The 288,358-nt window shown below is 43.9% G+C and overlaps 1 protein-coding gene across 18 annotated transcripts; it reads left to right on the top strand.

The window, feature by feature from the left end:
• The first annotated feature begins 112,047 nt into the window (after nt 1–112,047).
• On the top strand, nt 112,048–286,219 carry SPATS2L (spermatogenesis associated serine rich 2 like). Of its 18 annotated transcripts, none has more exons than XM_008258940.4 (13): nt 112,048–112,616; nt 138,722–138,771; nt 198,865–198,925; nt 223,506–223,614; nt 226,889–226,938; nt 229,541–229,787; nt 247,031–247,237; nt 248,578–248,713; nt 268,351–268,409; nt 275,131–275,240; nt 279,108–279,210; nt 281,640–281,860; nt 285,321–286,219. In XM_008258940.4, exons 3-13 carry the CDS (start codon nt 198,887–198,889, stop codon nt 285,714–285,716), a joined length of 1,677 nt encoding a protein of 558 aa, XP_008257162.1. In that variant the 5' UTR covers nt 112,048–112,616; nt 138,722–138,771; nt 198,865–198,886; the 3' UTR covers nt 285,717–286,219. The 18 variants fall into 18 exon arrangements, with proteins under 18 accessions (XP_008257162.1, XP_069926529.1, XP_008257160.1 ...); XM_008258938.4 differs by having other exon boundaries at nt 112,086–112,799; XM_008258939.4 differs by lacking the exon at nt 112,048–112,616 and adding an exon at nt 112,805–113,105.
• Nucleotides 286,220–288,358: the final 2,139 nt, after the last annotated feature.

Raw genomic sequence — 288,358 nt, 5'->3', positions numbered from 1 at the left:
TTAGTCTTATATGAAGCATCTCTTTTGCCATGCAGAGTAACACAGGCAGTGAAGCTGCTATGCAAATGCCTGGGCGGACAGCTTGGATATCTTTGGGGGAGCATTTTTCTGCCTCACATACATGGTAAATTTCATCGTCATCTTACAAATGCAAAAGCTGACGTCAGGAGGGCATTTTGTTGAAATGGACATGCCACAGGCTAAACAAAGGGTCAGGTTAAATGAAATTATAAAGCTCTCAATCTGGGGTATACTGTCGGCCCATATAGGAGCCCTTTAGAGAAATCAGTAATAACATTTGAAAACCATATAACTGTGCTTATTTGATCTGTCCACCAAATGTTTTATTAAGCTACACATATATAGAATATTTTCCATTAAGTAGTATATAAGAAAAGACACAAGTTAGAAAAATGTGTGTTCTCAGAAAAAAAAAAAAACATTAAAAATTAAGTATCTATGATTAAAAAACAGAATGCCTGGTTTGTATTTTCATGAGACCACCTTTCCGTAAGGTTTGGTGACTTTTTGCTGCAGGTTGTCACAATGGTTTTCTAAGAAAAATCACATTTTCCTGCAGCATCCTCTCTAAATGTCCTGAATTGGTTACACTGAGATAATTCAAGAATCCCCAGTCACCACCATGCCAGAATATCACCTTTTACTTTATCTCCTCTGCTGAGGATGGGACATTTAAAAATCGGTAGCTAAGCGCAAGGCTTATCAAAAGAGGTGGGGTAGGGAGAATTCTGGTTATTTTATTTCTTTTCAGAGTATCTGCAGCTGATGCATTACACTGTCTAGGAAAATTAGAGATCCAGATTACATCAGATAATTGCAACATGCAGAAACCAAGCAGGATATGCACACAGAAGCTGCCAGAGCAACCATGATTAAATTATCAATGATAAACAAGTCAGGAGGAAACACACAAAGCTAACTGGAGCACCTAAGCCAAACAAGGTATCACTGCACAATGGAAAGTCAGTAAGAAGGAATGCACGTGGGAATAGGAGGCGTGGCCTGGAAGTCAGACGAGAGGCTCTAAGTGAAATTGGACAGTCTAGGGTGTCTGCAAGGCTTTCCTCAAAATAAACAACGTCTGAAGGTGTGGCAGTAGACGTAAAGGAATGCTATAGTGCCTGCTCCTTGTAGGGATTTGCAACGAAGAAGGTTTTGTGCTCTGTTCTGTTTTTACACATTTGCATCCCACCTGCCAGAAGCTTCCATGTAGCTTCCTCCTTGTCTTCAATAGTGAGCAAGAGAGGCATGATGGGCAGTTGATAAAAGTGCGGTGCTAAATTTACATAACCATTCAGCGACTGTCATGGACCATGATGCTTATGGAGTACAATTAAGAAAATCCCTAATTTGAATCAAAATCTGTTCTTTTAGTTTTGTGTCATATACAATATCACTACAAGCTCATCTACATAGCCTATTATAATGCACACTTTTATACTACTATAGCCTTCACCTAATCAGTCCTCTATGAGCTAATCAGCTCAAAAACTGTCACAAGTGGCATAATGCATGCAATTATCTTTAATTCAACTTCTAAACATGGAGGTGAAAGATCAGACTTAGCCAAATAGGCTTATCAGGAATTCATGAATTGATAATCATGATTAATGGGAAATCACAGTGCAAAACTTGTTTTAATTTACCTGTTCCTGTAACTGGTGTGACAGAGAAATGTGAACTTTCATTCAGAGCAAACAAAGAATGTCTAGACTATTCAGTGAATTTTAACCCTGGAGTAAGAAATGTGCATTTTATGATTTCAAGGAAAATCTTAAAGGATAGAAATCAGTGTGGCTAAGTAGCGATTATAACTTTGAAAAAGACCCTAACCTTGACTCACTGAAAGAGAAAAGATTGCTCAGAAATGGCATCTCTGGTTATCACTAATAAGTGAAGAAGGGATTTGTGTTGAATGGAATAAACTGAACTGCTTGTCTCTGGAGATCCCCAGATAGCTAAGAGAGTGCTATTTTGGGAAACCGATCTCTGAGGAGTGGGCGTTTGACCTACGGTTAAGAAGGATTGGAGTGCCTGGGTTCAGTTCCCAGCTCCAGCTCCTCAACCCAACTGCCCACCAATTCAGACCTTGGAAGGCAGTAGTGACGGCTCAAGGATTTGGGTTCCTGCCACCCACATGGGAGAACAGTATAGGATTAGGTCCCCAGCTCCTGGTTCTGTCCCTGCTTCTGTTGTGGGCAAATGGGAAGTGAACCAACAAATGGAATCCTCCCCCCACCCCTCCCTCAAGTAAATAAACAGTACAAAAAAAAAAAAAAAGAAAAAGAAAAGTGGTCTCTGAAAAGCACTAGGGTTATTGCATTAGGGTTGATGTTAGCTTAAATATTGACTACTTATAATATACTCAGGGCCGGTGCTGTGGCTTACCTGGTAAATAAACCTCCTGCAGTGCCTGCGTCCTATATGAGCACCAATTTGAGTCTCGGCTGCTCCACTTCCGATCCAGCTTTCTGCTATGGCCTGGGAAAGCAGTGGAGGATGACCTAAGTCCTTGTGCCCTTGCACCCATGTGGGAGACCCAGAAGAAGCTCCTGGCTCCTGGCTTCGGATCAGCACAGCTCTGGCCATTACAGCTATCTGGGGAGTGAACCAGCAGATGGAAGACCTCTCTCTGTCTCTCTCTCTCTCTCTGCCTCTGCCTCTCTGCAATTCTGCCTTTGAGATAAATAAATAAATCTTAAAAAAATATATACTCAGAATACTGACCTACCAGTCAATCATTTATCAAAACAATATTTATGGCCTGCACCACAGCTCAATAGGCTAATCCTCCGCCTGCGGCACTGGCACACCGGGTTCTAGTCCTGGTCAGGGCACCAGATTCTGTCCCAGTTGCCCCTCTTCCAGGCCAGCTCTCTGCTGTGGTCAGGGAGTGCAGTGGAGAATGGCCCAAGTCCTTGGGCCCTGCACCCCATGGGAGACCAGGAGAAGCACCTGGCTCCTGGCTTTGGATCAGCGCGATGCGCCGGCCGCAGCACGCCGGCCGTGGCAGCCATTGGAGGGTGAACCAACAACAAAAAGGAAGACCTTTCTCTGTGTCTCTCTCTCACTATCCACTCAACCAGTCAAAAAAAGACACAATATTTATGGAGCAAATATTTTGTGGCAGAACCTTATGCTAAGTATTAAAGATAAACTTGATTAGGAGAAGAAGTCTCATCCTTGAAAAACTCACAGTCCAATGGGACATGCATTCAAGTACACAGAACGAAACGATGCAAATGGTGAGATTTTTGAGATGTTAACCAGGGAAAAGTGAAATACAAATTAGCACAGTCTCTGAAAGACTTACATTCCTCTTCCTGACCATGTATGGCGGGGAGTAAACAGCTTCTCGGTCCTGAGTGTGAACTGGTAATCTCTGCCTATAGCGAGGCAATTTACACACAGGACTGAGAAGGGCCAATGGCTCCGACGATGGCATGGCTGTGGGGCACTATGGAAGCTGGAAATCTAAGTGCTGTGGCTAAGGTCTCTGCCACCGAGCCCGGGGAGGAGAGCTCCTGGAAGCTCATCTCTGAGTCCACCCCCTCGCTTCTCATCAGGGCAGCAGTGCACAGCGACATCAGAGCATCCGCACCAGGAAGCGGCACAAGGTTGATACGGGCCCCAGTGTCCTGGAACCACTCAAGCACAGAATTCCCGTGTCTTCCCACGCATGTTTGGTAACACCGCAGACATGTCTTAGATTGAATGTGTCACCCATGACTGTCGTTGGAGAGCAAATCTGTACCACCTGTGGCAAACCGGTTGCCCACAGGTACTGCAAGCAGCACCAAAAAAATCCAGAGAGAAAGTGGGCCCGGCTTGGCGAGGTACCCTGCAAACCACCTGCCTTTTTAAAGAGAAAAGCCTACCCAGCTCCACCTGGTGAGGACCACGTGGGAACGCTGGTGAGGTGGAGTGATGTGTTGGAGTTTTCTAATTTATTTTCAAGAGAAGCTGCATTTTTGTGTAAAACTCCCTGAATTTTAAATGTTGGCAACTAATTCAGAGTTGATGATGTAGGCCATACAAAATTCATCTGCTATTTTTGATCCACAAACTGGTCATTTGCAACCTCTGAGCCATAAGAAGGAAAGGAGGAAGGGAGGGGGAGGGAAGAGAAATTGGGTCATCAGGTGGGGATGGGGCATGATGAGACTCCCGGTTCTCAGAGAACATGGGGGAGATGGAGCACTAGAATTTGTGAGTTTGTTTACTCACTTCTCACGCAACACTACCTGCTGAATGCCTCCTACCTGTCAGGCAGTGTTCTCTCTCAGATGTGCGGGAGGAGGAAAGGTCCCTGTACTCAAAACCCAACTAGTGGTTGGATACCCAACAGATTAAAAAATATTCTCCAGAAAAGAAATCAGAGGGTAAAGGAGGATGTTTGAGGATGCAAAAGGAACAGTACATGGGAAGGCCCAGAAATGAGCATTGCAAGGCGTCTGCACAGCCCAAGGAGGTCTGGACAAACAGAGTTCAAGCGGAAGCAGCAGCAAGAGGAGGCCAGAGCCTGGGAGCCCCAAGCAGGGACCCTGCACAGCAGTTCCCACTCATCCTAAAAGTGATAGGAAATTCATCAAGGATTTTAAGCAAGAGCCGCCTGATCAGGTCTGATTATTTCAAGATTCAAGGAAGAGTATGGGACACAGAATGGAAGACCAAATGTGAGCATGTGGCTGTGATTTAGGTGAGAAATAAAGGCCAAGCAGAGCCAAAAGAACTGAACTGAGACGAGTGACTGGGCTCAAGAGACATTTAGGAAACGGAAGGAGGCTACACGGTAATTGATGGGAAGCAGAGAAGGAAGGAGACGGGGGATTTACAGGAACCTTCCTGGGGTTCTGGTTTGGGGGAACTGGGTGAATGATGGTGTCATTCCCCAAGAATGTAAACTGGTACAGGAAACAAAAGCTGATTTGGGGGGAAAGTTGATTTGCTTTGTTCTGACATGTTAAAGTCATGTTGCCAGAGAGACATCCAAGTAGAGGCGTCTAACATGGAGTTAGTATATGGGCTGTGAACTGAAGGGGAGGAGTCAACTAGAGTTAGCATTTGGCCAGAGGGCATTATCCAGAGAGCTGAGAGGGAAAAGATCAGAAGAGAGGATCCCAAAGGACCGCTCGTACTTAAGGAATGAGTAACCAGACCAAGAGTGAAAAGATACTTGAGAAGAAGCAGTCAGAGAGACAAAGGAAAAATCAAAGACTGTGGTTAGAAAAATGGAGGCAAAGCAACCATGGAAAATGCCCTTGAGATTTCACACCAGGTAGGAAACTGGGAATTTGGGGAAGAGAGGGTTCAGTAGCCTGGAAGGGAAATGATAGGAGTCATATTCTCAAATCTTGGTGAAGAAGAAATGCAAACAACAAGTGTAGACAAGTCTTTAAAAAGTCTGGTTGAGAACGGCAAGGGTGAGGCTGCCTGGGCTGTGGCTGACAGAGGAAGTGAAGTTGAGGAAAGGTATGTGTACAAGTGTGTGTGTGTGTGTGTGTGTGTGCACATGTGTGTGCATGTGTGATCATACATGCGTGTGCATGTACATGTGTGTGCATGAGTGGGGAGTGTGTTGACCTCATCCAGATGTGGGTGGAAGAGGGTACCAATAGGGAAGAACATGTTGAAAATAGATGGGGAAGAGGGAAGCAGAGAAGGGGTCCACAAAGCTTATGGCAGGAGACGGGACCTTTCTCCCAGCATGAAGATGCCTGGGATGCGGTTACAGATTGGGAGGCAGAGTGAAGGGCAGGCCATGCTTGCATCTCTTTGCCTGTGATCTGGGGAGGAAGATCATGCAGTGAGAGTGAGAGAAGGGGATGGGAAGCTGGAGGCTGCTAGAGACTGGGCAGGGTTCGAGAGAGTTCTTGTAGCGGAGCATGCGGACGAGAAATGGAATTTCTGTGGCGTTTGGATGGTAAGTGTGTGGTGACACAGTTCTGCTGTGCCATGACAGTTTCCTTATCAGAGCCCGGTGGCCCAGAGGTCAGATGTGGACCCAGGGCGTCCGGCTCTGGAGGCCGTGTCTGCTGCAGGTGCGTTCTGTCTCCTTCCTGTGCCTCTTGGCATCTTTCTGTCTGCCATCCATGGACAGACATGCTTTTCTGACAAGGGGAAAAATGAATGAGCCATGCTTGGCCCGTTATTTTATGCATGCATGCAGGCAGAGCCAGGGACAGGGAGTCTTCCACCCTCTCTCTCTAAAATACCCAGGTCAGACACTGATTTGAGGTTTCACTCCAAAGAAATTGGGAAACACACAAGCATATGTGACAATGACAGCTGCATCCCATTCTTGGGATGGCCACTGCCACCCATACACATGAGTGGTGCTGACGGAAACAGCATCTGTCAGGGGCCAGCATTGTGCACAGAGGGTTAAGTTACCACCTGTGACATCTGCATCCCATATGGGCACGGGTTTGAGACCTGGCTGCTGCACTTCCAAACCAGCTCCCTGCTAATGTACCTAGGAAGGCAACAGAAGATGGCCCAAGTGTTTGGGCCCCTGCTACCCATGTAGGGGACCCAGAAGAAACTCTAGACTCCGGGTTTTGTCCTGGCGCAGTACCTGCCATTGCCACCATTTGTGGAGTGAACCAGTAGACAGAAGATCTCTCTTTCTCTCTCTCCCTCTCTCTCTCTCTCTCAATCCCCCTCTGTAACTATGCCTTTCAAATAAAAAAGAAGGAAGGAAGGAAGGAGCCAGCATCTGTCAATCTGCTGAGGCTGCAGACAGTGAGCCAGATCACCATCCCTGCCCACCTTCCCCTGAACTCCTGATGTCCCAAAAGTCCTAGCCGGTGTTCACTCCTTTGCTTGCTTTAGGGGTGTTCTTAACTAACCAGTCACACACGCCTCTGTTTGCAAGCTTTTTTTCTGAACTCAGATTTTGGTGGGCACAAAAAGTTACAGATAATGAAGTCATAGCAGGAAAAGAAAAGAGAAGTGTAGAATGGACAAAATTCTTTTGCTTACCATTTTACCCTCTGGCTGACGGCGATGGAGCGTTTAGATATATTTACAGAACAATCAGACGGAACTGTGCAGACCAACTAGACTGAATCTGGGCTGTGATTCACTCTGAAAGTAGAAAATTTTGTGACCATGAATGTATTTTCAGTGTCTTTCAGATAGTGGACTCTTCTTTTCAAATCACAGATATTGCACATTATTTAGTATTTTCCATAAAATGTGGTCTCTGAAATCTTTGAAAAGAATCCAGCTGTATAGAAATATTTCATCAGTGACAAAAACAAGGCAGAGTTTTTTTGGGTTTTGGCTGTTTTGGTTTTTTGCTTTGTTTAATCTCACAATGCGGACATCACACGCTGGCACCTCAGTGCTTTCAGTGGACTGCGTGCGCTAGTCATTTTCTTCCCATTCTTTAAACATCTTCCCTCCTCCTAGCCCTCGCCCAGGTGCTCAGACTTATTTCCAAAGTCCCAAAGTACAATGTGTGTTGAACATCTGGCTCATAAAAGTCCTTTCGAAGGCAGAGCAGAACGTCTCTCCCATCAGAGAGAGATAATGGAAGAGAGTGGAACTGGGGGATTCCTCCCCGATACTGCCTGGGGCTCGTCTTGTTCATTGCAAACCCAGAAAGGCATTGTCCTTCCTGGATACTTAACTGTCTGGAATTGTAATTAGGACGCATTCACAAGCCAAGCCTCCACCCAGAAAAATGGGGTGGGAGGGCCAGTGGGGGGGGAATGGAGCAAGCATCCAGATGCCCTCAATGTGCCGTCCAGGGAGGCGGAACAAGTATTTCAGTATTTCATGCAAACCGTACAGCTGGGTTTCTGCGAAGTTGTTTTTGATTCAGGAACCAGCTAAAAGATGAAAGTGCTTCATGGCAAAGATATAAAGCTCAGGAAGCAAGAAGACAATTATTGAAGCCACCCACATAGAAGCATGATGGGAAAAAATCTGCCACTGATAAACTCTATGTGACTTACTAAACGTGAGGCTAAAAGAGAATACAAATGCCTGCTTTGCTGCCGCCTCCCATGGGAGGGCAATGAGTTTGGCTTGGTGATCCGTGTGTCAGGCAGCCTGCAAGTTCTCGGAGAGCAAGTGTCTTGTTTATCATGATCAGCTCTAGTTTCTTTTGCTTGGGATGAGGCTCTGCACCATTTGGACACAAAACAATGTGTTGAGTGTTTTTAAAGACCTAATAATTGGGGCCGGCACTGTGGCGTAGCTGGTAAAGCTATCGCCTGTAGTGCTAGCATCCAATATGGGCGCCGGTTCGAGACACGACTGTTCCACTTCTAATCCAGCTCTCTGCTATGGCCTGGGAAGGCAGTGGAAGACGGCCCAAGTCCTTGGATCCCTGCATCCACATAGGAGACCTGGAAGAGGCTCCTGGCTCCTGGCTTCGGATTGGAGCAGCTCCAGCTGTTGTGACCATCTGGGGAGTGAACCAACAGATGGAAGACCTCTCTCTCTCTGCCTCTGCTTCTCTGTAGATCTGCCTTTCAAATAAATAAATCTTTAAAAAAAGACCTAAGGATCTAACCTACACCAACCTGTAAATTGCCTGTGAAATGGCTGCCAAAAATGCAGATATGAAATTTGTTATTACTAAAATTTGACCCCCAAATAGAGAGCTTGCTAGGCGTGTTTTTCCCTCAGGATTGTCTGTTCTTTAAAGGCTAAATCCAATTTATCCAAGGACTCTTCTATTCCAACAGGAAGGAAACAAAAAGGTTGTTGCCCTTAGGCAAGGCCTTCAAGAAGGATGTACTGCCTCTGGAATTATTAAGTAAATCTCTACCCTGTTGAGTTCACATCTTCAACACCCAATTTCGCCGGCGCCGCACCTCAATAGGCTAATCCTCTGTCTAGTGGCGCCGGCACACCGGGTTCTAGTCCCGGTCGGGGCGCCGGATTCTGTCCAGGTTGCCCCTCTTCCAGCCCAGCTCTCTGCTATGGCCCAGGAGTGCAGTGGAGGATGGCCCAAGTGCTTGGGCCCTGCACCCCATGGGAGACCAGGATGAGCACTTGGCTCCTGGCTTCAGATCAGCGCGGTGCGCCAGCCGTGGCGGCCATTGGAGGGTGAACCAACGGCAAAGGAAGACCTTTCTCTCTGTCTCTCTCTCACACTGTCCACTCTGCCTGTAAAAAAAAAAAAAAAAAACAAAAAAACAAAAAAAAAAAACCAAACAAAAAAAAAAAAACACCCAATTTAGCCAGAAAAGGCAAAAAATTGTCTTGATGATTAAAAGGGCAAAAAACCAACTTGGGCACTCAGTGCTAAATAAACCTCCAAAATGTGCGACATACACACATATTGAACAGGAACAGGCACGGAGCCTGAGAGAAATCCGATAGCATCCACCTCCAAAACAAGTTAGTCTCAGAGCAGGACAATTAGCAAGGGACCAATGCTCCCTTCTCTGTTCTTTAGTGCAATCAAGTTCAAAGGCATCTCTAAACTACAGCAACTCTTACTCACCCCCTTGCCATGGCCTTCAGCTCCGCCCTCAGAATTGCCAGAAAATGTCTCTTCCTCTGCTTCAGCGACGTCACAAAGATGCTGCACAGTGCAGCTTCCTGGGTTCTTTCCTTCTCTTCTTTCCTTTCCAGCTGTTTCCCTCCACTTGAATGAAAACAAGGACTGAAACCACACAGGCGGCAAAGGAAATCTTTTTTACAGAAAGAGCATTCGTCCCTTTAGGACTGGCTTATTTCACTCAACATAATGTTTTCCAGATTCCTCCATTTTGTTGCAAATGACCGGGTTTCACTGTTTTTGACTGCTGTATAGTATTTATAGAGTGCGTGTTCCATAATTTCTTTATCCAGTCTACTGTTGATGGGCATTTAGGTTGGTTCCAGGTCTTAGCTATTGTGAATTGAGCTGCAATAAACATTAAGGTGCAGACCGTTTTTTGTTTGTTTGTTTGTTTCCCAATTTAATTTCCTTTGGGTAAATTCCAAGGAGTGAGATGGCTGGGTTGTATGGTAGGGTTATCAGGTTTCTGAGGAATCTCCAAACTGACTTCGATAGTGGCTTAACCAGTTTGCATTCCCACCAACAGTGGGTTAGTGTCCCTTTTCCCCACATCCTCGCCAGCATCTGTTGTTGGTAGATTTCTGAATGTGAGCCATTCTCACCGGGGTGAGGTGAAACCTCATTGTGGTTTTGATTTGCATTTCCCTGATTGCTAGTGATCTTGAACATTTTTTCATGTGCCTGTTGGCCATTTTGATTTCCCCTTTTGAAAAATGTCTATTGAGGTCCTTGGCCCATCTCTTAAGTGGGTTGTTTGTTTTGTTGTTGTGGAGTTTCTTAATCTCTTTGTAGATTCTGGTTATTAATCCTTTTTCTGTAGCATAGTTTGTGAATATTTTTCCCATTCTGTCAGTTGCCTCTTTACTCTTCTGACTGTTTCTTTTGCAGTACAGAAACCTGACCAGTGACAACTAACCGAGCACCAAAAAGGAAACCTGTTAAAGTGAAATGAACACTATGAGAAACGGTGACTTGATCAGCCCTTGCCTTGACTGTTGATAAACAACTTAATACGTTATCCCTCTTAGAATTTTTTTTGTTTGTTCTACTTAATACTATTGGTTAAATTCTGTAATTAATACACAGTTATTCTTAAGTGTTGAAACTTAACTGAAAAGTGATCCCTGTTAAATATAAGAGTGGGAATAAGAGAGGGAAGAGATGCACAGTTTGGGACATGCTCAAGCTGACTTGCCCCAAACGGTAGAGTTAGAAACATACCAGGGGATTCCAATTCAATCCCATCAAGGTGGCATGTACCAATGCCATCTCACTAGTCCAAGTGATCAATTTCTGTTCACAATTGATCATAATGATAGGACTAAGAGTCAAAAGAGATCACATACAAGACTAGTGTCTGCAAATACTAACCTATAGAACAAAAAAGGGAGAGAATGATCCAACATGGGAAGTGAGATACACAGCAGACTCATAGAATGGCAGATGTCCTAAACAGCACTCTGGCCTCAGAATCAGCCCTTAAGGCATGCGGATCCAGCTGAAAAACCCATGAGAGTATTTCAGGCATGGAAAGCCAAGACACTCTGTCAAAAAAAAAAAAAATACCTAAATGAAAGATCTCCGCGAGTGAGATCCCAGTGAAAAGAACAGGTCATCAAAGAAGGAGGTACCTTTCTCTGAAGAGAGGAGAGAACTTCCACTTTGACTATGACCTTGTCTAAATATGATCAGAGTCGGTGAACTCAAAAGGCTTCCATAGCCTTGGCAACTCATGACAAGAGCCTAGGGTGATTACTGAGGCCACAAACAAGAGTGTCAATTGTTAAATCAACAACAGGAGTCACTGTGCACTTACTCCTCATGTAGGATCTCTGTCCTTAATGCACTGCACATTGTGATTTAATGCTATAACTAGTACTCAACCAGTATTTTTCACTTTGTGTTTCTATGTGGGTGCAAACTGTTGAAATCTTTACTTAATATATGCTAAACTGATCTTCTGTATATAAAGAGAATTGAAAATGAATCTTGATGTGAATGGAAGGGAAGAGGGAGCGGGAAATGGGAGGGTTGCAGGTGGGAGGGAAGTTATGGGGGGAGGGAAGCTATTGTAATCCATAAGCTGTACTTTGGAAAAAAAAAAAGAAAGAGCATTCGAGAGGAGTTTAATAAAAGGACCATCAACACCAGTAGCAAAGGCAAAAGAGCTAGCTCGGTACATGTCGTCCACACTGGAATCCATGGTTCTCACCACACCTAGGCCTGGTGTGGCCAGAAAGAGGGGGCAGTGGGATGTAAGTGGGCTGTGTGTGTGTGTGGCTTGAGTGTGTGTGTCTGTGTGTGTGTCTCTGTGTGTTGTCTGTGTGTGTGGCTCTGAGTGTCTGTGTGTCTGTGTGTGTGTCTGTGTGTTGTCTGTGTGTGGCTCTGTGTGTCTGTGTGTGTGTCTGCGTGTGTGGCTCTGAGTGTGTGTGTGTCTGTGTGTGTATCTGTGTGTGTCTCTGTGTGTTGTCTCTGTGTGTCTCTGTGTGTGTGTTGTCTGTGTGTCTGTGTTTGTGTGTGGCTCTGAGTGTGTGTGTGGCTCTGTGTGTGTGTGCCTCTGTGTGTCTCTGTGTGTGTGGCTCTGAGTGTGTGTGTTGTCTGTGTGTGTGTCTGTGTGTGTGTGTCTGTGTGTTGTCTGTGTGTGTCTCTGTATGTCTGTGTGGGTGTCTCTGTGTGTTGTCTGTGTGTGTGTGTGTGTGTGGCTCTGAGTGTGTGTGTCTCTGTGTGTCTCTGGGTGTGTGTGTCTCTGTGTGTGTGTGGCTCTGAGTGTGTGTGTCTCTGTGTGCTGTCTGTGTGTGTGTCTGTGTGTGTGTGTGTGTGTCTCTGTGTGTGTGTGGCTCTGAGTGTGTGTGTGTCTGTGTGTGTGGCTCTGAGTGTGTGGCTCTGAGTGTGTGTGTCTGTGTGTGTCTGTGTGTGTGTGTCTCCGCATGTCTCTGTGTGTGCGTTGTCTGTTCAGGGCCTCCTGATAGAAGCTGAGGCCTCCATTAGCTTTCAGAGACCCCGTGGGAGGGAGCCAATAGAATAAATACCTACCTTCTCCAGTCTCCTTCCAATCTGTCTCCTTCCAGTCTGTCTCCTTGACCTTGCCCTGCCAGGAGACAGAGGACAAAGCAACCAGTGAACATGTTCAGCCCAGATGTGACCCCCAAGGCACAGATCAGGGCAGGAAGCATGGGGAGTGGACCTGAGGGGAAGCAGAAGTACTGTGCTGGAAGTGCACAGTACTACATGCTCGGTTCCATATTTGATTTCTAGCTTAATGACTAATTAACATGTCTTTGAGCCCATATTTTCCCTCGTTCAATTGGATTTCAAGCATTCTTTATTTTTTTGTCTGCTGATTATATGGCCTATTTTATATTAATTTCATAGACTTTGATTGCCTGGTTTCCAGACTCCATGACTTAAAAAAAAATCACAAACCAAAGTGATCATTTAGAAAACCAGTCTGGTATTTACTATCAGACAGACAAGGATGGGTATTCAAATATTCACTGCTGAGAATTTAAATATCTAGGGTTTATTTTAATACACACACCACACACTATTCTTGGAGCCTACACTAAAAGGCTAGAACCTAAAATCTCTCAGTCAGAAGCCAGACTAAAATACTAGTTCAGTTGAAGTTAACCACATAATCAATTCTGTGCTGAAATCCATCCGGAGCGGCTTATACTCTTTATGCAACAAGGGCTCAGATCTGGAATGCTACATGGAATTCAAACTTGGAAACCATAAAGAACATTTTATTTGAAAAGCTCGTACATTGGCTACTTCTCTTTCCCACTCCAATACCAGAATACAGGCAAAAATTCTACTCCCCTCCACTCACTCTTCCCACACAACCATAATAAATCCGGCCTCAACCTCCATCCTAGGTTTCCTCTAAGAACCATCCACTGATGATATCCAGCCAGAGAATCATAAGGACTGGATTTAAAATACAAAATGACTTCCAATCTCGTATGGATTATTTTTCCAGCATGCCTCAGTTTGAGTGGATTTCCAATCAAAACACCATGTCCCTTAGCCCGGCTATTTTGGATACTAGATTTTCCAAGTGGAAAAGTAATCATGGCTGCTTAAGCCACCTTGCCAAGCACACCTTCTGATTCACATCCAAAGCGGCCACACTGCCCTGATTGAAGGCAGATGCCAGTGGATGCCTCGAGACATGAATGAGACGTGGAACTACGTGAGCGGCAAGCACTTGACAGTGTCTCTTAACATGTTCTGCACATCTGTACTCAAACCAGAGTTTCTTACAAGTCATGTAAGAACTATCTAGTCTCCAATGAGACCAGGAAGTGTGAGTTGCTGGCTCTTGAGCACAGCTGTGTGTTACCACTTACATTGCACTTGGAATTAGAACTATTCTAGACCCCGTCAAGTCTGCTGAGAGCACTGTTGATGATTCTTGTCTCCTGTGATTATACTTAACGCTTGTTGGATTGTATACTTTACATGAAACATTCTCTAGCATCTACTCCTGCTCTATAACCCATGCAGCAAACTTTGTTCAAAAACAACAGAATTTGGGGCCGGTGCTGTGGTGCAGCAGGTTAACACCCTGGCCTGAAGCGCCAGCATCCCATATGGGCGCTGGTTCAAGACCCGGCTGCTCCACTTCCCATCCAGCTCTCTGCTATGGCCTGGGAAAGCAGTAGAAGATGGCCCAAGTCCTTGGGCCCCTGCACCCATGTAGGATACCCGGAGGAGGTTCCTGGCTCATGGCTTTGGATCGGTGCAGCTTCAGCTGTTGAGACCATATGGGGAGTGAACCAACGGACGGAAGACCTCTCGCTCTCTGCTTCTCCTCTCTCTGTGTAACTCTGACTTTCAAATAAATAAATAAATCTTTAAAAAAATAAACAGAATTCTGATTTGCCAATACATGGGCTTAATTCTCAAGCCATTTTTTTTCATCCTTTGTCTTCCAATCCGATCCTTTTATTAGGAAAACTAATCAATATTCTTAAAGTCCTATAAGTGCAACATAGTATAAAAAGATGAGCCTTGAGGGGGTGCCTGCCAGGAACCCTTTGGTCCACACGCCACATGGAGGGAGCTGGGAGAATAAAGACCAGCTTTCATATCCCGCTTGGAGTTCATATCCTCCACTTTGCTGGAGTTTGACATTATCCACCTATCAGATATGTGGTCTTGGACAAACTTATCAGCGTCTATTAACCTTGGATTTTTTTTTTTTTCGAATTTGAGATGGTGATTTAACACACTCTTTTTCACTGTGTTGCGGTAATGACTAAATGAAACGAAAATCCTTTAGGATGTCACCTACAGTCTTCATTGAGTAAACAGGAGTTCCTCCTGCACATTCCTCTTCCCACTCTTCCCAAGTTTCTTGAGCTTTTACTCTCATGTAGGAGCAGCACTTACAAAACAAGCCAGGGATCGCAGATCCTCCAATAGGATTACAGAGTTCACATCTCCTCCCTTCCAAACAGCAGCACTCTTGCCATCATCTCGTCTCACTCGTAACATGAAGAACTTTTAAAATAACATGAAGAATTTTTAAAATAAGGCTGTGCATTGGCTTTTACATGAATTGAGTTGTTTAAAAGTTCCCACTTAGCAGACATTTATTTTCAGGAAGCCTCTATCCATTGGCTGGATATACAATGTCTAATTTTACTCTTATGGAAATCTTGGGCTCAAAGTGAGATGCTTTAGGACCTGTATGGACATCAGATAGCTTTGTGACCTTAGATAAATAAATGAACAGCCCCGATTCTCAATTAATCTAGGAATGGTGGACCATCATACCTGCCTGATCCCCTTCCATGAGCTCTACGGACACTCCGTCACACTCCTCCTTGCTGGTGATCATGCAAGATTTCACCACGTGACAGTACCCTCACTTCTTTTAGCAGGTTTCATTCAAAAATTTTAAAAGACAAGAATATAGTTTATAACAGAAACTAGTGGAGAAAAATACCTAAAATGTAGTAACAACAGGTGAACAGGTAAAAGCTGAATAGACAACTGAAAGTGTAGAAATTGTGAATAGGAAATGGTGCCAACATTATTAAAGAAATGGTATGCCTTTCTGAGCACGAGGCTGATTTAGGGAAGGGCTTGAGGCCCAGATAAGGAGCTAACTGGCACTCAGCCTCACCTAGGACAACTAGAGGGACTGGGAGTGCCTTGGATGGTTGGTGGCCAGAACAGCTGGGGATGGAGAATCCATGCTCCTGTATGCACATGTGTGGGTCCTGAGACGGGGTTTCTGAAGAGAAGTCTCATCCGGGATTGTAAACCTCCAGAAAATAGGAAAACATGTCAAGAAATGAGGAAGGATACGGGAAATAACAAGTGTTGGTAAGAACGTGGGACAGTGAGAGATGCCACTGGTGGAAGTATAAATTATCCAATCTATTGGAGAGGAATTTAATCATTTCTGGTGAAAGTAAGAATTCGTTTCCCTTATAGCTCAGCAATTCCATTTCTGGGTAAAACTCTTGGAACTTCTCTTCCACTTCCCAGGATGCTCACTCATTAATTAGACACCGTTTCATAGCAAACAATCACAACACCTCAGTGGGATTCGGGAAGAAACCTCTGTTGAGCTTGTGCGTCTGGAGGTTGGCTGGAGGTTAGCTGATCTGAGCGCCTTAATTGACCTCAGCTGGAATGTTTCCCACACATCTGGGGGTCAGCTGATATCTGCTGAACTCAGCCAGGCAGCCCAGCTCCAATCCATGCGTCTCATCCCTTCTCCTGGGTCCAGTCTAGTGAACTTCCCACAGCCATGACAGAGACCCAAGTGCATCAGCCCAGTGCCTTGGGCGCTTCTCCAGCCTTTGGTCACATCACGCCTGCTATCATCACCTCGGTAAATGCAAGTCACACGGCCAGATGCAAAGTGAAGGGGCAGGAAAGTGTATTCAAGTAGGAAGAGCCACAAAGTCACGTAGCAAACGATGTGGATGCAGGAAGCAGTGAGAACTGAGCTGTGAATGCCAACTAGCACATTTCCTGCAGATTCGTTTACAGTACGACAACTGCAAATAACCTGTGCTCTCAAAAAGCAAATTGGGAAAAAGATCATGGCCTTTTTCCCATCAGAGCACTACGTAGCAGTGGGAAAGAATAAACTAGGGTTGTCTGCATTAACATGTGTGCAACTGAAAAGTAAAATGTTGGCTGAAAACAAGAGAGAGAACAGGTTTCAAAATGAAATATAGAGCATAAAATCGCCTACAATAGGCTTCTAAATGCCCAGGCTTCGGAATAGATGGCTCACAGATATATTCACTATTATGCAAGTGCGAAAAAAAAATGAGATGACACACCCAAGCCTCAGGACAGCAACTGTTTCTGGAGAAGCAGAAAAATGGGATCCTAGTGGGAGACAAAGCAGGCCTCAGTCAGTATCTGTGATGTTTCCTTTTCTATATCAAAGTTATGGAGCAAATGTTAACTGACGGTAAATCCGAATGCTGCACTACACACAATCTCTCACATGACTCTGCAGGTTTGTTGAGGAAAGTGTCACCAAAGTTTTTGCTCCTGGAATAGGAATGATTGTGATGACAGAAGATTCTGCCCCATTCTGACGGCAACACATCACCCCCTAGCAGTGGTTTGAAACTGCTCCAGGTGTGGATGCAAAGAAAATTAAACAAAATGAGGTGACCAAGAATGAGAAAACTCCAGTCCATCCTATTCTGACCCTGTGGGCTTGGTTTTAAATTCAAACTATTGCCTGTGTTTGGGCCCTGTCTGGCTGTTTCATGAGTCAGCAAATCGAGTTACTAGGGCACAGAAGCAAGGTGCCTTTGTGGGGAGAACTGTGAGCTGAGACCATGGTTTTGCCCACCTTTTTGCTTTTTAAATTAAACTTTTATCAGAACATCTCTGAGTCCTTTTTCATCCTAATGAAATGAAAAGGACCATTATGGAAAGAAAATTACACCCAAGTTTTGTTAGCAAATATTAGGAAACTTTTAAATTATGCCAAGGAAAAGCTGCCAGCTGGCCTAGCAGTAAACAATCGTGTGTGTGAGTGGGTGAGGGGCAGGACAACTACAGGGCGCTCTCGTTTAAACATATGAGTAAGACAAAAGCAAAAAACCTTGATTTTTAAATAATATCAGGCTTGATAGCTTTTTAGAGGAGCTGAATTTATTGTCCTGTTATTTTCACTGTGGTATTTCACTCTAAAAATGTTGGTTTGGGAATGTACATGCATATGAAAATGCTTATAAAAACTGCACAAGTCCAATGTGGGTTTTCTAGATGGTGTGGGCTGTTGATCCACGGATGGCTGTATTAATATGTATTAACAGTAAACAGATGACATGCCTTTGAAATAGCTGCTTAATTGAAGAAAATAGGATCGGTGGATGCAAGGCCACGAAGGGGCTAGCTGGCATATTTTTCCAGAGGCACTTAGCCTGAAATGAATATCCTTGCCCATTTGCAACATTGCATCCAGCATTAATCTAAGTGGTTTATCTATCGTACAATTTTAGAGTTACTATCTATGATCTTAAACTTGCTTATGGTGATAATTAATAAAACATTTTCCTTCTGTCCACCTATCTTTCTATATATATATTATCGCTATTATAGCTTCTATATATATTATATATATAATAGCTATGTATTAAATAGCTCTGCTTTCAAAGTGCATTTGAAGTTTTTCTACTTCTCTGCATCTCCAAGGTCACCCCCACCCCCACCCCAACTCTGGTCCAAGCCACTCACCTCCCTCATGAAAACATGACAGCAATGGCTTCCAACCCGGTCTCCCATGGCCACGCTGGCCTCCTCTTACCATCTATTCTCCATCTAACAGTGGGAGTTATCTTTCTAACATGTAAATCTGGTCGAACAATTCCCCTTTGAAAAAAAAAAATCCTTCCTTCACTCACTTCCTGTTGCCCTGAAAGTCCTTAACGTGGCCTACAGGATCCCATTTCCCTGCTAAGAACTTGAGACTCCACTTCCGCCACACCTCCTCCCTCCTGATACTCCCAGCACTGCGTGGTTTTTCACTTCAACCCAAGTTATGGTGCACAATACAAGAAAGTCAAAAGACTCAGCAAACCTTGTTGTGCCCTCATGTGAGAAAACGCCATGCCCTCACATCTGTCTCACCAGCCTGAACCACTTGCACCCATTTCAGCTAATTCTGGGGACATTGGCTCACATATCTCTAAATGCCATGCATGCAGCATAGTCTTTCGAGTGCTTCGGCAGAAGATGGGAATTCGTTCTCTGACACTGCTCTCCAACGCCTCCCCCAAACCACCCTTCCCAAAGCCTGGCTCCCCGTCATAGTTACCTGGCTGCTATGATTAGCTCAGTACCATGTCTACATTACTTTGGCTTTGTAAACATGTGTGCAGCCAAGCCATAGAGTATCAAAGGTTGCCATTTCTTTCCGGAATTGCTTTTTTATTTTCCCTGGAGTTAATAATTGCCTTCTCCCCTCCCCATTGCTTGATTTTCTTATCATTAAGTCCATCCTTAACTCTCCCTCAGCTGTGTAAACATTTCCCCCATACTTTTAAATACTTGTGTGGACACTGGTTTTTTTCTTCTTAAAGAAATCTCTTTTCCCCAGACTTCTACATCTGATGAGCAGCTGTCAACCAGGGATTTGCCTTAATCATCATTTTGGAGGAGTTTCAGGAGAAAATCCGGTAGATGCACCTGCCCCATGGCTGTCTTTACCCAAACTTCCTGGATCTCTCTCAGATCTTTTCTAACATGCCTTGGGGCCTTCACAACATGCTGTTCTCTTTCCTTAAAATCTTTCCCTGGTATTTGCCTAATTTCTGTTCATCTTTCAGGTCTGTGCTTATAGGTCACTTCTTCAGAGACATGGCTTGGTTTCCCAATCAGTCATCTTTGTTAAAGTCTCTCATAACGCTCAGTATTTTTCCTTGGTGGTTCTTATTGCCAAGTGTTCCCACAGTGTGATCATAACTTGAAATATTCATTTGATTTTGTTTCTGTTTTCCCTCCACAACTTATATATGACCTTTTCCCTAATCAGACACATCCATTTACTCAAGGACAAGTAGGGTGTTTATAGAGGGAGTGACTAGAGCAAGAAAGATTTAATACTCAGCTTCCTGACTTCCAATTAGAGGCTTATGAAAATTGAAAGGGCAGGTTAGAGGGGTAGCAGTGGGAAGCAGAGAGGATGCTGCAACCTGAGAGGAGGTCCTGGGGACCCGGTAAAGAAGGAAAATGGAGTCAGCCTCCAGCACCTGCCAACTCAGCTCCATCTTGGATCAGCCTCCAGGAGCCCTGGGAGACAGCCTCAACACTGCAGACAGGAGAGGCGCTTAATGTTCTATGTTAATATTCACTGGCATATAAACCTATCTAAAGCAAAAACACACAACACACTCCCTTCACTTGCTGAACTAAACTACCTATAGTATAAAACCATTTGCCATAAAGAATAAGTTGTAGCACAAGTCATTCATCAACTCATTCTAACACTTTCCAAAGCACGCTTGTGTCACAGAAGCTGATGGATGTGATCTTGTATTGGACGAAGCTGTCACTATCTGAGACGATTCCTGGGGTCCTTGTGCCATGTCCTCTGAGCCATCCCCCCAATCTTGGTCCCCACTGGGCTGGGCAGTCCCACGCACATGGTTAGCATCCCACGTCAAGTGCCTACTGACTGCTATGGTTCTCACTCAGTGTCTTCCCTGAAGCCAAGGAGCTTACCCAGCCCTGGTGCAGGCCCAACCTGGAAGGGTTGAAGACCAGGTGTCTCAGAGACCACCTCAAAGAATGGTAAATGGGCTTCAAAGGGAAGCAGTGCCCTCAATTCCATTTTTTGGGAAGGCAATTTTGTGATACATTCTGCATGGTTTCTCAAAACATCCCCTGTGGTGAGAAGCAGCACAATGACTTCTATCTGTTGCATATCATTCTTCCCACTCCCTCGCTCCTGCTTTCTGGGATCACCTTCCAAATATACCAGCTGCACCCGAGTCCTTGTCTCAGACTCTGCTATTGAGAGGAACCCACGCTAAGTGGCTCTCTAAATTATGTCCCCACACTGGATTATGTCTTCACACTGAAAATTGCCCCAAGCCTCCTCAGTGACTTCCCCCTCACCATGACCATTAGGTCACTGAATCCTGGGAGTTCCCTGAGTGATGGTTCACACAGCTTCACTGGGTCCACTGCCCTCCCAGCCTCCCCACCTCTCTCCCCAGCCTCTCTCATTCTATGACCCTAGACAAGACCAACAGGGGTGGAGATACCAGGAGATAAAGAGGGAGGGAGGTGGACAAAGGTCTCAGGTATAAGATGGAACACACATAGAGGGGAGAACAGTAAGAATTGCAGAGGAAAAAGAAAAGAAGATACATATGGCAGAATTTGACAGCTACCAGGTGGGGTTTATTGCTAGACTTTGCCTGCCTGGTCCACTGCGGTGAATGAGGGAGTGGACAGGCACTGGGAGAATAAGGGAAAGGACCAGTTCCTCCGCTCAGAAGGCAGGTGCAGAGAAGAGAAGGTAACAGAGAGGGGAGTCACATGATCACTTCCATGAGCACATCATTTAATAGGATCCTACCAAGACCTAGTAAGGAATGGCTGCTCTGAACCAAAGCACAAAGTGCCACCCCAAACCAATATCGCCAAATGCCCCAGAGGGATGTGCTGACACCAAATCCTGTCTGTCAAGCAGCCCCCAGGGCCTCTCCAGCCCTCCCCTGCATGTGGATCCTGCTCTCCCTGCAGGCTCAGCTCAGCACTTCTCCTTGAGGCATGCAGTGTGCGCCCTCCTTGGCTCAGCTGTTCCATGCTGCCACTTCACACCAAGACTTCAGAAACTGGGGGCGGTATCCTAAGGCCGGAGAAATGGCCCTGAAGTCCACTGCAGATTCTGCAGGTCTGCAATCCGAGTGGCCAGCCCCAAAAAGCTTCAGGCTCACAGGGCAGGACATTTCTGTACCAGAACTACATGGGCTGGTGTATATTATTGGCCTAATTCTACTGCATATTTCAGGTACTCTCTTAGCGTGTCCCAGATGCTGTAAGATTATCTGCACTTTTTCACACATGGATATGGGCAGCCATATCCATGGACCTGTGGAACATCACCTTGCCCAGGGCAGCCTTTTCTCACCATTTCAGGGCAGGCTTTGCCATGCACAGCCACCTGCACAGGCTTGTTGGTAATCTAGCACCTGCCTGCCTGTTCTTTTTTTAAACATAGTGGGGTGTTTTTGAAAAAAGATTTCTCTATTTATTTATTTGAGAGGTAGAGTTAGAAAGAGAAAGAGATGTTCCATCTACTGGTTCACTCCCCAAATGGCCCCAATAGCTGGAGTTGAGCTGATCTGAAGCCAAGAGCCAGGAGCTTTTTCCAAGTCTCCCATGCATATGCAGGGGACCAAGAACTTCAGCCATCTTCCACTGCTTTCCCAGGCCACAGACAGAGAGCTGGTTCGGAAGAGGAGCAGCCAAGACTCATATGGGCATCGATATGGGACGCCAGTGCCACAGGGGAAAGCTTAGCCCTCTATGCACAGCACCACCACCAGCACCACCACCCCCCCACCCAGAGAAGGGCTTTGCTGCACTTTTCTACTCTTTGTAGCAAATCATCCCCAAACTCTTGTTTGAGACAGCATGTGTTACTATTTCTGACAGTTCTGTGGGTTGAGTTGCATCCCTTGGTGGTCCCCACTTATGGTTTCTCGTGCAGTTAGAGTAGAATGCCACCTAGGGCATCATTCAAAGGCTAGAAGGGGAGGGACATCCAAGATGACCATCACTCGCATGTCTATCCCTGGCCTGGGATGCCGGGAACAGCTGGAGGTTTCTCTCACTGTGTGGCTTCCCCACAAAGCTGTCTTGCACTTTCTTACAGCAGCGTGGACTCAGAGAAGGAACTGGCTTACTTCAGAGGAGCCTTCCATGAGCCCAGGTGCAAGCTTCTTCTGACCTGGTGTAGAAGCCACATGGTGTAACCTCTGCTCTCCACTCTTGTTACAAGCAAGTTACATGGTAGCCAGATTGTAGGGGAGGGGATGACTATAAAGGTCTGAATTCTGGTGTGGGCATTTAATCCAGCAGGTAAGATATCAATTAAGACATCCTATAGCGAAATACCTGGTTTTGACTCCTGACTCCAGGTTCCTACTAATATGCACCTTGTGGGGGCAGCAGTGATAGCTCAAGTAACTGAGTCCCTGCAATGGATGCAGGAACCCGCAATAAGTCTCCAGTAGCCAGCTTACCCCGACCCCAGTCATTGCAGGCACTGGGGAATGAACCAGTGGATAGAATGCCTCTCTCTCTCTCTCTCTCTCTCTCTCACACACACACACACACACACACACACACCTCTCTATCTCCAGTTCACTGGGGGCCTTCATTAACAGTGGCAGAAAGAGACAGAACTTGATCAAGACCAGAAGACAGCAAAACCCACACATTTTGCTGAAGTAGTTCGTGGAATCATCTGTTTGATACATTTTGTTGAGATCAGGCTGTATAAAGGGCAAGCTAATAACCATTGTAGGCTTTGTAATCCATACAGTCTCTGCTACACTGAGCTCTGGTATTGTAGTGGGAAACCCACCAGAAACAATGCAAGACAAATGGGTAGGGCTTTAGAAGATGAAACTTTTCAGTAAACACTAAAATCCCAATTTCTTAAAATTTTCATGTCTTATAAAATCTGATTCTTCTTCTGATTATTTTTTTTTCATGCAGTTACAAATATAAAAACTGTCCTCAGTTCACAGGCAGAATGAAAACAGGCCACAGCCAGATCTGACCCGGGGGCCGTAGTTTGCCAACCTCTGGTCTAGACTAACTTCCATAGAGGCAGGGGCTGTGTCTGCTTTACCCACGCTTATGAAACCTGTATTTAGCACACCATTGCAGAGCTCAATAAATATTTATTGAATGAATGAATAGGTGATTTATAAACAAATCGTAAAACCCTGAAGGAAGAATTTCTCTGAAAAGCCTTTAGTGTCTCACCTCAGCATCCATCCCCTCCACTTAAAGCCAAGGTCTAAAATTACATTCGCAGCTTCATTGACGTTTTCCTGGAAATATCTCAGTATCAGTACACTCAACACTCTCTTACCCATGCTCCGTGTGCCCAGCGTACCGTGAGTAACTGGCAACTTCAATACTAAAGAGTGATGGGGATTTACTGCCCTCTCAGCTTCTCAGAGAGATGCACACACAGGCCAGAAATCCATGGCATCCTAACTCCTGAGACACACGTTGCTACTGCTGCACTTAGTAATAAGACACTGCTGAAAGCCGCAATTGCCCAGTTCCAGTATCTTCCACGGAGGACTTTGTGAACCCTCTAGTCACTAGACTTTTCCCAACTTTAGATTCCTTGCACTTTTAATTACCTAAGCACTGCCTTCCCTCATGGTGGTCATTTCCAAAAAAGACCTCTCTCTCCACCTGCCTCTTCCACGCCAGGGCATACGGTGTGTCTCTGCAATGCCAGGGTCAGCTCATACGAGGTGATCATTGAGGCACATCTGGGCTGTAGTTCCAGCTCACAGGGATTCCACCACCTTAGGGACTTGCCACTGCCTCACGGCCCTCCCATCAGCACCACGTGCCACTGTATGACCGTGCACAAGCGATGGACTCCTTTGTTCCAGTGGGCCCAGGCAGTCTCTCAACCTCACAGCAGAAGGGCTGGAAACGGGACGCAAGCTGGTCTCCCAAGAAGACGGCTCAGAGGCGGAGGGAGGTTCCGAGGACCTCCCAGCTTTGGGCTCCACCGTCTTGGAAACCAGCAGGTGGCCTTACACCGGGGATCTCTGAGACCTCAGATTCCGCCTGTAAGAAGCATTCACTGTCTAGTTAAGCTCATGCTAACTGACTTTTGTCCTTGAAACCAAAAGGTCAACAAGTATACTTGGGGATTTTATTTACCTGAATTTGCCTGAGGGTCAGTGATTATTCAGCGGCAAAGCAAGGGGGCCTTTCAGCTGTATCGATGCCATGGGAAAACCCTACTGGCTAAGAACTTCACGCAATCCCTTTTATCTCTCCCTTACCCCAAATTGTGCCCTCTCGTGGTTTTTGCATGACATTTGTTATCTGTGACATCCATGTGACAGTTACCATTTACTGCCCTATTTTTGTCTGCATCTATAAGTATCTTACTCACACACACAGGGGGCTACAGCCCTATCTTATCCTCCTGTATCCAAAACAAATCCACTGCTATGTGAGCTTCTCTTTATTTGCTTTGGAAACAATCTGGACTCTCACCAGCCAGTTTTGGTTATCTTAATCAGTTTAATTTAATTTCTTACCAAGATTGAGTTTATTTGTAAACTAAGATCCACAGACAAAAGGAAAAGGGGGAAAACTATATTTATTCTCTTTACCTCCTGAAACTCCTCACCCCAAAGAAGAGGAAAAACCAGAAGTGACTACAATGAAGAAAAACACACTCCAGTAAGCGAATAACTTGGGCTTCAACACGTAATTCACTCTCCAGTGCGTTGTGCAAGTGGACACGTACTCTGCTGTTTTCTGCGTTCAGCAGACAGCTGGAAACCCACACAGGATGCCAAAACTATGTGACCTACATTTGCAGCTAGACGGTGTTTGCTAAAATGAAATCGAAGATCCAGAATCTTTCAGTGTAAATTTCTTGGGGAATATTCTGTGTCCGGGATAATAGGATAACAGAGGCCTCCCTTTTTGCACTTCCAGGTTTTTAAAACCATGCTAATTCGCTTCTGCATCCTTTTAAGAACCAAATCAAACAATCCAACCAAAAAGCCCTCTCTCACTGAAGTCTTTTTTCAGGTATGAAAGTATTAACCCATGGAAAGTTGAAGTAATGTACCATCTCTCTGCCCCTTTGGAGGTAAGGTGCACCTCTGAGATGCCTTTTGGCATCCAGGTTCCATCTGTTTCTTAGGGTGGATAAAATAAGTAAAGGCAAATAATTACCGCTGCACTCAGAGCCCTGCTCTCCTCACCATACGTGGCCTGGGAGTTCACTTTCAGGAGTCAGAAGTAAATGTTGAAAGGGAAGTTCCACTTTCCCATGGGATTCCCTAAACAGGCCTCCTCAGACCTAGTAACCAATCCCTCCCAGGGGCCTGGAGATCTTTCTGATGATGGTAGTAACCACGTCGCAGGGCTGCAGTATCTTTTTTGATACCTGGCTCACAGATGATTTCTCTTAGAAGCCAAGGTCTGTTCTGGGCAGTGTCCACACCCCTTTACCCTTAGTTCCCCAATTGAGCAAACGCAGCCCAAACCTCAAGCAGCTGCATTTCCCCGCATGCTGTCAAGTCTCAACTCACCGAGAGCCTCCTGTTTCCCTACCTTCTAGGGGGAAGTGCACGAGCTATGTCCACATTGCCGTGGGTATCACTTCAGTCTGGAATGTTTTTCCCATTCTCCTTTTTTTTTTTTTTTTTACAGACAGAGTGGATAGTGAGAGAGAGAGAGAGAGACAGAGAGAAAGGTCTTCCTTTGCTGTTGGTTCACCCTCCAATGGCCACCGCGGTCGGCACGCTGCGGCCGGCACACCCTGCTGATCCGAAGGCAGGAGCCAGGTGCTTCTCCTGGTCTCCCATGGGGTGCAGGGCCCAAGCACCTGGACCATCCTCCACTGCACTCCCGGGCCACAGCCGAGAGCTGGCCTGGAAGAGGGGCAACCGGGACAGAATCCGGCGCCCCGACCGGGACTAGAACCCGGTGTGCCGGCGCTGCAAGGTGGAGGATTAGCCTAGTGAGCTGCGGCGCCGGCCCCATTCTTCTTATTATCCCTTTCCCTTCTCCCCCTCCTCCCGGCCCTCTGACTAATCTGCAAATTTCTTTAAGGAAGTCTTCACCAGCCCACAAAATTCATCCTTCTCCTCCCAGTGCCACCCACAGCTCTGCTTTCATCTCGGCAGCACTTGAAGATCATGTTTGTCAATGATTCTGTCCCCTCTCCCTGTGGGCTGCCCCTCCCCGGCCCTCTCTCCTCAGACGTGAATCCCCCTGGGACCTGGTCCTGTTCCATTCCTCTGTGCATCCTCAGCAGCTGGCTTAGTCGGATGTACCAGGGTTGCAGAAGGAAAGTGCATTAGTCACATTGCTGCATCAATCACGCACCCTCATCCCCATCTCACATGGTTCTTTTTTCTCTGTCTATAAACCTACTCAACTTTCTTTCAAAACCACCCCTAGTAAGGGATTTTAACTCTGAATAAACAAGCATCCATGGGTTCACAGGGACATAAATGCACAGCAATCGGATAAGTAGAGGAGAATGAAAAGCTTTTCCTTTTATTGTGATGTCAATAAAAATGGGAGGAATGATGAAATTAGAAAATGAACATTTGATGACCAATATAGCAGTAACTGACTCAGGCTAAAGTCAGCAATGGGGACAGAAATCTGAGGAGAAATGGGACATTTACATGGTCTCAAAATATCACTTCACAAAATGTTTGTTCTTTCGTTTTTTTAAAATATTTATTTTATTTATTTGAAAGAGCTACAGAGAGAGGTCTTCCATTCACTGATTCGCTCCCCAGATAGCTGCAACAGCCGGAGCTGCACTGATCCAAAGCCAGGAGCCAGGAGCCTCCTCTGGGTCTCCCATGTGGGTGCAGAGGACTTGGGCCATCTTCCACTGCTATCCCAGGCTATAGCAGAGAGCTGGATTGGAAGAGGAGCAGTTGGGACTACAACATGCGCCCATATGGGATGCCGGCATCTCAGGCCAGGGCACTAACCTGCTGTGCCACAGCACTGGCCCCAAGATGTTTGTGCATTACAAAGAGAACAGTAATTTACAATAGAGGAATCTAGCAAATACCACCTTGACCAAACAAACAGAATGACCAGTACTAAAACATCAGTTGTTTTAGTACTCCTGATGATATACTAAGAAAGATATGAAATCACTCCTACAACACATAAATGAATTTTGTAATCATGAGGAAACATCAGATAGCCCAAATCAAGGAGCACCCTACAAAATAACTGGCTTAGTATCTTAAAAAAATGTTAATGCTTCATCAAGTATGAAGGAAGACTGATTCCAACTTAAAGGAAACTAAAGAGTCATGACAATGAATGCAACACGTGATCTGGAATGTCCTTGTGCAAGGTAGAACATCATTGGAACAGAGGGTAAAATCCAAATAAGGTAATATTATTGTACTGATATTAATTTCCTGATTTGAGTCATTATGTGTCATAGTTATACAAGAGAACATTGTTGTTTTGGGGAATATACTGAAGTATAAGTTGTAAATTAGCATAATATCTGTGACTTACCACTTACCCCCCAAACAATCCAGGAATAAATGAAGTAGGGGATGTGTAGGAGAGAGAGAGAGGAACCTGAAATACTCAACTTGCTAACTGCAACTCATCCATCAACTGTCAGCTCACACATCCTCTCCTTTGAGAAGCTGTCTCTGAATGTCCTGTTGAATCCTGATAGTACCTGTGCTCTGTGACTCCTCTCCAGCTCACTTAGCAGCATGGAGTAGAGTTGTCAATTTACTTAGCTGCTGTCTCACTCCAAACTCCTCAAGGGCAGAGGCCACAGCTTGCTCATCTTACTATTCTCAGCACTACACAGCACAGTTCCTGGTGCAAACTAGATACTCAGGGTGCACTGGATGTGTAATTGATTGACAGGAGTGACATGTTAAATCTGAAAAGAGGGTCTGGTTTCTGCTTCCTAGATCTTGAAGAGCAGAATGATATTATAAAGTAGGATGCTCTTCTGTTTAAGTAGGCGTATTTCATTGTTATGGTTTTTTAGTACATTTGGACTGTAACAGCGTTTGTGGAACTACTGTCAGTCCTATAGTGTTAGACTCAGATCAGAGAGGATAAGTTTTCCCCCAGTTTCCTTGATTTGCAGGTCTCCTCAAGCCTGACGCTAGCTATAGTTCTCTTAATAGTCTACTTTCCTAGTGGTTTCCATTTTGTAGAGAACATGAAGTTTAGCATGGGGCATAAAATCTGTCATTAATCTTTCAGCAGCTTCAAAATGATGATTAAATAATGGCTTTATTCTCCTGAGGGAAAAATAAATTCCTGTCAAAGTTTGATCGGGGTCAGGGACTGTGGCACAGCAGGTTAAACAGACGCTTGGGTTGATCCCAGCCCCTGCTGGAGTGCCTAGGATGAAGTCCTAGCTCTTCTGCTTCTAACTCAGCTTCCTGCTAATGTGCCTGGGAGGCACATTGGGAAGCACTTGGGTTCCTGCCACCCACAGAGAAGACATGGTTGGAGTTACTGGCTCCCAGCTTCAGCGTGACCCAGCCTGGCTGTTATGGCCATCTGCAGAGTAAACCAGCAGGTGGAAAACCAATCTCTCTCTCTTTCTCTCTTTCTCTCCTTCCTCCACTCCATTCAAATAAATAACAAGTATGTTTTTTTTTTAAGATTTATTTATTTATTTGAAAGTCAGAGTTACACAGAGAGAGAGGCAGAGAGAAAGAGAGAGAGGTCTTCCATCCAATGGTTCACTCCCCAATTGGCCGCAATAGCCGGAGCTGCGTTGATCTGAAGCCAGGAGATTCTTCTAGGTCTCCCACGTGGGTGCAGGACCCAAGGACTTGGGCCATCTTCCACTGCTTTCCCAGGCCATAGCAGAGAGCTGGATTGGAAGTGGAACAGCCAGGTCTCGAACCAGCGCCCATATGGGATGCCGGTGCTTCAGGTCAGGGCATTAACCCATTGAGCCACAGCGCCGGCCCCAATAAAAAAATTTTTTTTTAATTGTTGAAATAAATGTAACTGGAAGAATCTCACAGAAATGCTTTATTTACACCTTTAAGAGACTGTATTTATTTACTTGAGAGGTAGAGTTACAGACAGAGGGAGAGACAGAGAGAAAGGTCACCTGCTGGTTCACTCCCCAGATGGCCGCAACAGTGGAGATGAGCTGATCTGAAGCCAGCACTTGGGCCATCCTCCACCGCTTTCCCAGGCCACAGCAGAGAGCTGGATTGGAAAAGGAGCAGCCGGGACTAGAATGGGCACCCATATGGGATGCCAACACCGCAGGCAGAGGCGTAGCCTGCTATGACACAGCACTGGCCCCTATGGTTGCCTTTATGGTATCGTCTCTCAACTATAAAGTAACTGAGTTGCTGGGGGCTGGCATTTGGCACAGCAGTTAAGACACTGATTGGGCCACCTCCTGCCCGTATGGGACAGTATCTGGGTTCAAAGTCCTGGCTCCCTATTCCTGCATCCTGCTAATGCATACCCAGGGAAGCAGCAGGTGATGGCTCAAGTCACTGGATCCTTACCACCCACAGGGAAGACCTGGATGAAGTTGCTGGCTCCTGGTTCCTGGCACAGGCCTGGCCATTGAAAGCATTTAGGAAGTAAACCAGAGGATGGAAGATCTCTCTTCCCCCACACCCTCTGTTATTCAAATAAAAACACATTCCAAATGAAAAAAAAAAAAAAAAAGAAAAGAAAGAAAGAAAGAAACTGAGTTACAGCTTATATCTAAAACGATGGAGCTGAAGTAGAGGTGACAGTTTAAGCCCTTAATATGGCGTTCATACCAGGTAGAACCTTAATACAAGTTCAGTGTTGCCACTATTTTTAAACAGAAAAAAAAAAAAACCACCCCGCGCTGCTTTCATTTTTGGCAGACGAGGAGGAAAAGCAGAGTCTAGGCTTGCTGGGCTGGAGTGAGTGCCCTTCAGAACTTTTGCTTCCTCTGCTACATTAAGGAAAATGTGGCTTTGGCAGAGCGTGGTTTTGTGGGTTTGGGATCGGGCTTGGATTTGGATGTGGCTAGGCATTTGGGAGGGACAATAAACCGTGAAAGCCCATAAAAATTGCAGCAAACTGAGGGAGGGTTGCTAGGAATTCAGAAGTTTCTCTCAAAGACTCCTTATTCACAAACCCAAAAATTAAGCTTAAAGGTGCCTCTTGTGCAATGCCCTGCACCCAGAGATTCAATATTTGGTGATGACGGTGGTTTACCGCACACACAGATTCCAACACGGAAAATGAGAAGCTGAACAGAGCACTCTTTCTTGTGTCACAAGAGTGCAGGAAGGAGAAAAGGTGACAACAGGAGCAGTGAGAAAGATGAAGCGTTTGAAAACTAACTATCCAAAGAGGGGACTAAAAACCTAGAAGAAAATCCTTGTGTCCTTAGAGTTGGCACAGATTTCTTACATAGGACCCAAAAATAGTGCTGGCCATCAAGAATGGCAGATAAATTAGACTTATTAAGATTCAGAATTTCTGTGTATAAAACTATATCATTCATAGAAAAATAGCCCACTCCACATAGCAGGATAGGATGTTGCAAACACAAAGGACTTGAATCCAAAACATATTTTTAAATTCCTACAAATCAGTAGAAAGAAAGTTCAGTTAAAAAACAAAAAACTGGTCAACGACTTGCTAGATTTTTCACAAATTAAGATATCAAAATTGCCAATAAATATACAAAATTGTTTTCCACCTCATTGGTTTTCAGGGGATTAAAATTCAGTTAAACCTCAAAGGCAAGTGACTTTCTGTCAAAGATTTCTCGTCCACTGGTTCACACCCCAAATGTCCATAACAGCCAGGGCCAAGCCAGGCTGAAGTTAGGAGCTGGGAACTACATCTGAGTGGCCCACGTGGCTAGCAGGGACCCAGTTACTTGAGCCATTATCTGATACTTCCCAGGGTGCAAATTAGCAGGAAACTGCAAGCCAGAGAGGAGCCAGGACTCACACCCAGGTACTCGGATCTGGGATGTAGGCATCCTAAGCCACGTCTTACCCACCGCACCAGACATCTGCCCCCAATCTGAATGTCTCAGGAAGATTGCCGCAAGATCCACGTGTGACAGGTCCCTAACTCAGGTTTGCACAAGTGCAGTTTATATTTTGTGAACTGAAATCAGCTTCTGTGACTTGAGATGTTTCTAGATAAAATGGTCATTTCAAGGTCCGTTTGCAGATTTTCCTTCCCCTCATTCGCTTCTCCAGGTTCTGGGGCTCCGAGTTTTGGGGGGCCAGCAGGACATTAGGAGCAACTGGAAGGAAAGGGACCTGATGGGCAGACACCCCTCCCCTGAGCTGGTATCTGCCGAGGGATTAATCAGTCACTTAGGTTCCTGGGCATGGCCTCCCTTCCATCTTGGCACTAAGAATTCCTGTCTCATCTCCAGTTCACACGCTCTGTGTCGGCATCTTGGTGGGCAAGCCCATGGTCATCCAATTTCATGGCCCTTTTGGAAAGAGAACTCCAAAAAGCTCCCTTGCACATTTTGGGCACTGTCACAGTCTCTTGCCCCAGCACATTCCACGATAAACATTTCTACACTATTGAGACTCACTATGGTGGCTTGGGTAACTTATCCCGATTGAGCAGCCCTGCCCACGTGGTAGGATTATATAGCCTCAGCCTAACTGTGGGAGGAATGTCCATCCCTGCCTCATGGCCTCTGGGCGTGCACACATGGCATGCGCTGTTTGATGAGATGTGACCAGATGTGACATTTGCCACTTCTGAGCAGAAGCTGTACAGGGATCGAGTGTTTTGGCCTGACCTCCTAGGCTCATGCTCTCTGCCTTGAGAACATGTGTTCTAAACAGTCCTGGTCTGGAATGAAAAGGCACTTGGACTAGACCCACGTGACTCCCTTGGGGCTGGAAGCAGGAGCTGGAAAGAGAATCTAGGTCTCCCACAAGGGCAGAAGCCCAACACTCGAATCATCAGCTCTGCCCCCCACGTTCTGCATTGGCAGAAGCTGGAGAGAGGAGCCAAGTCCGGGGTGGAACCCAGGCATTCCACTGTGGGACACACTGTTTGCACCGCGGCTTACTCATCAGGCTAAATGCCAGCTCTGGCTCCTTGATTTTCTAATAGATTCTTGTTTATATCTACTTATTTTCTAGTTGTGTGGCACACATGGGCTTATAAGTATTATCATTTCTTTATAAATCACGTCTTCTATACATTGCATAATTTCCTCTGTTGTCCTGTTTACATTCCACCTTGTCTGAAGTTAACATTGCCCTTCCGCCTTCCTTTAGCTCTTTCTTCCTTCCCTTCCCGTCCCCTTCTTTTTCTCCAGACAGTTATCTGGTAACCCTTCTTGCATTACTTTATTTTTACCCTTTATGTTAAATGACTTTCTTGTAATTAGCTCATAAATGTGTTTTGGTTTTGTCCCAGTTTGATCATTTCTGTCTTTTCATGAGAGAATTCAGTTTATTCCCATGTATTGCAATCAGTGATTAATTGATCTTATTTATATGATTTTATTCCTTTTACCTTTATTTCCTAATTCTATTTAATCTCTCCTGTTTATCATGATGTGATCGAATTGTTCTTAATTCCATGTCTCCCTTGGGAGTTCACAATATTTCTTTTTCTCCACTAAATTGCTAGCTTTCTTCCCTCTTCTCACCTACTTTTCTTTTATTATTTGAAACCAAGATACTATTTCCCCAATATGATGTGCTATTTCCTCATCAATAGGGCTCCTTTCCTCTGCTTTTTTCCTAGTTCAGTGGAATGTGACTTGCATGATACTCTGGCCTCTCCACTATGCCTTCCCATCCCTACTTCCTAGGTTTTGGTTAGAAAATCCAGCACTTCAAATCTTGGATTGCTTTTTGATTTTTACTTGAAGTGTGTCCTTGAAATGGTCAAATATGTGTTGTGTAAAGTACATTGCAGTGTCCCTGGAGAAGCTCAGATAGGAGGCAAATATATTTTATAGCTCACATAGCCAAGTCATCTCTCTGCACAGTAGAGAGATACTCAGTCCTGAGTTGATATAAGCATGAATGAGGTGTGGGCGAAACTTCTTATATTGTTTCTAGTGTCAGGCAGGTTTTTATATTTTATGCTTTACAAATAGCCTTTCATAAAGCTCACAAAGAAATAAATAGATAAGTCAGAAGCAACTGGTGGAAATTCAGGTGACAATGGAATCATAAACTGAGAAACAATGTTCTGATCCTTATCTTTAACTTCTAGACTGCCATCGACTTAGCCCTGCAGCAAAAAGAAATTCAAATGGTCAAGGAGATGGTCTAGAGATGTATTTTTTGTGAGTTTTGCCTTAAGTGGGAAAATATATTTAAGGAAAACATGCTATGTATTGTCTTCACAAAAGCTCTGCATGCCTTAACATCCTATGACTTCTAAACCTGATGTCACAACATCTCATGGTAAGTTTAATTATTGCAGAGGCTAGTAGTGACAGTAATGATATCTAACGTGTACCAAGTGATTACCATATGCCCAACATGTGAAATTGTGTAAGAATTCTCAAAACACAGGCGTTTCAATTCAAGCTAATTAGAAATATGCCATGTGGTATGCCTAATCTTCTTTGTTGGAATCTAGCCTAATGAAATAATTCAGAATATGAAAAATGCTATTTGCTTGATTATGGTATTACTCAGAATATGAAACCACAGGGAAATCGTTAAGTAAAATATGGCATATCTGACTGATGACATACTAGTTATACATATTAAATGATCTCATGAATCATGCTTTTTTGTAATTATCTTTTTAATGCCTAACTGCCCTTTTATAACATAACCTATGTCTGTTTTCTCACTACTCTATTCTTAGCAATGCAAAGTGTGTATACATGGTTGGTGTTCAATTTATGATTGTTAAATTATTAAATCAATCACATAGAAGTGGGAAAAGGGCTTGTATTGGAATCCCCTGGCACATTTCTAACTCCACCATTTGGGGCAAGTCGGATTGAGCATGTCCCAAATTGTACATCTCCTCCCTCTCTTATTCCCACTCTTATATTTAACAGGGATCACTTTTCAGTTAAATTTCAACACCTAAAAATAAATGTGTGTTGATTACAGAGTTCTACCAATAGTATTAACTAGAACAAAAAAAAAAAAACTAAACGGGATAAAGTATTAAATTGTAATCCCATCAAGATTGCATGTACCAATGCCATCTCACTAGTCCAAGTGATCAATTTCAATTCACAATTGATCACACTGGTAGGTCTAAGAGTAAAAGGGATCACACAAACAAGACTAGTATCTACAAATACTAACTGATAGAATAAAAAAGGGAGAGAACGATCCAACGTGGGAAGAGGGATACACAGCAGACTCGTAGAATGGCAGATGTCCTAAACAGCACTCTGGCCTCAGAATCAGCCCTTAAGGCACTCGGATCTGGCTGAAGAGCCCCTGAGAGTATTTCAGGCATGGAAAGCCAAGACACTCTGGCAAAAAAACAAAAACAAAACAAAACAGAAAAACCCTAAATGAAAGGTCTCTGCGAGTGAGATTCCAGTAGAAAGAATGGGCCATCAAAGAAGGAGGTACCTTTCTCTGAAGGGAGGAGAGAACTTCCACTTTGACTATGACCTTGTCTAAATAAGATCGAAGTCAGCGAACTCAAGAAGCTTCTGTAGCCTTGGCAACTCATGACTAGAGCCTAGGGAGATTTCTGACTCCATAAACAAGAGTGTCAAATTGTTAAGTCAACAACAGGAGTCACTGTGTACTTACTCCTTATGTGGGATCTCTGTCCTTAATGTGTTGTCCAATGTGAATTAATGCTATAACTAGTACTCAAACAGTATTTTACACTTTATGTTCTATGTGGGTGCAAACTGTTGAAATCTTTACTTAATATATACTAAATCAATCTTCTGTATATAAAGGTAATTGAAAATGAATCTTGATGTGAATGGAATGGGAGAGGGAGTGGGAGATGGGAGGGGTGCAGGTGGGAGGGGAAGTTATGGGGGGGGAAAAGCCATTATAATCCATAAACTGTACTTTGGAAAATTATATTTACTAAATAAAAGTTTAAACAACAGCAAAAAAAAAAAAAGAAGTGGGGAAAGGGCTTAAACCAAATATCAAATAAAGCAAGGAAGAAAGTCACTGTAGTTTGAGTTAACAACTCTGCAATGTAGGTCTATGAACAGGATGAGTAGAATACTTAGAATGATAAGCTCCTTGCAGAGGTGGGGTTATGAAATTTACTTTTTACTATTTTTATGATATGAAAATTCTGTCGGGAGTTTAAGTGGAACTTACATGGTCTGTGAGTTAAGGCTGAGAACAATTGCTGTCAGGTGCTCACGTGTCCTCATGCAGACTCCAGACCATCTCTATCTGGCTTCCAGGGCCTTCTTCTGCCTCCAGTCTTTCTATATGTAAGAAAAGGTGAGAGTTGGGTGGGAGGTTGGGAGAAAAACCCCTTTTGGAGAGGTTTATTGGAGAGGAATGCTTTTTCCATCTGCCTTTAAGGCAAGGGATGATTCAGGGTTGCCTTTCAGGGGGCTTGATATGGGTCCGGAAGTTTGAAGGACGTAGACTCACACCCAACCCTCACTAAGACAAGTCCAAAGTGAGGGCTATGGGCAGAGAGGGCTATCGTGGAAGAAGCCCACATTTCCAGAGGGTGGCAAGGAAAAGATTCCAGTGCTTTAAATGGAGAAGTTGGCTATGTGTGATCTGCCCTGGGATGAAGACTATTCTAGCCAGAGTAGGAGCTGCCGATCCACCATGCTGCACTACCCATGTGCCACACGGGTTCTGCCCATTAGAGCCAAGAGGAGACCAAAGGGAGGGAAAGGGCAGGGGATGTGTCCCCTTGACCCTCCTGCTCTCCCCCAGGCCCTATATCCCTCTGGATTCCTCCGGATTCCTCCATGTCCTCAGCCTTTCTCAGAAGGCACTGGATTCCAGTAACATGTCACTCATCTTCCCCTTCAGGGTTACAGTGCTCATGGCTTTCTGCTCATTCCTGGCTGCTTCACCATCCCCTGTTATCTCTCTCTCCCTGCCCTTGGCTCTTTGAAGAGAGTCTTTGTTAAACTCTATCTTCTAACCCTCTTAAATTGACCTGATCTTTCCAGAAACCAAAGCAAGACAACCGGTATCCTCAAGATCTCGCATTGTCATTCAGTGGGAGAAGGCAAGGTAATTCCCATCTAAGAGTTTGTTTGCAACCCATGTTGAACAAGTTTGTGGATGTGCCCAGCATGGCGTTAGGCACCAATCAGGGGCCAATGGAGGTACAAGATTCGTGCAAGTCTAACAGTGAACTTGAAAGTCAACATGTACCAACAGGGTAGTGACTGAGGAAAAATCATTCCTCTCCTAATTGTTTCCTAGGATTGTTACAGGCAGCAAAGAAGACACTGTACCCGAGAGCACTTTACACTTTCTGCATCAGCATCTTCTCAGTGTTGTACAAGGATGTGGACAGTGCTTTGGCTTCTATTGTTTCCTGGCGAAGACAGAAGGCTGATTCTTGGAGGAGGGCACTAGAAATACATCCAAAGCAGTGGCCATGGGCAGATGCTCCCATTATGAACTTCTGTCTGGAAGGGTAAAGAAGAGATAAGAAGGATAGGAAGGAGAAATGTCACCTGCATGATTTGGGAATCTGCTTTTAACAGGCACTCCCGATGCCTCACCCAGGACAGACCCTTACTCCTCGTTTCTAAAACAGAGAAGATCCAGCCGTAGCCTTGACGTTGACATTTTCCTTCCAGCATTTGAAGACTTCTCATTTTTCTAGGTTGCCCACTAATCCTAGACCTCATAGAAACTATAAGATGGCAGGCACCGTGGCTCACTAGGCTCATCCTCCACCTGCGACACCGGCACCCCGGGTTCTAGTCCCAGTTGGGGCGCCGGATTCTGTCCCAGTTGCCCCTCTTCCAGGCCAGCTCTCTGCTGTGGCCTGGGAGTGCAGTGGAGGATGGCCCGAGTCCTTGGGCCCTGCACCCCATGGGAGACCAGAAGAAGCACCTGGCTCCTGCCATCGGATCAGCGCAGCGCATCGGTCACAGCGCAACGGCCGTAGCGGCCACTGGGGGGTGAACCAACAGAAAAGGAAGACCTATCTCTCTGTCTCTGTCTCTGTCTCTGTCTCTCTCTCTCTCTCTCTCTCTCACTGTCCAACTCTGCCTATCCAAAAAAAAAAAAAAAAGAATCTATAAGATAAAAAATTATCTGTTGCAGACACTATACATTTATGCATCTTGTGGACTGTAAGAAACGACTCAGGCAGACTGGTTCAGACAACAGAGAGCTTCACAAGACACACTGCCTGCTGAGGCTGTCACTGCTTTTCAAAAGTTCTTTGCTGTTCTGAAGTTCAAACATCAAAGCCACATCACCTCCCTCAGCAGTTAGGGATAGCAGAGACAAGATGAGGGAATGGTCTCTGAGCACCTGTTTGCAGCCATTACATACTTATCAATGAAACTTGCGATGTGTGCACATTTGAAACCACTGGGAAATTCTTAAGATGCTGCGCTTTAGAGGCTAGTTGTGCAAATGAGTTTCCATTGTGATAAACTTCACTGGTTCTACTATATGCCTCAATATTTCAGAATCAATACATACCAGCAAGGAGATCGCTAACTTTTAATTTGCCCTTTAATTTTTAATCCACGTGGTTCCTAAGAAAGAAATTTAATATATTGATTGGAAATTTGGTTCCACAAAAATATCAGCTCCTTCTGGGCAGCAGCTTTAAATTAATCATCAGTGCATTCATTGAGTCACTACTAGAGGACAGCATCTCTGTTACATGGGTGGCAGATGTCACTAAGCAACCTTTTTCTGCAAAGTGGGAAAAAAGATGCTCACACATGGCAGGTGAGTGAAACGCTTCAAGAATGGAAGGAACTTCCCTGAAGGTATGCACTGAGTATGTATGCTTACCAAAGAGAAAAATAAATAATAGGGCTACTTGGAGAAAGAAGGACTGAAGAAGGCAGGTGAAATCTTTGGCCATAACCAACATTGCCCTTTTCAATTTTTTTGACACTTATTTCCCTTCTAAAATCTCTCCCAATGTGTGCAATTTTCATGCCAGAAACAAGAACCAGTTCAACATTTAGTAAGCCATTTAGGTAACTTGTCAAAATTATATGCTGTGTCTTTAAAAGAAATCCATTAATTTATTCAACAAATACATCCATTGCCTTCAATGTGATAGTCAAGGAGGTGATGCATACAAAGCACATACAAAGATAGTAAGTTAACAGCTCAATAAATGTTAGTTCTAAGATGAAGATAGTTATTATTATCACATCATGATTTTCCAAGCATTGTGCTCACTGCAAAGACATGCATCTGGGAAGGAGAAAGATAAGCATCCTGCCCTGATGTGCCTTCCTTTCTGATTAAGAGAAATACACACACACACACTCACACGGAAGATAATGACAGTGTGATAAGTGCTATGAAGAAAACACACCAGTTGTTTTGATAGAAAAACTGGAAAGTATTTTTAATGGATTGAGTCTCAGGCAAAGATTTGAATCAGTGGGTCTGAGATTGCTTCCCTTTGTTAAAATACTCTGCCTTTAAAAAAAAAAAAAAAAACAAGCATTATTCAAAACTAACGCTGGATTTAAGCCATTTGTTTATACCCCATAAGACTACCAAGTAACCGGCCGTCACTTCTTTCACTTGGGCTGCACACGATTGCACCAATGCTTATGAACTTGTACCAGCAGCAGATGCGATCTATGCAGTCATCCTCTGGCGGGAAGGGGGCAGACCATAAGGATCACGCTACCCCAGGGAAGCCACTGACTTAGCAGAAATAACAAATCCTAAGCAGAATCCAGCACTCCAACTCCTTCCTAAAATTAGTCATTGCATTCAATTCCCCCCCCCCCTTTTCTTCCCTGAGTGCAATCCAGTTACTAAGCAGTTTAAAAGAAATCCTAAGGAAGAAAGAGTACTGGTTAAAAAAAAATTAGACTTTAAAGTACAACTCCAAAGCCTGGTTTTTTTTTTATTATTATTTTTTCCTGTTTCTTTGGAAGCATGATGTTTTTGTGTAATTTAATTGGCTCATTTCTCATTTTTTGTCATCCCTGTCTTGTTTCCTAGCCGAGGGCGGACCACTGTTCTTCATGCCGCTGTTTCAGGCTGTATCAAAGGCCTTATTATGCAGGCCCTGTCATAAGTAATATCAAAATCCATAATCCTCACCTTCAGCCACGTTACATATAATTGGACTTAAAACAACCAATGATGTCCTCAATTCAGCTGGGATGTAAGGTGAGGAATGCAATTTCCCTGGAGGAAATGGGAAAACCCTGGCTCTATAAAATGCTTTTAAAGGGATTTTATAGTGTCCATATTCCCTGCCACATAGTCCCTCTTCCTGCCCACAGCTCCAGGCACCAAAGATTTCTATCACGCCAGGTTCCTCACTGCTCTCAAAACTCCCCCTATAGGCTCCCTCCTCGAGCAGCGCTTTTGTGCCCTTTTGCCTGTTTAGGGAATGTCCTTTTCCCTCCCTGCAACTCCTCTTATCAAGCCCCCTATGGATCTTATCTCATCCATAACTGTCCTGCAGTCCCAGAATTATTCTTCCTCCTTTTTCACTCCTCTAATGCCTACCACCTCTGTCTGATTTTGTATGTGTTCGTAGTCTTTGTTGTTTCACTTTCTACCCTGTAATTTCTTTTCAACGGGTAGGAATTTTGAAAATGACTTATTTCTACATTTTAATTTTTTTCTTTAAGGGAGAATGGAGAGAAAGAGAAAACAGAGAGAGCTTCAACTGCTAGTTCACTCCCTCAATGACCAAGACTGGGTGGGCAGGGCCAAAGCTGGGAGCCAGAAACTCAACCCCCGCCTCCCATGGGAGCGCCAGAGACCCAAATACTGATGCCACCAGTGCTGCCTCCCAGGGTCTTAGCAGAAAGCTGGAGTCAGGAGCCGAGCTAGGAATAAAACTCAGGTCTTCTGATGTGGGATGTGGGCATCTTAACGGCCAGAAGTGCCCAGCCCTAGAATTTATGCTAATAGCCCTCTGGCCCCCCACATGGGGGTCTTTGTCCCAGACAGCATTCCATAAATGTTTCTAATAAATGAATAATCACGCACTCTACCTATTGCATCTATCAGAGTCTTTGTGACAGTTGGATTTGTTTTTTCTCCCTTTAAAAAAATTACTAATAGACCTTCTTGTGCTCACATTTATAGGAAAACAGAAAGCCTTGTACAGGGAAGAGGCTGAGGGGCTTTCCTTTTTCCCTTGCAGCAAACCCATGTCTATAAAACCATTTTCATCTAATCATCGCAACAAACATGTGATGCGCCCTGGTAACCACTTCTCTCTGAGGGCAGCCTTTCCTAACGGAGTCCGCTCTGCAGCCAGGAATTTTCATGAAACAGTGCGGGGTCCTGGGAGCTGCACAACCAGGATTGGTCTCCTCTCTTGGTGCTTAAGGGATGGTTTCGGAGTCATAATATTTTCCACCTCTTTAATTATTACTTCAGATAATTTTAACATATGTATGTTGTGGGAGTAATCTCTTTTTAATTAATTCCAGATTCCGAAGGAATTTCTGAGAGGATGCCCAAGCTGTGTGAACCCACAGCCTCCAACATGGGAACACCATGAACACGGAGTCATGAGAACAAAGAATGCTCCCCTCCTTAATCTTCGGAGGAAACTCTTAGCGCACACACAAAATAAGTGGTTTTTAGGCTGCTCCATCAGTGCAGCTAATCTAAAAGCAGAGCGGAACAGTTTTTACATGTGTTGGGCTGATCACCAAATTAGATTAGCTCAACAGGGAAAGGCATTTTTCTTTATGAATCAGTGTAAGAGAGACGTTGCCGTTAGAAAAGCGTTCACACGAAGCTCTGAGCGTCAACCACCCTTTTCAGATGCCTGGGCAGAACGCCGCTCCCCACCCCCGCCTCCCACAGCAGTGGATGGGGCTACCTTGAGTTCTAGCTATGCCCTTCTCAGACACGTCCTGGGAGCCGGTGGCTGTCGGTCCTTCCCCCACAAGGTGGGTCCCGAGGTAAAGACAGACTGGGCCAGTTTCAGACGCAGCGGTCAAGGGGCCGCGGCTGAGCCGTGCGTCGTCGGGAGCCTTGTGATCCGGCAAAGCACTGCAGACGGCCCCTCCAAGCTGAAGACATTGCCGCGTCCAAAAATAACTAGACAGGCAGGTTTGGATCTAGGAAATTCTTTAGCTCATAGACATGTTTAATAATGGAAACACTGGTCCCAAATTTCCTACAGAAACCTCTGCTTTGGAAATGGGTTTATTTATACACAGCTACAAAAATACCATTTCTGACATACTTATGTGGGGCCCAGCATTTAATCTTTTTGTGACTTCTGGAAAAGTTCTTTCAACTGGTAAAATCAAAAGCTCTTCTGTTTTTCTTCAGTAACCACTTCTATAAGCGTAACCAAGGCTACAAGTAAAACAGATCCCGTTTGTCTACTTATGACTTGATGCTTCATTGATAAGGACTTTTTCCTTTTCTTCTTCTTCTCATTCTTCTTTTTTAAAATCTGGGTACATTTTGTTCTTGCTGTTTTTCAGATACTATCCTATAGTTAGACAGGCAAAAATGGTCGTGGATTTTTTTTTTTCATTTAATGCTTAGCAATGCTGTATATATTGTCATGATGTTGCTTAAAACAAATGTCATACTTCTAACAATTCCAAGTGAGTTTTGAATTCCTGGGAAGTCTTGTAAAATGTTTCAACCTCATTAAATCCAAAAGAGGTTCTTTTTTTATCAGTAAAATGGAGATTCCTTCGTTTCTCATTTTCTAACAGCTTAAATGACTCAAATCTATCTGCACTGTTACTATTGCATTGCTGAATGAAAGGGAAAGGGTGCATTTTCCCACAGGAGAGACAGCAGGGGCCTGAGACCAACCCATGGGCAGCAGAAAGAGACCATCATTCACCAGACCTCTCCTACACCCCAGGCTGGGGCTGCAGCAAACAAGACCCAGCCCTTCCAGGAGGGAAAGCAGACCTGGCCTTTAGAGTTGTGGGTTTGCGATGCTGGCTTTGCTCTCTCTGGTATAGAGCTAATTTCTCAGCACCTCCATTCTCTCATCTGTAAGATGGAACAATTAATTCTTGCTGTCCTGTTTCCAAGATTGTTGTTAGAACCAAGTGATTTCAGTTCTGTGTAAATGTCCTCTGTAAACCATGACAGACCGGAGAAGCACAAAATACTACTTTAAAAAGGAGAGAAGGAAGAAACTGTTTGAAAATTAAACCTACTGTGGTTTCCTCTAGGTTATGAGATATGTTTTCTTTAATTTTCCTAACTGCTATCACAGCAGCACAGAGGGTTTCCATCTATCTTTCTGTAAGTTTTCATTGAGGGGATCATCAAAACACAGGACCGGTGTTATACTACCTCTGTAACGTGCCCGAGAAACACACGGGAACCCTGGGGGTAGTGCAGTACCTCCCCGGTGCCTGCCAGGCATGCTGTGCCACCCTGACTACTCTGCATTCTCTCCAGCTGCTGGGAGTCTCTGGTTAATAACACTGATGCTCATGACAAGCAGACCCCTCAGCATATACAACAGCTACACACAAGAGTCAAGACCAGAATCGGTGTTCTCTGCTGTCTGAAGCAGCACGTTCATTCTAGCTTCTTGCTTCACCATCTTTGACGCAGAGACCTCAAGGCAGAGAAGTCTGTCTTCATAGAGCCAGCAGAAATGGGAAAAGAGAACAAGAAAACGCCACTCCGTAGCCCCTTCCGCCTGGAAGTGATATACGCCACTTCTGCTTATACTCCACCAGCAAGGTCTTGCCACACGGTCCCACCGACCTGCAAGAGGAGCAAGAAATTATAGTCCGTGGAGACACAGCCCTTACTTATGGCAGAGGATCATCACTTTCGGTGCACAATTCATTCACAGTGTCTGCCACAATGTCACTTATTCAAAGAGGCTAAAGAACGTGGGAACCGGAGGGTCCCCTAGACTTAGCATTCCTTGGACTGTTTTCATTGAGTCTTAGGAAACACAAGAAATGTTACATTATAGCTCAGTACTACACACATGTGTGGATAGCTGAAACAGAGCTGACAAAGTGATGCCTTTTTCTCCTAGGCACAATGTCCTGCTGTTTTCTACTCTTTAATTCCATTATATTTCACTTGTTATTTTTCATCACTGAGGCACTAAACTTGATTTCTCAACTACCTACCATTGGATTGTGAGCCACATTTACTTTATAAATGACACAAAGATGCTGAGAGGGGTTAGGTGATGTAATAGACATCATGGATCATGGTAGCAGGTTTGGGTTCACACCTAAGAATGCCAGCCATTAGCCCAGGGAATTTTTTTTTAAGATTTATTTTATTTTACTTGAAAGAGTTACAAAGAAAGTTTCCCTAATTCACATTATCCTGCCCTTTTAAGCTATCAACAATATAAGTTCAATATAAACACTTTACACTTTCCTCCCCAGAAATTTTCATTGTAAAAGTGCTCTGGACTCCCCCAGAGCTCTAAGATGGTGGAGTAGGGAGGGAACTTACTGCTCTAGTCCAGGAGAAGATAGTTTAAAGAAAAGTGGAGAGAGTGCAGTCTCAGGGAAGGGTTGGGGAAAAAACAGCAGAGGAAACTCTATGCAAATTAGGGGGACACCATGGACCTACATGGAGGGCATGGATGCCCACAACTCAGGACTCCAGCAGCTGAGAATCTACACACCAGCATTGGAAAGTGAGGTGAGACCAGACTGCCCCAGCCCAAGCCACTGGTGCTAAAGCTGCAGGAAGAGCCTAGAGGGAACCTGGCTTGGAGCCCCACAGAGGATAGAGTACCTGCCAAACTAGAAGAGGAAAATAAAAAAAAGGAGGGACACATTTCTCTCTCCCCAATCACTTTACAGTAGCATCCAATGGCAAGCCAATAGAACAGGAGCCATTTTGGATATACCTAACAGCTGTACCAGCTCATGTCTACACCCAGCAACCAAGTGAGTTTTGAATTCCTGGAGAATGGAGTGGAGACTTCTGACTCTGATGGGGAGAACTCCTAGGGGTCTGGAAGCTCGTGACTGTGGGAGACTTCTGTGCTGGAACTGTAAAATAATTGAGGGTGTGGTAGGACTCACAGTGTGGCTGGGACTTTGGGTAGTCATTCTGGGAGACTCCACATGCTCAGGGCTTCCTGGTTACCTGGTGAGGGACATTGGCGGGGAATCTGAACTTACACTGAGGACTGCATAGATCCTTTGTGTGGTCCTTGGGACAGAGAGGATGAATATTATACCTACTGGGGCTAGTGCTCAGGCACTGGTATCCTTTGAAGAGAGGAGCTCAGCTGAGCAGAATAAACTTCCCTTCTGATTAAAAAAAGAGAGAGAGAGAGATTTACTGCACCAAATCTTGGTGTGTTGCCTTAGACATGCCCTTCATCCTGGAAAATTGAACAGATCTCCCTGGCCACACCCACTATGAGCCTCTAGATATTCACTGAAAGCAGACACACTCTGCTTATCTATAGGGCATAGTACAAAGATAAAAGCCACCGCAGCAAAAAGAAGAAGGAGGAGGAGGAGGAGGAGAAACCAGTGAGTATCTCCACAAATGCCAAACCACAAATGCACCAACTGAAGATACAATAATAAAGAAGACAACATGACACCCCCAAAAGAACACAACACAATACTAGGTTGTGAAGATGATAAGATAAAAGAAATTCAAGAAATGGAATCCAAAATATTGATCATAAGATTGCATAGAAGTAATCAGAAGCAAATTCTCAGACTACTGAAATCAATACAGGACATGAAAGAAAATTTCTTCCATGAAATTGAGATCTTAAAGAGAAATCAAAATGAAACAAAAAATTTTATTAGAACAAATAAAAAGGTAGTAAGTCTTAGCAACAGAATCAGTGAAGCAGAAGAAAGAATATCAGACTTAGAGAACAAAACACAGGAAAATACAGTCAAACCAAAAGCAATAAGAATAAATTAGAAAACTAAAGAACACTGCTGGAAATCTACACGATACTATCAAACAACCCAACATACCAGCTCTAGAAGTTCCTGAAGGCATGAAAAATGAGAAAAGATTAGAAGGCCTTTTTAGCAAAACAACAACAGAAAACTTCCCTAATTTGGATAAAGAAAGGGACATCCAAATATAGGAAGCACATAGAACTCCTAACAGACATGACAAGAAAAAATCTTCACCACAAAATATTATAATCAAACTCATCACAGTAAATTATAAAGAAAATATTCTAAAATGTACACAAGAGAAATGCCATATTACTTTCAGAGGATCTTCAATTAGACTCACAGCAGACTTCTCATCAGAAACCCTACATGATAGGAGAGAATGGCAAGATATATTCTAAGTATTAAGAGTAAAAAACTGTCAACCAACAATACTATACCCTACAATGCTTTCATTTATGAATGAAGGTGAAATAGAGACCTTCCATAGCAAGTAGAAATTGATAGAATGTGTCACCACTCATCCAGACTTACAAAAGATGCTTAAGGATGTGTTATACACAGAAACACAGAAACATGGTCATCACTACAAAAGAAGGTAAAGGAAGAAAATTTCTCAATAAAAGTTCAAATGAAATTCAAAATAAAAAATAGGAATATTTTTGGGAAAACGCCAGGGCAAAGACATTACTGATCAATAGTCTCCTTGAATGTAAATGGCCTCAACTCTCCAGTTAAAAGACACAGACTGGCTGAATGGATTAAAAAACAAAACCCATCTATTTGCTGCTTACAAGAAACACATCTCAACAGCAAAGATGCACACAGAATGAAGGTGAAAGGATGGAAAAAGATATTGCATGCCAACAGAAACCAAAAAGAACTGGTATAGCCATCCTAATATCAGGGAAAATAGACCTTAACATAAAAACTGTTAAAAGAGACAAAGAGGGGCACTATATAGTGATTAGGGATCAATTCAACAGGAAGAGGTAACTATTATAAATGTATATGCACCTAATTACAGGGTGTCTGGCTATTTGAAAGAAATGTTAAGGGATCTAAAAGGAGACATAGACTCCAGTACAATAGTATCTATTTCAGCAATAGATAGATCAATCAGACAGAAAATCAGCAAGGAAATAGCAGATTAAATCAACACTATAGACCAAATGGACCTAATAGATATCTACAGAGCTTTTCATCCTACAGTTGCAGAATATACATTCCTTTCAGGAGTGCATGGAACTTTCTCTAAGATTGACCACATACTAGGCCATAAAGAAAATCTCAGAAAATTCAAAAAACTCAAAATCATACCATGCATCTTCTTGGACCACATTGGAGTGAAGCTGAAAATCAGCACCTCAGGAATCTCTAGAACATATGTGAGCACATGGTGACCTAACAACTTGCTCCTGAATAAACAGTGGGTCATAGAAGAAATCAAAAGAGAAATCAAAAATTTTCTGGAATTAAATGAGGATAACAACACAACATATCAAAACTTATGGGATACAGCAAAAGCAGTGTTAAGAGGAAAGTTTATAGCAATAGGTGCCTACATCATAAAATTGGAAAGGCACCAGATAAATGAGCTATCAATGCATCTCAAGGATCTAGAAAAACTGCAGCAAACCAGACACAAAACTAGTAGGAGAAGAGAAATAATTAAAATTAGAGAAGAAATCAACAGAATTGAATACCTAAATTGAGCCATGAAGACATGGGGAACCGAAACAGACCCATAACCAAGACAGAAACTGAATCAGTAATAAAGGCCCTCCCAACAAAGAAAATCCCAGGGCCAGATGGCTTCACTGCTGCATTTTACCGGACATTTTAAAGAACTAATTCCAATTTCTTCTCATCAAACAATACAATTGAAAGGGAGGGAATCCTCCCAAATTCTCTCTATGAAGCCAGAATCATCTTAATTGCTAAAACTGAAAAAGATGTAACAGAGAAAGAGATATACAGACCAATTTCCCAGATGAACATAGATGGAAAAATTCTCAACAAAACTCTAGCCAATCGAATCCAACACAGATCAGAAAGATCACTCACCCCAACCAAGTAGGATTTATCCCTGGTATGCAGGGATGGTTCAAAATTTGCAAATCATTCAGTGTGATACATCACATTAACAAACTGCAGAACAAATACCATATGATTATCTAAAAAGACACAGAGAAAACATTTGATAAAATATAACACCCTTCCATGATGAAAACTCTAAGCAAATTGGGTAAGGAAGAAGCATTCCTCAACACAGTTGCAACAATTTATGTCAAACCCATGGCCAGCATCATATTGAATGGGGAAAAGTTGGCAGCATTCCTACTAAAATCCGGTACTAGACAGGGATGCCTACTCTCATCATTGCTATTCATTATAGTCCTGGACATTTTAGCCAGAGCCATTAGGCAAAAATAATAATTATAATAATAATAATAATAAATAAATAAAAGGGGCACAAATTGGAAAGAAGTAAGTCAAACTATCCCAGTTTGCAGATGACATGATTCTATATATAGGGCATCCAAAAGACTCCACTAAGAGACTATTGGAACTCATAGAAAAGTTTGGTAAAGTAGCAGGATACAAAGTCAATACACAAAAATCAATAGCATTTGTATACACAGACAATGCCAAGGCTGAGATTGAGCTTCTAAGATCAATCCCATTCACAATAGCTAAAAAAAATCAAATACCTTTGAATAAATTTACCCATGGATGTTGAAGATCTCTATGATGAGAATTACAAAACATTAAAGAAAGAAATAGAAGATACAGAAAAATGGAAAAATATTCCATGTTCATGGATTGGAAGAATCAATATCATAAAAATGTCCATTCCTCCAAACACAATTTACAGACCTAATGCAATACCAATGAAAATAACAAAGATATTATTTCTAGATCTAGAAAAAATGATGCTGAAATTGATATGGAGAAACAGGAGACCTTGAATGACTAAAGCAATCTTATACAACGAAAACAAAGCCGGAGGCATCACAACCAGATTTCAAGACATACTACAGGGCAGTTATAATCAAAACAGCATGGTACTGGTACAGAAATACATGGATAGACCAATGGAACAGAATAGAAGCACCAGAAATCATCCAAACATCTACAACCAACTTATATTTGACCAAGGAGCTAAAACTAATCCCTGGAGCAAGGACAGTCTATTCAACAAATGGTGCTGGGAAAAGTTGACTTACACATGCAGAAGTATGAAGCAAGACCCCTACCTTACACAAAAATCCACTCAACCTGGATTAAAGATCTAAATCTATGACCTGACACCATCAAATTATTAGAGAACATTGGGGAAACCCTGCAATACATTGGTAGAGGCAAAAATTTCTTGGAAAAGACCCCAAAGGAACAGGCAATCAAAGCCAAAATTAACAAATGGGATTGGGAATACATCATATTGAGAAGTTTCTGTATGGGAAAAAAAATATTCAGGAAAGTGAAGAGGCAACCTACAGAATGGGGAAAGTTATTTTCAAACTATATAACTGATAAAAGATCAACAACAGGAATATACAAATATATCAAGAAACTCCACAACAACAAAATTTAAAAAATTAATTAAGAGATGGGCCAAGGACTTAAAAAGATATTTTTCAAAAGAGGAAATCCAAATGGCCAACAGACACATGAAAAAAATGTTCTGGATCACTAGCCATCAGGGAAATGCAAATCAAAAACACAACAAATTTTCAGCTCACCCCAATTAGAATGGCTTTCATACAGAAATCAGTAAACTGCAAATGCTGGTGAGAATGTAGGGAAAAAGGTACCCTAATCCATACTTGGTGGGAATGTAAACTGGTAAAGCCACAATGGAAGACAGTATGGAGATACCTCAAAAATCTGAATATAGACCTACCATCTGACCCAGATATCCCACTCTTGGGAATTTACACAAGGGAAATGAAATCAGTAAACAAAAGTGTTAACTTCACATCCATGTTTATTGCAGCTCAATCCACAATAGCTAAGACATGGAATCAACCTAAATGTCCATCATCCAAAGACTGGGAAATTATGGGATATGTACACTATGGAATACTACACAGCAGTAAAAAATTGAAGTCCAGTCATTTTCAACAAAATAGATGAATCTGGAAAATATCATACTTAGTGAAATAAGCCAGTCCCAAATGGTCAAATACCATATGTTCTCCCTGTTCTATGAGAATTAATATGGCACCTAAAATGAAATCTGTAGAAGTGAAATTTATACTTCAAAAAGGGATGATTTGAGCTGCCCTTGTCGAGGAACAGTTTCATTTTTTTTTTTTTTCGTACTATTGGTGGAACTCTTAACATAGAATTAATCATGTGTGTATAAAGTCAATTGAAAATAGATCCCAGAAAAATATAAGAGTGGGAATAGAGAGGGAGGACAAACTCTGTAACTGTAAAGCCTTAGAGTTCTGCATACATTCCTATGGACTTACTTCTAAGGGTACAGTTTAAAAACTTCTGGCACTCCAAATCCTATTAAGCTTGGTGGTAAAAATGCCATCTTAATTGTTAAAGTGATCATATTAAGTGTTAAAGTGAACATATAGATAAGATTAAGTGTTTATGCGATCATATAAATAGGACCAAGTGCCTGGTAATAATAATAAGTAGACTTAAAAAAGGAGAGAATGTTCCAACATGGGAAGCAGTCCACACAGCAGTCTCATAGAATGACAATCACTTTAACCTCAGAATCACTCTGACCTCAGAATCAGCCCTTAAACCTTCCTGGTCTGTCTGAAAAGCCCGTGAGAGCATTTCAGGCATGGAAAGCCAAGAGACTGTGACAAAAAATTTCTACATGAAGGATCTCTGTGAGTGAGACCCCAGCAGACAGAAGTGGCCATCAAAGAAGGATGTACTTTTCTCTAAAAAGAGGAGAGAACTTCCACTTTGGTTATGGCCTTGTCCAAATACTGACGGAGTTTATGGACTCAAAAGGCTTCCATAGCCTAGGCAGCTCATGTCAAGAGCTTCGGGTGGTCACTAATGTCATACATAAGAGTGTTAATTATTAAATTAACAACAAGAGTCACTGTGCACTAACTCCCCATGAAGGACCTCTGTCTTCCATCAGTTGTATTATGAGAGTTAACTATAGAACTAGTTCTCAAACAGTTGTGTGTGTGTGTGTGTGTGTGTGCACACAAATTGTTGAAATCTTTACTTAGTATAGAGTTGGTCTTCTGTGTACAAAATTAATTGAAAATGAATCTTAGTGGAGAATGGGAGAAGGAGGAGAAAGAGAAATGGGAGTGTTTGTGGGAGGGCAGGTATGGTGGGAAGAATAACTATATTCCTAAAGTTGTACTTATGAAATTTGTATTCCTTAAAGATAAATTTTTCAAAAAGGAAGAAAAGGTTTTTTTCCCAGGCCAACAGCAGGGAGTGGGATCAGAAGTAGACAGCCAGGACATGAGCCGGTGCCCATGCGGGATGCCAGGTAGCAGGTAGTGGCTTTAGCCATTACATCACAATGATAGACCCATAGATCTTTTTTACACAATATATTTTTCTGGCTTAAATTTTAGATAACAAGTGTCTTTACTAGACAACATTTAATATATTTGATGTAGGCAAATGCTTATTTACAAATTACTATTGAATAATGCTTTTTCTAGATCCATATATTTTTATTTTAAGGATGAGCTCCTATAAAAAATACCAGCAGTAATCTAAAAATATTTAGGTAGCTTGATGCTTGAGATAGTTGAATGATAATGATTCCACTGTGTTTAACCTATTACGCATCTAACTTTCTCACTACTAAATCCAATTTTTTCTTAAAAATATTTCAAACCTGGGGCAAGCACTGTAGCGTAGTAGGTAAACCTGCTGCCTGCAGTGCCAGCATCCTATATAGGCTCCAGTTCAAGTCCCAGCTGCTCTACTTCTGATCCAGTTCTCTGCTATGGCCTGGGAAATCAGTAGAAGATGGTCCAAGTCCTTGGCCCCTCCAGCCATGTGGGAGACCCAGAAGAAGCTCCTGGCTCCTGGCTTCGGATCAGCGCAGCTCTGGCCATTGTGGCCAATTGGGGAGTGAATGAGTGCATGGAATACCTCTCTCTCTCTCCCTCCCTCTCTTTCTCTCTCTCTTTCTTTCTCTCTCTCTCTCTGCCTCTCCTTCTTTCTGTGTAACTCTGACTTTCAAATAGATAAATTTTTAAAAGTATATTTCAATCCTAAAAACTGGTTGCCTCAGAAATTATACATTTATTTTTAAATTCCACCCATTGAAATTTTTCTAAATGCACAGGAATATGAAACTTCAAAATGACGTGTGTGCTTCTCCTTTGCTTCACATGCTGTTTTCAAATCGCAGCGTCACTTGGAAGCTCCCACTGAAGTGTAGCTTTTGGAGCCCAGCCAGCACTATGCTCATCAGAAACACAGCCACCCTGATTTTGAAGAAAAATGATCATTAAGAAGCAAAAACATCTCTGAAATGAAAATATCATCTTTAAACTCAGTTGTATTTTCATTTTTCTTACATTGTAGGCAACTTTTATGGTATTCTTGTCATCTCTTGGCGACATATTGATTTACAAGATTGTATGAGGGAAAAAAGTGCTTTGCTAAGAATATCCCACACATTTTCCTGGGAGAATTGTCCTGTGCAAGGTAATTAATATTATAAATAAAAGTATCCTGTGTGCAAGGAAGCTGCGAGGTGCAGGTTGTCTCTGGTTAGGTGATTGTGACTGTTCCCCCACCTCTGTGGGCACAAGAGTGTGCTGTCATGGTGCAGAGGTAGGAGGGCAGAGGAACTTGGGGGAACCATTCCAGGAGCAATAAATCCTGTCATTGCCTCAACGTTTCTAGGAATTAGCTGATGATCCTGGAATTTGGTTTCATTTCCAGTGGTGTTACTGTGATATCAAGTAGTGAAAGAGTAGAGGGAAGCTGGCAGCGTTGAGTTTGGGCTCAGACAAACTTGGTTCCCAGTCCTAACTGTCCTCCTTACTATCTAAAGAACTTGGCAATTGGGTTAACCTTTCCAAATCCTCAATTAATTCACCTATAAAGCACCTATGAGTTTTATGAGGATTAAATGAGATAATGAAAATATGGTACTTGGGAAAATGTCTAGTCAATGGAAAAAGTACAATGGGTGCTATTATTAAATTTTAGGATCCAAAAACAAACTTCAGAAGTAACTATGAGGCTACTTTTTAACAATCACTTCTGAGCAAATCCCTTTTGGCTAGAGAAGCATTATTATTTTTATAAAGCTCCATATTAGTTTATAAGCCTCAATGGGCTGAATTTGGATCCCTTTAAAATTGAACGCAAAAGGCTCTTTGCTAGCGTCCTCTGACAAAATAATACACAGAGAGGCTTATATTTAGGGAGACGGAGCTGCACCCTTCGCCTGAGGCCACAGGTGCACAACACATTCTAGGGCATCATTCTCTTTAGTGAGCTTCGGGTGTTGTCTTCTATTGACAGTTTACTGGCCCAGAATCCCAGAGAAGAAACACTCTGACTTCAGCATCACAGATCTCAACAGAGTTCACGTTCCTGGTTGGTGATTTGCTGCAGTCTTTACCCTGTGATGAATCCAAAGTACTCAATGCCAGATGAGTGTATGTTCTCCCAGCTCAAAAGTGGAGATGAGACAACTGTCCAGGTAATCTACAAGTCACACTCCACCTCGGGAGACGAAAGCCGGCTGCTCATCTTGGCCATTGTCTGGCCAATGAAATGCAGCTTCTTTTTCTGACTCATGAGCCACTTAAATCTTTTACATTTAGGTCCTTAAGACTTCAAAAATTATTTTCTGTTTAGAGACACTACTTATTTTGAGAAAAGATTTAATTTTATTCATTTGTATGAAAATATGATTATTTCTGCCTTTTGGATAACTTGTATTACTTTATGAAAAAAATAATGACAATTCAATATTTGCTAGTAAATTTCAATTTTTACATTGTACATATAATTGCCTGCATGAAAATGTTTTATTTTGGGGGCTGGCACTGTGGCATAGTGGAAAAAGTCTCTGCCTTGCAGTGCCGGCATCCCATATGTGCACTGGTTCAAGTCCCAGCTGCTCCACTTCCGATCCAGCTCTCTGCTGCGGTCTGGGAAAGCACTGGAAGATGGCCCAAGTCCTTGGGCCCCTGCACCCACATGGGAGACCAAGAAGAAGCTCCTGGCTCCTGGCTTCAGATCAGCCCAGCTCTGTCCATTGTGACCATTTGGGGAGTAAACCAGGAGATGGAAGGTTTCTCTCTCTTTCTCTGCCTCTCTGTAACTCTGCCTTTCAAATAAATAAATCTTAAAAAAAGAAACTTTTATTTCTTAGGCAATGTCACAAGAGATCCCAGCCTCACTCTGACAATTACACCCCTACAGCTGTGAGTGCTGGGTCACTGCTGTGTCTTCAGCACCTAAAACTGTGCCCGGCACACACTTGGTGCTGAATGAATGTTAGTCGACTGCAATAGAAATCATGAAATTGATCTTAGACTTATTATTATATTAAAATAATGGTCTTCCTGAAAGATTGCATGGAATCAAAAAGTAATCATTAATTATCAGTTATTAAAATAGATTATTATAGTAACTTTATTGGTTGGCATACATCTTCCCAGAATCAATAGCATAAAATGGAGCAGAATGATCAGCCATATTCCTTTACACAAATAAATCATTGATTCTTCAGGTTCAAAGCAAATCCCATCAGGCACTATAAACTGTTTTGATCAACTGAAACTATTCCTCTGCTCCAAGAGCTGCTCCAACGAACAGAATTTTTCTGTTTGCAATTTTCAGCTGGCAGATGAGAAACGCATGAAGCTTTATCCAAATGGAAAACCCAGTCATTCTTGGTAAAGTTGAGGGGGGAAAACCTGTCAGTTTTAAGAATGTGTTGCTGGGAGAATATTAAGTTGATGCAACTTATTTCTTTGAATAGGAGCAAGACAGAGGCTAGCTTCTGATTTTCACATTTAACTCTACTCTCATCAGTATTTTTCCTTTCTCACCATTCTCTGCTTCTCCTACAACACATGGTCTCATTCTCTCTCTCTCTCTCTCTCTCTCTCTCACACACACACACACACACACACACATACACACACACACAGAGTGGTTTATGAGAATTTTTTTTGAAAGGAGAGATTCCCTCCCACCAATAACCACAGCCAGTACCTTAGCCCAGGATTCGTAACAGAGAAATGAGGCCAGGGTACCTCCTAGGACATGTCTTCTGGACCAACTTTTCCCTCCCTGCCTGCCTTCAAGCTGCAAGGGAAAATGCAATATTGCTGATGACTCCAGAGACCCTGCCCTGGGAGGGGAAGCAATGTTTACACAACAATTGCTGAGCTGGATCCCTACCACTATCTGTTTTGTTTCAAAGCATGCAGAGAGTGGTTGAGAAGTAAGTATGGGAAACCAATGAAAAGGAGAAGGGGCGTGGACTATTACATGGTGGTTCCCAGATTTGGAGGTTTCACGGACCAACCATCCATCAAAAGGAAAAGTTGTGGAACCAAGAGACAGTCACCAGCTTTCATTTAGCCAAGTCAAGCTGCTGAAACAGCAACACCAAATTTCATTATCCACCATCATCAGTTCCTCAGAAAAGGAGTGACAGTCTCATACCAGAAGCGTAGAAAGAAAGAACCTCAGTATAAAACAGTATCTTCCAAGAAAGTATGGTTGATAGGTTTTAACAGCAGAGAGAGAAAGAGAGATGTTATAGAGATGGAGATGGAGTTGCCAACTGGAATGGAGAGAGAAAGAGGGAGAGAGAGAGGTGGGGAGGGAGGGAGGAGGGAAGACGTGACCAGAGGCTCCCTCCATCTGCTTGGATGACCTCCGATGCCTCCCCCAGTTCTCAGTCTCTGTCCCCTCACTCTGTGCTTAGCTTCTGACAGCTTCCGCCAGCTTCCGCCAAGAGTCTTCTTCAGAAGATGGCCCTTGGGTTGCTGAAGTTGCTTCTGGTTTATACACAGAAAACTAGAGGCCGGCCAGCGCCGTGGCTCACTAGGCTAATCCTCCACCTTGCGGCGCCGGCACACCGGGTTCTAGTCCTGGTCGGAGCGCCGGATTCTGTCCTGGTTGCCCCTCTTCCAGGCCAGCTCTCTGCTGTGGCCAGGGAGTGCAGTGGAGGATGGCCCAAGTGCTTGGGCCCTGCACCCCATGGGAGACCAGGAGAAGTACCTGGCTCCTGCCTTCGGATCAGCGCGGTGCGCCAGCCGCGGCAGCCATTGGAGGGTGAACCAACGGCAAAGGAAGACCTTTCTCTCTGTCTCTCTCTCTCACTGTCCACTCTGCCTGTCAAAAAAAAAAAAGGAAAGAAAGAAAAAGAAAACTAGAGGCGCTTGGGAATGGGGAATGGAGCCCCCAGTCCCACACATGCCAGTGTGGTCTGTAGCCACGACTGGCTGGCTGGCTGGTGCCTGGGGATGCAAACCCAGCTCCCTTCCCTGGGGACCCTCTGCTGCCCAGCTGCCCTCCCCATCGGGTGGAGACAGGGATTTTCTGAAGTCGTGCACTGATCCAGTCTTAGACGCCTCTGTCCTCCGTGCATGGACAACCTGAGATCCCAGCCTGATCAACATGGTCTCAGCCAATAATTTAAAGGGTCTCTTTGGATCAATCCTTCTTTTTCAGGGAGATGTTATTCGCCCAGCCTCCCCACTCCTCTCTGGGGTGGCATCCTGCAGAATCGAGCATGGCCTCCATGCGACAGGGGTAGGGAGGCCTCAGAGCTGCGTGAAGGCCTCAGGCCATCCGCCTGCTCCCTGGTCCCTTTACCCTGCCTACTGGGAACCTTACTGGGTGCTGAATCCAGGACTTGCATGCACAGGCAAGTTGATCCTTTGGCCCAGTCAGGGCAAAGCCCACTCCTCCCCTCTCTGGACATCCCGGGGCTTCCCCTGGCCATGGACCTGTTGAGGTTTGGCAGTGATTTCTGCTCGACGCCCATCACATGAGGGGCTCTGCAGTCCTGGCCACAGTGCTATGTCCCTGCTGCGGTGACTTGCTCTGGCCAGCTTTCCAGCCACACTGTGTCAATCCCCATACGCGCCTCCACAGCCCCTGAACACACTCTGGTCCCCGCAACATCACACAAAAGCAAAGGCAGGTGGGCACAGTCTCCTCCCAGCGCAGCCTCCCTCACCATCAGCTTGTGGGTAGGACAGCGTATGTGCTGCCGGGGGGCGGGGTGGTTCCTCCTATAATGCCAAATGGGAGTAGGGGTGAATGTTCTTGGATGCAAAAGACCTTGAGCTTGTCCCTAAACCTACCCAGAATGTGCCACTCCCCTGGGATCTCTTCTGAGTAGGAAAGGTCAAGACTCTTAGTTTGTTCCTCCCTTGCCTCCACACCCTTTGCCTCCCCACACTGCACTGCAGACCTACAGACAAACTGTCTTTCCCTCATCTCAGTTTACACAGGATTAACCCCTGCTACACCAGTGACCACATGGAGGCTGCTCAGATTGTAGTCTGAACAAGACACCCAAATGAGACAGCGGATAGGACTTGTTTCTTGTTTGTTTTGCTTGTAAGATCTATTCGTGTATTTTGAAAGTCAGAGGGGGAGACACACAGAGAGAGATTTTCCATCTGCTGGTTCACTCCCCCAGGAGGCTGCAATAGCCAGCACTGGACCAAGTCAATGCCAGGAGCTTCATCCAGGTCTCCCATACGGGTGGCAGGGGCCCAAACACTTGGGCGACCCTCTGCTGCTTTTCCCAGGCTGTTAGCAGGGAGCTGGATGGGAAGTGGAGCAGCTAGGACTCAAAAGGGATGCTGGTGTCGCAGCTGGCAGTACCCGCTAAACAACCACGCCAGCCCTGGAGGGTAGCATTTGCAACCCAGCCTGCTCTCTGCTCACCTAGCCATCCACCATGGCCCTTGGCTGAATCTACTTACAGCAAGACAATCCAATCTAAGGACTAGTATGATACAAATGGCCAGAGGGCATTCACCACCCCCTTCCCCAGGACTTCAATGGCTATTAGAGCACATGACTGAGATGGGTCGGGCATGAAGTGCACACTGACTCATATTTTCAAAATCTGATCTACACTGCAGCTGCTGCAGCACCAGAGACCACAAGGCCTTGGTGGTCAGTTACCCAGCGAGTGTCTGCTGTGCGGTTGCTATGAAATCAGCACTCAGCAGGGCTGCACCCGGCGAGGGGAGCGGTGCTGTCGGACACGATCCCTAGAGAAGGAAAAGGGAAATGATTGCTGCGGGAAAACGCTAGAAGCAACTAATCCGGCCCCAGCTGAGCAGTGTGGGCCCGGTCCTGTGGGCTTTCACATGGACTCGGGCCCACAGCGTGTGGAGCATCAGAGACTGCCCAGTGTCTGCTTCCCAGCAGGGGACAGCCCTGATGATCGCTTCCAGATGACACCATCGAGTTCTCGCCCCAGAATTCCCCACCCCGCCACCCGTCATGGGCTCACTCTGGTCCATCTCCATCCATTCTGTATTTAAAAGACAAAAACAGGCCGGCGCCGCGGCTCACTAGGCTAATCCTCCGCCTTGCGGCGCCGGCACACAGGGTTCTAGTCCCGGTTGGGGCGCCGGATTCTGTCCCGGTTGCCCCTCTTCCAGGCCAGCCCTCTGCTGTGGCCAGGGAGTGCAGTGGAGGATGGCCCAGGTGCTTGGGCCCTGCACCCCATGGGAGACCAGGAAAAGCACCTGGCTCCTGGCTCCTGCCATCGGATCAGCGCGCCGGCCTCGGCGGCCACTGGAGGGTGAACCAACGGCAAAAGGAAGACCTTTCTCTCTCTCTCTCTCTCTCTCTCTCTCTCTCACTGTCCACTCTGCCTGTCAAAAAATAAAAAAAAATAAAAATAAAATAAAAAAAAAGACAAAAACAAAAAGCAAAAGTGACGGAGGGGTAAGCTATATGAGGTGGCTACTCTCCACGTATGAGGCTACTTCAAAGAGTTCGTGGGAAACAGAGCTGAAAGATGAGGTCGCATTGGTGCCCAGACTTTGAAATCCCTCATAGTTCACGATCCGCATTTTTTGGGAACTTTCCAAAGACTCCGGGTGCGAATGGAGACCAGGAAAGCTCCCTGACCCCTCTCATGAGGGAAGCAGAGGCTCCCGTGGATTTCGGTCTGATTCCTTTGTCCCCGATCGGCGCAAATCCAATCCTGACTTTCGCAGAGGAAGCCACTAGAGGAAGCCATAATGCCGCGCCACTGTGGGTCCATTCTCGCCCCCTCCACGTGACACAGACCTGCTCCTGTTTATCTTGCACCCCTACCACCGCAGGAAACACACTTCATTTGGCCAAAGTCTAACATACAGACATCTGGGCAGCTGTCGTGTGGCCTCGTCTAGGTTTCACCTCAGAGTTATTCCTAAGTGTCACGTATCTGAGGACCTCCTTGACACACCTGTCGGTTGCCTGAAGGCCATTTGTGTCATTTGGAGCAATCGGTTCACGGAGAGTTAGGTTTGTAATCAGCCTAATGGTCCTCCAAGCTCTCACAGCCCAGCTTAAGGTCAGGTCATGTCCTTAAAGAGCCCGCAGACCCAGGAAGATCACAGCAACTGATAGAGCTGCTTTTAATGAACTAGAGTCCATATTTTTTTCTGTAAAAAAAAAAAAGTCCATATTTTTTGTCTATGAGTAAATTTATGTATAAATCTATGGACTATCTATAAATATTACAGATTGCTTCCAATGAGGCTAGAGAGTGACAAAGAGACAGAGAGAGGGAGAGAACAGGGAGCAAAATGCTTTGCTATTAAGTGTAATTTTAAAAAGTATATTTATGGCCCTTTTCAGGATTTGTTTTTTAGGGTTTTTTTATTTTTCTGTATTTATCAGAATAGATGCACTATGGAAAAATAATGTAATACATAAATTCTTGTTATATTAGCATAAAAATGAAAAGTAATCACAGGAAATGATTACAGTATAAGTACGCTTATAAATGCAATGTTTTTCTTTGTAGGAGATGCAGTGCAGGATTTCTAGTGGAAAGAAAATAACATGTTTATTTCATATCTAAAAATGGATTTTTTTTTAGTATTAAAAAAAAGGCAAAAGTACCCAGGAGGCTTAATGTGAGTTAATGTGATTACAATTAGTCTGAACAACTCTCCTTACGGCTCTGAAGCACTCGGTAACATTTAGCAGAAATGCCAGGTCTGATGAGAACAGGACTATCCATCCTTGGCCTGCCCGAGCCCCAGGGTTGCCCTGACAGGCTGAATGAGCAGCAGTGTGTGTAGCAGCACCAGCACCTTCCTCCCCATTCTGTCCCAGCCCTCATCACCTGCTGTCAAGACCCAACACTGGCCAGCGCCGCGGCTCACTAGGCTAATCCTCCGCCTTGCGGCGCCAGCACACCGGGTTCTAGTCCCGGTCGGGGTGCCAGATTCTGTCCCGGTTGCCCCTCTTCCAGGCCAGCTCTCTGCTGTGGCCCGGGAGTGCAGTGGAGGATGGCCCAAGTGCTTGGGCCCTGCACCCCATGGGAGACCAGGAGGAAGCACCTGGCTCCTGCCTTCGGATCAGCACGGTGCGCCGGCTGCGGCGGCCATTGCGGCCATTGCGGGGTGAACCATCGCAAAAGGAAGACCTTTCTCTCTGTCTCTCTCTCTCACTGTCCACTCTGCCTGTCAAAAAAGAAAAAAATAAATTAAAAATAAATTTATAAAAAGACCCAACACCAGCTGCATGTGGGGTACACCAGCTGCATGTGGGGTGAGGGGACCGCTGGCTTAGTTCATTGCCACGAATCAGCATCCACACAGGAGAGTTTGCATGGGACTTGGCTCAGTCCCAGGGATGTGCCAGCTCTCTTCCAAAGGGAAATCAAACACACCCAAGGCCTTGAAGCAACGCTGACGTAGCTCCTACCCTAGGCTGACCTGTGGTGCTACTTCTGATGAACAGAAAGGATGAGTATTTTAAAGTTCCATCTTGAAGATTCAGAGTTGTGCCCTCTCAACTTCTTCTCTGCCACATTACAAATAGCTTTCTTTCTTTGCCAGCCAGTTTCTGTTCTAAGAGGCAAAATTGGGTAAATGGATAGAAGGGAAACAGAACCAAGAAGGGGATGGGGAGTAGGGAGAAGACTAGGGCGGCGTAGGCTGAGACCTGGAGGAGAGAGTTTCTGAAAAGATGAAGAGGAGAAGCTGTTGATCACTTGGCATTTGAAAGCACCAGGGAGGAGGAGAGCCCCTCAGAAGGTTTGCATAGCCTATGAGCTGCATCATAAAATCACACCACACACCCACACAAAGGGAAAATTCTTTCAGGGGCAGGTGTTGGGCACCGTGTTTGCCCTGTTGAGACCACCACGTTGTGCATATCAGAGGGCCTGGGTTCAAGTCCCCACTTTGTTTCTGATCCCAGTTTCCTGCTAATGCACACCCGGGGAGGCAGCTGGTGATGGCTCAAGTACTTGGGTCCTTGCACCCATGTAGGAGACCTGGACTGAGCTCCCAGCTCCTGCTTTCAACCTTGCCAAGCCCGGCTGTTTCTGGTATTTGAGAAGTGAACTAGCAGACGGGAGTGTTACCTCTGTCTCTGTCTCTCTCTCCCCCCTCCCAACCCATCTCTCAAATACATAATTTGGAAAAAGTTCTTTCAGAAACATGATTACAGAGGGGCATGGACCTTTGGTCGGTTTAGGACACCAGGCTGCGTTTCCTTGGGCAACAATGCCCTAAGCATCACTGGGCCACAGTGACCTGACAAACATGGTGCTGTTTGTTCAGGTGTTCTCTCGGGCACCCTCGCCCATGTCTTTCAGCAGCCTCTGCATTGCCTGATGGGTAACATTTCACCCACAGAGCACAAGAAATAAATCTAGTGGCATTTTTGTAATGAGATCCATCTAATGTACCTCAAAAATTCTTATAACAGCAGCTAGAAAATTTCAGATACCCACAGAATTGTGGAAAGCAAACAACTGCACGGGAAAGCGAGTGCTTCTCGGATACAATACAGGCTGGCAGAGAGTAATATAGGAGTCTTCTCATTTATTTCCAGGAGGAGCCCACAAATTCTGTTTTTACTTTCGCTAAGGCATCCTTTATAACTCTCCCAAGGATCTAGTGGAAGCATAAATCAGATTATCATTTGTATCTCTATCAGTTGTGCTGTGTTGAACATTGCAACAAAACATACGCTGTTATCACAAGGCTGGTGCATTATTCAGGGTTCTGGGTACCCTATGGCCCAGTTAAGTTGACACATAAAATTAACCATCACAGCTGGGTTTATAAAGTTCTCAAAAAAATCATATTTTCTTTCTGTAGACGTAGCGTGATGTGAGTCTGCTTGTCAGCCCGAGCCCAGGGCAGGTGTTCCTCTCCAGGGGCGAGGGCATCCCGGTGTTAGGGGATTCTCCTCACAGGAGCTTCCCTGCTTTGAGCATCTCTCTCAGAAGGGTGAGTTGAAGTGATGGAATGCACGTGTGGAATCAGCAGTAGTCTGGGAGCAGGAAGGGCTGTGGGGCCCCACAGGAGACCGTGGGCCTCGAAGGGATACCCTGAGATGCTTCTGGCTGGGTGCTTTGCAGAGCACGTCCGTAGAAACCACTTCTTCCCGCCGGCAACTGCCCCAACCTTCCACTTCCACACCAGGGATTTAAGAACCAGAGAACTTTGAGGGGACAGACAGACAGGTAGGGGCAGGGGGAGGTCTCTCCAAGAGGAAAGAAAGGGAGCGCTTGTCTGGCTCTGGCGCTCAGGCGGCGCCAGTCCCAGAGAGCAGATCGCTCTGCTCTGCTTTGTCTCTCCGTGTTCATTTGTTCTGCTACAGGAATGCCTTTCAAGTTGACGCCCTATCAGAGCAGAGCCTCCCTCCCCTGCAGCTGCGTGCACCCCGTCTCCTCAGAGCTTCCTCAGACCCAGACGGTGGCCGGGTAAACTTGCCGCCGCCGGGGGAGGACTCCTCAGGAAACTTCACTTGCAGTCACTGCTTGTTCAGGACGACTTCCGAGTCACGCTGTACCCCTTCACCCACCAAACATATTCTCCCCTCCAGAGCACATCACAGGGCACTAGGTAAACACGGGAGGGGAAATGAGGGACTTCACATGCAAATATGCACCCCTGGCTTTTCACAGGAATTGGCTTGACAAACCTTCTACCCTGATTCTTCCCTGGGAGTGCTATCAGTGGAGGGAGCCTCACCATAAACAAGTCTGGCACGCTAACTTATCCTCCAATTAGACCTCATTTCTCTTCTTTCCCCCTGGTGTGTATCTGGACATCTCCTCTGGGTTATGGGCCCTGCGGTATCATTGTTTGGATGTAGGTCTTATCTTTCTTACTAGGTAGTAAGTGCTGCGATCTGTGTGTGATTCAGCTTTTCACCTTGCACAGCACTCCATACAGTGCTTTGCTTTTGGTAAAAATACACAACACAGTGGGAATGTCTGTTTGCCAGGCCAAAGCCATTTATCCTCCTGACCGGCCATGAAGTACCCAGCACCACCCAATCCCCAGGAAGGGACATGGTCGCCAACATGGAGGGCTATCTGTGACACCAAGGATGAACCTGAGGACATGATGCTAAGTAAAATAAGCCAGACACAAAAAGAAAAACACTGCCTGATCTCACTTAAACAGGGAATCTGTTTGAAAATCACATAAATAAAGAGGAGAATGCTGGTTGCCAGGGGCAGGAAGAAAGAGGAAATTGGGAGAAGTAGGTCAAAGGGTACAAATTTTCAGTTAGCTTGGAGAAATAAGTCTAGAGATCTAATGCGCAACTTGTGGACTGTAGTAAATAACATTGCATTATATCCTGCAATGTTGCTACGAGATGGATACACACACACAGGTAATGGTAGTAAGCGATGGATATGTCAATTTGTTTGACTACAGTGATGGCTTTCACTTATTATATGGACATCAAAATATCATGTTGTAGTTAATAAATACACACAAAGTCACATTAGTGAAATGAGAGTTACTTGTATGTAGAGGAAGCTGACATGCACAGAGGCTTTTAATGAGTCACCTTCTACTTCTGCTGGTATTTTCTCCAGCTTAGTCAGCTAAGTGTAAAGACAGACACTAGAGGCAGGGAAGATGCCAGTAGGGAGACTTGCACCCCGTATCAGAGTGCCTGGGTTCAGGTCCTAACTCTGGCTCCTGGCTTCAGCTTCCTGCTACTGCAGACCCCAGGAGGCAACTCGTGATGGCTCAAGGGGTTCGGTCCCTGACACCCACCTTGGAGGCCTGGTTTGAGTTCCTGGCTCCCAGGTTTGACCTGGAACAACCCTGGCCACTGTGAGCATTTAGCAAGTGAACTAGCACTCTCCACCTCTCCTTCCTCCCTCTTAATTTTTTTTTTAAAAAACAAATACTAGAAATTTTTCCAAAATCAGAAACACAATAGTATACAATAAGCTATTTGTAGAAACAACTACTGTACTACATTGAGAAACACCAATTTAAGTGTAGCAAAATAAATTATTTATTAAGAGGTCTTAAACTGATTTTAAATCATTTTAAACCATTTATAAGAGAAACAAGCTAGAAAAGTAGGGAAAAAAATTTCCTAAAAGTCATATTTATAAAAACAAACCCAAACAAGAATAGAATAGGAAAACCTTTTTTTTAAAGATTTATTTATTTTACTTGAAAGTCAGAGTTACACAGAGAGAGGAGAGGCAGAGAGGGAGAGAGAGGTCATCCACCCACTGATTCACTTTCCAATTGGCCGCAACAGCCGGAGCTGCACCGATCCGAAGCCAGGAGCCAGGAGCTTCTTCCAGGTCTCCCACACGGGTGCATGGGCCCAAGAACTTGGGCCATCTTCTACTGCCTTCCCAGGCCACAGCAGAGAGCTGGATCGGAAGTGGAGCAGCCAGTCGAACCGTTGCCCATATGGGATGCAGTGCTTCAGGCCAGAGTGTTAACCCGCTGCACCATAGCGCTGGCCCCGGAAAGCCATTTTTAAAGGAGAAATCCTATGTGGAGAAGTCATATTGCCAGATAGTCAGTATATTATTAAATGTCTATAATCAAAACTGTATGGTATTGCCACATGAAGACAGAGACAGACCAATGGAAAGGAAGAGAAAACACAGAAATAGACTCAGTTACATATTAGATTGTTGACATCTCAAATCAGTGGGAGAAAATGCATATTACAATGAATTTTTAAGGAATAATTGGAAAATTGCAAGGAATAGTATAAAATTGAAACATTCCACACACCATATACTAGGGAGAATTCTAAATAGATAGCAGGTTTAATGTGAAAAGTAAAACCAAGTAATAACTGTTAGAAAACAAGGTGAGTTTGGGCCGGTGCTGTGGTGTAGCAGCTAAAGCCGACGCCTGCAGTGCTGGCATCCCACATGGGCGCCGGTTTGAGTTTCGGTTGCTCTACTTCTGATCCAGCTCTCCTCTATGGCCTGGAAAGCAGTAGAAGATGGCCCAGGTGCTTGGGCCACTGCATTTGCATGGGAGTCCTGCAAAAATCTCCTGGCTCCTGGCTTCGGATCAGCCCAGCTCCGGCCGTTGCAGCCATTTGGAGAGTGAACCAGCAGATAGAAGACCTCTCTCTCTCTCTCTCTCTCTCTTTCTCTCTCTCTCTCTCCTTCTGCCTCTCTGTAACTCTGCCTTTCAAATAAATAGATAAATCTTAAAAAAAAAAGAAAAGAAAACAAGATGTGTTGATTTATAATCTGGGAATGGGAAAATTCCCCTAACTAGAACTTAATAATATGTAGCAGCACAAAGAGAAAAAAATAGATGTTCTGATTAAATATAATTAACTTTTAAAATTTCTACATGGCAAAAATATACCACAAGCAAAGTATAAAAAAGGACAAACTTGGATAAAGTATAGCAACTGATATCACAGATGAAGAGTTCATATTCCTAATATATTTGATGATATGAAGAAATCATTGTCAACTTCTTAGGTAAGATTTTTATCTTGTAGTTGTGGTTTGGGAAATATTCTTTAGATAAAGTTATTTAAATATTTATGGATGACATTATATGCTGTCTTTAATTTGCTTCAAAATAATCAAGACAAGAAGAGAAGAGGGAAGAAAATAGAGTGGTCTTGAGTTGGAACTTGTTGAAGTCGGGTGACAGGTACAGAGGAGCCCCTTAGACTGTTCTCTCACCTTTCGTATGTGAAATTGTCCATATTTAAGAGAGAAAGTAGGCCAGCACCACGGCTCACTAGGCTAATCCTCCACCTGCGGCGCCGGCACACCGGGTTCTAGTCCCAGTTGGGGCACCGGATTCTGTCCTGGTTGCCCCTCTTCCAGGCCAGCTCTCTGCTGTGGCCCGGGGATGAAGTGGAGGATGGCCCAAGTGCTTGGGCCCTGCACCCCATGGGAGACCAGGAGAAGTACCTGGCTCCTGCCATCGGATCAGCGCGGTGTGCCGGCCGCAGCAGCCATTGGAGGATGAACCAACGGAAAAGGAAGACCTTTCTCTCTGTCTCTCTCTCTCTCACTGTCCACTCTGTCTGTCAAAAAAAAAAAAAAAAGAGAGAGAGAGAGAGAGAGAAAATATTTTTTTTAATTATATAAAGCACACAATTAGCTTTCAATAAGTGTCATTTCTATTAGATTCATGGGTTGAACATGAATGAAATCCAAACACACTGTCAGATAAATAATAATAAATAATAAATCCTTATCTTTTTCTCTATACTACAGGTTATCACCTCTATCTTTATGGCTTCTGCGATGATCTGAGGGACTGTTCTGTTGCAGAACAACCAAGTCTACAGAACGCACGCTCTGAAACATGGCTAGTTTCTTGAGAGACAGAGGGTATGTTTAGGGATCTTCCCTGCATTCCTCCCAAATCTGACTTGAGACCAGAAACACCAGGAATCTCAGACTCTCTGTGCTAGCCGAGACCTTCTGGGAGACTGAAGTGCTCTCAGGTTTAGTCACCAGCAAAATCGAATCAAATCTGGGGAAAGTTTCTCCCACCTTCATTTTAGTTCTCACTAATGAAGACCAAGCAATGAATTCATAATCAAATATCAACAAACACATGAATGCAAGCCACTCCAACAGCTGGCCAAAACAGTAAAACTAAACCAAACAAACAAAACAACAGACATTGTGGACCTAAATATTGGAGCCATCAGATATGGAAGATAAAATAGTCATATATAAGATGTGTAAAGTTGGAAAGGACCCAGTTACAAATATGACCAATCAAAAAAGACTATGAGCAAATAATAGACTGAAATATTTGGAAATGAAAAGTAAAATTTTGAAATAAAAATCTTAACCAAAAGGTAAACATCAATGTACCCTCAGAAGAAGAGATAAATAGTGCACTGGAAGACATTTTTTAAAAGAAATTACTGAAATTGCAACACAAAGTAAAAAGGAAAAATGAGAAAGATGGAGAGGATGGGAAGAGAAGAAATAACATGCAACTGATCAGAGTCCAAGAAGAGCCCAAAGTGAAAGAAGCAAAGAAAATATATAAAGAGATAACAGCTCTCAAAATTTCCAGAATTAATGAAAGCCACAAATCTGCAAATCCATAGGTCTAGAAAGCAAAATTAATATCAAGTATGAGTTTAAAAAAAAAAAAAAAAAACTCATGCCATCAGTGTGAAACAACATTATCACAGATTGGCTTCTCTCCAAGTTGGTGGTAAGGCAGGATATTTATTAAGGATCTGTACCTACGCATGCGCAGAGAGAGTAATTCAACTGCAGTGCAGGCACAGATCCTAGGCCAACCCTACAACAAGTGCTGGCGCATAAACAGCTTCAGAGTTGTCCTAAGGTGAGCCCAAAGAGTCAGGCCTTCCAACCCCCACCGCGTTCACCAAGATGTGGTACAATCAGGATGGTTGCACTGCGGGGCCAAACGCATCTCTGGTCTTAAGGCAGTCACAGCCAGGGATTATCTGCTGGTAACACTCCCCAACACCTGATGCAAAACGAAATCTCTTCAGGAAGAGGAATCTGAACTGTGCACCTCAGTCCACCCCTTACCCACTCCAATGTGCTTCTTCACATGCATTCCTCTTCCAGGATCCCCGAGTGCCAGTCTTTCCGAGGGAAATTTACAAGGTCGGCAGAACTAACTACTCCGCCACTGCAGCTGATCATCGGGCTGTGGCTAATTCTTGCCACTCCTTCCTCCAACATCCAGTCTAAGATGTCCTTGCCTTAAATTAATTATCTCTGCTGGTCTGGGTGGCTAACACCATGATGTGACTCAGACCATCTGTGAGGGACCGAGCCCTTGGGCACCATGCCCTTTCTCTGGGTGGGGTTCTTGAATTTATATATTTGCCAACAGAAAGGGGCAAAGGAGTACCAAAGAGCACCTAGGTGTGTTGCTTGGATCACACACATGTTTCTCTCTGTTCCCATTGTATCATGACAGAAGATACCTTTCTGACTTTATGTAGAAGAGCATGTCCCAGCCCCCTTCTCACCACAGGAATCCGAAGCTGTGTCTTCGTAGACACACATTCGTGAGTCTTTGCGGTGTTTCTCCTCTTCTCCCTGGAGCTCATGTGTCTTAACAAACACCTGCCGTCCCAGCCTTCTTACCCACTCTGAATCACCCAGTTCAGTTAGCACATCACTGATGAGCAGATCCCTGTGATGTTGTGTGGGACATCCAGATTGTCCAGAGCTCTGCAGACCACGTTATGACACAGGACATAGAACAGCACAGCTTGGGGGCAAAATTGCAAATATAAGTAGCATATTGCTTTGTCCATTCCATAGAAATGGTGCATTGTTTCTGATCCTCTATCTCATCTGGGTAGAGAAAACATTCAACAGATCAGTAGCTGCATATGAAGTATCAGAGGCCGTGTTAATCTACTTGGGTGGCCCGCACCACAGCTCAATAGGCTAATCCTCTGCCTTGTGGCGCCGGCACACCGGGTTCTAGTCCCAGTTGGGGCACCGGATTCTGTCCCGGTTGCTCCTCTTCCAGTCCAGCTCTCTGCTATGGCCAGGGAGTGCAGTGGAGGATGGCCCAAGTGCTTGGGCCCTGCACCCCATGGGAGACCAGGAGAAGCACCTGGCTCCTGCCTTCGGATCAGCGCTGTGCGCCGGCAGCAGCGCGCCAGCCGCGGCGGCCATTGGAGGATGAACCAACGGAAAAGGAAGACCTTTCTCTCTGTCTCTCTCTCTCACTGTCCACTCTGCCTGTCAAAAAATTAAAAAAAAAAAAAGAAAGAAAGAAATGTCTGGGCATGGCCCCTCCACATACAAATATTTATCTGAGTGCCTGGCCACAGGAGGGGAAGCTCTGAGGAAATCACTACCATGCGTGGTGTGGTCCAGTTCTTCCTCTCTTCAGTTTCTGGTTTGCAGGTTAGAAACTCTTCGAAGCACAGTCCCCTTGTTCCTGGTAGTATATACTGGCTGGGTCTTGAAACCCCCTTTAGGCCTAGTTTTCCTAATTGCTCTATAAATCCTCTGCTGCTTTATCATTCCCAGATGGTTAATGTTATGACAGCACTAGTGATAGGCCCCAGTGGTCAGAAGGAGAGGTAGACACAGCTCCTGCAGGGGCCCATTTTGTGGGAGAGGGCGCTGTAAATTGTCTCAAGCAAGGACAATGTGTTCATCTTATTAAGGAGGGGTGGGATATTTCCAAAGATTCAGAGAGTTCAATAGCCTGGGCATTCAAAAATCTCAAAATTTTAGGGGTGATCCACTCCACTTTTCCCCAGACAGGACCTGACCTTGGCATAACAACCTATCTCGGTTGGATATTTAATTCCTCTAGGCCTCACCCACTTGATTATGGCCTGGGTCTGGGCCTGGATTTCAGCTTCCAGTGCCCTCTTGCAAGCCATTCGGGAAGGCCTCTGACTTTCCTAGCCAGTTTTTACTTGCCTGTGACTCACTTTCAGCCTTCTATCATCTTGCCAGGGCCTCACCATTGCCCCGGGAGGTGCGATTTCTTCCTGTCCTTCTCAACTGTCTCAGAGGTCACAGCAGGTAGAGTGTTGCACCCCAGCAGTTCACCACCCCAACTTACCTCTAGTGACAGTTTTAACCCCTGGATTCTTCCCCAGTACCAAGTGCTCTCCATGTCCCTCCTACCACAGTGATGAGGGACTCACTGCCAACAGGACAGCATGTGATCCAGCTCCAAAGCCTCATTTGATTATCTGTTTTCTCAGACCATGCTCAGTGCCAGCTGTCTGAGGTTGGTAACCTCTGCGGGAGTAATGGAGCTATACAGGAGAGGAACAAATAGGTTTATGGAAATTGAAGATAATGGTGCAGTTCTTTGGCGCAGTGGCAGATAACTTGTTGTTAATTCTATTACCTGGAAATTTGCATATATTTACATATAATCTTTTAGGTATAGCTGGTGATATTTTTTAAAGATAAAAAGGCAAAAAATTGCTTATTAATTACTTACATTGCATAGTACTTTTACTTTGATAATTGGAAAATTATGAAAAAGCATTTCTACAATCAAAATTTTTCTTTTAGACTTCTGAATACTCTAAATCAGCTTATGGGCTTTTTGTTATTGTTATTAAAAGTATAGATGGTCTGTTGGAATTAACTAGGAAGTATGGTGGTTCATTCTATTTATCACTTGTGGTGTAACCTTATCTTGATAATTGATTTCAAATAGAAAATATCTTTAATTTTCTTTTAATAAATACAGTCTGCTTTAGCTTTTAGCCAGTTACTATTTTAAGTCTATATTTTAATATGCAAATGATATTGAAAAATCTCTATAAGTAATCCTGATCTTAACGGGATTCTAAGATAACATTCTCTGTAAAAAAGTGATGTTTCCTTAATCAGGCCCTAATAACTTGTTTGTGCTGATCTTGCTTCATTAAATTTCACCTCTCCATAAACCTTATTGTAATATTAATATAATGATTTTTCAATTCTTTTCATGATTGAATCCTTAAATATTGATAAGATTTTGCATGGGCTGAAATTATGAACTAAAATCTTAATTGAGCTTTTTGTTGTTTTTTTTTAAGTAAGAGTGTTTAATATTTTCTAATTGATCACATCTATGTTTTGGAAAAATATATATGGCTATTATGTGGATAAAGAATGGTAGAGAAAAATGTAGAACGAAAAGAAGAGAAGCTACTAAGTACTTTGGCCAAAGTCCAGATAAGAAGCAACATCTGAAGAAGGCCACAGCAATGACTTTGGGGAGGGAGGATTTTGGATATACTCTGGGAAAAGACTTGGTGGTCAATTCAGGTGTAAAGAAAAAAGACAAGGGCTAGTTAAAGGTGACTCAAGTTTCTAGTATAGTGGAAATGATGCCACCAGCACAGTTTGGTGATCAAAGATAAATCAAGAGCTTTGGCAGAGGAGGGATTAACTCAAGGTTTAGTCAGGAGATCTGTAGGACATGGAGCTAATACAGCCATCAACAATCATCAAACAGGGATGATTGCCAAAGGTATATGTTGTAATATTTTTTTAAAAACCTTTTTAAAATTTCTCTGCCATTGTCTTAGTTGTGTCTTTCCTCTTCCCCCAGAGGAACTAAGGGGAGGCAGATCTCTCAGGCTCATGAGAAGGAAGCAAGACACAGCCTGAGCTGGTAGTAGCCTCGGGCCAATCCTAGCATCATTTGCAAAACTAGGGAAGCTTATCACAGAACCAAATTTTTCCTTACTATTTTTGATTTTATTCTTTTTAAAATCACAGTACAGAATGTTTTCAAAGTTTTAACAAATCTAACCCTTTATAAATTTATACAGTTCATGCTAAGAATGAGTAATTATGTACTGACAACCACACAATCCATAATTCCCAGTTGGCCAACATAGAAATAATCAATATATAACAACAAGCCTTCCAAGTACCAATGTATAACAATAAGCCAACCAGTTCTTTTATAAATGGGATTAACAGCAGGTCCACTTTGGGGTTTTATTTTTAGTTGAGCTTAACTGACCTTAAAATAGATTTGCATTGGGGGAAACGTGAAATTACCTCAAATACAGTACCACTGAATTAAACACAAGCCATGGAGGAGGTGGGCAGTGAGTGTCTCTAGACAGACATTTCATATCCTAGTAGCTACAAAAGCAATGTCTAATACTAAGTTATTTCTCTCAAAGTTTCCATTCTAGTGAAGTACATAAATTGTGTCTTTGAGCTTAATATAAGTGCCATTAACTAGTATGCCCCTCAAACCTTTTGTCTGCAATTCCTTTTTTTGTCTATTTTCAGGACGATTGGTATCTCACTTTGACAGCTATTCCTGCCGTTGGTTTTAATGCCATCAGACGGTGACCAAAAAAATTGTGATCAGACTTTAGAAGCCATGCTCCCGGGATGCAAGATGGCAGGCAATTAATTGATTAATGGCCATATCTTATCCATCAACAAGTTTTGTAATCACAACAGCACAAATACATTATGAGCACATTTTTTTTAAAAAAATTTTTATTTATTTGATAGGTAGAGTTACAGAGAGATAGAGGGAGATTCAGAGAGAGATGTTCCATCCACTGGTTCACTCCCCAAATGGCTGCAACAACTAGAACTGAGCTGATCCAAAGCCAGGAGCCAGGAGCTTCTTCTGAGTCTCCCATGTGGGTGATGGGGTCCAAGCACTTGGGCCACCTTGCACTGCTTTCTCAAGCCATTAGCAGAAAGCTGAATTGGAAGAAGGCCAGCCAGGACTTGAACTGGCGCCTTATGGAATGCCGGCGCTGCAGTCGGAGGCTTAACCTACTACGCCACAGTGCCGGACCCTATGGGCACATTTTAGTAAATTTATTTTGTCTTCTGTGTCCTTGACTTCCCCATTTAACCCCTCCTCAGCTTAGGGACTATGTCCATTTCCATAACTACCTATCAGCACCTGTCTCTGCTCCTTCAACAATAACCACAGTATCTGTCTATCTATTTCATGACAAATTTCCCAAAGATTATTTCAGTTACTCCTCATATTAAAAACTTATGAAGCAAGTTTTTCTAAGGATCCAGAAGATCAAATAACTTTCTTGAGCGTCTGGTGTATTAGTCAAGGGACTCCAGAGAAGCTGACTCAGTAGAATGTGTGTGTGTGTGTGTGTGTGTGTGCGTGTGGAGAGAGAGAGAAATTTTTCGTAAGAAATTAACTTATACAATGAGGAAAACCAGTGGTGTAATTCAGTTCAAGTCCAAAGGCCTGAGAAGGAGGGGGGCAATGGCATAAATCTCAGTCCAAGGGCTGAAGATAATAGTCCCAGCTAAAGCAGGAAAGCAGGCACCAAAAGAAAGCATTCTTCCTTCTTCCTTCTTTTGTTCTATTCATTCCCTCAATGCATTGGATGGTGCCCATCCACATGGGGGAGGGAAACCTGCTTTGATAAATCAGCTAATTCAAATGCTAATCTCAACTCCACGCACCCTCACAGACACACCCAAAGATACACAACGCTGCATCTGAGCATCTCCTGGCCAGTCAAGTTGACACACAAAATTAACCATTATGTCCATAACCTGACTTATGAGAAATTTCATTAAAAATGGAATTTTAAAAATCAAACAGAACTCTAAAACCTCAGTCATTACACTGTGCAGGCTGCATATGTTACCTGCCTAGACTCTTTCAAAGTTTAAAACCAAAGGGAATCCTTTAGAAAAATAAACAATACAAATTCTGGTATGGAAGAGCTTAAGAGAACTAGACGTTCTCAAAGGATGAGGATTCTTTAGTTATTGGATCTACCAAGCCCACAGGAGAAATGTTGCTCTACTTGACTGCAGTCAACCAACGGGAATTTAGACCTCCTTTGTCCTACACTGAGTCCACTGTTATGGTAGCAACAAATAAAAATGATACCAAATTCTGCCTCCTAAGTAATTCATAGTTCTCTGCATCTTTGCCTATAAAACATTACTGCATCTCTAACAGAAGAACTCGGCTTAATGAAGCAGCAGCAATCCAAGGTTTGGCAGATGTAGATTTGTATATGACTTATTTGGACCTGTCCCAACCCCACGCATTCCACAGAGTATCAAGGACTATCTTGACTGGCAGGGGAAGAATGTGGTAGGAGGAAGGACAGTTGGTAATCTATTTAAAATTATCAGAGCTCCATGGAAGGCACTCATTGTAGTTGGCATTTTTCTTATCATCATTCCTTTCTTGTACAACTTACTTCTTAACATACCTAGTAAGATCCTCATTGAGGATCTTAGGAGTTGACACATGACTCAGGTTATCCAGTTGTTTCCCTCAAAATATAGTGAGGTTCCGGCACTGTGGTGTAGCAGGTAAAGCCGATGCCTGTGGTTCAGGCACCCCAGATGGGTGCCAGTTAGAGTCCCAGCTGCTATACTTCCAATCCAGTTCTGTGCTATGGCCTGGGAAAGCAGAAGGTGGTCCAGGTCCTTGGGCCCCTGCACTCACATGGGATATCCAGAAGAAGCTCCTGGCTCTTGGCTTCGGATTGGCCTAACTCCAGCCATTATGGCCATCTGGGGAGTGAACCAGCAGACAGACAATCTCTCTCTCTCTCTCTCTCTCTCTCTCTCTCTCTCTCCCCCACCCCTCTTCCTTCTGCCTCTGCCTCTGCCTCTCTGTAACTCTGCCTTTCAAATAAATAAATAAATCTTTAAAAAATCCCACACAGTGATTGGTCTGGAGGTGTATTTGTATTCTCAGTAGAGTCAACCAAAGACCACAAAGATCTACTGGTGTGTAGATTTCGGTAGAAACAGCTCTTTTTTTCACCTTGCATTCTAATCAAATACTAAGTAAAACTTGCCCACCATGGAGAATGAGTGTGCAGGTACAATAAAGACAAGCAACACCAAGAGATGGGGAAAGTCACAGAACCCTGAAGACATCACTTGAATTCTTAGATATGTGTCTCATACTTACAGGTACATGAAATACACACACATAAGCAAAACACTGTACAATGGTATACGGTTGGGGGGATTTCTTTGTTTTGAACAAACGAAAGGTTAAGCAGTATAAAAAATTAGGTTGATAACAGAGCATGATCTCAACACAAGTGATAAATATTTGTAATGATACATTTGCCAATTATCGTAATCTGATCATTACATACTATATACATTTATTGAAATCTCACATGGTACTCCATAAATGTAACAATTATTATGTATCAATTAAAAACACATGTTTTTAGGGGTAAGCATTTAGTTTGAATGGTTGAGATGCCCACATCCCATATCAGAGTACGTGAGTTTGATTCCTGACTCCAGCTTCCTGCTGCTGTGACTATGGAATGCAGTGGCAAGGGCTCAAATCATTAGGCTCCTGCCACCCCCATGGAAGACCTGGATTGAGGTCCCAGCTCATGGGGTTTGATCCAGTCCAGTCTCAGCTATTGTGGATATTTAGAGAATGAAAGGGAATTCTCTCTCTCTCTCTCTCTGCCTCTCAAATAAATAAATAAATTTAAAATATACTTTTAAAAAAAGAAAGTGAGGTTGAGCTTCTGTTGCTTGGAGCCATGAGTCTTGACTTGAAAAAGAAAAAAAAGAAAAAACCAAGAAAACAATCTGTTATCCTTAAGCTTCTCAGTCTTCTGTTAGTGGAGCTGCTTCCTTAAATCTCTGAGGGCAACAGCACAAAGCGGAGGGCCTGGTGCAGATTCCGGGCTCTGCCTTTGCTGTGCCCCATAAAAACAGCTCTCTTGGCTGTGAGTTCGCTGTGTCTCCTAGGTCTCTTCCGGAAGGATTTAGAACAGTCTCCGCCACTCTCTGCCTGTCTCAGGGATGTGGCTGAGAGCAGTGTCTGTGGAATCCTAAGTATACCAGGCAGCTTTCACCACCCTATTAGCAATTTAAGCAGTTTTGCCACCAGATCTTGGGACTTGACCCTTTTGCTTTGCCCTGAATCTCTGCAGATGCTGAGCAATGAATTAAGATCACCGGTCTAAGCCTTGTACCTCCACAAAGAGCAATATTTTAGCTCATTCTTCTTGGTGATGAATACATTTTCTTCCACCTATGAGTAATCTGAAAATATGCATTTTGTGGGCACATTGCTGACCATTGTTGAGTAGGCAAGTCATTAATCAACTTCAATGGCCTGGCACAACAGGAGGATGAGGTCTGGAAACTAGGTTCCTAGCTGATACTAGTACGCAGGCCCTGGTCCCCAGGTCTGAAATGTAGCGGCTTGAAACACATGCAAAAGAGTAGCTGAGGTCTGAGCCCCCACAAGCTCTGATAATTTACCACTAAAAATAAACATGTGCTCCAGAGACAACTGCTATGTAAACACTCAGAAAGATCTTTCAGCATCTGCATAAGGAAGCTGCCGCCCTGTACCCCGGGAAGCTGAGGGCGCCCAGCACAAAGAATGCTTTATCTTTTGGGAGAGCCCACATCTGCTGAGCATGAAGGAAAGGCAGGACAAAGAGTCGCTTCTCTTGTTCAGTCAGGGAGAGGAAACGTGATTCATTGTTCTGTCTTAAGCAGTTGCATATTTCCTGCTAACTACTGGAGCTTGCCATTCATTAGAAACTTAACTCCCACCCTTAGCATTAGTGTTGGGTTACAAAATACTCATTGAGCAGCAGTGACATTCAATATGCCTTGTTCTCACTGCGTACTCTGGGCTATGTCCAGCATGCTGCCTGGCACTTAGTAGATGCTTAATAAATTGTGTTTCTTGCTCATCTTTCTATGAATACTGTTTGGCCCTGCTTTTAGTGATTATGATTTGTAGACATCAGAACTCTTACAGCTGATCCACTAGGACATGGATACGGTAAAATCAAAGAACTCTTTCCTTTACCTCAGGTTAATTTCAAGCTGCAAGTCCCCACACTCCAGGTGAGTCTAAAATATAACAGTTTATATACAACTTCTCTGTGAAACTGTCAGCACATGAAAAACAAGGCACACATTTGTGTGTGCCATTTGCCCCCACAGGGATTTGCAAAGGAAAAGCTGCAAGAAGAATTGACCGAAAGAACAGCTGTGTAGTGAGGCAGGAAGTTGAAACTACTTAACTTAAAATTAGGTTTGGGGATTACCTGAGGTCTTCAAATATTCATACGAATTGTACTCTTCATTGTCACGGGTAAATAGGAGAGACTGTGCAGTGTGTGTGAATTTATTGCTGAGCATGGCAACAGGAAAGCCTCCAGGATCATCAATCCATAGATTTATGGGTTTGGAATACGAATGTTTGCCATGGATTGCATGCTTGCCACGATGGGGAGTTGCTTAGGCAGAGTGGTGTGAGACGAGAAAGGCTCACTGAGATGAGGAGAGGTAGACAGCGAAGTGTGGTTGGGAAACAGCGCCATGCCACTTGATACCCTGCTTTCCCAGCCTGTATGGAGGTCCCAAAGCCTAGACCGGCCCCCAGGATAGATGGGACCTCCCAGAATAGCTCAGCCTCCTGGTGGAGCCTGCCTCCCTGCCAGCCAGCCTTAGCCCTACCTGGTTATTTCCATCAACACTAGACCTCCAATCAAAGACTCACTCCAGACCTAAACTGGAATGTCACCGTGGGCGTCTCTGTCTGTTTAGGCATATGGCTTACTTCCTTTTCTCTTACTTGGAGTTCGTTTCTTCTTTTAGGATTGTTTATAATTATGCAGAACATTATCTAAAGTGGAGTGAGGCTTTTCATGGTAGGATCCGATTCTTGCTTTCAAGGGCTACTGAATGACAGCTAATGCTTCTGGCTACCAACTAGTTCCTTTTAGTCCTTGCTTTCAAATCAGAATTTGAGGACTGTCACCTAATTCTAATGCTCAGTAAGCCTCATATGTGGGACTAAACATCAGAAAACCAGAATTTTAGAAACAGTTTTGCAACTAATCAACACCATAAGCTTGAGCAATCTTGGGATCCAGGACCCTTGTCGTGGTTAATTTTAGGTGACAAATTGGCTGAAGCAAAGCACCCAGATAGGTGGTCAATCATTACTGTAGGAGTTGATGTTTGGTCCAGCAGTTAAGATGCCACTTGGGAGGCCAGCATATCAGAGTTCCTGGGTTCAAGTCCCAGCTCTGCTTCGGATTCTAGCTTCCTGCTAAAAGGCCCCATGGAAGGCAGCAGGTGATGTCTCAAGAACTTGGGTTCCTGATACCCAAGTGGGAGACCTGGACTGAGGTCTGGGCTCCTGGTTTCAGCTTGGGCAAGCCTCAGCTGTCATAGGCATTTGGGAAGTGACCCAGAAAGATTTCTCTCTCTCTCTCTCCTTCTCTCTCTCTCTCTCTCTCTCTCCTTTTCAAATAAATAGATAGAAGTTCTTTTAAGTTAAAAAAAATTTAGAGGCCAACACTGTGGTATAGTAGGCTAAGCTTCCCCCTGAGGTGCCAGCATCCCATGTGTGTGTTGGTTCTGGAGTCCAGCTGCTCCTCTTCAGATCCAGCTCTCTGCTATGGCCTGGGAAAGCTGTGGAAGATGGCCCAAGGGCTTGGGCCCCTGCATCTGTGTAGGAAACCCAGAAGGAGCTCCAGGCTCCTGGCTTTGGGTGGGCCCAGCTCTGGCTGTTGCAGCCATTTGAGGAGTGAACCAGTGGATGGAAGATCTCTGTCTCTCCCTCTCTCTCTAACTCTACCTCTCAAATAAATAAATAAATCATCAGAAAACAAAAATCACTCTGGATGTTTCTGAAAGGGTTTTTTAGATCAGTGAACTTCGAGTACAGCAGGCTATCCTCTGTAATGTGGCTGGACCCCATCCAATCAGCTGATGCCCTGAAAAGACCGGAAAGACTCACTGCCCCAACTGAGTGAGTTCTGCAGCAGCTAGGGGGCCTGTAGACTTGACCCACAACATCAACTCATCCCCAGTCAGGTGCCACCTTACCTATGTCGGTGTGGCCAGCCACTGTAATCACACAAGCCCCAATTCCTTACGTCTCAATCTCTCCCACCTCTCCCGCAACTCCCTTCTCTCTGTGAGTGTGTGTGTGTGTGTGTGTGTGTATGTGTTCTGTTTCTCTAAAGAACACTGACCATTACAATCCTGTTCCTTGCCCTCCCGATCAGGAGAGAAATTGAATTCTTTCTGCAGAGCTAAAGAAGCAGCAGGCACCAAAGAAATGTGGTAAGTAAAGAACTATACAAAATAGAAGGCATTAGTTCAATGAACCCTGAACTTAAGAATATACAGTGAAAATCAACAATTTACTTAAGGAGTAATTGGAAGTGTATTCTGCCGGAAACAGCCCTTCCATCAATTCCTCTCCTCTGGTGAAGACTCCACCTGTGGCTCCGACAAGTTCACTGCAGTCTGAACCAAGTGTGGCCCCTTAGGCCTCTGTTTCAAGGTGAATGTCAAGGCTGTTCTCCCTGCGTCTCTTACCAAGGTCTGGGCATGGAGGGCTCTGACATCTTTCACAGGCCCCTTCCTATTCACCAGAGTGACTTCTGATGCTCACAAACATTTTGCCCAGCAAGACCACGTGGATAACATGACAATCTTTTTGTTCATTCCATGTTTTTTAACCCATTCCTCCATAGGCTTTACAGAAAACCTGCTGTATGCCAGACACTGAGGGTCCAAAGATGGGGAAGACCCCATCTTTGTCTGAAGTTATACAGCACAGATCCTTAAAACCCCCAACTTCCCTAAAATCAGAAATAGGAAAATTATCTATAGGTCTCCTGGGTTTTCTCCTGAATTGTATTTTTTGCTCAGAGCCATACATAACCTATGAATATGTTCATACAATGAGTTAATCACCTTTCCAGCCTCGCTCAAGCTTGATCTCTTTCACAGAGAAATCATGTTTTCCTCAGGCACACAAACATTTTTTGTCATGGATTAGCTCCTTTTCCCAGAGATGTAACACCATAAGTGATGAGTATGAGGCCAGTAGAGTCTGTGGGTCAAGAGCCTCACCCATACACTTGATAACAAGCCTTACACCTGAAAAACAGCCTCGCAGCTCAAACCATTGAGCTGCTCCTGCAGCTGACAAAGTGTGTGCTAAAGAGTTAACTACAAAATGCACCTTTGTTCTCTCCTTCCCACCCCCACCTTGGCTGTCTGGCTGCTAAGGCCTCTCAGTTGGCTGACACTCCACACCCAGTGAGATCATTCTTTTATGCTAACCCTTGACCCCCACCCACTACCATTGGCCTCCATTCATAGGCCCGTCTCCACACCCTGCTTCTTCCCCACCCCCGCCTCAAATGTAGAAGCCTTACAGATTTGCCAGGCTCCATCAGCCTCTTTCAGGGATCCACTTTAGACTAATTTCAATCCCTGACGAGGACCTAGGTCAACTGTTTTCTTTTTATTATGTGTGAATTACTTGCATTTCCAGCAAGCTTTCTGATATTTTCTATAATGTTAAAACCTTCAATATTATTTTCCGTTTGAGTTCAGTGTTAATATTAAATAATACAGAAAAGTACATACTCATAAGTCTAGTGCTTAATGAAATTTCATGAGGTGAACATACCTGATGCACAGGCAGCACCCAGATTAACAAATAGAATGTTATCGGCACCCTAGAAGCCCTCCTTGTCTTCCTTCTTACCTCACCCTGAGAGTAACCACTGTCTCAATGTGCCTGTTTCTCTCCTGGCTGTAAACTCTGCAGTGGTCCCTATAGGCAGAACTCAAATATGAGGACAGCAGTCATGGATGTGTGCAGCAGGCATGGAGCGAGCCTGCAGCAAGGAGCCCAGCGAGCCCCCAGCCTCAGCTATTGCATTGCCAGGGTCCTCTGCACTGTACAGCAAGACCGTGTTCTAGCTAGGCTGCCCCAGAAAATGTCTGAGCATGGGGGTGGGGCTGGAACACAGGGGGAAGCTATTGCTGACCAGTGCAGGACTCTCTAAGGGACAGACCTTGCACTTTGGGTCCTTGTAATCTTGGGGAAGGCTTTCTCAGAGTTGCACTGCCATCCGAGAGTCTGCTCATCCTGGCCTCCTTGCTTTTCCCTCTCCTCTCCCAGAGCTCACACTGACACTGTCCCAAGACCATTCTCCCGCCCTGGCTTCTTCCTCTCCTCGCCAGAGATCTCACTGACACAGCCCCATGATCCCTCCCGCCCTCCAGCTCCTTCTCCTCCCCTTCCTTTTTCATAATGCATCTCTTGGACTTCACCTTCATCCCAGGATCTGCTTCCTGGAGGACGAATTGGGTTTTGTGACTAACTACTTGCATTGAAACATATATATGACATTCAGCTGTGAGCCAGCCTTTTATCCAAAAGTCTAACTTAGGGCTGGCATTGTGATGCAGTGGTTAAGCCGCCGCTTGTGACACCAGCATACCATATGGTTGCCAGTTCAAGTCCCATCTGCTCCACTTCCATTCCCTGCTGATGTGCCTGGAAAGCAGCAGAAGATGGCTGGTGTCCTTGGGCTCCTCCAGCCACATGGGAGACCTGGAAGAAGCTCCTGGCTCCTGGCTCCTGCCTGGCTGTTGCAGCCATCTGGGGAGTAAATCCCAGCAGACAGAAGATCTCTCTCTCTCTCTCTCTCTCTCCTTGTATGTGTGTGTGTCTCCCTCTCTGTAACTCTGCCTTTCAAATAAATAAGTCAATAAAGTCTAACTATTCACCAGCACGGCTATTAAAAATCTGTTTGATGAATGTGCTGGAACTCCATTACTCATCATAATCTCTTTTTCATTTTGTGAGTGAATCCATTCTCCCAACTACCAGGCTCCTTGAGCTGCAATCAAGTCTTCACTTAAAGCCTACGAGACTGAAGTGCAGCATCCAATGAGAATGTGTTCCAGGACAGATGGAAAACTACCCTCAGCTCACTTATTCATATAGCAGATAGCATACATGAAACCTACCCTGGGCTAGGTATCAGGAGGGGGAGCCGTTGGCATGTCAAATAAATTCCAAAGTCAGCAGTCTGGCGTGGGAAACCCCACAAGCTACAGCCTTCAGGGTAGTTGGTCTCCAGTTCCAAGGATTCCTTACGGTTTCACGTTTGCATCAGTCTGAACATCAAGGCAGATTCGGGCAAGTCTGGAACCCCTCCCTATTGCCCCTTCAAAGTCAGAGCCAAGGTTTGACAGCAACCCTCACCTGGCATCTATGATGCCAGTAACACTGGAGAAAAAGGCCTTAGGATATAGGAGGGAAAGCACTTTACTCAGAACCTGGGGAGCGGAATTCAAGAGCCTGCTCCCGCCTCACCCCACAACTCCACTTACTCTTGGTGATTTAAACAAGCCCTTGAACCTTTATGAGCCTCATTTGCCCAATAAAAAAGATCAAACTAGACTAACCTAAAGTCTCTCATGGCCCTTTTGAAGACTCTGACCTAAATGATCAAACCAAGAAGGCAAGACGGTACCAGTGCATTTGGCGGCATCACAAAGCACTGCACATGTGCAGTGGTCCAGTAACCTCCATGTTGCCATTTGCTAGGTATAATCTAGGCTGCCTTGCCCCAGGTACTGTGGAGCCCTGTTTGCCATCTGGTACCCATTCTGTGGGCATTCGGGGGAATTTCATTTCCTGTACTGGAATATGGAATCTTTGAGACCCCCCTATTTTCAAGTTGGAACAGGATGGAATTGGTCCTGCCTTTCTGAATTTAGAGAAGCTGAACATTCTGTTACCCATTTGTGTCATAAACATGCTCACACACACATACACACACACACACTCCAGACAATGTCATTAATATGTAACAGCTGCCATGCTTGATAATAACTTTGATTTTCATTTAGATGTTTGTATCATTGAATCTTTATATAATATATATGGATCTAAATGTTTTAATTGTAAGAAACAATGTATTTAGAATTCCAGGGCTGCAGAATTACTCATTTCAAATACACTTTTGGTTTGGAGTTTCTGCCAATGAGCTAAAAATAGTTAAAGAAGTTCTTTTGCTTTTATTTTAAATATGAATTCCATTTGACTTGATCATCTGTCATCTGAGGCTCTTACATTCCCTCTGAGTTGAATCCTGTGCCTGAATTTGTAATGCCTGAAAATAGTAGTGTAAAAGTGTAAAAGTTCCAGTGAATAAAGGTGTAAGCACTGGCAACATACGCACAACTACACTCAAGTTAAAACGCTTACTATTAATGTGCATGATTATGTAATGCTTTAAGCACTTAATAGCACTTAAAAGATTTTTGTCTTCACATAGTTCTAATTTTCCCTGGAGTCTGAATTCCATTTTTCAAGAATATTTACTTGTTGCTTTACAAATGGTTGGAGAAAACCTCCATAAATATGTGGCAAGAAATTTCGTAAGTCTCTAAGTTTATTACAGGGCAGAGAGAGAAAGGAAACTAATATTTATTATGTGTATATGAGCCTATGCCAACTTCTGCGTGCTAGGTACTTTCATATATATTCTTTCATTTAATTATATATTTTAAAAACTTATAATGAAACAAAGGAAAAGTATAATAAAACAAAAGTATACATTAACCCTGAGAGTTTAGCAGAAGTGTGATGATGTTACTGAATTCATGCAGATTCTTTCCATTACCTGATTGAAGTTCAAATTGATAATGTGCATTTATTTGAACTCCCTAAAGATATCACCTCTGATATATAATTAAAATGAAACCTCCTGAGCTTACCTTAGTAACTAAAAATGTGTTCAGTATTTGACCCTTCTATTTCTCCTCTTTTGTCGTGTTAGCATAATATTAAAAGTGCATTTTACTCAGTCCCTCCTTCTTTGTTCAGCTTATTTTCTAGGAAATCCAAGAACAGATTTGCATTAGGTGTGAGTGTTCACACAGAGTGTTGCAAAAATGTACTTCATTTGTATTTAGTAGACTCCATTGACATAAAGTAAGACATTTTTAGTTTCCATCTAATTGAAGCTTTGAATTGCTAATGAATATGTAGCAAAAGTAGTAATTTAAAAAATAATAGCACTTAAAAATACCCATTGTACCTCTAAAGGGTACTGAAATTGTCCAAGCATATTATAGTAAAATACAAATTTACTGGATGGGCAAAAGATCTTTTACCCTGATTGACAATGAATGGTTACCAAGATAAAATACTTTAAATCCACACACACACACACACACACACACACACACACGTGTCTTCCCCTTTTGGGAGCAATCTATAGAACGGATAGTTTAAGAAGACAGTCAGACATTCTTCAGCTGTGTACACATTGAAAATCATGGATGAAGGCATTTTGAGGGAGTTGTCACATACTGTTTTAGTTCACTTAAAGTAGAAATGTAACAAGCGAGACCCAAGTAACTTAAAATAGTCGCATTACTGAGACTACTTCTTGACATTTGGAAGCAAAGAATCATCGCCTTAGTTTATCTTTGACTGGCACAACAGCCCAGTAAGTTCTCTATCATTATCAGCAACCCTTTCTACTGGTAATGTTGATGTTAAGAGACAGGCCACGATAAAAATATTCTTAGTAATTGATTCAGAAATCCCTGTTGACCCCCGTTTCCAAGTACAATATAAAGTACATGATTGTACACTTTTTTCATACCTCACCTACATTCAACTCCTGCCGGCTCTGAGCCAAACTCAAGGGATTACATCAATTACAGACCAGTGCTTCTCAAACTTTATTCTGAATAAGATTACCTAGAGGGATTGTTAAAATGTAGACTCTTGGGCTCAAACCCCAAAGATTCTGAATCACTACATCTTGAAGAAATGCAGAATTTGTATTTAAACAAGTTCTCAGGTGATGTTCATGTAGCCAATCCACAGTCTACTTTCTGAGTAATGTGTTTATAAGCTACAATTTTATTTAGTGTAGTACCTAATTAAGAAATAGATGAGTAGGATCAGAAGGCAATAGCCAGTAACTTAGCATTAATGACTTTAATGCCAACAGGACCACCTGGCATGATATTTAGGTGCATAACATAGTCTACAACCTGCACAACTGTCCACTGATTCATTGTGTATTGTTCCAAGAGTAGGAGTGGGAGAGCAAGAGACAGAGAAGGAAAGAAAACATTGATTTATCCATTGGGTTTAGGGGATTTTCATAGCCTGCCTAGTCAGGCTGATTTTGAATCAGAAAGTTTTTTGAAGAGAAAATCTGAGATCTGCTTTGAAGTCCAAAGATCTGTGGTGAATCGAAGCTTAGGTAGTACTACCTAGGATCCAGAGAACAAAGGACATCACACAGTTAGGGGGAAGTGCATCTGATCTATTTCTTCACAGAATAGTCAATGACTTTGGTGACACACGCCCTTGGAAGCACCAGGGAACAGCTTAAAGGTACTATTAGCAAAGATACTGGCAGCACAGGCAGTGCAAAAACGTGTCAGTAAAATGGTTGGTAAATAAGGGGCTCTCCCCCCAAGGCATGGTCAGAAGATCTGAGCAACTACAAGATACCATGTGGGGATGCCAGAGGTAATGCAGGGACCCCCCCCCCCCGCAATGGGGTGCAGGACTGAACCTGGGAGCAGTGCAGATGGGGAATAGGAGGCTTCCAGGACATTAGCGATAATGTAATCTCTTTCATGATCACAGGCTGGTGAGTACTGAGAACATCCTGAGGAGGGAATGCCAGAAATCATAAGAATACAGATTGCAAGCATTCCTTTTTGTGATGGGAATAACTTTATTATTTTACTATTCATCACACACATCATGAGTAATTCACTTTTCTAGTTGATCTCTGATGCTTGCAAACAACCCCTTCAACTTCTATAGTTCAGTTTGTCATCGGGTTCTGCCACAAACCCAACATTTCTGTGAGTGTTGGAGTAGCAGATGATCAACCTATGCTAAGCTCTGTCTATGGAGTTGTAGAGCCCATTCTCTCCTCCTCCCAACTTTCATTCCATGGCCTTTGGGGTAGGAATATTTAGCTCTTTGGAAGTAACAAGAAGAGTGTGTGTGTTTTCATTCTACTTCACCACTCCCTTAGGAAAGAATTATTTATCTGATGGATTTAGGCAAAGAAATGGAATTGTTCTTAGTTTAGCTCTTTCTGCTTTTGATACAGCCAGAACTTGGAGGCCTAAAATTCTCCTTTATGTCAACAATGGATTCATCCTTCATGGGAGAATTCTATAGTTGTGCAGTGACAGCTTAATGGTTAATCTAGTTCAAAACCATTGGGCCACTATTTTAAGCCACATTTGCTCATCAGGGTCCCAACAAGAAACATATCTCATTCAAATTAGGATAATTCGAGGAGAATATATTTACAAAGGAACTGTTTGCAAAATGGGAGCAGAGAGTAGGGAAAGCCCAAGGGATAATGCCTGGGCAGGGTTGTCAAAAGCAGAGGGCAAGGGAAGAATACTACAACCTAGAAGGAGCAAATCATATAATCATTTTGAGAGGAGTTGTGATCTTCACAATGCAGATTAGTGACCTTTGGTCAAAGGAGAAGGTCAGCCTGAGGCAGTCCCATAGGAAGAAAGTCAAGAAGATAAATACCCTCACATCACTATTCTCCAGTCTTCTCTTCTCCCACCAGGGCTCCCTATTGACTGAATCCAACCAGAAGCCAAGGGCAAGGGAATTCATTGATGTTATTGCACAATGCAATATGTCCCTGTGGCACAACCCATGACCATATGTGCCTACTCAATGACTTCTAAATGAAAGCACTCACAGCTCTTTCCCTGATGGATTTCTCAATCCAAAGGAATCCACATAAAGAATAGCTCAAAGGCGTGAACATGAAAGTGAGATACTGGAGGCCAAACTTGATCTACAAATCTGAAAAGGGAGCTACAACTGCATCTAACAGCCCATCCAAATGAGAAAGTCGAACAGAGTGACATTTTATTGATTACTGGTCCTGAAGGAGTGAATGAACCTTAAAGGAAATAGAAAAATATTCATGATATCAGGGAGCAAATTGGAGAGAATCAATCCCTTGAGAGAATTCAGAAGCAAGAAGTACTGAGCTACATTCTCTCTCTTTTTTCTAAGTTTTTAAGCATTTTATTCAGTGGGAGAAAAGCATAAAAGAGTGATGGCCCTATCTAAAAGAGAGAAATCTGGATTCACACCAAGTACCAGGAGCCAGCCACATGGAGGAGCATGTAGGCCAGGAAGCATGGAGCAAGTGACCAAAAGACCACACACCCTGGAGGTGCAGGGCAGCAAGGGCCCACAATAGCAAAAGGTCAAAAAGAAGGGCTGGGCTCACCATGTTCCAGGCCTTTAACCCACTTCCAAAGGGGAGTGGTTTATCAGCCTGATCGGCTGGTGGGCACACAGGTGTGGCCAGGCAAGGACATGAGGTCACACAGGGGTGTGGTGACGGTGTGGTCTTCCAGCTCACACCTGCCTACAGCATTCCCCCCTCAGAGACTCTATTCCCTTAATCTTAAGGAATGTTGAAGGGTGTAGGGTCATCATATCTTCTATAGCTGCTTCCTGCTTATGAGGGGCATAGTGCAAGCCCTGCTTGTCCTGAGTCTGGAAGTCTCTATCTTATCTAATGAATTTCACTTTGTGAGCTGGAGCAGACTAGGTCACCACCAATGTCTCTGTCCCCTGTATGGTCAGCTATTCCCAGAAGTTGCTGAGTTCTGAAACATATAAGTTTGTAATTAGCATAGGGAAAACTGGAACAAAACCAGTTGAGAATAGAGTGCCCCACAAGATGGAAAGAACATATCATACAGTCTCCTAGATAGTGGTTGGTGATTGGCTACCCTTATGTAGATTATAAACCCAATTAGCTTGAGCGTGATGAATTATAATAGAAGAACCCGTTAGGAATTTTATTATCAATAACAGTACCCAGAGAGAATCAAGAGAGGAGGCGGGTACAGCATGTTTGCCTTAAGGTGAGCTTCATTCTCTTAAAGCCAAGTAGGATGCCCATAAAAATACAAACTGGGAAGTACATTGTGGAGAATGAAATGGCTCTATGAAGTAGAAACAGAAGACTGGTCAGCTTTTAGAGGGAATGATGCAGATTAGCATAGACTACCCAAAATTTTATTCGGTGGGTGAATTTCATTAGTGATCAAGTTATTGCAGCCCCAGAAATCTAAATATTGCCTCTGAGACAATACATTCCAAAAATTTATAAAATCAAGACATTTTATTTGTAGGGATGGCCAAATAAACTTCTTTTAAATGAGGTAGCAACTATCAATTCCAGGAAAATATAGTAACAGGACATTTTGAAGGCACAGAGAGTAAATAAATAAAGCATATGTTGAAAGAGAGCAGCATTAGGAAGGAGGGGATGGTGTGCTGTGGGTTTCCTCCTGTTAGGACTTTAGCCCAAGGCTGTAGTTGGCATCATGCAGAGCAGTTAAACTGAGAAAAAAAACCCACAGACATTCTACCCTGAAGAACCAGAAGGCAGAAGGTGGGGAAAATCCAACTGCAAGAAAATCAGAGAATTATTCCAGAAGGTAGTTAGAAAGATGGAGCTCCAAATAACTGCATGAATCTTTGGCTCCTGAAGTCCAGAACTGGATTGAAATTTGTACTGCCACACAAGAAATAGATGTTTGTGCATAACCAAACCCAAGTGAGGAAAATAAAATGGTCGTCACTCCGCAGAAGAATTTAACACATCTATTCTATTTACCATAACAATCACAATGTCTAGCATATAATTCAAAATAACCAACATATAAAAACTAGGAAATAGTGACTCACTCTAAAGAGAAAAAAGAATCAATGTAGACCAAACACAAAATAACTCAGACATTAACATTAGCTGGAAGGAGTTTTATAGCAACTATTAAACTATGGTAAGTCGGATAGTGGAAAAAAAAGTGTTCAGAATGAATGAAAAGACAGGAAATTAAAAGAAAAACAGAGCCTACTTTTTACAAATCCAATGGAGATTCTATAACTGAAAAGAAATGCTTGCAATAAAAATTTTACTGGATGGAGCATAATGAAGATGACAGAGGAAAAAACAAATTTGAAAATGGATCAATATAAATTATTGAGCCTAAGGAATAGATGTGAGAGAGAGAGAGAGAGAGAGCGAGCAGAATAGAAACTCAGGAACCTGAGAAACAATATTATCAAAACATCTAATGCATTTATAACTGGAGTCCTAGCAGAATAGTTACAAGAATGGGGAATAAAAGAATATTTCTAGAAATCATGGTTAAAATATTTCCAATTTGGTATAAGCCCAAAATTTACAGATTGAAGAAGCTCAACAAAACCCAAGTGGAATAAAAATGAAAAAATCCATACCTATCATGTAATAATCAAAGTAGTAGAAACAAAAATGAAGAAAAAACTTAAAAGCAGTTGAAAAAAATACATTTCTTCTAGGTTACTGCTAACTTTTTATCTGAAACAATTGAGGCCAGAATACAATATATTTAAAATTCTGAAAGAAATATAGCTGTATCTCCTGAGAAAACATTCTTCAGGAATGATGATGAAATGCAGATATTTTCAATTTTTTAAAAAGAGACTAGTAAAAGAATTCATCATCAAAAACTTTGTAGTATGAGAAATACAAAGAATTTCTTCAGACTAGAAGGAAATAATACTGAATAAAAATTTTAATCTTCAGGAAGGTATAAAAAGCATTGCAAATGATAAAGATCTGAATAATTTATATAAATTATTTTTTCTTCAACATCTAAAATATATATCCATAACATATGGAGAGACAACTAATGTGGCAACTATACCATAAAGGACAAATAATATAAATGAATCTAGGGGCAAAGTTTCTACATTTTTCTCAAGTGACAAATAATGACTCTGTGTGGGCCATAAAAAGCCAAGGATAGATACTGAAATTGCTACAGTAATTAGTGAAATGTGTAATACAAAGAAGTCTAGCTAAACAGCAAATACATAGATTGAAGTGGGATTCTGAAACATATTCAGTTTATACAAAACAATGCATAAAGGAAGAAAGAGTGGAACAAGTCATCAGAAGAGACAAACAGAAACAAATACCAACTGGCAGAAATAAAACCAACCATATCAATAAATCAATTCAAAATCAAAAGGAGTCTCTCCAACAAATGGCATTGAATAGCTGGATATCTGTATAGGGAAATAAAAAGCCCTTGACTCATATTGTATATAACTCACATTGTTCACAATAATTAATTTGCAGTGACAAGGATTTAAATATGAAAATTAACACCATAATGCTTTCGGAAAAGAACCTAGGAGGATAGCTTCATGGCTTGAGGATAGGCAGCATTTTCTTAGGTTACAAAACAGAAGCCGATTTTGAAAAAATGCTGAATTAGACTTCACCAAAATGAAGAGGACTGTTTCTAAGAGTGTACTCAGGATGCAGTAGAACCCAAAGAGATAGTGCCAGACTAGATTTAGTGTAACAGAAGCCAAGGGCAGATTACTAGAACCTGGGAGCAGAGAGTCATATGGAAAAGTGACCCCGAGAGCAGTTGTGGTTTTCAGAATGCAGCCAATGTCCTTTAGTCAGGTACTCAGCCAGCCTGAGAAAATGCTACAGAAAGGATCCATGGGAGTAAATAGCCCAACGTCAATTCTCCTCCATCTCTCCCATCTCTCACTAGGGCTCCTTCTCAAATGAATCCAACAAGAAGTGGAACCTGGCTAATACAGTTTTACGAGACAATGTAGAGGACCCTATTCAACATTTCCATTCCCATGTTATATTTGTCAAAATTGCCTTATAACAATAAACATTATTTTCTTTATTTACTTATCCATCCATTCATTGTGGGAGGTGGGGGAGAGACTGAGAAGGAAATATTTCATTCACTGGTTCATTCTCCAAATGCCTACAACAGTCAGGGCTGGGCCACAGTGAAGCCAGGAACTGGGAATGCAATCCTGGTCTCCAACATCAGTGGCAGGAACTCAATTACTTAAGCCATCACTGCTGCCTCCCCTAGGGTCCACATCAGTAGGAAGCTGGAATCAGGAATCGAACCTAGATAGATACTCCAGTATGGAATAAGAGTGTCTCAACTGCTAGGCTAAACACTGGCTCCCTTTGAACGTGTTAATATATAATTATATCAGAACTGCCAACAGCATCATTCCAGTAGTTCCTATAGACGTACATTCAGACAGCCAACACTGAGCTTCCTAGGTCTTTCGGATTGCAAGAGGGCTTACTGTCTCAGACTGCCTATACATGGTGCCCAACAGACTCCCTTCTGAGAAAGTTCTTCAGCGACTTCCACGCCACAATCCACTGCCAAAGACTTCCTTATCCCTAATCACCACACTTTTTAATACTTGGTCTTCTTACTCTAATTAGGGTAGAGTGGACCAGGAAGACAACCAGGTGCTTATCTCTGATGTTTGACTGGGGATTGTCCAGCTCAGATCTTTTCCCCTGGAATTGTAAGACACTGATGGAACCAAATTTTGAATGCAAGATAGAGTGGCAGACAGTCAGGTAACTGGTAGGATTTTGGATCACAGAGTAGCCAAATTGCCAACATAGAAGGGTCCTAAAATAAGATTAGATACTAATTTCTGAGGAGATTCAGTTGAGCTAAAATTCAGTTCTGTCTTGAGCACATTTTTTATTTTTGGTGAGACCTACAGAGGCCATCTGATCTATCCTGGCAAATCTGAGGAGACCAGATCAGATCTCATTCCCTTGCAACCTTAAAAAGCCCAACTGTGGATGTCTTTCATTTAAGTGATGGGCATAAAAGAAAAAGTAAATTTATTCCCTCTCATAATTGAACAACCCTGAAGTATCAAGTGAAGTTTGATCCAGCAGTTCAAGGGCATCATTAAGACCTGTTCTCATTGTCTATCCCTTTCACCACCTGCAATGTCAGCTTCATCTCCAAATCCGAAATAGAAGCTCTCCTTTCACAGTGGCAGCAGTCACAATGGCACAATTACATTTTTGCAAAGCACCATTGGGAAGAATAGCAAAGAAACTCCTGATAGTTTCTGCACAAGTCTTAAAATTCACACTTACAGAGTCAGCATAGGACACATTCTCATCCATGAACCAATTAGAGGGACCAGAAGCATTGAAATAGCTAATTTGTCAATGTGCCACCCGTGAAGCTAGATTTTGGCTCAGCTTTTACGGAACTACTCGGGTTTTCACAGCTGTTGGGGGAAGTTATGGGCTATGGAGAATGGGGTGGTAAAGGAATGCTTGGAGGGACACAAACGTCCATGTGTATCCCTCCTTCGGCCTGAATGGCTACCAAAGAACATCCCTCTGACAGCACTAATTTACACTTGCAAGCCACTTTTATAACTTGGTTAAGATTTGATCCTTCCCTAACGTGTCAATATCCCTGTTGGAATAACACATTTAGACATAACCATCACTCCTGGGAGAGGTTGCATTTGAGGAAGGAAGAGAGCAATTGAAAGCAGGAAGTTTTGTATACCTATGAGGAGATCTAACTAGGAGACGGAATGAAGACAAGAAGGGACTCAGAATGCTAATGACAAGCTATGTCTCATTTCAAAATTTGTCAAGCATGGATATTTCCCAGTGCTGAGCTAGCTGAGGGTGTCCGTCTGTCTTCGTTGGTCTAAGAGCAGCTTCAGCACCTCACAGTCCGTTCCAGACATCTGAGATGTTTAAAATTAAACTGAAATGTGTTCCTCCAAAGGGGAAAGGTGGGTTTATCCTGGGACTGCCTTTTCTTGTGACTTGAAATAAACAAAATCTGCAGTCAGTCCTCCTCTTCTTGCTTTCTAATAAAATGCATAGACATACACATTCTGCTAAAGGCATTCTATTCTTGCCAAGGTCAACATCTATACAGAAAAGAAGGTTCATGCACTAATACTGGAAATTCCTTAATGTGCCAATTCAGACTTGTGAGCATTTTAAGGAGACATCAATCAGGCACATTTATTCATGCCTCCCATTATGACTAACCCCCACCCCCACCCCATAAGGCTCAGGAACTAACTGGATGAAAGCAAGTTTACAGAGCTAAAATTTGATAAGCATATCAGTCAATGAATCGGGAGACAAATTAAAAAAAAACTGATTTTTTTCTTTTACCATAAAAATAAGAAATTTAATGAATATGTTTTAAAAGTTAGACAAGCAATTTTTGGACTGTTGGCATATTATCTTGAATACAAAACTTTAAAGTTCAGATTTCCAACAATTCAAGATGTGCCTACATATGCACCTATTTACTGGATATTTAAAAGAAATGTTAATGGATTTAAAGGGAGACAAAGACTCCAATACAAAAGTAATGAGTAACTTCAATACCTCACTTTCAGCAATGGACAGATCAACCAGAAGGAAAATCAGCAGGAAACAAGAGAGGTAATCAACACTATAGATCAAATGTACCTAATAGGTATCTACACAACTCTTCATCCTACAGTTGAAGAATACATGTGCTTCTCAGCAGTGCATGGAACTTTCTCTAAGATAGACCACATGCAAGGCCATAAAGGAAGTCTCAGAAAATTCAAAAAAAAATCAAAATCATACTGTGCATCTTCTCTGACCACAATGGTTTGAAGTTGGAAATCAACAACTCAAGAATCTCTATAACCTATGCAAACACATGGAGAAGGAAACCTATGCAAACACATGGAGATGGAACAACATGCTTTTGAATAAACAGTGGGTCATTGAAGAAATCAAAAGAGAAATCAAAAAATTTCTGGAAATAAATGGAGATGACAATACAACGTATCAAACTTACAGGATACAGTAAAAACAGTGTTAATAGGAACGTTTATAGCAAGTGGTGCCTACATCAAGAAATTGGAAAGGCACCAAATAAATGAGCTATCAATGCATCTCAAGGATCTAGATAAACAACGGCAATCCAAACCCAAAACTAGTAGAAAAGAAATAATTAAAATCAGAGGAGAAATAAGCAAAATTGAAACAAATATATATGACAAAAAATCAGCAAAATGAAGAGCTGTTTTTTGAAAAAAAAAAAAAATTGACATACCTTTGGCCCAACTAACAAAAAAAAAAGGGAGAAACCCAAATCAATAAAATTAAAAATGAAAAAAGAAATGTAGCAACAGACACCACAGAAATAAAAAGAATCATCAGAAATTACTACAAAGTGCTGTATGCCAACAAATTGGGAAACCTAAAAGAAATGGGTAGATACCTGGACACATACAACATACCCGAATTGAGCCATGAAGACACAGAAAACCTAAACAGACTAATAATACCAATAACCAAGACAGAAATTGAATCAGTAATAAAGACCCTCCCAACAAAGAAAAGCCCAGGACCAGATGACTTCATGGCTGAATTCTACCAGACATTTGAAGAACTAACTCTAATGCTTCTCAAGCTATCCAAAACAATCAGAAGAGAGGGAATCCTCCCAAACTCCTTCTATGAAGCCAGCATCACCTTAATTCCTAAACCTGAAAAAGAGAAAGAGAACTACAGACTAATTTCCCTGATGAACATAGATGCAAAAATCCTCAACAAAATACTAACCAATCGAATCCAGCAACATATCAGCAATATCATTCACCAGGACAAAGTGGGATTTATCCCTAGTATGCAGAGGTGATTTAATATCTGCAAATCAGTTAATGTGATACATCACATTAACAAATTGAAAAATAAAAACCACATGATTATCTGAATAGATGCAAAGAAAGCATTTGATAAAATGACACCATTTGATGAACAAAACTTTAAGCAATTGGGTAAGGAAGGGACGTTCCTCAACACAATTGAGGCTATTTGAGACCAATCCACGACCAGTGTACTACTGAATGGAAAAAGTTGGAAGCATTCCAACTAAGATCTGGAACCAGATAAGGATGCCCACTCTCACCATTGCTATTCATTATAGTCCTGGAAGTTTTAGCCAAAGACATTAGGCAAGAAAAAGAAGTTAAAGAGATATAAATTGGGAAGGAGGAAGTCAAACTATCCCTATTTGCAGATGACTTGATTCTACATAGGTAATCCAAAAGATTCCACTAAGAGACTTTTGGAACTCATAGAAGAGTTTAGTAAACTTCCAGGACATAAAATCAACACACAAAAATCAATAGCCTACACAGTCAATGCCACAGCTGAGAAAGAACTTCTAAGATCAATTCCATTCACAATAGCTAGGGGGAAAAAAATCAAATGCCTTGGAATAAATTTAACCAACTACATCAAATATCTCTACAATGAGAATTAAAAAAACATTGAAGAAAGAAATATAAAAAGACACACAAAAAAATGAAAAAATCTCCCATGTTCATGGATTGGAAGAATCATTATAATCAAAATGATCATACTACCAAAAGCAATATGCTGATTCCAGGCAACCCATCAAAATACCAAGGGCATTCTTCCATTCTTCTCAGATATAGAAAAAATGATGCTGAAATTCATATGGCACATAAAAAGGTGAGAAGCGTAACTAGTCATTAGGAAAAAGGCAGATTATAATCTCAATGAGATCTCATTTAACACCTATCATAATGGCTAAAGATAACACAACTGGCTATATCAAAGTTTGGTGAGGATGCAGAGAATGTAATGTTTGTAGATTTGAGGTGTGAATATAACATAGGCTTACAACTTTGGAAAAAGTTTGATAGTTTCTTATGAAGTTATATATACACTTACCATATACACTCCAGTAATTCAATTCTCATTTGTTCACCCAAGAGAAATGAAAACATATATTCACACAAAAATTTTTTTCACAAATGTTCGTAACATCTTTATCTGTAATAGCTAAAAGTGGAAACAACACAAGTGTCCATTGAAAGGTGAATGAATAAACAAACTTGTGTATCAAGGCAATAGAATGCTACTCCACATGAAAATGAATGGACTATTATTATATATTGTTTTAACATATTTTAATAATATTAATATATTATATTTAATATTAAATATATTTGCTATTGATGGCTCTTTTTAAAAATTATTTATTTATTTATTTATTTGAGAGGTAGAGTTATAGACAGAGAGAGGGAGAGCCAAAGAGAGAAAGGTCTTTAACCGTTGGCTTACTCCCCAAATAACTGCAATGGCCGGAGCTGAGCCAATCCAAACCCAGCAGCCAGGAGCTTCTTCCTGGCCTCCCATGTGGGTGCAGGGGCCTATTTGGGACATCTTCCACTGCTTTCCCAAGCCAAAAGCTGAGAGCTGGACTGGAAGATGAGCAGCCAGGACACAAACCAGAGCCCATATGGGATGCCAGTACTACAGACAGAAGCCCAGCCCACTATGCCACAGAGTCAGCCCCAAAAACAATATAGATGAATCATAAAATAATTATACTGAGTAAAAGAAGCCAATCCCAATGAGAAAGTGAGAGAGTGAGTGAACACATAGTATATGAGATATGACTATTTACACAAAATTGTAGAAAACAGACAGAAATCTGTTGTGAGAGAAATTAGTGGTTTTCTACAGCTGGGCAGGGAAGTATGTAAAAAGGGATTTGGGAGGGTCTTGAAGCAGAGAGGGGTTCTGAGTATGTTCCTCATCTTGCGTTTGGTGAAAGCTTAAAAGGTATACATATGTCAAAGCTTACCAGCTGCACAATTTATGTCTGTGTGATTTATTTTATGTCAATTATACCTCAGTAAAATATTAAACAAACAAATGAAATTGTTTTTTGGAAATATTCAGCAAAGTTTGTCATTTGACAATACGTGCTGCATGCCCCCATGTACTGGAGGAATTAAAAAACAGATGTGAGCTATCAACCCTACACTGCAAAGTCTTCCTAGGTCTTTGGGGAGTTCTAATTGTGGACTCATAGGGTGGGAGCTGGGTGGGAGGTTAATAACATAGATTGAAGATGTCGACAGTTAATGTTAAGCATAGATTTGTGAATTATAGACAGAGATTCTGGAGTTATCAGGATGTGCAGAGTTCAGGAAATACTTTGCAGGAAAGAGGTGGTCTGGAAATAGAGTGAAAAGAACACTGGGATCACCCCCATTGAAGAGGCAGGAGAAGGAAGATGAGCTGGTGTGAGACTCACAAGAGATGACTGAGAACTTGGATGAGAACTCAGAGAGTCAGCATGGAGTAGAGCATTCTCAAGATGAGGATGGGGTAGAGAGGAGGCCTAGCAGCTAAGATGTCCACGTCTGGTATTACTTTTTTAAAGCTGTAAGCCCATTTTACATTCACACCATCAATCTGACTTCCTGCTAATGCAGCTTCCTGCTAATGCAGACCCTGGAAGTGGTTAATGGCTCAAGTATTTGGGTCCTGGCTTCCACACTGGCCGTTGTAACATTTAGGGAATGAGCTGGAAGATGGGAGATTCTCTCTCTCTCCCTCTCTCTCTCTCCTCCCTCCCTCCCCTGCCTCCCTCCCTCCCTCTCTTGCAAACAAATACTATTTTAAAAACATGTGTAAAAGGGAGGACTGTGTTGAATGTCTCCAGGAGGCCATGGAAGATACGGAATGGACAGTGTCAACTGAAACTGGCGGTTCCATCTCCAGCAAGCTTGTTGAGAGCAGTTTTTGTGTCGTTTAGAGAGGAAGCCATAGCTGAGTCTTCTTGCTTATGTCTTGGTTATTATAAAGGACACAGAACAGAAGCAGCTGGAGATTTGAACCCTTTCTTCTCAGACAGGACCTTTATCACAACGCAGTGTTGCATGGATGACGTCCATGTGTCCAGACTCTCTCACTTCTCTGCTCTTTCTTTTCTCCAGGTGAATACAAACGTGATCTTGATCTTGATCAGAATTCGTGGCAGCCATCACTTCGTTAATCTTTTTCTCCTTCACTCAAGTCCTTGGGCCTCTTATTTTTGTCTGGTTTCATCACTACCCTTCAAGCTACCGGAAGACAAGGCCATGGCATCACCTTCCTCTTCCTCACACCCTGTCTTCTCTTCACTTGTCTCAGGCATCCAGAGAGGGTGGGGGAGTTCAGAGTGCCAGGTCAGGAGTAGCCCAGAGAGTTGATCAGCAGCCCAGTGCTGACTGGGTCTCCAGATAACAGCTACACAGAAATGGCTCTGAAATCTTGGCTTCTCCATACCCACAGCTGCTGATGCACTTTGCTCTTTAGCCTACCCACCTAGCCAGTCCCCTACCCTGAGACGTCCCTTTTCTGCTCACAGTTGCCAGCACTGGGCTGCTAATTGTAGGCCAGGCACCATCATGCCTGCAGCTTACAGTTGAAAGCGAATGCTTGATGAGAGGCTTTGGGATTTGGATTTTAGGAACTCTGTCTTTCAGAGAACTGGACCTCAAGTAGTATTGCTAGTCTGGATTCCATCGTATGCTCTAGTCATAGTAACCATGTACCTCCCTTCTTCCTGCCTCATACTAGAGTTCTTTTTTTCAAGGATTTATTTTATTTATTTGAGTTGCAGAGTTATATATAGAGAGGGAGAGAGAGAGAGAGAGCGAGCGAGCTTCTATCCACTGGTTCACTCTCCAAATAGCCTCAACGGCCAGGGCTGGGCCAAACCAAAACCAAGGACCAGGAGTTTCACTCAGGTCTCCCACATGGGTGGTGAAGGCCCAAGCACTTAGATCATATTCTGCTGTTTTCCCAGGTACATTAGCAGGGAGCTGGATCGGAAGTGGAGCAACCGGCCATATGTGATGTTGGCGTTGCTGGGAGCAGCTTTACTTGTTATGCCACAACGTTGGCCTGAACTAGAATTCTTGAAACAAAGGCCCCATCTCTGTTTCCTGTTCCTAACAGCCTGACTTGTTAGCTGGCTGTATCAGACAGGAATTTCAATTGACTGCTTGTGAGCAAAGTAGAGAATAAAAATGGCTTAAGTAAGATAGACGTTTTTCTCTTCCAACATAAGCATGCGTAGGTAGACAGCTCTCTGCTATATAAGCTGCTATGGTGACTCCTCAAGGGACCAAGATTCTGACTTTCTAGAACAGGATCTTTAGCACTGGATTCTATTTTCAGAGTTGCCCCATGGCCCAAAGTGTCTACTGAAACCTCAGCCATCACTATTGTTTGTCAAGGGAAAAGCAGAAGAAAGAGTTGATGTAGGGCGATGGGGAGGGGCAAACCAGCCATCTCTGAAGTAACTGCTTAGTTTAGAAATGCCATTTTCATTAGCTTGACCCCTTTCCCTGTAACGGGGACCTATTTTATCTCTCTGATCTTAATGTCGGTCAGTGGGCTTCTAGAGATCTGACTGTCTGCTGACCATCTCCAAATATTGACCGAGCTAGAATTTCTATAGCTACACTGAATCAACCTAATTGTTCCAACTGCTTGAAGACTCCTTATAGGCCTCCCGTGTTGTTGACACGAGGCTCAGACTACTTGTCTGTGAACTCCTGGTAGACAGTATTACCCAGGAAGCCCAACGATGCTTGCCGATCTCTTTGGGAGAGGAAGGTGAGCATGTTGCTCAAGAGGCAACTTTGGAAAGGGGGCACTGACGATTGGTCATGGGGCCAGAGAGAAGCACATGTGGCCTGGGGAAAGCAGACATTTACCCTGCTTGAATGGCATCTTCCTTCTGTGTCTCATCAGTCACCATTTCTAGACTTTGCTGTGTATCCAATGCCTTCATTCCAGGTTTGATGGCCAGATGGCTACCTTCCGATACTTCTCCTCTTTACAGCCTCCTTGGCTCTGGATCATTTTCTGGCTACAAATCTTCAGTCTTCTGCTTCACCCTGGGAATTATGAGTTCTCTTGGCCTTCTTCATCTGCCTTGTCAGACACCCATTTGCATTAACAACGTCTCCAGGTTCTGCTGTGAGACTGCTGATAAGCAAGTTTGTTTATTTCCAGGGGTTTCCTGGACCAGGTTCATGTTGGCTTGGGAGAGCTGACTGTTTAAATAAATATATAACTTATTAAACTGTTGGGAGCTTAAAATTGGCCATGGTAGAAGTATTTACAACATGGAAATTGGCAAACACTACTAATCAGGGTGCTCCTTTCTCCTGAAAGCTGGTTTCACTGATACCATTACTTGTTCCTCCCCATAACTGCGTCCTTTGCATGCACACACACACGGTGCAGAGTTCTCATCCCAGATCCTCAACTCTGCATTACCCGAGCCTCCTGCTGCAGGTAAGCCTTCCACACTCAGCTTCATCCATTGATTCGACATTTTGGCTTCTGCCTTAAAACATTCATGTTTTTGATTAACTGAATATATTTTGAAAATACATTCTGGATTCCAAAACCGGTGATGACACTATTTGAAAACTACTAGTGTAGTCCATCTGTCTGTCTTCAGAACACATGCAACTACGTGGAGGAATCATTTGTGGGAGGAACCTATGTATGTGAAGTGGTAGAGAATTCCTCTACCAGGGCCACAGGTGATTCATCACAGAATATTAACTTCTGGGAAGTTAAAATTGACAAAAAGAGGAGCAATTAATTATTATAGGTATTTCAGAAGGCCTGGCACAAACTGTGCAGTGATAAAACTGCATGAGCTCACCAAAATGCCAGTGGCTTTGTCTTTGGCAGGAATTAGATCAATTCAGATCATGCCGTTCTCTCCTGTTGATTGGGAGCTGTTACATATGCCTTTGATTAATAACAATGGAAAATGATTTAATCTTTACTTATTGTTGCAGAATTTAGTAAATACACCCATTCCTAATATGGAAAGAAAATAATAAAAAGAATGATGAAAGCCTAGGAACCATGAGATTATGACCTTTTTTTTTTTAATTTCTTTACTTGAGAGATAGAGTAACAGAGAAGAAGAGACAGAGAGAAAGATCTTCCACTTGCTGGTTCATCCCCCAGATGGTCGCAACAGCCAAAGCTGAGCTGATCCAAAGCCAGGAGCCAGGAGCTTCTTCCAGGTCTCCCACATGGGTGCAGGGGCCCAAACACTTGGGCCATATTTAACTACTTTCCCAGGCCATAGCAGAGAGCTGGATCAGAAGAGGAGGGGCCAGGACTTGAACCAGTGCCCATATGGGACAACAGTTCCCCAGGCAGAGGCTTAGCCTACTACAACATCGTGCCAGCCCAAGACTGTGAATTTTTAGAGTATGGCAATTGTTGATTATATAAGCACTAATATTCCTTTGTTTATAAACATACTGAGATTACTAATATTATAGTGACCTGAAGCTCATAACAGGGAGACAGACTATCTCATTATGTATTAGAGCAATGCCACTTAGTAGGACTATCAGTTGGGAGCAAGTTACTTAATCAGTCTGTGCCTTAGTCTTATCTAAAAAGTGGAAATGAAAGCACCTACCTCAATTACTATAAAACTAACAAGCTGCTTAGAATGATGGTTGACATTTAATAAGTAACAAATATTTGCTCTCATTTTCATTCTTGATGTTGTTTTGGGGCACTTAAAATGTGCCGGGAACTATGTTGTGAGCTTTTATAAAAAAAATTATTTATTTATTTACTTGAAAGGCAGAGTTGCAGAGAGAGAGAGAGAGAGAGAGAGAGAGAGAGAGAATGCGAGAGAGAGAGAGAGGTCTTCCGTCCACTGGTTCACCCCCGAGATGGCAGCAATGGTCAGAGCTGAGCCGATCTGAAGCCAGAAGCCGGGATCTTCCTCCAGGTCTCCCACGCAGGTGCAGGGGCCCAAGGAGTTAGGCCGTCTTTCACTGCTTTCCCAAGCCATAGCAGGGAGCTGGATCAGAAGTGGAGCAGCCGGGACACATATGGTATGCCGGCACTGCAGGTGCCCGTGTCGTAAGCTTTACATTCACTCTCCAGTAGCTCTATGAGGTAGGTATTGACGTTAAGCCCACTGACCACCAGTGAAATGATGTAATTATTCCAAGATCTCATGGCTACTTAAATGTGAAAGAAGATTTCATCTAACTGATAGGAAGATGTAGAACCACCGCCTATCTTGAAAAAGTCATCCTGATACTTAGTATTCTGCTGGGAAATTCGCCCTTCATAGTCAACTGAGCCCTTGCATGCTGTAGCATAAACTATGCTTGTTCCGTCTGCAGCAGAGACAGAAAAGCTCATCAACATATCTGTGTTTTCCCTTAAAGACTGTTTGTAGGTTGCCCTTCTGATTTGTCTTCCCTGCATTTTCAAGACTCACAGTTCCCACAGGCCTTTCCTGTGAATCCTATTTCCTAATCATAGAATAATCTCTGCAGAATTCCTCCTGCTTTCTCTGGTAGTGATTTTTAAATTAGACTTTAAATTTGAAGTTCATTGTTCATGTAAGTAGAGCACAGGATTCTCCAGCTGAATTCGCTTCATTGATGAAAAAAGCTGACTTGTAAGGATCGTTTTCCCATGTTTTGAACTTCCTTGTTCCACCTTTCAATCTAAAAGTCACTGCCTATGATAAACCACAACAGATTTAATAAAGATTTTAAAATGTGCGAGTTTGTATGTCATTTTGTTTCACAAGAATGAGTCTCAACTCACTTTTATTGAGTTGTACAATCAGAAGGACAAATGGTAGTGTGGACTTGTGTTTCTTGGTCCAAATATTGTATCACTGTCAGCCACTCATTTGCCTTGTCAGGGGACCAGGTACTGTGCTTGACCATAGGAACAAATGACACGGTCCCTGTTCACAGGGAGTGCTTAAGTCTCATGAAGGAAATGCATGTGCAATTGCCTAAGACAGAGCAATAAACAGGAATCAGTAAGACCGTGGGGCGGAGGGGCAGTGAAAGTACCCAGGAATGTGAGGAAAAGGGTCTGATCACGAATCCTAGATGACCGGTCAGATGCTTTGGCTCAAATCCCACTCTAACTAGTAATTATTATTCCATCTGTTATAGGTTGAATGGTGCCCTCCCCAAAGATTTATTGGAGTTCTAATCCCCAATACTTGAGAATATGATCTCATTTGGAGATAAGGCCTTTAAAATGAGGTCATTAGGGTGGGCTCAATTCTTATATGACTAGTATCCTTAAAAATGGGAAATTCAGACACAGACAGAGACATGTATGGAGGCCATCTACAACCAAGGAGAGAGGCCAGGGACAGACTCTTCCTCACAGCCCTGAGAAGGAACCTGCCCTGCCAACCCCTCTGTCTTGGACTTCCAGCCTCTGTAACAGTGAGACAAAACATCCCATTAAGTCATCCAGTCTGTGGTCTGTTGTTATGACAGTCCCCCTGAGCTAATATGCTATCTCAGTGTTGCGTTGCAGCCTGGACCCCTGGCAAGGGTGGTCCCATGCTGGGAAGATGTGAGCAAGAGCAGAGAGAGCACCTCCCACCAGACACAGGCCCCGTGCCTGCCGTTGGCCATGCTCGTGCTGTGACCCAGAGGAGTCTAACAGCTTCCTTTTTACATAATGAAGTTGGGTCTACAAAGAAGATTCTTTACATCTCTGTACCGTGCATCCAAAGGCAACAGCACCAGTTCACTGTTTTTAAGGTAAATAATATGCAACAACAACATGGAGAATTTTAGGGTACAAGCTGCCATCAATAAATAAAAACATGTTAAATAACAAATCACCATGGCACTGCTTAGTGCAAATTGTGACAAAACAGAAGATGTTTTACCTCGGTGGTAATCAGACATGTGGCAAAAGTGCACTTGGTGTGACAGACTTCTGGTGTGGCAGTTAAGATGCTTAGGATGCACACATCCCATATCTGAGTGCCTAAGTTCAAATCCCAATTCCACTCCTGCTTCCAGCTTCCTGTCAACGTACACCCTTGGAGGCAGCAGGTAACGGTTCAAATAGTAGGGTCCCTGACATCCCCATGGGAGATCCAGGTTCAGTGTCTGGCTCCTAGCTTGGCCGTTGTCCAGCCCCCTGCTAAGCTGCAGGCATTTGGGGAGTGAACCAGTGAATGGAAACATGTTTGCTCTCCTTCCGCCTCCCTTCCCCACCCCCCGACCTTTCTCTTTCTCTCTCTCTCATCTTCAAATAAACAGAAATAAGTAGATAAAACTTCATTTGGTAAACAGAATATGCTAATACACATCAGAAAATGAATGCAGGCATCCTAAATGAATGACAGCCTACTCATCTATGACACACAACAGGTGTCATTTATCTTTCTGCTGGCACAACTAAGGTAGACTGAATTTAGAATTATCTTCCTAAAATACGCAGTGGCATGTAACTTTTTTATTTTATTTTAACTTTTATTTAATGAATATAAATTTCCAAAGTACAGCTTATGGATTACAATGGCTTCCCCCCCATAACTTCTCTCCCACCCGCAACCCTCCCCTTTCCCTCTCCCTCCCCCCTTCCATTCACATCAAGATTTATTTTCAATTCTCTTTATATACAGAAGATCAGTTTAGCATATATTAAGTAAAGATTTCAACAGTTTGCACCCACATAGAAACACAAAGTGAAAAATACTGTTTGAGTACTAGTTATAGCATTAAATCACAATGTACAGCACATTAAGGACAGATATCCTACATGAGGAGTAAGTGCACAGTGACTCCTGTTGTTGACTTAACAAATTGACACTCTTGTTTATGGCATCAGTAATCACCCTAGGCTCTTGTCATGAGTTGCCAAGGCTATGGAAGCCTTTTGAGTTCACCAACTCTGATCATGATCATATTTAGACAAGGTTGTAGTCAGAGTGGAAGTTCTCTCCTCCCTTCAGAGAAAGGTACCTCCTTCTTTGAAGACCTGTTCTTTCCACTGGGATCTCACTCACAGAGATCTTTCATTTAGGGTTTGTTTGTTGTTGTTTGTTTGTGTTTTTTTTTTTTTTTTTTTTTTTTTGCCAGAGTGTCTTGGCTTTCCATGCCTGAAATACTCTCATGGGCTTTTCAGCCAGATCTGAATGCCTTAAGGGCTGATTCTGAGGCCAGAGTGCTGTTTAGGCCATCTGCCATTCTATGAGTCTGCTGTGTATCTCACTTCCCATGTTGGATCGTTCTCTCCCTTTTTTATTCTATCAGTTAGTATTTGCAGACACTAGTCTTGTTTATGTGATCCCTTTGACTCTTAGTCCTATCATTATGAACAATTGTGAACAGAAATTGATCACCGGGACTAGTGAGATGGCATTGGTACATGCCACCTTGATGGGATTGAATTGGAATCCTCTGGTATGTTTCTAACTCTACCGTTTGAGGTAAGTCAGCTTGAGGGCATGTAACTTTTAAAACCAAAACCAAGGCAGGCATTTAGGCTAGCAGCTAAGATGCCCACATTCCATATCCCAGTGCCTGGGTTCAAATCCTGGCTCCACTCTCAATTCCAGCATCCTGCTAGCGTGTACCCTGGGAGACAGCAGATGACAACTCGAATACTTGAGTCTCTACCACATGGGAGACTCAGACTGCAATCCAGGCTCCAGGATTTTCCCAGGCCCAACCACGACTATACCAAGCATTTGGAAAGTGAGCCAGAAGTTGGGAGCTCTCTGTCTGTCTGCCTTTCATATAAATAAATGAAAATAAAAATAGCCTGTGGCATCTTGAAAAAAAAAAAACCTATCTTCTATTAGGTATATGATCATTTGAGAAACAACTTGTGAGAAGAGTGAGTAGGCTTTTAACCACCCCCACACCCCCGCCAAAAAAAAAGAATAGTCTGAAGCCATGAAAAGACAACCTAACAAGATCGGCCAAGGAACATTGTTTTGTTTCCAACATGTTTTGCCCTCAGGACAGCAAGCTTGTGCTTTCTTTTCTCACCCGAAGTCTTCATCTTTCCTGGAAAATTTCCAATTTCCAAGAAGGATCCTGGGTCCAACATCATAATAGCTCCATTAGCCTCACTGAAACACTGTGGAGTGACTCATTCCTTTGGATTTGCCTCAGTGAGTCTTTAACACATCTTTGTCTCTTAGCCATCCACCCCTCAAGCCTTTGGCCTTGGCCAATGGCACTGGGCTCCTCTTTCATCCTCTTTTGCCTTTTGTCCTTTTATTTACTTATTTTTTTTTAAAGATAAATTGTCAGTTGGCTTTTTTTTAAAGATTTTTTAAAATTTATTTGAAATGTAGAGACGGAGAGAGAGAGAGATAGGGAGAGACAAAGAGTGAGAGATCCTCCACCTGCTGGCTCACCCCCCAAATCGCCTCACCTGCTAAAGCTGCCAGGCCAAAGCCAGGAGCTTCTTCTGGGTCTCCCACACAGAAGCCTAGGGACTTAGGCCATCTGCTGCTGCTTTTTCCAGGCCATTAGCTGGGAGCTGGCTCGTAAGTGGAGCAGCCAGGACTCAAACTGGTGCCCATTTGGGATATCACCATTGCAGGCAGTGGTTTAACTCACTATGCCACAGCACCCTCCCTTCTCCTTTTACTTTTAAAAATATAAGAATTAGGCCAGCGCCGTGGCTCACTAGGCTAATCCTCCTCCTTGCGGCGCCAGCACACCAGGTTCTAGTCCCGGTCAGGGCGCCGGATTCTGTCCCGGTTGCCCCTTTTCCAGGCCAGCTCTCTGCTGTGGCCAGGGAGTGCAGTGGAGGATGGCCCAAGTGCTTGGGCCCTGCACCCCATGGGAGACCAGGAGAAGCACCTGGCTCCTGCCATCGGATCAGCGCGGTGCGCCGGCCGCAGCGCACCAGCCGCGGCGGCCATTGGAGGGTGAACCAGCGGCAACGGAAGACCTTTCTCTGTCTCTCTCTCTCTCACTGTCCACTCTGCCTGTCAAATATATATATATATATATATATATATATATATATATAAGAATTATATGCAAAGGGAAGAAAATGAAGCATACAAAATCAAAGGTGGAAATTACCCTCGCCCTAAGAGTTAACAGTGTTTCTGCCACCATCCCCCCTCGCTAGAGCTCTCACTATACATAGTGTTCTGACTCGCTCTTATCACTCAAAAATATATCATGCACACTCTTCCGTGTCAACACATATGTATCTTCCTCACTCTTAAACACTTATTTATTACCCCACAGTGTAGATGTACCCAATTTATTAAATCATTCCTTTACTCATAAACATTAAGGTGTGGTCAACATTTTTTGGCTCTTACAAATACTACAATAGACATGCGTAAAAGTATTTTTGCAGACTTCATATTTCTGCAGGAGCGATTACTTTTCATGGAAGTGTATGATCAAAGGATATACTTGTGTGCATGTTTAATATTTATAGGTGCTGCAAGTTGGCTTCCCCAAATTTTTATCAATGCACACTGCAGTCAGTGAAGTGTGGAAGTTCCTATTTCCTATCTATACTCACAAACGCTTGATATTACTTTTGCCAATCTGTTATGAAAAAATGCTAGCATATTTTTCTTTACATTTTAATCATTGATGAGGTTGGATATCTTTTCATAGTCTTATTATTTTCAGAATTGCATTTTTTCTATCCAATGTCCATTTTCTTATTTTGCTGTTTTTTTTGTGTGTGTGTTGATTCCTAGAAACTGTTATTATCCATAACCTTTTCTTGCTGTGCATGTATGTTCCATATATTTTCCTCCATTAGATACCATTGTTTATGGAAACTTTCACTGTATGGAAACATTAACTTTGTTGTAGTCATATCTGTTTAACCTTTTCTTGGAGCATCTGGGATTTTTGTCATATTTCTAGACAGTATTATAAACACAACCAACATTGTAAAAGATTGTCCTATATTTTAATCTTTTACAGTTTTAAAATGTTTGGATTATTAATCCATATGGAATTTTTTTCTGGGATAGGAAGTGAGATAGTGCGTTAGTGATGCTTAACTCAATGGGAGGTTTATTTATTTGTTTTAAATTCAGGTAACAATTCACTGTGGGTATTCCACAAGGAGACATTGCCACAGGCTGACTCAGCACTTTCCCTCCTGGTTCTGCCCTTCTTCAGGTAAGGAGTCAGCAAACTACTGCCCACCGACCAGGTCCAACCCACTGCCTGTTTCGTAAATAAAGTCTTAGTGGAATGTAGCCTATGTGTTGATTTAGTGTCCCTGGCTGCTGTCCTGTAAAACAGCAGAGCTGGGTAGTTGTGGTAGAGACCATGTGACCTAGAAGCCTAAACTCTTTCTACACAGCCTTTGTAGCAGTTTGCTGACTCCTGCTCTGAAGTCTGAGTACCTTACTCTGCACCAAGCAGGTAAGGAAGGCAGAAAGAACACGCAGGGAGTTTTCCGTGGGTGGGTCCTGAACATTCGGCACCGAGCTCTCACCTGCATCCCCCTGGTCGGAATTCATTCCACGGCTTCACCTAACAACCTAGGAAGCTGAGAAATGTGAATTCTTTGTGTGCCCAGAAGGAAAGGAAGTGATTAGCTATTCGCTGCCATAATGTACCCTGCAAGTGTTTGTTTCTTTCTTCCATCCTATTTTTAATCAGAATAGACTAGCATATACCTCAGAAAGAGCCAATCTGCAAATCTCCGTGGCTGAGGACAAAGGTTCACGTCTCCTGCTTACTACGTGTTTGCCAAGCATCTGCAGAGGTGGCACTGCTTTTTGGTTGTCTCACTCCAGGCTGATGGATATTCCTATGCTTCCTTCAAATACCTACTTGGAAACACTGCCATGCACCTTGCTGTCTGCAGTTCTGGAAGGAAAAGAGTAGGTGGTGACCCTACGCAGCGGTTCTGAACTTCTGCCCGCAGTGATCTTTATCTTCCACTCGCCTCTCATTGGCTGAGCAAGTTGCCGGGCTATGGTCTGGTTGGGGAATGCAGTCTGGTCCTGTGCTTTGAAGGAAGCATAGGAATATCTGCAAACGGCTCGAAGGGATTCTACGCTCACATAGCAGAACACACTCATCTCTCCCTTAGTGAGTTAACCCAGATTCCACCTGGTGAATGAACCCTGTCAAACATTCAGGAGCTCTAGAAGGCAGACAACCCTATGAGGCCTGAATATTGCCCGGCAATCAGGAACCTAGCAACTAGAATCACTCTCGCCTCCCCCCACCCCGCCACTTCTGCAGCTATCGGTTCCTATACATACACAATTAATCGTGTTCTATAGCTGGTTTCCTGGATCTGAGCTACCTTCATGAAAGAGATCCTTGCTCTGAGTGAGCATGCCTGCAGAATCAGGGGCCCACGGACAGTGGCAAGCAGGGAATGTGGCATTTTGCTGAAATCAATGCCGTTATGAAACAACACAGCCTTACTGAAGGATATGGCATTGCTCCTCCACGCTTACAGTGTGGGTGACAATACGGATACAGCAGTAGATACCGATTTTAAAATACCTACTTGGAAACACTAGAAAACTGAAGCTAACAGAATTTGTTCATCCTTCATCTTGTTTGTTCACTTAAGACCTTTACTTTTGGATCTCTGTGAGTGAGATCCCAGCAGAAAGTATGGGCCATCAAAGAAGGAGGTACCTTTCTCTGAAGGGAGGAGACAGCTTCCACTTTGACTATGGCCTTGTCTAAATAAGGTCGGAGTTGGTGAACTCAAGAGGTTTCCATAGCCTTGGTAGCTCAGGACAAGAGCCTTGGGTGATTACTGACGTCATAAATAAGAGTGTCAATTGTTCAATCAACAACGGGAGTCACTGTGCACCTACTCCCCATGTAGGATCTCTATCCTTAATGTGTTGTACTATGCAAATTAACAGTAAAACTCCTACTCAAACAGTACTTTGTGTTTCTGTGGGGGGTGCAAACTGTTGAAATCTTTACTTAGTATATACTAAATTGATCTGTATATAAAGATAATTGGAAATGAATCTTGATGTGAATGGGATGGGAGAGGGAGTGGGAGATGGGATGGTTGTGGGTGGGAGGGAGGTTATAGGGGGGAAAAGCCGCTATAATCCCAAAGTTGTATTTTGGAAATTTATATTTATTAAATAAAGTTTTTTTAAAAAAAGATCTTTACTTTCAAAAATAGTGAAATGAGGGGCTGGCTCTGTAGTGTAGTGAGTGAAGCTGCCTCCTGCAGTGCCGGCATCCCATATGGGCACCAGCTCGAGACCTGGCTGCTCCACTTCCGATCCAGCACTCTGCTATGGCCTGGGAAAGTAGTGGAAGATGGCCCAAGCCCTTGGGCCCCTGTACCCATGTGGGAGACCTAGAAGAAGTTCCTGGCTCCTGGCTTTGGATCTGTGCAGCTCTGGCCATTGCAGCCATCTAGGGAGTGAGCCACAGGATGGAAGACTCCCTCTCTGTGTCTCTACCTCTGCCTCTCCATAACTCTGACTTTCAAATAAATGAATACACCTTAAAGAAATTAGTGAGATGAGATTCCTGGATTATACCATTGGTCCTCTGGACATGTGGGTCTGAATTCACATTCAACCAACTGTGTTACTGAAAAAATTGGGGGGAAAATGGTGTCTGCACTAAACATGTATAAACCTTTCCCCCTTTGCATTATTCCCTAGACAAGACAGTGTACTACTATTTATATAGTATCTACATCGCTAGTTATCATAAGTAATCTAGCGATGAATTGAAGTACATGGAAGACAGCATAGTTTCTATGCACACACTACTACACCATTTTATATAAGAGAGTGGAACAGCTGAGGATTTTGGTCTTTGGGGGGTCAGAATGGGAGTCTGGGAACCCATCCTTTGCAGATACTGAAAGATCACAGAGAATCATTTTGATTGAGTAATGCTAGATACAGAATCTGTCCAATAGAAGTGAGATACTCAGCAGACTCATAGAATGGCAGATGTCCTAAATAGCACTCTGGCCTCAGAATCAGCCCTAAAGGCATTCGGATCTGGCTGAAAAGCCCATAAAAGTATTTCAGGCATGGAAAGCCAAGACACTCTGGCAAAAGATCTCTGTGAGTGAGATCTCAGTGGAAAGAACAGGTCTTCAAAGAAGGAGGTACCTTTCTCTGAAGGGAGGAGAGAACCTCCACTTTGACTATGACCTTGTCTAAACAAGATAAGAATCGGAGAACTCAGAGGGCTTCCATAGCCTTGGAAACTCATGACTGGAGCATAGGGAGATTACTGATGCCATAGACAGGAGTGTCAATTGGTAAAGTCAACAACAGGAGTCACTGTGCACTTACTCCTCATGTAGGATCTCTGTCCTTAATGTGCTGTGCATTGAGATTTAATGCTATAACGAGTACTCAAACAATATATTTCACTTTGTGTTTCTATGGGGGTGCAAACTGTTGAAATCTTTACTTAATGCATACTAAACTGATCCTCTGTAAAAAAAAAAAAAAAAAAAGAAAAGAAATTATCAACTCCCAACTTGACTCTCACTGGGATTAAACATGACAATAGGTCTGATCTGATTTCATCATCATTTAAAAAAAATCATCTATTATTTTTCACTTTATGTTTCTGTGTGGGAGCAAACTGTTGAAATCCTTACTTAATATATACTAAGCTGATCTTCTGTATATTAAGATAATCGAAAATGAATCTTGATGTGAATGGAAGGGGAGAGGGAGTGGGAAAGGGGAGGGTTGTGGGTGGGAGGGACGGTATGGGGGGGAAGCCATTGTAATCCATAAATCGTACTTTGGAAATTTATATTCATTAAATAAAAGTTAAAAAAAAGAATCTGTCCAATAATGTAACTTTTGAAACAAAATTTCAATATACGATGAAAAATCCATCATCTCTCTTTCTCATATTCTGTTTTTCTTGGATTTTTAATATCCTCATTCAATAATAGGAATGTAAATCAAATGTTTTTTTAAAATCATCTATACTGGCTGGTGCAGGGGCTCAATTGGCTAATCCTCCGCCTGTGGCGCTGGCACCCCGGGTTCTAGTCCCGGTTGGGGCACCGGATTCTGTCCTGGTTGCTCCTCTTCCAGTCCAGCTCTCTGCTGTGACCCGAGAAGGCAGTGGAGGATGGCCCAAGTGCTTGGGCCCTGCACCTGCATGGGAGACCAGGAAGAAGGACCTGGCTCCTGGCTTCGGATCGGCGCAGCGTGCCGGCCATAGCAGCCATTTGGGGGGTGAACCAACGGAAAAGGAAGACCTTTCTCTCTGTCTCTCTCTCTCACTGCCTAACTCTGCCTGTCAAAAAAAAAATCACCTATATCTAATTCAACAAAATACTTTTAGCTATGTGATGTGCAAGAAGCTTTCACTCATGTTTCCATTTTAAACTCTTTCCCAGAAACAAAAAATTTCCATATTTTCCTGAGTAAATTTATTTAAACAGCCAAAGGGTTAGGATTATTTGAAACGCATTCTCTATAAAACCTTTAAGAGTCTGATTTCTTTTGCTGTGTGTCTTAGCTAACGATTGAGCCAAGTAATTGTATTCTTCGGAGTTATGTTGCACTTACTTTTTAATGGGCTGGGCCTCCATTCCCAGTGGTAGTCTAGTTGGGGGAATAGTGGCTGCCACCACGTTCCACTGCTCCACCTGTTTTTTTTCCCATCCACTCAGTGCTTTTACACCTTCACTCCCAGTACACACGGCAGTTCCTCTCAAAGCTACTACCCGCCCACTGGCAAACAGCCCTCAAGTACACCCTGGATGAGCTTTCGAAAACCCTTTTTTTCCTCCGGTTATGCTCAGTTCTTGGAAGTATTTTTTGTTCCAAACCCCAGTACTTTCTGAAGACAGCTCCGAATAGGCTTACTTTGTTTACATTTCTTGATGAGTTAGATTTGGAGCTCTGGGAGGATTAAGAAGTGGCAGAAGGAAGGAGTGAAGAGTGAATTCAATGTTATCTCCAGTACTTCCCAGGAAAGTAATATTTCATTATTCATTTTAGAAATCTAATTATGGAGATGGAGGAACTCCTCCCTCCCTCAAACTTAAATGAATTATTTTGTCCAAGGATCTCAAAAGTGCATCTGATTGTTACAAGTCACCTCTTCTACCTAAATTTAACAAACAGGATGATGTTTGTCCTTCCTGTGTAGTTTGGCTTCCAGAACCTAGTATTCCCACCTGTACCACAGGTGGTGCAGACCTACAGGTTCAAATTCTTCCTCCATCAATTACTAAGCCAAAAATGTAGGTAAAGTTTTTAGTTTCTCTGTGCCTCAAAGGACAAAAACAAAACAAAACAAAAACAAACAAACAAAAAAACTAACTGATGGGGTTGCTTGAAGAATTAAATGAGCTAATACTTACTAAGCACTTGCAAATATTTGTTAGCTAAATTACAAGATCCACACATCAAACCAGTGTGACTATGAAGTAGCAATCGCAGCTTGTCACACGGGAAAATGAGTTCCTTTCCTGCAGGCTCCTCTTGCTCTCAACGGTTGTACTTCATCAGCAGGGGCACGCTCTGTGAGAAGATCTGAACTCTACCCCCAACGGTGTATTTTATTTCAAATTGTGAATTTCTGAACATTGCACAATACACGATTCTGCTGTATACCCGGAAGCCCGTTAGAGCCTGCAGCTGGAGAGGCATAACCAGCTCAAGTCCGTTGTTTGTAGTGGACTTCGACGTCCACAGAAGCTGCTGAGCAACAGTTACTGGTGTTGAGAAAAAAGGAGGTAAGAAGTCACCCTCCAAAAATAAACAAACAAACGGCACTGGCACTGGAGCGCAGCCTGCATTTCACTCTGCCGCCTCTGGAAGAGGCGCGGTACCTAAAGTGCTTCCATCATGAATAACGATTGAGAAACTGCCTCACTCGGCCGAGGACCGCGCTCCCGGGCAGAACCCCCGGGGCTGATGCCATCGCTTCCAGCTGTCACTCGGCTGTCGCACGCGTGCAGAGCCCAGCGCGAGGACCAGCGGCCAGGACACCCCGGCTCGGCCGGCGTTCCAAGGTCAGACCCGAGAGTCCCAGCACTTCCTCCGAGCCTGATGGCTGAGCACATCTCCGAAGAAGCTGCCTTTGTTTACATTTTCTTCGAGCTTGGCTCCTCACCAGAAAGCATTACTACCTTCTAGAAGGAGTAGCATCTTGCATTTGTAGACAGCGCCGCGGGGAGCAAAGTTCATTTTCCCGGGTAGGGGAGGATGATTTCTCTTGCAACACGTGCGGGCTGCGACCAAATCTTTGAATACCAGGGGGCGTCTCCCGAAGGTGGAGGTTTGGGGAAAGGCGAGGAGGGCTGCTGCGGGGCAAGCAAAGTGCGGAAGCTGTGTGGGGATTCTTCTAGAAAGTGGGGTGGGAAAGCAGCTAGGGAGGGCGTGTGGAGGGAAGGGATCTGTGTCGGAACGTGCGTGCGAGCGGATACAAAACCCCAGAGAGGCGTGAGCAGCGCCGCGTGTGCGAGCCGAGCGAGGGGCGCCGGCCGGGGTGTGTGCGCCTGGTGAGTGACACCGAGGGGCGGGCTGGCCGGCGGGCCGGCGGGCGGGGGCAGCCGGCGAGGGGCGGGAGCGGCCCTACCGGAGCCGGCCGAGCCGGAGTTGTGTCAGTGAAGGAATCCAGTCCGGGGCCGAGCCGGCTGCGCCCTCCGCCGCGAGCGCCGGCAGCGCGGGGCGAGCTCGGGACGGCGCGCGGCCCAGGCAGCGGCTCCGCTTGGCCCGCCCTCCGCGCCGCAGGGGCCGCCACCGCCGCGTCGCCTCCCCCGCCCCCCATCCCACGGGCGACCGCGCCCCCGGTCCTCGGCCCCGACCCGCGACGGAGCGGCCGGCGCCCGCCACTGAGGTAAGCCCGGGACCCCAGGCCGCCGCCGCCCGAGACCCCCCCCCCCCCTCACCCGGCAGCCCGGGCCGACACGCGGGACGCGAACGGGCGGGCGGGCGGACGCGGCGGGGCCTGCGCGGCGGCGGGGCTGGAGGCTCGGCTCGGCCCGGGCCGAGCGTTCCGCAGCCGGGGCCGCCCAGCCCCCGCCGCCTCCCGGGGCGCTGGGTGTGGCCCGCGCTCGGCGACGCCGCGGGCTGGCGGCGCGGACCGGACGCGGAGGTCGCCGCGCTGCTTTCCGTGGCTGGCGCGGGCGAGCGGGAGGAGGCACTGACCCCGGCGCACCCTCGCGCGCCCGGGGCGAGCGTGCCGCGCTCCGACGTGGACCCGCCCGCCCCGGATCTGAATCGCCCACGGCCGCGGTCCCTCGCCTGCCCCTTCTCCCGCGCGGGCGCCCCCTTCCAGTCCCGAGCGGGAGTGAGACCCACCCCCGCCCGGCGCCTTCTCGCTCCCAGCCGCCGAGCTTGCCCGCATCTGCGGGACCATCCCGGCCAAGAGCGGGCGCCGCGGGTCTCCTCGCTGTCCGCCCCCCGCGCGTAGTCTGGTCCCCACGCGTTCGCATCCCCGCCGCCGGGGCAGGCGGGGGTGACAAGGGTAGCCGCCGAGCGCCCTGGCTGGGCGATGGAGCGGGAGCAGGCGGGCGGCCGCAGGCGGCGGGCCGGAGCCGCAGACCAGGGGTGTTTTCCTGCGCGCGGACGGGGTCCTTCGCGCTCCCCTATGCTCTTGGCTGCGTGTCGGGGCAGGCTGACTGCAGGCGTCCGGGCGAGGGGCCGAGAGACTTCGCTGGATGAGATGCGACCCGAGCTTTGCATCTTGGCGAGTGGAGCTCTCTGGTGCTCCAGGGATTGGTGTTTGTGTGTGTGTGTGTGTGTGTGTGTGTGAGAGAGAGAGAGAGAGAGAGAGAGAGAGAGAGAGAGAGAGAACTTAAGGAGCTTTTTCAGTACCCTGCGTGCCCTGGCTTTAGCGGATGCCAAGGCTTTGGAGACCTGACACTTTGATTACGGATTCTTTCTGTACAGCGTTTTCCTTTGAGTGGAGTTCGGGGAATGTAGCTTGAGAACTAGCGAAACCCCTTGAAGTTCAACCACCACCTTTTTCTTTACATGCCACGTTCACTTGCTTATTGAAGCGTTTTCAAAACATCATATTATTTACCACACCCCCAGTGGGTCACAACAGAAAAATGACTGAAATTTTAGAACCTGTGCAGAGAAAGAGGTTTGATGCCAGGGTGAGAAAGAGTAAGATGGTGTGACCTTTATAGCGTCGCTTTAGTTTGTCTGCCAGGAGGGATTCATTGCCACCGTGATTGATTTTGTTTTCCAGAGACTAAGCAGATGTGCAACATGGCAGGGAAAGGAAAGGACAGGAAGTCGGGAATCGCTTGGGGGGGGGGCTATTCAAGTAACAAGACCCATTATTTTGGAAGATGTTCTGAAAATAAAGCATAAAGTTGCCTTGTGGATAGAGTATTTTATGTCGCTCATGAAATTGTGCTACCTAACCAGAAAGCATTGCGTTGTGTAGATTTTATCAAATAACTAGTATTTAAAAACAGGGGTGTATGAGAAAAATTTGTTGGATCTAACTGGGGATAAAAAGAACTTCAGGAAATTTTTTTTAGGTTTTTTTTTTAACTTTTATTTAATGAATATAAATTTCCAAAGTACGACTTATGGATTACAATGGCTTCCCCCCCATACCGTCCCTCCCACCGGCAACCCTCCCCTTTTCCACTCCCTCTCCCCTTCCATTCACATCAAGATTCATTTTCGATTATCTTAATATACAGAAGATCAGCTTAGTATACATTAAGTAAGGATTTCAACAGTTTGCTCCCACACAGAAACATAAAGTGAAAAATAATAGATGATTTTTTTTGTATTTGGTTAATCTTTTTTTTTTAAACTTTTATTTAATGAATATAAGGAAATTTTTTTTTCTATTTGAACAAGGCAAATAGTACTGCAAAGAGAGTTTTGGAATCAACTCAGGCTGGGTTACAAACCTTTATTATGGAGGAGCAGAACGGAAATGCCCAGATTCTATCTGTGGCTTTAAACACACACACATACACACACACACACACAGGCACACGCTACTGACCCCCACAAAGAAAATTTGCATGAAAATACAATCACTTGAATGCAGAGAAAGTTTAAAAGGTTAGTAAAAACCAAACATCTGGAAAAGAAGTGTATTAATTGGCAATTTTCTTTCTTCCTTAATCCCTGGAAATATTAAATGACTTCCTAAGAATCAACTTAGTGGAATGCGCTCATGTAGCCGGCACAGCCATCGGGACTCTTTTGTATTCATCCTGTTTTATGGAGCCCCCTAATGAAAGTGTGCAGTTAGCGGTTGCCCGGCTCGCTCGCACTGGTTTTCAGGTGGCCATTGTGGAGGGAGACCACTGTGGGCTCGTGAAGCCGCTCTGCCAGATCAGTAATGATCAGGGAACGAAAACACGGAGGCCACCTCCTGCGGTCTGTGAGGCACTGCCAATTTGGAGCGTTTTCTAGATCACCTTTGCCATGTAAATGGTGAATACTGGCCTCCAGAAATGAAGCTCCCTTCTGGTTCTGGTCTTTCCTGGGTTCTCGGTCTGCAGTCAGCTAACAGTGCTGGCAGAATGAGTGTTCATTAATGGCAGTGTGGACTGCGTCGGTGGTCTTGAGTCTGTTGTCTCTGCAGAGTTTGGATGAGCATCTTGGGAGATGAGGCAGAACAAGAACTTCAGGTTACAGTTTTGATAAGGTGAAGAAGGTGAGCTTGCTCTTGGTACAAGCTAGGCTGCTGTCACCTGTCTCAACATGTGACAAGAGCGCAGTGTGTTTTATATGCACAAGGCCGGCACTGCTTAGTCACTGCTCCGTAGTACTATTTCCCAGGCACCTTCTGTGGTGTTGTTACTGTTATTTGAATGTGATGATTGAATCCTGTGGTTACTATGATTCCCATGCATAGGACAGTAACTTTTAAAAGCATTGCACAGGATATGTGGGCAGTTACATTGTATGGACAGGCTTAAATGATGGGGTCTGTTTATTGATCTCTGAATGGTTGTACATTCTTCTTCTAGTTATTTCCATCACTGTTCCACCTTAGAGTGTAATCACACCGTTAAAATAGGATTTTCGTGATACATATAGTTAAAGACCCAGTAAACATAATTATAGAAGAAAAACAAACCTTCCTTGTTTGTCTTCCCTTTCTGAAGTAGTCTTCTATGAAGGTGTTATTTCCTTGACACATCAAAATGGCTAATTTGGAGTTGGCGGTGCTTGTTATGTAAATAGGCCATATGTTGACTTTTTATAGAAGTTTTATTTGCTTAGTGTTGTGGCAGTGGATAGGATCCCCTAAGTACCATAGCTGAGAACAAGTCTGTGAAGTGGAGTTCTCTTTACTAGTTATATCATTTCATCATTTTTTTAACTTTTATTTAATGAATATAAATTTCCAAAGTACAGCTTATGGATTACAATGGCTTCCCCCCCCAATAACTTCTCTCCCACCCGCAACCCTCCCCTTTCCCTCTCCCTCCCCCCTTCCATTCACATCAAGATTCATTTTCAATTCTCTTTATATACAGAAGATCAGTTTAGCATACATTAAGTAAAGATTTCAACAGTTTGCACCCACATAGAAACACAAAGTGAACAATACTGTTTGAGTACTAGTTATAGCATTAAATCTCAATGTACAGCACATTAAGGACAGAGATCCTACATGAGGAGTAAGTGCACAGTGACTCCTGTTGTTGACTTAACAATTTGACACTCTTGTTTATGGCATCAGTAATCACCCTAGGCTCTTGTCATGAGTTGCCAAGGCTATGGAAGCCTTTTGAGTTCACCAACTCTGATCATATTTAGACAAGGTTGTAGTCAGAGTGGAAGTTCTCTCCTCCCTTCAGAGAAAGGTACCTCCTTCTTTGATGACCTGTTCTTTTCACTGGGATCTCACGGAGATCTTTCATTTAGGTTTTTTTTTTTTTTTTTTCCCCAGAGTGTCTTGGCTTTCCATGCCTGAAATACTCTCATGGGCTTTTCAGCTGGATTCGCATGCCTTAAGGGCTGATTCTGAGGCCAGAGTGCTGTTTAGGACATTTGCCATTCTATGGGTCTGCTGTGTATCTCACTTCCCATGTTGGATCATTCTCTCTCTTTTTTATTCTATAGGTTAGTATTTGCAGACACTAGTCTTGTTTTATCGGTTAGTATTTGCAGACACTAGTCTTGTTTATGTGCTCCCTTTGGCTCTTAGTCCTATCATTGTGATCAATTGTGAACAGAAATTGATCACTTGGACTAGTGAGATGGCATTGGTACATGCCACCTTGAGGGATTGAATTGGAATCCCCTGGTATGTTTCTAACTCTACCGTTTGGGGCAAGTCAGCTTGAGCATGTCCCAAATTGCACATCTCTTCCCTCTCTTATTCCCACTCTTATATTTAACAGGGATCACTTTTCAGTTAAGTTGCAACATTTCATCATTTTAATAACCTGTATTCTAATATAAATTGTTAAATGTGATGGTGGTTATTTCTCCTTACATCATACAAATCTTTATCTCTATTACTGCTCCAAACTCCATTCCCATTTGTCTTGATTAATAGACTTTCTTGGTGGATGTCTGGCTGTCAGGCTACAGGCTACATGGTAGCAGGCTTTTCCTATTTTCTGATGAACACACACCTTTTACGTTGGAAAGACTTTGCTTGTCCTGATCATTTTAGCGTTCTTGCCATCACGCAGCCTGGAGATCTAAGTTCTAGCTCCTCTGTCTCACCTGTTCTCTGAAATTGTGTCCAGGCTCCTTTACCCTTCCTCTGCAATGGTTTCTCCCGGCCACCCCTGGATTTTCTTTTCGTTCCCACTCTCCCACTCAGAGCCCGAGGCGCCAGCCATTGCTGTTCTCTAAGGATGATTATAGTCTCCTCCTTCCCAGTCTCTCTGTAATTGAGTTTCCCCCTTTTGCCCATGGCCGCCACATTGGCCTTCCTAAACATCTTCACTATAGAACTTTCCAAGGACTGTCTCCAGAGGAAACTGTGCCGAACTCAGCTTTATCTGATTTTAAAGCTAGGGCTTTTTGCATTACAGATGGTCCTTAACTCCGGATGTTTGATTTACTATTTTTCAACTTTACAATGGTGTGAAAGCCGCACGAATTCTGTAGAAACTTAGAATTTTGAGTTTTGATCATTTTCAGGCTGGTAGTATACAGTGCCATCTTCTCTTGTGATGCTGGGCAGCAGTAGCAGCTGCAGCTCCAGTCAACCCTGAAGTTGCGATCACAAGGGGAAACAACCCTTCTTCTTCTTCTTCTTCTTTTTTAAAGGTTTTATTTATTTATTTGAATGTCAGAGTTACATAGAGAGAGAAGGAGAGGCAGAAAGAGGTCTTCCATCTACTGGTTCACTCCTCAGATGGCCACAATGGCCGGAGCTGCACCAATCCAAAGCCAGGAGCCAGGAGCTTCTTCCAGGTCTCCCATGTGGGTACAGGAGCCCCAGCACTCGGGCCGTCTTCCGCTGCTTTCCCAGGCCATAGCAGAGAGCTGGATCAGAAGTGGAGCGGCCGGGGCTTGAACTGGTGCCCATATGGGATGCCAGCACTGCAGGTGGCAGCTTTACTCTCTATGCCACAGTGCCGGCCTCAAAACAACCCTTCTTCAACGTGCTGTGCTGCCAGTGTTTGGGATGCAGATATTCAGTAAGTCACGTGAGACATCCAGCGTGGTGTTACGAGCTAGACTTTCCCTTAGTTGAATTTTCCCAGCTGTAGGCTAACACAATCATTCTGAACACAGTGGTGGTAGGCTATCTATATTAAATGCATTTTTGAATTACAGTGTCTTACTTTCAAATTACAGTGGCTTTATAAGAATATAACCCCATGGTAAGTAGAGGAGCAACTCTAGCACAAATATTTTCTGTGGGCTTCCCCACCTCCATTGTCCTTGGCATAAAGTCTAACTTCTCAACTTGATTTTTTTTCTCTAAAAATGTATTTATTTATTTTCATTTTATTTGAAAGGCAGAGCGAACAAGTGAGAGAGAGAGAGAGAGAGATCTTCCATCTCTGTGATTCGCTCTACAAATGCCTACAACAGCGAATGCTAGGGCAGTCTGAAGCCAGGAGCTTGGAACTCCATCTGGGTCTCCCACAGGGTGGCAGGGACCCAGGTACTTGAATCATCGTCTTCTGCCTCTCAGGATGTTGATCAGCAGAAAGCTGGATCAGAAGCAGAGTAGCCAGGATTCAAAGCAGGCACCCGGACTTGGAATACAGTCATCCCAAGTGATAACTTAAGCTACAAACACCTTCCCCTGACCTAGTTTTAATGCAGCTCACAATTTGTAACTCCCCTTAGTTTTTTCTTGTGTCCAACATGAACCTTCTGTTCCTCCCTGTTGAAGCCCACTGCCCTTCTGAGGACCCCGTTGTTCACGCTCTAGAATGACTACTCTGTGGTTCTCTGGCCCAACCACATTCTTCTGGATCAGCTGTGCAGCCCCGTCACCTCACTCTCACTGGGTTCTTCCTCTTGTGTGGGTGTCGTTCTTTTAGACCCTTAGATCCGCATATACCATTGTGATCTTCATCCTTGCTTTCTCAACAAGACTTCAGGCTCAGTGAGGGCATTCGGGGACCTTGTGCCCTACCTCTGACCCATCTGCAGCCCCTTGGTCATCGTAAGCGCATGACAGGTTTACCCACAGAATGAATAAACCAAGGGTTAATTTGTTCTTAATGATGAGTTTTGCTGTTGCATCTCTACTGCTCACCATTCTATTTCCAGAGCCTAGCTCATAGCCTGACACATAGCCATGACCCCAATAAATATTTGGTAACGTAGAAATGACTGTTGACATTAGATTAAAGGGACAGGCACTTGAAGGAGACATCTGTCAAGGAGTTTTTTTTTTTTTTTTTTTTTTTTTTTTTACATTTTTCTACAGTGGTTCTAATCAACTTCTCCATTCATCAGCTGTGAGGATTCTGAGGACTCGGCATTTCCCAGCGTTGAGATAATGATGGAGTCTGGCAGTTGTGAGATGGAATTAAGAAGGCTGGAGTTATTTTAAGGTGGAATGATGGGTCCCAGTAGTGAGCAGAAATAAAAGCATTCAGGCTTTATGCCAGTATTTTATACATAAAACAATTAGGCTAAAGTTGTCAGTTATATAAAAGTTCATCAGCTCCAAAATTCCAGACTGTTGCAGGGCTGCCCAGTCTTTTCCTTTACAGACATCCACATAACTTAAAAAACAAATTCATCAGGGGGACCCAGCTGAGGGAGAAGGTGATGTTGGGAAGAGTTTGCCACATGCATCATGTTGTATTTGGGATAAAAATAAAATCCATAAACTTCAGTAAGACTCTTTTTGTGCAAGGTACCACTTCTGCTGGGAAGCAGTGTCTGCATCCCAGAAACAAAGGCCTAAGATTGCCCAGAGGGGGAATTCCCTTCTGCTGAGTGGGTGAGGGCGGGGTGGAGTTGGAGGAAGCGTCCTGGAGTGACAGTTGTTTGAGTTGGTGATTGGCAGGATTTGTGTAAGATTTCCGTAGCTATTACTGGGTATATAAGGATAGAGGAAGGGAGACAGGTGAGAATGGAGACCTGAATGTCAGGGCTTTGACTATAGTACTCCACTACAGTACTACTTCTTCTTCTTTTCTTCTTTTTAAGAAGATTTTTTATTTATTTGAAAGGCAGAGTTACAGGGAGACAGAGAAAGAGAGATCTTCCATCTCCTGGTTCACTCCCCAAATGGCTGCAATGCCTGGGGCTGGACCAGGCCGAAGTCAGGAGCCTGGAGCTTCTTCCAGGTCTTCCACATGGGTGTGGGGGCACAGTTACTTGGGTCATCTTCGGCTGCTTTCCCAGGCACATCAGCAGGAATGTGGGTTGGAAGTGGAGCAACCTGGACCTAAACCCATACAGTGCCCATACAGGGTGCCAAGCGCTGCAGGTGGCAGTTAACCCACTATACCTCAGCGTCGGCCCCACTGCTGCTGCCTCTGAGCTGAAGCCCCATGAGGGCACGCCTAGGCATTGATGGTCTGCAGTATTAAATAATGGAAATTTATAGATACCTGCATTAATTAGTTGTGATGCCAAGTAATGACTTGACCATGATGGAAAGTACAAAATAAATCTTCTAGGCAGTAACCAGTGTGTTCCTGGGTAGTATCCAGCTCACTGAGAATGCTCCAAAGGTCTCCTGCACCACGGAAATGCCACTGAAAGGTGACACTTTCACAGTAATGTAAATAATGAGAGGTCTGCCGCAGCTGTCTGTAGGACACTGCACAGTGCAGCAAGCAAAATTTGTGAATAAAATGATGGTTAGCATAGAACCCTCATTCTGATTGTGTAGAATTACCCCCTGGGGACTGAAAACTGAAGCAGCCAGGGTCGGTGGATGAAGGCCTGCTTGGGGTCAGTATAAGGAAGGTGACTTTGTTGTACATTGTGCTTTTTCAGTAGGTGATAAGTCCCCAGTAACTAAATGTGTGCCAGCCCAGGCTGTGGCACAGAATGTCTTATTTAATCGCATGGATCACCTCCTTTCATCCTCAAACAGTGCTATGTAGCACATGCTTTTATTGCCCCCATTTTATTGACGGGCAAAACCGAAGCCTAGGAAGGTGGTGTCACTAGTAACTGGTGGGACAGGTGTTGCACCCAGGCAGTCTGGGTGTGGTATCTAAATGCGGAGAGAATGCAGGACTGCATATGTACTATGGTGTGGAAAGGACACCAACATCAGATTCCCATTTGCATTTTTAAGGTCCCTTCCTGATACTGAGATTGATTCTCTAGTTCTCCTTAGGAATCAAGATTCTGATTGTTGCAAAGCACTCATTAATGGGTAGCAGCACCCAGTTTCTAGAGATGGCAGAACAAAGTTAATGCATCCATCATCATCATCATCGTCAAAGTTTCCCCTCGTTGATAATCTCAGTTAAGCCTCACAGAGATCTCACAAGGCAGAGGTGATGAACCCTTTTAAGAAGGGGACTCAGAAGCTCAGGGAAGTTATATAACTTGATCAACTCTGCAAAGTTGGTAGGTGGCAGATGAATTAGTTTGGTGTCTGACCCTGAAAACCCCTGCTTCTTCTTCCATCCCCTGTGAGGTAATGCACAGTGATATTGGCAGTATTTACCTATCATCCTGCATAGACACAGACCCATCACAGAGGCCACCAGCTATAAACAATCACTGTGGCTGTCTGGAAGATGAATATCACCCGACATGATGTTTATGTGAAGTCCAAAGGTATGTTCAAGTCTTGGTAATATACCAGGCTCACAGACCTGGAACTCCAGGAAATGAGTGACTTCTTGCTGTGTCTAGCCTTTATCTGATTTTATTCTTGCTACGTCAGTACTTTTTAAAAAAGAAAGCCTCCATGTATAATTATATTGTGTTTATTTTCTAATAAAGGAAAAACAGTTTTGCACTGGAAGAGTTCTGTCTTCCTTATAACTGGCAGGATCTTTCCCCTTCCGGTTCTTCCTCTTCCCTTCGCCCAGTCTGTGGCCACTCCTTCTGGAAGCCACACACCCCCCAAGCTCCCCCAGGGACCCACTCCACGGCCTTTCTTCAGGGTCTCAGCCATCCTTGTCTTCAGCACACAAGCCTGTGTATGTCTTTCTCACCCTTTATAAAGACAGAAGACAAAGCAAACAAGATCCCCTTGGCCCTTCTCTCTGCCCGTCTCACTCTTAGTGTTCAATGGCAGCTCCTTAAAAGGCAGGGCCTCCTGTGTTCCTCGCACCTCCTTCCCTACCCTTCACCTCATCCCTTCTCTTGAGCAGGTATGGAACTGGCCTCTGTAGCTTCTGCCTGGCCTGCCTCCAATCCATTCCCCACACGGCTGCCTTTCTACACAGCAAACCTGACCGTGACTCTTCGCTGCTTAAAACCTTTCAGCTTAGTCGCTGCATCTTTAGGATAAACTCTGAACTCGCTAGCATGGCGCAGAAGCTCCCTGGTGACCCGGGCCCTGCCTTCAGGTGTGCAGCAAAGTCTCCTCTAATGCTGGTCCCCACTGGCTACCACAGCCTGTAGCATCCCTACTAAATGCGTTGCTACAGCAAAGGAGAGACAGAAGGACAGGAACAGAGGAGAGATGAAACCATGCTGCCCAGCACCAGAGCCATTGTGTGTGTGACTGTTGAGCACTGGAAATATAGCTAATGGCAAATTGAGATATGCTGTAAGTGCTAAAATGTACCATGTATTTGAAGATTTTCTGTGAAAAAACACAATGTAAAATAACTCATTAAAATTTTTTAAAATTTTGATTCCATGTAGAAGCAGTGATATTTTAGATATAGCAGGTAAAATAAAATACATTATTCATCTCACATTGATTTTTCACACAGCTAGTGGAAAGGCTGGAATTACCCGTGTGGGTCACGTTATCGTTCCACTGGACAGAACCTCTCCTCATCCCCAGGAGAGGAGCCTTGTAGAGCCACGCCCAGGAGCTTTTTGAATGATTCGGTTGGACTTCCTGCTGTAGAGAGGCAGCCGTTGTTCCGTTTCTTAAATCCAGCGGTATCAAGTGCTTTACGTGAGATCCAGAATCACAGTGAGAGGTTGTGAAAGTGCAGCCAGGAGCCGTACACACAGTGCGCGCAGTGCGGAAAGCAGTGCTGACGCCTCTCTGTCTCCCCAGGTCTACTCAGTCACCCTCAGAGGCGGGAAGCAGGAATCCTGTGGTTCCAGGATTGGAGATAGGAGGAGAAAGGCGGGGCAAAGAAGTCACAGTCCCTGGAAGACTTCCACCTGCGGGTCACCAGGCAGAACCTTGCCAGCCATGTCTCTGAGACACCCCCCTCTGGCTCCCCATCATTGACCCTTTCCAGCGGGCTCAGGCCCGGCTCCCCAACCTAGAACCTCGTTCTGAGATCCTGAGCCAGTTCATGAATCAGTGAGTTGCAAGTCTCAGTAATAAGCACATCAGACAGTAGGGTGCATCAAGCAAAATGCTGTGCCCAAGGCGCCTTACAGAAGTGAGGGCAGCATGTGAATCCATTGCTCCAAAAGGCTCTGAGGGAAGTGTACGTGGTCCATCAGAAAGACCCAGCAAGTAGTGTGTTGTGTCCTAAGAGAAATACAGAGCTTTATACGTTCACATATAAAAGCCATCTAGTGGATGGAAGGCAGAGCTTACCAGGTTGTACGGGAGGTAAAAACCCAGGACGATCAAGAGGCCAATTGGGCGGGATTAGATTCCAGTGAAGTGTGATGGGCAGGCGATGTGACTCAGTGTCTCCTCCAGTGGTGGTTTGCATGCCGAGCTCTGCTGAGCTATTGGGGTTCCGAGAATCTCTCTTCTGGGTTTCAGCCTGAGTAGCTGATTTTAGTTGCTTTACATAGTGGGCAAAATGTTCTAGACCAACAAAAAAAAGTTTGAAAGTCACACATCTACAGAAAATGGCCTGAGAGGAGTGGTGTCCACGCTTGTGTGGTTAGTTTTCCCTTCGTTTCAGGAGCTGGGACGGTTTAGCCCTTTGCAGGGGAAGCACAGCTGCCTTGCATCTGGGTGCTAGGGACTCAGCCTTGGATTGACTATGCTGTCTACCTACAGCCATAATTCAGCCTTGTTCTCAAATGCCCACACTTTCACTTGTGCACCAGCTTCCTCTTTGCCTCCCACATTCCCAAGTCCCTGCTTTGAGTCCTTGTGGGAGAATCCCAAATTGTCTTGGGTAAGGTTCTTGTGCTGCCTCTCCCAGCCTTCTCGGGACAAAGAGCCTCTGAGCTAGGCTCCCGGGCAGGTGCTCCTTCCAGGGCTCTTCAGTGCTGCCACCCCACCAGGTCTTGTCAGAACCGAATACTTCACCTCATTGTCAGCCAGTCCCTGGTTCCAGATGCCTGGCGTCAAACACTGCTTGCTAAGTGGCTGCCCTGCTGGCCGCTACGTCCCATCTGACTGTATGTGCAACGTGGGAGGCGAAGGGGAAGGCAAGGATAGAGCTGATTCTCGTGAATTAGGAAACATCTGGGTCCTCATCTACAGTGTGGACCAGAAAAAGACCCTTCAAATATCAAGGTTCTCTTTTCCTGCCCTCTAATATGGGAAGCATACATTATTAAACCTCTCTTCTCTTTCCTAAGACCACTATGGAAAGGAAGACAAGCGATGGCATTTCAAAGAACTGGCTTTGACTCATGGGATTGGCTACCCATAGGAAGTAAATTATTGAACCTTCCTGGATCTCAGTTTTCTAAAGTGTGAAGTGAAATTAATAACATCTACTGTTGTGTTATTATTTTGTTATGACTAAATAAGACAAGATATCAAAGCCCACCACCAGGGCCTAAAATACACTTTATTATGGAGCAAATACTAAACTTCTTAGACATATGCTCCTTTCGTTGGATAATTTTACAGACCCTCCCTGACACCACTAAAGAAATAAGGAAGAGGGCCTGGCACTGTGCCGTAGCAGGTAAAGCTGACGCCTGCAGTGCCGGCATCCCATATGGACACCAATTCAAGCCATAGCTGCTCCACTTCCTATCCAGCTCTCTGCTATGGTCTGGGAAAGCGGTGGCCCGAGTCCTTGGGCCCCTGCACCCACGTGGGAAACCCAGAAGAAGCTCCTGGTTCCTGGCTTTGAATCGGCTCAGTTCTGGCCGTTGGCAGCCATTTGGGGAGTGAACCAGCAGATGTAAGACCTCCCTCTTCTCTGACTGTGACTCTGCTTTTCAAATAGGTAAATAAATCTTTTTTTCCTTTTTTAAAGAAGTAACAACTCTGCGTCAGGGGACCCAGATTTCACCCATCCAGTGGTGAGAAAGCACCAGGAGGAAGTTGCTGTCACATTTTGCTTAAGTCCAATACTGCATAATGGTTTGCATTTGTGTAAATATTCACCTGGGATTAGGAAGCCACGGGCCGGGGGGGGGGGGGGGGGGGGGGGGGGGGGTTACATCCTCTGCCAGGATAACAAAACAATAGGCAAAGCAGTTCTTAGAATCTGAGTCGTCAGGTGTACTGCCATCACAATCAACTTTTATTTCTATTCTTTGCTGATAAATTGCAAATAAGGGAGGCTACTGAAATACTGAAAAGGACTCATTTACAATTAGTCGCAGGGGCTGATTTTTTACACTTAATTTGTTGGAGCCATTCTTTCCTTAACTGCACGTAGCTGGGAAATTCTTTTGTTATAGCCTTTGTTACTGACAAGAAGGAAAAGCTTTAGTATACTAAAGAAAGAATGATTTCCTGGCCAGCACTTGTGGCACAGTGAGTGGGTAAAGCTGCCACCTGTGGCACTGGCATCCCATATGGGCACCAGTTTGAGTCCCAGCTGCTCCTCTTCTGATCCAGCTCCCTCCTGATACATCTGGGAAGGCAGTAGAGGAAGGCCCAAGTGCATGGGGCCCCACACCCACAGCGGGGGGTGGGTGAAGGGACCTGGAGAAAGCTCCTGGCTCCTGGCTTGGGATAAGCCCAGCCCGGCTGTTGCAGCCATTTGGAGTGTGAACCAGCGGATGGAAGATTGCTCTATTTCTGCTTCTCTCTCTCTGTGCCTCTGCCTTTCAAGTAAATTAATTAATGTAAAAAAAGAGAAAGTGATTTTGATTCGAGGCATTATTATTGTCAGTGTGAGCTGATTTTCATATAGTGATTACTAATATATAACCAAGAAAACCCTTTTATTGAAGTGCTGTGAACAGCAGTAAAATAGTCTGATCTCACATACCATCACTTTGGCTAATTTTTTAAAATTTATTTTGCTTATTTGAAAGTCAAAGAGAGACAGAGCTTTTCTGTCTGCTGGCTCACTCCCCATATGCCTGCCACTTCCAGGCCAAAGGCAGGAGCCCAGAACTCTATCTGGGTCTCCCACAAGGGGATCAGGGACCCAACTAATTGAGCCATCCCTGCTGCTTCAAAGGGTGTGAGTTAGCAGGAACCTGAAGCCAGCACTTGAACTCCAGAACTCCAACACGAAATGTGGGTGTCTCAAGCAGTGTCTTAATTGCTATGCCAAATGCCTGTCCGACATACTTCTCATCGACAGATATTTATTATAATACTATGGGCAGGCCTGTGATGGGTACAGGGAGAAGTGACTGCTAATGTCCTGGTCTGGCAGGTCTTTGTGCTTTCTCTCTGAGACCTCTTCCCTCATGAAGTCTGAATGGTAGATGGGATTTGGAACATGGACTGGACTTCTGGTGACTTCCTCAGCTCTTGATGTAATTGGTCACTCTACTGTAATTCCATTGCCCCAGTATGGAGTCATTCACGATCATGAACACTCAAAGAGAAAATGCAAATCTGTTGACTCCAAAATTAAAAATAAAGGCATTTAAACATGTCATTAAGTGCTGGCTTGTGCTATTGAATATATAAATTCATTTATGCTCTTAATAAGCCCTGAGCAAGAACTGTTCGTGTTGCAATGGATGATACCAACCAGGGTTACCATGACAACATTAATTTATTATTTCTAAACTTTTGTATAATTTCACCTTCTGGACTCTTCTGGTGTGCATTAAATTTACAGGTTGTTTTCTCATTAAGGCAAGGCATATTTAGATACTGCTTATATGAATGAACTAGAATGTCTACATTAAAGTCACATTGAGAAATTGGGGGTAGCAGGCACTTAGCCTAGTAGTTAAGGCATTGGTTGGGACACTGTGTTTAGTATCCAAGTGCCTGGGTTCATTACCCACCTCTGACTCTCCGGACTCCAGCTTCCTGCTGATGCAGACCCTGGGGGGCAGCAGTGATGGCTCAAGTAATTGGCTTCCTATTGCCCACATAGGAGACCTGGATTGTATTCCTGGCTCCATCCCTAGCTTAGCTTTGGCTGTTGTGGGCATTTGAAGAGTGAACCCAGAGATAGTCTCTCTCTCTCTCTCTCTCTCTAGGTGTGTGTGTGTGTGTGTGTGCACGCGCGCGTGCGTGTGTTCCTCTCAAATAAATAAATAAGGGAAATTAGAAGCATGGATGTGGACATTGGAAGGGAATGCTGGGTACTGTGACCTAATGCCCCTCCAAATGCAGTCAGCCCTTCTACATCCAGCCAGTTGCCATTTGAGTAAGTTGACTATTTTATGATGTGAAGGAATTCTAATGACAAGCAGCTGCTGTGCCTCTAGATCTTAAGCCTCTTCCTATTGAGCCGTGTCTTTTTAGGGTGGGACCGATACTTATTATCAAACACAGGCAGACAAAAATATTTTAGCCCCCTTCCCCGAAGAGTGCCGAAATCGGGGTCCCTGAAGCTTCCCCTTTGGTTTTCCCTTAACTCTTCGAAATGCCACAGAGTGAACACACACCTTCCATATGGGAGCTCTTAAGACCCTTGGCCATAGCTGTTGCTACTCTCCCTTTGGGGCGTGGTCACAGTTCTTGCCGCTGTTATTTCTACTGTTAACATTCTACTCTGTCCCTGCAACTCTTAAAATGAGAATCTTTGACTTCCCATACTACCCCTGTGTGTTCTGAGCAGTAGGAAGCACAGGACTGCTGTTACCGCTTCAGACCAGGGCACCCTTCTCTTATTAATCTAGTCAGATACTTTATTGGCCTCCTTTACAAATGAGGGCAGCATGTTGCTGGTGTATATTCAAAGTCAAATAAGACTGCCAAGTCTGTTTTCTTCTCAACCGCTACCAAGCCAGGTCTCTCTTGTTCTACATGTGAGCTACATTGTGTGTGTCTCCTTAGAGGCCTTTACATTTATCCATCAAATTTTGTCTCTTTCTGGGAAATTATTATTTTTCCTCTTTATCAAGACATTTTTGAATTCTAAGTGTCTAATTCAGTCACTTAGTGATACTGTCACTTACTTATTAATTACACATTTGAAAATACTGCTTACTCTGCCACCGATACATTGTTGAACAAGACTGGCCAAAGACAGAGCCCTGTAACTCTACAAGAGACTTTTTGACATCAATATGTGGATTTTGTTGGCCTTTTGAAAGCTAGTTTGGTAACCTTTGCTTTTATTTACTTTCTTGATTAAGAGGCTACAGGCAGGGATAGACTTAGATGCCTCAGTAACATGATCATTGTTGGTCCACTTATTGCCCATCAGAGAACCCTTATGGTGAAGTGAAACAAAATTATTTGGAGTAACTTTCCAATTGCACTTATTTTTCGCTTGAAGAATTTACTAGAAATCCTATCTAAAGAACCTCATGTTAAGTTTATCTTAAAAAACAAGTTAGTAAAAGCGAATCACACCTCCCCTATCATTTCAATTCATATGAACTTGTTTCGTTCAAAGGAATTGCTTGTACACCATTCACTTCTCTTTACAGATCGTTGCTCTTAAAATGAATCGGTGGGGTGACAGGAAATTATTCCTTGGGAGTCCCTGCAGCACACTGTCACAGTCACACCTCCTAGGACAGACAGTAATCAGGAGGAAGCATGCCCAAACACTGTGCTGGCGCCTACTTAAATGGCTCCATGACAGTATCACTGACATGACCATGACAAAGAATGCACTGATGGCGTTATGTCATTAATGGATGCGTTTTCTCTAACCAGAAAATTCTGTATTATTTGAGAAGAGTTTTTTTTTTACTTTGTTTACACAAATTCTTTGACTTTTTGTATTAGTAGTGAAATAAAAAACACATATGGTGCTTTCTGTACTCTGTTTTGTAGTGTTCTTGAACAAATCTTTTTTTCAACATGCTTTTTGTGTTGGACTAGATACAAAGCAGTCTGCAATAATAACCATAAGAAACCCATATCTATAAGGCAAAGAGTAAACTATTGCTTTATAAAAATGCTAGCATTTGTGTAACACTTTTTATTTTTCAGAATACTCCCACAGTTTTCTTTTATGAAACACAAATTATTCTGATTGTAAAAATAAAATGTACTCATTGAATTTGGAGATACAGAAATGGATAAAAAATAAAAGGCACTAAAATTTCACCACTTATAGATTGTCACTGTTAGCATTTAGTGTGTTTCCTGCCATGTGTGTGTTTTATGTGACCATGTGAGTGTGTGTGTTTTCAGCTAGCCTTATGGTGCACACAGGAAGATTGTACTGCAGAATCAGGATAACACAGTAGTTAAGAGAGCTTTGAAATCAGACACTTAGAGTTTCTAGTCCTGGCTATCCCACTTCTGTCATGACTGTAAGTTGCTTAAACTGTCTAAGCTTCTAAGCTTCAGTTTCTACTTCTACAAAATGGGGACAATGGTAGTATGCACCTTTTAAGTTTATTGTAGAAATAGGATAATGCAAGTTAATAAAGTATGTAGCCTGGCACTTGGCCCATAGCATATGCTCAGCAAATGTGAGCTATTATTATTATACCAGTTTTCTCTACTACTTTCTTAATTTATATTGTGGGGTAAAAATTTCCTTATCATAAAATATTATTTGAGAAATATTTGAGATGACTCCATACATTTCAATATCTGAGTATAGCACAATGTTATCATTTCCTGACAGTTAAATTTTCCAATTCTTTGCAATCATAAAGAAACTGCAGTTAATATTCTGTACATTATTGTTTTGTGCATAGACAACAGATTCGAATTGAATTGCTAATGGCATTTTCCGAAGAGGCAGAAAAAAAACCCTAGCAATTCTTCAGTGTCTACCGATGTGCCAGGTTATAGTCTAGTTTCTTCACAGAAAAAAATTGTCATTTAACTTGTGCACAGCCCCTGAGAGGCAAGCCTTGTTACCCCCGTTTTTCAGATGAGAAAGCTCTGAAGACAGATAAGTAGTTTGCCCAAGGTCACAGAGATAGGGTGGTGGAGCTGGTGCTGGAAGCCAGCTGTCTGGTTTCAAAGCTTAAGCTTTTCCCATTCTGGCATGCATTCATGCCTATCTCTTTGAGGCTGGCAGAATGAATAGTAACCATTGTGCTCTCTACAAAATGTCACTTGGTGCCACGTCAAAGATAGGACACTTGGCTGGGACTCTTGGCTTACTCAGTATGGTACCTCTTGTTTGTGTATGTTCTTCTATGTTTTGGAACCAAGCCTCATTAAAATGAGGTGTTAACTGAAGGAGAGGAAGCAGTGATATGATTATTTGATGAATGAAAACCTCAGGGGAGAAAAAAAATTTAGTCAATAATAAAAAAAAAAAACCCTCTTTGTTTTAGTTGTTTGGCCACAATAACTTATCTCCCCAAGAATCACAGTGTTTCACATAAATCAGATTAGGAATGAAGCAATAACAACACCCAAAGTAAATTGATGCCATCTAAAGGAATTGTACATTTTGTTGCTTGCATGTGAGGGGTTGAAAGGAAGAAAGGCTTTTTGCCTCAGCTAGAAGAAGACTTTTGGAAGGATCTGTAATAATTACTATAGGTCTAAGTATAGGTATAGGGGAAATATGAAAGTATACTGGGATAAACCCCCAGAGAATTATCCGGTGAACTGACAGGTTGTCTTTAAAAAGTCAGCTTTTTGGAACATTTATCTTGGCAGCTCTCAAATCTGACTTACAGCATGTAGTGTGGCAGCCAATTTTGTCAGAAAAATGCATAATTAATATTAAGATGAAGGTGCAGGGATTGCCAGTCAGTACCGAACACACACTTTCTTAGAACAAAGGAACAATTGAACTTGTCTTTTAATAGGGTAATCCTGGCTTGTCATCTTGTAGGTTTCTGTTCTTAGTAAAAATGAAAAAAAAAATCTACGCTAGTAGTATTATTTCCTATGCAAGAGTGCTTTGTTGCAGAGTTTATAACCAACTATTGTCTAGTCAAGAAAGTTATCTTTGATTTCTTCAATTTGTATGACCCTTGAGCTTTGCATATTAGGGGGCTGTTCTTTTCCTTCAATTGTTTTAATTCTGGTAACAGAGAAGAATTACACACAGTCCTTCACCTCAGTGATAATCACTACTAAAATGTCAATGTCGCTCATAAGCCACCAGCCCTAAAGGTTTTGGTTGCTGACAGAACATAGCCACCAACATAACCTGTCAGCAGTGTTTTCCCCACGTTGCAGGTGGGTAGAGCCCAACAAGTTATTTTTGAGTAAGCAGTTAGAATAGAACAGAGAATGAAGCCTAGAATCTACAGATTTCAGTTGAAGACATGGATCCCACGTTTAGTAGCTGTCTAATGCTGGACAAAGAACCGCTGTCCCTGACCCTCAGCTCCCACAGCTCTCCAGTAGAGATGGGAATGTTACATAGTCAAAGGTCGTTTGGAGGATCAAATGGGTTCAACAGACTCTGTGGTGAACTCAGAGTTTTTCAGGATTTCTAAGTTGTTAATCAGTGGGCAGGTACAGGCCATCCCTCTTGAGGAGGAGCTAGTCTACCATTTACAATACCATTTAAAAATGGGAGCATATGTAAAATTATACTACTCTGGGGGTAAACCGCCTCATGAGACCTGGCTGGCTCTTTGCTTATACTTTATCCAGTAATAGTGGGGTTCATCCCGTCTCTGCCTGGAAATCCCCAGTGCCACGCTTGGAATCTCTCAGAGCCGGGTGCTCACTCCCAAGGCATGTTCCTGTGATGACAAAGGGGTGCCCTCTGGCTTCAACAGGTGGTTCCATTGAACACAATGATGACTTCCACAAAAGTAGGCATTTAGATCTATTAAACTGTTCTCGCTCGCTCTCTCTTTTTTTTTTTTTTTTTTTTTAAAGATTTATTTATTTATTTGAAAGCCAGAGTTACATAGAGAGGAGAGGCGGGGAGGGGGGGAGTCTTCCATCTGCTGCTTCACTCCCCGGTTGGCCACAGTGGCTGGAGCTGCACTGATCTGAAGCCAGGAGCCAGGAACTTCTTCTGGGTCTCCCATGTAGGTGCAGGGACCCAAGGGCTTGGGCCATCTTCCACTGCTTTCCCAGGCCATAGCAGAGAGCTGGATTGGAAGTGGAGCAGCCAGGTCTCGAACTGGTGCCCTAATGGGATGGATGCTGGCACTGGAGGTGGCGGCTTTACCTGCTATGCCACAGCTCTGGCCCCTAAACTGTTCTAAAATAGAAGCACAACTGGTGGATTTGATGCATATTTTAGCTTTCAATTTAAAAAAAGGCACAAAAAAAGAGGCCTTAAAGTAGAGGAATATATTCCAACATGATCACATTGTAGAATCTCTTTGATTATCAAAGTAACCATGCTGCTGGAGGGGAAAAGGGAAGAGAACAGTAGGTTAGGAACTTTGACACTGGGTGATGCTCATGCAGGCTTTTTGGAAGTCTTTTGATTCTTCCTCTCAGCCCTGCTTACGGAGGTAAGAGCTAAGAGACTGTTTCTGGTCCAGCTGCAAGATAGTGAATTCCAGCCCTGGGGATGTTCTTACTCCCTTTGCCTAGACTTCTATTGGCTAGCCTCCCTGGCTTTGTTGTGCTCAGACTACCATGACAGGTGGCCCTTTCCCTCAGTCCTTGAGGAAGACAAGATTGGTCTGTTTGCCACTCTTTCTTGGGATGTACTATAGGACCCTTAAGAAGACGTTTTGGGTTCGGCACTGTGGCATAATGGATAAAGGCACGCCTGCAGCGCTGGCATCCCCTATGGGTGCAGGTCTGGGTCCCAGCTGTTCCACTTTCAATCCAGCTCTCTGCTGTGGCCTGGGAAAGCAGTAGAAGATGGCCCAGGTCCTTGGGCCCCTGCACTCATGTGGGAGACCCGTAAGAAGCTCCTGGCTCCTGGCTTTCAATCTCTGTAACTCTGCCTTTCAAATAACTAAATAAATTTTTAAAATTTTTTAAAAAATAAGATGTTTTGGCAATTACTGATTGAACTCTGTCCCTGGAGTTTCCCAGGGATGGGGGATGTGAGCTAAGTGCTGGATGTTGTGGACAAGCGTCTGTGATCACTTAGCAGTAGGGAGCCAGCTGAAGGCCCACTGATCCCACTGAGCATGCCAGGCGATGATGGCTAAACTTGTTTGCTACTCTCAGTTTGAATTAGTTTCTGAGTTTCATTTCTCCTGCACAGGGAACTATTATGAATTTCCTTCCTGTCATTTGGTACCATTTCTCCATCAGCCATTTCCCCAGTGTCTGCTCTGTGATAGGCACTGGAAGAGGGACAGAGAGAAAGCAGATGATAGAAAGGAAATAGTGTGCATCCCTTAGGTGGAAAGCAAGGTACGCCCCTGGAGTTGAGAGATGAGGAAGGTTAAGTATGTAATGATTATTTTTCTGCTGTATTTTCTACAATAAATTGTACTACATAAAAATCTATACCAATATTCATCTATGTAGCAAATCCCATTACAATGAAAACCCCTGTTATCTGTGACTTGAGCAAGTAGCCATCGAACAAAAATTCCAGTGCAGCATAGGACTTTGGACATCCCTTGGAGTCAGCGGAAATGGGATTTGACCCATATATCAAGCTTTTCATGACTTTGATGTTTTTCATTTCAACCTGTCAACAAATACCTGACTTGATATTAAAGCCAGTTAAATCAATATTTCTTGCTGTAGTCAAGGTACAGCAACATATATCCAAGGGCAATATATCCCCAACAGCCATATTTTCTTGAGTACCTATATTTTATCATAAACCTGATTGAACTACCTTCAGATGAACCAGATGGAAATATCAACATAACTGCCATAAGAAAAGTCAGAGAATCTGTAACCTTGTCCCTCACCTCTTTGTTTAAGCTCTACTGTAATGTGTTTGGCTCATTTTAATCAAAAGGGGTAGGAATGACAACATGGATGATCTTGATCATGGTAGCTGTGGTTTCTTTCCCTGCCCTTAAGTGGGTCTGCTTTACCCCTCCTCCAACTCCTGCCCCAGTGAGAGAATTTCTGAGAAGGTACAGGTGATTAAGCTAGTGAGTACAGGTGAACCCAAGAGTCTTGGACTATAGGAGTCTGATCATTGTTATGGAAAAAAAAAGAAGAGTGGGATGGAAATCTATTCTGACTCACTCTGTTTCTGAACTTTTAACTGTTGGATTTCTGAAAGTTACCTGTTCTAAACTCACAGTATTTCTATAAACAAATAGCCCGATGCATCAGTTGTAAACACCAACAAATTTGTTTACTGCTTGTTACCAGTAAAGCCCGACATGTCTTCCATGTGCTTCAAGGCATGTGCTGTTATGCCCATTTTAGAAGTAAAAGTGTGTAACTCTTGAGCTGCTGAGTAACTTTTCAAAGAACACAAGGGCAGAAATGATGCAGGCAAGGATACAAACCTAAGTTTGTTTTATTCTAAAGCTTTTTATTTTTTACTACAGTAGACTCTTCTGTAATATATCATGAGGCTGGAGACTTTTTTTTTTCAAAGTTTTGTACTAAAACATACTCATTATAGAAAGATCAGAAAGCAAATCATACAGAAGAAAAATTACCCATAATTCTCTGCCTCAGGGATCACCACTAACATTTCAATTATATTCTTTTCAACCTTTAAGAAAGCTGTAATTTATATCTGCAAATGAATATTATTGCTTGAAGTTGTCATCTTTGAAGTTCTGCATGTACTACACCAATGTTGTCATTGCGTCGGACATTTTTGACATCCCTCTCAGGGACAAATTAGGAACCAAATTCAATGTAGACTTCCATGGGCAGGACAGCACTTTGGTAGAACCAGAGCAAAGACTGTGTTTCCATTACCTGAATACATATCAAAATAATGCATGATGTGTTGGACTTTAAAAAAAAAGGATTTATTTATTTATTTATTTGAAAGGCAGAGTTACAGAGAAGTAGAGAGAGAGAGAGAGAGAGAGAGAGAGAGAGAAATCTTTCATCCAGTGGTTCAGTCTCCAAATGGCCACAAGGACTGGAGCTTGGCCAATATGAAGCCAGGAGCCTGGAGCTTCTTCCAGGTCTCCCACGTGGGTGCAGGGGCCCAAGCACTTAGGCCATCTTCTGCTTTCCCAGGCCATAGCAGAGAGCTGGATCAGAAGTGGAGCAGCTAAGACTTGAGCTGGCACCCAAATGGGAAGCCGGCACTGCAGGCGGCGGCTTTACCCGCTACGACACAGCGCCAGCCCTGTGGTGGACTATTTTGTGCTTTCTAAAACCATCTACTGCAAATCTTAAACCATTCCATAAAAAATTCCATTGTTGCCCTTTATGGGAACCATAAACATTGTGTGCTGACTTCTATTATAATGAGGGAAAGAATTTACTAAAGTCCTGCTTCTTCCCATGTCAAAGATTGATGGATAATTTGGGGTGTGTTTAGAAGCCTTATTAAAAATTAAATCTATCAATGTTTAATATTTTATTTGACAACTCATTTATTACATTGTCAACACAACAATGTTTACCTTTTGTGGTACATAGAGAAAATCAGAAAATAGTATTTTTTAGCATTTGCAAAGCATATGTTAAAATCAATTTTTTTTAAGGGAAGTGTGCTCACCAGATTATTCCCCTCCAAGGAGTTTTTGTGAAAGAAAATGTATCTTAGTGTGATGCACCAACTAATCTTTAAATAAGGCAGTTGCATCTTGTATGGAAGTAAATGTTTCCCAAAGAAGGAGTCACACAGGGGTGCACATGGGCACACACGCACAGATGCTGCCAAAATGAGGATTGCTTTATTTTATTGTTAAAGGCAAGAGGGGCTAACGTTGTGGCCCAGCGTGTTAAGCTGGCGCTGGAGACTGTGGCATCCCATTCGGGAGTGCTGGTTCCTCAAGTCCAGGCTGCTCTGCCTCCAAGTCAGCTTCCTGCTACTGTACCTGGAAGGCCGGTAGAAGATGGCCCAAGTGTTTGGGCCCCTGCCAGCCATGTGGGAGATCTGGATGGAGTTCCTGGCTCCTGGCTTCTCTCTGGCCCAGACCTGTCTGTTACAGCCATTTGGGGAGAATCGGTGGATGGAAGACCTGTGTGTGTATGTGTGTATGTGTGTCTCCCTCCCTTTCTATAAATCCCTTTCAGATAAATCTTTTTTAAGAAGTCAAAGTCAAATACTTAAGTACCAGCTGAATTCACATACATATAATTTTATTGCATATGACACTATTACTGTTAGACAACAAACCCAAATTCTAGCTGAAACATCTGCTTGCTGTCCAGTTTCTGCTTTATTTTTGATAGACACTCTTACCCACCCCCACCAGCTTACCATGGCACTCAGCCTCCTCGCAGACTGCTGTGCACCTGGGGCAGCAGAGCCAGGATTGGTGTAGAATTCCCAGGGCCACTCCAAGGCTTCAGATTGGGGCAGACTGGATTATGTCCAGTTGTCCTTAGGGCTGCATTGCTGCCTTGTCTTCTGACTGCCAGGATTTCCTGTGACCAGACTTCATCATGCATCCAGAGCTAGGTACGAATCATAGGCCATGTCTTGTGTTGATAGCTGTGGCCCTGTTCACAGCATCTGACATTGTGTTTAGTCAGTGTTTATTGGTTAAATGAAGGATTATAATATATTCCCCCCAAAATAGACTTTGGGGAGAAAAAGTCTGGCTGGGAGAAAGTTGGAATTGTAGGTAAGAATCTCTGCACCTGGGGGCTTCCAGGTCCCTCCTCTCACTTAAATAGGCAGCCCAGCGGTCACCTGACTCAGAGAAGGGCCAGGGAGCTGGTGTCAGAGCCGGGCACAGCAGCCTTTCCCGAGGACTTCCTGTTGTTTCCGGTGCCTCCCTTGCCGTTGTTGTCTGGTGGTTTCGCGGAGGTGGGTCTTCTGACTCTGTAGGATCAGCGAGCAGAGTGTTTGAATCCACACAGCGCTCAAGAGAGCACTGGCGACATAAGGATTCTCAAGAAGCACCTGAAGCGATGGTTGAGTGGGTGAGCAGTGGGTCGGCCTCTGGGCCGGATGGCCACAGTTAGAGTCCCAGCTCAGCAGCGCGCCTGGTGTGCTTTCGTGAGACCTGTCTGTGCCTTGTTTTCTGAAATTTGTGCAATGACAATGATAACAGTGCCTGCTTCCAAGTATCAAAGTAGTTAACCTATGTGAGTCTCCAGAACAGTGCTAGCCACTTTCTAAGTAAGTGGAGATGTTAGCTAGTGTTGTTACTTATGTGTGGTATGCTGAATGATTGTGTATATTATATATCTCCAGTCAACAAGTTTATGAGGAAGGTACTAGGATTATCCCCACTTTACAGTTGAGCATACTGAGGCTCAGGGGTTACTCTGTATACCAAAGGTCTCATAACTATGGATGAGGCCCAATTTCCCATCTGCTTGACTTCAGATCCTTCGTTTCAAGGCAGGTGTGACGGGAAGTGGGTAGTGTGTCTACTAACCTGAGCCCTGCCTGACCTCCAAAATTCCCTTTTTTCCTAGAACACTCCAGAACCCAGGCTGGTTTCTTGAACATCTCTGCGGATTCCCAGGTAAGTAGAAATGGTCTTTTCCTTCTTCATGACCTCCTGCTACCTACCTGGCCGACCGTCCTCGCACCTGCAGCTGACTCCCGGAGGCCCCATCAAGTCTTGGATAGCTCTACTGCTTCTTGGGGTCTCAGAGCAAGTTCTTGTTCATAGTACGTAGGCTGCAGTCACTTCTGGAGGGATGTGGGGGTCAGTGGACCTGAGACACTTCTACCGCACTCACATCCCTTTCCCCATGTGCTTTGAAATTGGCTCACTTTGGAGTAGTTTCATTCATGTGAAAAACTTTAGAGTGCCTTCCCCCACCCCTACCTTTGCAAATCTTCTGTGGACATCCTTGTAATTTAGAAAAGAAGTATGGCTAAGGGTGTAGGCTCTGGGGCCAGACTGCCTTTCTATCCATTCTTGCAAAGCGAGCCATTTTTGTCACTGTCACTGTTGCTCGACTCCAGTGATGTGACCTGGCTTCAGTTTGCTCTGTTGGTGTTGAGTAGGAGAGGGCTGGGCAAGAGCTTCTGAGTCGGTAGCCGGGCATGGTTACTTGTGTCCCCTGCCTCCTAACCCTGCAGTCTTCGCTGGGCGCTCCTTTCTCACAGCCTCCACCTCCTCTTCTCTAAGAAAGGGATAATCGTACCTGCCTTGCAGAGCTGTTGCCATGTGCAGGCTCATGTATGTAAGGTGAACTTGCGCAAGGGTGACGTTCAATAAATGGCTTGATATTCTTGCTGTCGGTTATTGGTACTGAATGAGTACATTGGAAATACTTGCTGCTGGTGTGTTGTTTTAGGTTCATACTTAACCTGAAATAGTTTTGCTTCCCCACCCCCCAGCAGTCTTGTTGAAATTAATTGGCTTAGCAGACCATATATTCCTTGTGAAAAGATCATCCGTGCTCTAGACCCTGTCAAATGTTCATAAATTCCAGGCTGAGGTAGTCCAAATTAATGAGGCCTTATTTTGCCTCCTGGATATTTCCATTAACACTTAATCCAGGCTTGATTCTTTTTCCATAAACCCAAAACTTTCGTAGTAATATGACTAACTTTTGGAAAAGAACCATTAACAGTGGGGGAAGGTGGTTATTTTCCATGAATGGAATAGGATATTTTACTACCTAATATCTGAATCACCAAGAAAACACTTTATGGATTTTCAAAGAGGATTATTATGGAAGCACACTGATTTTCTCTCTCGCTGTCTCTCCTTCTCTCTGTCTTCACACACACACACACACACACACACACAGAGCCTAGTTTTGCTTTTGGTCGGGCAACTGAAGAGTTACTGTGTAAATCCTGGCAGCCTTCTTCCCTTAGACAAGCAAGGGCACAGTCAATTCCTGTTTTCTTGGAACCAGTACCAAATAATCAGAAACCCCAGTAATACTGCTGGAAAGCAGTAGCTTGATGCAGAGACGGGGCGATTGAAAACAATTCTGATCATATTTTCGTCGGGAGAGTGAGATGCCTCCAGCTGTCTGTCACTAATCGTATTAGAGGTGGAAAGCAGGGATGTTTTGGCATGCAAAAGATGGCTCTAATAGCATGTCGGGATGCTGCTTGTACAGGCCGCTCGTCCCAAAACGGTGACATTCGACATCCCTTCCGTAGCTGGCCTTGCCAGTTGGTAGGAGCCTAAAACATATGCCACAGGAGCACACTTAGGGAATCTTCTACTTACAGCTCAGAGGCTTTGTTTTTATCTTTTTGTGCTTGTAGTGCAGACGACACTGATGGAAATGATTTCTCTGTCAGGATGAGCCTATTGCCAGCAGTTACACAAGGCTAGGAAGATGGCAGATGAAACCCACAGTGACTGAAGAGGTGTCCGAATTCAATTAAGAAGAGGCCTGTCCCATGCGGACACAGAAGTCATATAAATCCATTTTAATTGTGAGCTGTCATACTCTTCCGGTCACGTTTATTTTAGAAGCCAGTGCCAAAGCTGCATTTAGACCAGAATTCCAGACCTTTTAGCCCCTAATGACTAATTTGGGTATCTGTTGAATCCCTTAATTCATTTCTTGAATCCCTTAATTCATTTCTTAATTAGTTCTCCTAGAATTAGCAAGTTGCTGGGCTACAATTGTTTTTCATAAATTTTTCATAAATCAAAACAGATGTACGTATGTACATCTTTCACCCCCATGGTTCACATATTCTCCCCCGTCTTAAAGAACTGCTTTTGTTATCAAAATAGTAATAACAATGCCAACATCCATGAGTCTAACATTTTGCAGGGTAATACCGTGGAATATAGATTGGTTCCAAGAGACATGGTTTTGAATCCCAAACCAGCTATCTGTAGCTTTGGTCAACTTACTTTCCCCCTGTGTGCCCCTGTTTTTTCTTGCAAAGTGGAAAGAATAATAGCACCACCTCATCAGGTTGTTTCAAGGCTTAAACAGCTAATATAGGTAAAGTATTGTCACATGAGTTGATGCGTAGTAGGTGCCTGGCACGGTAATAAATCTGAGTCATTATGTTGGTTGTCAACATGGGACAGGGACAGGCTGAGATTTTCCTGGTGCCATGCTATTGCTATCTAAGGATGTCCCATTTCTGCCCTGGGTTTGGAGAATACCAAATGGTAATGAGAACATTGGCAACTCTAGATTTGGAGTTCATCTCTTATTCGTGCTTACACGCCTTCATTTGGCCACAGAATAAACTGGCTTTTTAGCTTGAGCAATGTTAATTTGAAACTATTTTTGGAAAACTTGCTTTAAAATTTGAATGAACATTTTATCCTCAGCATACACAATGCTGTTCCTCATTAACAGGAAAAATATGAGTACAATGAGTTAAAAATATACGAGAAAGGGGGAGGAAGAGAGAAAAGGAAAGAATGGAAGAGAGATTTGGAGGAATCAGTTTCTGTAAATTTATTGGAAATTTTCAAACTACTTTTTAACAGAGTAAGATGCATTTAATGTCATGATTTAGATGTAATGAATGTGTCAGAATGAAAAACTATGGAAATAAAATATAGGAATTTAACAAACTTTCCTCATGGCTGCATAAAAGTTAGCTAATATTAAAATTGGTTGCCAAGAGATGAACTGGACTTACTCTCATTTATGTTTTCTTTTGTTTTTTTTTTTGACTGCTAGGTATTTGTGTGTATGTTTATGTGTGTGTAAATGGGTACATAGGTATTTCTCTCTCTGTCCACTCTCTGAGTGAAATATATACAGAGACCTGTGTAAAATGCTCTCTATCTGTAGTAAAATGGATGACTAAATGATGGTGCGATCGTGCGCTTTAAGATGATACAGCAATACGAAAATGAACTAGAGCCATACCCAATAACATGGATGTGTCCTACATACCCAATGTTGGAAGAAAGAAGCTATGAAAGAATGCTAGCAATCATCATATTTATATAAAGTATGAAAGCAGGTAAAACTCCATTGCTATATGTGCAAACCTGAGTGACTAAAACTATAAAGAAAAGCCAGAGCGTTATCGCCCCAAAAATCAGGTATGGGGATGGTAGTTACTCCCAAGGAAGGCAGGAGGAAGCAGCTGGAGGGCTTCCAGGGGTGTGGGAATGCTGTGCTCTCTGATGGGACTGGTAGTGAAGAGGGCAGTGCACAGCCAAGCCTGAATTGTTTTGTCCCCTTTTCTGGTTAGGGGTTACAGTCCGTCATTAAAAAATCTTTGAAAGGGAAACAAATGAAGCAATTCGGTCTTTGGGCTAAGTCCTTGTCCTGAAGTTTTTGGCCTGGAGAGCCCTGTGATTGAAGCTGGCTCTTGGAAGTGAACAGCTGCCTCACTGCACTGCAAAGTGGCCTCCCAAGTAGGATGTATGCTGCAGGGGTTCTTAAGAAGATCCATTTGGGTGGGAAAATAAATTGATTAAAACTTGCATTTACATTCATTTTATTAATATGAAACCTTACAGTAACTGGTGATGCCTCTGTTGACAGTGGCACCATTCCTAGGTCCACATGTCAGCTGGGCAGGTGTGACATGGAGCACAGGAGGGTAGAAATGCCAGCTCAGAGCTTCTTGCTGGCTTCTCCACTGGTTCCCGTGCCTTGGATATTTTGTGAAGTATATTCTGCCCTGGTTAACTGGATTTGCAAATACCATTTTTTTTTTTTTTGTAGTTTTAGCAAACTCTCACAAGCTAGCAGAAGTTTTTTAAAACTCAGCAAAAAAATCCTATAAATTAAAGATAATTTTACTATTACAAACAGTTAGAGAATGACAAATCTTTGCATGAACCTTTGTCTACTGTAGTATGAGGTAATGACAGTGAACATCAAGTCACATCTGGCCAGAAGCTGGCCACCAAAAATTCCAAGTTATCTGGAAGGCATATGAATTTATATCCACTGTGGTTAATTATGTGTCTCATCCTGTATGTATTTGCCTTGTGATACCATGATTAGCAAACAGTACATCAGTTTTGTCATCCTTCTTTTTCCTACTTTTGTTTGTTTTTTTGTAAAGGTATACAGCATGCTAATATATACACATATATAACTTGCAAACAAACAACTAAATATATATGGGGAATGCATGTTCAAAACATGTGAGATAAAAATGTCTCAGATACCCCTGTCATGGAGTTCAAAGGCTGCTTACTACTAATAGTAAAAATGTGTAGAAGACGGTAAACTTGTTACCACATCAAAAGGAAGCACATCTCAGCAGCATTTCTTTTTATTGACAAATATCAGTACTAAGGCATTAGCTTTGACATTTCACAGTATTGAAACTTTTCCCAAGCCACTCGGCTGGTGTTGAAGTGGAAAAGATTGGGAAGATATATAATGAAGCTTCAGAAAGTTCATGGAAGGGGCTGGCATCGTGGCTCAGCAGGATAAGCTACAGCCTGCGATGCCAGCAACTCATCATCAGAGCACTGGTTCGAATCTGGCCGCTCCACTTCTGATTGAGCTCCCTGCTGACGCATCTGGGAAGGCAGCAGAACACGGTCCAAGTGCTTGGACCCTTGGCACGCATGTGGGAGACCAGGATGTAGTCCCAGACTCCTGGCTTCAGCCTTGCCCAGTCCTAACCAATGTAGCCATTTGGAGAGTGAGCTGCAGATGGAAAATTCTCTCGCTCGCTGTGTGTGTGTGTGTGTGTGTGTATCCTTCTGCCTCTTACTCTGCCTTTGAAATAAATAAATCTTTAAAAAATTTTAAATGTATCATGGAAAAGGAAGATTATCTTTTTTGAAGATTTATTTTTTTATTTATTTGAAAGAGTCACAGAGGGGGTGGGGGGAGAGAGAGAAAGAGAGAAGAGAGAGAAATCTTAACATCTGCTGGTCACTCCCCAAATGGCTGCAATGGAAGCCAGGAACCTAGAGCTTCTTACAGTTCTCCCACGCGGATGCAGGAGCCCAAGCACTTGGATTATCTTCTGCTGCTTTCCTAGGCCATTAATAGGGATCTGGGTCAGAATTGGGGCTGCCATGACTTGAACTGATGCCCATATAGGATGCTGGCATCACAAGTGGAGGCTTAACCTGCTATGCCACAGTGCTGGCGCCTCAAACTCTCAGTTAATTCCATTTAAAAGAACTTTCTGAAGCTCCCTTGTGCATGTGTATATATATAATGTGTGTGTGTACACACACACGTGTGCACGCATGTTCAGAATAGCTGTGTTTCTGTTTTATTTTCCCTGTACGATTTCCTTCAACCCAGGATTCTGTACAGGGGGGAAATGTCAAATACCATCAGGTAGGATTTCACAAGGCCAGAGAAGGAGAGCATATGAGATGGCATATGCATCGTGGTCTGGAACCAGAGGACCTGTGTTCTAAGCCTGGTTCTGCCCCTTGTGGGGCACAGCCCTCTGGGTTGCTGCTGCCTCTTCTCTGTTGTGAAGGCAGCAATAGCCACCTATCCCCAGCTCTTACAGGGACCGCATGTGTGAGAGCACCTGCACAATGTGGAGTTCTCTGCAAATGTAAGGAATTATGATGATCTTTTATGACAATAACTTTTGATTTAAAAGTACATTGACTTTAACAAAATGTTGCTTTGTATTGAGTCCTGATATCTTAACCTAGGCTGATCTTTTGACTGGAAGCTACAGAACCTGAATGCACTACCTTAAAGCAAATAAGAACTCTTTTTAGATGTGTTTGTTGGGTGGATCCTGGAGTATCTCACAGAATTCAAGGACGAACTGAGTAGAACCACCAAGCTGCATGCAAGGGGGCAGCCAAGGAAGCACTGGGACCTCAGCAGAGGCACTGGTGGCCTCTCTTTCAGAGATGCTGCTGTGACTGTAGTTGAACACTGATGGCTTTCAGTCTCTGGGGCACAAGGTTCCAAGTCTGAGACTCTAGAAGAGAGAGTTCAATTGGTCCAGCATAGGTTGACCAGCCATCTTTGGACCAGTCAGCCTCGGTTGAGGTGACAAGGTTACGTGGGCTGGACGTCATTCCCGGGAGCCCTAACCCTGCGGATCTTGGCCATCTCCGAAAATCAGAGATGCCTGTTGGCTTCTATCTAAAGTTTGTTTTAAAAGTTTCAATAGTTGCTAATGATCCAGCTTTCTTTAAGGATTTTTACTCAAAAAAGGATCAAAGAAATACAAGCACAGGTGTATTATGGGTGCTTCCTCCAGTGGATGTCCGTATCAAGTCATTGAGTCTGGGCTTCTGGTGTTCTTTAGTTGGATGCAGGGTTTAAATATGCTGTCACTCAATGTTGAACTGGTCTCCATGGCTCCCATGAGCCTGCTTCCTTCTTAGGGTGGCTTCTCTGAAGTTTGGCTTTGTTTCCACCTTTAGCTACTCCTTAACTCTTGTTAGAAAGACAGTTGTGAAAGAAATATTAGCATTTACTAACGCTGACACTGTGTTCACCAATGGCCTGACTTGCCCTAAACTGTTATGTCAAGATGAAGAGAAGATAAGAGAGGTGCACCGTCTGAGTATCACAGGCAAGGCGTCATCCCAAAGAAGGACCTCAACTTGCACTCATTAAGGTGTATTTCATACTTTCATAGTCACTCCTAAACAAACGACTGCAGCCACTCCTCACAGCTGATGTATGCATCACACATAACTTGTGTGGTCCCAGGGCGAGGGCAGTTACTTCTAATATATCATCAAGAACAGAAATGATGCAAATATTCCTAAGTCTGAAAATCAATGACTATCTTCCAGAACAAGTTAAACACTGCTTTTACATATTGCTTTTGACAAGTTCTAAATAGGTTGTACCCTAAATTGTCCCTCTTGGCGTATTCATTATACAGCTATGAAAAGTACCAAAATTCTTTATATCTCAACACATGTACCTTTGAAATAACCACATTTTATATGGCTCACACTCAGTGAAATTTCCTTTCTGTAAAAAGAAAATGTTTTTCTCAGGGAAAACATACCACTGAAGAAGCAGATATGCTAATGACAATCATCGTTTTACTCAGCTTCTGTTTGCCCAAGTGCTGAGTTATAATGCAATCTATATTTCATATTTTAAAACTAACTCACAGTACATTATCAACCCAGTGCTTCACACTGCATAAATGGTGATTTATTATTCTCCGAATTTTAAGTGCTGACCCATGGAATGTTAAACTTCTATTGGCAGCTGTTGTCCAAAGGTTTGCAGGTGTCCTGGCTAATGCCTTGAAAGACCAGCATTAGCGATAAATCACAGCATACAGAATTTTTCAGTAAAGTAATGGGAAGGACTTTGCATTCCAGGACCCTCTAAGCTTTGGTATTTGGAAGTTACTTCCCTGGGAAATTAAAGTAAAGGGGTAAAACATTCTTGGGCTTTAGCCCTTGAACTTTGGGCCAGCCATAGTCAATAGCAAAAGCATCTTGGTAGCTTTGTTCTCCTAACCCTGAGATTTCTTGGCTATGGGAACTGACAGAGTGCCAAGTACAGGCCTAATTGCATTCCTTGTTACTGAGAAAAAAAAATTCTCAAAGGAATTTTCCTTTTCTTTTGTTCAAAGGGGTACCTGAGCATTAACATTTTCCAGGATAGCAAAATTGTTTGTAAGGCTTTTGAAAAACTTTCTGAAAAGAGAACTTGAAGAGGCTCCAGCAGTCAATTAAAAAGCATTTTGTGTGGCTTACCTAGAGCAGTAAAGAGCTAGGGAGATGAAATATAAAAGGTAGGAGAGGTATGGCTGTGCCCTCTAAGAGTTTGCTCTCTGGCTAACAAGCTCATGGGCTCCTTTCTTCTTTCTCTATGGTCTGGTCAAAGATTTAGCAAAATAGATTTAGCAAAATCATGATATGTTTGGCTAGTCCCATGTGGACCCCCAACTGCCTGAGTGTAAGTTCTCTTCTGTTCACCAGTGTTGTGCCTACTGCCTTGTACATATGTGCAATGTTCGTTAGCATGTGTTGAGTGAATAAGTATATTCATGTAGATCTTTTTGTGATATCTATAGATACAAATATGGGTAAAGAGAGAGAGAGAGAAAAGACAGAGGTTGACTGAATTTATTGGGCCAGAGGTGCTGTGGGCTAGATGAAATCCAATCACAGAATCTGTAGATAATTTTAGTAGACTGAAATCTTCCAGTACAGGGGGTTTGTGTTCTACTCGGGGAGCAGACAATGAAGAGAGAAGTGAACAGTGAATAAACACAATGGTTCTAGCTGGTGATAAGAGCTGCAAAAGACGTAAGCGAGCTAAAGGCTGTCATGCAGGATAAGGGCTTGGAGAAACCAAGACCTAGAACTATCTGATATCCAGAGACATAGAAGAAATTAATAGAAACTGTTCTGAAGGGTTAATTTACTCCAGATGTTAACACATCTAATGAAAGAGTTCATCTTATCATACCTTTTCTCGATGAAGATATGTTGCAGAATTCCTTTCAGACCCAACATATCATTTTCTAGTTAGTAGAATTTTGCCTTTTTTTTTTTTTTTTTTGAACACATGTGCTGGTTCATGCCTGGTGCCAAGGCCAAGGGGGTAGCTCTCCACTTCACTTCCCTTTTTCTTCAACTGCAGCTTCTCTCCCAAAGCCAGGCAGCTGGTCTTCCAAATGTGCACTGTCAGTCACACAGGAGACCAGATGACCCAAAGAGGGTAGATCAGCACAAATTTATCATCAAAGCTCAGAGAAAGAAAGAAAGAACCTCAGAGTGAACGACCTGCTGACTGTGGGTCAAAAGGATTATCTTTGTACCTCAAGGACAGAGTGTTTCATCAAGATTTGGGTACAAAGTACACATCATCCCACAAGCATGCTGAACTGTGTCAGCCAGAAAACGGTTCCTTAGGGTTTACAACTTCCCCTGTTTCCCAAATTAAAAAATGCTAATGTGAACTGTTGACTCCCAGTGACACATGTTATTATTATATATAGGGCAAAGAGTAAATAAGACACTTGCCTAATGAAACAACAGTTCATTTTAACTCAGCAAGCTGGAAGTAATTTAGCTTTTTTCCCCCCTGTTTTCCATGCTTCTTTATGGAAATAGGCCACAATCATTTTTATTCCACTGTTCTTTATAACCTTATAGCACGGTTCCTGTTTATGCCTCTAAGAGCTGTTCTTAAAGACTCTTAAGGGATATCCTTTAATACATTCCTTTTAAAAATAATTATTCATCCATAGTGCTCCCCGTAGAATGTGTAAGGGCTTGGAAATACAGAAACTTCTTAATGAGATATGTTTAATGGTGTATGCAGAGTCTCACAATATTTACACCTGGTTTAGTTAACAAATTATATTTAATTAGTCATTCTGGAAATGAAGTAGATATTTTAAAATGGATTCAGTACCTAAAACCCACCATTTGCTTTTTATGTATAATAGTCCCAGATAAAATTCTATGAGTAGTATTTATGGATTGAAGCAACATGTTTGCAGTATAGTGAAGTCAATTCTTGGGAGATTTTTAGAAGAAATACAAAGAACTGGTCTTAGTGCGGCATGCAGGCTATCCACGTTAGGATGGAAGATCACTGTTATCAAAATGACAAATTTTAAAGAGCTACACAGATGTCGAGTAGTGGGGGTGGTGTGACTTTTACACGTGAGGCATGCAGAACTTCTGGGCTGAGTGACGATGTGTAACTTTTGGTTTTGCTGCTGAGTATGTTCCTGTGTAGGGTGGGATTTCCTTTTCCGCATTTAACGCCCCAAGTTCCTTAGCAGGGCCCTTCTACCCTGCACTTGACTTCTGAGCCCTGGAGGCCACACTTGCACCTTCACACATACTTCATGTGATGTTTCAGAAGCAGGTGTCATTTCCAGGAAAGAGCCTTGACCCACATCATGTGGGCAGCCCGTACACCAAGGTGGCCGGCTCCTTTGTCTCTCGGGTGCCCCAGAATGGGCCTGAGAAGTCACTAGTCCCTGGCCCTGTGTGGCCCTCCCTCGTGGTCCTCCAGCATCTGCTGCATGGTCCAGAACATTTCTACTCTTGCTGCGTTGGTGTGTTCCTGCGACTGGAACTTGTCGGGTGGTTTTTCTGGCAACCTGGTGTTGTGGTGGCTCTCTCTGATCCTCCAGCACCACACCGTCCACATTCCCAGCTGCGTTTTTTGCTCCCAGTGCTACAGGAAGCCAAAACCTAGAGAAGGTGTCCTGGTGATACTCCTTGGCCGATCCCCCCTCCCCGGTCCCCGGTGAAGTGGTTCTTTTCCACGGCGCCCCAGAGGTGCCAGCTATGTCTTTGTTCTCCACTCTTCTCAGAAAGCTGTCGTGGAGGGGAGGGCCGGGGGGGCAGCAGGGCCCTTCTCTGAGTGTTCTCGGGAGGAGTGCCGCATTGTCCCCATCAAGGACCCGGCCCCAGGAAGCAGCCTCCTTGACAGTCACCACGGGTTACACAAATATGACTTCCATTTAGCTTGACCTCTCATTGTGCTCTACAGTGATTGAAAGTACTTAAGCCATGTACAGTATTTTTCTGGAAACAAAAATAAATGGGATTCTTTTAAGAAGCCACACTTGAACTTATGCCCTTGCTCTTCCTTTTTGAGTCATCATGTCCAATTCAAGGTTTCCTTTTATCGTGTGTTTTCCTTTTGTGAGAACCGGATAATTTCTCTACTGATAAAATTATGAATCATAGAGGCAGTGTCATTGTGAAAGATAAGTATACCTCATCTAGACCTAGCATTCTTGTCTCTGAGTATTAAAATACTTAGCGCTGGCTCCCATTTCCTGAATGCTTACTCTGTGCAATTAAGTGTCACTGGCAGACTGACTTCTTGATTCTGTATCTGCTTAAATGCAGAAGCCTAACTCACCCGCACAGCAGCCCTTAGAGGCGGGTATGTTATCATTTGTCCACATTTTAAGGATGTCGACACACAGAGACTTAGTGATGTTAACTAACTTGCCTGAGATGGCACAGGTACCTGTAGACAGGACCTGGATTAAAACCTAGGCAGTCTGGCTTCAGTCCCCTGTTGCTAACCACAAAGCTGCTTCAATGACTCCGTTGCATCGTGTAAGAGCCCAAGTGTTGGCATCGCTGAAATGAGAAGAGTAATATCTCCCCCACGCTGAGGGGATCAAATCTAATAATTATTGTAAGGGCTCAGTAAATTGTGAAGTGCCAACCCATAAGATTTAAGCCTAGGCTAAATGTTGGTATGAAATTTGATTAGTCAGGAGAGTCTTATTGTTGAGTTTGGCCCTAGCTGCTTGAATATCCTGTGAGTTCAGCTGAAAAACTGTATTTTTCCTGAGGTTGTCCTGAAATTACAGAATAGCTCATATTGTGCAGTGATAAAGATCCTTTCCTTCTAAATGGCGGCATTTGGAAGCCGTTAGCGCATAGGAAGAATTCACTGTAACATTTGTAATATGCCAAGTAAGTTCACTGTTACTGTTTCCCCTTTAACCCCAGTCCCCCATTACTGTAGCAGTAAACCCTTTCCCTTTTTTGCCAAAGAGATGTGTATCCAAGTGTCGGTTTAGCACATCTCATAGATTTGTCATTAACTGTGCCCTAATGTGCAATAGTGGGTGTGGGACTTTGTCTCCTACTGCCAGCATGGGGCCCTAAAGCCCAAGAGATGTTGGGCAAGGCTAAGGCAATAGGAACAGAGCAGGGAAACAGGTCCAAAGATGAAGACCCAGAAGACCACGGCCTGAAAGAGCCGTACTTGAAGATGTGGGACAGGAAGCCGGAGCCAGCAGCTCAGAGGTCGGAGGGGTGGTGCTGGGTGAATGAGAGGGCCTGGGAAGGAGGGAGGACACACTGAGCAGGACGAGCCCAGCAGGAGCCGGTCACGTCCCTGTGGCTGGTTTACAGGAAAACTTCGCTGCTCTCCTTCTTCCATTGCTGGGTCTGCCTTCCCTGCTTTGGGCACCTCCATATTTTCATTCACTTCCTGTAACACTGTCACAAGTCAGGATATTGGGGGAAGTGAATAGCCCGAAGGTAAGCCCTGACTTTGTGTGGTTCTTTGGAGCTGGTACATCCTAGAAATGGAGTTTTCCGTGGCTTTTTATGGGACTGGGATTACATATCCAGGGACACCCCCTTTGTGGGGTCTTCCAAACGGAGTTTGTGATCATAGTGAGTTAGCTTTTTCTTCTTTCCTTTTCTGGTAAGAACAATATCCTTGCCCTTCAGTCTCTGAATATAGCAAGCAGTTATGCTAGAAGAATATCCTTATGTTAGGAAAGAAGTTGGCAGTCGTGATGATGTGAAAATGTCCAATTTAGAAAACACATTTAAAAGGAAAAGCTGTTGTGAGTCCTTTTTGAAGTCAGGTGGAATCTAAATCGATAAATAAAAGATTTCAGAGAAACTGTGTGGTCTGACAACACATTCCACTTTCTCTCTTTAGTCTTACAGGTACTTGTTGATTTTGCCCAAGCTTCAGATGTCGTTTCTATCTCCTCTATTAAAATGTCACACTGCAAACTGGTTCTGCCATCTAACTGGGAGCATTAGCTTGGATGAAGATTTTCCAGCCGATGTGTGTAATCAGAGCTCTACAATAATGTGGCTAGGGACTGGCCATTTAGAATGACTAAGAAAGTGAGTATTGATAAGTATATAAATGAATGCTTAGCACAAGAGAGGGGAGAAAAGACATTAAGTTCCCAAGAAAGAGCCAAATGGAACACATAGTGTCTCTATCTGTGGTGTAAGCCTGGTGCTTCCAAACATTCATGGAGATTACACCTTATGGAAAAACTATGTGTAAATTTAAAAAAAAAAATTGTACCAAAATAAATATCTTTTAATTCCATTTTCCCACAGACTTTCTGAAGCACCCCCCCATATGTGCTGTTTTTCCCCTCTATCTGTGTATCCATGATAAAGCTTAATTTATAAACTAAGCACAGTAAGAGGTTAACAGTAACCAATAATAGAATAATTATAACCATGTACTATAGTGAAAATTTTGTGAATCTCACTCTCAAAGCACTACATTCTCCTTGCCCTTCGCCTTGTGCTGTGAGGTAGGTGATATAAACCTGTGATGAAATGAAGTGAGGTGAGCTGCACAGGCAGTGTGACATGGCTTTACTTACTTGAACACAGGTACTCTGATAACACAGCAGGCAATTCGATAACCGGGATGACTACTAAGTGAAGAAAGGGATTGATTCCTGGACAGGGGGATAATTTACACCCTAGGAGGAACGGAACAAGTGGTATGGCATGGGATTTTGTCATGCTACTTGGAATGGTACACAGTTTAAAACTTATGCATTGCTTGTTTCTGGAATTTTCCATTTAATATGTTTGGACAGCAGTTGACTTCAGATTTCAATTGAAACCAGGAATAAGGGAGCAACTCATAAGTTAGTCATGATTGGAGGTGTGTAAATAGGAAACATGTAGTTTAAAATGGTCTAATTGATTATGATGGTCGTAAGTATCATTCATCAGAGTTGTAGATATAAATACATCTGTTACACTTGACCAACTCAAGTGTGCTTACACAGTTTCTCTTCATGCAATGCTGAATCCATCATAAACTTGATATTTAAGTACCTCAAGTGAATTAAAGTATACGACTCCCTTGATAGAGGTAGCCTGGAAATTCCTGTTTTTAAATCCTTTCAAATGTCTCCAATATTTTGTCACAAAATTTTATTTCTAAGAATTTAGGCTAAGGATAAGTGCAAAGGTTTTTTCCACAAAGATGTTCATTACAGCATTGCTTATAATAGGGTAAAAATAGAAAATCGCTTAAATGTGCACTGATAACAGATTAGATAAATATGCATATTTTGTTCTAGTCATACAATGAAATATTGTGCAGCCACTCTAGATGGTGTTATAGAAAAGCATTGATAAAGAAGTTTATGGCATATTAAGTGATAAAATGTTTACAAAAAGCAAATGTGCATCGTATGATCACATTTTTGTTCAAATATGTATGTATTCTTAGAGAATGACCTGGAAATATATTTAAACGTTTTTAATGTAACTCTTGGGTGGTAAGATTGTAGGCATTTTAAATGTTCTTTTATGTGTTTCTTTTCACATTCCTGTAATGAGCATATTTTGTTTTCTTAATAAGAAACAGCAAAGGTTATTTTTAATTGAAAATATTTGTGAATCAAACTATAAGAAATCGACTGGCTCTGGGTAACTGAGAGACATTATATGATGCTTTTCAGCCGAGTGTATTTGTAAGCATATTTGGGCTGAGCATGGGTGAGGCGATGTGCAAACGGTAGCTGCTCTCTCCTACACTTGATTTAGCTGTGGGCATTAGCTTTCTTCCTAGTGCTGTGCCAGCCCTGGCCTTCTTCCTGCTCCTCAATCCCAGGCTTTCACTTTTAGATTTACTCCAAGGAACTTCTAAGTGGGGACTCTGTGCCTTTTTAATATTGACAAGTGCCAGCTGATGAAAATGTATTGCTAAGAGGACTCATCACGTTATGTTGTACACTCAAACCAACCCCCTCTGAAAAACTATCCTTGATCTTCTGGTCCTTTGAAGAGAGAGCTTCAAAAGATCTAGTTTTTCTATCATTTGTTGATTACTCTCGTCTTTCACTTTTTTTGAGGAGCTTATGATAGAGAGGTCACAGAGCTGAGAGCTCTGTGTTTCAGGGGGCTTTGCCGTAGGTAGGAAGGAGTGGAAGCAAACTGTAACTAAAAACTCATTTTCACGAGAAAAATAAAATTCCTGCCAACAACCTCTCCGCCTGTCTTTCCACTTCTCCTGGACCTGGCTTACTTCAGCGGGGCAAGGTATCACCTGTATTTCCTTGTTAATCACCCTTGGCAGTCGTCGGGATGTTACAGCCAGTTTCAGAATGCCTTCGCGGTCCCCACGGAGGTGCCCTGCAGTGCGTTCCTGGCGGCCAGACTTCCCAGCTCCGAACCTCTGAGTGTGTGTCGGAGGGTAGAACTGCGCACCGCGAGTTAGGAGATCCGTACTCTGACCCTGGCTCTACCAGGAAGTTGTTGTGGAACATTTTAGACAGGACCCAGCTGCTGGAGGTCCCAGGTTTTGTCCTCACGCAGTGAGAGGGTTGAATTTGGGCATGTTCAGGCTTGCTCTCCGCTCTGAAATGATGTGACTGCCATCCGCAGAGGTGATTTGTTGTTGCCTGCATCACTCCAGACCGAAGGCGGAGCATCTGTTACTAGTCCATTCCCAGCATTCCCCTGCCACTTACCTGGCTTGGTCCAATGAACCATCATTTCCTTGTTTATCTCCCTTGTCATGCCACACCAGAGAATTTCAGAGAGAATCTCATTTTGCATTTTCTGTCTCTAATGTACAATGTGTCTTTGTGATGAGTGAAAAAACTCTTAAAAGCAGCTACTTCCATTATTCTTCAATTTTTAAAGCTATCCCCTGAGCACTAAATGTCAATTCAAAAATTTCTACCTTTGTTATCATCTCTAACTTAACCTGTAGAAGTCTAGGGCATACTTTGAAACAGAAAGATTCTTTGCCTGGAGACAATGGGCTTATCAATGTGGAGTTTGATTTATCACCATGGTTTAAGAAAAAATTAGGATTTTTAACATTTTAGCCATACCTTTTCAGTCTCTAGAGTGAGACTATATGTGCTTGCAAATTCTGTGTTTTTAAGGGTAAATATGTTACAACTGAGAAATAATCTCAACTAAAGCTACTACAAAGTAAAAGTCTGATTATTGACTAATGAAATATTTTACAAGCAAAATTCTTATGTGTTTTTTAACTTAATATCCAATTTATAGACTCTGAAATTTGTCATTCTTCCTTTACATACATTGGATGCCCACCTGTTTCCTGTAATAAGCACAGGAAACCCAACCCATACAGGCCACAAAGGAGACCCCTGATTTCCCACCCAATACCCATTCTTTCCTCTTCCGTGGGCAAACACCCTGATTTTATTCAAGAGGGTGGTATTTCTAGCTGAAAGGTTGCGTTTCTCGGCCCCTCTTGCAGTTAGGGTTGGCTAACACAGCAATCATTAGGCGAAACTTTCAGGAAACCTCTTCAAGACTTAACTGGGCTATATATTTCTTGAACCTGTTTCCTTTATACTGGTGGTCCTGTCTGAGCTCCACACACTTACAAGATGGCCAAAGCAAGTTGAGCCCTGTCATCCTCTTTACTGAATCCCAGGAAGATGGAGACAGAAGTCTAGTTTTCTAATAGCCTAATCAAAGCCCCAGGTTTACTTGTTCTTGGCCTCATTGTCCATTTTGGGCTGCATTGAGCTTATAGGTGAGACACATAAAATGGTGTGTTGATGGGTTGGTTCATGTGGGGCCATATAACACAAGACACCCCAGAGCCTGGGTTAGAGGTAACTTCTCTGGGTCTTTCCAAAGAAAAGTGGGGCTTCTGCAGTTCGGAGTAGTGGGAATGAATGGAGACTGGATGATCATATCACAAATACCTATCCCACCAAGGATGCCAATTTTTTCTCAGAGTTTTTACCGTTCTGGGAATCTGGTAACCTAAGATTTGGTTTACAAAGTTACATGAACAATGATTTGGCCATTGGATAATGAAATTGAAGGCTCAAGGCCACACCATTAATTGGGAGTTAAATATCAAAATATATTTCTTTTAGTTTTTCAGAGTAATAAATTATGATAAGCCATGTAACTCCCTCTTTACCACTACTATCCTAGATATGGCCTTCTGAAAGGAAAAAGTCAAAAGTTTGCCTCCCCCAATTTTTTTTGAACCCACAGTAACTATTTTCTGATGTAGCTGATGTAGCAAAGGACATTGTTTCTGAACATAAAGTTGTATAATGAGTTAGAGCTAAATGAAATTTGAAACTACTTGTGATAAACCCTGAAAAAGTGGTGCTTTAAAATAGTAGTGTCAGCAGGCTGTCTGTTGTGTAACATAATACCAGTGTTCTCAGTTGAGATGGAGGAGTTACAGGGCAATGACGGAAAAATACTGCTGTCTTCCCTTTGGCATGAGTGATCATGGAAAAGGGATCCTGCAGTGATTGACTGCAGATGCATGTTGGGACGTGGTAAGCACAAGGCAGGTGATTCCGACCACAGTTCTGAAAATGTTCAGATGGCCTTCAGTTAGCTCCGGGCAAGGCTGCTTCTTGCAGACACCAGTATTGATTTCTCAGAATGCCTCCCAGCTCTTCGGCACAAGGGCCGATCATGTCGGTTCTTTGAAGCCACGGGAAGCATCACTGGAGAGTGGACTGTGGTAAGTGTTCCTGCAGTGACCTGGAACTGGGCAGAGGACGGTGGAAACTGGGGCAAGGTGGGACAGCACAGTGGAGTGCAGGCAGCATGGACTCTACGGTGAGCATGCCCTCGGTCTGATGTTCTGACATTGGCGTTCCCGCATGCAGCCTTCAGTCCTTTCAGCCTCACTTTCCACGTCAACAAAACGGGCTTCTGTTGGAGTCTAACAAGCGAAGGCACATGAAGTACCTACCTTGTCCTAAGTGTTCAGTAGCTGACAATGGTTATTCTGTTTCAGAGCTGAAGCTCGGAAAGAGAGAGAAGTGTTGAGTTTTCAACTGTTCTTTTTCCTTGAGTCTCATTAAGTCAGAGAGAGAGAGAGAGAGAGAGAGAAAGTGTGAGTGTGACGAGGTTGAGTTTGGGTTAGCACCACTGCTGACAATGCTTTTACTTTGTTACATGGGAAAATGCAAAGTCAGTATTGGTGTATCAGGTGCTTTTAGCTACTTTGAGGTCTAGTCCAGCACTTTAGGAGGAAATTTGTTTGAAATAACCCCTATGGGAAGGATGATGCCATTACATCACATCTCAGAATGGCAGCCACTTGCCACCTGCAGTGGGAGCGTAAGGACCCCAAGAAGTTGGCATAGCCTCAGGCCTACAGATGGTACAGTGTCAAAGCCCACTGGTGTCTGTCTATCGTTTTAGTCCCGTCGGGAGGAGTGTCCCAGCGTCTCACAATAGCAGGACCCTTGGGCCTAACCCTTAAGTTTCCAAATGAAGAAATGGAGGTCTAGAAAGAAGTAGCTCAACGGCCACATCAAGAGTCAGTGTCGGTGCTGGCACTGTGGTGTAGCTGGTAAAGCTCCAGCCTGCAGCGCCGGAATCCCATATGGGTGCCAGATCAAGTCCCAGATGAACCACTTCCAATCCAATTCCCTGCTAATATGCCTTGGAAAACAGTGGAAGATGGCCCAAATTCTTGGGCCCTTGCACACAGATGGGAGACCCAGTAGAAGCTCCTGGCTCCTGGCTTCAACCTAGCCCAGTCCTGGCTTTCGTGACTATCTGTGGAATGAACCAGCATTTGGAAGATCTTTATCTCTCTCTGCCTCTGCCTCCCCTTATCTGTAACTGTCTTTCAAATAAATAAATCTTTTTTTTTAAAGGGTCAGTCCATTGACAGGAACTAAACCAAGGTTCCTGATGCCCAGGTCAGGGGAAGTGATGACTGTAGCCCACAGACTGTACTGCCCATCGGTAAATCCTCTCCTGGCCTCCTGTCAGTCTCCTGTCTCACCCAACCACTGAAGGGTGAGCTTCACTCCTGTCAGTGAATTCAGTTTGTTAGAAACTACCTCCTTTGGGCAGACGGTGGTGTGTCAGTTTAGGTGCTTCTTGGGTTACCCACAGTGCCTGGGTTTGAGTCCTGGCCCGGGCTTCCCATTGCAGCTTTCTTGGATGTGCACCCTTGGAGATAACAGGTGATGGCTGAAGTACTTAGGTCCTCACCACTCACATTGTAGATAAACTCTTGGTTCCTGGTTTTGACCTGGCCCAATATTGGCTGTTAAGGGCATTTGGGAGGGAACCAATGGATAGAAAATCTCCCTCTCCCTCTGTCTCTCTCAAATAAAGTAAATAAATATATTTTTTAAAGATTTATTTATTTATTTGAAAGAGTTACACAAAGAAAGAAGAAGAGGCAGAGAGAGAGAGAGAGGTCTTCCATCTGCTGGTTCACTCCCCAATTTTCCACAATGGCCGGAGCTGTGCCGATCCAAAGCCAGGATCCAGGAGCTTCTTCTGGGTCTCCCACATGGGCACAAGGGTCCAAGGACTTGGGCCATCTTCCACTGCTTTCCCAGCCATAGCAGAGAGCTGGATTGGAAGTGGAGCAGCCTGGACTTGAACCGGCACCCAGTAAATATTTTTAAAACCAGTCTCCTACTCCCCCAAATACCAATGTTTATATATCTTCCTCCTGCAACCTCAGTTTCCCAAAATGAATTCCACATTTGCCTAGGGGACAGGGGGCATCTAAAATTAGCCTGGAGCCTTTAGCCTCTTGCTTAAAGACTTAAAACCACCCATGTCTCACAGAGGGGCATGGTAGCCTGGCTGGCTACTCTGACTGGGGTGGATCTGTCACCCTGTTGAGACTTCTTGGGGTTCTTTTGGGGCCAAATGGCAGGCCTCTCCTTTGTGTTCCTGACTGTGGGCTCCTGCGTCACAGGGGGCCCAGCTCTTCCAGCTGCCTTCTGGCTTTCTGAATGGCCCTGCCAAGTCTTCGCCGTCCTTGTCTCCTCTCCTGTCCGGTGCCCCTTTGGGTATGTGCCTCTTTAACTTTCTCCCACCGCAGAGGCTTCTGGACAGAAGCAAAGGTCAGCACAGTGATAACTGCCTTCCCCAGTGTCATAGCCATATTTGTATTTAGGGGAATTTCAGAAAGTTCATGGAAAGCAGAATTAAAAGATAAGCTTCTCGGTACCGGCCCTGTGGCACAGTGGGTTAATTCTCTGCCTGTGGTGCCAGCATCCTATGTGGGCACCAGTTAGAGTCCCAGGTGCTTCTCCTACAATCCAGCTCTCTGCTATGGCCCGGGAAAGCAGTGGAAGGAGTGCTTGGGCCCTTGCACCTGCATAGGAGACCAGGAAGAAGCTCCTAGCTCTTGGCTTCAGATTGGCGCAGCAGCTCCAGCTGTTGCAGCCGTTTGGGGAGTGAACCATTGGAAGGAAGACCTTTCTCTCTGTCTCGCCCTCTCTCCGTCTCTAACTCTACCTCTCAAATAAATAAATGAAATCTTTAAAAAAAAGATAAGTTTTTTGGTGCAAAAAATTTTTGAAATGCATGCATAATGTCTTCATGATATGCATTTTCCATGAAGACCCCTATAGGGTCTAAAATTTATCTCACTGAAACAGATTTCTCACATAATGGATAGTGACCCTGGGCTGAGGGCAGTTCATTTTTTGTTGGAGTGTTGAAGATGTTGGCTGTCAGCAGTAGGGGGAATGGGAAATAAATGCCGATTCCCAGGTGTGAGGAATTACCCTCTGGGAAGAGCACACAGCACCTTAAGTCACTACCAAGAGTCTTCTTAAGAACAGAGCTTGTCGGGTTTGGTGTTACCGCCAAAAATCAGCCTTACCGCATGCTCCACCCTCCTGGTTAGGAGAGTGCTTGGAATCCAGAATGCACCATTAAGAAATCCACGGGCAGAGCGGCAGGGAAGTCTGAGGGAGAGGCAGATTTGTGTATTTCTGCGTGGTCTGAGGGAGAGGCAGATTTGTGTATTTCTGCGCTTGCTGGGAGCGAGTGCCAGGCATCACTGTCAGTGTTTGTGATTTTAGATGCACTAACCAGCAACAGAAAGCACACACTAAGAACACAGAGGCATATATGTTTAAGTGAACAGACTTATCCTATGGAGATTTCACAACTACAGCAGCAGGTTAGCAGGAAAAGCATTTGAAGTCAAGACACTACTCTTCAAATTCCTTAGCCATTAAAATTAAATGAATGGCATATATTTTATTTTGCCAGGGGCTAAAAATTTCCATAAAAAGGACAGGCATCTGGCCCACCAGTGAAGCAGTCAGTTGAGATAGCCACATCTGTCATCATGAAGTACCGAGTTTGGTTCCTCCCTCTGGCTCCTTTTTCCAGCTTCCTGCCAATGCAGACCCTGGGGAGCAGCAGTGATTGCTCACATGAGAGATCTGAATTGCGTTCTCAGCACCCAGCTTCAGCCCCAGCTGCCATGCAGGCATTTGGGGGAATGAACCAGCAGATGGGAGTACTCAACCCTCCCTCCCTCCCTCCCTCCCTCTGTCCCTCTCTCCCTTTTATTTCTGTGCCTCTCAAAAAAAAAAAAAAAATCCATTAAAGGGGCCTGCACTGTGGCTCAGTGGTCTAAGCCTTTGCCTGCAGTGCTGACATTCCATGAGTGCTGGTTTATGTCCTGGCTGCTCCTTTTCTGATGCCGCTCTCTACTATGGCCTGGGAAAGCAGTGGAGGATGGCCCAAGTTCTTGGGCCCCTGCACTCTCATGGGAGACCCAGAAGAAGCTCCTGGCTCCTGGCTCCGGATTGGCTCAGCTCTGGCTGTTGCCGCCATTTGGGGAGTGAACCAACAGATGAAAGACTTTATCTTTGTCTCTCCCTTTCTCTGTCTGTAACTTTACCTTTCAGATGAATAAGTAAAATCTTTTTAAAAATCCATTAAAAATAAATATCCTACCTTGTCAGTAACTTTTCTCCAACACATGATGTATTTCAGGTAATACTACATTATTCCTTACATTCTGACATGCATAATTGTTACCAAAGGGATTCACCTAATACAGTATTCAGAACTGATGACTGATTTTCCTTGCTTTAAACTGCAGGATAGACAAGGCATTAAAATGTTTGTATTCACTCTTCCCCTCACTAGTGAGGGGTAATAGATTAAGTTTCTGTTTTGATACAACTACAATTCTTCCTTTAAAAACATGGCTAACAATAACATAGACTTTAGTATGTGGTGTTCATATATGGACTTCATTCAAGAAGTACTGGATTCTAGAAATATCTGAGTGGTTTGGTCAAATTTAAATTCCTTGCCCCTGGACATAGATGTTTAAAGGGGGTGGAAGTCCCATGTGCCATTGCAGTTTGTTGTTGTCTGTTTTTTGTCTGTCTTTTAATATTTTAAAATAGTATTTTATAAACTTTTTTCAAATTATCTATAGATCATTGCTTTAGAGACATTTATATGGAAGTTGGAAGAAAACATACTAAGCATGTTATTTGAAGATGTAATATTGTTTGACAATAAGTTAGTCCTATGTTCTGACTTTTTTGGGCTAATAAACACATTATTCCAGTTGTGTTGTGTTGCTCTGGCTCTGTATGGTTCGATCTCTGGCTGCTTTCTGTTGCCTTCTAATGAGTTCCAGGAATGTTGTTCCATCCCCTCTCCAGTTTATTTGGCTACCTTGCTGGCTTCGGAGGTTTCCCATTTCAGTGGAAATCTCAGTTTTGTGTTTATGTTCTTGAAGAAAGAGCCAGAGACGGATGGTTTTTTTGCGCCGATGTAACAGTGCCTCATGGTTTACAGCCCAAAGAGGTGTTTGTACCATTTGTATTCTGAGTTTGTTTTCCTTGGTGAGCAAAACTGATAATTTAAGGACTACTGAAGAGTATACACTTAAAAACAGAAAGTAAGTTTTTGCAAGCTCTGTGTGAACTATAAAACATTTTAGTTTTGAGGGCAACAGATAACCAGCTGAAATTTTTAAAAAGGCAAGTCGGTGGTATTTTTCCCCTCTCTTTTAAACATTATCCTGCATAACTGGCTTAGCTGGTGCGTTCCCCTGCTGTATTGATCAGTTGCTCTGGCCTTGTGCAGATGCAGCTCTGAATGCCCCCGTGAATCTACTGCTTGCTTTCTTTTTAATCCTTGGCTTTAAAATAGCTGGATTTAATGGCAGGGGGCCCCAGCCTCCGTTCCCGAAGGCCCTTTTCCTTCCACTCCCTTGGAGAGGGAAGCATGATTAATTTCTCCCCTTCCTTTTTGATTATAGGAAAAATCAGGTACAGGGTAGCTCAGTGCCAGCACACCTGAATTCAGGGTTCAGCAAACCAGACAATTGCTCTCTTGTTCCTTCGCCTCCTGAGCCTGGGGAGCAGAGAAGGTGGAAGGGCAATGAATTCCTCTAGGTGGTGATAAGAGCCACATTCCAAGAGGATTAGCAGAACAAAACCCTGCATGTATGAGCAGAAAAAATGAGAAACCCGGGGAGGGGAATACCCCCTCCTTGATGCACAGACAGGGCCACACAGTGAACCTCTTGGTGTGTTCTCAAAGCCACATTTCAATTTGGGCTGCCAGAATGCTCAGCTTCTTTGACAAGAGCATCTACATGCTGTACGTGACACGTTTATTCTTTCGAAGGCCTGGCGGTGTTCTTGCTGTTGTTCTAAAGAAGGACATGCCAGCGGTATCCTCTGCATGGCCCCGAGAATTCCATCTGGCATCTGCCAAGTGCCTCCTTTATCAAAACATGGAAAAACTTTCCGATACCTTGATTTCAGACTTTACAACATAGAGGAGCTCAGAAGAGGGGATGAAAGAGTCCATATAATATCTCTTAACCACATCTGAGAACAGTCCTGGAAGTGGAAATTTGGCCCCCTTTAAACTTTTCCTAAAACAGCATGAGCGACTGTATTGAAATTTTGGATCTTGATTGTGCAACTCCAGTGGAGGCCCCTTGTCTGTGTTTTGACAGATACATTTGGTGAAACTTAAAGGCAGCGTCATTCCTGTCTGCTAATCAAGGGCCAGAAGCAACCCACACACATCTGTTTAGCTGTTCCTCACTGCCTGTTAAGAAAATAAACCTCACATTTTTTCAAAAGTCACTACCCCCGGAGGATACAACAAAAAAAGCAAATGCATGTGGTCGCTGAACGGTTCACCTTCTTTTCATCCTTTCCATTCTGCTACCCTGAAGAGCTGTGACACCCTGAATTTTGAACTGTAGATGTTAACCTCCCTTTGTGTTGCCACATCCCCACTTTCACAAAGAAATCTTAGTTTAGTTTTTATCCCTAGAGTTCTGACAGCGTTTGCCCCCTTAGACCTGTTGTCCTTGACAAATAAGAATGTAATCAACTCGTATTGAGGCGGTAGCTTTCAGAAGTGCTGTGCTGTAGTCTAAAATAGAAACATGCATCACTATTGTAGGCAACTACAGCTTTTACATTTTCTTGGCAGAACTCTGGTCTTCTCTTTAGTGAGGAGAGAACATTCCACAAATATCAAAGTGGGCCTTTGTGGGAGACGCCCATTCTATATTTTGCCTGTGGTGTCCATTGGACATACACCCTCTTGATGTCAGTACAGGCTTAATGAAGTTAAACATTTGCCAAGTGAGTTTGTTTTTGAGAGAAGTCGATGAAGGAAGGCATGTTGGAGCAAACCTGAGCTAAGCTAAACCGTGAGTAATGATTTGCCTATGTCCATAATTTTAACAATGTGAGTCATTAGCTCAGACCCTGTCTTTTATCCCCAAGAGCGAAAGATGGCATTGGCCAAGGCCACAGAGTTGGTCTGTGTTCTGAGTCAAGAAGTGTGTTCATATTTCTCACATTGATGCAGTGAGATGACTTTAGGATTAGCCTGTGATCCAGCAAGTGGAGCCCTAGGTCTTGCACAGTGTCACTGGTCCTAGAGATCAGTGGCTTAGCTGCTTCATTTTTGTGCCTTGACAACCCCACTCATGTGGGAGGCTGGTTATGGGCAAGGATTTTGGTTACTGCTCTTCCTTCCCATTGGAGGGATAGTTTTTAGAAAATACAAATAGGTTTCAACTGCCTATAGAAGTATTTTTAAGTGCTTTTCTGGGATACACAAGAAAATACTTCAATTTAAAAGAAAATAGCCATGAGTGTGTTATTTATTTGCTGTGACTGAGCAAGCCAGATTTTAGCAACAAAGGCTGTACCTTTGACGTTTCGCCAGGGTTGTGTTTCGTAGCTAAACCTGACATTTAGGAAATGTCAGCTGTGAATGACTTTTTTTTAAATTGTAGTAAAGTATGGTTGGATATACGTACAATCCCTGACTTACCAGAACTTGACAAACGAGTTCCCAGTAGACATGAGAGGCTGCCCGTCCGCCATCTCTCCCTTTCAGACATCCCTTTCCTTCCCTCCTCTTCCCCCTCCCACCGACCCCCTCAATGCCAGAGGCTTTTCAGCACACTGTGGAAACTGCTGTGGGAAAACCTGGTCCTGCTGGAAAAACTGATTTCTAAATGGAAGAAGCAGCTGTGCAAAGTAGATCCAGCGAGGGAAGCGCTGACCTCACAGAGGACCAGGCAGGCACCCCAATAGGTTTTCCAGTGTGATGTGATTCATTTGCATTTGGGTTTCAGATGTCCTTTTAAGACCCAAAAGACTGACAGAAATAAGGAAAACAGTGTTCGTCCATTGACAGATTGTTCACGTGAATTGGGTCCGGCCATAGAGACCACACACAGTAACACACAAACCTCTTATGTGTTTAGTGGTTTGTGTTTCACTGTTTACAAAAGGTTCCCACACACACATTTGGTCTTTACAGCTGCTTTACAAATGGTGAAGCTGGGACTCAGCTAACTTCAAATATCTGAGTTGCTGAAATCAGGACTAGAAGTTAAAGATTTAAATTCTGAATCAAGTTCCTGCTTTCATTGCATATTCTATTGTGTGTTTGTTTATGTGTGTATTTGTTTATGCATATGTATATATACATATATATCTCCGCCTATTTAAATAGTGAAGCAAGCACACTTGCAGATGATTAACAGACAGAAAATAATTCATAGATTCAAGCCATCTCCAACTCTCCAACTCCGGCATTCTCTTATTTAGGAGCTGGTGTTGTGGCGAATTAAGTTAGGCCTCTCTCTCTCGCTTTCGCTCTTGCTCTCTCTTCCTCTTTCACTTTGCCTTTCAAATAAATAAATCTTATTTTTTTAAAAAAAATATTAGCCTACTTTCTAGGACCCTTGTACCTGGAAAGTGAAAATTGGGTGGCTGAATCTTACTCCATAAGGAAATAAGGAAGGTTCTTGCCTCATTTCCAGTTCTTTAGAGTTGAGATTATCACACGTGCCTATAAAACACACTTAAAACATGAATGTTAAGATTTTAAACTTGATAGAAATATCTGTATAATGGTTGATTAAATAATTAATAAAATGCATGAAGTACATTCCTGCTTACAGGCCTAAGCCCAACACTAATAGCATATTTACATCTGTGGCTTTAAATTATGGATAACAAGTCTGTTCACTCTTGGTAAGTGGGTATGATTTGTATCTGTACAGTGTGTTGAAATGCCATACCACAGAGCCAGGCTCATTAGATGTTTTTGCAGGATAACCTTTCTGATCAAATTCTAAACAACGCAATTTTGAAACTGAAAGTGATAAACATACATAAAAGCACATTGCTCAGTTCTATTTATAGTAATCATAATGATGACTCCAAACAGATTGTGTCTCTGGCAGTGAACATACAATGGGAACATCATAAAAGATGAACTAGTGCCATTTTCTGAGATAGAAAATTCTCACATTTTACATAAAGCCAGAAGTAAAAATGGTTCCAAGAAGAAAACATGTGTTAAGAATTATAAGTGTTTAGCTTAGAAGGAAGGAAAAAAATGGGTTATCACAAACACTGCTTTTTTTCCTCCCAAAGTATAGAAACAGTTTCCATTCTCTGAGTCCATGATGTCATACTCTGAAGAAGACATAGTAAAGGAAATGGAATATGCACATGAGTGATAAGCTTGTCAGTCAGATTCAGTAGGGAAGGAAGGTCTGAAGACGACTTGGTAAATAGCTAATAAAGGTGTAAGGGTCTTGGAATTATTATTGTCTAGGATCTAGAAGAACTTTGCTGATCATCAGACTTGTGTAAACTTTATATTTTCTTGACACAAATGTCACTGTCGAACTTCTTCCCAGATCTTTAGTTCTGTTCACTGCAGCTTTATTTGGGGGCCAGGTGTGTTTGGTCAGATGTTTACCCTTCTAAGCTGACTGTGATAGGTTACTGCATCCGTGATAGTCTTTCATTACCAATGTCCATAGAATTAGGACTGGGTTGTGCTGCAGTCCTAAGCATTGCTGCCTAGTTTGAACCACAGAGAAATAAAGCCAAACCACAGTGCCATTAAAAGGCTTTCCTATGTCTGAGCATTGGCAGAAGTTTGGAGGTACTAACTCTCCTCTCAGCCTGTCTCTTTTTTTTTTTTTTGGAGACAGGGAGGTAGTTACAAACTATTGATTTCTGCCTCTGAAAAACCTGAGAGAGCGTGAGGGGAAGCAACTATACAACTGATGTGTGTGAGTGTTATTATTTTTTTTTAAGATGTATTTATTTATTTGAAAGTCAGAGTTACAGAGAAGGAGAGGGAGAGAGAGAGACAGAGACACAGAGAGAGAGAGAGAGAGAGAGAGAGAGAGGTCTTCCATCCGCCAGTTCACTCTCCAATTGGCTGCAATAGTTGGAGCTGTACCGACCTGAAGTCAGGAGCCAGGAACTTCCTCTGGGTCTTCCATGCGGCCTGGGACCCAAGGACTTGAACCATCCTCCACTGCTTTCCTAGGCCATAGCAGAGAGCTGGATCGGAAGTAGAGCAGCTGGGACTCAAACCGGTGCCAACATGGGATGCCGACACTGCAGGCGGCAGCTTCATCTGCTACGCCACATCCCCGGCCCCCTCTTTTCTTACTTTAAACAGGATTTAAAAAGCCAGCGCACACCAAATTGCCATTTCCATACTTTAATACATCTTGGCTAAATTTTAAAACATAGGTTGTGTTTTGTACAATAGAATAAGGCAGGTTTCCTCTTTCCCATGAAATGACAACTATAGTAACTTAGTTTAGATAAATTTACATCCAAGTTGATCATCCTAATTCTAACTGTGAAATTGCACTGGGTGTTAAAGGCTTTGTAATTAATTTTAGAGCATCAGTGTGTGTAAGGAGCAGCCCCTGTCTCAAAGTGCACTGGAGACATTATCTTTGAGAGATGATAAAGTAGTTGGTTTGACTTTATAACCAAAGGCACCCAAGCACACACAGCCTGGGAGAGACTTACTTAACCACTGGGACAAAGAAACTGCCCTGATGTCAAGCGGCTAATGTGCTATGACTTGCCAAATACTCCTGCTACAGAGTCATGTTCTGAAATTTTCATGAACCAACTAGACGTATAAACTGTGTGGTCTGGATTAAATAATATCTGCCTAAAAGGAAAGAAGTGAAGTGAGCCAGAAGGCCAGATGGCAGATGTATTTTCTGCAGAACCCTATTTGGAAAGTGAGCTTTATGTAATTTTTGGTCATTTCTTACCATCTTAGGAGACCATTTTCAGAATAAGTCATTGAGTGATCTAGTACAAAGGTTCTGAAAAATGAACTGCACAGTTGCAGGCATGTCATGTAACCCATCCGTGACTTAAGGCTAGTTGGTAAAAATGCTTGACTTTCTTTTTCGTGCACCATGGCTAGAACCTGCTGCCCTGTCCTGACTCATTAACTTAGCTGTTTATCCCAACGAAGCTCCATAGCTAAAGACACTGTGAAGTTCACATGCAGGAAAAATCTGGGTGAAAGGCATATGAACTTCCTGGTTTTCATGTTGTGGTTGTCCAGAGTATCCACTGCATACACACAGAGTGATATTTCCTTTTCTTTTTCTTTTTTTTTTTTTTTCCCCAAGGCAGAGTGCCATTTCCAGATTGCATCTTCCGGCAAACATATTAATACTTTGGAAAATTTTGTCTGTTTTCCATGTTTAGGAATTTTTCTTTGAGGTTATGGAGTGAGCCCCAAGCTTTTAACTAAGAGCAAAGGAACATCAACTCACATTGAGATTACTTCCATAGCAAATCGGGATAGAAGGAAACTTCAAGAAATCAATGAGGGTTGTTCATTTTTCAAATGGTAGAGTCATCTCTAGGCATATTTGGTTGCTTGCTTTTCCCCTCCACACTTCACTGGGTGTCGAGGCTTGGTCATCTTCCATCTAATTGACTTTTTAGGCTCATACTTTCTTCCCTGTCACCACTGTTATCACTTCAGCCAGACTCTAGTAGTCTTGTTCCACAGTCTTCTAAACTGTTCTAATGAAATCCAAATCTTTCTTCCCATCCATTATGCATCCTCTTCCCAGTCTAATCTTCATAAAACATCGATCTCATGATGACATCTGTGTCTCAAAAACATTCAACGGTTCCATATTTTGTCCTACAGAAAACCAAATCCAGATTGCTCTGCCTGATTTCATGATACAGCATAACCTACCACTTTCTCCTTTCTCTCCGCCAGTAACCAACTTTATTACTACCTACTCTATAGTATGTTAGTGTGGAATTAGTGCGAGGAAAGCCAGCCTCTTTCCCGTATCTGTGATAAGTCAGTTCTTGGAATAAGATATTCCAATGGAAGTCACACTTGGGATACGGCTGGAGCTCCCTCCTGACTCTGGAGGTCCTGCCTGTTGTACAACTGTTGGCTCAGTTTCTTCTTCCAGTTCAATTCAACACATGCACACCAAGCGTCTGCCATGAAATTGAATGTCACTGTGTAGTGTGGGTGAGGACTGCAAGACTGTGAACGAGGACCCGGCTGAACTGCCCGAATCTGTCTGGGCCCCTCCAGACCTCCAAGTCTGTCCCTTCTGAACTTCTTGTTTTGTGTTTGTGGTTTTTTTTTTTTTTGTTTGTTTGTTTTTTTGTTTTTTTTTGACAGGCAGAGTGGGCAGTGAGAGAGAGAGACAGACAGAGAGAAAGGTCTTCCTTTTGCCGTTGGTTCACCCTCCAATGGCCGCCACGGCCAGTGCGCTGCGGCCGTTGCACCATGCTGATCCGAAGCCAGGACCCAGGTGCTTTTCCTGGTCTCCCATGGGGTGCAGGGCCCAAACACTTGGGCCATCTTCCACTGCACTCCCGGGCCACAGCAGAGAGCTGGCCTGGAAGAGGGGCAACCGGGACAGAATTCGGTGCCCCGACCGGGACTAGAACCCGGTGTGCCAGCGGAGTTTTAGCCTAGTGAGCCGCGGCACCGGCCACCTTCTGAACTTCTTGTAGCATGTCCAGTCTAGACCAATGGACCACAGAGTGGAGTGCTCATAATAATACACTGGGCTGTATGAAGATTGTCAGAACATTTTTCATTTCTTTTCAAATTTCTATTTTAGAGTATTTTGACAATGTATATATAATATGTTAGTACAAAGGTGCATATTTAACATTTACAAATCGCACACACAGTCCACAGGCAAGCACCATAATGAATAGAGTGAATAGTATGTAAAACCTCAAATTCGGAACAATTTCCTTGGGGTTTTAGGAGGTCAGAAAACTGGCCCATGCAAAGCCATTCATTCTCTCATTCAAAAATTATTTTCTAATCCCCCATGGTGTTCCGGGCAGTGTTGAGAGAGAAAAAGGTCAAGCAAAAGGAGATCAAAATGTCAGCTTTCAGACAAGCACTTACTGGAACATGTGGCTTTCCATTTGGACCAGGATGACTGCTAAAACTTCAAGAGTCCTGCATTGCACAGAGCAAGTCACAGGCAAAGTGAGACGTTGTACCCCCCTTCCCAGCAGGGGCAGTGCTTCACAGCCAGAACTACTGCATGCCTTGATCGGGTGAGAAGGCACCTCTTTGTGCAGTTAGGTGGAAGTATCCTAACAGAGTGGAGAGGTTGGGGATTGAGGGAGGCATGCTCCAGTTAGTTTTCAGATGCAACCGTGAGATCATTCACCCAGGTGCTCAGCAGTGTTCCCTTAGTACAGCTTCCTTCCCAATAGATAAACCACTGTTGTTTTGTCTTTTATCACCCCCTAGCAAGTCTTTCTCTTGTTCCAAATATATCTCCCTTAAAAAGAGCACCCTTCGCTCTTCTACCAAGAGAACTGTGAAGACACATAGAACCAATAGGCAAGATGAATAGGGCGGTGTACTTGAAGATGCATCAGTGCTGAGACCTGGGGCTTTGTAACATGACATGGCCCCTCCAGAGTTCATCACCTGGCTTCCTAAGACCATGAGAGAATAGAACAGAAGACGGATGTGTGTCTTCCATGAAAAAAAAAAAAAAAAAAAACATGGCTGCTAATTACATCTAGAGAGACTGTAGAACTCTTCCCAGTTCACTTCCCCACTACACACACACACATACACACGCACACACACTGTGAGTCACACTGTTCCTACCATTAAACTTTGCATTCTGTGACACTCTGGCACATTATAAAATGGAAGACAGGGCCAGTGCTGTGGCTTAGTGGGTAAAGCCACTGCCTGCAGTACCGGCATCCCTTATGGACGCCGATTTGAGTCCCGGCTGCTCCACTTCCAATTCAGCTCTCTACTATGGCCTGGGAAAGCAGTAGAAGATGGCACAAGTTCTTGGGCCCCTGCACCTGCATGGGAGACCTAGATGAGACTCCTGGCTCCTGGCTTCAGGTCGATGCAGCTCTGGCCATTGCAGCCATCTGGGGAGTGAGCCGTAGGATGGAAGATGCTCACTCGCTCTCTCTACCTCTGCCTCTCTGTAACTCTGACTTTCAAATAAATAAATAGATCTTAAAAAAATAAAATAAAATGGAAGACATAGGTCAAGGAATATGGTCATGAGAAACAAAGCAAAGAGAAAAAAGCTTGTTAATTCTCATTGTTTGTATGCACAGACGAATTTAGTGAAGAGGAAGAGGAGGAGGAGACTAACAGGAAGGAGGAGAGGGACTGGAGGGGCAGCGCTGAAGGAGCATCTTATACCAGTGAGAGACCTGCTGACGTCACATTGTCCAGCCTCTCTCTTGCTGCCATCATTAGGGCTGGACTGTAATGTGACATCCTGGAAAATGGAAGCCTACCCAGTTGTAAAATATCTGCAGGGGGGCTTCTCCCCAGATTATCAAGGCTTTCTTGCTGCAGTTTAAACCATCTCCTTTCCATCGTGGAAGAGGAACTGGGTCTCCACCCTTCGTCTGCCACTCCGTAAGCCCATGCTGTGCTGTCATGCACCTGTTTTTGTGTATACACCTCTCCGCGTCCTCTCCAGGTTTTCACATTCTATTTTAGTTGTGGAAATGAAATGAAAGGATTCTCTGATTATTTCTACGTTCTCTTGTGTTATTTATGCCAAGTATCTAGCCTTTAAAGAAACTAAAGCATTAATTCAAAATCAGTTTTGGACTTGTCCATCCTGATTTCTCCAAGGTAGTAGGACATTTATATGTAGGTCTTTAGAATGTCAAAACCTTAACTGGAACATGTGAATGCTGGAAATTTCAGGAAGGTCTGTGTGGAAAATTTTTGGATAAAATATTAGTATACCAACTTGGCTTCTATGATAAGAGACTACAGTGGCTCAATGTATCAAGGTCTACTTCTCCCCCACCTAACTGTCTCAAGCATAAAGCTGGCAGGGAAGCACTGCCGTGACAGGAACCCATCATCCTGTCTTGCTGCTCTGCCATCCTCACTTTATGGCTTCCATTTCAAGCTCTTGTCACATTTGAGCAAGTAGGGAAGAGACAGATGGAAGTCCTTTTAAAGGTATAACCCAGAAGATGTACTTATCACTTCCATTTACATCCCATGGGCCAGAATGTAGCCACGTGAACACACCAAATTGCAGAGATTAAAAACTGCAGGTGAGCTGGGAGATCATGCGTCCAGGTAGAAGGAAAGAATGGCTATTTGGGACAATGGTCCACTCTGTCTCCCCCTTGGTAAAGCCAGCCTCAGAAGTGTGTTTTGACCCTGAGTTCAGCTAAGGAACTGGTGAGCAGAGTACAAAATAGCCAACGATATAAAGAAGGGGAAAGTCTTGTTCTGCTTGGCATTGCAACTCACGTATCTCAGTTGTTGGGTTCAGTAGTAGATACTCTCCTACTGTGAAGTTGAAGCTTGCCTCTTGTACAGTTAAATTAAAATAACCATTCTGGCTGAAGTTTTCAGACTAAATAATTCCAGTATAAAACCAGGATCCCAACTTATCCTGGCTGCTGGGATTGCAGGTCAGAGGAGCCATTCTTAATTGTCCTGTTGGCCTGAGTTATTGCTGCACTTAGCTGAAAGGGGCAAGGATGGCTACTTGAAGCCTGCCATCATAACAAACATGAAGCTTTTTAAACGCTCATGCATGAAAATGTTAAGTTTTAAAAAGCTAGTAATACTACCAGTGGCACAAAAAATATAATACCCCATTGTAAATCTGCATAACTTTACGAATGTCTGCTCCAGGAGAATAACCATAAAAAGACACTGCTGATTGCAGTGCTACACATACTCCATCTGGGACTTGCATGCCGTCTTTGTTTACTTGATTAGCCCAGCGCCTTTTCCTCTTAGTGTCCACATTCATCTTCTTCAATTGTAACCCTGCTTTTCATCTCAACCTGACAAGACCAACCTGGATTTTGACAGTCACACTGATTTTTATCTATTTAAACTGCTGGAAGCAAAATCTGATTTTGTCTCTCGCTTTTGTTATTGAGAAGAGTAATAAAAACCAAGGCAAAATTAGATCAGGGACATCCATTATTTTAACCAGGAACAAAAAATAAACACATAGCTCTGCCTTCGTATTGGATTAATTTATGTGTACAGAGGATGTTAAAAACTACATCTCAAATATGGTTCTCAGCTGTTCGTTTATTTGACATACAAATGTTAACATTTCTACTGTCTGTTGTGGAGAGACTAACAAAAACTCTCGTTTGCTGAATGTGTCGTGTGCACTGTTCCTATACCAGGTCCTGTGATCACAGCCTAAGGTCTTGGATCAGTCCACCTGAACCACCTGGCTGGCACACAGCAGGGAAGGCAAGTCAGGCAGCTGGTGGAAGATGAACAATAGGTGCTTACTTGGGTGCTAATACTCTCATTTGAATAGCTTCTGCCTTCTGAACAGGGGCGAGATTGCCCACAAGAGTGTGAAAATTGATTTGTGGAGAGTGAAAAAATCAGATGTGGTAGGTGCAGTCCAAATGAGACAGAGATGAGTCATTGGAAGAAGGGTCAGAGAGATGGGACTTTGCTGGCTTTGAAGATAAAAAAGTAACAGGAAAGTAGCTTCTGGAAGCTGGAAAAAGCCAGGAGGCAGATCATTTTGTAGGGTGTCCAGGAAGGATGCTCATCGGGCTTCTGACCCACAGAACTGCCTCGTGATAAAGCCAGCAAGTCTGTGCTAATTTGCCACAGCAGCACTAGGGATGCAGGTTCCCTCGTCTCCTTTTCCTGTTCAGCGAGAAGAATGGAGGGTGTACATCGCTGGCTTCTTACAGCACTGAACACAATAATGTGTGAGCAGCACCCAGCAGAGGGGCGCGGTGATGCTTCAGGCAGGGTTTGTGCTCTGAGTGCACTTTACCGCATGCTGAGGTTGCCCATCGACTTCTCTCGTTGATGACGTCAAGGACAAGGTCAAGTCTTCGACCAGCCCTGTCACTCTATAGGACTCTGCAGACCTTCCCTCAGATAGTCATTGTGTGTCGGCCCTATATTTCAATTCTCAGAAGATGTGTTCATTTCTCTTGTTGTCAAGTCATGGGAAATCCCTTCTGGGGCTTTCTGTGTAGCACCAGCTCCTGGGTTCTTCCCCACAGCAGTCTTCTCTCCGCCCTCTTCCTTCTGCCTCAAGTGGAGAGACATCTGCTGGCTTGATGGTGTGTGTGTGTGTGTGTGTGTGTGTGTGTGTGTGGAGAGGTAGGGGAGGGGACTGGGGGAAGTCACAGATGGGGCTGCTTCTCCAGAGCAGGGCATTCCACACCCTGCCTGGGCTGGGAAGAATACACTTGGCCTGGTGTTTTCTTCTTCCAACTTCCAGAAAGTTTTATTTCTTAGTGACGAAGAATTCTCTTTGGAAACGAGAGTCTTGACGCTTTAACATCGGTTGACTCGCTGCAGTTCGGTTCGGTCAGTTGCGTAGCATCTGGTATCATTGAAGTGGAGGCCACAGATTTTTCCGTATCTCTATCAAGTCAGATTCACAGAGCCCGGCTTTTGAATTTTCACAGGAAGAAAACCCCGACAGAGCTGTATTCCCACTCCGCAAGTGCTAACGCCCTGTTGGTTGTCTTTTAATCCTCACAACTTCACTGTGAAATGTAGAAGTAGATACACTGGATGTGGTGACTCCTGTTTACAGCCAAAGACCCAGGGACTGCTGGAGGGGGGCGGCTGCCCTGGTCTGGCTGGGACAGTGCTGTGCCCTCTGTCAGGGCTACAGCTGGCTGGTCGCCTAGGCGGGTCCCCTCAGTAGAGCCATGTTTCACAGCCGGTGTTTCAGTCTTCACAGGACACATACTGGACTTTCTCTGTGAACTCAGTGGTAGACTCAGACTAATAAAGTTGTAATATGAATCATGGATCAACCAGAAACCTTATGTCCTTGTTCCCAGGGCCTTTCTTCCTTTCTGAGGTTCATATTCTTCCCTCTTCACCCTGCTCTACTCAGCTGGCTACTTCAGGACCCAACTCAGGTCTGGCATCTGTCTAAGCTTGGTTATTTGCTCCGCACCACACCCCCAACTCAAAGGGTTCTAATAAAACTTTATACTTCCCTATAATTGTTTACTTGTCTGCTAATCCTCACCAGAACCAAGGTTCCTTCAGGCCAAGGTCCGTATTTCATTCACTGTTCTGTAGAGGAGTACACAGGAATATGGTTAGTACAGTTTTTCTCGGATGAGTAAATCAACAATGGAAGGAAAACGTATGTTCAAGTCCTAGCCCTGCTACTTTCTAGTTACATAACATTCAGCAAGCTCCCTAGGTGCTTAGGGCCTCCATTTCCTCATTTACAAAGAGAAGCTTTGCTAAGACAGTCAGAAGTCCTTTTCAAGCCAAACACAGTGGGATTCTAATGCAACTTATTAGACATCCAGGGACCATGAATCAGCAATCATATCTTGCAAACGTTAAGTTGGGAGCATTGCCATGGGCTTCATTTCTTGAGCATGAATTGATTATTTAATCCATCCACTTCCATACACTATTGGTCAACAGATACATACTTGGTTTTGTGTTCATAGTTCTGTCCTTTATTGAAAAGATTGTTTACTGCAAGTTCTCTTCATATAGACAGGCACATTCAATAAGAAGCCTGAGAAAATAATAAACTATGTTTTTCTGCACTTGTTTTTATTCTTATGTCTATTTTAACCTAGAAGCAGTCAGTGAAATTCTTTGCTATACCAAGAATTTCAAGTGAAGATAATCATAGGAATGGCAGTATCAAATAAGAAAAAAAAATCTGCAAATATTTCACTTGGACTTGAATTGATAATACATAATTCCATACATTAACATATGGAATATACTCGCATGCCAGCAGTGAATGTGCAAATGGCAGTTGTAAATCATTGCAGTCGTGCGCATGTTCTGTCTGCTGGGTTAATTCCAGGGTAGAGGAATCCATTGTCAAAGTGCAAGTTTACACACTTGCAGGCTGCTGGCTTCTGTATTCCTAAAGCTTACTGTTTTAGGTAAGAATCAGAATCTTACCATGCCTCAGGTATTGCTTGCTAGTAGATTCAACACATATAGATGGTCCATTAATGTGAGGGATTTTCGAAAAAATTTGTGGGAAATACATGTAATTTAAAAAATTGTACATAGATTTTAAATTTTCTTTCACCAAAATCTCATTTGTAATTCCATTTTCCACACATTTTTGAAGTCTCCTTGTATACAATTTGTAATAAATTGAAGTAGTAACTTAGTAACAGTTTATACAGGTGCAGCTAATTTTTCCTAAAAGTTGCTCTGCTCATTTTTTTCTACTTGCTGTGACTAATTAAGATTTGAAAATAGATTAAACACTTCTCCAAAATTACTTTTTAACTTTATTGCAAATTCTTAATATTATTCAAATGATAATACTTGACAGTTTTAAAATATCAGGATTCTAAGTAAACTCACTACAAATACATTTTAATCTGTATTTAATTGAACACAGTTTCTGGCCCAGTACAGATTTCTTTTTTGAAATATTTATTTATTTGAAAGGCAGAATGGCACACAGAGAGAGGGAGAGACAGAGATCTTTCATTTACTGATTTGCTCCCCCAATGGCCCTAAAAGCCCAGTCTGGACCAGGCTGAACTAGGAACCAGAACTCCATTTGCATATCCCACGTGGGCAGCAGAGACTCAAGCACTGGAGCCATCATCTGCTGCTTCCCAGGTTCTTCAGCAGGAAGCTGTAACAGAAGTGGAGTAGCTGGGACTCCAGCTGCAGCTCCATTATGAGATGCAAGCATCCCTTGTCGGGGCTTAATCTGTTGCACCACAGTGCTGGTCCCCAGAATTTCTTTTGTCTTTTGTAGCTAATAGACTAATTAGCATTAAGTTGAGTTCTTTTCTACCCTCTCTCCATTACTTTCATGCATCACTGCTTATTTAGCAACCCGTGGTGATCTCTGTCCTACTGACTCAGCAAAGCCCACACCCTGGTCAGGTGGCCATAATCTCATATGGACAGAACACAGTCTGTTAGCAGTACACCAGGAAAATAGTAAAGGCAAATGGATTTGTTGGTTTTTTGTGGACAGATTACTCTGAGCTCAATCACAGCCAAGGAATATTATTGGATGACTCAAATAATTGGTACAAGATCCTTGATAAAAATCTGTGTTTTTGAAGAAAATAAGATCATATCTCTACTTAATATTGAAAATAAATTGCAGTGCTTCATTTTGAGCATATATTTTGTATTTTATAATTACACAAAATGATTTCGCAAAAAGTAGATTAAAGATACTAAAGATGCAGGTATTTGGTGTGATTAAGATGCTACTTGGTACACCTACATCCTATTTCAGACAGCCTGGTTTTGAATCCCAGTTCTGCTCTCAATTCCAGCCTTCTGTCAGTGTAAACCCTGGGAAGCAGCAAGTGATAGCTCAAATACCTGGGTCCCTGCCACCCTTGGAGAAGAACCAGGTTGAGTTCCTGGCTCCTGGCTTTATCCTGCCCACCCCCCCACCCCCCCCACCCACCCCCCACCCCCCCGGCTGTTGGGAACGTTTGAGAAGTGAACCCGTATATGAGATATGTCTTTAAAATAAATAGATTAAGAAACTTTTAAAGATTTATTTCTTTATTTGAGAGGCAGAGTTACAGACACAGAGAGGGAGAGACAGAAAGAAAGGTTTTCCATCCACTGGTCCACTCCACAAATGGCTGCAACAGCTGGAGCTGGACCAATCTGAAGTCAGGGGCCAAGAGTTTCTTCTGATTTTCCCATGTGGGTGCAGGGGCCCAAGGACTTGGGCCATCTTCTACTGCTTTCCCAGGCCATAGCAGAGAGCTGGATCAGAAGAGAAGCAGCCAGGACACCAATTAGTACCCATATGGGATGCTGGTGCCACAGGCAGAGCTTAGCCTACTATGCCACAGAGCTGACCCCCAGATTTTTAATAAACTAATGACCATGTTACATGTCCTAGGAGTAAAAGAAAATTCTAGTCTTTATGGTACATGTGTGTTATATAGATAATACATATATATAAATTAAAGTTTAAATCCAAAAATTACTAGTAATGTTGATAATCAATTGAATAATACACATTTGTCCTTTCTCTTTTAAAATATCTTTTATTTACTTCATTCAGATCAATGATTTTTAATCAGTGAGTGGTAAAGGATGTAGTTCATAAACAATGTGGAACTTTGTCTCATATCTCTGACTCTTAAATTACTACAGTTAATTTTATATTTAAAGTATCATTATAAGAAATTAAGAAAGTATTCATTATCAAGTGACTGTGAAACCCTTCCTTTAAAATAAATAGTAAATGGCAGACTCTGTAACAGAGCACAAACAGAGGGAATATTAGCCTTTTCATGCAAATAACACAAAGGCTTTTTCCCAGGGAGTGAGATCCAGACCTCTTAGGGGAAGCAGAGGTGCAAGAATCCAGAAACCCAAGAGAAGACACAGTGAAGTTAAAAGGAAGAGGAAGAAGAAAACGCAGTGCCCAGAGCAGTTCCTGGCACCTAATGGGCACTCAATAAATAGCTTTGAGAGGATAAATGAACTTAGATTACCCAGGCATATCGACTATTAGAACAAGTTATTTCTGATGCTGCATACAAAAATAACACAGGATAATAAATAAGTAAGATTGATGAAGGACTTAAGCTGTTTGGTCATCTGCTAGAAGTCTTACTTGTACTTAAATGAAAACAGAGTCTCAGATCCCAATTTGCCTTCTGACATTTTCATCTCTAGGAAGGTCCGAGAAATGAAGGGAACTGCTACTTTAGATCTAATTTTAACCAAGAAGAGATTGGTTGGTAAAATAGAAAGAGGAGACTTTATGCACTTGTTCAATAAATGTTTATTCAGTGTTTGCTATGGAAGATAGTGACTTCGTCGTTTATCCTTTGTGATGATCAAGAAGCAGGTGATAGGTATGCCAGGCACACACTGTGGACTTTAAGAGGGAAATCCCAAATATTCCTGAGAAGAAGATAGGATTCTGTTATCAGAGGCTCCAAAAGAGAAGAAAACTAAAGAGATGAGAAACCCAACCCCTAAACTTGAATTAGGGCCCTGTCTGTAAACTCTCAGCTCCTCAAATGTCCCCTCAGAAATCCATACTGTGCTGCATCTTGATTGTCTTTGTTCTCATCCTCTATTTAATGTGAAATTATAAGCCTCAAGAGGGCAGGGCTGCATCTCTCTTGTTTATCCTTGTCTCCCCAGTGAATACAACAGTACTGATACTCATTGCAGTATATATTTATATTTATAATGAATCAATCAACAATAATGAAATGCTGACAAAATGGTCATGAATATCTTTCCGATTTATCAGGAGATAATGCAACCATTCCTCATGCATGCATGCACACACACACTATAAGTCTCACATTTTACCATTTGCATGATTAGAATTAGAGGTTTGATGGTTCTAAAAAAATGAGGAAGAGAAATGGCTGTGGCTGCCAAGGGCATGCTTGAATTAACTCAAAATATAAAAGACCATTTAGAGAAGAATGCAAGGGAAGGCTAATCACCAAAAACAATAGCAGCGAGAGAGAGGATGATCCCATTAGAATAGTGACAGAAAACCTGGAGTCCAGGGTGAGCTCAAGTATGTAAAATAGTCTAAAAACAACAAAAGAGACTTAAAAAGCTGGCAAGGAACAATCCTACAGAAAATGAAGTTGACAAGTAGGCCAGATATAGAAGACTAGAATCCATGTGATGTCAAATCATTTTGATAAGGATGCAGTTATAATTTCTATCAAGACTGAATACCATTTTTATCACATTTTTATTATAGAATTTTGTTTTACTTTTGTGGAGAAAAGAACAAAAAAGGGAGAAGACCTCTGATGAGAAAAACAAAGAATTCTTCTTCTCTTCTTGTGTTTGCCTTTTAAGCGAGGATATTGAGGTCCCCCTTGTAAGGGTAGAGCAAAATGTGAGACAGGCAATGGAGGCCCCAGCAGCATAATACGACATCCTTGGCCCTTTGCCATGAATTGAGCTCTCTTGGCCCAGGCTGCATCCACAAAGCTTTGCAAACCTGTGACTGCCACACACCAGTCAGCTTCCTTGTGGGAACTTCAGAGAATATAGTCCCAAAAGTCCAAAGACTGACGAAAAGAGAAAAAACATTAAGTATCAGAAACTTCTGGAGTTTATTTTGCAAACAGAGAACCCTTAGAAAACACAGTTGATAATCATTAGGCAACAAGAGTAAGTTAAGCAGTTACGCAGGACTCAGTGATTCGCCTGTGCAGTAGAATAACTGGAATGAAAATGAAAAAAATGTGGCAGATAGGGCTTTCATACTGTATTAGGATTTCATTGTCATAATGGAGAAATGTGAACTAAATAACAGAATAGTTACATGTATTCACAACTCAGGTTGCTTAACCAAACCCGCAAGACACTAAAGAATAGGTCAGTGAAATTGCCACGAGTGACATCTGTGGACCCCTATTTTATTTTATTTTAGATCTTTTTTTATCAATGGCATGAATGAAAAGAGAGTGATGAAAACAGTAGCAACAGTGGACACTTATCAAACTCTTATGTATTCACTGTTCTGTTATTCTATGTGCACTCATTTAATCCTTACAATAATCCTTTACAATTGATAATCTTCCCACACACACACACCACAGTTATACATGAGGAAAGTGCAATACAGAAACAGTTTCTAAGTAGCAGAGCTGAAATTCAAGCCCAGATTGTCTATTCAGTGGCGTAAGTGATGTAAATATGAAATCCTTCAATTTGTGAATGACCCCAGTGAAATGGACAGCTAAAGTGGAAGGTTACAAATTGGCTCCAAAAAGGACCCCAATAGACTTGTAAAGTCAGCAAAATTAATAACACAAAATTAATTTCAATGAAATAAAAACACATAGTCTTGTTACCCCAAAATAGCTGTAGAGATAGCTTTTGGAAATGGATGATGTGAGGAAGTCTCAGGGGTTTTAATTGACTGTCAGCTCCCTGTGACCAGTGTATAGTATGATGTCATTATCAACAAAATACAATCTTGGGTAGAATCTAAAAAAGAACCAAGCCATAGAATCTATATGTCTCTCTTTCTCAGGGTGAGAAAACTCCAGACTATGTCACATGGGGAATTAAAGTTCTGGAAAACTGGCAAGACAAAAATGTCTTCTTCTCAAAATAACTTGGGGATTTATAAAGCCCTTTCCAACTCTAGCATCCTTTGATACTATGAATAATTCTGTGCTAGAATAGAGAGAGGATCCGAGCGTTTTGGAAGAGTGGTCACATGGGAGATGTGTGTGCAGGCAGAAGCTAGAACACTGTGTAAGAATTCGCAGGAAGGCAATTGACTGAGTGGTAACCAAGAATTTACTCACAGTTCGTCTTATGGAAGGCCTTGCGGCTCCGTGGTGATTATTTGAGCAGATGCGGATGGCCGCTCAGTGAGGACATCAGTGAGGGGATTCACTGAGAGTTCAGGAAGAAGGGAAACCTCTCCCTGCTAACCCCAGGACTTTAGAAAAGTAGGAAACTCGGACCTCTGTGAGACAAGTGGTGTTGGGTGGCGTTGAGTGTTGAACTGCACCAAGCTGCAGGACCGTGGGTGACTGGAGAGCAGGAGATGCTGCCCATGGGAGTTGGATTGAGTTACACAGCAAATCACAAGTGAAAATCTGTTAGAAAGGATTTGTGTCTTCCTGGTGACGGTTTCTTCACATTTTTGCATCAGATGGTAAGTCACAAATTGTCTTCTAACAAAGCCATGTGTTTGGGCGTGTTTCTGGCCCCCTGTGGGAAGGCTGTTTCCATGACCAACTCAGACTCTTAAGCACAAAAAGCTGAAATCCTCTGGGATCCGCTGAACTTCAGATGGTTTTGGTTTCCTTTCCAAGCTTTTGCACGATGCTTGACTAAAACAGAGTAAGACCACTGCAGATGCCTTGTGGGGAACAGGGGAAAGACGACAGAAATGCTGTCTCCGCTTCAGGAACTCCACAGTTAAAGGGCCCTTTGTTCTGCTCCCTCATTTTCCTGAACCGTGAGCAAGTCCAGCAACCCCACCAGGTGGCCGTCCAGTCCTTGAGCAGATTGTGGGACAGAAGACTCACTGCCTCCCAAGACAGTTTCTCATGCCCCTTAACGACAGCAAATGTAGCAAGAAAGGGAAGGGAACATAAAGAGACAGGAGAGGGTGAGAAAGAATATGGAAAATGGGTGCATTCCACAGTGACAGGCCCTCGCTGGGAAGTGAGGAGCAGAACTTCAAGCCCTGAGAATACAGGTTCTTCTTCACTTTGATAATTTTCTTTCTCACTTTAGCTGTTCTTATTTTTACCAAGCCAACTTTACATTTATGATTCTAGTTCTTGTGTATATCAAGATGTCCCAACTGGAATGAACCTGCTCAATCATTTCTAAACTGTTCCCTTTTTGCATTGAACCAACACAGTGGCTCCAGACAGGAAGTGCATATTCAGTCTCACCTGAATAGCCCTGCTATTGACTGGCTCTGAGCAGTTGGCCTCTGTGTATAAGCGTTGGTTCACTTAACCTAGAAAGTGCAGATGATGCCTGTCTTGCAAGAGCCCTGTGAGTACGCAGTGAAGTAGATGCAGAGTGAATCCTACGGTGGTGCAGTGCCTGGCAGTGGGGTGTGTGTGTGTGTGTGTGTGTGCGCATGCACGTGCCCGTGCGTGTGATTTGCTCACTGTTGAACTCTCAGCACCCAGGACAGTGCCCAACACAGAGCAGGTCTCCGTGTGTGTTGAATGAATAAATGAGTGAGGTCAATGAATGAATGCTCTGGCTAACGGGATGGAAGTGCTGCTGTCTTTGTGAGCAGAGACGCTGATTATTCCATGATTTAAAAAAGGAAAATACCGTTTCATAGCTAGATTGTTTCCCTCCTGTTGTGCAGCATGGATGGCTTCAGGCGCTTTTAGAAACCAGCAGATACCGCGAGGATGCACAGTCCTGGCAGTCTCTCCTCAGCCCTTACCTGTCTTCCTCCTGACACCTGGAGCAGTCGCATTCTCTGCGGTCATGTGCTGTTTGAAAGCTTGAAATGAAAACTGAAACCAAGTCCAGCCTAGCTGGTAGTCATCCAGATATAGATACAACGAGATTAATTTTCAGAAATTTCCCTCTCTACTTCCTCAAGCTTTTAAGAGAAGCATTTAGTTAAACAGACAAGTTTGTCTTTTCCATGTTTCATTATTTCTTTTTCAAGATGGAGTTTGGTAAATTACATCATATTGGCTATTGATTATCTCCCAGGAGGTAAAACCTGGTAAAAATGAAACCTTAAATAGAATCTATGCATCGCCTTCCTGGAGCTAAGTGAAACTCAGCCAGATAGATATTTGCTTTGGAGTCCTCTCCATTTAGGTTCAAGCATGTGTTTTTGCAAAACTAAAAGGACAAAAAGTTAAGTTGCCTGAAATTGAAAAAATTTTTAAAAAATCCAGTTTTTGATTCAGCATTTCAGGAATAATGAAGAAAATGTATAGGACCTCAATTCAGATGAGCCTAAATGTGACTGAAAATGACATTGAGGTGGGAGGGAAATTGGGATGGGTTGAGAATGAGCAGGAATGCTCTCATTTGCTAACAGAAAAATGAAACAAGGGAGTTACCTCTTGCTGTGTTACAAATAGGACATGCCTATTCATTGAACCACCCCAAGTAACACCTTCTTGGATGCTGTCTTCTGATGTCATCTAATTGCCCATGGACTGCTAATCTGATCTCCTTGCAGGAGCCAATTTTATTTTATTTTTTAAAGTTTGTTTAAAAAGAGTGACAGTGAGAGAGGGAGACAGAAAGAGAGAGAGAAAGTTTTTCTTGTACTGGTTCATTCCCCAAATGCTTGCAAAAGCCAGGGCTGGGCCAGACTAATGCCAGTTGCCAGACATTCTACTTGAGTCTCCTAGATGGGTGGCAGGACCCAAGTACTTGGACCATGATCTGCTGTCTACTAGATGCATTGGTAAGAAGCTGCATCAGAAGCAGGGGTAGGACTCCATCCCTTGCAATCCAGTATGGGATACAGATGTCCCAAACGGTGGCTCAATGTGCTCTGCCTCAACTCCTGACCCATACGGAGCCAATTTTAAAATTAGACCATACTGGGGCTGGTGTTGTGGTGCAGTAGATTAAACCGTAGTCTACAATGCCATCATCCTATTAGTCTACAATGCCATCATCCTATATCAGAGCACTGGTTTGAGTCCTGGCTGCTCCACTTCTAAACCAACTCCCTGCTAATATGCCTGGGAGGGTAGCAGAAGGTAGTCTAAGTGCTTGGCCCCTGCCACCCATGAGAGACCCAGATGGAGTTCGTGGATTCTGAGTTCAACCTGCCTCAGCCCTGACCAATGTAGCCATTTCGGGAGTGAATCAATGGATGGAAGATCTCTCTCTCTCTCTCTCTCTCTCTTCTTGCTCCCTCTCTGTCACTTTCCCTTTCAAATGAAATAAATCTTTTAAAAAATTATACTGCATACAGTGAATTTAACACATTGTGTCCAATAGTGACACATCTTGAACCCCCAATAAATACTTGTTAATTGACTTCTGTGCCCTGAGCCAAGTAGGTTTTCTTTCCAGTTTCACACATCAGTTAACTTGTTTCTGCCAAAGAAGTGTCACATTTGTTTTTTCTTGTCTGAAATGCCTTCCTCATCATTGCCAGTATCAAAGCAGTGCAAAGGAGCACCTCTCCTCTGAAGCCATCTCTGGTTAAACCCCACTAAAGTGAAGCCATCTCACCTCCCCAGAAGCCCTTCTGTGCACCTGGTGTAGTCATCTCAGAATGTCTACACGATACACACTCCCACAAGAATATGCATTCAATCTCACAGCTCATAAAGGACATACACAAGCACACAGTATACTCCCCATGCTGTATCCGGCTCATGGAATTGTTAGTATTAGTAGAAAAAAAAAAAAAAAAAAAAAAAAACAGGCAATCAGGGTTGCCTGTCTCTATAAATCTGCCAAAAATGGGTATAAATGGAATCAAGGCTGTGAGAGATGGATCTGTTTCATCAAACAGGTGATGAAAACCTCACACATTTACACCTCACAATTGCTTTAAGGTAGATTAGATGGCTAACAGAAAGTCTTCCAAAGGGAAATAATAGGTAGTATTATATTTAGTTGAGAGATCTGCACAGGTTTTGAGCGACTGTACAAAAACCAGGTTTTGCTCATTCAGTCTTTAGAAAAATGATTTGGAAGAGATTGAACTGTGGATTGCTAAGGCTTACAAACCGTCATGAGCATCTGCCACTTTCTGAGCCTCCCCCACCGTGCTTGGAGCCAAAGGGCAGGCAGAGCTCTGTGCTCGGCTCCGAGTTAAGGAGGTGGGCAAGGCAGGCTATGATAAGGTTTTCCCAGGTCCCTGAAGGTGCATAAGAAGCTGAGGCTAATGGTTAAATGTGTATAGCATTGGGTGAAATTGTTTTTTGAGAAAACCTTCTTTTATAGACGGAAGCATATACGCTTTGATGGAGCAGCACTAGAGGCCTAGTTCTGTGACTTGGTTACCTGAGTTCAAGACTGTGTCTTAAGAAAAAATGAAATAGGTAGAGGAAATTAAGGAAGTTACCTAGTTGAAGAGGTGGGATATAAAGGGTTGAAAAAGGACAGTGCTGGTACTCAGGGTTAGATCTTGACTTTCTGGATGACTAACAGATATCGTAGGTTTAGGAACATGGAGGGAGAAAGACGGGAGTGGTTTTAAGGATGTGTAAAATGATGCCCTGTAACGGCATTTGGCACTGCTTTTTTTTTTTTTTTTTTACTATTTATTTTTCATTTATTTGAAAGACAGAGTTACAGAAAGAGGAGGAGAAAGAAAAAGAGAGATCTTCCATCCACTGGTTCACTCCCCAAATGGCCGCAGTAGCAGGACCTGTGTCAGCCCAAAGCCAGGAGCCTGGAGCTTCTTCTGGGTTTCTCATGTTGGTGCAGGGGCCCAAATTCTTGGGCCATCCTCCACTGCTTTCCGAGGAGCATTATCAGGGAACTGAATAGGAAATGGAGCAGCTGGGTCTCAAACTGGCTCCCATATGTATGCCAGCATTGCAGAAGGAGGCTTCATCTGCTGTGCACAGTGCTGGTCCCATTGTGCTACTGTTTCCAAGGATGGTCTTTAAAGTGAGGACTTGGTAGTAGGTTAAAAGTTGGGGAATAAATTATGAAAAGCTCATTGTAGCCAAGAGAGGAAGAGTAAAATATTTTTTTAAGATTTATTTATTTACTTGAAAGTCAGAGTTACACAGAGAGAGGCAGAGAGGCAGAGAAAGAGAGAGAAAGAGATCTTCCATCCACTGGTTCAATCCCCAACTGGCCACAACTGCTGGAGCTGCACCAATTGGAAACCAGGAGCCAGGAGCTTCTTCCAGGTCTCCCACGCAGGTGTAGGGGCTCAAGGACTTGGGCCTTCTTCTACTGCTTTCCAAGGCCATAGCAGAGAGCTGGATCGGAAGTGAAGCAGCCAGTACTCGAACCAGCGCCCATATGGGATGCTGGCACTGCAGTCAGCAGCTTTACCCACTATGCCATAGTGCTGGCCCTGGAAGAGTAAAATTAAGAGGACATCTATTCCTCTTTTTTCCACATGTCTTCACTGAACACTTAACTTGTCAACAGCATTGTTCTCAGTAATTGGGGACAGACAAAGGCAAAGTGCAGTTTATCAGAAGCAAGCTCCTGTAACTCATTAAATTCACCAATGTCTCCTGTATTTCTTGTCCTCTAAAGGCAAGTGCATTCACCATGAATTTGGTCACTAGAGAGGTAGCACTGGGACATCTGGTCACCGTGAGGCAGGAAACCGTGACCTGGCAGGAGTTTCTGGTCCAGTACATGGGGAAGACTGTTGTAGTTGTGGATTAGCTTTTGCTCATGCAGGATCTATTTACTTATTTGAAAGGTAGAATTAGGGAGAGAGAGAGGGAGAGTCAGAGAGAGATCTTCCATCTGCTGGTTCCCTCCCCAAATGTTCACAATGATCAGAGTTGGGCCAATCAGAAGCCAGGAGCCAGGAGATTCTTCCAGGTCTCCCACATGAGTGCAGGGGCTTAAGCACTTGGGCTGTCTTCTACTACTTTCCCAGGCCAGCTCCCATCAGCAGGGATGCTAGAGCAGAAGTGCAGTAGCTAGGACTCGAACAGGTGCCCATATGGGATGCAGGCGCTGCATACGGCAGCTTAACCCGCTCTGCCACAGTGCCAGCCCCTGTTCATGCTGAAATTTTAAGAGCATGCAAAACAAATGACCCCATGGATACGGACAGAGTTCTGAGGGTTCAGAGTGCCCTGAACCGTGCTGCAGATTGGCCCTGGTCTGGGGCCACCAGGCTCTCCTCTCAGGTGCCCCACCACTCCCTTCACTTGGCAGCTTCGGTGGCAGGAGGTGCTCACTGGATCCTGTATGGCCATAACCTCTCAAGTCTTCGATCGTCTCCTGTCGATTGAGAAGAGTGAGAAGGCAACCAGATAGGCTGTGAGGGAATCTGTTTCCATCCTTTCCTCGAGCTTTTACAGCTCTTGCTGTGTGCCAGGCACTGTAGTGATCACTTTACAAGAACGAACTCATCTCCCCTCATTACCCCCGGACAGCATCAGTTCTGTTATCATCCCCATTGTTAGTGACGAGGAAGTCTAGAGAGAGCAACTGAACTTGCTTCCCAGAATAAAGAAGAGGCAGAGCTGGGATTCCTTCTTGGCAAATTGTAGCAACTTATTATTGAAGTGACTTATTTTCTGTCACAGGAACAGAAGGAAGACTCTGTGGCATGGGAAATAGACAGTAGTTCCTCTGTGACTATTTAAGGGCCCAAGATACTGGCTGACAGGAGAGGTACCTTAAGCCAGAGGCATCTGTGCCACAGGGCTGGCAGTCATGGCGTTCTAGGCCAAGTGCATGTTTGTGGTTAGCTAGGTGGGTTCTGCTGGTTGGAGCTAAGGGAGGCCTGATCCTAAAGAGAAATAGAGCCTTTCCAAGAACATGGAGAATGTATGTGTGTGTTTCCCAGCAAACAGAGGTCGCACACCTAGGGATGACTTGTCTGTAGGGAGAGCAGCCTTGACAGGTGAGAAGCCCTTCTCCATTCTGCCCGAAACAAGTACCCCAGCCCTTGACCTTCACCCTAGCCCTTCACTTGTAAAGACTGAGCGAACGCTCAGCACATAAACTTCATTCCCTGGGGTGAGAGCGTGACCTCTAGTAGGTTGAAAACCCCTGGACATGGCTTGTATGTCTTTCATTTAGGACAAAATGAACCAGCAGATGCTTCCAGTTAGGCTTGGAACCAGCACCAGGGAGATTGCCTGAGGGCACAGTGTGGGACTGTTTGCTAGAGGATTGGTATGCTAGCAGCAGTGTCACCGGAAGCACCGACCTTTGATGGTGACTGCTGTACTCCCGGGCTGCACCATCTCCCAGTCTCCGTGGCTCGCCTTCTCCCAGGGTGATAAAAATGAAGGACTGGGCATTCCGTAACACAGGCCTGGAGGCCAGAGCCCTGGGCAACTTAACCAAGGGGAAACGAGCCGGCTCGGGAAAGGCGAGTCCACTGGAGACTCACACGGTGGGGCGCCAGCCCGCTGCTGCTTACTCAGCCACACCCAAGATCCTGCACCTACCCTAGTTTCTGACTCCACCTGCGTCACTCTCGAGATGAATTGCTGGTCCCGGTCAAAGCCAGTTGATAAATGTGGCCAGCTGGAGGACAGAGCTTATCTGCCTGCTGAGAAAAGCCAGTCACTCAGGACTGTGCCCTGAGAGTCTTGACTTGGAACCAGGAAATCTTAAAAAGTGAGTCGGGGTTGTGTTTGTTGGGAAGCCCTAGTCAGAACCCCAGTGGGTGGGGAAGAGGCACAAGAAGTGGCCGGCTGCAGTAAGTCCCCCCCTGCTGGGTGTCAAGGCTCTGCCTTAGCTCCTTGCTGTTTCTTTACCACCAAATGCCAGTGCATTTGGGGTCGCGTACCTTATCCTCATTGCTTTTATCCACCCAGGGCCAGTGGTACTTCAAGGAAGTAGGACTTTTTTAGTCACTTTGAGAAAAGCATTCAATGTTCACCAGGAGATTGCTGACTTAGTACACAGGAATGCTGTGAGTTTGTTGCAAGAGAGATGTTGGAAACCGGAATACACTTGAAAAAAATCATGGGTTCCTGTGCTGGGTCTGTATTCTATGACGAGTGAGCTGGCTTTCCAGAGTTAGCCCTGAACAGAGAGGCTTTGTTTGCCAGGTTGAGTTAGGGGTTCTCTCAGTCCAGGGTTATATTGCAGAACCACAATCCGTGTTTTCTTCAGAGATAAATATGCAGTGTTGTCCTGAAAAAAAAAATGCAATACAAAACTTGAAAAGCACCCAGCTTCACCTCCACCCTCTGCTGTGTCTGTCTCCAGGGTAGGACTGTCAAGCTGGGAAGTCCACAGCCTCCACCCAGGAGCTTCAGTCAGGGCAACTCCAAGGCTAATTTCCTCCTCCTCCCTGCCCCCCATCTCACTCATCTGTTTTTGTGGACTGAGCCGTCTCTGTCACTGAGCTGGAAGCTCCTCTGGGGCTGGGAGCCCTGGAGCCAGCAGGCAGGGGAAGGTCAGTTCTCAGCTTAGCCACTTGCAAGCTGTGTGACTTGGATGGGTCCCTTGGCTCTCTATCCTTCTGTGTCTTTTTCTGTAAAACGAGGGTATTGAGAACACAAGTCCATACCCTTCCCTCTCCCTGCCTCCGTAGGTCTATTATGATAATTAAATGAGTTACAGATAGAAAGGATGTGGTGCAGTCCTGGGTCTACAGTAAGAGTTTAATGTGAGCTTTAACCATTGCCAGCATTCTGCATAGAGCCGTAGCATAGAGATGTGGGTGATGTCGGAGCTGAGTCGGTGTTTAATGAAGGCTTGTAAAGCCAGGAGGAAAAACATTAGTGTTTCTGGAGGAGTGGTCCATAGCTAGTTGGAGAAATGAGGGAAAGGAAGGAGAAAAAGGGAAAGCATGTTATGTCTTTTGTGGGCAGGTCTTGGTGCCCCAGGGAGTTATAGATCCGTGTATGAAGATACTTGGTCTGAACCTCGCTGGGATTTGGGATTTGCTCAGGAGGCAGCAGGGGAGATGAGGGGAGCAAACCAGTGTGGCCTGCAGGGAGAGGGGACCTATTATGGCCAGCCTGGAGAGGGGCTGGGGCATGTGTTGTGCCTCAAGTGACGCTGGCCACCTCACCCTGCCTGAGACACCTCTGGGGATGGGCCTGCTGTACAGACTTGAGCTTACATCAGCGCATCTGCAAAGAACCGAGCATAATTGAATTGCTGATACAAGTGGGGACTTGCAGCGGGCCCAGGTCACCTGCATCTCTATGGAAACACATGTTTGCTTTAAAGCCCAGCAATGAAAAGCAGAGGCTTACTGGAGCCAGCATCAGGTCACTGTTAGAAAAAAAGGTGTGTATTTATATGCTCCAGCCGTCAGAAACCTATGAAATGAAATAATTTCAAATTAAATAGGAAAATCAGGCCGCCGATGAATGCTAAGGACGCCTGCCACGTGTGCCCGCCAGTGCCTGGTGCTGCTGGGATCCGCTGCGTTTATTTTCGCCGCCCTTTGCTCTTTTGCTCCCATTTGCATTCTGCTGCCATGAGGAGGTAGCTTGGCACTTTATGCAAAATGGTTAATCTTCACTCATAAGCATTTTGCCAGTGCTAAAATGGGCAATTCCAGGCTGGGCCTGCCGTGAGGGTGCCGCGTGCCCCTTGGCCACCGCCCGCCGTGCCTCTGGGTGTGCAGCACAGACAGTGGTGCCAAGGCCCCTGCCTCCTGCACAGCACTGGGGCTGTGGAGTGATGATGTTCCCTCCCAGATATGTCTCCAACTTGCATCAGCACATCTTGCCCCAGATCTGCTCCAGTGAGGTTCTAGGTGATCGGAAGCTTTTCTCCACCTCTGAAAGCAGGCCCTTTCAAATAAGTATTGACTGTTAATGACCTGTTTAAATACAACATTCCATCCCCCCCCCCCAAATAACTTAGTAGGCAGTGACATTTCAAAACCAAAGGGTAACCCTGCTTTTCAAAGGAGGCCAAGCCGGAGCTTTTAAATGTGAAATTTTTTTCTGACATTTGCCCTTAAAATGCTTTTCAATGAAGTTGTTTAACAGTGGGCTGAGTACACTGCAGTGTCTTTGAATACAAATGCAACCTTGAGATTTTTTTTCCCTCCAAATTAAATGGAAAAAAAAAAAAAAAGCCCTGCCTGCGCTGCAGCTCAGTAGGCTAATCCTCCGCCTTGTGGCGCCGGCACACCGGGTTCTAGTCCCGGTCGGGGCGCCGGATTCTGTCCTGGTTGCCCCTCTTCCAGGCCAGCTCTCTGCTGTGCCCGGGAAGGCAGTGGAGAATGGCCCAAGTGCTTGGGCCCTGCACCCCATGGGAGACCAGGAGAAGCACCTGGCTCCTGCCTTCGGATAGGCACAGTGCACAGGCCACAGCGCGCCAGCCGCGGCGGCCATTGGAGGGTGAACCAACGGCAAAGGAAGACCTTTCTCTCTGTCTCTCTCTCTCACTGTCCACTCTGCCTGTCAAAAAAAAAAAAAAAAAAAAAAAAAAAAAAAAAAAAAAACCTAACCTGTATCTTCAGGTGAAATTCATGTTTCAGTCACCACTCTCTGTGTCTTTGTTTATGTGCCCTCCTTCCTGATCGTTAAAGCAACTCTTGTCTAAGGAACAAGGCACTACCCAAGAACTCTTCATTAAACTATGGGAATGAAGCCACAGACACAGAGAGCCAAAGTGCCTGGAATAGAAGAGACCTTAGCAATTATGAGGGCGGATCAGGAAGAGCAAAAGATGGAGGGAAGAGGAAGAGGGTGCCAAGTGAGGAGACGAGAATTTTAGTCACTGGCAAGTGAAGCATCAGAGAAGCCACCTCACGTGGCATTTAGGTAAATCCTGCATTTAGTGGAAGAGCGCTGTCTCCTTCCCCAGCTCCCATGCAGGTGCCCTGACCGTGCTCAGGGACCAGCAGCTGCCTCTGGCCTCCCGGAAGAGTGACGCGTTTTTAAAGGTGCGTACTCACCTGCCTGCCACTGTAGCAGCTAGGTACTCAGGTCAGCTCCCAGTGACCCTGAGAGCTGAAAGCAACCACAGAAGTCATTTTACTCCAGCCTCAGCCACTGCTTCTGCAGCTGTGGAAGTGAGGCCTCCTGGCCTCCTGGGGCCCCATCAGGGTGCCTGGTGCCCTGTGTGGACACCCAGGCCTCTTCATAAAGACTTACCTGTTCTAAAGCAGGCATTCGGCCTTGTGGTTTAAGACACCAGCGTTTTACATCGCATTGCCTTGTTTAATATGTGCCTCCAGCTCCTGACTCCAGCTTCCTGCTAGTGCAGACCCTGGGAGGCAATAGTGATGATGAGTCAAGTGCTTGGGTTCCTGTCACTCATGTGGGATCCCTGGATTGAGTTCCCAGCTCCTGTCTTTGGGCCCATCCCAGCACAGGCCATCAAGCCCTTTGGGGAGGAAACCCAGTGGATAGGATCTCACTGTCTCTGTTCTGCTGTCAGTTTTCCAAAGCATTGGTCTCTGCTAAGGGCCCATTGAAAGCTGTAGGAGAATGAAATAATCTGTGATGTTCCACTGTCTTCTAGCATGCCGTAAACCACAGGTGGGGAATGTGTAGCCCATGGGCCATATAAGGCCTGTGAAATAATTTGGTCTGGCCCTGCCAAGGCAACCACAGGCAGGACTCAAAACTCAGTAAATCTATAGCAGGTTCATTTTTAAGTTGATAATTTTGTATGGCCTTCGAATGATGTTATAAATATACTTGTGGCCCTTGGCTGAACAACAGTTCCCCTCCCTTGCTAGGCCAAGGACCTAATAGCATGCCCAAAGCTAAGTAAAAATGGTGATGTACTCAGTAAGACTTTTAGATGTGCTGCTCTGACTAGGAGGCTTTTTGCTGGTTCTGAAGTCACATCACGTGAGAGACTTCCTGCTCCTGATGTTTGCCTCTGAGGCAGCCATGAGAAAATGTCTCAGGAGCCACCTGCTCACAGCTTTGTCTAGGCTATACCAAAGGCATGGGCATTTTGATGAGTTGATGAGGCAGAATCACTTAGGTATGAACCCCTGGAGTATCCTGGAGCCCCTGGCCACATCGTAGAGCTAAGGAAACAGTCGATTGGCTGGGGTGCACTAAATGTGGCCCCTTGCACTCTGGCCTGAGGTAGGAAACTACAGGCAAGCAGGCCGCTCTATAAGAAGCACACTCCTCCCCGTTCTGTGGAAGCTGAGTGCTTCTGCTCACAGCCCATGCGCCCTGTGTCTGTATAAACAGACGTCATTCACACACCTGCGGAGCTGGGCAGGACCCTCGGGAATGGCTTTGGTCTCAATGGCAGTTCATAGACGATGAGACCCAGTGACTTGTTTGTGATGGTTTTTGAGCCATATTAGCACACTGGCCGTGGTCTCCCGAGTCAGACTCCTCGAGTTTGAGTCCTGGCCCTTCCACTTATGGTGCAACTTTGAGTTACTCGATCTCTTTGTACCCAGTTTTCACATACGTAGAGTGGACATAATTACAATTTCTACCTCATAGGGTAGTGAGAGTAAATGAAAACAGTATATTAAGCACACATTCTAAATTCTCCATATGTGTGTTGGCTGTTATTAATAACATATTGGAGAAAAAAACCACTCCTTAGCATTGTCATCAGTAGGAAAGTGGTCTTCCCTCTATCCATCTAGGTTTCTGTGAGATTCTGTTTGCTGTGTGCAGTGATTGGATTCAAGGAGGAGGCCCCGGGGTGGGTATTCCAGTGACTGTGCAGGTGGAAGGAGTGTGTAGGTGCATTCCTGTGGGGCGGGCTTGTTAAGGCACTGGCTCCTGTGCCCAGAGTACAGGAATCCCTCTGTCTGCTGAGGGACAGGCAGCACATTTGCATTTCTGACAAATTCCCAGGCAGCACTGGGACTGCTGCTGCTCCCCCGGGAACCTCACTTTAAGAACCACTGCTACACGCAGATGTTTGGCCTAGCAGCTGGGACGCTGGTTAGGATATCTGCGTCGCACATCAGAGTGCCGGAGTTTGAAACCTGGCCTAGCCCTGGCTCCTGGCTCCAGCTCCCTGCTAATGCACACCCTGAGAAACAGCCCTGAGAGCTCTTCCCCCACCCCCTCCCCACCGCCTGCTCACTGTTGCCAGCATTTGGGGAGTGAACCAGCAGATAGGCGCTCTCTCGGTCTCTCAAATAAATACACAAGAAGGTTTTTTAAAGCACTACTCCAGGACAGCCCATCAAAAGAGTTCAAAGAAGCAGATGAAATTCATTTCAGCATTACATTTTACTTAATCCCATCTATCAAATAGTATCATTTCATCACACAGTGGACATAACAACATCAATGAGACCACTCACCTTCCTTTTTTTGTACTAAGCCTTTTTGTACTAAGTGTGTTTGTATCCTTCTTTCCCATGTGCTGTGCTCAGAATGGCCACATTCGGATCTGGCTGTGCATGAAAATTACCTGCACAGTTGCTGTTTCCGGCCCGAACCCCCCAGTCTGCGTCTCAGGGCTCCCCAGTTCAATCTCCCGCCCCTTCCGACTTGGACCTTTCTCCTCTTGAAGCCCTATCTGACAGTACAAGGCATTTCTCTACCCCTTCAAGCTTCTAATTATGATCATTTTTGAAATGCTGTATTGCCAGCTCCAAACAAATGTACAGTATGATTTTTATGTTTTTATAAATCATGGAGAAATTTTGCATAAATGGCCTTGAAAATTTTGTTTAGAAAATTATTTTTGTAAGGTTTTGCTGACATTACTTCCTCAGGTTCTCCAGATCAAATTCAAGCAAAGTGATGCAATAGCTGAGAACAGGAAAGTGAATCTAAGGAGAGTAATTGGTGTCAAAGAAACAAAAGTGAAACTTGGTTACTGTCTGTACAGTAAAGCAAAACAGGAAGTGGAGATCGGAAAGTCATAAAGCAATTTGGCATTCCAAGACATTGTATTAACTTTTCATGTTTTATAAGATTTCATGAGAAATATAAGTACATATTTTTTAAACGTCATTGATCAGATTGTTATATATATTAAGCTTCATTGAGTTATATCAATTAGAAATGCTGAAACAAACATATTCACCAGAATTTCTACTATCAAGATTTATTTTTTATAAAACATTATCATTATTATAAGCTAACAAATTTTTTGACTCATATAAATGCATAGTAAGTAAAATCTTTGCCCATTAAGTAGTTCAGTGTGACGTAACTTGTGCTTGGAGTAGTTGTAGTAACTTTATGTGCAGTTTATTAATTCTACACTGGTGAAGGATATGGATGATACATTAAAATGATGAAATTACTTTGTGTGTGATTGATGTATTAATTTCTTTGATCTTTATCTCTCTCTAGGATATACTCATATATAAAAACTAGATAATATCTGTGTGTTTGTAATACCATTACTGAAAACTAATTGGAATTTTAAGAGAAGAATTTTAAAATAATATGTAAGCTGCTGAGATGTTACATTATTGTCAGAACTTGTTTTTCAGAGTATCTTAATTTTGCACTAATTAATTGATTCACACAGGACATATAGCCATGGAACTGTATAGTAAGGCCTCAGTAGTTGATCTGATCTAAGAATAGTCTGAAGCGATAATTGAAAATTAGAAACCATTTTCTTTCCCAAGAAGTCAGAGATGCCTGAATCTTTTTGGTGTACTTAAAGCTCTTGTGATGGATATATGTGAAGGTCATATTCAGTCGTGGTACAGTGCCAAGTGCGATGACCAGGCGTAATATGAGGGAAACTCCCGTCACTCACTTTGGGGCCTAAATAATCACAGCATCATAGGCTTCCTGGTCTAACCCAGGGGCCCATACGTTGAAGGGTTTGAGGTTTCCAAGTGTGGAATCCTAGACATTTCACATGGGAACAGGTGAAATTATGTTTCCTGGAAGAAAATTTTCTTAACTATCTGAAGCAATTAAGATTGAGGTTAGATGGAGCTGACTGACCACATACAGTTCATATTAGAAAACAGAATCCCCAAAGAGTAGGGCCACAGCACATTTTTATTCCAGTAGAGGTGAGGGAGCCAGCTCAGGAGAGACCATGAGCAGGAGTTGCCATGCAGGTGTGTGTGTGAACAGTCTGGAGAAACTGGTGTCAGCTGGGGGAAGCAGACACTCAGGGAGGACCTGTGGGGCAAGCTGCAGGTCACCTCCACCTGTCCCAGTTTCCCTAGCAGTGGTCATTATTGGTAGAATAAGGATATCTAGCCACTTAAACTTATAATTCTTTAAGGCAACCGCATTTATGATCTGTTTGTATTAAGACCTTTTAACTAATTCCCGTAACTGGAGGCTTGCCCAGGTTCCCAATTCCTCTCTTGTACTCCAGGCCTCAGAAAGCCATGATGGGAAGAAAGCATTAGAATCTACCTGGAAGGTGGAACCTGTGAAGAAGACAGCCTTTCATGTGGAAAATAGAGTAAAATGGACAAAGCACGTCTCCTTACTAATTTTATCTTCCCATCTGAGAAACCTGCAGTAGCCCCCATTCTACCTTCATTGCCAACATTTTCCTTCCATAAAAAGAAATAACATTGTGATTAATCTTATGGACATCAGCATGGGAAAAGTGTCTTCTTGGGGCTGGCGCTGTGGTGCAGGAGGTTAAAGCCCAGCCTGCAGTGCCAGCATCCTATATGGGCACCAGTTCAAGTTCCAGCTGCTCCACTTCCAATCTAGCTCCCTGCTAATGAGCCTGGGAAAGCAATAAAGTATGGCCCAAGTCTTTGGGCCCCTGCATGCTCATGGGAGACCCAGAAGAAGTTCCTGGCTCCTGGCTTCAGATAGGTTCAGCTCCAGCCGTTACAGCCTTTAGAGAGTTAGCCAGCAGATGAAGACCTCTTTCTCTCTGTCTCTAACTCTCTCTGTAACTCTTTCAAATAAACAAGATAAATTTAAAAAAAAAAAATGTGTTCTTGAGTTAGACTTTGAGATCAAAAAGAAGGGGAATTGCTAAGGAGGGGTGTGTGTGTGTGTGCGTGCGCACGCACGTGTGCATGCGCGCTTGCACTTTGGCTGATGAATAGTGCTCCCACTTCCTCAGTGCTAGCTGTCCAGTGCTCCCACTTCCTCAGAGTTCAGAAATGTTCTGTCCTCAATAAAATTCCTCCCTGAATTCCCCGTGGATTATAGCTTTAGAAAATGCTGCATGTCCAAATGCTAGACGTCAAAGCCCATATGCAAAACAAAACAAAAACTTGCCCTGTGAGATTTAAGACGTCTAGAAAGGGCAACATTAAGCATGTCCAGAAATTGACTGACCTAGTCAAATGGAAGGCATCGTGGCCCACAGATGTGTCCTGACAAATATGGTCCTAAGTCCAGCTGTCAGTTTAGTTCAGTTTTGCATAGTTATGCAGGTCTGCCTGTCCCTCTTCCCATCCCCCTGCAACATACACACTATCATACACTGAAAATCTCTGTATGCATGTATGTACAGCATACATGTATGTTTATATGAAGTCAAAGCTTTCATTTAATAAAAAAAATCAGCCATCCTGCTAGAAGTCTTCAAACAGCGTGCAGGCGTGGTGATAACTGACTGAACGTTTCACTTTTTGCTACATGACTTGTAAACAAAAACCATCTGATTATTTATTCTGGTACCTTGCACACCATCTCTGTTCACTGCCAAGAGTTCATCAGAAAATAGCCTTGTCTTTGGTTACTAACTTTTAGGGACAGGAGTTGGTGGAATAAAATGCAGGTATTCTTTGCCAGCTAATAGTATTTACTTTCTCCCGTGTGCTGGGCCAGAGGATACAGAATTTACCATTTGGAAGTAGTGGGAGGAGTTTCCAACTGAGGTCTTCTGCAGGAGAGCTTGCGGGAAAGGGCACAAAGGGTGCATTCTGTGAGCCTGCATGCCCAGATGCATGTGTGAGCAGCTGTATACTCTGGAAACTTCTACACGTAGAATCTTGCTCTCTCTAACATTTGATCACCTGTGTGGATTTCTATTTGAGGATAATTTGAGTGATAATGGAGTTAGCATTGCACATTGCCAAGGTTCTGTCCCAGAGCTAGCAAAAAGGGTCTGTACAAGGGTGCTTCAAAATGTTCATGGAAACCAGAATTAAAAGATACTTTCCTTTTGGTATGCAAAATAATTGAAGGCCATGCAGTGTTATCCATGAGCTTTTTGAAGACCCCTTGTATTTATGCTTTATTGAAGACTTGGGTGTAAATAAAAACAGAGGGTTAGAAATCAGAGGATTTTTGAAAGTTATCCTTGACATACCATGTTAACTCTGAGGATGAGGATACCCCTTATAACAAAGGTCAGAAAGAACAGAAGAAAATATTGCAGTGGTTCTTGACTGACACAAAGCTTTCACCGTGCAAACAGGAAGCACACAGTGTTATTGTGGCCCAACTAGCTGCTAATTTCTGAGACAATCTGTTCATGCACTTAAGTCATTTATTCTCCTTTCCAAAAAGACTGGAGCTGTTAGACTTGAGATCTGTCTTCTGTAATAATGGTGAAAGATTCTGACCGGATGAAGGAAAAGAAAACATCACAGCTTGATGTTGGGAATACAGATCTGCTCAGAAAGGAGCACTCCACAAAGAAAAGGCAGAAAACCCAAGGAGTTTGGGGAACAGAAGGAGCACAGCAGCTGGGCAGGCCCATTTGAAACTGGAAAGCATGAATTTATGGCCATTGAAGATTATGGTGGAGGTTGTCCCTGATGTATTGGCAAGCAAAAAGCAAGCTTAAAACCTTTTACATACTTGATGGAGAGGAGGCAGGGGAGGTGGTGACTTTAGACAGGATGGTCAGGAAAGCCTTCTGGGAGAAGGCGAGTCTGGAGCTGAAATAGAGATGACAGGAAAGAAATAGCCATACAAAGACCTTTGAAGTGAGAGCATTTCAGATGGAAAGGAAAACAGAAAAAAAAAGTTTCTTACATTTAAACCTGGAACCATTTCTGCTGTTTCTTTCTGTATTGCTTGGTATAACTGTGCGTGCAGGAGACAGTGTTTATTAGATTGCCTGGGGACTGGCAAAAGCTTTGGGACACTGCGGATTGTGATGACAGTGCTTGTTAACATAGGAATGGTTTCCCTCTGCTCGTTGTGTTTGACCAACTTTCTTTTCCATAACCAGAAACACAGCTTGAGTGCGTTCCTATCCATCTTTGTCAGTTTTCATGTCAATACAGTATGAATAAAAGATTTTACATTGTCTTCTGGAGTTATCATAAGATGCTTTTAGAACATATGTAAGTCAAATGCTTAGCCTGGAAGTATTTTTACATTCTAAAATGGTATTTATGATGGTGACTGAATAAAATTGCTTACTATGTTGGAAGAGAGCATAAAAATAACACATTGAGAAATCAATTTTAAAACTTTAATCTTGTTTCATTCTTTATAGGGCTTACTCCCCTAGAAGCAAGATGGCTGAAGTCAATACTCACGTGAACGTCAAGGAAAAGGTAGGATAAAGCTCCACATTGGCTCACAAACTCCAAACTGGGTGATGTAGTCTCTAGCTGGTAAAAACTCAGTTGTCATGGAAGAAGGGAACAGTGGTTTGGGGAGACACATAGTAAGTCTGCCACACTAATGAGCTGTTTAGCAGAAGGAATCACACATGGTGTGTTCTGAATGCATATTAAATGCATTACATAGATTTTCTCATTTCCTGTTGACCGTAATCCCATGAAGTTATTTCCATTTTATAGAGGTGGAAATTGAGGAACAGGAGTGTGATTCATCGGAGGTCACGTATCTAGTGAACAGCAGAGTGGGCTGTGCACTCGGGCAGTGCACTCCACCATTCCAGCGAGCACCTGCTGGGTTGCAGCTGAGAGCTAGGGCATTATGTTACCTCTTCAGAGATGGCCCGGTGGAGAAATCCAGCCGATGTCTCGCGTGTCTCCTGGTAGTCACACTGGGTAGCCTTGAGAGTTTCTGTCGCTCCCCCTCTTCGTGGAGGAATGACACAGGACCCTGCGCTGTTCTTTTGTCTGCTCGGCCCTTCCCGGGTTTGCTGCTGGTTCTTCCCAGGTTGGCTACCGACCCTTCCACCTCTGTGGAAGGGCGGTTCCCCCTAGCCACTTTCCCCACTTTCACGGGGGAGCGGCACACCGCCGGCCGGCTCTCTCGGGGGCTGCTCAGATGTTCCTCAGGTGTTCCTTCAGATAGAGGTTCCCCTTAGATGTTCCTGGTGCATGTTGTCTCTCTCCTCCTTTATAGTCCTCTTCCACCAATCCCAACTCTGCTACCCACACGCCGAGTACCGAGTACGCTGCTCTCCTCCAATCAGGAGCAGGTCCTACAGTTTATTGGTTGAACTGGAGGCAGCTGTGTAGAAGCTGTTTCCCTTCTCAGCGCCATATTGTGGGAAAGCAGATGCATAGAATAAGTCTTAATTCCAGTAACTTAGTCTAGTCCGAGTTGCTCCCCACAAGTTTCCTTTAACACAGAGAGTTCCTGACTGTGAAGCTCTCCCTTCCCCCCACCATTTCTTGGAAACTGATTCTACTTCAGAGCCCTTCCTTAGAAGGGCTACTTCTGGGCCAGCATCCCTCTCTCACCGCATGTGTTACCTTGTACTGTTGGCTCTCAGCAGTCGCAAATCAGAGAGCATGGAGAGAAGTCTGCCCAATCCACTCTCTGGAACTGTAGGAAGGTACAGAGGCCCTAGAAGTGGTTGGCTCATGGTTGTCCAAGTGGAACATGAACCCAGGCCAGCCAGCTCAGGCCACCCCCCACCCCAGGCTCCAGTGACCCAGCTGGGCAGCCGGCTGAGGGTGGGGGTTTGCCTTTCGTCCCTAACCGAGTGAAGAATGAGACAAGTAACGTTTGCGGAGTGCTTCATTATTTTCTTTCGCATAGCAAAGATGACCTGTTGTAGATGCCAGGGAAATGGTGCAAAACGCATAGATGGGGTTCCTGCCACCACCACCACCGAGCTCACACTCAGGGCAGGGAAGCAGAGAATAAACGCAAGACAAATAAACGCACAGAGTCATTTCAGACAATTTCCTCATTACCATCTAAATGAAATGTAGATCTCTTTCTTCATGAACGTGGGCAAAGGAAAAAACATCCATAGTAGCTGCAGCCATACCCGTGACTGCACAACTGGAGTCGCAGCGCTCTTCACACCACATGCATTGGTCACAGGTCTCCAGAAGTGATGCTGCGTCATCGCTGCTTCTCACTTACCGTAGGGACAGAACCGGCCACCGCGTGCCTTCCCGCCGGAGAAGCATGGACACAGGGGCTTCAGAGCGCTTGTGGCCAACTCGCATTATTTTTTAACAATACCATCTCATAAGCTGGGGTTTCCAGTCCTCTTTTAATGCATTTCCGTATGAGTCGTTTTCCTTGTAACCACGTGCGCCTTATCTCATGAATTGTAGCACACTGTTCAGAGGCTTCCCCGAGCTGCCAAAGGGGTCCTAGTACTGAGAGGTATACACTGTGTCGGCCTCTATTCCAAAGGCAAAAGTGAGCATGCAGGAGTGTGATGTGATCTGACGTGTTTTCAGAAGATCTCCTGGCTTCATCAGTGACTGGGCTGCATGTTTTATAAATCTGCATTATTAAATAACTTTCCTGTTTCATGAGGACCCTGAGGCCTGAGGTCAGACTTGGTCGCAGTCAGATTCTCAGGGAACGTGGGGAAGCAAAGATTCAAACTCAGCCGTGTCTGGTTCTACAGCCTGTGCCCTGTCCACACGTTCCTGCTTCTCAGGGTTTCCACCAGCATGCCCTCAGGGCCCAGAAGAACAAGCCGTTACTCCAAGTCTCTGGGCACACGGTCAAAGGTTTCCACAAGCATGCAATTTCTTTGGCATCTGATGTGTTATCTTAAACATTGATGCAAAAATATTTTGATCTATTGTATCCTATGATATAAACTGTATTGCTTATTGACCATTGAGTAGCCAACAGCAGAAGGCTTGGTTCTGCGTTCATGGGGACTCACAGTCAAATACTCAAGCGAGAAGTGTTTCCCGGTTTGGGAAGATTGGCCTTTTTCCAAATGTCTGCTGATGGGGGAATTGAACAGCTCCTGAAGTTGGGCTCTGGGAAGGAGAGGCATTTTCAAGAATCAGGCTCACAGTAATTGATCCCTGTGTAAAGCATGCCTGCTGGGCAGACCAGTGCTGCAGGCTCAGCAGTCAGCAATAGACTTTCTTATTTAAAACAGAGGTGGCATCGAGCCATGAGGGGAAATGGACATGCAGACCACAAAGGGTCAGCGTGACGTCGCCACACATTGTTTTAGGCTCCACATTCGTCCCGCTTGTCCTGAGTACTGTCAGATACCCATGTGAAGAGTAGCAGGAAATGGTGTTTTCCCATTGCACTTCAGAGACTTATCAAAATGTTGGCAGTATTTTGAAAGAGGGTGCTGTTAGGTTGTAAATATTATCAATCTGCATGACAATGAAAGTAGAGCTCCTCTAACTCAGTTAGCAAATTCCGTCTTCCCGTGTTGAAAGGTTAATACGATTCTCAACTCAACAACATAAATCATAGTGAACAACTGAAAATTCTGAGCATTTATAATTTTACATTGATTTATTTTCGTGCACTTACTTCCTTTAGATATTAGCTCTTATGGCCTTTTTATGATTAGTTTGTTTCTCAATCTGTCACACAGAGCGATGACATTTCAGTTCTGAAAATTAAGAATAATAACAACTGTTATATCTTAAATTACAAGCTTCTCAACATCAGAGAACAGATCCGTGTAGTATTTTTGATACAACATCTAGTCAGGCACTGGGGGAATTGAATAATGAAAGTCTGACAATGAAATGAACTCATCGGTTATCTTTAGAGGATCCACAGTTGGATTAATTGAATGGGAGTAGGTGCTTTGGAGAGGAAACACTTCTGTCCTCATGCAGTGTTTAATCCAAAGGGGGAGCTAATAACTTAAGGTTTAATATTAAAGATAACTGGATGTTATAATTGACACTGTCTATGACTGCTTTATTTCAAAATATCTTTGTTGTTGGATGATAACTATAAGGACTTACACTGGAAATGTGGTGGACGTTGCAGGTGAAGTTCCTCGGCATGGCACACGTGTGCTGCTCTCTGGCAGTTCTCGGTGCCTTCTCACTGGTGTTTCCTGCCATCTCTCCATACGCCGCCCTCAGTCCAGCCACCTTGACCTTGAATGTGGCTGTCTCTGTGCTTGCAAGAAGGCCCGTTTCCTCTGCCTGAGACATCTTCCTCGGGGACCTGACTCTCACTTACCTTCCTTCTAGGAACCCTTTTCACTCCTCCCCCTTTCCTGTCTCCCTACCCCACCTAAGGATTTACCTTCCTCTGTGCTGTCTGGAGCTTCAGTGGGATTCTCTGCCCACTCCACTGTTACTCCATGCTGTGCAGTTGTTAGCTGTCGCTCTGTCTCTCTGAGTGAGACTGTGTGTTCCTTCGGGACCGGGATGGATCTTACTGTTCTTGGGTTTGGAACGTAGCTGACCCCTCCTAGTTAGATAAACGAACCAACAGTGAATGAATGAACGTGCCCGCTTGAATAATTAAGTTCTTTAGAGACTCCATTTCCCATTCACTGTATTTTGCAAAATCTTAAGGCTTCTTAAAAAATGGAATGTAGGTTAATGGAAATGTCATCCCATTTTAGTACTCACTTTGCTATTAAAGCATCTTTTAAATTGTGGCTCAAAAGAGAAACCTTGCGCTGGTTCTGCAGGAAGGTAGTATCTTTAGGAGACTATGCTGGGGAGTCACAGGTAAATTTCACAATAACAGATGATGTTCTTGGTTTGTAACCAGTCACATCCTGCTGCACCAAAATAAATAAATAAATGGAAGAAAAATCCCCAAATTTCATTTTGTCAAGGAGAGACACCAGAACAGGATCTTTATGCTAATTAGAGATCTTGTATTTAGAGACTAACTTTTGACAACTCTTTTCTAAATAATGTATTTTTAAGAAATTCAACATTAGAATCTCATTGATGAGTTAATTCTATGAAATTATTAGATTATTTCTTGAGTGAAACATCGAGTACCAAGCTAAATTGATTTACAAATTTTTAAATGTAACTTTCAACTGAATAAGTAAGTCTTAATAGAACAGATATAGAAAGACAATTTTTCATCAGATTTTTTTCATACATTATTATAAATCAGTTTAAAAAGAATATAATTCAATAAAATTTGGCAATGGAAACTAAAGGGAATCTTTATTTGTAAAATGGTGCTAGCATTGGCTCAGTGTCCAGTTACAGACTAATAAATAATCCCAATGACAAATTTCCCCTGGGGAAATGATCTCCAGTCAGGTGATAGAAAGAGTATAGCGTTTGGAAATAGAAGGCAGAGTATTAGGTCCCCAGTTGCCAGCTGAACAGCCTTGAAGCAAGTCACTTAACTTTTCTGGGTCTCAGTTTCCTAATCTGTAAATTGGACGTGATAATGAAACCTACTTCCGAAAGTCACCAAAAAGTGGGGAACTACATTATGGCTCCCAACAATGTAAACCATAAAGGATCTGGGTGAATTCATCTGTTTGGTGTTTTTTTTTTTTGTTTGTTTGTTTTTGTTTTTTTTTTATTTCAAAAGTGGCAAAGAGATTCTAGTGAACATTTTTGTTTGGAACTTGAAATACAAATAACCATACAACCAAGATGAGAAGAAAAAAATGAAAAGCCCAAATGAACCAAAGAACATAAAAGCGGACTTGACTTTCTCAAACTTTTATAGCTATTGCTGAGCTCCACAAAAAATAATTGAGAGTAGATGAGATGATGATATGGAAATGGGAAAAAGCTCTGTGTGTAGTCTTGTTGCTGAGTCGCGCCACTTACCGCGAATAGCTTTCAGGGCTGTGCAAGTGATAGAGGTAAATTGGGTTATAAACAATAATCATATAAAGTCATTAAAAGGAAGGAGGAGGAAGAGAGAAGAAGACTGTCTTGTCCACATGGGTACAGAGAGGCGACATTGTCGACATGTCTGCAGACGACTGACATGGAAAGAGTGTGTGTCTCTGTGTCCTATAGGGCACACCAAGGGGGCTTTATTACTTCATAATACATACACTCTCGTTTATTGTTGGTTTCCTGTAACTATCTTGGGCTAGGTTCACCAAAAGTATTGGCATTGGATTCAGGTCTCTATGTGAGGTGGTATGTGGTCAGCAAGACCCAGACATTTGATTAGAGAGACTTCAGCAGGATCAGAGAGAGTGTGGAAGAAACCCCTCATCATGCATCTTTAAAAGATTAACTCCATTTAATAAAGAACTCATTTCATGGGATTTGGGACAAGTTTTAATGATATGCAACAGCTTCAAAAGGCCAAACCACGCAAGCTTTGGTGAAGTTTTTAATTTTACAATTGTACAGGAATGTTTTAAGTTCATTTACTGCAACCCGAGGATTCAAATAGCAAGAACACAAACCACACAGCTTTCAGATTTCGCCACAGACAAGTTCTTGTCATCATTTTCTCATAGGAAAGGGTCATTAAGTTTCCCTTTCAAAGAAAGGAGAAACATTGACAATAGTTATTGCCTAATGCTTATGGACAGAATAGCTGTTATTGTTGCTTGGCAACTAGAAGAGATTTGACAAGGAGTCTAAAGGAACTGAATGAATAAATGGAAATGTCAGCATCAGTTTCAGGGGATAAGAAGAAATTTACTATTGCAGGATTAGCATCGTGTTGCTTTTTCCAAGCTGCATGATTGGAATTCACAGAGCTTCTGTTCTGCTTCCCCTCCCCTCACCCTCCTTCTAGCCTTTCACTGTGGCCCCTTTTGCACTGGGACTGAGAGGCGTGGAGAAGATAGATGGTTAATGCTAAAGAATGTAAGAGCATGTCAAAAAGGAAATCTTTCGGCGGCAGGAAAAAATAACCCCTGGTGGCAATCCCTTGGAATTTATAGGTCCTTCGCCAACATTCTAGTTATTTCTCACAATGATCCTTCGTATTAAATTATCCAATTTTTGCAGATAAAAAAATGACAAAGCTGCAATGATACTTTCTTCTTTGTTGACCTTGCACACTGAAAATCTGGTTCAGAGAGATGATAGATTCAGCACTTTAAAAATATACTGATTATGTTACTATTAAAACCACTCTTTCTGTCTAAGTCATTTCTCGACTGTGTGACTAGAAGCTCCTTATAAGCAGAAATTTTATTTGTGTACTTAATGTGTCCTGTATGGTGGTATCATCCTAAAATATTTCTGATTAACCAATACTTAGTTAAATAAGTTAACCAAGATTCTGACATAATAATTCTCAAGCTGTAGGTTAAGGGAGAAGGTATCAGGACATGTCTCCTTGGGTTCAGACAAGTACTAACATGTCACTAGTGAAAAGATAAGGATAATTCGAATATATATATATATATATATATATGCACACGCACATTTGTATTTGTGTTGGAATCCTCCAAGAAGCAGATGCCAGGTTGAGCTGTGATCAGAAAGGGTGCAGTAGGGCACTTTTAAAGATAAAGGGAAAGAAGCACGAGAGCTTCAGGCTTTCCTGCAGGTCTGCCATCTTTGAAAGGAGAGAAAAAAGGAAAATCAAGTAGGAGTCTCAGACTTGCAGTGCAGTGCTCAGAAAGTTTTGGCAGGCTGATTGGAAGTGTCCAGGCCAACTTTGCCCACATCTGTACCCCAGCACCTCCATTGCTGACCAGGAGCATCCTGGGGGATCCGGCTGAGGCACAAATGCACCTCAGTACCCAGAGGGGTGCATATGGGCTGTCAGTCAGCTGTCCGTCAGCGGCTTCCCCCAGCGGGTTCCATAGCCCCTGTGACACTCAAGAGGGTAACAGAATCATAGATTTAGAAAGGAAATTGAAATGGCTATTTCGGAATTCAGTCAAAGGAGAAAATCATGACATGTCTTATGTTCCATGAAAAGAACAAATGAAAGTTGGAGAACCACTGTTCTTCAAGTAACCAGCAAAGTGAAATGCAAGCGCCAGGATTTCCCTTCCCTTAGGAAGCGCAGCCACACTGTCATTGGGAAGGCGTCCTCTCAACTTCTAGGGTAAGCAATGACTTAGTGATCGTATTTTCTGTTAAAGGTATCCTCTGCTCCTAAGCACGTCTACATTAACAAAGGGACATTCTTCTGAAGAGCTGCGTGTCCTTTGGTACGTTTTGCCAACTTTCTAGCTTTCGGTTGTTGTCAGCTACCAGATGAGATAATACATGTGGCTGATCTCCTCTAACACGGACCAGTGCATGGTCTTTCCCACCTCATAGGAAGAGTGAAAGACCAAGAAGGACACTGTGCCACCATCAGAGAACATGGTGTTAGCGGTAGTCCCAGGCAGAGTAGCTGCCTCTGTTGGATGTAGTACATAACCTCTGTGCTTCAGTTGCTGATAAAACGAAAGACTTTAATTAAATCATCTCTGCGGCATGGTGTTGCTGATGCCCTGCTGGTTTGGGACCTCCGGAACTCTACTTCTCAATCTTTGAAAATAATTGTCCATAAAATTACATGACTTAATGTTTTCCATTCTTTTTTATTGTGATAACAATTTTTTAAGTGCACAATGCAGTATTGTTAACTAGAGGCACCATCCTTCTGGAACCTGCTCCTCTGGTATAAATGAAACGCTATACCCATCACATAGCAACTTTCTACTTTCCTCTTCTGAGGCTCAGGAAGCCCCATTCTACTCTCTGGTTTTACAAGTTTGATTATCTTAGGTACTGTATGTAAGTGAATCCTGCAGTATTTATCCTGTGACAGGCCTCCTTCACTTAGCATAGCCCTCAAAGTTCATCCATGCTGTCAACGTTGTTGCCTGTTGCAGGATTTTCTGTTTTCCTAAAGCTGAATAGTATTCCATCGCTTGTATATACCTGTTCTTTATCCATTCATCTCTCAGCATATGATTGTTAGTGGGTTTTGTTTTCATTTTTATTGTCCTAAGTTGTAATTTTCGTTGTCCAAACACAACTTTCAATGCTGTTTTTTGTTTATTTCCTTTTCCTCTAAAGGTAGTAAAAGGGAAAAGCAAACAAACATATAAAATCAGTAGGAAAACAAGATTTGGTCATTCAGATGGTTACTTTGAAATTTAAACCAGTGTGCCTTTTTAAATTGATCAAACCCATTAACATACAAAATGGCATGTGGATGAACAAATAAATTCCCTTCAAAGAGGAAATGTGTTTCTAGTTTCCCTGGTATTTAGATGGTCTACTTTCTTTGCACCACTGTGAAGAAATATCCAAGCTTAATATAATTTAAAGAATAGCTTAAATTCCTCATTTTGATATTGACTAAAGGATAATTAATTTTTTTACTCTGGTGTTGCTTAAAGGGTAATAGTTACACCTTTATGGTACTCCTTATGTGAAAATTTCCATGAATGAGCAAAAGTTACAAAAAAAAAACAACAACAGGAAAAGTAGATGTCGTAATTTCTATCTCCTCCCCCAAGTTGAGGCCTTATATTCCAAAGAAAACAAGGAAAGATTTGACTGAATATTTTAAGCTAGAGGTAGAAGATAAATTTAAACTGTCTTACTTTTCCATCTTGATTAAAATACAAAGAAAGCCTTATGAAATAACATTGCTTTTTTCATTCACAGTAATCAATCCATATATGGAATTCATCAGAGATAGTAGCCAGACAGAATATTTACCTAAGTCCGAAGACTGTGTGGGTGTAAGCATCTGCCTGAAAACAGGATTCCAGTGGATTCTGGGCCTCAAAGACCTAAGTGGGTAGTTGTGGAAAAATATGAGGAATCATGAAACACAGTTATAGAAAATGTGCAAGTATACACAGAATACATGATAGCTACCTGGGTGAAATGAAATGCATATTAAGCTAACTCCTTGTCTCAATGTAGATTGGAGGAACTGCTACCAATAGCAACCATTTTGTAATTATATATAGATGATATTTACAAATGATAGTTACATATATTATATGATATAAATGATAGGCTAAAGATCAGCATTCTGATGTGAACAGCTGAGCATGAACTAAATTAAAAGATTTAAGATATACTTAATTTTAATTTTACTATTTCTTTAGATAGGAAGACAGTCCATTTGAGTTCCTCTTATTCTACAAGTCATCAGGCTTACTTTTAGTAATTAAAGATATTGTATCTGACATAAATGTCAATTTTCATTGAAAATTAGAGTAGCTGTTGAATTACTTTGATTTTTTTCACATATTCAGCAAGTTGGAAAAGTATACATACAGAAGTAAATGAAAGAAATCTGGGTTTTTGCTCTTAATTATGTTTAACCCTTTCAGGAGGTTGTTTTCTCCAACAATAACAACAATGGTATCTCCCCTATTAAAAGGTGGAACCTAAGCTGACCTACTCCCCTTAAAACTGGGTTGGCTTCGGAGCTAGTCAAGGACCGTCGAGGGCTTCTGCTGCTCCCTCACTAGTTGGGCTACTTGAAGTACCGTGTGAACAGTGTGACTGTTTCTAATGCCACCGGATGTGAGGAAGCCCAGACAACCTATCAAAGGAGACCACCTGTAGAAGTCTTGAGACCCCGTGAAGGTAGAGAGAGAGGGACCCAGGCAGACCCAGGCTGCACCAGCGCTTGTCTTCCTGCAGGAGTGTCTCTAAGACAACCCACGCAGCCAGACTTTACCAGGCTTCACCGATGCACAGAGACAGTGAACAATAATAGATTGACTTTGTTCCAAGCTGCAACGTTTTGGCTGCTTGTTAAACAACACGGTAGCTGGAATGCCCTCTGAAGGAGAAGAAATAGTCCGTTTTGCTGCACTGAAAGGCAGACTGTTCTGAACTAGAACTGGCATTTTTGGAATTGGGCATTCTGAAGTGATGAAGCGATGAGGGTAAGTAGGCAGTACACTCGGGTAGATTAGCTGCAGGTGAGCACCTCAAAAGAGGTCCGTCTGACACCACCTTCTCTGCTGTTCCTCACTTGCTATCCCTTCGCCACCTGTGTTTCCACTCAGTCATGGTTGTCAGTTCTGGACAGACCTTCGAATCAATGGGAAAACTGCACACACAAACACACAAGAGAGAATACCAAGTCCCAGACTGGATTGTCCGGGATGGGGCCCCGGTGCAGGTGTGTTTTAAAAACTTCCTGGATTTTCCAGCTTGCAGCCAGAGTTTAAGCTCACGGTTGGCTGCCAACAGTGTCCCAGGTCTGTGTCCCTGGCTCAGCTCCTCCCTGGAACTCCAGGTTCGTGGATTCACCTGCTTTCTAGGTATCTGCGTATGGCTGTTGCACAGGCCCCTCAAAAAGTAAAGCTAGTTTCCCCCAAAGCAGAGTACTCTGTCTCCACCAGGACTCCCTTCTCAGGAAGTGAGCCCGCCAGCCACGCGGTGCTCATGCCGGCAACCAGGGCGTCACCACATACCTTTGTCTTCCTCATTCCTTGTATCTGGTTAGACACAAGTCAGTTACTTCCTCCCAGGTAATTCTCCACACTGCTGCATGTTGGTCCCTCCCTGCCTGGCACCTGTATGATCTCCAGTCACCCACAAAGTAGGCAGAATAACCTTAAATACTCAGTCATACTCCTCCCCTGAGTAAACTCTCCCATGCCTTGCTTTTAGAATAAGGCTCAAAAAAAAAAGGGAATAATGCTCAAAATATTAAGATGGCTGGCGGCAGGGCTTTGCCCAGTACATTTTTCTCCAAGTTTACCTGCAGTTCTCTTCTTTTTGACATTTGATGCTTCTGACGTCCAGGGCCTCCATTCTTCTGAGCACTCCTCAGTGCTGTGGGTTCATAAGTGCTGGATGGGACTACTCTGCCTCTTCTCCCCTTCCCCTCTCCTGACTTAGCACTCCTCAGCCTTTGTTCTCAGTTTAAACTAATGTCAGGGCTCAGAGGGGCTTCCCTCCCTCGGCCACATGCCAAAGCGTCTTTACTCTCTGGTCACATGTACCAAGCATCTGCTTCCTTAGGCTGTAACTCAGGCGTGTAGTGTGCCTGTCACTGAATGCAGTCCAGCTCAGGAGTCTGTGCATCGTGGCTGGCTGAATGAATAAACACGTGAATGTGAATTAAAAGATCCATATCAACGCTGAGGGAAGTTCTCTTGATAATGGTCTGGCCCCTGCAGTCAGCTCTGGCCTACACAAAATTCAAGTCAATAAATCTTCTAAGATACAGAAGATGTCAACTAATTTTAAAAGTGACACAAAGCTGGAAGGAATGGCTAATGCATTTGCTGCTTGTGTTTGCAAAATGTAAGGTTCCAGAAGATAACATCTGTCTGGAGTGATGAGTCAGAACTCACATATTGAAATTTAATACTGATGAATGTAAAATCATACCCTTATGTCCTGGTCCTGGCACAAGTACAGGGTAGGGGACACTTGGCATGGAAACTCTCAGGAGACTTAATGGCAAGTGAGCCCAGTTTGAGCCAGTCCTTGGCATGGCTCCTAAGACTGCCAGTGCCATCTGAGATTCCTTTAATGGACAGACGGGGGCCCCATCAAGGCAGGTGCAGGCCCCACGGTTCTCTGCTCTGATCCAGCCTCCTCTGGAACAATGTGCTTCATTCACAGAACCGCATTTTAACAGGATGCATGCAGAAGAGCTTGGCCAGATGGTGAAAGCTTGGGAATCATCACAGCTTATGAAAAATTGCTGAAGAGCATATGTTTACTCCATAAAGATGGAATTCTGGGGAACACTTTAGTTCTTTGGAAAAAGGGAAGGTTTGGTCTGCAGGAAAGGACTACACATACAGACGAAAAGGCAGTACCGGAACCAAGGACAGCAATATCTGGCATCTCCTCCCTGGCCTTAGCCTCTCTCCCTGGTCTTCTGATCCAGCCTCACCCTTACAACAGATGCCTTCCTTAGCTCCCTTTCCCTGTGCCCTAGGACCTACCACTGGGTTTCTTATAGCTTGTGTCCTTGGGTCCTGCCTTCCGCTGCTGTGGCTGCTGGCCTATTAAGAACTGCGGGGAAAGCCAGGCCACCTGGCTCCGTGACAGATCTGTGCTGTCTGGCACAGGGGACCTCAGGCCTGCTCAGCATTCTTCCAGCCCTGCAGGGCATTCCCTATCTCATGCCGCTGAGGGCAGCTCTACACCTTCCTCTGCCATTTGAGCACCAAGGCAGACCCTGAAGCTCTGATCCAGCAGAGTGGGGTCCATGAATTATCCTCTTCACATTCAGTCTCAAATGCTCATGGTATCTTCCCTCTCCTCTTGTCTCTGTTCTTCCTGCCCCAGGATTCTGAGACAGAGAGAACGGACTCTGCCCTCCCTCCCAAGCTTGCTTTTCCACATGGATCTTGGTAGCCTTTTCTCTCAGTTCCTCCGGACCTTCTTTCATTATTGATCTCTTTCCTGTCTCCCAATTCTTCCTCATTGCTGTCTGCTTCATCCATCAGTGAGCTTGCTCAGGCACTGGGGGAGACAGAGTTCGCAGTGATTGTTTTAAGAGGGATTGGAGGGGCTGCCATTGTGGCATAGCCAGTAAAACCACTGCCTACAACACTGGCATCCCATATGGGTGCCAGTTCGAGTCCCAGCTGCTCCACCTTTGAACCAGCTCTCCGCTAATGGCCTCGGAAAGCAACAGAAAATGGCCCAAGTGCTTAGACTCCTGCACCCACATGGGAGACCCATATGAAACTCCTGGCTCCTGCTGGGCATTGTGGCCCCTCAGGACTGAACCAGCTGATGGAAGATCTCTCTCTCTCTCTCTCTCTCTCTCTCTCTCTCTCTGCGTGTGTGTGTGTGTTTCTCCCTCTCTCTCTGTAACTCTGACTTTCAAATAAATAAAATAAATATATTTTAAAAAGATGGATCAGAGGCCGGCGCCGCGGCTCACTAGGCTAATCCTCCGCCTAGCGGCGCCGGCACACCGGGTTCTAGTCCCGGTCAGGGCGCCGGATTCTGTCCCGGTTGCCCCTCTTCCAGGCCAGCCCTCTGCTGTGGCCAGGGAGTACAGTGGAGGATGGCCCAGGTGCTTGGGCCCTGCACCCCATGGGAGACCAGGAAAAGCACCTGGCTCCTGGCTCCTGCCATCGGATCAGCGCGGTGCGCCGGCCGCAGCACGCCGGCCGCGGCGGCCATTGGAGGGTGAACCAACGGCAAAGGAAGACCTTTCTCTCTGTCTCTCTCTCTCACTGTCCACTCTGCCTGTCAAAAAAAAAAAAAAAAGATGGATCAGAAAGAGGAGAAACTGAGCCAGAGAATCCAATTAGGCTTTTTTCAGAGTCTAGATGAAAGACGAAGGAGAATTTAATGAAGAATGGCGAACAGGTGAGGTTCAGAGAGCTTCTTATCGGAATGGCTCGCACTCGTTGTTATTTTTATGACTTGCCCTTCTTTTCCTTACTGTTTTGTCAGCTGCTTGGGGCAAGGATTGAGTCAGCTTCCTCTCACTTTCCCTCTCAAAATCTTGTTTGAACGAGTGAGCAACTAGAATGTCACCAAACCACCAGGACGAGACTCCAGCTGGAAGCTGTGTTTTTCGTTTTTCTTTTTTTTCTAAGAGGATGGTTGGTGGGATAAGGAAAGGTATGTGCATATTAGGAGGATGAACAGAGTAGACTTTTGTTCCCCAAAATGGGCTCCATTGTCACTGTGTGCTGTCCAGCTTCCTGCGGGTTCACTTCCCATTGCTGCTGGAATAACTCACCAGGAGCTTAGCGACTTAAAACAACATGAATTTATTATCCGACAGTTCTGGAGGTCAGGAGTCCGAATCCGTCTCCCTGGGCTGCAGCCACAGTGTCCGCAGAGCTGCATTCCAGGAGGCTTTAGGGGCCATTCGTTTTCTTGCCTTCTCAGCTTCTAAAAGCTGTCTGCATTCCTTGGCTCCTGGCCCCTTTCCGTCTTCAAACCAAGCAACTACTGGAGGCTCTCCTCTGCCTGCTTCCATTTATGAGATCCCTGTGATTGTATTAGGCCCACTGAGATAATCCAGGCTGATGTACCCATATCAAAGCCAGCTGATGAACCACCCTAATTCCGTGTACGAACTCAATCCTCCAGGTAACCTAGCATAGTCCTAGGTCCTGGGGGATTAGGGCATGGACATACTGGGGGTGGGAGTGGGGATTATTCTGCCTCCCACCTCCTAGAACAAGCAGCATCTACATCACCCCAAAGCCTGTCAGAATTGCACACTCTCAGGATTTTACCCCAAACCTCTAAGTCAGAATCTGCGTTCTAGTCAGATCCCCAGGTGATTTTTAGTGCATTTTACAGTTTAAGAAGCCACAACTTGACTATCTGTAAGATCCTCTCCACTTTAAACTTCCCATAATCCTATGAAAACTGCATTTTCCCCATCTTCAAAATTTTCATTATTCCTTCTAATCCTGTTTCCTGCCAAAAAAAAAAAAGTTAATTTTGATTTGTGCCCCTGGTGTTAATTCCCAAAAAGTCAGCCAAGTAGAACATGACAACACCTCGTGCATATTTTTTTTGCTGGCAGGAAGTAGAAGTTAGAAAAGGCAATTAAATTATGGAATTATCCATGATGCAGAAGTACTGGTCTGCAAAGAGTGTTTTCTTCCCCCGAGAAGATTCATAGGAGAACTGCCTTCATTAGTGTGTAGATAATATTAGTGGCCCAGCAAGTGAAGCAAAACATACCCAGATGAGCTGTTTTTAAGGCATCTCAGAGTGGCTCAGCATTTGAGAAATGTGACCGAAGCTGATTATAAAATTCCTTTCAAAGTTGCTGGAATGGCAAGCCCATAAACAACCCTGGTTCTCATTGGTATGTAAAGGAGGTTGGTGGCTGTTTGATTGCTGTCCTTATTCTGGGCAATAGGATTAAACTCACCTGAAGACTGCAGGCTCCTCAAGGATAGAACCAGCCATACGCTGTGCCTTGAACCTAGGAGGCACTCCATATATTCTGGGCTTGAATCCATTAAGCTTTTCAGTATTGTGCAATACTTTATGCTGAATTACAGAGATGCACTGAAAACCAAATGGATTAAAAATCCGGAGTATTTTAAGGGTCATTTTAGTAGATTCCCTGTTTCCTTTTATTCATTCAGTTGTTCATTCCTCCATTCAACATGTATTAGTGATTCATCTACTGAATGCCACCCATTGTCCTAGACCCTGTGGATATAAGGTATGCTCCTTACCACTCAGGAGCTTACATCCCAGTAGGGCAAATATTCACATTAAGTAAATAATTATGGCACCACGACTGCTGGAAGAGATGTGTGAGCAGATTCATGGGCCTGTCTTCTCCAACCTGCCATGCACATTCTACCTGTATTTTAAAATCTCCCATTTTTTCCCCTTTCCTATTTGAGTCATTTGGCTGTGTTAGTCTTATGTGCAGCCCTAGCTCCTAATGCTGCTACTTGCTATACCTTAGCAAACCCTCTTGAACTGGTGCAGGTGAAGAAGTTATTTTAAAGGCCCAGCAAGATCTCATGGGATTTCCAGAAGCTAAAGAAGCAGGAAGTGAAGTAGCTCCAACACCAGCTCCTCTCCAACCCCATCACTGCAGCTTATCTCCCTTTGTGGTGAATAGTTCAGACTCCCAACGCGGAGAATCTGATTGGTCCACTTGGTCTTTTCAAGCCAGGCCACTTCCTGCCTGGCCATTGTAATTCATTGTCAGTACACACTGATTTCTTCCTTGAAGCACTCACTTAGCTTAAGCTGTAATTACAGGCGGTCCCCAACTTCTGATGCATCAACTTAATGACGTTGGACTTTATTATGATGTGAAAGCTTACCCATATAAACATTCTGTTTTCCATTCTCAGTGCAGTATTCAATAAGTAACATGAAATACTCAACGCTTCATTATAAAATAGTCTTTGTATTAGATGATTTTGTTCAATGATAGACTAAATGTCCTGAGCATGTTTAAGGTCAGCTAGGCTAAGCTATGAGGTTCAGTAGGTTGGGTGCATTAAATGCAGTTTCAACTTGAGATGTTCTCAACTTATGCTGGGTTCATCGAATGGTAACTGGTATGTGTTTTTAGTCTGTCTGTTTACAAATGTCTCCTTTTCTAGCTTTGGCCATGAGCAGATCTAGTACCTGCTTTGTTGCTGCCTTATGCCAGCATGCTACCTCATTATTTAATTTAGTCAATAATTAAAGAGTAAGAGGGGACAAAGTCACATTTTAGCCAATCTAAAGATGGCCTTCCTTAGGATACCAGTGAGATTGTGGGAGAGGGAGAGAGAGTCTTGGGTCTCTTGGCCCTCAGTGAAGTTGTAGAGGAATAGGTCATCCAAGAAGGCAGGTGTACAGGGAGATCTTTCCCAACTCATTCTTGATCAAACACTCTAGCCACGTGTTCTTTCCATTTCAGAGCTACATCTAGAAGGACCCTTCTCCTGTGTGACTCAATGTAAATATCCCTGCTTTTACATTTGAAAATTTATTGAGCAGCTAATGTATGCCAAATTCATTTTCAAACACTTCACATGCATCATCACTTTCCATTTTAACAGAAACTCCAGCAGGTAATATCCTCAGCTACAGAGCCAAGTTCCAAAGTAGTTCACTCAAGGTCATGGAGCTAGTATGTAGCAGACCCAAGATTAGAGCATGGATTTGTGTAATTCCAGAGCTCCCTCTGTGACGTTGGCTCTCTCCTCTATAAAGTCTTCTCCCCTCCTCTGGAAAAGTAAATTGCTCCCTTCTCTGCAGTACCACAGTACCTTGTTCATAAAGACAGTTCAGCACTTTTTTTTTTTTTTTAATTTGACAGGTAGAGTTATAGACAGTGAGAGAGAGACAGAGAGAAAGGTCTTCCTTCCGTTGGTTCATTCCCCAATGGCCACTTCTGCTGGTGCTGTGCCGATCTGAAGCCAGGAGCCAGGTGCTTCCTCCTGGTCTCCCATGCGGGTGCAGGACCCAAGCACTTGGGCCATCCTCCACTGCCTTCCCGGGCCACAGCAGAGAGCTGGACTGGAAGAGGAGCAACCGGGACTAGAACCTGGTGCCCATATGGGATGCCAGCACCACAGGTGGAGGATTAACCAAGTGAGCCACGGCGCCGGCCCCAGTTCAGCGCTTATGACATACTTTTATTCTAGGTATTTCTGACTCCACTGCTAGCATGTGCCTCCTTAGGGCAGAACCGTATCTGGTTCTGTTTTGTATCAGTGCCTGTCACTTAGTTGGGGATCAACCTGTGTCTGCTGGGCTGAGCTTTGGAAGGATAGATAGACAGTTTGTGGGTTTTTTTTTTTCATAATTTTAAAATTCAATAAAATACTCAAGTACCTTAAACAGAAGTAATATTATAAAAATATAAGTCTCATAACAGTTCTTCCAGTGTGTGTTACAGCATATACACTGGTATGTTCTCACTACCCCTATAATGCCTATTTCGCAGCAGAGGCAATGGCTCACCCTCTGCCACGCACATCCTTGTGGACTGTAGATACAGAGTGCTGGGATAGGCCAGACATGCCGGGAGAGTATTCCTTTGACCCAAATTGGCAGCCTGGCATTCTGTCACTGAAAACGTGTTTATTAACTACGTTATATATGCACCACACTAGCCACTTAGAGTGGGCGTGATAATCCTATAAAAATGACTGACACAAGGATTCTGCTGTCACATTGTTTAACATCTAGGACAAAACATGTACAAATACTTGGGATGTAAAGGAGAAGGTGAGATTTTATGACTATTTGAAAATGTACTTGCTATGAGTAAGTGGAACATCTCTTCATTTGGTTATTGTTTTATGCCCTTGCCTATTTTCCTGCTGGGTTGTGGTCTTTTTACTTCATACTTGTTGAACTCTTTATATAGTAGAGTCATTAGGCCTTTGGCTATAATGCAAATTAAAAATATATCATCTCTGGGGCCAGTGCCGTGGCACAGTAGGTTAATCCTCCACCTGCGGCACCAGCATCTCATATGGACTCTGGTTATAGTCCCGGCTATTCCACTTCCGGTCCAGCTCTCTTCTATGGCCTGGGAAAGCAGTGGGGGATGGCCCAAGTCCTTGGGCCCCTGCACCCACCTGGGAGACCAGGAGGAAGCTCCTAGCTCCTGGCTTCAGATCAGCACAGCTCTGGCTGTTGCGGCCATTTGGGGAGTGAACCAACAGAAGGAAGACTTTTCTCTGTCTCTTCCTCTCACTGTCTGTAACTCTCTCAAATAAAATAAATTAAAAAAATCTTAAAAAAAAATCATCTCAAAAAAGCTATAAAGTAAAATAGATAAAAATAAAGGAGAATATGCAGCATATGAAGAGATACCATTGACAAAGCAGAATTGAAGCAGAGATGACTTCCGGCATGAAGTACAGAGAAAGACGTCATGCAACTCAGGGGATTTTAGCTGGAATGAAGTTTCCAGACAAGCAGACACATCTCGGATCAGGGAGAAGCCGAGGCTGAGGAGAGGTAGGGAATCAACTGGGCTTGAGAAGTTTGTGTGAGAAGGGGTAGAGAAAGGGACAATTGGAAAGGCAAGTTGGATTCCAGTTGTTGATGGTATTTGCATTAGATAACTTTTTTTTTTAAGATATATTTATTTATTTGAGAGGCAGAATTACAGAGATGCAAAGACAGAGAGAGAGGTCTTCCCACCTGCTGGTTCACTCCCCAAATGGCCACAACAGCCTGAGCTGGGCCGATCCAAAGCCAGAAGCCCGAAGCTTCTTCCAGGTCTCCCACATGGATATAGGGGCCCAAGGACTTGGGCCTTCCTTCACTGCTACCCCAGGCCATAGCGGAGAGCTGGATCAGAAGTGGAGCAGCCGGAACTCGATCCAGTGCTCATGGGATGCAGGCGCTGCAGGCAGCAGCTTTACCTGCTACAGCACAGCGCCAGCCCTAGATAGCTTTTCATCACTCCGGTGGAGGAGTTACTAAGGAAGGAAGGAGGTTTATTTCAGCTCACAGTTTTGGAGGCTCAGTGACCAAGATCAGGTAGCCCCTCTGGCCTGGTGTCCGAGGAAAGCAGCGGGTGGTGAAACTTGTGGAGGGAGGGTCACACCATGAACCGGGAAGCAGTACATCCTCCCTGGCCATGTGTCTCTGTGAAGTCATGGTGAGTCCATCATACAGCCCTGCCCTCGGACCCTCATGCAGGCCCATCACTTCCCAAAGGCTCTACCTTCAGATCAAGCCCCCACCCTTAATCCCTCAGCCAGTGGCCTTAATCCGTTAATCATTAATGTGAGACTTTGGAATTTAAATGATTTAGCTCTGTTGTTAAGTTCTTAGGGAAGGGAGTGAGGAGGTCGTGATACTTCAAGGGGTCTTCAAAAAGCTCATGGAAAACACACATCATGAAAAACCTGTGCATGAATTCCAAATATTTTACAGTGAAATAAAATTACCTTTTAATTTCATCTTTTTTCCCCACAAACATTTTGAAGTCTGCTCATACTTTAGGAACAGCAGCAGCTTCAGAAAGAATTCTCAGGGAGGAGACTGGTGGCAGAGAGAGCAGTTATTTTGTGCTGGGTCTTTGCTGATCACACAACTGTGTAGGTGGATTGAAAACTTTGGTCAGAACCACTTTTGAAACTCAGACACAGCTTAAGTGACTCATTGGCAAGCCAAGAATTTCTAAGCAGTCGTCACTGACTGGCTCCCAAAAGCGCAATGTGAAGGAGGAAATCTGTTCACAGCTCTGAAACCACACAACTCAGGTACAGGGGAGGTAGGCTCATGTGGGAAGCTGACACCACACAGCGTCCGTGCAGGCTCAGAGCAGGCGAAGTGCCAGCAGGGTGGGCCTGAAGGAGAATGGGACAGAGCCTGCGGAGCCAGATAGGAGGGCCCCAGGGAGAGGGGGGACATCGAGATTAAACGCTCAGAAGGTACAAGCAAAACAACGTTCCAAATAGCAAATTGAATTGGCCCAACTAGACTTAAATTAGGAAAAACAAAGCAGGGGAATGTGAGTCTGGGGCAGGGAAGGCAGTTGCTCAACGAACCGCTAACTAGCTGTCTTCATTGTCACCCAGCAGCCTGAGCGGCTGCCTGGTGGGCAGGTGGACCCTCTGTTGATGGCATGAGAACCCTTTTGGGATGCAGTCAAGGGCAGCTTCAAACAGTGGGCTCAAGTGGGAAGCTGCAGCACACCAGCTGGGGCTGTGGCAGCGAAGAGAAGGCTGTGTGTGTGCAGCCGCGCCAGAAGCAGCCTCTGCAGAGCAGCCACTGCGGGCGTGAATTTTATGAGTTCTCCGTATGCAAACTACCATTAGTCACGCATTGATTGATCCATTCCTCCAGGAGCTTTGGCCCTCAGAGGCTTCATTTCCAAATGCAATGGCTGCCTCTCAGCCCAGCCCCTCTGTGCCACTGCCTGGGCATCCACGTCTCATACTGAAAGTCGCTTCATAATGAGGTCTTTTTTTGGGCTCACATGTGTCAGCCCCCTGTGAGTCTGCTGAATCGTGAATACTGACACAGTGAGCTTCCTGTGTTGTTATGGGCACATGTGACTAGACACGGCTTCTCGATCTTTCTCCAAGACAGTTTCCGTAGGAAAACCAATGTAGTGAATTTATACATAGCAAGACTGGGGAACAGGGCCACTCTCTTCACATTAGCCAAGCTCATGATTAAAGCGGAAACAGACGTTGGCTTAGAAATCCACTAGAATTCAGGATTATTGGAGAATTCCTAAGAATAAGCATAAACTAGTTTTTCTCTTTTTTTTCTCATTTCTATGACACTTGAAATACTTGTCTCAATTATCTTCCTCTGAGAATTATAGTCTATTCATAACTAGATTGGCTATCAGATCTGTTATTGATAGTTTTCTAAGGATGCATTCGTAGCTAGGATACCTAAAATGACAAGTAGAGGAAATGTTTTCTGTACACATCTGACCATGATTGGTATTTTTTTTCTCTCACTGGAAGACAAGCAAGAGTAGTATAAACATCTAAAAAGGAAGTGTATCTCCAAGTACTGGTGTATAATGTGTTCTGCCTTCATATAATAAAAACATACTGTGTTTTGCAGGGGAGAGATTTGGAAGCACAGAGAACAATTACTTTATGTTTATTCCATAAATCTGGATCTTCACTGTCCATACAACCATGCACATGGACTGAAAACTTTGGTCTAACATAGCTATAATGTAGTCCATGTGATGAATAACTAAGCATTGTGTTACTTAGAAGGACATGCCCAACATGACAATAATGTTGGTAATTATGAAGTTTTATATAATATGAGCAACACTATAGTGGTCTTGAAGTGCCAGGAGTTTTATTTAAAAGAATTGTACTTGAGGGTGGGTCTAGATTGCTTAGAGTGCCTGCATCTCATATCAGAGTGCCTAGGGCTGAGTCCCAGCTCCACTCTGGATTCCAGGTTCCTGGGAGGCATAGGTGGAGCTCAGGTAGTTGAGTTCCTGATACCCACATGGGAAATCTGACCTGAGTTCCCAGCTCCCAGCTTCACCCTGGCCCAGCCCCAGCTGTTGTGGGTATTTGGAGAGTGAGCAGATGGGAGATTTTCTCTCTCACTCTCCCTTCCTCCCTCCCTCCATCTGTGTGTGTATGTGTGTGTATGTGTGTGTGTGTGTATGTGTGTGTGTCTGCCTTTCCAATAAATAAAATAAATAAAAAATGAAAGAGGGCCCTATGTAATTTTTATTGTTAACTGCATTGATCATTGTGAGACAAAAATGTATTGTTGGACACACACCAAAATTTATTTTTGTTAATGATATTGCTAGACTGAATGTGGGGGTTTGGGGTTTTGTTTTTGTTTTTCTTCCCATGTTATCCTCTCAGAAAAAAAAAAAAAAAAAAAGTAGAGGGTAAGAAGGAAGAGAAAGAAAAAAACTTCCTAACCCAGTGAATGAATGGTAAAAGACAACTCAACAAAAGGATGTTGAAGGGCGATCACACAGGGCTGACGCACAGCCTTGTCGGCCTTGGTAGGATCCAGTCCCTGCCCGCTCCTGGCTTCATCACGTATTCTAGAAGCTTTACCTGCTGCCTCCTCCACACTCTGTCTTCATAGTTTCTCTCTACCCAAAATGCTTTTCTCTTTCACCTCCCCTCCCACCCATTTCTCCTCACTCACCTTCCAGGTCTCAGCATAGCTGTATCAAGTCTCTCTGCCATGTGATTTTCCATCACTTATGTATAATTTATAAGTGTATATTAATTTGTGTGATCATTTGATCAGTGTATTTTATACCTCTTGGTTCTCTAAGTTCCAGGAAGTTTAGTTGCTCATCACACAATAGGCATTCAAAAAATATATACTTAATTAGATCTTTAAAGAAGGCACAGAACATTGAGACTTAATGCTATAACGAGTACTCAAACAGTATATTTTACTTTGTGTTTCTATGGGGGTGCAAACTGTTGAAATCTTTACTTAATGTATACTAAACTGATCTTCTGTAAAAAAAAAGAAGAAGAAGAAGAAATTATCAATTCCCAACTTGACTCTCACTGGGATTAAACATGACAATAGGTCTGATCTGATTTCATCATCATTTAAAAAATTTTTAAATTTTTTTCACTTTATGTTTCTGTGTGGGAGCAAACTGTTGAAATCTTTACTTAATGTATGCTAAACTGATCTTCTGTATATAAAGAGAATCGAAAGTGAATCCTCATGTGAATGGAAGGGGAGAGGGAGTGGGAAAGGGGAGGGTTGCGGGTGGGAGGGACGTTATTGGGGGGGAAGCCATTGTAATCCATAAGCCGTACTTTGGAAATTTATATTCATCAAATAAAAGTTAAAAAAAAAAGAAGGTACAGAGAAAAAGTGAGAAAGACTATGGATTTAAGGAAGTTTTCTATTAAATAGAAACTAAGAAAACTAAGTACTATAAAATATGAGAATAGAAGCTAATCAAAGAAATTTTGGATCACAGATATATGTATATTATTAGGGTCCTCATCAAGACTCAAATATTTGTTATTCATAAATGTCAAAAAAAGATTTGAACCAACTTTCTAATGTCAAGACTTCTTTCTGTAAGTCAGATACTCACAGCATGTGCTGTGTTCTCATTATACGCTAAATACTCAAATACAGATCTATATAAAGTAGGCTGTCTGTTTTCTAATGTAATCAGGAAATATGTTACCCAACTCAATTAAATGTTCTAGTCAGTAGTATCACATTACACATACCATGTCTATATAATCCATATTCCATAAATCCAATTACATTAAACTGTATTTAGCTCTGAAACTCAGTAGTCGTCATTTAAACAGATGAAACCATGTAAAGATTGTACAGTGCTTCACCAGTCTCTTGCCTTTGGACCGTGCAGTATTCAAGTATTTGTCAGCAGCAGTCACAGTAATCCCTTTGGCAGAAAACTGGACGAGCCAGGTTTTGCTCAGATAGGTAGAGCATCCGGGAGTAATTGCAAGGCTGCGAGATAAAGGTCAATTAATTCTAAGAGGCGAGAAAAAAGAATACTTGCGAAATTTGACTAAGAAATGCACACAGTTCATTAAACATCAAATTTCATCTTAACCTTTTGAAGTTCTTTGCTACATATGGATTTACCTTTACTGCTGTTAAGTGTTTGGTTTTCAGAAATGTGTTTGAGAGCATTTTCTGTATTAGGCCTGAGATTACCACTTCCAAAATACAGCGCCCTGCATGTGCCTGTCTTCGTAAACATCCATGGAATCTCCCCAGACCCTTCTGTGACCCTGGAGGTGACTGTTCCCACTGTGCAGCCAGGGAAGCTCAGGCAGGAGGCTGATTCTGTACGATTTCTAAGGCTCCCCCTGAGCCAGGCGAAGGGAAGCCTGACACAGAAAACGATTCTGTGTTCCTCCCTGAAAACATCTTGTGTGCATCTGTAGTCGTGGGGGAGGGCAGATTGCAAGCCCAGAGTTGGCTTTCACGCTTGCTGCCGCAGTCCTAACAAGGAGCTCTTTGTGGGAATGTGTACACCAACCAAGTGGGAGTCAAGGTGATGGCCACGATGGGACTTCTCTCTGGTCTGAAATGCCTTCAGTATGCTGATGGCAAGAAGGTAGCTGGCTTCCCAGGGCCTTTCTAACGGTCGTTATTCTGTCCAGTGAGAGATTCATAGGTGAGAAATATGTAAAATATTTACTTTTCTTCTTTTTCTTTTCCTTTACAGATCTATGCAGTTAGATCAGTTGTTCCCAACAAAAGCAATAATGAAATAGTCCTGGTGCTACAACAGTTTGATTTTAATGTGGATAAAGCTGTCCAGGCCTTCGTGGATGGTGGGTATACATGCGCCTGAAGCTGAAGATGGTAGAATAAAATACTTCATACATAGTCCATGTATTTTAGTGTTAGAATGAAATACTTCATACATAATCCATGTATTTTATAATGTTAGAATGAAATACTCCATGCATAATCCATGTATTTTTTTCCTTAAACAAAATGAGTATCTCTGGTTACTTAAGTTTTAATAAAGATACACTGTTTGCTAAAAATGCATAGATATAATACAAGCAGCACTTGAAAGTTCTTTTTCTCTTATTAGAAAAAAAATGCTGTAAATAGTTTTCAAAGGGTACTGATTATAATGCTGCCCGTTCCCTGTCTGCCAGTCATTCCCAGTTGTTATTTTACGTGTCCTTTATCTGATGGTGCTGTGTGAATGCACGGTCGTATGCTTTATTCCTGACCTGGGAAGCCCTCTGATCTCGTCCACAGCGTAATTCTTCTTGGCTTCATGACTGGAATCCTTGAATTGATGCTCATGCAGTCTAAGAACACTGGTTTATTCTTTAATATCCTTAGTTTATGATTTTTAGTTTGCCTAATTAATCAGAATGCCAGTTCTTTTTTACCTGTAAATCCTTTTTGCTTTCTAAAAAATATATCATTTTTAGATGATCCATTGTCAGTGATGTAACAGAATCTAAAGTCTCAGGAATATGTTTATCTTAACACTTTACAACTTAGAAGCTGTGAATTTTCTTTAAATTATGGGGGAATTTTCCTCTCCTAATCAAATTGCACAAGTTCAGGTTTTGAACAGTCTTTTCCTTATCCTTAGTAACCTTAGGTCTTCTGTCCTGCTGTTCATTTCTATTTTGTAAATAGGGCCTCGCTAAACATAATCTGACAAATAAGGCCAGGAAGGACCTGTCAGCACATTTCTCAGTTGCATCCTATTTACAGTTTGTCAAGGACAGGATGATTTACTTATTTTCCTGGGAGGAGAATAACCTTCTTGATCTTCTCCAAGAATGATTGCATTTCAGGGCAGGATCTCGGAACCACGCATCATGCTCACATTCTGGTATCAGAGTCAAGGTTAGGGTCCTCACTGAACTAACAAGTGATTATCATTCAAAACAGACCTCCAAGTAAGTCCACTACATATCTTTCCTCCTTGTTCTTCCCAGCTTCATAAACTAGCAGATAGAGAATCTTTAGTCATAAGAAATAAATAGTCAAGAGTCCAGTATTAATCTAACTTTGCAGTATTAGGTGCAATTTGTCTCAAACTTTTTTTTGGAAATAGGCACAACCTAGCGCATATAAATTCTGTCTTCAGGTTTCTCTTGCCCACATCACTTGCATGGAAAAAAAAAGAAAAAAAAAAAAAGAAAAAGCTTGAGGAAAGGGAAAGGGTCATCATCTGCTGTCCTGCCTGTTCCTACTTGGATTGAGGCCCCCATGTTCTCCATCAGGAAGGTTCTTATTACCATGACCCCGAATGGGGTGCACTGTGACTGATGGGTTGTCATCAGATTGCCTGGGTTTACACAGAGCACCTTCTCGTCCTTCTTGGGCATTTTCACTTGCCAGTGTTAAGATGTCATTAAAAAAAAAAAAAAAAACTCAACGATTGTTGAGAAGCCTAACATTTTGGTTGGAAGACATGAGTCAAAAATATTTGTTAAGAGCCATTTATGATGCATACTGAAAGCCCTGTTTCCAAGTGGCTTTGAAAAACGGTAAGTGGCTTCAATATAATTAAAATTTAATAAACAATAGTTTCAAAATCCTCTGTAAATATGGGTATTTCTGATTCAGGATTACTGTCTATAAGCTTATTGTCCAAGTTGTAAATAGAATTTATGTCAAAATATGAAAATTAGAGGGCTGCTTGAATATTGCAGCTGCAAAAGTGGTAGGCTGACAACTCACCTTCTTATTAAAAAGGATAACATTTATCATTTTTTGAAACTTAATTTTACTTAGAAAACTGAAGCTTAGCTGAACATAAGAACAACGGTAATGATTATCAACCACTGCAGAGGCTTACCAAGAACCCTGATGAAAGTGACTTCCTGAAGTTCTTCAAAAGGAAAATGCTGTGAAACATTAATTTTCTGGGAAAATTAGAGAAAGAGCAGGCCAGTTAAAAAAGAGCCTGAATTACAGCTTATTTTTAGATGCAGTCTTATTATTTTAAGTACATGCAACTCAAACAAATTGAAAAGGGACATTAGATTGGGAACTTGGGATAGATAGGAATAATTAGCCTGTCTAAACTTTAGTCAAAGCGATATGGCCTTCTTCTTACCCAGCAGTGACAGTGGACAACAATTGGGACCCTACTAATTTGAAAACTGTCATAAAGACCAGTCTAAAGTTTATCTTTCTTTATCCCACACACTCGTTGTAGAGATAGAGAGCGCTGTAAGTATAATAAGATTGTGTGAGGTTTAAAACTATTAAAAAGAATACATTTGAGAGCTATAGCCTCCTGTAGAAGTGCCTGTTTACTCAGTACCAGTAACTTGTTATTGAAATTACCTTCAGCACCTTTGGAATGAATGAATGCACTTCCTTACACTATGTAGAAGAAACATTGCAGGTAGCTGCCCACTGCTAAACTAGTTCCTTAAGTGTGTTTTATAACTGAATCAGGTTAGACTTGTCCTCTGAGTCAGTGTTGTTACACAGATGTATATGAAGGGGTTGGATAGACCCTAGGACCGACCTTGTCATTTAATGAACTTCTTTGATTTCCAAATGGAAGGCTTGTCAAGAAGGCATCCCATCACTCTCCATGATGACTATAAGCAAGCTAATGTTACAGAATCTGTCTCCTTCATCCCCTGCAAGTTTTGAACCTAATGAGTCAGAGTGAAAAAGGAGAAGGGGTGGCCACAGAAAGCTGTGATTCGCCTGGTTAATAATACTCAGAAGCTCATATTTGGCTCAGCAGATTATAGACATTTTTATTCATATATCAAACAGAACAATTTTAATTCTACCCATGGCAACAAACCTATCAGAAAATTCTCAAGATAGATTTCATTTTCCCAAAGACAATATAATGATGAAAAAAAATAAGCTTCATGGAGTGGTGCTTAATATTTTGATAAAACTGAGATCATGCAGTGAATTAAATGAAAATCTGGGAAATAAGAAATGAAACTGGCATTTTTATTAAGGTAAGGTGATTCAAAACAAATGAAAAAACAAAAAGAAAAGAAATTGCCACCAAAATGGAAAGATGGAGATGAATTCTGTGTGCTGTTTTATTATGTGAATATTTGTTGAAGATTCTTTGTCTTTATCTAGGAAGTGCGATCCAAGTTTTGAAAGAATGGAATATGACAGGAAAAAAGAAGGTAAGATTAATAGTGGCTGTAAATTAGTCACATCTTCAATCAGAAACTTCATGGTGGTTATCATTTTCACAGGGCTGCCAATGTGCTTCTTTCCAAAATGTTAATGTGCACACCCAGAACACACCCAGGGCCCTGACTCACATCACCAGCTGCACTCTCTCTAATGCCCTTATTTTCCATTCAGTGTTTTAACCACCAGGTATGCTTAAGAAGGCACAGAGGTGTTTTTCTTTTTAAGTATTAAGGGGAGCCCAGCCTGTGATTTCAAAGCATTCAAGACATGAACTTGCTGGAACGTATCCTGTAACACAAAGGGAAAACTTGAGGAGTGTCTGAGATCCTTGAAAAGCTCTCGCTGTGCTCGCACGTGTTTTTTCAGCTGAAGGAATGTGTCCACAACTGTGCAGAGTCGCTTTTTTGGGCTGAATTCTAAGGTGGATCCTTAATGAAAGAAGAAAAGAAAATGCCTACAAAACACGTGCTTCAGGGGCTTCCTGGGTGCTGGCCGACGGCTCCCTGAGACCACAGGGAGGAGATTTGCTCGGTGTGATGCACACTGTCTTGCTGTCTCGTCCGTGACTTCTGGGAGCACGTGCGGTGTTCCTGTGTGCAGCTGGCCAAAGGCCTACTGCTCTTTTCCGTAGAGCCCACATGCTCCGTGCCTCTGCCGGGGTAAAACACGCCAGCCTCCCCCTTCCCATGAGGGAGGGTCACAGGCCTGCTAAACAGATTGCAAAGAAACAAACACTATCACTTTCATAAAATCCCAAGAGTACTGAAATGGCTGGAACCCCCCTTTTTCCCTTCTTCTTATCTAGTTTCATGTAGAATAGAAGCATTAGGAGGCCTGTTTGTAACCTTGATGTGCCACCATCTTCCGCCAGCTCTCCTGGTCTTCAGTCGTAGCCTCCAGGTTTCTGTGTGAGGTGGTGCTGACTTGCAAGTGAGGGCAAGGCAGTATTTAGACTTCCAGGGAACCCTGCGGATGGATGGCTCGGGTTTCAAATCTGTCTGACGTGTATACAGCCGTCACACCCATCACTGATGGCCAAGCTCCCCCCTCGGAGGGTCACAGGGAAGTGGTCTCTGTCCCTGCCCTGGAGACATGGAGCTTGGGAACCGGAAGCTGCTGGGGGTGCTGGGTGGCACTGGGTGCTGCTGGCAGCACACACCCCTCACGGAGGGGAGGGCTTTCCCTGGGGCCTGATTATGGTTTCAAGGGAAAAGAAAAGGAGTAGGGAGGAGAATTAACAGGAGGAAGCAGCTTCTTTTAATGTCTTTTGAGAATGTGTTGACGGACAAAGCCAGGCTGATACTCAGCTGGAACTGAGGGGGCACGGGCTCTTCCTGGGGGTAAGGCATCTGTTAGGACTGGCTGAGGCCTGTGCCGTGCTGACTGTTATGAACACTGACCGGCAACTGGGCACTGAACTTCACTCAGGTGGAACATGTGACGTAGTTAGGAACAACATCTTTCCCAGTCACAATAGGCCTGTGTGCCTGCAGGTTCTGTGCCCCCAGACCCAGCCAACCCTGGACTGAAAATGTGTTTAAGCCAACAGTGATTGAGTCTCTACTGGAGGTGCGTAGACCGTCCTCCCTTGCTGCTATTGCCTAACAGTACAATACAGTAGCTATGTGCATAGCATTTGTGCTTTAGTAGGCATTGTAAGAAATCTAGAGGTGAGCTCAAGGATATCAGAGGAGGTGCATAGCTCCAGAGTATTTTTATCCTCCTTGGGAGTCCTGGAACCCATTCCCTGTAGATACTGAGGGACAACTGCAGGCTCGCCATTAGGGCATTTAGGAGAACTACAATACATGTTGTACAAAAACTCAGAGTGAACGTGATTCCAAAGTAAACCACATGAAGCAAACCATGTAATGGCGCTCGGCCAGCAGCCGAGAGTCCAGGCACTCAGCTGCACAGTCCACAGCCAAGTGGGTGTCAGCTTGCCGTTACTCTGCAGCAGCTGTCTGCTCCGGCTTAAACATGCGGTGCTGGAGGACGTGGGGCTCCCTAGAGCTTCCTGGACAGTGACAGGAATTCAAGAGATCTCCTGGTGGGTTGGTGCCTATGCCAGAGACCCAGCCTGAACAGTGGCGACCCACAGTCTGCTTCCTCACTTTGCAAGGAGTTGCTCCCTTTTTTCCTACTAAGCCTCCCCTCCACCTTCTGCTCTTCCCAGACAGTGGAAGCCTTAGTGTCCTCCTCCCCTGCCCCATCCCCACCATCACTGTAAGCAGCAAGGGCACGACCCCGGAATTCAGTTGTTACAAATAGTATTGCTATTCATGGATGTGGAGCCACGAGTTGCACAAATAACAGGGCCACTAGGTAAGCCATGCCTTGCTATTGTTTTCCTTTTAAGGCAACATTATTCTTACCGTGGTTATGAGGTAAAAGTTGAGTTGACCTATTGTAGAAAGAAGATGCTTAAATTAACTTGGGTGGTTAGTAAAGAGGCAGGTGTTTCCACCCATTCTGTTAGAAGTGCCAGGAACCGTAGAAGATAGTATCGGATTTTCATCTCTCAGATTTACCTTCTATTTCAAGGGTCCAAGAGAATAATACGATTTTCTCATTTGTTTTTCTTTCTAGAACAATAAAAGAAAAAGAAGCAAGTCCAAGCAGCATCAAAGCAGCAAGGACGCTAAGGACAAGGCAGAGCGGCCCGACGCAGGGCCCGTGCAGCCACAGCCGCCCCAGCTACAGAACGGCCACGCGAATGGCTGTGAGAAGGACAGCTCGTCCACTGATTCCGCCGCCGAGAAACCAGCCCTTAGCCCTCGGGAGAAGAGGATCTCCATCCTCGAGGAGCCTTCAAAGGTACTTCGTGGGGTCACAGGTCAGTAATCTTAAGTAAAGTTACCTAAGGAGACACAGGAGGAAAAAACGCAGAGGGGGCCCGTTGGGGGCAGCCACTGCTGCTGTTGCTATCACGGAAGAGGAGGGGTTTTTCTGCTGCCCTGGAGACGGGTTCAGTTTGTCTTCCTGAGGCCACGTGGGGGTCAGCGGCAGGCGGTGAGGCCAGAGAATAGAAGCTTAAGCTAGCCCTGCACTAAGAGGATTCTTTTGGTTTTTTCCTAAAACAAAAAACGGTGTGTGTATTTGGATCATCAGGAAGATGGATATTTTAGTTTAAAGAAGTACTTTTTGTAGGCACCTTTACTAGAATTCACTTGAAGTAAGAGTAATTGGTGACAAAAGGAAATGTTATGAAAGATTTACAAGTGGCCGAGGGAGTCCAGGTTGCTTTAACTCCGACTGCTTCATATGATGTGTTGGAATGTAACCTGCCACAGTGAGGTCAGTGATTGCCCACTGCCTGACCCAGTGCCTCACTTTATAACAAACCCTCAAGTAAAACGCAGCGTAACACAATCTGACTAGAAAAGGAATTTCAATCAATAATTTAAGAAATGCAACAGTAAGTAAAATGGAAAGCCTCATAAAGCGGTCTGATGCCCATTCCCACTTAGAATAAGTCACGTTGCAATTGAAAGAAGTAAGACAAGTCAACTGGATAACATAGATACCACTCTTTATATTTGACCTGCGAAGTAAGTGCCCAGCAAGTGTATTTCTGCGTATACATGGGCTCAGACTCCAGTGCCGTAACTGCTGCTGTGGTTGGCCATGTGGTTTCCCACACCGTGAAAAACTCCTAGTCAAGTTCTAAACACCGTAAAATACCATCTTCCCTCAATTTACACAGAAATTAAATCCTGAAAATTCAAGCAAATCCTAGAAATGAAACAGTCTAGGATTACATAATTACATACACACACACACACACACACACGTTTTTAAACACTCATTCACAAGAACATGAAGATGTTCAGGAAACAGGACAATTCTTTGTTGTACAGAACATGACTGCAAACCATCCAGCATCTTCCTGCTCCCCTGCCACCACACACACATGCGCAGTCATTTTGCTAAAGTTCTGAAATGCCTTCTTTCATGTTTAGCATGCTAGATCCCTCAGTGAGAAGCACTACGCTGGTTGATGTCTCACAGTCTTTGTCCTCATTCTAAAATCCTGAGTGTACCGCCTCTATGGCTTTTTAAACGCCTCATGCATTCGTAGTGCCAGGCCCTATGAACAGTACGTTCAGAGGATCGATAGGCTCTAGACCGTGAGGGACTCGTGTCCTGGTGTCTCTGAAGACAAGGCTGTGGGCACCCTGATGAGTTAGGGTTTCGGGAAGAGAGGTGCCGCGCCCAGCTGTGGCTCAGGGAGGGTCCAGCTGAGCAGTGGGTGTTGAGGGCCTGACAGACGCAAGGTGGTAGAAAGGATGCCGAGGCTTAGAAGGAAGCAGGGACAACTTTGTTCCGTACGCTCACCTACTGCCCACCAGGGGCACATGAAGCTGGGCTGTCCTGTGACAAGCCAAGCAGAGTGAGACAGCCCTGCCTGGCAGAGTTCCGTCTAGCAGAGACAGAGGTGCAGACAGAACATCATGTGGTGACATGTGCTACATCGGGAGGCATTAAGTAACTGACTCGCTGTAAATCAGATCTAGTGCTTCAAACATGGCTCACAGAGCACTTTCTTCTAGAACTTTCTTCTAGAAACACATTTCCTAACAACACCATCTAGAGCCCCACACTTCAGATCCTCCTCATTTACAGCACGATGGTTTCCTAAAACCAAACTGTGACAACAGAAATAACCCCATTTTGAAGCCAAATTCTCTAGGAGTCTTTTCATTCAGTTTTTTCTATGCCTACCATTTTGAGAATGTTTTGATTTATAGTCAGGGCAGGAAGGAGAAATTAAATAATCGAGCGACAGAGCCCCAAGTTTACTTGTTATTGCTTTCACATGAATTACTTTCCAAATCTAATTACTCAACTTGCTGTTTTGGTATCAATCACCAACTAAAAGCCTAGCACATATATTCGTTCATTTACTTATAATTTATACCTTCTTCTGAACACAATTTCAGTAACTGTCTGAAGTAGATGACATTCGAGCAAATGCTGTCTAAAAGTGCTTCCCTTCACAGTGGATAGCTGCCAAGAAAGTTAAGTGCCCACCAGGGAAGTTCTCCGCACAAGGGGGCTTTTGTGAACCCTCACGTAAAACTTGTGTCAAGGATCTGTGATCGCACGGTCGTCCCGATGTCCCTTTGTTGAGTTTAGCATGAAGGCATTGAAGTATGTTGCTGTTATTTGTTAGCGTCACTGGTGCATGAGACATCTCTCTCTGCTTCACATAAATTTTTCTATTAAAGAATAAATGACAGTGGTGGAACGTTATTAGATGTTTTGGCAAAAGAACAGGAGCCTTTCTGGTTGGCCATTCCCTTCACTGGCAGTTCCAGGGACCACAGATTTTAAAATGGCTTCCTAGCTGGTTACGTTTTCTCTCAGAGATGCTAAAGGGTCATCAGGCAGTTGACACAAAGCTGTCAGATGACTGTCAAATGGTTGTTCCATCCGTCAGAGAGCCCAAGACGTCTAAGAGATGTTTCACAGCTGGGCGCCAGGCCTGGAACACTCCGTACCTCAGTTTTAGTAGAACGTGGGACCCGGAAGGGTGAGAAGGAGCCTTTAATCCTGACCCCTCTCCTTACTTAAGGAAACCGAGGCTCCCGGATGGAGCAGCTGAGAGAACAGACCCCCTCAGCCCTCCCAAAAGACTGACTCCAATCCACAGGATTTTATGCATGCGGCCAGGAGGGTATTGTGAAAACTGCGGCCTCCCTAACGCCTTAAAAACTGTCTAATTGAAAAATTGGGGAAAAGTAATAATACTACAGCCGTAGAATGATATTCTGTAGTCGAGTGGTTCACAGTATGAGCCTGAAAGAAATCTCCAGGCTAGCAGTGGTGGAGCATTTATCAGGCTCTCCAGTAATGAAACTGGCGCAACAATGCCTGTGCGCAAGGCCCCGCTGGGCAGGAGGCTGTGAGCATGTGCGCTGCATGTTTTATCTTTTTATAACACCTTGACATTCAAGATCTCTCCTTCCCAAAGCCTTAAACTGCATCATTTTCTGGTAGGGGAGAAGTTCGCTTTAAGATATATGCAGGTGGCTCAGGGGTGTTGGTGTGACTTCCTACATGAAAAATAACCACCCGAAGCATCGTCATTTCAGGCAGTAAATATAGCACTGCCAAGTGGGACACGGCCGTGCGTCGGCATTCAGCCGAGAAGTTTGGGAGTAGGTTTTAAGCCTGAGAGTAGGTTGTTGTGGTTGTTTTGTTGTATTTCAGAATTTTTAATAACAGCTCAAATTAGATCTTTTACATAATTCAATCAAAGGCATCCTGTTTTCACTTACGAAATCAGGCAGGGAGTACGTTGAGATTTATTTGTACCAAAAGTAGTGCCAACGATATTTTTTTCCGGAGTCCCCATCTAAATGTCTAAAGCACTTTATGACCTGAGAGTTCGGTTTGCCCACATACTCCTCCTGCTGTCTGTCTCACGAGGCTCATATCGCTAAAATGTGCCAAGTGCCTCACCTCCATTTAGGCCAGAATGAGGATCCGGATTCCTCTGTGGCCTTTGTCCCAGTGGACACAGTGCCCACCGAGTGGGAGAGGAGCTGGGTGGGGAAAGGGGTCCCGCCAGCCGCACAGGGGCCAGCCCAGGAGCAGGACTCTGGCTTGTCCAGCCCCTCTCGCTGGCCCCACCCCCATCCTGGGAGAGCCCCTCTTCTGTCCCCTCCTCCTCCTCTCCAGACAGAAGGCTCCAGGCTGTGTGCACCGAGCTTCACAAGCGGGACCCCACCATCTGCCGGGTGTCCCGGGTCAGGAAGAGCCCTGTCGTTTCCCCAGTTATGGGGCAGATCCTAGGTTTGGGCACAGAGCTGCTGTCTCATTCTCAAAGTGAAATGAACCAATGGAAAACGAGAGCACCCTGTGATTTTACAGAGCTGTTGGTTGCCTGCCCCTCATCTGTGCTTCCTGTAACAACAACACAAACGCCGGCCACTGTGTCGAAGTATCTGATGGTCTGAGGTTCCCTTCAGGGAACTCAAAGGCAGAGTTTTGCATGTCCTAGCCTCAGGAAGACCTCCTGTGCTGCTTCTCGAAGCCCTGCGTTGGACCAGAGGCTTAGAAAGGATCAACAAGAAGAAAGCAGTTAGTGTAGGACTTTACTAGTAACGCCGAATGTGTATATGCTAGGATTTGCGTGGTGCCAGCTCTTAAATGGAAGCAATATAATACCACAGCGAAGAACCAGGGCATTAGCAGTAGACAGATTCGGATTCTTGGCCTCTTCACTTACCAGGTGTGTGACCCTGGACAAGTCAACCACTGTGTGTCTCCACTTCTTCATTTGCAAAGAAGAAAATAGAATCCCACGTGACAAGATGATGGTGAACCCTGAGATACATAAATTGATGAGCACAGCATCTGGTACAGAGCAAACCATCCTATCACCTATTTACCCATTAAGTAATTATGTTTAAGTATCTAATATGTGCCAGGAATTCTCCTAGAGGAAGTGAGCAGACAGCAGTTTCTGCTTTCAGGGAGTTTACATTCTTGGGGAGAAGGGAGGAAGAAGCCAGAATACAAGTAAACTACAAGGCACTTATGGACTATGGTAAATGTTGTGAAGGCAGCAGAGAGGCAGGTGGCGTTGTAGGGTGATGCGTGCACCTGACCGAGAGAAGTTCAAGGTGAGACCTGGGATGTTTCATTCAGGCCGTCCTGGAGCACGCCGGGTGCTGGTGGCCTGAAGAGCATCTTGCACTTACTGAGCCCTTATAGAATGACAACCATAGGCTTTTGCTGTTTTTTTTTTTTTTTTAGGAATGATGTAGTACTGATACTTCACGTATATTCCTTCACAGATCGACGTAAAGCAATGCTATATGAGCGTGCTTCTTCAAGTTTGTATTTTAAAGCTCACAGCTGCCATCCTCACTCCTCTTCCATTATTATCTTAGCATCCAAATACTTGGGCTGAACTCCCATTTAAAGTTGCGTGTAGTTCATTCTCAACCTCAGCTTCCAGCAGCCTGTGTCTGAACTGGGACTTAGAGCCCTGCTTCCTCCCTGCACGTGTGGAAAAGCAGAAAGAGATAGAGACAGACACAGGGCGTGCTGACCTGAGGGTGCAGGAAGCAGATCTCAGGTGGTCCGTGTCCCCCAGGCAGAGGGAAGTCTCGAGCCCTCTCCCTTCTCTTTCTCGTCTGGAAACTACTGCTGCAATGTTGCAGCAAAACACAAAACCACTCACCTGGGAACCCTCCCACCCTCCCACCCCACCTTGTCACGGCTGTTTCAGTTCCAGACTTCCTTAAACGGGATGCACCTCTGACAGGTGTCAAAAGGCTTTCCTTTTTTTTTTTTTTTTAAACATCTCCAGTGAAATGCACTGAGAATTAAGCCATATTTCAGGGAAATAAGACAGTGAAACAAATCAAGTTTACCTACCTGTGTCACTGTCAGCTTAACCCATCGATTTTATTTTGTTACCTTTTAATATAAATAAATGAAAAAGGCACCGATGACATACTATGTCTACCATGCAGAAGCCTGGACAGTGAAGGAACTGAGGACTTGGAGAGCCCCCCCCCAACACTGTGAGGTGCTGACCTCAGCAGAGAAGGGGTGTGGCTGCCTGAGTCACACGCAGCCTGCAGTAGAGAAGAAATGTGCCAAGGGTATGAGCTGAGCTGTCTTAGAAAACCCACACCATTGCCAGAGGGGTGGTGAGGTTGCCAGTGGCGGGGAGGGGTGAGGCACATGGCCGGAGGGTGCAGCTGGAGCTCCAGCAGCTGCTGTCACCAGTGGTGACTGTGATAACAGTCGGTGCCCAGTCAGTGGTCAGTGTTCAGGGCCCAGAAGAAAACATTCCTGTCCTTGTCGCCTCACAGCCTCACTTTACTGCCCTCTACTGAGAAGCTAACATTCTGTGAGCTGGCAGTAGAGACTTGTAGGTGACTAGTAGCGTCCTGCTCCAGTGTTAGAAAACAGGGCAAAGAAGGGTGGGTTTGGAGCCAAGAGACGGGCACTTGGCAAGTGGCACACAGTGCTTTCCTGCCTGGACCACACCTCCCTGCCTGTCCCCCACGAGCTGTTTCCTGTGGCTTCAGGTGAGATGGCTCGGATCTCAGCCTGGATGGTACTTCCCAAGGAATTCCTTCTTTGTGTCCTCAGGTCAAATACTCCAGTTACGGTTTCAGAACACAGTGTGTTTGCTTTCATAACGTTTACCACACAGTTGCAATTTTACATTTGCTTGTGTAATGGTTTGATTTCAAGTTCTATAAAGACAGGGACCATATCTGCCTTGATTGCCATTTTCTTCCGGTGCCTACAACAATAACAGGCACCCAGACAAACCTTTCTCATGGGCTGTATTGGATTGTTATTGATAAAATATGCAAGGAAGTATAGCTAAATTAAATTTTAAGTTACTGTGTTACTATTGAAGATAGTTACAGACTTTTGTATTTCTAGGTTTAAACTGACTTTATCTAGTTGAGGACATTTGAGAAATGCAGTATAGTTTAAGGAAAAAAGTACTTTCTTGAAACAGCTACAGTTAAATTTCATTATGGAATTTTTTTAATGCACAGATATTTTACCTTTTTACAAAAAATGCATATTCACAGCAAATGAACTTTTGTATTCTGGTTGTTACATACCATGACATGAACATTATATAATTCAGTATTCCTTAAAAACTTGATTTTAGTGGCTGTATTTTGTTTTTATGAGTTTGCCATATTTCTTTTAAATATTACCAAACTATTGTCCATTTGGATTATTTCCATGTTGCTTTTATAAACAGTCCTGTAGTAAATATATCTTATATATAAATCTCAACAACTGTGATTATTGCCTTGGTGTGTATTCTTAGAAGTGGAATTACTAGGTTCAAAAGGTGTGAGTTTTTAAAAATTCTTAATATATTGCTATTCAGAAAGGTTACATTAACGTTATTGTTTTTATTTGTAAAACCTATCAATAGCATATGATGAAACAATGTCAATAGGGAGCTGAAACATTTTTGAGAAGCTCAATTTCTATTTCTATTTTTCTTTTGTAAATATTTGAGAACACTAAGATCAGTTATCAAAGAACTCTCAATGATTTCATTATGTTTTCATAAAACACTAAGATATTCACTTAAGTACTTTCAACTCAGTAGTAACATGTTTTAAATAACAGACTTTAGGAATTTTAGAGATAACTCTATAAGAACAAATTTATAATTTGCTATTTTATCATTTTTTTCCAGATAAAACTTTTTTGGTAATACTTAAATTAATCATGATCAAATGATATGCTTTACTGAAATTACATGTGTATAAAAAACATGAATCTTAATGACTATAATAATTTTAGAACTACTCTATGTATAATACATTCCTGAAAGTTAGATTTCAATTCTTTTTATACCCCCTTCAGTCTACTTATGAGTACATCAAGCTTTCATTAAAAAGTAAAAACTGAATATGAGTTTTCAGATCCTTTCAGATTTAAATGCATACATGACCATACATATATTATGAAAATCTTTGACGCCAAGTGCACAAATTTCTCCCAAGAGGAGAATTTGTTTTCTTGGGTGCTGTTAACAAAAACAGCCAGCACAGTTCTTATTGAGCTGTGTAAAATAAATCAAGTCAAGGACAAGTAAAGTACATAAGTTGGTACAAAGACTTGGTGACTAGGAAATTGGTAACTCTCAGTGTTGGCAAGAGTTAAATGTGGAAATAATTGCATGCACTGAAGCTGAGTCTAAATGGGTCCAGTTTAGCTGCAAATTAATTTGGCAGAGCTGATCAAAAGCTTTTTCAAGAAAAAGTCATGGATTTGTATCTTCATTGTCATATATGATGTTCATGAAATTATAGTAAAAGAATTTTAAATGTGGAAATCCATAATAATGCAAAAAATGGACAAGGTGGCACCAATTTCCAGACAGGGAAAGTAAATGGAGAAAGATTGACTAATGTGTCAAAGCATGCACAGCTTCAGCACAGAATACAACAGTTGGCGAAGGGTTGCTTGGCGGGAACTTGGGAAGCTGTTCATTCTGAGTATCAGATAGGATGGAAGGCGAGGGTGTTAGTCAACTCTTGCTAACAAACACCTGAGAAAAGCTACGTAGGAAAGAAAAAGGTTTATCTAGGCTGACAGTTTTGGAGGTTCTCAGTCTGAGATCAAGCAGACCCCATTTGTTCACCATCCACTGCGGCTGGAGGATAATAATGTCAGAGCGTATGAGAGGGAGCAATCACACAGCAATTCAGGCAGTAGGGAGAGCAGGTGAGCCCAATTTAGGCCTATGTAACCAGCCCTCTCCTGATAACTTCCTTCTGATGGCCCGTCCACAATGACCTGAAGACCTCCCACTAGGTTTACCTCCTAGACATTGTAACTGTATCCAGCCTCCACCCTCTTTAGTACCATTAACTATTGATGTAACAGTTTTGGGATTATGCCTTTAACACATGAGCTTTTGAGAGATGCTCAAACTAACTTCCAAACCATAGCAGTAAGCTTAAGAAGAGAGATATAAAAAAGAATCAAATGGAGGCGTTTTAAGGAACAGTCCACTGTCACCTTACTACCTCTTCCACTCCCCTGGCTTGTCTTGCAGACGCCTAACATCTTCAAGGCAAATAGTGGGGGAAGGAATGGAAAGTGATCTGCTAGTATTTATTTTTATAGATTTTTTAAAATTTATTTGAAAGGCATAGTTAGAGAGAAGAGACACACGCAGAGAGAGGGTGCTTCCATCGACTAACTCATTCCCCAAATGGCCGCAATACCCAGGGGTTGGGCCAGGCCAAAGCCAGGCACCGGGAGCTTCTTCCAGGTCTCCCACGTGAGTGTGGGGGCCCAAGCACTTGAGCCATCTTCTAATGCTTTCCCAGGCCATTAGCAGGGAGCTGGATCCGAAGTGGAGCAGCTGGGTCTTGAACCAACGCCCATATGAGATGCAGCATCACAGGTGGAAGCTTAATCTGGTACATCACAATGCCAGTCTCAATGTGCCAATATTTTAATGATCTGTTGGGAAAGAAATCAAACCTCTTTGGAGGAAAATAGAATTATCTAGTTTCTTAATGAATTACTTACAATCTTAGCAATTTTAAAAACTACTATGCATGAGAATTAGGAAAATGTGACCTATAATAAACAGAAATATTAGTCATCAGAAACAATCCCATTGACAAAATCAGAAGTTGGAATTAGCAGATAAAGAATTTTACAGGGAAAAAAAATGGATATCCTGGATGAAGAGAAGGAGAATTTCAGGAGAAAGAAAAAGGAAGAAATTGAAAGCATAGAATTAAAAAGTGCAACATCTAAAATTATTTTAAAAGATCATCAGATGTGCTTCATAATAGTTTGGACAATGAAAAAGAAAGGATCAGTAAATTTGAAGATCAGTGCAAATAAACTGAAGAACAAGTGAAAAAAAAATAAAACAACAAACGAAAACCAAAGCCTCAGTGGCTTAAGGGATAGTATCAAGAAATCTCACACACATGGAATTGAAATCTCAGAAGCATAGGGAAGAGAAGTTGGGGCTGGAGGGACTATAAAAAAAATGGCCCCAAATTTTACAAAATTTGATAAAAAAACAACTCACACATCCAAGAACTTCTGCAAAATCCAAGCAGGGGAAATCCTAGAAAAATCACACCTTAGTCAAATACTGGAAGTCAAAAATGAAGAGAAAAATCTTAAAACGTGAGCAGAGAGGAAAAAACACACATTGTAAACATAAGAGTGAGGATAGGAACAAAGGTTGACTTCTTATCAGAAACAATATAGACCAGAACACACTAGAATGAAGTCTATCAAGTAATGAGTAGGGGAACTGTCTAGCTAGAGAAAATATCCTTCAAAAAAGAAAGCGCAACAGTGTTCAAATAAAAGCTTTTAGCTTTTATTAGCAGACTTACATCACAAAGCAAACTGAAAGTGTTCTTTTGTCTGCTGGAAGAAAATGAAAGAACAAAGATGGAAAATGCTGAAAATATGGATAAAAATAAATGGGTTGTTTTTTTAAAGCAAAAGTAACAACTGTGGGGTTTACAACAAGTGAAGAAGTAAACTATATGGCTGTAAGTGTACAGCTTATAGAAGTGGGTGAGTAGAATCATACTATTGTGTGGTTCTGGAATGTGTGAAGCAGAACAGTATTGACTCAGAGGACACTGTGATAAGTCAACAATACAATTTTACAATCCTTAAGAAACCTCTAAAAGAAAGAATTTTTAAAATTTTAGAATAATATATAACTAAAATGGTAAATTCAACCCACTAGTACCAATTAATTACATTAAATGTAAATAAACTAAAATTGAATTGGAAAGTAGATATTGACAGATTGTTTCTTAAAAAGCAAAATCCACCTATATACTTACTATTCTAACAGATGCATGTTAACTATAAAGACAAAGACAAGCCAAAAATTAAAGGATAGGAAAGATTTGCTGTCTAAATAGCAGATACAATAAAGCTGGGGTGTGGGGTGAGAGCATTTGACCTGTCAGTTAAATTTCTGGTGAGAACACCCATGTCGTGTGTCAGAGTACTTGAACTAAACTCCAGCTCCTGACTGCAGCTTGCTATTGATATGATGGTCCCAGCTGTCCATGTGGGAGATCTGGATTGAGTTCCTAGCCCTTGGCTTTGTCCCAGTCCTGGCACTGCAGACATTTGAGTTGTGAACCAGTAGATGGGAGTGAGCTCCCTCCCTCCCTCTCTCCTCCTCTATCTGAGGGAAAGAAGAAGAGAAGGAAGGAGGAAAGGAAGACAGGCTCCCCAAATATTAGCACCAAAAAAGTTTAACCACATGAAATATAGCCAGAGGTGGTAAGGATCATTTCATCATAAAAAATAGATGATTCATCGAAAAGAGTTTATAAGCTTCTAAATGGCAGAGCAAGATCCTTGAAGAAACAATTGATAGAACCAAGAAAAGTGACAAATCCATAATAGTTATATTTCAATACCATTTCCTTAGTGTTTGATATAACAAGTTGATTATAAATCAAAAGTATATAGGAAATCTAAACAGTCTTACCAACTAGCTTGACATAATTGACATCTATAGGACATTACACTCAACTTTAAAGCACATATCATTTTCATCAAAATAGATCCATTTATGGACCATAAAATTTGACAGATTTAAAATATGAAATCTTTAGATTTGTGTTTGACCTCAATATAATTAACAATTAATAGTTATAAAATCGGCCGGCACCGCAGCTCACTAGGCTAATCCTCTGCCTTGTGGCGCCGGCACACCGGGTTCTAGTCCCAGTCGGGGCGCCAGATTCTGTCCCGGTTGCCCCTCTTCCAGGCCAGCTCTCTGCTGTGGCCAGGGAGTGCAGTGGAGGATGGCCCAAGTACTTGGGCCCTGCACCCCATGGGAGACCAGGAGAAGCACCTGGCTTCTGCCATTGGGTCAGCACGGTGCACCAGCGTGGCGGCCATTGGAAGGTGAACCAATGGCAAAAGAAGACCTTTCTCTCTGTCTCTGTCTCTCACTGTCCATTCTGCCTGTCAAAAAAAAAAAAAAGTTATAAAATACTTAGAAAATCTCTAAAAATATAGAAATTAACTTCCCCTTTAAATGATGTATTGGTCGAAGAAAAGGGTCATTAAAGATATCAGGGAACATTTTTAATGGGATCATCATAAAATATCATAAACCAATTTCCAATGTCAGGAATGAAGTTATCACTAAGCCTTCATTCTTTTAAAGGCTAACAACAGGTTATTTTTACCCTTATGCCAATAAATTCAAAAATTTGGATGAAATAAACAAATTCCTTAGAAACACAACTTGCCAAAGCATACAAAAAGAAATATAAAATCTGAATAGCCCTAATCAGCAAAGCAATTCATAATTAATATCTCTGGGCTCCAGATGGTTTCACTGGTGAACTCTAACAAAATTTTAAGGTACAAATATAATAGCAATCTTAAACTGTTTCAGAAACTAGAAAGGGAATACTTTCCAGTTCATTTTATGAGGCCAGAATTAACCCTGTTTTAAAACCTGACAAAGTTTTTGCAAGAAAAAGAATTAAAAAAAATTGTTTATTAAAAACCAAATCCCTAACAAAATATTAGTAGCACACATAAAAGATAACACGCCATAACTAAGTGTGTTTTATCCCAGAAATGTGTCAGTGGTTTCACATTTGAAAGCCAATCAACATAATTTACCATTAAAATGAAGAAGAAAATTATATAATCATCTAAGCAGGTAAAACAGGAAAATCGACAATAAAAACTCTCAGCAAAGTAGGAATAAAGGAGAACTTCTTGATCCTGAAAAACATACAAAAACTCTTCCACTAATGTCATATTTAATGATGAAATATTGGATGCAGTTTCCCTAAATGAAGGACAATGGAAGGAGTTTATTCTGCATTGTACCAGAATTCCTGGTCAGTTCAGTAAAACAAGGAAAGTTTGGAAATGAAGAAATTCATTACAGATGTCGTTATTATAACTATAAAAAATCTTAAGACATCTACCAAGAAATAAAAAATGAAACTATCAGAACTAATATAGAAATTACCCAAATCTCTGGATAAAAGTTCAACATAAGAAAAAGTCTGTTACATTTTGGCACTCTAGCAACCAACATTTTGGAATTGAAAATCAAATAAATATTGTATATCATAACATAAAAAGTCTGATACACCTAGGAACATACTTGAATAAAGATGCACAAAACTAATAACTATAAACTAATGCTGAGAAAAACTAAATAAAACCTAAATAAATGTCATGTCCATCTTGATAAAGAAGAGCAAATTTGGAGGATATTATGGGATCTTAGTACTCATTAGTTGGTTACAGTGAGTAAGAGAGTAAGGTGGTGGTGTGAGAACAGACCACTAGACCAGTGTAATAAAATAGAGTCCAAAAATAGACACACACATAGAGTCAATTCATTTTCAACAAAGATGCCAAGACAATTAAATGGGGAGAGGTCAGCTCAGATTTACTATGCTCTCATCTTACATTAATAAATGTAAACATTTTAAATTCTAACTATTAAGGGCAGAGAGACTGTGACTCATTTATCTCCTTGTGCATTCCATACGAGTCTGTTGAGTTAAAATGAATCAGAAACCAAAATGATACTCAGGAAGTTATATGCCATCTCCCTGGAATTTGATAAGTATTTTTTTTTTTTAATAAGAGGACTGTTCATGTGATGGGGCAATAGAAAAACATGGTAATCCTCCGCCTGAGGCGCCGGCACCCCGGGTTCTAGTCCCGGTTGGGGTGCCAGATTCTGTCCCAGTTGCTCCTCTTCCAGGCCAGCTCTCTGCTGTGGCCAGGGAAGGCAGTGGAGGATGGCCCAAGTCCTTGGGCCCTACACCTGCATGGGAAACCAGGAGAAGCACCTGGCTCCTGGCTTCAGATCAGCGCAGTGCACTGGCTGCAGTGGCCATTGGGGGGTGAACCAATGGAAAAGGAAGACCTTTCTCTCTGTCTCTCTCTCTCTCTGTCCACTCTTCCTTTCAAAAACAAAGAGAAGAAAAACATAAAAGCTTCTATATACCATTTTTAGATATATATATGATTTTTTAATTGAAATCTAGGCACATTGGGTATTTCTGTAGTTAACTTTTCTTTACAAGATATGACTAATTTGGTTAAAATATTTGATGAGTATTAGATAAAGACACAGCCAGGCCAGCGCCGCGGCTCACTAGGCTAATCCTCCGCCTAGCGGCGCCGGCACACCGGGTTCTAGTCCTGGTCGGGGCGCCGGATTCTGTCCCGGTTGCCCCTCTTCCAGGCCAGCCCTCTGCTGTGGCCAGGGAGTGCAGTGGAGGATGGCCCAGGTGCTTGGGCCCTGCACCCCATGGGAGACCAGGAAAAGCACCTGGTTCCTGGCTCCTGCCATTGGATCAGCACGGTGCGCCGGCCGCAGCGTGCCGGCCGCGGCGGCCATTGGAGGGTGAACCAACGGCAAAAGAAGACCTTTCTCTCTGTCTCTCTCTCTCACTGTCAACTCTGCCTGTCAAAAAAAAAAAAAAAAAAAAAAAAGACACAGCCAGAGACTCATATCATACTAGGGTTCATACAGCTAGAAGGGCCTTAGGCATGCAAAGCACTAAAGTAATGCTACTTCACTCATTCATTTATTTAGTGTTGATCATGTACCTACTAAGTACTAAGCATAAATGATGAACAGGACACATGTTACTCTGTCTTTAAGGCTTCACTAAAATAAATACTCTCTTAATTCTAGAACATAAATTAGTGGTGATTGCACATTGCGTACCACCAGTCGTATGCTGCTTGTAGTTTGTATTAGTGCTATCCAATAGAAATTTAATGCCATATGTCATATATTATATATATATAATTTTATGTATTCTAGAAGCCACATTTAAAAATATAAATAAGCAGATGAGTAAATTTGGAATACATTTTATCTAATATGCAAAGTATTATTTCAACATGCTGTCAATAGTGTTCAGACTATTAAAGAAATGTTTTTAAAATTAACATTAAGTTTTCAGTATTGAGTATATATTTTACGCTTATGACATATCTCAATTTGAGCAAGCCATATTGCAAGTAATCAGTAGCCACATGTGGCTGGTTGGCACCTTATTAGATACTGAAGACGTGAATTAATTCCCTTTAGCTGCAATCTGTTGAAATGTACAAGTAGACTCCATACCTGGTGCTGTTTCTGATGTTAGAGTAAAATTAGTGTATCTAGGAAAGAACTGCCCTCCTTGTTAGAAGTGTCAGTGGTCAAGGGGTGTCTAATTCTGTCATAGGTGTAGAACTCCACACGAATTTTCATTTAAAAGAGTTCTGGAGTTTTACTGTATTTGGAGACAGATTTATGCATCTAGCATGTGAATATATCCAGGTGACCTTTAGGAGACTTTGCAGGACCCCCCCCCAAAATTCAACTACTTAAAGTTCTCAATATTTGTTGGGTGAATGATGAAATGAACCCACAACCCACATTATCAATTCTCTGATACACAAACAAAATAGTTGTAGCTTTAGGCTAATGAGCTCATGCTCATTTGCCTGCTTGTCTTCTGTTTAAAATTCATTTGTCTTCTAACAGTATAATTTTCCCTCTATTCAAAGGCCATTATTTCCATTAGACTATAGTATAAATCCCTTATTTTCAAGATTATGACTAATTTATTACACTGTGCACCAAGAGATGTGTTTTAGATTCTCAATGTATAATATCTCATCAAGACTGAATCTCAGCTGTGATTTAGAAAGGGGATGAGTTGGAAGCAGCTTGGACTTAATCACTGTTGTAACTTAAACATGTAGACTCATCATAATGTGGGAGATATCACCTGTCTCTGCTCCAACAGAATAACCCAGGAATCAGAATACTGGCCCATGAATCAGAGGAGGTAAATTTTAGAAATTTGCATGTGTAATAAGTACCAAGGGAGACTCATTTCACATTAAATGTTGACTACCACTGCCCTACAGGGAAGTTCCACTGTAGTGGAACTGAAGATAAAATTGCATACTAACACTTGAATCTATTTATTACTGGAAGAAATGCTGTTTTCAGTTCTTGTTCACTACCTCTGCTAAGCATTTCATTGGGTACCACATTGCTCTTCAAGTGAATTTTCATGCTTCAATCGATAAAACATATGGTGTGCTTTCTTGAAAGATAGATTATGAATGTTAGATTCAACTACACTTATCCTAAATGGGCTAATGTCTAAAATCACATTGACTAGGACCTAGGTCATATTTGTTGGCACAGTTCCCTAATGTAATATCTGTAATGTTTGTGACAGTGCTGGAAGATGCACTTTGTTTCTTATTTTGTTCTGTGAAGTAATTCTAAGCATACTTTAATTTAGTCACAATTCTACAGAAGACTGCTGAGCCAGGCACAAGTACGGGGACTTCAAAAATGAATCGAACTCAGTGTCAGCCCTTGGGAAGGCCGTGACCTCTGCAAGGCAGGGATGAGCGCTAGACATGAAGCCTTGTGTCAGAATATTATGTTAGGTGTTTACGAGGCCGCATCCGAGAAGACAGCAGCAGGGTGATGTGACTCTGACAGGGAGCTGGGGCTTCACATAGATGACTGTGCTCTGTTGGACTATGAGCCTCAGCGAGCCAGAGAAGTGATGTCATGCCACAGCATCAGCCAGGACGTAGATAAGACCAGCACTTGTGTCTCCTGATCCAAACCGTTGTCTTCCCACTAAACCCAGCTTTCTCCAAGAACCTGGTCTCCGAAAGCAAATTGGCAAAGCGCACTGGCCTCTCCCCTCTCTTCACACCCAAAGCGCTCTCTGGTAGTAAGATATTAAGGGTGATACATTTCCTTTCCAGCCACCAGGGTGCCATTTAATTCCCTCCAGCAATGACTACATAGGAACCCACCTTTAAAAGATGCTGAAAGCTACATGCTGCTGATTTATTGCCACATCTATTAAAGCTCCAGAGAGAATCTGACTCCCTGGATTTTAAATATAGTTGAGCTATTATGATGATATTTCCTGATTTAAGCCCTCCATAAATTAGGTGAAATGATTATAGTGGCTGTTGTCACTTCATTCTTGCCCCATCTCTAATCACTGTTCTGCCTTCATTAATTCAGAATAAAATATCACAAGACATTAATGCAGCATGTGGCTGTGGGAGGGCTACATCTTTATAGTCTCAATACTGAATGTGATATCATACTTAAAGATGCCAGTACCTGATCCTTTACTGGAATAGTGAAAAAAGAAAAGAAAAGTTAAAAAAAAAAAAAAAAAAAAAACTGCTCAACTCTTGGTGCCTTCCTGGACTGTTAGAGTTGCGGAAACTAGGCTCAGAGATAATGTGCGACTTGCTCAGGATCAGTCTGCAAGTGATTACCAGACCCAAAACACACGCCCAGGTCTTCTGGCTCTAGATACAAGGCTCTTTCTAGCCTAACCTCCAATCTTCTGGGGATCCTTCCACAACAGTGTCTTGACTGCTTTTTAATGAAAGGCATCATTGCCAACATAGAAACAAAAACAAAAATCTCGGCTTCCCCCATCACTTTATCGTCACTGTGTTTAGTTTATCACTTCACAATCATTATCTGGTGTTCTCTTACAGAAGGCAACAGACTACTGCAACAGAAACTATCCCTAGATGGCAACCCCAAACCTATACACGGACCAACAGAGAGGTCAGATGGCCTACAGTGGTCAGCTGAGCAGCCTTGTAACCCAAGCAAGCCTAAGGCAAAAACATCTCCTGTTAAGTCCAATGCCCCTGCAGCTCATCTTGAAATAAAGCCAGATGAGTTGGCAAAGAAAAGAGGTAAAGTGGTTTCTTTTGCACAAATGATTCAATATATTTTGCACCCACAGAAAAGTACCCGAATGACAACACTTCGCATAAAATGCTGCCTAGTGTAGAGAACGCACATGAAATGGTATTTCTTTTTGTGACCCACATAGATTGAAAGACAGATGTGATTCCTCCATTTTAATCAAAGGTCTTGACTATTTAAATGGAATTATACCCCCTTTCTCTGCCCTGCTGTGACCTTTCTGCTCTCGGTAGGCATGGGTAAACTTGCACCGCGAACACCTTCCCTCCTGATATTTCACAAAGCAAGTGTTAATCACAGGAGCTCCTTTAAAAATTTGAATGCTGGAAGGACTGGTGTTTCTGATACACAGGTTCTTGACTTGAATGAAGATGAGTCTGGAGGCTGGCATATCTTTTTCAGATGTGATCTTCCCTTGTAAATTCAGTCTATGTTAGAACCTTCAGACAACATAACACTGAAAGAGGATTTTAGACTTGACACACTAGAGTTTTATTATTTTTTGAGCTTTGATATACTTGATTCGTAAATAGTATTAAAAATGAAAGGGAATGAATCACTTCCTTTCTGATTCTCAGGCGATTAAATGATGCTCTCATTCAGCCTCTGTTGCATCTGATTTCCTTGGCTTCGGTGTGATACGCTTTCCCGCTCTCCTGGAGGGGAGGTTTCTTCCTTCTAAGAAATATGTCCTTGTTGGGATAAGTCCAGTCTGCCTCTTTGCCATGCACTCTCTGTGGACCCTGGTGACGGTTTCAGGAAATCGGGCAAGAGGGGCCCCCACAGAGCCTCTGTGGGAGATGCTGCTGAAACCACAGGCCTGGCTGATCAGGACGGAGCCAGCGTACCTGGCACAGAGGCTCCACCCTCCCCCTGGCTCATTTGTGCCTCTCCCAGTCCCTTGCACAAGCCCTTCTGCTTTTTAACCTCACAGAGTGCTGTTTATAGAGACAACCAGCAGCGGCACACTTGGTCTTTGGATGTATCAGATGCTGAAGACACTGCAGTTTGGGATGGAACACCAGGATCAGAGCCTCTTGCTAAAGAGCAAAGGAAACAAGTGCGCCCCAAATGTCCTGGCCCGAGAAAGACCCCAGTGCTGAAATCCCCGCAGTCTCAGGGGCCAGTTGAGCCATCCACCCTGCATCATAAACATCCTTTTGCCAGAACTTTCTCTCTGTCTCTTTTTATTTTTTTAACTTGAAAAACAAAAGACGAATCTTTTTTTTTTTTTTGGTGGATTAGCTGTTTTGTTTTGTTTTTTAGCCTCCCAATATAAAAAAAAGTGCTTGAATTGCTTTTTCTTTTTCCTTCACATCAATTTTAGGCCCAAATATTGAGAAATCAGTGAAGGATTTGCAACGCTGCACTGTTTCTCTAACAAGATACCGTGTTATGATCAAGGAAGAAGTGGATAGTTCTGTGAAGAAGATCAAAGCTGCCTTTGCGGAATTACACAACTGGTGAGTCACTGCACTCTGGAGCTGTGAATCTGGTGCCTGAGAACTTCCCTGCCTAAGAGCATCAGGCGACCGTGCTGTGTGTTTCCTTCCCAGAATCACAGAGCCCCTCCCCACCAGAGTTCTGTTAAAGCTCTGGAGCGGATACACACATCTTGGGAATAAAAAAGAAGAGAAAGTATAGGAATAAAATAAACCCAATAGCATAATTCATTGGGGTTTCAAGTTAACTCAAAAATGTGAGGATGATATAGAACAAAACCTCAAAAAAAAAAAACTATATTATTGACAAATCTCTGGAAGGCTACTATGAATGCTACCAAGAAAACAAAATACTTCCAGCATTATCACTATAAAGCAAGCAAAAAAATCTCTTAACGAAAAGGAATATATACACTTAGTGATAGCATCCTTTTCTTGGGTATCTTTAAGGCTGGCATTAAGAAATTGTGCACTGATGCGGTTTTGGTCCGGCCCTTGTCCTGCCCTGCAGTTAATTTTGATAAAGGATATTTCTTAGAGTCTTCTACATTTTCTCATATCCACAAGGTGCAATACGTGTTGGTGAAAGCTATTAGTTGAAAGATGTTACCAGTGTTTCAGTTAGGATTCTTTCCATTTCAAGTTTTAGAAACCCAAATTACACTAAAGAGAAAGGAGAATTGATTGGCTGATGTCCGTGAAAATTCCAGAAAACTTCTGGCAAATTTGCTCTAATCCAAATTATGTTGCCTCTCTGCCCCTCCCCCTTTCTCTCTCTCTCTCTCTCCCTCCCTCCCTCCTTCCCTCTGCCTCCTCCCTCCCCCCTCCTCTCTCCTTTCGCTTCTCACTCTTTCCCTCCCTCTGCTTGGCTTTACTCTTAGGCAAGTCTCCTTCTGCATCAGCAAAGAAAATCCCCCTGGCAGCTCCAGACTTCCTTAGCACTGAGATCTGGGGCCAGGCTCAGTCTCTAACAGTTCCAGCCAAAGTCCAAAGACTGATTCTCATTGGCTGAGTTGGGTTGCATATCTGTCTCTAAACCAGTCACCATTGCAAGAGGAACAGCCTTCCTACCAGACAGGCCAGAGTCATGAGAGCCACACCTCAGCCCCGTGGACAGAGAGCTGAGGAACCATGGGCTTCCACAGGAAAATGCAAAGTACCCCCACAATGCCCAGGTTCATATAGCTTGTTCCCTATATCTCATTGGCCTCCTATAATTCTAAAATTTGATCCCATCTTCTCCATAGTTTTCCTGTCCCTAGTCCTTGCTTTGACACTGATGTGCTTTTTAACAGAAACTGTAGAGTTGTATAAAACTAAGGATTAAGCTTCACACTAACCTAATCTAAAATTCATGAATTAAAAACCATCTGCTGCATATAAGATCTTAAGGGTACAGAAGACACCAGAGACTTGAAAGAAGTGCCTCTGCTTTAGTTACCATTCAGCCTTTCAAAGCCCTTCCCAGGTGAGAAATCATTACTCCCCACACACACACACACACACACCACACACCACACACACCTGATCATGGTGTCTGGACCTCACTGGAACGAATCTGCTTGATTAGATCATGATCTAAGCAATTGTTCCTGGCACCTCCAAGAATATTCATTATTATTATATAGTTAAAAGTTAATACGACTCTCCAGTCTTTAAGCAAGTTGCCACACTGCTTCTGAGTACTTCCAACTTGCAGGCTTGTTCTTCTAGAACCAGAGCCGGCAGACTTGCTCTCTGAAGGGCCATCTAGCAAATGCCTGAAGCATCACAGGCTTGCGGCCCCCGTGTAGTGCCTCAGCAGCGGGAAAGCCAAGTTCAGTAGTGCGAAAGGGGAGCAGAGCAGCTTGGACTCGCGGGTCGTAGCTCACCAGGCCCTGTGTGGAAGCATTAGTGCTGCTCAGAGAAGAACCTGTGCCTTACCGTTAGACCACACTCTTCCTCTGAGGGTGTCTGTGTGATACCTGCCACCCGAGTACCTCTCCACTGATGCACCCCTTGTAGCAGTGACTTGCGGTTACCGCTCTGTCCTCCAGCTGCCCTGAGGACTTTGGATTTTATTTTGCCTCTCAGTAAAATGAGCATCACATGGGTCATGAGACATGCTGCGATTGATAGCAGATTCTTTGAGTGTTTTACTCCTCAACAGCTGAAAACATGAGCCAGGCAAGACAGCACCCGCCAAAGTTGTGTATCTTTTCCCTGCTGCTAATTCACAGTGTGTTCCAGGCTGATGGCCGGGATCGCTTCTGAAGGCGCCCTGCCAAGCAGTGCCGCTGCTTAAAAGTCACCTGCCTCACCAAACGGCACTTCTCCAAACCAAAGAAGAAAACATCGAGAGGGCCCGTTCTCCGAGTGCCGTTGCTGTGTGATGTGAAATGCTAGCACTTGTTTTCTGTTCTAACCCCTAATACAAACGATCCCACAGTAACTGCATAAGTGGTAACTCAAAAATGAAACCAAAGTGCTTTTTTTTTTTAATTAGCAATTTATTTACATGCATTTCTGCCAAATAGAAAAGCGTTGCCTCTCTTCCGGATAAGCCTGCCATCCGGCCAACACAGTGACGTGCTGGGGTAAAGCCTCCCTCTTGTGCTCTAAAGGGGAGAAAAGGATAGGTTTTTAGGGATCGTGGTGCTCTTGAAAATTATCAGGCTTGCACAATACTGGGGGGCAGCTTAGAAGTTTAAAAAAAATGAAGCTGTCCTATAGATAGTGAAGCCACGCATTCTTACACGCTCTAGCTTTGAACGTGAAACCGTCCGCTTCAGTACAGTTGTGACCTCACTATGACGTCATAAGGCACATGTGGGTACGGAGGACAGGGGACAAGTACTGTGCAGTTCCAAAAGAAGTGCTATCCCTGAGGCAGGGACTGCATGAATGGCACTCAGCGACGCGGACACATACGTCCCGTGGCCAGGTCCTTACTGTGGGGCCACCAAATCTCTTAACCCCAGACTGCACAGTGGGGGTGTGTCTCGCTTAGAAATAAATAGAAAGTCTCAGGCCAAGAAATTCTAAATGTTTACTCTGCTAGGAAGGGGCCAGCTTGAGGACGTGTGTCCTACCTGACTAAATTCCACAAAAAAAAAAAAAAAAAAAAAGGACTGCTGGACTCCGCGGGAATGCTGGTTTTGAGAGGCTGAGAAAAAACCAGTTGCTTGCCCATGCTTGATACCAGGTGAGCACACGTGAGGGTAAAATGAGCTGAGTGCTTACCCTTCCACAGTTCTGGAGAAAGCCTTTAAGTAGTTTTATACACACACACACACACACACATACATGATATCAAAGTTGGCATTTGACGTGGACACAGTTCCATGGGACTAAGTGACCATAACACAGAGGGCATTCTCGTGTTCCCAATGGAACTGGGGGCCTGAGAGAGGAACAAAAATGACAGTATGCTCCCACAGAGGTCTTAACAGAGAATAAATTTGGCAACACAAGATGAAAAGCCACATCAGGAGCTAACATGAAACAGCTGGTTCTCTCCCATGTGGTTGGCCTCCTACCACAACTGGAAAATATTCATCCCTTAGAATCCTAGCTGCCAGATTTTATTGCTTTGTGTGCAAACCAGTTGAGCCTCTTGTCACAAATTGTGTATGTGTGTGTGTGTGTGTGTCCAAGTGGATTGTAAAGGCTTAAAAACGAACAATAAAAGGTTAGATTCCAAAAACACCCAGGAAGGAGAGTAACACTTGATAGTGGTGCTGTATGCTAGGGGAGAACATATTCCCCAAAGAGATGGGAAGATTCTGCTAGGTGTGGCTGTCAGTTCAACATGTGAGTAAAAGACCTCTCGGAGAAAATAGGAGATGCTTACGACCCAATGAGCTGAAGGGTGTGCTGGGGGCCGGGGCGGGTCATGCAGTTGCAGAACGGGGGCTGGAGGGGACAGTCCTTTTGCTTTGCTTTCAGTTAGAAAAGGGAGATTGGTCAAAGCATGTGTTCTGCATAAAGGGACCAGAAATGGCCCCATACCCCATGTTGGTTTGTTTCCTATAGCAGCCCAAGAAGCCTGGCCACATGGAATGCGGAAGTGGGCCAGAAAATTGCGCTCCCCCAGGCCTGAGCCGCTGCTCCATCGCCTTTCTCTGCCCATTTTCCCTACATCCTCTCCTTCACATCGTGTCCCTCATCACAGCAGAGTCACGGCAAGCCTCCTGCTGCCGCCCCCAGGAATCAAGACCAGGTCTTGTGATGGAGTCTCTGTCCCTTATCTCTGCTTCCTTTCAACCAGTCACTCCATCCTTTGGATGATGTGGCCTCCCTCCCAAAGTGACACATTCGCATGTTAACAAATGCTCTGTTGACACGCTCTCCCCTAGCCAAAAGAATAACTCTGAGAGTGAGAATTTCAAGCTGAAGAGACAGCTATTTTGAGATAAGTGTATCTTCTCCTGGCATCCCTCACAGCCCTCTCAGCTGCTGCTGAAGCCCCAACGGGTAGCCGAGCCAACACTTGCACACATTACCGGGGTGGTCGCCCAGGCCAGATCGTATCACCGTCCTCTGTCTAGGCTGTGACCTTGAGAAGGCCTCCCAGGTGGGTGCTGTTGTGTTCAGAGCAGCCTAGGTGACAGTCTCTGCATGCTCAGCTTGTTAGTCCTCAGATGGCCGCGTAATACAGAATTACTGAGGCGTGTGTCTCTGGAGTCTCTGGAGTTTGAATCCAGTAAGACCTTTTTTTGTTCACTCTGACAGGCTTATCACACAGTTGGGTGCTCGCCTTGTCTCTTGGTTGGTGGTTGGCTTCTCCCCCTGTAGTCTCCAAACTTGTAGCCGCTGTGCGGTGACACCAGCCTCCTGTGTCAGCTGTTTCTGTGTCCTGTAGGTCTTGTCTTTGTTCTCTTTGACTGAAACATGATGCTTCTGAGTTGACATTTACTTCTCTCCATGCAGAAGTATCTAAGTGTACACTATCATTGAAATCTCTCTGATCTCTGTGGCCATCCATTGCCTAGGCACCACCCCCAGAGTTACTGATTTCACTTGTCTGCAGTGGTCCCAGAAATAGATTTAAAAAATAAAATTAAGACTAGTTTATTCTCTTGTACCTCCATGATTGATTAAAACATTGGTCGAGAGACTTGCAGCGAGTGATCTGTCCAGGGCCAGAGCGATGGCACTCAGCCGGATGAATTTGCCCCCGGAAGACCATTGCTCTGGAAATAGATGCGGTTGTCACAGGCACAGAAAGGGAGTGCTCCTGGCATCCAGCAGGGAAACAGGGCTGCTGCAAGCCACCCTGGAATGCACAGAACAGCTCCTCGCCCCCTCTCTTCCCATGCGCCTGTCAGCATGATCTGGCCCAGGATGTTGGTGCTGCTGAGCATGCTGGGTGAGGCACAGACCAGAAGGAAGGCGCCAGTCCTGCTGCACATCGTGCTGTAGCTGCCTGAGGGGAGCACGGAGACGCCTCCCTTGGGAACCCCGCTGAGCACCTGTCAGCCCCGGCTTCCCCTCCTAACCCACCAGTGGACAAATTTCCTCCCGAGTCACTCACACCCCATGAAGTCGTACCATAGTGCCTTCTCTCTTCGTATCAGTGCAGCAGGAAGGTCTGATTTTTCCATACTGCTTGAAACAAAAACCTTCTAGCTACGCATTTTAAAGGTCAAATTACATGTTTGTTTCCTTGAGACCAGAAAAACAATTATATTGTAGTGTAGAAAATTGAGGGCTTTGCTTTGCTTTTTTTTCTGTCTGTTTTTCATTATAGAATTCAACTCAGTCCTTAGAAGAAAATGGAAAAATTAAGAACTGAAGCTTGCAGCTAATGATAGGTAGTCACTTCCATTAGCCATTCTGTCTCTACCTGAATCTTTTTTTCTCATTTTTCAATAAAACCAACATAGTGCAGTTGAGGCTAGGAGAGAGATGAAGATCCCAGGCATGTAGAGGTAAATGCAATAGGGAATTGTTCCATTAAGAGCTGTTTGGGGGCTATTACTCTTTGGCTTCAGTGAGGCAGCGATTTCACTTGGTGTTCCTGGGCATTTGTGGCTTCTGTCCAGCTCTTCTAATGCCACTGACAGGCTCAGGTGTGCCAGCTCTTGCACCATTTACACAGAATGAAACCGAAGGCCTTTTTCCGCAGCTTATGGTGTAGTGTGGTTGGACAAGTAAATCCCTGTAGGCCACTGAATAGCCCTCTTTTAATTAGGAACATCACTGTAATTGTGAGACTTTCTACACTTTAAGAGGGAAGGACAGGAAGAATACAGATGAAGTGAAACAGGGCCCAGAACCACAGCAGATGCTATGATAAGAAGCAATGGGATTTGTTCGTTCCGTTGTGTGGAGGGTATATTGATAAAAGCATGATGAGTGGAGATTCCATTGTAAAGCCCGCATGACCAAAGTCATCAGCACTCCTAGCGTACACAGTAGGACTGGGATATATGGAGCAGTGCAGTTGCACAGTCATAAAAGGACGCTTTTCTCTGCGCCACTCAGCAAGTCTCGTTTAGGATGGAATCTGCAGTACAAGAGCCGACCGAGCAGCCTCTGCAGCCACCCGGCAGTGTTGCATAATAATTTCATGACGCTTTCAGTTCCCTGTTTAATGCTGAGGAACGTGGGAAACACTGAACCAAAGTTTTTAAAGATTTATTTGTTGACTTATTTCAAAGACCGAGTTACACAGAGAGAGGGAGAGACAGATATCTTCCAACAACTGGTTCACTGTTGAAATGGCCACAATGGCTGGGGCTGGGCCAGGTGAACCCAGGAGCCTGGAACCCCATCCAGGTCTCTCCTGTGGGTGCAGGGGCCATCTTTCACTGCTTTCCCAGGCAGTAAGCAGAGAGCTGGATTGGAAGCGGAGCAGTACAGACTCAAACCAGTGCCAAGCCAGTGCCCATATGGGATGCCAGTGTTGCAGATGGCAGTTTAACCAACCGCACCACAACACTATCCCAAACACTCATCAGATTTTGCCCACTCTTAAGACCGAACATGTAATGAAGATACAGATCATTTTAGTAGTGTGTTTTGGGTTTTGTTTTGTTTTTTTTAATAAAAATCAAGAGTTTCGATGTGTTTTTTAAGAGATTTAATGAAAGATCTCTGTGTCCTTCTGCTCTGAAAAGAAATACATTGTTCCCATTGATCAAAACCTGAACAAAAAGACTGACCACCAGCTTTCCTCTCATCAAATGGTTTTGCTCAATAGCCCCCTGCTTGTGATTTGTGCAGAGCACCGTACAAAGGAAATTAAGCAAACGTGTTCCTTCTCCCCACACCCGACACTCAATATTACACCAGAACGCTAAAGGAACACTGAAAGTACGAGCATGTACGTACACTTGCAAAGGATACAAGAGACTACAATGGAAGAGGCTAATAAATATATTTATGCCTCAAGAGAACCATATGTATGGTTTTTGCTGCTGCCTAGCTAACAAATTGCCCAAAATGACTCCTTTTCCTCACTCTGCACCAGTCCAATAAACAGAAATAAGCTCCAGGATCCTTTCTGAAATTGTGCGAAGGACAAACACCATATAACAAGGAGCCACGCAAGGTCCCTGTGACTCTGCACTGAAGCGAGCCCCCGTGCTACAGTGCATTTCCAGTCCTGCCTCATTTGTGAATGTATGTCATGCTAAATAGGTGTCCCTTGCGCTTTGGAGGTGAAAGCTTCTCCTCGCCTATTTTCTTTCCTCCCAGAGGTTTCTCTCTGCATCACGTGTTTCCCCAGGGCCGCTGCCAAGGACTGAATGAATCAGTTGACGTGAAGGAAGAGCAGGTTGATAAGCACAAAGAGGTCCAAACTGGCCTTTTCCGTTTAGGTGCAGTCCCCGGGAAGCCAGCATGAATAGCGCCTCATATTAACAGGCTTCCTGAGCGACGTGTGCATTACCTCCATACGTTATGTCAGCTGCACACTTGGCATTGGAAGTCAGCTTTGCTTCCACTGCAGCCTTCCTTGCAGAATAATAGACCCACAGGAAGAACTGAAGACAAGAAATCTTAACATCTGAAAAGAATTCTGAATCTTTTCAGCAAAGAAAGGCTACCAATCAACCAGCCTGCAACATGGGCTGAAAAGCAATCGTTTGTTTTCATTGTAGAGCAGAAAACCACAAGGAAATTAAGCCAATTGTTCTGTCTGCGCATTCCTGTAAGAGTACTAGAGTATGGACTTTCTTTGTCTTGTTTTCATTTACAGTAGAATCCATTTTCACTTGGAAAAATAAGATGAATTTGTTCTTATGTATTAGTATAAATACAGAATTCATTGTAATATTTTTAAAATGAGATATCCTAGATCACTGTTTCAGAATGAGTCTTGGAGCTTATCTGTATTTATTAGAGTGGTACTGAGCGAGACTAAGGAGCCATGTCGGGCAATTTGTCAGCGAAGACAGCAACAAATCATATGGAAGGGGGTTATCTGAAGTCAGTAGAATTCCTTCCATGTATACTACAGTGTTCCGTCATGACTATAAGCTGGGGACTCTGACAAGAGCATATTCTAGTAAAAGTCACATCTTTCAAGGTTTATTAACCACTTAATTGGGAGGCACTGGGTGCAGAGGAGACCACAGAGGCTTTAAATCTCATCTCCACATGCTGGCTCTGAAGCTGATTGAGTTTCTTCTTAGCTATGAAACAGGAGTGCTGCTGTCACTTTTGAGGGGCCTTGTGAAAACTCACATACACGACAATGCATTTATTTGAGCGTTCTAGAAAATCACTAGCTGGCTCTGATAGATGTTTAGGTGAGATTGGTTCTCTTCCCTTCCAGAATAGCATTTAGGAAATTTCTCTTCTTCCAAGACACTAGGAAGAAGCTGCCCTTCTCCACTTTCCATTCATTAAGGATGCTGTTTATTGGATCCCAGATGAGCAACGGGTATAACATTGACTGTTTCTTGCTTGATGAAGACAGAAGTAAGGCAAAGGGACGCCCCTGATTTTCAATGGCTACAGCTGCCAGAACAGCCCTCTTTCCCTTTCATATCTCATCCCTCTGCTCTACCTCTCTTCCCCCCTCTTCATTCACCCATTCAGTAGACAGACGAATGCATGGCAGGCTGGCACTTCTCAAACTTCTGTGTGCACAGGAGCATCTGGGTCCTTCCCAGAGATTCTGAGTGCACGGGGATGGGATGGAGCCTAAGAATCTGCATTCAGTGAGTACAGTGAGTGTGAATGTAAGTGATCTAATGACCCCACTAAGAAGCACTGCTAAAAATACTGACGGGAGAGACAACCTCTTTCCTAGGAAAGCTCAAGGTGCAGTGGATGCAGACAGGAACAAGCCCCACGATGCAGTGTGGCAAGTGCTGCAGTGGAGCCGTGCATGGTGTAGGGCAGGGGTCAGTCCCGGCTGGCTGGTTGGGAAGGGGTCCCTTGCAGGACACTGGCCACAGGGAGAAGAGAGAAAGAAGATAACCATGTAGGGCATACGGGGTAAGCTGCCGTCTATGATGCCAGCACCCCATATGGGCACCAGTTCAAGACCCGGCTGTTCCACTTCCTATACAGCTCCCTGCTGATGTCTATGGGAAAGCAATAAAGATGGCACAAGTGCTTGGGCCCCTGCTCCCAACATGGGAGACCCAGAAGAAATTTCTGAGTCCTGGCTTCAGTCTGACCCCGCCCCAACCGTTGGCAGCCATTTGGTGAGTGAACTAGCAGATGGAAGATCTTGCTCTGTAACTCTGCCTTTCAAATAAATAAGTAAATCTTTTTTAAGAAAAAATCTAGCCATGTAGAAGAAGCAATACAAAGAACCAGAAGCATGAAAGACCCAAGTGGACTTTAAGCAAAGCAAAAAAATCAGAAAATTCATTCACAGATTATCTGTGGACTACTAATAATCCATGTACTAAGGATTAGGAAAGTCTGCTTAAAAATATTTATTATTTATTTGAGAGGCAGAGTTACAGATGGGGCGGGGGGGTGGGGGAGAGGTCTTCCATCCACTGATTCACTCCCCAAATGGCTGCAACAGCTGGAACTAGGCCAATCTGAAGCCAGGAGCCAGGAGCTTCTTCCCAGTCTCACATGTAGGTGAAGGGGCCCAAGAACTTGGGCCATATTCCACTGCTTTCCTACGCCAGAAGCAGAGAGCTGGATCAGAAGTGGAGCAGTTGGGACATGAACCGACACCCATATGGGATGCTGGCACTGCAGGCAGAGGCTTATCCCAGTACACCAGGGCGCCAGCCCCAGAGAAGTCTACTTCTTATGATAAGAAGTAAGTACATATGAAACCAATCTGCTTATCAATATTCTCATATCAGTAAGGGTGTGGGCTCTTGCTACGAATTCAGAGAAGAATTCTGAAAACTGGCTCAAATAGACCAGGCAGCATGGTAAGTTTTTTTAAGCTTTCTATTTAGTGAGGGAAATGCAAAGGAGAGTGAGGGCTCTAGCTAAGGGAAAGAGGGAAGTCCAGAGCTTAAGTCGGGGCCACACTGAGCAGAGAGCAGACCAGGAGCCACGTGCAGCAAGTGTTTGGTTATGGGCAGCTACAAGCAGCTTAGCACAGGTAGCAAAGCAAAGGCAGAGAGAGCTGGCAGCCCAAAGGCCACACACCCCAAAGGCGCGAGGCAACAGGAAGATCAAGGGCAGCTAGGGAAAATAAGGGCTGTGCCCCCCGTGTTCCAGGCCTTTTATCCACTTCCAAAGGGGAGTGATTACGTAGTCTGGCACGTGGGCATACAGGTGGGGTCAGGGAGGGGCATGAGATCACACAGGGGGCGTGGTAAAGCTATGGTCTTCCAGCTCACAGATCTAATCAGTTGTCTGCTCTCTGCCTGCCTCCATCACACAGAGTTCATTTGTGCCCCCACTTTGGAAGCTGCTGGAAGGGCAGGTCAGTCCTGAGGGCAGGTGGCACCACAAGGGACAGACAGGTACAGGTCAGCATGTTCCCTCCCCTTTTCACGGAACAGCCCAGGAATTCAGGGGCCTACCAGGGCCAAGGAGCCTTTGAGGCCAGGCCTGGCTGCCATGGCCTGGACGTGGGCCGGAACTTCAGATCCTCCTTGGGCCCCTTCAGGCTCTTCGAGTTTCTGTTCCTAAGTTATTCATGTTCAGCAACCACAATGGCTCCTGCAGAGATGCCCAGCTCCCTGCCCGATTTTTTTTTTTTTTTTTTGAAAGCAAATACAATAGAGTATTCAGAGTAGTTGCCTCTATTTTGTGAATGAGACAAAGGAGGATTTTGCCTTATTTTGTTTTAGCTTGAAATTTATTTTATCCTGCTTTCTGTATTTTCCAATTTTTTTTAAAGGATGTAAAGTGAAATAAAAACTCCAAGACTGGTTGTTAACCAGTTCCTTCTGTGATATCCTTGTGTGAGAAAACAGCAAAAATCTACAGCTAGCCTAGACTGTTTTCTCCTTCCGTAGGTGTAGCTTTGCAGTGGGGAGCAGTTGAAATCTTATTATTCTTGTAGGAACTGAAATCCTTTAATAGTGAGCTCCATGGAAAGAGATCAAACTAAGCAGTATTCATCAAAAATAAGAACTGGTATTAGTCAGCAAAATCGTATGTAAAATTTGAAAGGGAAGTTTCTGAGCAATGTAGATTTTTCAGTTGACCCTTTAGGGTTGGAAGATTTGTAGACTTTGCTAGATTTTGCAAATCTTTGTTATGTTTAAAGTTCCAAGGGCAAGGAATCCCCTTTCTTTTTTTAATGAACTATGTCCTTTCTGAGGAACGAGATTTCTGTGTTGAGAGTTAGTCCATGTGCTAAATCTGCATGCACCTTATTCCACAAATGCACCTAAGACAGTATGATGAAATATTCATTACCCGTGGTTTCAAATCACCGAGTGGTTCCAGTGTGAAATATGCAGCCTAAGAGAAACTACCTTGTATTACCTCTGATAAAAAGACGTGGAAAAGAATCAGCTCAGCCTGATTGGCAAATTGTTGACTTTCACGGACAGATTTTTACTTTGCTTGGTGTGTTGAGCACGGTTCATGCTTTGAGGCTGCACTGGTTTTTTTTCTGTGATGGTCATAATTAGTAGGCAGCTTTACAATGAGTAGGTAACTTCGCCAAAGCTTGTGTCCCAAATTCAGTCCACATTCTGTAGACAGAGCAAACCAACAGCCAGCTCCTTAATAATGAGCCCAGGGCTAAGTCAGCCGTAGGGGAAGTGAACAGGAGAGGGTAGAGACATCTCTGGTGTGGACTGCAGAGGACGGAATCGCTTGGGAAGGAAAGGAAGAGGAGTCGCTGGTGACCCCAGTAGCCAGCGTGCATGATCCAGATGACAGCACCAGGCGGGGAGCGGAGCACAGAAAGAAGGCGGGAGGGACCACAGTACCTGGGAGCCTGGCACCATTTGCAACTACATCCTCTTGACCACTGGCCACAGACCCACACCTGGTACTGCTGCAGGTGTGGCCCTCCATCCAGGAAAACAGCTCTGCTGACAGCTGCACTGGCTGAGAAGTGGGTGCTGAAACCTCCAGCTCGTTTTTCCCGGGCACATTCTAAGATTCCCTGGAATACTAGAAGGCAAGACTGGCAGTGGTACCCATGGAAGCCATGTGTGACACCTTACACATACAGAAGTTGTTCTGCCCTCCGTCGCCACAAGAGGAAAAGACACCGGGATGCAGGATGCGTATAACTAGGGCAGCAGGGGCACCTCTTCCCTCAGGCCCACCTGCAAAGGGCAGATGGCTCAAGCCCCCCCCCCACAGCAGACCCAGGGCACTAGCAAGCTGTCAGGAGCCCAGCTGAGCAGAGCCCACAGGGCACTGGGGGAGGAAATGGTTTTACACCCGTTTTCCCCCTTAATGAAAGAAATGGGAAGTTTATGCGAGGAAGCCTGGCTTTAGGGCTTGTGGTAAATACGTGTGCTGTGTGCTGGCCGGTGGAGGCCAGAAAGACTGAAACATCCCAGTAGTGTTCAGCAGACTCGCCCCTCGCCAGCATCCTCCTCCTCGTCCTCTGCCCTGGGGCTGGGGATTCAGCTTCTCCTACAGCCTGCTCATCCCGCAAGGCCCTGCACCTGCCTTGTCTCCTCGCCGATGTGCTCAGCCTGCGCTGTCTGCTTAGCAGCGGATGAGGTTAGGAAGCTCTCCTTGAAGCGAGTTAGCCGCTAGAACGTCCTGAAGCAAAACCGTCTGCGATCAGATGGTGCTAGGCAACTTCCCTCACGCCATGGTAGCACGCACCTCCATTAACTCTCCAGCCGCTTCCTCTGGCTGTTGTCGCATATTTTTTGTTTATTTATTTATTTGACAGATAGAGTTAGACAGTGAGAGAGAGAGACAGAGACAGAGGCCTTCCTTCCGTTGGTTTACCCCCCAAATGGCCGCTAAGGCCAGAGCTACGCCGATCCGAAGCCAGGGGCCAGGTGCTTCCTCCTGGTCTCCCATGCGGGTGCAGGGCCCAAGCACTTGGGCCATCTTCCACTGCCCTCCCGGGCCACAGCAGAGAGCTGGACTGGAAGAGGAGCAACCAGGACTAGATCCCAGTGCCCATATGGGGATGCCAGCACCGCAGGCGGAGGATTAACCAGGGGAGCCATGGCGCCAGCACCAAGTTGTCGCATATTGATGTCTAAATTTCCTTTAACAATCTCCCCTCATTCCTCAGTATCTACCAGCAGGTTCTGCTCTCTGGATCCCCGACCTCTAACGGCTCTGGGGCTGCCTCAGTCTCACAGTAGCTTCACTGTTGAAGAGCACTAGACCTGACGCAGCTCCTCTGAACGCCCCGAGGAAGGGGTCCCTCACTGTCTTTGTCTCCAGATTTACAGCTCAGTCTTTCACCGAGCAGAAACTGTCAGATCTACTCCTATGAAGCAGCCCTTGAGATTCTTGTTTATTGTTTTATCACTAGTCTTCTCTTGGAAGGAATCAAGACAGTAGAAACATTGCTACAAAAAATGACACTTTATCTCTGGGATTAATTATGGAATCCACTGTAAAGGTTTTTGCCGTGGTAATCTTCTCATACCTTATTGCTTTGGCAATAAAAGTGTTTTTATGGACAACAAAATAAAATTTTACTATCTAGGCAGTTTATATTAAATGAGATGTGTTTTCTGAAGGATATAGGGCATGTCTGAAACATGGCCGATCACCATGGATTCCTCTACCACTTGTTTGTAGTGTCTTAGGTCTAAGCCAGTTGAACAGCTCTTTCCATGTTTCTGTCAGATAAAGAGAATCACTGTTGACTGGCAAAAATATTCAATACTTAGAATTTCAGGTCATAGAGGAAGCAGAACTCCCAAACATCCAACCAACCACCCTAATCTACAACCAGGGTTATCAATTACGTACTTGGATTCTGAGCCAAACCCTGTTGGTGCAGATCATTTTACTGTTACTCATAAGCTTATTTCTCAAATGATTAGATTCTTCTTACATAAATTTCGGCATAATCATGATACATACGCAAGCACTGCAGTATACCAGTAAGAGGTTGCAGTACTGTTGTGTGATATGAAATTGTTTTCTTCCCTTACAAGCCTCGCTATCAAGCGAGTTTCGTGGAGCAACCACAGTTGTTGAAGATCTTCCAGTTGAACAGCTGTTTGGTAAAACTCAGAGAGCCCTGAAGAGGTGATGATTAAGGGGCACCTGAAGGAAGATTCAGAGTTAATTAGATGAAGAGAAGCAAGGTGGAGGGAGAGTGTTGTATTGGAGGCAGAGGGGAGCGCCTGTGCTAAGGCCCTGTGGCAAGGAGACCACAGGACTTGTACCTCGTAGGGTGTCATAAAGCTGAAATGGGACCATTCTGGTAAGGCGCTGGCAGTCCACGTCCTGTGCCTAACCTGGGAAGGGCAGAAAGTCTTGACTGAGATCAGCCCTCAACAGTGAGGCAGTTAAGTGCTGGTAGCTGGCTAAGCAGATGTACCTAGAAAGCAAATGTGTGCTGTTTTCCCAGTCGCAATGTGCGCTGTGGCACTGTCTGATCCTCCTGGGGCTCATCAACTCTGATGTCATTGCTCTAAGAGGGCTCCCTCCTCCCTGCACACCTCTGGCCTTATGCAGCCTGCAGGCTTGATGCTCACTGAGCGTGTCCCCGTCTCAGGAGCACTTGGAAATGGCACTGGTGGAATTACTCACGGAGCTGGGTGGCACCCACAGGCCTTGTGTGGCTTTGGGAAGGTTTCAGACCCAGTCTTTCTCTGACCCTGCCCGAAGTCGGGCGCCCAGTTTGATGCGATTCTGGCTCCTTGCTGTCTGCCAGCTCACTGCAGGACAGACTGGACAGGCTGCTGGCTACTGCATCCTCCATGTGCACCTCCCTAGTTATTCTGCCCTCTCCCAAGCCCACAGCCTTGAAAGCAAGACCCAAGGAACCGTCAGGTCCACCAGATTGAGATTCTGTGGGCAAGTCAGGTTCATCTGCCTCAGGGCAGCCCTGACCTTGCCCTGCTTCAGGTCATCAGTCCAGAGAGGAGTCCTGGCTCAGCAGAGCTCACAGGCTTGCCTTAATGCACACGAGTTCAGAAAGCAGTCGTACAATGCGAGCAGCGCTCGAATTCCTAAGATGCTGAGGACGTTCTCCCTTTGCTGACACGTTTGACGCTAGCTTCACAGGCTTCTTCACAACCCCAAGCGTGTGTCTTAAGCAGATTAGCAATTTTTTGGTGCGAAACTTCATCCCTCCTGATACAGGCCCAGAGAGCTTCAACTAACCATTGTATGAATATCCATCTCTGTTGACTAAGTCTTCGACCCAGGCATGTGTATTACACTCCAGATGTCCATCTTATAAACTGTCTGGTCACAAAATTGTATTAACAAATTTAATCAACAAAAAAAAAGGTTACCATGGTGGTGCTGATGAAGAAATTAGCAAATGTCTCCTCCCTCCCCTCCCCTCCCAGCGCACACAGACTGCAAAATTCCCAGCCTGCATGCATATGCTTTGCCTGGGGACTTGAGAAATGAAGGAGTCGGCAAATGGGTAACATGGGGCTCTCCTGGCACCCCCACGGCAGTCTGCACCTCTTGCACCCCCTACTCAGCTAAGGACCTGCCAATCTTGGGTCACGTGCATGTACTTCTGTTAGTTGTGTTCTGTGCTTGCTCTCAAGTCCTGTGGACTCTATTTAGAGGCTTCTGGCTGGAAGGGGGAAGGGAAATCCTGATTTCTTCTGCTGTTAGCATTTTCTTCCCTCTGTCTCTGTTGTTCGCTGCTTCCCCCAGGGACAGTGATTCCTGCAGGCTCCCTTACTTTCTTCTCAGCTCTCCCCTGGAATAGCGTAGGCTCCACAAGAATGGACGTTTCCTTATTTTTTTAGCCCCCCAAACCCTTGCTCAGTACCCAGCAGGCATTCAGCAAATATTAGTAAAATGAACCCATATGTTGTCAGTCTTCCTGTTTCCCATCCTCTCCTGTTCCTGCAAAGTTGTCCCAATCTTGTGCAACCCTGCCTCACTCCACTGGTGAAGAAAACAGAGCACAGGCCGGCGCCGCGGCTCACTAGGCTAATCCTCCGCCTTGTGGCGCCGGCACACGGGTTCTAGTCCCGGTCAGGGCGCCGGATTCTGTCCCGGTTGCCCCTCTTCCAGGCCAGCTCTCTGCTGTGGCCCGGGAAGGCAGTGGAGGATGGCCCAAGTGCTTGGGCCCTGCACCCCATGGGAGACCAGGAGAAGTACCTGGCTCCTGGCTTCGGATCAGCGGCAAAAGGAAGACCTTTCTCTCTGTCTCTCTCTCTCTCTCACTGTCCACTCTGCCTGTCAAAAAAAAAAAAAAAAAAGAAAAGAAAGAAAACAGAGCACAGGCTAGCTGGAAGTATCAAATATCCCGTATCTCCACCGTCACATAACCCACAAGTCAGCTGAGATCACCCAGCCCCTTGAGTTCCAGATGAGTTGTCCTGGGTGCCTACTCCATGTCCTCTGGCAGCCCAGTGCCCCTCCGAGACTTGTGCCTGTTCCGGGGTGAGAGGGGTTTCGCATACTCACACTTACTCTGCCTTTATGCTGTGGCCCCTTCTCATCTGTTGAGCCTCACGTTCCTGGCTTCCAGGTGTGTGCCCCAACCACCTTCCAGGAAGGTTGTGGCGTGCTGAGCAGGCTCCAGGCACTGTCGGTGCAGAGGAGACGCTGCGGCTCCTGGCGGTTCTTCTGCCCACCCTGCTATTGGGGATTCCCCCAGACTCTGCACCTCTCACAGCCCTCAGCCTTTTTGCTGACTTCTCTCTCTTCTGTCCTCCCTTCCTGTCTGTACAAGATAAAACTGTCTTCTCAGGCAGAGAAGCTTAGCCATGTGTGTAGCTTGGACTCCTAATTCTCAATCTCTAGGTTCTCATCTTAGCTCCTTAGTCTTTATCTTCCTAAAGGAAAGTCAAGTGCCCTAAGAAACTTGTAAGAAACAAGAATAAAAAGTACATGTTTGCCTCTATTCTGGCTACATTTGTGAACTTGACAGAGAAGCTAAATTCACCTTGTACTTATGGAAGCACAAAGCCTATGGACTCAGCCCAACATTTCATACAGTTAGCAACTGTATGGTAGTGTGTGTGTGTGCACGGTCTTTGGAAGGAAATGCAAGAAACTTGTATCATTGGAAGCCTACAGGGAAGCAGGAATGGGATAAAGGCTTCCTTCTTACTGTACAGCCTTTAGTATTCATGGACTTACTATAATGAAGACACATTGACATCATACCTATGTAATGTCAATAAGTAAGGTACAGGTGCCCTGATATGCTGGTTACACCAAAGTGATCATATCCAGTGACCTTAAGCCACGTGCGTCATGGGCATAGCTGACTTTGTGTACATTTGACAGACTAGGCGCAGAGCCCAGTACTGGAGAACTTACCATTCATGGTACACAGTGGTTCCTGCCCCTAGGATTTCCTGGTTGGAAAGGGCTGAGTTCTCGGGATACAGTTCTTTCTGGAAAAGTGTTTAGGTTCCATCATCTAGTAGAGGGGCCCCAACACTGCTGTAGATTTATCCCAGCCACCACTTCTTACCTTGCAACGATTCTTAAGAAGGAATACATTTTAAAAGACTTTTAAAGTACATCTGATGGAAGTCTAAGCAGTAATAAGGATAATAGTAAAGAGGAGATCATAATTAATCTGTGCCAACAGCCAAAAATATCTCACTCATGACCGGTAGGAAATGCTAAGGAACCAACTACCGTTTTGAAAACTGATTAGTAAGAGAATGAAGCATTTATCCTGCTTCACCTATGCAAACTGACTTCATGGTAACCAAGGAGTTGATCAAGGAATGTTTCTCTTCATGGGAAGATTTCAGAATACAAATGGAATGATGTAATTTGAAAGCTCCCATTTTTCAAACCCTGTTGAAACAGGCCATAATCACCAATGGCTAATAACATTTAAAAAAAGAGAGAGAGATGTCCCTTATATTTCCATTAAATTTATTAGATGTAGAACCTTAGTGAGTCTCAGAGTTGACCGTTTTTTCAGAAGTAATTCCTTATGTTGTGTTCCTTCAGCACACATACAATAACACCACATATAAATTATTCCTTCTGAAAAAATCAAATTCCCATATCTAATAATACATTTGTAGGAAATTCAAAAAGAATGAGTTAAATGATCCAACAGAGACATAACTAGCAAAATGCAGGCCTTAGACAGGTCTTCAGAACAATCTGGTTTCTTCAGATAAACTACAAAGGGGATAAGGAAGCAGATGAGAGAGAATGTATAGCTCAACACAGATTTAAGAGACAGCAAAGCACTTAGAATGAACAGGTTTTATTTGGATCCTGGTTTAGACAAACTGTTAAGATTTATGGAGCAATTGGGGGAGATTTGAATACTGAGTGAATATCTGATAATATTAAATTATTGTTAATGTTTTAGGTGTTACAATATTAAATGGTTATGATCCCCAAAAGCCCTTAGCATTTTAGAGATAGGAGTATATATTGAATTATTTGTGATGAAAATGAAAAGAAAAAGAGCTTCTGACATCTGTGCTTGTGTAGACATAGAAGCCTGTGAGAGGACGTAGAAAGAATTTGTAATGATGTGTTGCTTCTGGGAGGGGAGCTTTGGGATCAGGAGTGGAGATGGGAGGGAAACAGATCTTTGCACAGATAGCTACCTTGTTGGTAGTGCCTTTTTCAAAGAAGTAACCCAAAAATAAATGAAATATAATGGTGGAAAGGTCAATAAAACCTCAAAATGCTTGAGAAGATGAGAAAGACGTAGGCTGCAACTGTCCAGCATGTGGGTGAGCTGGCCCATGCCATACTTGTCAGGGTAGGGTGGTCCCAGTGCTGTCTGCACCAGAATCAGGTCTAGCCCACTCCATCCCAGCCAGAGTCTCTGCAAATGGAGCACAAACACAGTTGGCAACTTTAGTCCTTCATGGACCAAGTGCCAGCTTTTCAAATACTCATTATAGTGGTTTAGAACTTCAGAACGTGTAGGCCAAAAATAAGCTCAAATTTGAATTCAAAGCAGCACAGTCTTGAGCGCCTGAAAGCCTTTTTCAGTTGTCGACGACGATCTAATCAGCAGATGTCTCCGTGTAAGTCTGGGGAGCGTCTCTTCCGTGCTGCCTTGGTTTGGGAGAAACAGAGTGTGCTGCTGGCTCTGAGTATAGAAGTATTTGTGGTAATTTGTGTTTTGTTTAATGAAAACAATTTTTCTTTTGTTTCCAGTGTTTATTATCTTTGATTAAGCGTTCTTCATTTTTCCCCCCCAGCATCATTGATAAGGAAGTATCATTAATGGCAGAGATGGATAAAGTTAAAGAAGAAGCCAGTAAGTAGACACATGGTTATTAGTTTATAAGCCTCCCAATCAGAAGCAATCCATGGGTCAAACTGACAGTGGTAGCAGACTCTCAACAGGGTCTGAAACCTTACACTGAAATGCTGGTTCATGAACCCTTGTAACTCTGGGCAAGTCTCTTAGCCCTGGAAACCCCCATTATGTCATGTGGGAGGGGGCAGGACTGTAGCACCCTCATCTGAGCTGAGGGCATAGCAGAATCAACTCGGGATAAATCACAGTTGTCAGTTGGATTTGTTAACCTCCAAGGCAACTGTTGGGCACATAACGCGTTTTAGTTAGAGTTACGACATTGAATTCACTGTTAAATATTATATATAAGGGATCCTCAAAAAGTTCATGGAAAATGGCTATTATGAAAAATTACACATAAATTTCAAAAAAATTTGCTCTAAAATGAGCATTTTAAAAATTATCTTATTTGTTTTCACTTAATTTGAAAGGCAGAGAGAGAAATCTTCCATGGGTCAGGGAAAAGCCAGGAGCCCAGAACTCAATCTGGGCATCTCAGGTGGGTGGCAAGGACCCAGGAACTTGGATGATCACCTGCTGCCACCCTGGCATGCATTAGCAGGAAGCTGGATCAGAAGCAGAGGAACCGGGACTTGAACCACACACTTCAGTGTAAGACGCGAGTGTCTCAAGTGGCATCTTAACCACTGCATGAAATGCCCACCCCTACACTTATCTTTTTATTCCATCAACTTTTTGAAATTCTTTCATAAATCTTTCTTATTTATACAGTCATTTTCAGTTACTCTCTTTAAAGCTTTATTTAATTCAAACTGAATCCTCCTAAAATATTAGTCCCATTTGAAACAGTTACTTAAATTCCCTTCAACATATTGAATTACATATATAAACTAAATGCATATCATTTTTTTCAAGCACTTCAGATGCCTGACAAAGCAAACTCACAAACCTAAGAAGCAAAGTGTTCCTAAGCTTTTAAGCAACTCAAATAAGATTGATAATTCAAACTTAGAGATGTACTAAATGAAGCTTTCTTAAAACGCACCAGTTCTGTTATAAACTTTGTCCAATACACTGACGCCTGCCAACTTAAAACCACAGGAGAAAATCAATTTCATGTCTTAAATTGAAATCACAAGTCTGATTGCTTCACACACCACATTCTCTATTTAAAGAAAGATTCCATTTAAGTTATCTTGCTCATTGCAAAACTTTTTCCAAATTTAACACCAAATATTAATATTCTGGGTTTGAGTTGTTTTCTGCCCTTCATACTTATTTCATTGAGGAAGAGTTGCTCAATGAATTGAAGAACAGATTGCCATCCTAAATGGGCTGAGCAAGTCACGGGTTGAAAATTTCAGTAGAAACAAGATTTCTCAGATTCAACATCCAGCCACAAGCAAGCATGCGAGTGCCCTCTCATTCTTTAATTCTGTGCCCTGTGTTAATGCCACCCCTAAGACCATATGTTTCAACTAGGATTTAGTTTTGCAATCTTTGTTTTCTTCATCCTTACCCAAATTTCAACTCACAAACTGGAGAAATGACATTCTGTGGTTCCAATCAGGTTCCAGCTAAATCCCTTCCCCACTCACTGCGAGGTCTTTATTTCTGCCAGAATGAAAGATCAGACCAAATTTTTCTCTTTTTAAATTATTCTTTTCTGGACCTTGGTGACAATTCAATTGTTGTTTTATGGCACATATCTTTGTTTTTGTTACACAATTCTAAATCATTTTAAACACCATTTTAAAATCCAAAATACAGCAAATTTTATTAAATGAAACTAATGTGATCCAGGGTGAAGCTGGATATTTTAGTAGTTATGCAACCCCTTTGATTGTGAAATTATTTTATTCATATGTTATTTGTTGATTTATTCAGTAAAAGTAGACTATACTCCTATTATGTAAGATTTTTCCCTATTTGTTAGGGATAGCTCATTTCAGTGTCTTAGCACAATGCTAAAAATGCTAACAATCAACACAGACACAACTGATTCCCTGGAATAGACAGAGAAAGTCCCTAGCACATCACTTTCTCAGAAGGTCACAAAAATCCTTGGGTTTCACATACTCATTATTCCTTCTTGGGATAATTACCTTGGGTGCCAAGACCTGTGGAATGTGTAGTTTCTCCGGAGAGCATCCCTGTCTCTCAAACTCAGTCAATCAATAAGCAGTTCCATACTAAGCACTGTTAGAGACCAGAATAACCAGCAAACAGAGACACGAACGATGGAGCCTGCACTCGGTGTGTTCTCCTGCTGGCTGAAGCTGCTGGATTGGTTGACAGGCTTCATCATGCTCTAGGGAAGGGAGCTGCAGGCCCTGGTTTAGAACAGCCTGGGGCCCAAGGAAGCGAGTTTGCATGCCTTGGAAGCAGATAGATGGAGTGCATATCTGGTTTCCACCCATTTCCTAGCTGTGTGACTTGAGACCATTTTGTTCACGTCCCAAAGCCTGGGGTTCCTTCTAAGAAAAAGGTGGATAGTAGTAGTGGTTATCTCAAAAAGTTATTGTCAAGACCAAATAAGAGGATAACTGTCAGGCATTTAACATAGTGCCTGACGCAATATATCTGCACAATATGAAAAGCTCTTGTTAGTCACCAAGTTGATCCATCCCCCTTCGTACTCAGTCAGTTCAGTCAGAAGTGGGGGTGAGAAAGGTTGGGGTCCATCTCTCAGATGACACCCCTGTATCAACTGTACATCTTCCCCGCCATTGGAAGCCTTGAATTTCTCCCCATTAAATATAGGACTATCTCTACAACCACTCTCTTGAACTTACTTCGCTATGATGTCAAGAGTGTTTTTCCTATTTCCCATTTCCTGTACATTGTATAAGCCAGCTTTCCTCAATGACAGCATAAGCTCCCGTATTCCTCCTGGCATCTAACACAATGCTGAGAAGACCATAGGTACTCCCTAAGCATTTGTTAAAATAGATGATTGTCATCAATTCAGTATCTATAGACTGCAGGATCCAATAGACATGAACACTAATGAACTGCAAACAAGAAGTATATCTTGATGAATATATCTCACCTTACCAGTAACATTTATGGTTAACATTTTTGAGTATATATTTTGAGTAACACTTCACAAGTGTTATTCTACTTAGCTCCTCAATAGCCCTATTATATTTTATAGATGGAGAAACTTCAGTATGTTGTAATGGTAGCGAGGGTCTCAAACTTCATCTGTATATCCAGGGAATTGATAGACATGCTCTTACTGTGTCAGGTTTACCAGAGATATAGGAAGAAAATATTACTTTGTATTAATGGAAACACAGATATATTACAAAGGAGAATACAAAGTTCATAAGGAATAAAGGATTTCAAGGAGTTTTTTGTGCTTAAAAAGCCACTTCTGCACCAGCTCCTGCCCACCCCCACCATGGTTTTGGGTATACCTTCTGCTGAGGAGTATGAAGATACTTCAAGAAGTTTGTGGAAAATAGTATGAAAGGTGCTGGCGTCGTGGTGCAGCAGGGTTAAGCCAACACTTCTGCTGTTGACAGCTCTGATCAGAGTGCCAGTTCAAGTCCTGGTTAATCTGCTTCTGATAGAGCTTCCTGCTAATGGTACCTAGAATGGCAGCAGAAAACTGCCCAAGTTTACTGGGCCTCACCCACCTATGGGCGAGACCTGGATGGAGTTCCTGGCACCTGGCTTCAGCCTGACCGAGGCCTGTCTGTTGCAGCCATTTGGGGAGTGAACCAATGGATGGAAAGTCTCTTGGTCTCTCTCTCTTTCCCTCTCTTTCTCTCCCTCTCCCTCCCTGAATCTGTCTCCCTTTCCCTCCATCACTCTGCTTTTCAAATACATAAAGTAAATATTTAAAACGAGTGAGTTCATTTTGGTGCAAAAGTTTGTGAAATCTACATGTATGAGGAGTTCTCAAAAGTTCATGGACAATGAAAATGCTATACATGGATGTTAAAAATTTTTGCACCAAAATAAGCATCTTGTAATTCCATTTTCCGTGAACTTTTTGAAGTACGCTCCTACTGTTTGAGAAGCCTTAAGATTTTCCGTGGTTCAAGTAATATAAGCAAGCTTCCAGTGTCTCCTAAAAACTTGAAAGGAATTTATAAATCCTATTGAGAAAATGGATTCAAGCATACTGCGACTGTTGTTAAAACTGAATGAATAATATTAATTAAGTGAATGCAGTGAAAACCTAAGGTGTATGGGACTGCTCCCTCTACAGATTTCTGAAAGGATAGTGCTTTCAAAGCATACTTATTTTTCTATTTTAAATTATAGCATCAGTGAATCTTAAAATCTCACCTTATTTTTGCCTTTTGTTTCCGTGAGAGATGTTTTTGAGGTGAAAATGTTCACCCCCAAAGAATATTGGCTTTAGCTCTCTCACGTTTTAAGGCTTTTTCATAATGAAAGGCTTTGAAATGTTAATGAGACTGTATGTAAAACTCATCGGAAACTTGCTGATGCAAAGTGTTCATCTCCATGCACATTTGCATGAATGTAAACTCAAAACTTATTGGTGATCTTGCCACCTGCATTCCTATTTTAGGGCCCATTTATATCTATTCCTACAATGTCTTTTTGTTCGGTATGAATGCCCAAGTTCTACTTAATCAAAATGAACAATGACCCCAAATTGTCACACAAGTCCCACAAATAACCCATGAAGAAGAGTCAAGTCTGTGTAAACTGCAGTCACTCAGAGTCTGCCTGGTCAAGACTGAGCCTTCAGAACTGTTTTTCCATGGCACCTCGTAAGAGGAAGTACCTTGCTCCCACTTCCCACTCGAGAATCCTTTTCTCTTGGTTGAATTGTAAAGACAAATAACCAGTCAAAGGCGTGGGTCCTAAGCAGTCTTAGGTGATCCTGTGTACAAGGAACGTCCATCTAGCCTTAGCTACTCCTTTCAAGTGCTGGGTTCACTCATTCCCTGAATCCTTCATTCGGCCAACATGTTGGGCACCCCCTCCGTACCGGGCAGTCGACACCTGGACACAGAGAACTGCAAAGCTGAGCTTGCACCGGAGCTCACAGGTGACTGGAGATACCTACAGAGCCCGGCAGGCAATATTAACCCGCTGAGCCGGGCAGGCAGGGCCCCTGGCACGCAGGCCACCGTGCTCATCCAAGAGGGCAATGGCTCCCAGCCTTACTCCATTATTGTCATGTGGCAGTGCTGGCCAGCTGTGGCCAGAAATTCCAGTTTTTTAGAAGACACCAGAAATCCAGCTTTCAAATGAAATCTTTTCAGCTTCAATTGTGGGCATTTATTACGTAAAAGTGATGTGTGAACCACACAAAACATAAGCACTCTGACCAAAAATGATATTGGATGACCTTTGTATGACCTTTGTTCAGCAGGGTAACCTGAGACATCATTTAGGAATACACTGTCTGCATTCAGATGAAAATCCCCTTCACTCCCATCATCTGGACATGCTTTTCACCAGCTCCTGTGTTGATAGCAATCAGTTTGTTGCTATCAGCATAAAACGATAATGTCTTAGTCTGTTCGAAGAATGGATTGTGGTTTGCAGGAAATCTTAATTCTTAAATGATTCCATGCTTCTTTTCTTCCTTTTTGAGTTTTTGAAGTGACTTTTTTTTTTTACATTATCTAGTAAGAGCTCTTGAAATCATAAGTCATGTTGTTTGGGTCTGCATGTTGGTGGTGAAGATGGCCTAATCAAGCCGCTGATCCTTGTTCAGCCAAAGGTAGAACAGGTTCTACATGTGCGCCGTCTCCGGTGGGCTGCTCTTAGGACTCAGAATGCATAGGGAAGACAGTTCATGCATGACTTGAATTAGACCCCTACAAGTCTGCCGATTGAAAAAGCAGGCTTAATAGTTAAGTCTTCCTCTGGGTGTTTGTACTCACTGCTTCTGAACTCCACAATCTTTGGGGAAGCACACACACACAAGTTAACCTACATCTATTCGAACCTTTAGTTCAGCAGACAGATGTGTGAAAAAGTGGTGCCAGAGAACTCCCCTGTGTCTTCTCTACACGTACAGATGTGGAAAAGCACACACAAATCCAGTGCAAGCTTGACTCACCCTTGACATTTTTCCATCAGGGACACTTACGACAAAGACATGAGACACTCTGTTCTGAAACTTCTCTCTGTTTGCAAAATGGAAACATATCTGCAGAGCATCAAAACCAGAGGCATTTTTCAGCTCACAGAAAGCTAATAAATTAAAACTTGCATGTCCAATTCCAATAACACAGCTAGTTGCTGCAGACAAGTGTATGTTAAAAATCAGAAGGCCTAATGCTGTTAGACTATAATAGCCCAATTCAGCCAACAGAAGCATGGCTGTGCTGAGCGGACGGCCTGTCTTTGCAACAAAATTCAGATGGGATTTTTAGTATGTCTTTTTTCAGAGGTAGCTATTTCGGAGTAACTCACAAATTGAAAAGTCCAAATTAAGCAAGTGGGATCAGATGCCCATGGAAAACTTAAAAAGAAGCATGTGGCGTCCAGTGGATCGGAAGGAACTGCATTGGTTTAGGGATTTGTGGATAAGGACAGCAGGAAATGGGTTGTTGGTACTGGGCACCAAGGGTGAACCCGCCACAGTGACTAACTCTGAGAAGAAAGTCAAGGTCCGGCAAAGAGTCAGGCTGTGGTGGGAGGATTGATGCCAAGAAATTAGGCCAATGAATATGTGTAAATCTCTAGCCTTCACATGCTATTCCTTCTTATTTGGCAGTGGAAATCCTGACCGCTCGTCAGAAGAAAGCAGAAGAACTAAAGAGACTCACTGATCTAGCCAGTCAGATGGCAGAGATGCAGCTGGCCGAACTCAGGGCGGAGATTAAGGTCAGTCCTGAAAGCCCGGACCTGAACCCGGAGCCAGAGCGCTGTCCCCATGGTTCCCTGCAGCCCCAGAGCTCTGCTCTCCAAGCTGTCGCTTCGTGCACCCAGCTCTTCTTCACAAGGTTGAAGGAGACACTCCAGAAAGGGGGAAGAACCACCTCATCGCTGTATTTAAGTATAACATGGTATGAAAGGATATGTTTTAGAAAGGAGAGGCACAGACTGTTTTCTCAACCAACAGAAACTGACCCAAATAAAGTATACCCAACCCTGAATCATTGCTGGGATGGGGGATATTATTTTCACACCATGTAAGGTGTATGTGTGTATATAAACACACACATGAGCACATATATAATACAAACAGTATAACAGTAAGGATTATAAAGCTGCAGTCTGTGTTGACTTCTTTCCTATACCTGTTTGTAACTAGGTGCCTTTTTACTAAGAACATTATCTACAGTATGTATCTGTTAGATCTCCTCCCTTGCAAGCAACAGAAACTGACCCTGACAAACCCCCAGAACAAGTACAATTTGAGAGAATGTAAGTGTAGCTCACCAAAGAAGTAGGGTCTGAAGAGAGGTCTACAAACAGGCAAGCAGCCCTGGTGACTTGCACCATGTATGAAGCAGAATTCTTCAGGGCTCCTGAGTGGTCTCCAGGGCCCATCAGCCCTTCTGCCACCCCGCTGATCCGCTGGATTCAACCCCTAACAGGAAGGCTGCGACTGGCCTCGCTTTGGTCCCATCCATCATTTGGCCAAAAGAGAAGGTAACTGACAGACCCACCAGGACTGTGGGTCTTAGAAACTGCACTAGGAGAGCTGACGCTGTGGCGTAGCGGGTAAAGCCGCTGCCTGCAGTGCCGGCATCTCATATGGGCACCGGTTTGAGTCCAGGCTGCTCCACTTCTGATCCAACTCTCTGCTATGGCCTGGGAAAGCAGCAGAAGACGACTCAAGTCCTTGGGCCCCTGCACCCGCGTGGGAGACCCGGAAGAAGCTCCTGGCTCCTGGCTTCAGATCAGCACAGCTCCAGCCGTTGCAGCCACCTGGGGAGTGAACCAGCAAATGGAAGACCTCTCTCTCTCTCTCTCTCCCTCTCTCTCTCTCACTCTCTCTCTGCCTCTCCTTCTCTCTCTGTGTAACTCTTTCAAATAAATAAATCAATCTTAAGAAAGAGAGAGCAAGAGAGAGAGCTAGAAAGGAAGGAAGGAACGAACTAACAAACTGCTTTAGGGTAGTTACCAGAACCAGAAGTGATTATTAGGAAGACAAGAACGAGTGATCGGCCGGCACCGCGGCTCACTAGGCTAATCCTCTGCCTAGTGGCGCTGGCACACCGGGTTCTAGTCCCGGTTGGGGCGCCGGATTCTGTCCGGGTTGCCCCTCTTCCAGGCCAGCCCTCTGCTGTGGCCAGGGAGTGCAGTGGAGGATGGCCCAGGTGCTTGGGCCCTGCACCCCATGGGAGACCAGGAAAAGCACCTGGCTCCTGGCTCCTGCCATCGGATCAGCGCGGTGCGCCGGCCGCGGTGGCCATTGGAGGGTGAACCAATGGCAAAGGAAGACCTTTCTCTCTCTCTCTCTCTCACTGTCCACTCTGCCTGTCAAAAAATTAAAAAAAAAAAAAAAAGAACGAGTGATCACATTTGTGAAGTTTATAAATTGCCCCTTATCTTCCTGTTTTTTTCACTCAATATACTAAACACACCACACATACACACACATACACATGTATACCTGTACACACACACTCCTAACTTCTTACCCACTTCTAGGAAACTACAGTTGCTGCTAGCTTCACAAATAGAACTGCTCATCAGGAGATAGAACTGGTTAAGAATGGTAGAAAGTAGCAAGTGACTTTGGTCTCCATCATGGTTAAGCACAGAAGAGAATCCAAGAGAAGAGGGCTCCCCTGCAGGTACCAAATGCTCTAGTGGTGTTTTCCCTCCTCATCTTCTCTGCTCTGGCCTTTTTGGCCTCCCACTCATCTTTCTGCCCCAGCTGTCTCTTTCCAGCCTTATCCTGCACCCTAAATTCAGAGTTTGATGCCCAAAGCAAATCTGTTTTCCCTTAGTACGATCTGTCTTTCTACTCAGCATAAATTCTACCACTGGACTCATTTTTTAAATTTTTGGTCTATTTTATGTATTTGAAAGGCAGAAAGACAGAAAGCAAGAAAGACAGAGAGGTCCCATGCACTGGTTCACTCCCCAAATGCTGCAACAGTGGGAGCTGATCCAGGACAAAGCCGGCAGCCAAGAACTCCATCCAGGTCTCCCACATGGATGGCAGCAACTCAAGTACTGGAGCCGCGGCCAGCTTCCTCCCAGGGTGAGCATTAGTGGGAAACTGGAGTCAGGAGCAGAGCTGGGACTTGAACCCAGGCATTCTGGTATGGGATGTGGGCATCCTAAGCAGCCACTTAACCTTTGCTTCAAGCACCCACCCCTCCAATATATATTTCAACTCCCATCTCTTCCTATGATAATCTCAGCTTGTCAGAAAATCAAGGGAAAAATAAAAATTTTCAGCTTCCAGGTCTGTTGAAATCAGCTCATCTTCCAAGTTTCATTTCTGCCTGTCAGAATCTCATCCCCATCCTGCAAGGCTCAGTAGCGCGGGCTTTGGGAGGCAGGCGGTCCAGCTGCAAAACGCTGCTTCTGCGGCCTTGAGTAAGGCACGTACTGTCTTAGATTCTTAGGCCCTCAAGTCCCCCATCTGTCAAACAGAGGGAATACTAGTACTGGCTTCAGAGCAATGCAACTCGCAGAAATGAGATGGTCTGTGGAGAACTTGGTCAGTGTCTGGCAAATGTTTAATAATTTTTAGCTCAACTGCTCCCACTCGTATAACTCTTGCTCTGTCCCGCTCGATAGGAAATTATTGCTTCCTCTCTCTGATTTCGAAAGCACCAGCCACATTCTACCTTGTGTTGTATTTAGTGGTGTCTGTTTCCCTTACCATGTGGCACGCTCCCTGGTGAACTCGGGGAGGGCCCACGTCACAGCTATTTCTGTATTACTCTGTCATCACACATAGATCTTAACTTTAAATTGAATTTTAAATGAATTGAAAAATAATCTCTTCACCACTTCCTTTAAGAGCACTTGAAATTCCATCGTTGAAGATAATGTTTCTTAGACACTAATGGCTTTTTGGACTTCCCGGTTCCCTATTAAAATAGAGGGGGTAGGGTGGGAGGGGCTGATCGAGCAGTAACGATGCAGGTCGGGAGGCCCACATCCCGGATTAAGTCCCCGCTGTGCTCCGCTTCTTGCTTCCTGCTAAAGTACATCCTGGGAAGCGGCTCAAGCAGTAGTTGGGTGCCTGCCACCCATGCAGGAGATGCAAATGGAGTTCAAGGCGTCTGACTCTGGCCCAGCCCCAGCCGCTGCCGGCATCTGCAGAGTCAACCAAGAGCAGATGGGCGCTCACTGTCTGTCTCTCTGATAAAAACGTAACCTAGAGATGGCTATCTATGAAGGAAGACATGTTTTCTCCTGGTGGTTAATACCCTAGCGGGCTCTTGGCCAAATTAGGAAGACCCTGCCACACTGCAACCCAGAAGATTCTCCTAGCGTGTGGGCGCCAAAAGGCTCAGTAGATGAGCCCAGATCCACATTTTCCTGTGTCACCGCTTTGTGCAAGCCCAGGCTGGGGAGAGACAGGGCCCTCAGGCACTCCCAGAAGAGGAGGGTGATCGTGCCCCCAGGCAGGACAGAACTGAATGGAGCCCCCGGGGCCAGGGCTGGAACGATCCGATCCGCACCATCGAGGGCACCAGAAGAGCAGCGAGAGCGGCCCTGCCGAGGGCTCGGCATGGCTGCAATTACAGGCTCCTGCTTCCCCTCTGTCCCCTGCAGCACTTTGTCAGCGAGCGTAAATATGATGAAGAGCTTGGGAAAGCTGCCCGCTTCTCCTGCGACATCGAACAGCTGAAGGCCCAAATCCTGCTCTGTGGAGAGAGTGAGTGTCGCGTTCCTCGCGCTCAATACTTCTGTGTGAGCAAGTGCGGTGTTGTTGGGAGTTAACATGGGAAATGCCAGGTGTGCGGTCCCCCAGGGGGTCTGGAGGGAGGGTCTAAAGAGAATTCATGATCTGAGGTCCCGACACAAGTCCCTAGAAATGCCAGGATTTGAACTTGGACTCCTCAAATGCCACAGCCCCGAACCCCCAGTAAATCCCCAGGATTTAGTCAGCGGATCACAGCAGGCCAGCTCTTCCCAAGCACCGTCAGATAAACTGCTTCCTCCTTTCCGAGAGCCCGGGCTTCTGCAGAGACCTGGTAGGCAGAGAGTGAGCCTCCCTAGGCAGCCGGAAACACGCAGCCGCCGAGTGCAGCCACCGGCCCTGCCTTCTCTGTGCCCAGTGAAGTCTGCAGATAATGAAAGATGTCACTTTCCCCATTAGCTTCCGTCTTGTTCCCTATTAAACCTTAATTAGAGCAGCTAATGTGCAACAGAATTGACTGCCATTTTCCCCCTGCTCCCGCCCACCCACAAGGGGAGGTGGGAGCAAGTGCTCAGGTGACCCAGGAGGGTGGAAGGCCGCACATGGGCCGTGCCCCAGTGCGCAGCCTCCGGCAGCTGAGATCCGCCGCACTCCTGGATTCAAACTGGAAATTGCTCTTGTTTTTAAAAAGCTTAATCTAAAGATTAGGGAACTCTATTAAACCAAACAGTATCCTGCACAGAATGGACTGTGTAGATTATGTATATTATATGTAATTATCCTACATGTTACAGTGCAGTTGGCTGTCCCGTACTCATGCACGGGTAGTAATAAGGTTCACTCTCGCCGCCCGTTCTTCCATGTCACTGTATGTGACGGACAGTTCGTTCAGCCGTGACGATGGCACGTGCACTCATTGTCACACGTGGGCTGCCTCCACTTTCTCACCATGGAGGTTCACAGTGCTTTGAGCTCCTTCCTTGCTCTCACATCTTTGGTAATTATCCAGTTCTTCTGACTGCCCGTCTTTTAAGTGATTCCTTCTTTTCCCCTGAGTGCTTCTTTCCTCTCGAAAGGATCAGCCTGTTCTCCACTGCCCACTCCCAGCGCTTGCCTCCCTTCTGAAAAGGCAAACTGGGCGTGGGTCACGGTCAGAGCGTTGGCTGCCCCCAGGCTACTTTCCCCGGCGGAACACTAAAGCTCAGTGGCCCTGTGTCACCTTCCCAGGTGGACTGGGGAGGGGTCGCCTCACCTGCTGTCCTCCGAGCACTGCAGGTATCATCTAGCGGGGGAACACCCCTCACCAAATTCCAAGTGTCCCTATGAAACACGGCCGCACCTGTCACAGGCAGTAGTCTTCACAAGGCCATTTCCTATTTGGCTTTCTTGAGGGTACGTGGAGAGCCCACAGCTGCTGACCCGGAAATAGTGCTCCTTGAGCTGTAGGCCATAATGGCCCCGTGAAGCTGAACCTGGTGAGCCGAAGAGCCGCTGAAATCCCCTGGTCATGTTTGGACAGCCCCAAGTCCTTGTCGCACCTGGCAGATAAAAAAAGAAGCCACCGGAGCTAGCTGCTGTCCTTGCCATTTCTAACGTTCCAGCGGCCCTGCTAGTCACTCCTAATCCTCCAGCATCACCCTGGGATTAGGTCTGATCCTACAAAGGCCGCGGAGAAAATTGCTTTTAAAAATTGGTGACAATTTTAAGATTCAAAGAAAGGTCTTGCTGTCCAGGCTGACAGTCAAATTCCAGTGAGCGCCGAGAGAGGAGTCACAGCTTTACCCTTGAGCTGATTCCCCGTGGCCCCGATTCTGCACAGCCACAGAGAAGTCATCCTGTCAGAAGCCACCACTCCCAACGCCAGCGGGAATGGCAGTAATAAAGGTTGAACAGACCTGCCTGAGCCCTGAGCCCCGACGGGCTTCTGCCTGCTCAGCCTGCCTTGCCTGCAGCATTGGAAGGGGTGCAGATCTGCACGGGGGCTTCAGAAAAACGGGTGACAAATGGCTGGCTAATGCAGCGCTATTGGACAGAAAAGATGCAGTAGGTGCTGGCAGGGCCGGCCCTATGCTGGAAGATACGCGTGGCCCAGAGCGGTATGGTTTCTAACAGCCGGTGTCGGCCGTGCCCAGGCCAGAGTGTGTGTCCTTCCTGATCGCCCATCTCTGCAGCGCTGACTGCCCAGGGACCACGCGGGGCAGTGAGAACGGCCTGGGCATCACAGCCCTGTGCATCCGGTGTGTGTGATTATGCTGTCCTCTCAGGTCAGGGATTCCCACGGGAGAAACGTGCTGGGCTCCGAGCACATCTTCCAACAACAACAACAAACGTGGCTTCAGTGCCTTTCAGAATGTCTGTAAAGGACTTCCGCCAGCTCCTTCGTCTCCTGGCACTGCCTGACGGTCACCGGGGCAGCCCTGACACCCTGCCCTTTCTTGTTGCAGTTACCCATCCAAAGAATAACTACTCCTCCAGAACGCCCTGCACCGCCCTGCTGCCTCTGCTGAATGCTCACGCGGCGGCCTCTGGGAAGCAGAGTAACTTTCCCCGAAAATCATCCAATCACAACAAGCCCTCCGAGGGTAAAGCAGCAAACCCAAAAATGCTGAGCGGTCTTCCCAGCACAGCCGAGCCCTCTCACCAGCCCATGCCGGCTAACAAGCAGGTAAGCCGCCCTGGGAGCCGGCAGCTGCTGGAGACCGAGCTCCCTGAGGTCACCTCCAGCCTCCCGCCGGCCCCCAGCATCACTGCCTGGCCTCGCCACAGGGAGAAGTGGGCCGTGTGCCCTCGGGACAGCGTTAGGAGGTCCACCCAAGGATGGCGGCCCTTCTCGTGCCCCCCAATTGCCGCCATCCCCAGGTCCCCGTCATCAGCCCACATGTGGGAAACTCCCATCCACACTAGGAGGAAGATTCAGAGCCCACCACCGAGACATCTGTGAGAGGAAACTGGGCGTTGGTATTTTAGGATCGCTTAATTCCCACTTACGTTTTGGTTGTTGGTGAGAAGCCAGGCGCTGGCGTTGTGGTGCAGCGGGTTAAGCTGCCATCTGTATGATGCCGGCATCTGTGTTGGAGCGCCGGTGTAGTCCTATACATGGGAGATCTGCATGGAGTTCCTGGCTCTTGGCTTTGGCCTGACCCAAGCCCCGGCAGTTGCGGCCACGTGGGGAATGAACAGTGGATGCTCGCTCGCTCTCTCTCCCTCCCTCCCTCTCTCTCTCTCTCTCTCTCTCTCTCTCACTCTGCCTTTAAAATAAAACAAAAATTTTTTTAAAGATTTATTTTAAGGGCCGGCGCTGTGGCCCAGTGGGTTAAAGCCCTGGCCTGAAGCGCTGGTATCCCTATATGGGCGCCAGTTCTAGTCCCAGCTGCTCCTTTTCCAGTCCTGCTCTCTGCTGTGGCCTGGGAAAGCAGTAGAAGATGGCCCAGGGCCTTGGGCCCCTGCACCCACGTGGGAGACCCAGAAGAAGCTCATGGCTCCTGGCTTTGGATCGGCGCAGCTCTGGCCGTTGCGGCCATCTGGGGAGTGAACCAGCGGATGGAAGACCTCTCTCTCTGTCTCTATCTCTCTCTCTCTCTCTCTACCTCTCTCTGTCACTCTATCTTTCAAATAAATAAAATAATTTTTTTAAAGATTTATTTTTATTTATTTGAAAGAGTGACAGAGAGAGAGACAGAGAGAGAGGCCTTCCATCCGCTGGTTCACTCCCCAGATGGCCACAACAGCCAGAGCTGCACCGATCCGAAGCCAGAAGCCAGGAGCCTCCTCCAGGTCTCCCATGAGGGTGCAGGGGCCCAAGCACTTGGGCCATCTTCTACTGCTATCCCAGGCCATAGCAGAGAGCTAGATAGGAAGTGGAGCAGCCGGAACCAGAACCTGCACCCTGCCAGGGCTTTAACCCACTGAGCAACAACACTGGCCCTAAAATAAAACAGATCTTAAAATAGTAAGAGGCCAAAGTTAAACTTTTCTTCTCTTGGGGTTTCAGTAAAGAGAACACATCTCAAAGTGACAGCATCCATTCTTCTCTGTTGTGACAGGAGAGGAGCATCTTCCCTCCCTCCTGCTGCTTTGCCGCTGTATCTGAGCGAGGTGACTTCCTCCTGAGTGTGAGAGAATGAGTGAGAGGTGGTGTTGGCTGGTAGAGCAGTTGGGCCTGCTATAAGACACCTTTCATGCTCTCCAAGCAAGACAACTCTAGGAAAGGCTTGCTTTAATGTGCCAAAATGCAGGTTTCCCAACAAGTTCCCTGCTTGGTTTTATGATCCTGGTCTTTTGTAATTCCCGTGAGTGACACAAACAGGCATTTCCCTGGCCTTGAATACCCTCAGGGCTCCCCAACAGCACTTCCGCAAGCTGCGTTTCATTCCTTCACACATTAGAGATCACACTAGACTCTGTTTTACTTGTAGTCTAAATACTTCTGCACAGCTCTGTTCTTTGCTGATTATTAAGCAACGTGATAAAGTCAAGTCTGAAAGTTAGTCTGGCCATTTCCGTCAGAACGAGGAGGGCCAGGTTCACTGCCATCTCTGGAGATGCTGTGTCAGCTCACTGCTCTGGCATTGCAGGTGCCAGCTCACGTAAGGTGACCTGCACTTACACACCGAGGCCAGACACCATGGACCAGGCCAGAGGGCCCTGTGCTTCAGAGCACAGCCAGAGCGCTCCATCCGTAATGAGGAATTGGTGAAACCAGGGAGATGGGACCGCCCTCACACTCCGCCCCTTCCCCCCAGACCACGCTTGGAATCCTGGGAGCCTGGAATTCTGCTTCCAAGCCGCCCCAGGGCAGCATTCGGGATCTGTTTGTGCCACTTCCCTGGATACACCATGTTGAGGGCAGACCACACTGCCAGTTTGCACACCCATAGGTCCACATGGTGATGATGGGTGGGAGTGGGTGTGAGGCTTAGGTCGGGGGAGTTCAGGGTCCTCACTCAGGTGTGCAAATGCTCCTCACAGTATGGGATGGAGCCAGAGGCAGGAAGAGACAACATTCAGACTATGATATGTGGGCCTGAGTTTGGACTCTCAGCCTAGGCCCTGAATTTTTGCAGGCTGGAGCATCCAGCCACAGTGCACAAATTAAGAACCTTATCTGTCTGTAACTCACAGAACTGCACGTCTTAGTAATACAGCAGGTGTGGTTAGTGAACAGGTCTGCGTTCATGTTGCAAGTAGTTTATGCACCTTGTCAGGAGACAGTGCCCAGAGTGGGACTGGCGTTACCATTTGCCACCTGTAGACCTTAGACAAATCCATTAAACTCATTATCCTCGTTTATAAAAATGAAGCAAAGAATAGCAACTATCTGATTGTGATCACAACTATCAGTTGTGGTGACAACTGAGCAAACACGTGGTGAGGTACCGCACCCGGCTCTTGGCACAGTGTAGTCACAGGTAAGTGTTGGCTGTTACTGACCTCACGGAGCTCCGAAGCCTCTCCCTTGTGCAGCGACAGACAAGTTTACTCCATTGCTCCCTCACCACCCGTCTGTTTATGTGCGTGGCTGCTGATTGTTGAAAGAACGATCTTTCAGGATGAGGCTTCCAAATGTGCTGGATTAGAACTGCAAAAATGTAGAAAAAGAATTGGCTACCTCTGTGGAGACGCCATATGTCCATGCCCCACCAAGATCTACCAGATAGGCTTCCTCTCTGTATTTACTGGAGAATATTTCTGAATTATGGTATTTGTTTTGAAATAAATAAGAAACTGCTTTAGAGAAGAAAAATTACAGTCAGAATTCTCCCTTTTGTCTTCATATATGTGATTAGAAGTCATAGACACAGTAGATACGGAAGGTCCCAGAAGTCATCATTGCTCCGCCCATGTTACATTTTGTTCCGCCCTGTTTTAAACGTCCAGTTTTCGGCTCAGTTCTGAGCTGCCTTATCTTCTGTGATTTCTCACCATCAGTGACTCTTGCAGTTCCATGTAGAAGGCAGTGTAGTGTCCTTGTGAGACTGAGGGTTTTTGTCAGCTGGTCTCATTTGCATGTTGTCATAGTCTTCTGCTTACCTGGCACTCAGAGATTTGATTTCCCTGATGTCATCTGTGGATGTCACCTGTGGCTTGCTGGTATCCAATACCTCTCTCTTTTGCTTCCTTGGTAGAATGGGTCTTCCAGCCAAAGACGAAGATTTAACCCCCAGTATCATAACAACAGGCTAAACGGGCCTGCCAAGTCACAGGGCGGCGGGAACGAGGCGGAGCCCATGGCCAAGGGCAACGGCCGGCACGAACACCGAAGACAGCTGCACAACGGCTTCCGTCCCAAAAACAAAGGCGGCGCCAAAAACCAAGAAGCCCCCTTGGGGACAAAGACGCCGGAGGCCGCAGCACACCCCGAAAAGCCGCGGCGAAGGCAGCACCCTGCAGACAGCTCCGAGGCCCGGCCTGTCCGGGGAAGCGTGGGCAGGGTTTCACAGTGCAATCTCTGTCCCCCAAGAATAGAGGTCTCCCCAGATGCCGCCGTCCTCTCCGTCCCAGCCGTGACGTTGGTGGCCTGAGCCAGGAGAGCAAAGAGCAGTTTCCACTCCGTTCTGGTTCCCGGCCCGAGGTGCTGACCCAATTCGCTGCCAAAAGAGAGTCAATCAGAGTATACAGGCCCTGTGTGGTTGTGCCATCCTCTCGTAACCGTTTTTACTAATTCTCATAATCAGCTCTAGCTTGCTTCTTAACCTTCATGGCTTTGCTTGATCTGTTGATGCTTTTTCTCATCAAGACTTTGCAGCATTTAGCCAGGCAGTATTTACTCATCTGTTAGGAAAATCCAGACATGGCTGAAGATCAGAGGCTCAGTTAGCAACCTATGTTGTAGCAGTGCTGTCAGTCCATTGATCGTTGTTAGAGAGTTCCTGTTACAGACAATATTCCTGATGATCAGACAAACGTGATCTGCCGAAGACACATGCGCTTTTGTAGAATTTAACATCTGGTGTTTTTCTGAAAAATATATATATATATACATATATTGCTTTATTTGAAACAAATTAAAATATGCTGCATTTGACACCTGGCTCGTTTTGTTTGTTGATGCCCACCTTATTATTGAATATTCTGTGTCGTGCTTTCAAGAAAACCTTAGCGAGAAAAGGTTGTGGCACAAAGCTCTGTCTGATACTGTTTCTTTAGGACAGGCACACTTTCAGAAAAAATAATACCCCTCCGGGAGTGAGCATTTAGAGTAGCAGTGGAGACACCCACATTCCGTACCAGAGTGACTGAGTTGGAGCCCCAGCTCCTGCTCCTGTCTCTGGCTTCCTGCTAGTGCAGACCCTGGGAGGCGGCAGTGATGGCCTAAGTAATTGGGTTCCTGCCACATGGGAGACCTGGATTGAGTTTTTAGCTCCCAGCTTTCGCCACTGCCCAGCCCTGGCTGTTGCATACATTTGGGGAGAGAACCAGCAAATGAGAACTCTGTTTCTCTCTCTCAAATTCTCAAATAAACATAAATTTGTAAAGGAAACAATGTTCCTTCCATTCCATTACACACAGATAGATGGGGATGCATGTCTTAGATACCATGTAGAAGTAAGAAACCTTGATTGCAGGTAACCTGAACCTTGGCTCAGCTTAGCCTGAACAATAAAGCAAATGCATTGGTCCAGTGCCTGACAAGTCCAGTATCAAAGTAAGCCTTGGGTCTAGCTAATCCAGGCTCTGGCTCCCTTCTCTTGATATTCTCAGCTCTCCCATCCTGCTTAGGCCAGCTAACCTGATACTCAGAATGGTAGGAAGTGCCCTCCCCACTCCCAAGACCCAGGGCTGTCTCCCCCACTGTAGAGAAGAGAGAAACTAGTTGGCTTCCACATGCAGCCAGAGTTTCTCTGGCAAAGGTTTTACATACCACAGCTCACAACTCGTAGACCTATCCCTAAACCAGTCATCAAGCAGGGACAGGTAGTGAATGGGACATACTAATTATCGTAGACTAATGGAAGCCTACCCCTGGAGCTGGGGTATGGCCAGCTTCCCAGAAGCATCTGGGTGTGTGGAGAAGGGCCACCCTATCGCAGGAACGGGGAATGGGCCTTAGTGGCCCAAACACCAAGTCGTCTGTTCCCTCTCTTTGACTGCAGGACAGAGTGGTCTGGGTACTGCCTCCACCACATCAACATGCGAACTCCAGATATCTTGGCTCCTTCCATGGGCCAAGGCTGGTTTTCAGATCCACATTCACATTTTTTCTGGCAACCCAGGTTCACTGGCTCTTTGCAGAGCCACCTTGAGCAGCTGAGCCTGTAAGCCACGCAGGCATCTGTTTCTTCCTTTTCCAAGAATAGGAGGATGTTTGCTCCGTCCATAGCACTTTCTGAGGTCTCTGGGTGTACCCAGAGATTTAATAGGAATTCAAAATGTGAGGTCACATTCCAGGAAGGAAGGAAGAGGCGTTCGTTCAAATAAGAAAGATAAATGTTCAGGCCTGCAATTTCTGTTTACCCTGTCTGAGACCTTGAATTTATATATTTCAAGACACGAGGTTGTGTAGCAAGATTTTGCTCACCACTGAAAAATGTCAGTTTAAATGTGACAGCTTTAAAAATGAATCAAATAGTTCTTGTGCTGGGGCAGGCTGGGGAGGGGGTTGGGGGATGGATTTTCTGGGTCATGACTGCACCTGCCTTGGTCAGGGTTGGACCGACCACTCTTAACCTTCACTCCTTCCCTCGTGTTGCTGTCAGGGTTAAGAAAGCAGCTCAAACAGATTCCTAAGTAGATAGCAAACGCTCCCAGCTCGCTGAAAAGAAACAAAAGAAAGCTAAGACGTGTTCAGGCCCAATTACATTTTTCATGTTTGCCTTTTTTGCAGACGCGAGCATGTGAGCATTTACTAATTGGCATTTTTCAAACAGTGATTTCGATAGTGCCAATGTCAGGCTGTCTACATAGCGGTATTACGAGTCTTCCTCTGCTGGAATGGAACCATTGGTGCGACCCGAGAGGTCTGGGTCCTATTCAGCCATTCTTTTAAAATGTTTGAACCTCCTGTAAAACGATTCAAGAGCTGCAAGTACTCTAATCTCTGCTTAATGTGCAGTACTCAGAAGAATGGATTCTTCTCATTTAAACATTTCTCTAGTAGAGGTTAAAGCAGCTTAACATCCATGAAGATTAAATAACTTCAAAAAATCACCTACAGTGGACCACA

Source organism: Oryctolagus cuniculus, chromosome 3 (assembly GCF_964237555.1).
Source record: "Oryctolagus cuniculus chromosome 3, mOryCun1.1, whole genome shotgun sequence".
NCBI lineage: Eukaryota > Metazoa > Chordata > Mammalia > Lagomorpha > Leporidae > Oryctolagus > Oryctolagus cuniculus.
Note: the sequence above shows the minus strand (reverse complement) of the source record. Positions and strands in the feature narration are given on the sequence as shown.

Coding starts and splice junctions, on each gene's coding strand:
- SPATS2L (XM_070070420.1), top strand. CDS start 156,198: ATGTTCAGATGGCCTTCAGTTAGCTCCGGGCAAGGCTGCTTCTTGCAG. Junction 198,926..223,505: donor ACGTGAACGTCAAGGAAAAG/GTAGGATAAAGC, acceptor TTTCCTTTACAG/ATCTATGCAGTTAGATCAGT. Junction 226,939..229,540: donor ATATGACAGGAAAAAAGAAG/GTAAGATTAATA, acceptor TTTTCTTTCTAG/AACAATAAAAGAAAAAGAAG.